This window comes from Phaethon aethereus (assembly GCF_964289735.1).
Source record: "Phaethon aethereus genome assembly, chromosome: 13".
NCBI classification, from domain to species: Eukaryota; Metazoa; Chordata; class Aves; order Phaethontiformes; family Phaethontidae; genus Phaethon; species Phaethon aethereus.
Genome location: NC_138589.1, coordinates 2,817,018 through 3,059,912, shown reverse-complemented (window position 1 = coordinate 3,059,912; position 242,895 = coordinate 2,817,018). Strand labels below are relative to the sequence as shown.

General features: G+C 47.5%; 10 protein-coding genes across 12 annotated transcripts; 4 read left to right on the top strand and 6 right to left on the bottom strand.

Annotated features, from left to right (window-relative positions):
• Positions 1 to 8,802: 8,802 nt before the first annotated feature.
• Positions 8,803 to 79,452, top strand: NECAB2 (N-terminal EF-hand calcium binding protein 2; the record flags this gene model as incomplete). Its single annotated transcript, XM_082005943.1, has 14 exons — positions 8,803 to 9,269; positions 16,800 to 16,824; positions 42,575 to 42,683; positions 58,929 to 58,954; positions 61,780 to 61,877; positions 61,964 to 62,014; positions 73,589 to 73,725; positions 77,177 to 77,295; positions 77,421 to 77,500; positions 78,240 to 78,296; positions 78,402 to 78,514; positions 78,837 to 78,914; positions 79,141 to 79,232; positions 79,424 to 79,452. Exons 1-14 carry the CDS (start codon positions 9,072 to 9,074, stop codon positions 79,450 to 79,452), a joined length of 1,212 nt encoding a protein of 403 aa, XP_081862069.1. The 5' UTR covers positions 8,803 to 9,071.
• Positions 79,453 to 81,358: 1,906 nt separating this feature from the next.
• Positions 81,359 to 84,744, bottom strand: SLC38A8 (solute carrier family 38 member 8; the record flags this gene model as incomplete). Its single annotated transcript, XM_082005638.1, has 8 exons — positions 81,359 to 82,274; positions 82,358 to 82,505; positions 82,612 to 82,726; positions 82,940 to 82,997; positions 83,268 to 83,372; positions 83,509 to 83,662; positions 83,837 to 84,035; positions 84,568 to 84,744. The coding sequence occupies 8 exons, from the start codon at positions 84,742 to 84,744 to the stop codon at positions 81,836 to 81,838; spliced, it is 1,395 nt and encodes a 464-aa protein (XP_081861764.1). The 3' UTR covers positions 81,359 to 81,835.
• Positions 84,745 to 87,779: 3,035 nt separating this feature from the next.
• On the bottom strand, positions 87,780 to 111,936 carry MBTPS1 (membrane bound transcription factor peptidase, site 1; the record flags this gene model as incomplete). Its single annotated transcript, XM_082005858.1, has 22 exons — positions 87,780 to 87,976; positions 89,014 to 89,144; positions 89,835 to 89,961; positions 90,476 to 90,607; positions 92,975 to 93,115; positions 95,541 to 95,618; positions 96,630 to 96,754; positions 97,631 to 97,787; positions 99,942 to 100,057; positions 100,919 to 101,091; positions 101,681 to 101,869; positions 102,985 to 103,129; positions 103,693 to 103,854; positions 104,828 to 104,979; positions 105,724 to 105,826; positions 106,440 to 106,507; positions 107,452 to 107,568; positions 107,955 to 108,064; positions 109,393 to 109,503; positions 109,878 to 110,081; positions 110,297 to 110,554; positions 111,750 to 111,936. The coding sequence occupies 22 exons, from the start codon at positions 111,934 to 111,936 to the stop codon at positions 87,780 to 87,782; spliced, it is 3,183 nt and encodes a 1,060-aa protein (XP_081861984.1).
• A 4,570-nt stretch (positions 111,937 to 116,506) lies between these two features.
• Positions 116,507 to 121,085, bottom strand: HSDL1 (hydroxysteroid dehydrogenase like 1; the record flags this gene model as incomplete). The annotated part of the gene is made up of 4 exons (XM_082005637.1): positions 120,853 to 121,085; positions 119,774 to 120,219; positions 117,564 to 117,791; positions 116,507 to 116,611 (listed from the first exon to the last, which is right to left on the bottom strand). Exons 1-4 carry the CDS (start codon positions 121,070 to 121,072, stop codon positions 116,507 to 116,509), a joined length of 999 nt encoding a protein of 332 aa, XP_081861763.1. The 5' UTR covers positions 121,073 to 121,085.
• A 1,830-nt stretch (positions 121,086 to 122,915) lies between these two features.
• DNAAF1 (dynein axonemal assembly factor 1) lies at positions 122,916 to 136,553 on the top strand (the record flags this gene model as incomplete). The annotated part of the gene is made up of 13 exons (XM_082005636.1): positions 122,916 to 123,051; positions 123,387 to 123,527; positions 123,998 to 124,136; positions 126,604 to 126,695; positions 127,571 to 127,792; positions 128,525 to 128,691; positions 128,967 to 129,088; positions 129,627 to 129,841; positions 131,048 to 131,308; positions 131,916 to 132,025; positions 134,543 to 134,611; positions 135,794 to 136,145; positions 136,456 to 136,553. 13 exons carry the CDS (start codon positions 122,916 to 122,918, stop codon positions 136,551 to 136,553), a joined length of 2,124 nt encoding a protein of 707 aa, XP_081861762.1.
• Positions 136,554 to 141,165: 4,612 nt separating this feature from the next.
• On the bottom strand, positions 141,166 to 164,300 carry HSF4 (heat shock transcription factor 4; the record flags this gene model as incomplete). Its single annotated transcript, XM_082005465.1, has 13 exons — positions 141,166 to 141,362; positions 141,735 to 141,822; positions 143,263 to 143,328; positions 144,828 to 144,933; positions 146,971 to 147,195; positions 150,071 to 150,195; positions 150,999 to 151,098; positions 153,371 to 153,435; positions 154,879 to 154,954; positions 157,276 to 157,400; positions 158,690 to 158,817; positions 160,018 to 160,126; positions 164,178 to 164,300. The coding sequence occupies 13 exons, from the start codon at positions 164,298 to 164,300 to the stop codon at positions 141,166 to 141,168; spliced, it is 1,533 nt and encodes a 510-aa protein (XP_081861591.1).
• Positions 164,301 to 165,962: 1,662 nt separating this feature from the next.
• Positions 165,963 to 167,615, bottom strand: FBXL8 (F-box and leucine rich repeat protein 8; the record flags this gene model as incomplete). Its single annotated transcript, XM_082005719.1, has 2 exons — positions 165,963 to 166,938; positions 167,452 to 167,615. 2 exons carry the CDS (start codon positions 167,613 to 167,615, stop codon positions 165,963 to 165,965), a joined length of 1,140 nt encoding a protein of 379 aa, XP_081861845.1.
• Positions 167,616 to 173,743: 6,128 nt separating this feature from the next.
• TRADD (TNFRSF1A associated via death domain) lies at positions 173,744 to 180,005 on the top strand (the record flags this gene model as incomplete). The annotated part of the gene is made up of 4 exons (XM_082005545.1): positions 173,744 to 173,885; positions 176,464 to 176,741; positions 178,229 to 178,421; positions 179,698 to 180,005. The coding sequence occupies 4 exons, from the start codon at positions 173,744 to 173,746 to the stop codon at positions 180,003 to 180,005; spliced, it is 921 nt and encodes a 306-aa protein (XP_081861671.1).
• Positions 180,006 to 195,851: 15,846 nt separating this feature from the next.
• On the top strand, positions 195,852 to 197,099 carry B3GNT9 (UDP-GlcNAc:betaGal beta-1,3-N-acetylglucosaminyltransferase 9; the record flags this gene model as incomplete). The annotated part of the gene is made up of 1 exon (XM_082005489.1): positions 195,852 to 197,099. One exon carries the CDS (start codon positions 195,852 to 195,854, stop codon positions 197,097 to 197,099), a length of 1,248 nt encoding a protein of 415 aa, XP_081861615.1.
• Positions 197,100 to 206,730: 9,631 nt separating this feature from the next.
• On the bottom strand, positions 206,731 to 240,523 carry PHAF1 (phagophore assembly factor 1; the record flags this gene model as incomplete). Of its 3 annotated transcripts, XM_082005672.1 has the most annotated exons (17): positions 206,769 to 206,838; positions 206,955 to 207,040; positions 207,502 to 207,574; positions 209,127 to 209,185; positions 210,554 to 210,597; positions 212,508 to 212,551; positions 213,367 to 213,449; positions 214,076 to 214,159; positions 214,734 to 214,867; positions 216,930 to 217,042; positions 218,746 to 218,843; positions 221,620 to 221,714; positions 226,273 to 226,352; positions 226,651 to 226,694; positions 231,518 to 231,601; positions 235,439 to 235,521; positions 240,460 to 240,523. In XM_082005672.1, the coding sequence occupies 17 exons, from the start codon at positions 240,521 to 240,523 to the stop codon at positions 206,769 to 206,771; spliced, it is 1,338 nt and encodes a 445-aa protein (XP_081861798.1). The 3 variants fall into 3 exon arrangements, with proteins under 3 accessions (XP_081861799.1, XP_081861800.1, XP_081861798.1); XM_082005673.1 differs by having other exon boundaries at positions 206,731 to 207,040; XM_082005674.1 differs by lacking the exon at positions 231,518 to 231,601 and having other exon boundaries at positions 206,731 to 207,040.
• Between the last annotated feature and the right edge of the window lie 2,372 nt (positions 240,524 to 242,895).

The window sequence follows — 242,895 nt, the reverse complement described above, 5'->3', positions numbered from 1 at the left end:
CCTGAAGGGACTTCTTGCCCAGCCGGCTCAGGACTGCAACGTGGGGCAGCTGTAACTCCAGCCAAGTGCCTCCGGCACCTATCGATAATTTATCTCCCCAATCCCAGAACTTCCCAGCGACGAGATTAGTCCCAGCAATATGCGGTCGGTGCGGCCACCCCAGCCCGGCTGGCTCCTCTCGGGGGTCCCAAGGGCGCCCAGGTGCTTTTCACCAAGCTTCGTGCCCTCTCCCGGTCTCGTTCTACCTCTCCCCAGGCCGACAGCCCCGGTGTCCTCCAGCCCGCTGGCTCCTCGGGACCGAACCGTGCCCGTCCTGCTCCGGAGCGGTTGTTCGGAGAGTCACATCCCTCTGCTGCAAGCAAAGCCTTTATGTAATTTACGTCTGCAGTGAGACGTTAAGGTGTAAAATGTAATGCTGTAAAATAAACAACCCTGGATTTATTTTTTTTATGAGTTTGAGACTAATAGCTAGAAATGCTCCACAGCCATAAAGAATATACAGTGGGACAGGAGCATTGCACTGAGAATCCGTCTGCTGAAGGTGGAATGGTTTTCAAGTCTACAATGGGCTTCTGGAGTCACTTGCCATAATTCTGGAGGCAAAAGTGAAGCAGTAAATCTGCTGTGACTCAGAGTATGCACCCGGTAGAGAAACCCTCAGAAACGTTACTGCCAGGCACCAGGTTTATCCTGGAGCCAGCAGGTGAAGTGCATCGGGGGGAATCCCTCTAAAATTGCCCAGAAACAACAGGAACCCAAACGAGGATCTGACACAGTCCATGGCTGGAACCCATAAGCACTCTTTTCTCCGCCAGGAAGAAAACCAGAGACTCGGGTAGTTTATCTAGTTGCAATTTCAGATATGTGTATTTCTGCAAGCTTTATTCTGCTTTTTAATATAGCCACTCTTCACAAATCTGAAGTGACACCCGGCAGCTCTGGTGCCTGGGAGGCTCGCACCCCGGTACCCGACGTCCCACCCCGATGCTCGTGCTTCCTGGATGCCCATCGTGAGAAGTGGGCTTCTCCGTGTGAGAGATGGTGCTGAGGAACCCGAGAAGGAAACCTCTCCCTCTGAGACAAAGCTTGCTGCAAGAAACTCAGACAATCTGGGTGGCGCAGGAGAAGTTAGAAGTATAGCACGGTTTCATTTAATAGCTTTATTTCTGCCATAAAATGGGAAAAGTCATGCGGTAAATAATTAGCTTCCTATTTTTACTGGCATGTCACATACTGCATGGTCTCCTACTGAAGTATGTGGACGATCAGGTGCACCTAGAAATTGGGAATGAAGGCATCATCAGAAAGATATTAAAATAGATTTTTTTTTACCACTTAAATTTGTGGTTTGCTTTGGATCTTTTTTCCATGGTCTTCTAGAAGTTACGAAGTCAGAGTTACCCGACTTTAATTGCCACCCTGTGTCTTGCTGTCTGAAATCACTGAGTAGCAGAGAGACAAAGGGTAAACCCCTCCCGATATCTACCGGTTGTGCTGGAAGAGGGGTTCCTCTGGAAGTCCGTGCCTGGGACCCCCCCAGAAGATGCTTTCCGCTGCTGGGCTGAGGGCTCCGCACCTCGACCGGCAGCAGGAGCGGACAGCCCGGGCTGTGCCAGCGATGCTCAGGGCGTTTGCACAGAAACGACGTGGAGATCTTCTCCATCACGATATTTTGGACATCGTGCTATGCAATTACCTGGGTATGGACTGTACAGACATGTCTTCAAGGAGGTGATTAGCTGTCTTGCCAAATCCGAAGCACCGATCTGGACTTGCACAGGGCGGTAAAGCTGTCGGGGCAGGTTTTGCCGGGAAACAGTTTCAGGCTTCTGAAGGTGTGATTCGAACCCCAATTAAGAGGACAAAACCCGTGTGCGTGCGACCGGCGATGCACTTGGCGGTGGGAAAGACAACTTTAAAAACGTTGATACATTTAATTAAAACGTCATTAAATCAATATTTTATTTGGGTATTATGCTGGAAGTTCTCATGGAAAACAGGCTTTCTCCCAGCCTGAGGGGTCCGTGTGTCTGTCCCGCAGCGGCACAGCTCCCTCTCCCGACGGCAGAGCTCCCCAGCACGGGAGGGCCATGTTCTTGGGCTCGCTGGGAGACGCGTTCGCTTTCTGCCCTCGGAAACGCGGGGGGACGCATCCCTGCCTGCGCGGGCGGGCTGGATCGAGACATCCCAAATCCGTCATTATTTCAGGTTCCCCGTTGGACTGCGTGGCCCAGTGGGACCGTCCCTGTCTCCAAACACCTTCTCCGGGTCTCGCCTAAAGACAAAAAATGGCTATTTTGCAGGGCGAGGGCCGCTGCCTGAGGAGAGGGCGGCGGGCAGGGGTGTCTGCTGGCAGCCCCTCGGTGCAGCGGGACCTCGGGTGCCGGGTGCTGCGGCGCTCGGCTGGGCCGCTGCCCTCCCCGCAGCCATCCCGCGGCCCGGGGCTCTGCAGGGACGTCACGACTATGGGTACTACGCAAACACGCTTTGTGCCTGAAGCGTCGATCTGCGACGCTCTGACCTTTCGGCCCCGTGAGATGGTTTTGAAGACTCGATTGTCCACCTTCCTCAACAGTGGGTAGCTTAGGCTGTCCTCAGAAATACGGTATTTCTGCTTGTACACAGGCTTGGCAAGCCCCGTTTGCATTGCCCGAGCGACTTTAATGCGCCAGTTCGGCTACGGATAGCTTGGATGGGAAGATGCCCTTTGAAAACAAGCTTGGTTTCTTATGCTGCAAACTGTGTGGCCAGCTCCATCCCCAGGTGCAGCGTTCAGCCAGGATGCTGTACCTGTGCCAGACTCTGAGAAGCCCACGAAACAGATCTAGGGATAGAAAGGTGGGCACTGCAAGTAGGTCGGGACACAAATCTCACATTCTCATCAGCCGTGCTGCGTTACCTGCATTACCCCACGAGCCGCGGGCGGCGCGTCGAAGCCCGGCTGGGGAAATGGCCCAAAACTGCCCAAACTGGACTTGTCAGAGGAGCGGTGATTCAGGCAAGGGGGCACGGGCTGTCGGGCAGCTCCAGCTGGTGAGACGGAGCCCCAGACGTCGCAGACAGCTGGAACTCATGCCAGAGCCTCGCGGCAACCTCCCGCCGGGACCCTGCTCTCTGGAGCACCGCTGCTGCTGAGCCCACGGGGATTTTTTGTTGCTGCCAGGAGAAAAACCACCAGAAAAACACACTTTGCCGTAACCCAGTCGCTCCTTGCAGCCTCAGCATCAGGCACTAGATGTCCTTGTGCGCCGTGGGCTGACACTGCCACGAGGGTGACGACCACGGGATGAAGGTGGCCCTTTTCCAGCTCTGGTCTTGCGGGGCGGAGGGGACTTCGTGGGGGAAAAGCACTTGCTGCTCCGCTCACCTTCCCGCTCCCCTGAGGGTGCCGGGTCAGGAGCCGCCTCGCACAGGGGGACGTTTTCCGTGAGATCCCAGCGAGCTCTCGTCCGTGCGCACCCCAGCACCTGCAGCTCCAAGTCACTTAATGGTGATCCCGTTAAATTATTTCCAGAGCAGCCCTTTGTTGTGGGAAATCGATAGCTGCCTTGCGGGGCTGTTGATGTCTCAGTGGAACCCATTGAATCACGTGAGTTTGATCCCAAAGCGGCAAACACAGCAGCATTTTAAAACAGCTTCATAGCCAAGGAAGCCCAGTAACGTGCTCATAAGGTGAATTTTTTTTGCGTCCAGTGGAGAGCGGGACTGAAGAAGTGGAAGGTGTTACTCACCCAAACTCTCTGTGAGCGATTACTGGAGCAGCGTAAGATATAAATAGGTCCTGCCCGTGCCCTGCCCGCACCCAGCTCTCGCCCGGAGGGGCTTTGCCGTTGTGCTGTTGGGTACCCATCGTATACTCTTACATTGAAAGCTGTCAGATTTTACCCTCCGAGCAGTGATTAACGGTATCTATTATCAGTGATAAATTGGGGAAATCCTCATGTCCTCCACAAATGTGGCCAGAGGTGGTATCAGCGGGGCAAAGGAGGAAATTACTTTAGAAATTAATTACGAAGGGCATGAGCAACGGGAAAAATGCCAGTCCCTCCCTCCTCTCTTTTGCTGTGAAGAAGCTTGATACCTCTAATTTCAATACATTTGCAGGCACATTTTGCCCATTAAATCGGTGTAAATTAACGGTTTTATGTTGCAACTGGGGAGGTCAATTATAAAGAGAAAATAATTTATTTAGGTGCAAGAACTCACCTGTTTTTTTTAATTGGTGGTCATGCCCACACAAAGGCTTATAAATCCGAAAGCCTACAGTTCCCCATTTCTGTGCTCTTTATACTGTTATATATGACCCGACATGAGGTGTACCAGGCGTGAGAAACAAAGGGTAATTTTGAAAGGTCATCAGAAATGGATTAGATTATTCCAAGGGTTCTTAATAGTTCCGACCTAAATTGCACGTCGAAGGGAACAATATTTTCGTCTGCTTTATGTGAGCGCTGTTGTAAGTAATAAAGGTGCAAGACAAATGGTACGCTACCTCTTCCCTACAACCGCACAATCACAAGCTCGATCAAGTCAGTGGCCTGTAGCTTTAAGCAAGGGCAGCTTGGTTTTGGTGTTAAATGCTCATTTTTTCAATTGCCAAAACAAGGGAGCTGGTTAACGCCCCCTTAATACCCAAACAAGCAGGCTAAAACAAACAAAGAAACAAAAAAAACCCCCCCAAACAGAAACCAACCACCACCATCTGAATTTATTTAGCAGCCATCAGCAGGAGGGTTTTACCTGCTGTTTGCCTTCATCCCTGCACCTCAGAGCAACAGAGGTGCAATATTCTTTGGTTTTATCTTTAAGGTTCCCACTGAAGGGTGGCAGCTTCCCCGGGGAGGAAAGGCTGTGCGTGGGGCTGGGGTGGAGCCCCCGGCCCAGGGGTCCTGAATTTCGCAGGATGCCCAGAGGCCACGGGCAGCCCCAGCCAGGAGCCGTGCGGCTGCTGAGGGCGTGGGAAAAGCCGCGCAGCTCGCAGGCTCTCGGTGGGATGAGCCTGGGCACGTCGTGGGAAGGTGAGTCTTGTGATTTGGAGCTTTGATGGGGTTTGTTTATTTATTTGAAATTTTTGGTTTTTTTCTTTATGCTGGTAATTCCTCATATCGCTCTGGAGAACCGTCTCGGAGCCCTGGGGAAGTCTGGGCATCTGAGGACTGTGATCTCCTAATGCTGCAGGAGATATGTTTGATGGCAAGGTTGGCCTAGGCAACTCCTCTTCACGAGGTTTGCCAGCTGTCTAGGGCTTGCCTTTAGGACTAGGACCGGGAATAACCTGAACTCTCACACTGTGCCTGGTCTCCAGTTGTGTGCACTAAGCCAGGGAGAGGGCTTTGTTATATTTTTAGGGGTGAACACGCATCACAGGTGTATGGTCTCCCTGGGTCTTCTCCTTTGGTTGAGACCGGTGTGTTAAGCCTCCTGCTGTTGGCAGCATGGCATTTTCAAGCCGGGGCAATAAATTTGTTATAAAAACACCTGGCAATTACTCATCGCGTTGTAATAAACATAAACTAACTCAAGGACTAGAGCGGTGCTTCGGCCGCCGGGCTGGGCCGACGAGGTTGCTCTGCCCAATTCCCGTCTCTGCGTAACAGGGTTGCCGTTTCCCCTTCCTGCCATCGAACGGCTGGGTTAGCCTTAACCCCTCGGTCATTAGTAAATATTAGTAAGTCGTATGTGACATTTTGCACCAGCCGAGGCTGCGGGTCCTGCCTGCTGGAAGTTTTTAATTAAGTGAAGCTCCCCGCTGCGCGCAGAGGGGCGAGGGGAGAAGGCAGAGTTCAAAGGGGAGATGAAAGCCGCTGCCTCTGCCTGCCACGCTGGGGTGCGGGCAGGGCTTCTGGTCTGCCTCGGACCCTCCTTTCAGAGAAGCCCTTGGGTTCTTCAGCTGGCCTCTCGTCTGAAATTACAGCCCTTCCAGAAGCTGCTGGAAAATGTTGGGCATAGCACCTGAGTAAGCCCCGTGTGAAACCTCGTAGAGCGGCCGCTGCCAGGGGACGGGGTGAACCGAGGCTTTGTGCTGAGCACCGCGTGCACCGGGGAGGAAAAAACGCTGGGCCGAGCCCAGACCCCAAACTGGAATGGCAATAGTCCTTTCCCGAAATCCCTGAACTTCTGCACACGCAGCCAGGGGTGAGGGAGAACGGCTCCGGTCTCTCCCAGTCTGCAACAACCTTCCTTACTGTACCCTTTGTTTCTGAGGCTGCGGCGGTCTGGGACCGCGCTGGCGCGGCAGCGGGGAGGCTCGCCGCCAAATGTCAGGGAGGAGAAAGTGGAGCTGCGGCTGCCGCCGGTCCCTCCGCAGCTCGCCCTGACAGCCGTCAGGCAGGCTTTCAGCACGGAACGCAAAATGCCGCCGGGCGAGCGGAGGAGACGGCGGGCTGTGCTGCCTGCCCGGCGTAGTCTGACCGCCCCGAGCGCCTAACGCTTGCCGCGTTGGCTGGGATGCGCCTTGCCCGGATTTAACTGCGCTTTTCCGTTGCCTCCTCTCGATTCTCTCCTTATGTCACAGCGTCCGCGTGATGCGCATCTGTCAAGGCGGCCGGTGGTGGCCCTGCTCTCTCCTCCTTCAGTGAAAGGGCAAAGAACGCGCTGGATGCCAGGGAGCAGCGGCCACAGAGGCAGGCAGGCGTCCTACAGCGGGCAAAACTGTGTGGCCTCCGCTTGTCCATCGCTTGTTTGGTTTCTTCTTCTGGCCCTGGTTGACGGCTGCTTGCCTGGGACCCGGGCAGCGCCGCAACCAGTAGCCCAGGGTGGCGGGAGAGGTTGGCAAAGCCCCGATGCCTTGGCTGCAGCCGTGGCTATTTGCGCAGGACGGACAGCGTCCCGTCGCCCTCAGCAAGCGGCAGGGGATGGGTTTTGGCATGCGGAGCCCAGCCCGAGGTCGGTGCCTCTGTCCTCCCCCTTGGCTGTGGTGTGGCACGTGGGCTGGGGCCAGCCTGAGCATGTGCCTTTGGGGTTCCTGTGCTTTCTCAGCTGGCTCAAATAAGCGCGTAATTGTCTTTTCCATTTATTCCTCAAAGGGAGGCTTAAACCTCATGGAAACTTCGGAAAAACTGAGCCCCCAGCAACACAGCCCAGTGTGAATGGCTGGCTTCTTTCTAATGCCTGAATGGCTGAAACTTTTTCTATCTAGATCTATTTAGGAGGAAAAATGAATATTTAAATGCCATAGAGCTGTTTTTGACATTAACAAGAAGTGATTTTTGTCAAAAGCACAGAAATAGCCCCAACCTTCCAAGTAATGAATCTTCATGGTACACAGAGAGGAAAATTCAAAGAACGAAGCTTATTTATAAACTTCTTCAGTAAATAGTTTTAAATAACATGCATACAGTAATTCTAAACTGGGTGTGATTTACTATAGTCTGAACCAGACATTTAGCGGAGGGACATCTAAAGGAGAAAGCAGCATGTGGGTAATCTGAGGATTGTAAAAGTACAAAAGAGTGCAGTAAATCAGGCCGTGAGGGGTCCGGGCCGATTGGTGTAGGGATCCAGCCCCGCAAGCCTGTGGCAAGGATGAGAAGACGTGTCTTGCCTTAGACTATCTCTGCTGTGAGATGGAAGTGGGGACTGAGCGATGGCTGGGTTGTAGACCAGCCTCCTCTGAGCATCCCCGTAAAGAAACAGAGAGTGCTCCACACAGCTCCCGCGAGCCAGCATAACCCCTCTGAAGCTCCTCTGCTTTCCCCCATTAATTTTGTATTGCTGGAGAAGGAGGAAACACTGGAAGGCAAAAGTCTGGTGAAAGAGGGGCTCAGCCCACGGGCGTCCTGCCACACTTCTCTGTGCCCCGTGTATTTAAAAGCCTTTCAAGAGCCTCCAGCCACTATCCGCACCCTCCAGCAGACAGAACTGGGCTCCCACTCGCTTTTCTTTGAGCAGCACCTGAGGGGAAAATGCACATTCCCCCACCTGCTACCTCAAACACAGAAGTTTCACCCTAATTTACCTGAATAAAGGTGGGTGGTTAGAAGAAGAGGTTAAATAATAGCTCCAGGTAGGCTTTGCAGGGGGGTCTGGGCTCTGGTGGACTGCAATATGGAAGTTCTGTTTAAAGAAATAATTTATTGCTGGGTTTTTTTTTTCCTCTTGAAGCAGTGGCTGGTCAGGCCTTTTGGGGCAATCGTGCTGTTCCCTGTTTGGAGATCGGGCATAGGGCTCAGCGTGGGAAGTGCGGAGTGCTAACATGGGGATACTGGGCTTGCTGGCTCCTGCATCAGAGATGTTCAAATCTGGGGACGTAGCCCTCGTGGGGCATGAAGTCCCCTGGAGCTGCCTGCGAGAAGAGGGTCTGGCTGCCGTGGGAGGGCAGGGGGAAAGACTGTTCGGAGCCTGTGGCTGCTCCAGTGCTCTGGGCAACCCCCTGGGAGGGTCTGAGCTCTCTGGCTTTGGTGCCTTTCTGGGTCTGAACTCAACCTGGGAGCACCTCCTCGAGTGCGGAGGGGGAGGCGGAAAGATTTAGTGTCATTTTGGCCAGAAGGCTAACTGCCCCTGCTGCAAGTCTAGCTCTTGTGTAGGTGAGCACAGGAGTGTCACAAAGGAGTATCCTCGTAGTACAGAATTACAGGGCTATAAGTATTTGTCCAGCCAAGCTCTGTGGTTAGCTCTGTAGCCATGAACGCTGCAGTGCCCCAGCTGGAATGGCTGGCTAGTCATTGTACAGGGACTTCTTGGAGTAGGGGTAGGGGGGCAGAGGCAAGTTTTATTTACTACAAGAAATTTGTTCTCCACTGTCCTTACAAAGCGCTGTTCGAACCTGTGCTGGGAGTAGGGAGGCTGCAGAGGGGTGAGGACGTGCAATAGGAATACTCTTTTGTAAAAGGTAGAAAATGCCTGAAAGGATGCTTTGGGGGTTAGGGGGGACTGTATGGGGTGGGAGCGCGCCGGCAGCACCCACCGGGGTGGCCGACCCCCATACGAAAATCGTCCATCCGTCCCCCCTTTCTCTTTGGGCAGGGGCCGCCCGGGTCCCCCCCTTCCTCCACGGGCCCGCCGTGTGGCGGTGGGAGGAGGAGGAGGAGGAGGAGGGAGTCCCCGGCTCCGGCATGAGGCCGGGCTGAGCGATGTGCGAGCAGGCAGGGCGCTACTGCCGGGCGGGCGTGCAGAGGCTGCTGCGCAAGCCGCCGCCGGCGCCCCGCGGGCTGGACGCGCTGCTGCGCTGGGTGCTAGCCAGGATGGGCGACAAAGGCGAGGCCGAGCGGGAGCTGCTCACCCCGGGCGCCGCCGCCGCGCAGAGGAAGGGCACCTCCGTCATCCTCGATGTGAGTGCTCCCCGAGCCGCCTCCCGCTCGGGGTTATTCCTCGGGGTCCTGCACATCCCCCCCCTCCCCGCCCCGGGCCCCGGGTCGACTGGGTGGGCGTGGGGGTGCGGCCCGGGTCCTGCACCCATCCAGCCAGCTCGAGGTCGGCGTTCTTCCCCGCGGGGCTGCGCCCGGGCCAGAGGCTGCACGCCGGCTCCCGGGGCCGCTTGCCCGCACCCTGCAACCGCAGGCTGCACGGGCACGGGCGCGCAGCCCGGTTCCCGAAGCCCCCGACCGTCTCGGCGTCAGGGTGATTCCTCGGGTCCTGCACCCCCGGCCGCTTGGGGATGGGGTGCAGCCCGGGTCCGGCGTCTCCGGGACTGGCTGGGCGTAGGGGTGCCCAGATCCGGCAATCCCTTTTCCAGACCCCGTGCCCCCGGGCTGGCTGGGCATGGGGTGCGGCCCGGGTCCTGCACCCACTTGTCCGGACCTTGCACCTCCCAGCCTGGCTGGCACTAGGGGTGCAGCCCGGGTCCTGCATCCCTCCGCCCTGCACGCCCTGGGACGGCGGGGAAGGTGCGCCTCGGTCCTGCATCTCCCGGACGGCTGGGCGTGGGGCTGCAGTCTGGATCCTGTACCCGCTTTCCTGAGTCCTGCACCCCCAAAGTGGCTGGGCATGAGGGTGCCGCCCGGCTCCTGCATTACTTGTTTTTTACAGGCTGGGCGTGGGGAAGCAGCCTATATCCTTGCCAGCATCCTGCACCTGCGGGCTTGCTGGGCATGGGGGTGCCCCCTCTTTCCTGCACCCGCTGGACCGGCTGGGCATGGGGATGCCCCCCCAGGTCCTGCAGCCCCTGGACCAGCTGGGGTGGGGATGCACTGTAGGTCCTTGGTCCCGGCATTAGCTTGACTGGATGGGGATGCAGGACTCCAGGTGCAGTCTGGCACCGCGGGTTGCCCCAGGTTAGCTGGGCATAGGGTTGCACCCCAGGTCCTGCATCCCACCCCAGGTCCTGGACCCCAATCCCTGACGGGCTGCGGCTGTGACGGTCTGGATGCCACATGGTCCTGGACGCCTGCGAGTGCGTGGGACCCGGGGCTCCTTTGCCCAGGTCTGGGGGGGCTGGCAGGGCTGTGCCTAGTGCCTTTCTGCGGTTATTTATAGACTCCCTGACTAGGGAGCTAACGAGGCTATTTGCACTTAAATGAATTGGGAGAATAAAGTGGGAATCAGCCAGAGTGCAAGCGGTGTAATTACACAGTCTTTCTGCAGCATCTGGTAATTAAACACATAGATCCTCAGCGTTGCTAACTCCTAGCTTTAAAAAAACCGTAGTGAATGCAAAACTAAGCTACTGAGGCGTTGGCTGTAGTAAAGGATAACTCACAGTCTCCTCCAGCCTCCTCTGAGTTAGGCAGGAGTAGCTCCTGAAGGCGAGCCCTTGCGTTTTCCGAGTAACTGCTGAATCTTCTACCACAGGGAGGCATTGGCATGGGCTGGTGAGTCCAGAAATCATCACCTCTGCGAGCACCCTGGGCTTGATAGATGGGCAGCTGGGTTCCCCAAATGAACCAGCTCAACGGTGTGTGAGCTGCCAAAAGCAGTTCGGAGAGCCGAGTGCCTGAGGGATGGTGGTGCCCGGAGAAAAGGGCTGGCAGGTGGGCAGCTTCGTGGGCAAACTGAAAGGACAAATACAGCTCATACCCTTACGTCTTTTAAATCAACTGGTTTGTTCGTCTGGGGTTTTTTGTGTGTGTTGGTTTTTTTTTACTTGCCCTGAAACTACCAAAATTTCACAACACTCTGGAATTTGGGCTTCAGAGCATAAATGTAATTGGGAAGCAATGTTAAGTTTATACAAGAGGTTCTTGAGTTAGGACTGTTTTTTCACCAAAATAGTATCCTATCTGTTAAACATCTTTAAATGGATTTCCTTTCCCCCCCTTTTAGGTTTGAGCTGAGAAAATGAGCCATGAACTTTCAGCATGGCTTAACCGGTGGGAAATACAGTAGAGCTGGGTGTGCAGCCCCTGATGCTTTTTCCCTTTCACAATGGGACTGGGAGCCCTTTCTCACCTGCTGAAAGTAGAAATGGATGCTGGAAATGCAAGGTTTGAGGGTTTGGGGGTTTTTTCCTCATCTCTTAGAACTTGCTTCTCTCCTTTTTCTCCGGTTAAAATAGAAACATCTATTGAAGCTGTGGCTTCGCTCTAACAGGCTCTTCAATTGCACTTTGAGACACACCCCCCCCCTTTCATCCAAAGAGTTTAAACATGGGCATACGCATTTAGGTTAATTTTCACACATTATCAGGAAAGTAGTAAAGATCCCAGTGAATCCTCGGGGATGAGAACATATTTTCCAATTAACTCGTTCACATTCTTGTGTTACCTGGACGTGCTGGGGAAGCAGCGAGTCTCAGCCATGCAGCCATCCAGCTCCTCGGTGGGTGGGGATGAAGTAAAAGACCAGGAAGATTTTTATATTTAACTAACACATTTGCATGAACTGGTGTGTTCTGTAGACGGTTCATCAGGGCTGGGGAAGGAGGGTTAAACTTGGTTTTGGCTGTGAATTAGGTAAAATGGCTCTGATGCTAATGGTTCCTTAGTCACTTCTTTTTCTGTTCTGCCTTTCCTTTGACTCAACCATCCCCAACATGCTTTTTTTGACTCCTCCAGACCATGAGGGTGGCTGGGGGGACAGTACGAAGTTCCCTATGCCCTTTCCACCAAAGAAATGAAACTGTGGTGTTGTGGGGCGAAACCGAAAGCTGAGGAAGAACAAAGTACAAAACAAGGGGGTTAGATGTCTTCTACAACTAAGCTGGCTACAGCCAGTTGGAGGATGAAGGGCTGTTTTCAGTATTTTTCTTTTCTTTTGCTTGTGTCCTTTTAGGTAAAAAGTTAAAAAGGTAGAACAAGGTTTACTAGTTCAGCTCAAAATCATAGGTTTCAGAGTGTAAAAAAAAAAAAAAAAAAAAAAAAAAGCCAAAATTGCAGATTAACTAAAGCCTTTGTACAAACTAATGAAGAAGATACTTAAGTCCTAAGCATTGCCTAAAACAGGCAGCAGGTAAAGCTAGGGAGTGGTAGATACTCTTCGGTGGTGGTAGTAGATCCAGTCGAGTTCACTCTAGGAACCCGGAAAACATCACTTTGCATTTAACGGTCAGCTCGTACAATGTCAGTCAAACCAGCACCAGGGGTTGGGACCCGAGCAAAGGGTCTGCACCCACCCTGCGCTCGCCCTCAGGCATTTGCCTTGGGGTGCCCGCTCCGTGGGTCTGCGCCGCAGGCGGCTGCTCCGTCTGCAGGAGCCGAACGCTGAGGGTTGGCAGCGTGTGTAGGTTGCTGTAGATACCCGGTGCCTCTCCACAGCTTATGATACGAGGTCACGGTAACGCTACGTTCTCTGTACCCCTCTGGGCTGCTTGAAGATGCCCTCCAAAGGCGCTCTGCAGCAGCCTTGCTTTGGAGGGGCAGCCACTCCAGCCGGCACAGCGTTTCCACACCAGCGGCATGTTTCTTACTGAAACACCAAAATCTGTGCGGGGAAAGGTCGTTAGCCTGGTGACCTCTAATGACGTAGTCCAAAGTGGCAAAGCTTCAGGCTGTTATTTTCTCACATTATTACTAGAAAGAGCAACCTAAAGAGGCTACGGGAGAGGAAATTCCTGCTGGTACCTTGGGTGAAAGAGCTGAAGACCCTACCTGGCACAAAACCTTCTCTCAGCCCCAAATGAGGTGTTAGGACTTGTCGGGAGAGGAACAGAAAGGAAGAACATGGGAACGTAGGAACACAGTGAACAGATTAATCGTGTTTTTAGGTGTATCTGGATGCTTTCTCATCCATAGGCTTTCCTCACCCAGGAGGCTTAGATTTTGTTTGTCCTCAGTTCTGCACTGAGATTATGATGGAAAACAAAATTCTAGCTCAGTTGCGCTTTATGTTAAATCAACATCATATTAACCAGCTGAAGGGATAATACACAACACACTCAACAAACCCCGTAGTAAGTCTCAGGCTTGTTAGGGGAGTGCTTGTGTGAATTTAATACAATTGTCGAGAAAACCTCCATTAAGCAGCCTCCAGTGTCACACGTCCTCATCCAGGAGCTTTGAGAAGGCAGAACTGAATGTTTAAATTTGAAAACATCAATTTTTTTTTTTTCAAGTTTATTACCACTAGCGCTTTGAACTGCTTATTTCTGCCAGCCAAATATCTGTAGCAGCCATGTGAGAGTATAGCAAAAATGTACATTTTAAAAAAAGCTATTGGAAATCTTGACAGAGGTTACTCGCTTTAAATAAAATAGAGTTTATATTCATCTAAATACCTGGTAGATGGAGTAAGTATGCTGCAGGCAGCAAACTGCACGCATTGTCTGTGTAAATCCTATAAAATGGGTTAATCTGGCCCGTACTGTGGGCATCCTACGGGCTCACCGTGCGATTTAGCCTGTGCTTGGGAGGACTTGCTCGATAGGTTTAAGGCATAGCTGGTGGGGGAGATGGTTGCTGCAGTACCTCTCGGACCGGATAATTTCTCGTTTTCCGTCTGGAAGTTTTCTCGATGTGTTGCCCTGGCAATGGGAGAACTGGGGGTGACGGAGCAGAAAGAGCATCCCTGGTCAGGCTTCGCGGCGCTGCCGGCTTCTGTTTTGCGAAGCCCTTGGCGCTGGGGATGCTCCTCGGCCAGGGTGGAGGCGCGGGAAGCCAACCGCCGCCAAGGGCCTGGAGGCACCGGGCGCTTCTCCATCAATATTTCACCGCCTCCGCTCTTGCTGACCTCCAGGGCTGCCGCCCTGACGGAGGTGAAGCGCCTTTGCTGCCGAGAACGGCGCCTTTGCAGCCTCCGCGTCGGAGGTGACGTGCGTCCTTGCTTACAGCCCCTTCTCCCTGGAGCTGGTTGGGGCTTTCCCTTCCCTGGGAGCCCAGCACTGCGCTGCCCGCGGGGCTTTGCCCCGCTGGTCCCTAGGGGAGCCGTGAGGGGCTGCAGTTTTCCTTCCGTCACCAGATCTTACACCCTCGCCTTACCGAAAAGCGCACCGCATCCTTCCCGTGCTGGGACAACTGATTCGAGACATGCATGGAGGGCGTCTTCACGCTGCGCGTGGGAGGGCACCGCTGTTTGCTGAGCTAGGGTGTAAATCCTGGGTCTTCACGGAGACCGCGTTTTTGGCAGCGCTACGAAGCTATCGAGGAGTATGTTACGTCTTTATCAGCCTCCTGATGCTCATTTCCGTGTCCGTACCTTGACGTACTGCCTGCCTGTGGTGACAGATGACTTTATCTGAAATGGCTTTCCCTCTGGCTGTCCTATTTTAAGGGTTTTTTTTTTTGTGTGTGTGCGCGTGCAAGTTTTAGGTGATCCAATTAAGTTGGAAGAATAAATCTTGCTCATTAGTAATAAAAACTAAACAGCTTGGTCCTCTAGAATAAACCTTGGTAGGTAACAGAACTGATGTGATCTTCCATCAACATGTTCTTTTCAAAATAGTCATACTTTCTAGGATTATCTGGGGGAATCAAAGCCCTAAAAAGTTCACTTAGTGAAGTTGGACGTAAATATTTCCATTTCTTCACGTTTCTTTGATTTCTTAATTAGACTTTTTTTTTTTTCCCCCTCTTGCTCTGGGAGTTCATGGCAAGGGCGGTGGCTCCACAGAGCGGCGTGCTGCAGATTGAGCCCTTCTCCCACTTCCAGCCGCACTTTAGCTATCGTTTTTGCCTTCCCGCTCTCCCTTTGACGGTTGTGCTTAGCGGGGTGGCTGATCTCCTCCGGGACCTTAAAATAGACATCGCCGCTTCTGTGTTAGGCTTGATGTAATGGCTTTGTTTCAAAGCAGGGGGAACAGAAACAGAAGGATGTGGCGATGGAACAAAAAAAAAAAACCCCAAAAACCCAAAATAATCTGCATTCTAGAAGGAAAAGTGCCTTATCTAGAGGCACTCCTGGGGAGCGAGGAGCTGGGGTATCCAAGCCGGGAGGATTGTTTCGTACCCCGGGAAGGGCACATCGCGCACGGCTGGGCAAGGCGTGCCGAAGCCACGGGGCTGGTGGGGTCCTGCTCGTCCTGGCTGGCTTTATTCTTACTCCCCATAGGCAAGTCATGCCTGGCCAGTCCTTTAAAACCCCTCTTTAACCTCAAAGAGGTCCATAGGTTTGGAGACAGGTAGGATTTCCCCCCCAAACTTCTAATTGTTCTAAAAAAATCCAGGTCAGCCCGAGAAGTAAGCAATTTTGGAGTGGTCACAAGCTGTAATCCTCGTAGGGTTTTTATGACCCTCTCTTGAAGCTGGGACTCCGTGACTCCACCATTTGGGTTTGGCTTAAGCAAAGGGTGTTTGCCTCTGCTCAAGTATGCCAGAAAGCCCAGTTTTGACTTTGCCTTATGCAGAACTTTGGGCAAAAGAATGATTAACATTCCTTAATTAAGCCATAGTCACTTAAATAGCACATTCTGCAATTCAGTTTGTCTCTTGGGGTTTCTTATTTTGTGCAGCAGCTTCTCTTCTGGTATATTTTTTAAAAACGATTTTATGACCCAGAAAATAAGATATTCTGTTTTACAGCTCACTCTGATCTGTCCTGCTGGTGCTTTTTTTCCCTCCGCAGGGAAATTTCTTTCTACAGGCAAAATCTCGGCTCTTGCTGAAATTAATAGGGCCAGGTCTGAAGAGATGATGAGAATGTTTTCCCTTTTCTGCACAGTTTCTGAGCATGTTAATTTTTTGGTAGTCTATGGCCAAACCTTTGCTAGCAGCCATTTTTGGCAGTAATTTATATGATTTCAGCCCTTGCACAAGCCTTTTGCTATTAATTGCACTGTGTCAGGGGACTATTCTTAAAATGGGACTAGTCAGAAAAATAGGAGTTGTTTCTGCTGCCCTTTCTCCTGGCAAATTCTACTACACATTATTGTGATTTTTTTTTTTCACCTCCCTCTGGAAAGGGCTATCTGATTCCTCTCTGTGGGCTGTTCCTCCATACTGTAGTTTTAAGTCTAAATATAATGTCCTTCCCATGCAGGAAACTTGTGGGTTGTTTTTTTTTTAAATTTTAAATAATTTGTTTCAGAAGTGCAGAACTGTGAAACTTGTTTAAGAGATATTACTGATGCTAGAGAAATTGGCTGGGCTGGCTGCATGGCTGTTGTAATTTCTTTTTTTATTTATTTATTTTTTCCCTTGTGTTGGATCCATGTTTTCATCTTTCTTCTGCAAGGGAGATGGGAAATAAAAAAACCTGCTAGAAATATTTTGTGTTATCCTTGTTTTGCTCGTTATCTCCTTTTCCGGTGGTTATTCCAAAGCCAAATATGTTGATACTCCTTCGTTGTCCATCGTGTGGCTGAGGGGTTGGGTCCTGGGAAGGGTGAGCTCAGTGAAGCGCCGGAATCGGCTCTTCGGGGGCTGGAGCTGGTGGCCCTGCCCCGCGCGCGGCGTTGAGTGTGGTCCTGGTGCTAAAGGGCTTCGCTCAACCCCAAAACCCTTCGCGTCGAACAACGTGGTAAAAATGTTTCTCTCTCTCTCTTTCACTTCTAGATTTTCAGAAGAGCTGACAAAAACGGTAAGTCTGTACATTCGTATTTCGCTTTTTTTTGATTGAACTTCTGACAAATCACCATTTTTCCAGATAGTAACAGCTAACTGTTTAAACGTTGTTCACTTTACTGCGTCTGGTGCTGACACTGTTTAAGCCTCGGGAGAAGTTTTGTTGTTTCTGTGGCTGAGAGAGCTTCTTAGAGCAGACATGATACTAGCGTGCGAGTCAGCGTGGTGAGATCCGCCAGGTTTGGGGCAATTTCACACAAAAGGACATTAGAGAAAAAAAAAACCAAAACAAAACCACAGCGAAGTGATAAGTGAGGATCCACCTCCCGGTAGTAGCTTTGCAAAAGAGACCTGATCTGTGAATCCTGGTAGTCTGGATCCTGAAGGGCTGGAACACACGGTTCGAGGAGCGACGTGCGTTGATGTGTGTTTTCAGCCTGTGCCTGTCGGAAGCCCAACAACTTCGCTAAAGCCAAGTCTGGCCCTTAGATGGGGAGTAGCACAGAGGGGTCTTCATCAGCGGACTTGGGATCCTGCAAGGAGAGCGCTCGTCTGCCGTGAGATCACGTAGTTACGGGAAAAAGTGGCAAAGGGATCTCAGGATCTCTCTCCACCCTGAAAACGAGTTTCATTTTAGCTCCTAGCCAAAATCCCAAGAGTTAGCCTCTATTCTTTCCCTGTTGTACAAGAAGAAAATTAAATATGCATCAAACCAGTGTGTTTGCAGAAGGGCACGTGGGAGGGCTGTGCAGAAGAGCATGGGGTGGGGGGTTTGTTTTTCCCTCTCAGATTTGAAAAGGAGAGACCCGATTTCGGTACGAGCTCGTGGGTACGAGCTCGTGGGTACGAGCTCGTGGGTATGAGCTCGTGGGTACGATCACTGCCCCCAGTAAAGCAGTGGAGGACGCTGTGGGCTGGCTGGCGTATAAGCAGTAGATGCTCTGTCAAGGTCGGCGTTTGGTTATAACGACTGGCAGGGTAATAAGACGCTGACGTTGGTTAACTTGGACGAGCTGAGCGGTTGTGCGACGGAAGGGGCGTGCGGGGGGAGAGCTCTCGAAGTGCCGACAGCCTCCTGAGCGCTTAATTGTGCCGTCATTGGAGACCTGTAGGTTCATCAGATGAAGGGTTTGAGGGATGCTGCCTGCTTGCCGGCTGACAAAACGTTAGAATGAGCGTGGACTGACAGCAACCGGTCCGGCACCGGGCAGCGCCTAACACATCGGGTGTCACGGTGACGGACTGACGTGTCAGGACCCGCGGTCAGCCGGCGGCGGTACCAACGGGCACCGGCAGGACAAGCCCCACCCTGACCTCCAGCGCTGAAGTTGGTGGTTTGTCGTCAGAGGTGGGGCTGGGCTGGAATTTGAACGGCCGCGGGTGAGAGCGGGCGCTGCCCGGGGCGCGCCAGCCCCGCGTGCTGGGCCCGCGGCGGGTGAGGAGACCGAAGGCGCCGAGCGCAGCGGACAAGGTGCCCCCCGAGCCCGGCCGAGGCCGCTGGCTGCAGCGGCTCTCTGGGAATTTGTCCTGCCTCTTCCTCGCCCTGGACGGTGCTGCGGAGGGGACAAGCTGGCTCACAAAGGCCGGCGGCTCTCTAAAGAAAGAGCTGCTGCCGCCGCCCGTTCCTCTCCGCGGGCCGGCCAGCCGCCGCAGCGTCGCCTGGGTTTCAGCGGCTCCCGCGAGCCGAGGCGGCCGGGCACGTGCCGGCCTGGGCCTGGCTGCCGTCCGGCCCCGCTCCGCTGGGCCGTTTCTGCGGTCGCGGGGCTGTCCTCCTGAAGGACCGTGTCCCCGCAAGGCCTTGCCCGCGTTTTTCCAGGTGCTGCTTTTTCTTTCTTGAGACAGCGTCTGCCGGTCGCGGTGGCCAGCGTCACCAGCCGTTCGGATTTGCCCCGCTCTTGGGGACGGGGTTTGCCGCCTGTCGTAACTCGCTCCGTGTGTTCCTCCTTTTGGGGGGGTCACGGCTTCCCACAGCCGCCCCTCCGGCAGCTCCCAGGAGAGGTACAGGGAGTATTTCCCCCGGTACAGCCTCCCTGCAAATGGCGGCTCAGGGGTTTCCAGAGCCAGAGGTAATTATCTTTGTATTTAATATCCCTAGGGATCTCTTTTTCACCATTTTCTCTTTGGCATCCTGGCCTTTAATATATTGGTTTGTTGAAATTTGTTCTCTTTGTGGCTTCGCCTGGTACAGCTCCACGGCACAGTGAAGCACCGGCCCGCCGCTTGCACGTCTCGCCGCGGGCGGCCTGTGTGCCATACACTGGAAAATGAAAATCTTGGATGCTCCCAGGAAGGGGCCTGAGCCCTGGACGGGCTGCTGAAAGCACAAACTCACAGGTTCCCAAAATATTTAACTCTGTTAACGGGCTTCTGCTGTCTCCACACCTGCAGAGGTTCTTGTCTGGTAGGGACTTTGCTCTTCTTAATTAACCAGCTGAGACGACCCATTATCCGGCGCTGTGTGCTGCTGGCACACTGGGGGAGAGGGCTCCCTGGGCAGGGAGTGCCGGCAGCGGTACCCCCGGCCGGCAACTCCTGCTTTCCTCCCTTGTGCTAGAGCCACTCTCGCAGCTCTGTGCAGGAGCCCTACGGCAACGGGGGGAAAAAATTCTGAAGAAAACTTCAGCTCTTGCCTTCTGCTTTAACTGGAACAGCTCCTGTAACTTTTGCCATACAGAGATCAGATGGTTGAAGGGTCACCTAAACGGCGAAAGGGGGATTGTAAGCCTGAGGAATTGTCTCATTTAATGTGCAGCTCCCTACAGTCGAGAGGTCTTAAACTTGGAAATCTTTTCAGCATCTTGACTTTTTTTTTCCCCGCTCCCCCCAGCCTGGTAAAAACGGCACACGGTGTTAAGGCAACGTGGCTGGTTCAGACGCTGTAACTATGGAGCCTGATCATGTGAATTCAAGACCTTCTCCCTCCGCCCTTTCCTTCCAAAACTCTTCATCATAAATTGTTCATTCATGTAAAATTGGATGTTCTTGATGCAAGATGCTAAAACACATTCTTCTTGCTGCTGTGTTCAGGTACTTGTATCAAGGTGATCTGATTCAGTGCTGACATGTACCAAGAGACTGCTCTACCAGAGGCAGCTCTTGCTTGTTAAAAGACATCTTGGTCTCCTGCCCCAGAGCAGTGGGATTTTGTCTCTCATGCGAGTTAAGTGCCCAGCCTTTCCTCCATCGATAACACCAAGCAGCTGGACTTAAAACTATCTGTGTGATAAGCTCAGCAAACGGTTTGAAGAGCACACCTCGAAATGGCGAACTCATTGGAGACATCTGGATAAACTGGCAAATGCTCTGAAGAAAGGGAGAAGGGCTGGGGCGTAACCTTCTGAGGGCGAATAATTCAGCTGGCTGCTAATCATTCAAAATAATCTTTTTCTTCTGTGTAGGAGTGTTTTTCCTTTCTCTGCTAATAAATCCACCTACTGTCTTGTAATTCTCCCAGTCCCAGTAAACAACACTTAATCATTTAATTGGCATGTGGTAGGAAAATGGAGGCATCTTGTTTTAGGCTGGTGAAGCAGAGCTGTCAATCATCTGAGTTATCTACTGTGCACTTTAATCCCCTCATTAGAAAGCTGTTAATCAATTATAAGTTAAACAGCCCAGGATTCTCTTTGAAAGATTAAGATGGTTTTCTTTTGACAGAACAGCCTAATTGCTAACGATTCATTATAGAAACGTTGCTTCCCGAAAACTGGAGTTTTATTATCTTGAAATCTCCAGACACTGCAACTACCCAACTCCCGGGTCTTGAGTGTAACTAAACGTGATGTGTATCCAGCTTTAATCCTGTGGTTTAGTTCAGTGTTTTTTGTCATAATTATTAGATCTTGCTCATGGAAATGGCTGTCGGTCTGCCCCATCCATGGGGCTGGCTTGCCGGACACCGGGGGTTAAGCGGTTTCCTCTGGACCCCTGCTGTGGAAGAAGAGTGATGTAAAAGAAAACGTCCCAAAAACTTGGCACATGGTTATAAAGCGCCTACAGAAAATGGCAGGAGGAGCTGGCGGTGGTGCAGTATTTCACTTGACAATGACCAGGGATGAATTAGTGTCGCGGTTCGGTCAACTTGGCGCCTTCCTATTGCTGCTGTCTTTATGATTTCTGCACCAAGAACCGGCCCAAACTGTTGTGCTTCTCCCTGGAATTTATCACGTCTAGGGAAGGTGTGGCTGGAACAAAGACATTCAACACATGCTGTCTTGGATAGCCTCTGCTGTTACCGAAAATGAAATACAAAGAAGTGTGAACATGGATTAAATTTCCGTTTATAGGTTTAACGGAAAGACCTGGAGTGCAAATGGAGTTTTCGGTTTTTAGTTGATCTGGATGATCAGCTGAAGGCCTGTAGAGGACGTAGCAGAGCTAATAAAGGAAGAAAAGAAGCACGAATGCAGGAACAGGTGGTTGGAAAGGGCTTCTTGGCTAAGAGCCATCAAGGGCAACGGAGTCGTGCCCCTTCCTATCCCAGTAGGGCTTGTCTGTTAAACAGCTGCACACAGCTATCTGTTACTCGCTTTGGAGCCATTAAAGGAGATTTATGCTGTTGTCCCTTGCGAGTAAAGGTCTGCGTATCCCGGTGTTGCAATCCTCATAGCGAGTTGCGCTACAAACCACGGGGACACGTACAGTGCCGCTCGCAAGCGGCGAACAGAGACGTCTTGGGACATCAGCACCAAAACAAATGGGCCAAAAAGCCTGGTTAGCTGGCAGCGGGCTTGTGCCATTGGGAGTGGAGCAAGCTCCTCCTCTTGCATATAAGCCAGCCGCGCCGATCTGCCCGGTGGCTTTGTGGCCGTAATGCCCCGTGCCACTGCTGTCCCCTTGGTCTGTGGACCTCACGAGCTTCAAAAGCTGGGGAAAAAAGAAAGAGGAAAAAGAGAACCAAGCAAACAAAAAGCTTCAGGCGCACCTCACAGCCCCAGCTTGGTACATCAAAGAACTGAGGCATGTCCTAAGAGTCGCCGAAGTAGAAATTGGTTTTGTTAATCACCAGTAAGCAAATGAAGAGCCTGAGGCTTGTTCTTCCATGGATTTGGTTTCTTGATTAAGGGATGGTGGTGGGAGAGCAGGGAAAGCCCTGGGCCTTCAGCAGAGGGAGAGGGCTGAACAAGTCCTGGTGTGGTGGGTGTCCAAAAGCGTGTGTGGGTGAAGCTCCCAGTAATTTCCAGCCCTTCTCAAGTGCTGCGTGCCTGTCCTCTGCATCTCGTTTGTAGGAAGAGACTGTTCCTCTAAGGACTTTGGGGATCTGGGAAACACTCGGGATTTTTAATGCTAATAGCTCTCGAAGTCTCACTCGCGCTCTCCAGACGCTGCTTGGAGAAATGATTTTGAGCACCTCTAGTGAGTCCAAAACAGGAGGAAGGGGATGTTTTTCTGTGGATGTGCTTAGGGCCCTAATTCACAGTAACTGGACCCAGATCACTGTGTACATGTTTCCTTTTCCCCCCTTTTACTCTGAGAGTGCCCCTCGCTGAGCTTCAGTCATTAATACGGGAATTGGGGCAAAAAGGCGTGGAAATGGCTCTCCAGATCTGTCAACCTGGGAGCACAGAGAACCGCAGGAGGGGGAAGGAGAAAACTGGCAGAGATGACTATTTGGTCTACAGACCCCATTTTTAGCGTTCCCTTTCAACGCTTCTTGTCCTCGCGGGCTCCTTGTCTGCGGGGCTGCAGGTTAGAGGAGGCACTTTGGGCGCAGGACATAGCCCAGCGCCGCTATCGCGATGTGCGCTAATTGTCGTGTGTCGCTGGCTTGGCGTCCTGCCGGCGGTCGTGGTGGTACCTGAGTCCTGTCCTTATTCTGGAAACCCAAGAAGCTGTTACCGTTCAGCTCGCTCGCCCTGCCCGGGCACGTTTTTTTCTTTTTATGGAGTCTGATTGCTGGGCAAAAATATTTCATTGTGGAGTTGTTCTGAGTTTAAAAATAGCAGGCATCTATTATTAATTACCTTGTTAATTTATGGAAACATTTTTTGAAAACTACCTAGTTGGAATCTAGCACGGTAGTTGTCCAGGAGGTGGTTTTAAGGCTCGAAGCTCTTGTCTCCCCACCTTCCTCCATCAGTTTGAGGCCCTTTTGGAAAACACACTTGCGCAGGACTTGAACGGCGGTAAGCAGCAGGGACTTCAATCGTATGGCACCCCAGGCATCACGGGAGGAAAGCAAAGACGTTGCACTTTTGGGTGCTTCTGTCAGATCTTAAAAAGACACTGGGCTAGGGCCATGATACCTCCATGTTTATATATCAGAATAAAAAAACCCCAAACATCTAACAAGCCTCCTGTTGCGCACACAACTCTTCCTTCCACAGCTGTGCACCGATTTTGAAATTGTGCTTTTACCGTGAGTTCCCAGGAGCCTCGCAATCCCTGCTGTAACGGGCCACTGCTCATCAAAAGCCATTTATCTTCCAGAGCTGGGTAACCGCCTTCTGCGTGGCTACTGCTCCTCGCGTGCAGGGAAAACCTTGAGCCATTCACATCTCGCTGGTACGTCCAAATTAAATCATTACTTCTAAGTGAGAATATTTATAATTCTTGCATAACAAAAACAGTATTAGCAGCCACCCACAGATAAGTGGAAAAAGGCAGTGGTGAATCAGGTTTTCTAAGTATGCATAAATCTGGTAGGTTCTTCCCATGACCAGATGACCAGTCTAGATGTATTTATATTTAAAAAAAGAAAAAAAATAAATTTGCATTTAGATAGTCTAGATTTCATGTGGCAATCAAAAAGCACCTTGTAAAACTGCGTCATGGCCTTAATTTAGAAGGAGAACGTTTGGATCTGTTTTCAGTTATTTGGACTCCTGCATAATTCCCTCTCTCTCTCTCTCTCTGTTGTATATTCAGTTATCCTTCCAAGTCCTTGCAAAGATCACAGCGCACGGTTTTGAAGAGATGACATCTGTTTAAATCAGCACGCGCTGTTCCCAAAATAATAAACAAAGCTGTCAACCAGATGATGAATTTTGAGACAATGTAGAAATTGTGAAAAGTGGTTGCTGGTTGTGCTCTACAGCCTGTCACTAGATACGTCCTATGAACTTGGGAGTTGATTTTCATCATTGACCACACTTCTCAGGTGCTTGTGCCTTTCAGAGCTGCTTTTTTCTTTCAACAAAGATACGAAGGCATCTGGTGCACACTGTGTGCAGCAGAAGTGAAGAGCTGAGAGTTTTTAGGGTCTGTTTTTTCTTCTCGTGTCGCTTCTCTTTAGCGAATGCGTGTTAGAATCAAGGGCTGTTTTTATACTTTTTTTTTTTGGCTGGTCCACCTTAATTCTGCAGAGTAGACCACAAATTGAGTGCGTAGGGTCAGGACTTCATCCTCATGTGCTACAGGCTGACACTTAGGCAGCAGTCTGGCTTTAATCTGGGCCCACATGTGGTTTGCCTAGTGCAAGGCTTAAGCCAGAGAAGGTTTGAGCTGGGCAAGGTTTGAGTCCAGCCCAGAAACTCCCCCATGACCTCAAGACAATGATGTGGACAGCACATGAGCTTTATTCTCCGCAACAGAAGCGTCCGTATCCCACCTATTTCTGCATAGCATCAATTTATGGCCCATCACTCTACAAAATTGTTCTTCCTGTGCTGTTCCTAAAGCCTGTCACTGCTAAAAGAGCCGGCTACCAAAATAGAAGGTACCGTGAAAGCCTTCATGGACAGTGGGCAATGGAAGCACTGGCGGTCTGAGTGTGACCTGCACTGAAGTTGTTCTATTTAGAGTGCTTGGCCATCCAGGCAACCGGTTTGCTGACACTTCAGTTGACATCTGAGGGCTCAGGTGCCTGATGGCTACTGTGCAGAATGCCCTTTCCTCATTATTCAAGGCACAACTGTTGTGCGTAGTTGCAGCGTTGGTGGCCATCACCTGTGTCCTCACCCTTTTGCTGTAAAACGTCGAGCTAGAATATCAAGCCGGACTCAAAGGAAAAAAAGAAAAAAAAAAACCTGGTATCCCCTGATATTTAACCTTCCTCAAGTTGCTTGCCAGCCTGCAGTAGTTGCTGCCTTGTGACCGTAAAGCATATTTGTGCGTTGGTCGGCACCGGGGCTGTGCTGGCAGCTCCTCGCTGCCCAGCACCTTCCCTTCCCCTGGCTGCACCGCCTTTCTGTCCACCCTCTCTCAAAAATTCAGCTGCTGCGCAAAAGCCACGGTAAGAGTCGATAACTGCCGTAACCTTCGAGGCTTCCTGATGCTTCTGCGTTGAGGATCAATGGATTTGAACCTCAAGGACGGTCAGATATGGAAACACACGGCCTTCCACACCTTCGCGCTTTCTTACGAGGTTACACCTCCGTCCATCGAAAACTCAGATGGTGATGCTGACCCGAAGGGCTGTCGTCCTGCGAGTGCCGCCCAGGCAGAGGCGGCAGCCCTGGGGCCCTCTGCGGGTTGGGAGATGTGGGTTTTCCTTCCACCCTTATTAAGAGACGTCAGGCTGGGCAGGAGCGAAGGGGATATATTACGATGGCTGGTTTAATGACCACGTCGTGAGTTGTGGAGGGAGGGAATAAGAGATTGTGGTTTCCCAAGGAGACTTTGAAAAGCCGCTCAATTAGCGAAAAGGTTTTCTAAAGACATTTCTTTCTGGAGCCAAAGGTGAGAGATTTAATTGGGGGCTGTGCAGCAAACGTGTCCGCACGGCATGACGACAGCCAGCAAAGGGTGCTATGGAACATCTGCTGGAGCCGTTACCTGCTCGTGATCCCTACCCCCAAAACGTGAGCCTTATTGGTAGCACCTTGGGAGTGGTGGTTCTCACGCTGGCTCTTCTGGAGCGTGGAGGTGGCTGGATGCTGCCAGCCGGCTCGGGGAACTGTGGCTGTAGCCGTGCTGAAGGCCGTTTCGGTTGCAACGTTACCGCCCAATGTTACCATTTTGCTTGCTGGCCGTGATGGCGTGCTCCGGGTTTGGGAGAGGAGGGTATCCACAGGAAGGTCTTACCTGCATGGAAATGGCAGCACGAGGCAAAGGGAAGGCTTCGGCTGTACTGGCAAGCCAGAGCACTGGTGGCCGTTGAGGGCTTAACACCTGCGGCCCTTTTTGATCTGTCTCATTAGTATCTCATGCTGCATCTGGGAAGCTTTTCAAAGTAGATCTAGCAAATCAATATTCCTTCTGCTTAAATTCTTCGTGTTGTTTTTTTGGCAGAGACGAAATTTTGAAGTGCTTGGGAAGGACTTTTGCGACTTGGCTGGCTGTAGTAGTCCGGCAGATTAAACGGGTGCAGCTGACTGCGGGCTTCGGGGACGTGGCTGACATGTAGCCGTGACCATGGGTGCAGGGACAAGGTCCCAGGGTGGGGGGACCTCAAAATTTGCATTTTGAGAGTCGGGAGTTGAAGCCTACAAGGCGTGGGGCTTCGACCGCCTTGTGTAACCCTCCCCTTCGGCGGGCAACGCGCTCGTCCCTCACGCAGGACCGCCCAAGAGCTTGCTGCTTTCTCGTGCATCAAAGCTAGGCCTAGCTCTGCTTTGAGGCTCCTAAATCCATGTGATACCTATTTTCACTGCTTGGTATTAGTCTGAAGGATCTTAGCTGCTCCTCCCTGCTCTGCATCTGACGTCCCCCCTTAACATGGGGACGTCACACAGGGCAGCGGGGACCTCGCCGGGCACCGGAGCCGACGGTGTACGCTGCATCTGCCTGCCCTGAAATTTTCCTTGCAAAACCTGAGCCCCGTCGCCATAACTGAGCTTAAAAAAGGCTTGGTTTTGTCCCGCTCCCGTGGTGGGAGGGTGCCGCTGCTGCAAGCGTTTCCCAAGCGGCATTCGGCGGTTGCGAGCCGGTTTTACGCACAGCTTTTGGGGAATTTCCCCTGGAGGCACTTAGGCACGATGCTGCCTTTGGTGGAGAGACGCTCCAGCCTGGGTGTTCTACCTTGTTTTTAACCGGATGGGTGACGCGGTTCGCGTGCTCCCGGTGTGTCACGAACGAGCGACGAGGCGCAGCGCGGCGACGGCAATACGCGCCCGGGTGGAGGTGACGGGCACCTCGGAACTCCTTAAAATGCCTTTGCCACTGCCACAGGCGTCTCGTGTGACCTCCAGCTTGCGTTATTTCTCTGCCACCCCGCCTAAATCTCGCTTAGCGGCTTCCGTTGCTGCTCCTCTCTCTCGGTAGCAGGGCTTTCCTCTGTTTGCCTGGGAAGCGTGGGCCCTCGGCGGGAGGAAAATCACTGCTTTTGCCTCCTGCCCCGGTGCCCGCGTGACGTGGGAGCAAGGGGCAGCACCTGGCTCTGGCACTGCTTCTAATTAGGTATGTAAGCGTAAAGGTTATAAAATTATAAAGGTATTTAAGGGTTCTTCTGCAGATCAGCTGCATTTATTGAAGATGGTTTATTATAGCTGTTAAAATGAAATAAGGCAAAAACTGAATCCAGAACAAATACACCGCTGCAAGTAAGCCTTGTAATTCGCTAGCAATTTTTGCCAGACAATTGTGAGAAAACATGTTTTGGCAGGCTGTGTTCAGGCAGTTGGCCAGGAACAGCTATAAATCATGTGTATCTGTTTCTTCCTATTATATTTCTCGCTCTTTTAAAATCCACGGGTTACCAGACAATATATACTGGAGGGACAGGAATCATTATCTTACTGACTTGCAGCGGGGAAAGAAATGTCTGATGCTAAAACAACGATACATCCAGACCTGTAACTCCCAGCAAGGACAACCTGGGGGAGAGGAATAGCTAATTTTCTTTTTTCCTGGGAGGATGCGTTGGTAAAGAGTGAAAACGGATGTTTGTGGATGTGAGACACAGGCGCCCGCGTGCCTTTGGTCTTGTGCTCGGTTGTCCGCACCGTGGGAAGGCAGCGTGTCGCTCTGGAGAAAGCCTGCAGTGCTTTCAGAAAGTTTTACGGGTGGAAATCGTTGGCAATTACTTTTAGAGTGGAAATCTCTCTTCTGTGACCCTGCTGCAGCCTCAGTGCAGAGGGGGAAACCGGTCTGTGTTTCGGCCGAGTCCCAGCGGACGCTCAGCTGCGAGGGAAGATGCTGCGGCCGCGCTCCCGCTGCTGCGCAGCAGAACGCAAAGGGGCTGGTACACGCCGGGCTTGGGCTCGAGAAACAGCTCAGCCTGGGCTTCGGGTTTGCATCTGAGACCAGATCCTGCTGCCCAGCGTCTGCCTTAATTAGACACCGGTATTGAGGCACGCAGAGCGCAGGCACAAGGGGTGTCAGCCTCGTTACTTGTGGCTCCCTAAGCTCAGCCTCCGAAAGGGGCCAGGCTTCGGGGCGCTGCTGTGGGCAGTGATCAGAGTGCCGGCTTTCGGGTGTGTAAACACGACATTTCTTTTCCTTCGGTCAAAACGATTGACTTCGGGAGCCCGCGTACCCTTTCAGCGCGTGGTGGCTTGGTCATGTATTGCTCTGCTGCGCCGGCACAAAAGCAGGGGTTTGCGCCTGGTCCGCTAGTAAAAATAAGTACGCTGAGACTTATTTTCCTTTTCAAAGGACTTTCTGCTCATCGTGGAGATGCTACTTTTCTTGCTCGCACAAGACTGTAAAAACAAGATGAAACATTTATATTTTTCAAAGAAAGGGACCGGACTTGTTTCCTGTCCCCTGCGTCCTATAATCCAGTTGTTGGAAAACAGCAGAGTTTAGAGCTTGCAAAAGGAATTTCTAAGCTGGAAACTAGAGGGGAAAATGGTTTTGTGGCATTTAGCTGGAAGGAGAGTTGACTGCAAAGAAGTTACAAAAGCAGGACTGTACATAGTCGGGAATATCAAAACCACGTACAACGAGAGCAGTGTCAGCGGATGAGGTGATAAATGCTGAGATCCCAGGCAGATGAGGGGGACAGCAGAAGCAAGCGGTGGGCGATGCTCTTGCAAAGCACCATCTGCAAATGTGGCTCCAGCAGGACACAGGCACTTAAAACTTTTCCAAACCAGCTGTCGGGTTCTAAAGGAGGAGCCTGACGTTTTAAGGGTCAGCAGCCGGGGAGCGGGTGGCCCCTGCTCAGCCCCAGAGACCGCACTTACCGGCCCGGCGCGTCCTTCGCCTCAGGGTGGGATGTTGCCTAACTGCCTGGGGAGACAATTTCCGTCCAGGTTTCCTAAAAAGACAGATTTGCAATACCCAAAGGAGGGAGGATACCTGGTATTTTTCCCATTTCTCCTCCCTCTAGGAGAGCTAATAAGGGGAGAGCAGGTGAAGAGAGACCTCATGGGAGTTTGAGGGTGGCTTTGGGTAGAGGGGGTGGATGCAGAAGGTGTCTGTTGGCGGGGGGGGACCTCTCTGCAGACCAAGGCAGCAGTTAACAGCAGAGCTACACCCTGCCGGCGTCCCGCGGTGGCACCTCGGTGTGTCCCTGCCCCATCCCGCTGGGGCGAGCCCCCCACAGCCGCAGCCTCCCGTGGCTGAAGGCTCGGGCTCTTCAGCACAGAACCCGGCTGGGGGCTGGCTACAGCCAGAGGAAAGATCAGCTGGGTGAACAGATCTTTTTAAATACCAAGCACCTTAAAACTGTGGGTCGCTGGAACCCCTCGCTTCCTTCCTGCGTGCTTTTTCCGAGAGTCCCGCACTGACCTGGGCAAACGTGTTCACAGAGCGAGCGACCGAATAACCAAGGCAACATAAAAGAAAGCAGTTTTTTTTACATTAAGTCTCTACAGAACAACTCTGGGCCGTTGCAGTATAGCACAAGGAGGGCTTTTTTCCCTTCTACCTCCTGTTTTCTACAATTTTGCTATTCAAGTTTTAAGCCCGCAGCATGTATTTCTTTGCTGTGATACCTGGACATTGGGACGGCTAAACCTTTGAATTATCAGCACGCTGAGCATTTTCATCCTTCTATAAAATGAGGACTAAGCCCTTCTCACAGCACTGCTGTGGTGGCACTCGGCGCAGACCCGTCCGGGCTGGCCTTGCGGAAGGAGCGTGCGGTTCCGCAGCACAGACGTCCCGCGGGACCTCGGCAGGCGGGAAGCCACGAGGCCGGTCACCTGCGAGTGCCTCTCGCTCCACCGCAGCGCATCAGCGCATCTCTCTCTCAGTCAGAGAGACGGGCGAGGTTTGCAGTTAGCTTCTCCATAGCTAAGGTGTGGAAATAGCAGGCAACAGCAAACGCTTTGCTATCGTCTCCCACGGCAAGATGCCACCTCAGCCCTCAGTCCGCGGTTTCCTGTGCACGCACGGCACCAAAGCCCCCGTCACGCTGGTCTCCCTCAAGACCTCAAGTTTGTGTCTCGAGACACAAACTTTCCAAGCTCACGTGTGTATGATGAGGCAAATAGGTCTCCAAGGGCAGAGAGTGGCTCAGAAATCCTCTTAACTTCACCCACAGCTTTGTGCATTGAACCGGTCTAGAAATCCAGCTTGCGCCAAGAGTTTGGAAATGCGGGTAGGCTCAGTGGGCGTCCTGCGGGCAACGAAGAGCCTGGAGAGAGCTGTGCTCCTCCGAGGCTCTGGCAGTGCTTGCCTGCTTTCTGAAAAGCTTTTTCGTGACAGGTTTGGCAGTGACGTGCGAGCTGTTAGTGCTGGGAGACAGAAGCCATCTCTAAACTCTGCCTTTGGTGACGCTCTTAGATGAGCCTTCTCGCGCACGAGGATGCTTACGGCTTCACGTGGCCCCAATCTCTGCTAACAAATCACCTCCTCCACGCCAGGAGGGTTCGATCTAGCATCACAGGAGATATCGTCGAGGGCTAAACCTAACACGTTCTATTCCATTAGCTAAAGCTCATAACGATGAGTATTTCAAAGAAATACAGTGTTCCCTCAAGCATTTCTATCGCCAAACCAGGCAACACCAAGTGAAATCTCCATGTGCAAAGTGACTCCAGATTTTTCTTTCTTGGTTGCTCGGTTATCTTTATTCCTGGTGCAAGTCCCGAGCAGAATGGAGCAGGGCTGTGCTCCCTGTCTCAGGGCTCTCCAGCTTTGGGAAAAAACTATCAGCAATTTGGGTTTCCTGCGAGTAGCCTGTACGACGTTTCCTGGGGCGGTGCTTTTGTGAAATCCAGATGCGGGTGGGTTTTTTGGGGGGTGGGAGGCGTGCGTGTGGGGGTGTGTGTGTGTTGGGTTTTTTTAAACTACAAAAAGATTCCAGTGATTTTGTTACCAGAGCTTGGGGCAGGAGAAGACAGCTTGAACAAGTGTGTTTTATCCAGTAAACTCTTGAGCATCACAGCGAGTGCCGGAGGCCCCCGGTGCCGCCGTGCTCCTGCGTCAGTTCGGTTCCGTCACGAGCAGAGGGTGGTTCACACCCCACCCCTGTGTCAAACAAGTTGCGTCCCTCGACTTTCACGGCCCGCGCTCCCCTCGCCCTCTCGTTCCGCACGGTGTGGCGGCTTCCCAGCCGCCCGCTCGCGCCATCTCCGTCGCTTCCCCCGCCGCTCTCCAGCCGCCACCTTCCTGCCTCTCCGGGCGTAAGACCTTGAAGAGAAAAGAAGGGAAGAGAGCAGAGGTCCCCCTCCTCGGTTTATGCACTCACGGTTCTCAATTTTCAATGAAAAACTCTTCCAGAGGATCTTTCTCGCCTTTTCACACTGTCTTAGGAACTCAGTGGAAACTTATTCCCCTTTGCTGTGGAAAAGTAAAATAAAAATTGAGAGGCTGTTGCAAGTTGTCAGGGGAAAATGTTGGGATTAAACTGAAACACTTTGGGTCCGGGATTTTCAGGTGTTCCTTTGAGAGCTTTCTCTGAGAAGGGAAGCCAGGTGACCCCATTTTCCCCAGGGGGGAAAAAAACCAAACAAACCAAAACAAAAAACCACTAAAACTTGCAGGCATTTTTGCAGTGGCTTTGTCCTTCAAATACTCCCCCCCCCCCCATTTTACTTTAGCCAAATTAAAGCTGGCTGGGCTGAACTGCGGCATCCCGGAGCTGGGATGCTGGGGAACGGGGGCTGAAAGGAGCCGGCTGGGAGATGCGGATCCAGGGAGGGGCGGGGGGTGCTTTCAAACAAGAGTCCTGGGTCAGCACACGGCTTCCCCTCCGCCTCCCGCGCCGATCCGGACGGGCTTTGGCTGCTTTCGCAATTAAATGGTGAGCGGAGCACGTGGAACGGGCGCTTCGGGGATGCTTTGCCTCGGCGTTCCGCGGCGCCGCGCCGTGACCTACTTGGTAAACCCTTGCGCTTTGGGGTGGCTGGTTATTTTATTCATCGTCTGTTTCAATTTACCCTTTGTCGTTTGAACTTTATTCTCTATTCTCTACAACCTGGGGCATTGTGGAAAACACAGCAAAATATCTTTCCCCTCCCTTAAAAGGGACAAGCCTGATAAGTCTTTTTTTTTTTTTTTTTAACCTACTTTTGAAACAAACAACTACAAAAAGTAAACAGAAAAGATAGTGATTCCTCAGCTTCGTTAAAAGCTAGTTGCAGACATATGTGATTGAAGATGCGCTCGTTTAATTTGCTGGAGTAGAAAAACATATTTGGGCGGATTTTTTCTTTGCAGTCTTTTCACAGCAGATGCGCCTTCCCTGCAGGACTGCTCTACTTCCATGCTGCTCAGCTGGTTTGCTGAAGCAAACGGATGAAACGGCGTGGAAAAGATCTGCATTGTTGGGTTTGGAGACTTTAAATACCTCTGACAGGGCTGAGACCCCCATCCTGCCCTGGACAGGTAGCTGGGGACACTGAACATGGGGCTTGCATTTTTTCCGCGAAAATAAATGGGAAACGCAGAACTTATTAAGTGGGAACATAAAATTAGGAGCAACTGTGCTGGATTCAGCGAGGCTTCGCTTGGCTGCTCTCCCTGTGCACCCGTGGGGAGCCAGGGTGGACGGCACTGGAGCCCCGCAGGAGCGTCCCACCGGGGGGACTGCTCTGGCTCTCGCTCACGCTGAGTCCTGAAGCAAAGGTTGCCCCGAAAAAGGAGTTTCCGGAGGAGATTTGCTGTTGGCAAAGGTGTTTCTCGGAGAGGCACCGTCGAACGTGAGCAGTAGTTCGGCTTAGAGCCTGAAACTTTTTTCAGTGGGAATTTCGAGACCAAATTCAAGAAACAAAACGTTCGTGAGGCGAGACCATGCGTTTTTATAAATTTTTCCTCTTTTGCTCAAACACTTGCCTCTTTTTCTTTTTTTTTTTTTTTGAAGCAGAGTGCTGGGTGGAATGAGCTGAAAACTGCGTAAACCCTACCCTGTCCCTCTGAAATAGTCATCTGCACCCTAGAGAAGAAAAAACAAGTGAGAATGGCTGGTCGATGAGGAGCAGAGAGGGATTAGGGCCGTTTGGTGCCTGTTTCTGAGCTTTCCAAGAAATCTGGGTTGAGTAGGCTGTTGCAGAGCTGGGGTGTACTGCAGTCGGTGGTGTTGGCCCCTGCTTCGGGTTGATTGAAACTTCACCCCAGGTTCACTTTTTCTGATGTTTCTGCCAAAATTTAATCATCAAGTTTGAAAACTTCTGTGCTGGCGGTCTGCCGGGAGCTGGTAGTTCCCGAGTGTTTCAGCCGACGCGTTCCCAGCTGGGGCACGGCTCAACATCACGTGCGTTGCCTCCCCACGTCTGTTTTCCTAGTTGTCCTCACTCAGAAGCAGGGACGTGGATGTGGCAGAGGAGGTCAGTATGATGCCAAGATCCTCCTTTCTTGCTCTTCCGGTGAAATAACACCCAAAATTTGGACAATATTGTAGTCTTGGAGAAATGGCTATGTGCACACTTGCTGGGCAAGCTTGCCGCAGGTCTGCAGCCCCGTGGGCTGGACTCTGCTGCAAGTATAGTATATACGGTCCCCTCTCCTCCCTCGTCAGAGGGCTGTCTGTTTTGCCGCTCTTTTGGGAGCGAGAGGGCCCTGGACGGACTGCAGTGTGTTTTAGGAACGCGTGAGAAGTTACTGTCAGTAAGCAATGGTGTTTCCCCACGTGATTGGACTTAAGGCGAAGAACCCGCTATCTAAAATTTTCTTCCTTCTCTCTTTCCTGTTGACCCTGGTCTTTGGCAAAGCACGCATCTGCTGCTGCTCCCCGAGGAGGCTGAATTCACAGAATCACTAAGGTTGGAAAGGGCCTTCAAGATCATCAAGTCCAACCATTAATCCAGTGCCACCATGTTCCCTAAACCATGTCTTAATATTCTGTGTGGGCTCAGTGGTCCAGATTTGCCACTGATCTCAATGCACAGAGCTGCGGGGCTCCTCGTCTTTGAGCTGTTCCCTAAATCCGGTGGGATGCACAGCGCGTCCGACAGCTGCCCCGGCGCCGGAGCTGTGCCCACACTGTGGCTGCTCGGGCGCTTCCCTCCCCTCCCGTTCCAGCTGCGTGCCGGAGGGAGCTGTAGCTCCAGGGTCTGCTCCTCAGCAAAATGAAGCTTTTGGCTGCCCTCCCGGAGGTGGAAATGAAGTGACCTTCCGATAAGCTCCAGGAGTGATGTTTCGACTTGTCCCGACAGAGGAACCCAGGTTTCCCCGGCTGTGGAGAACACAGCGGGAGGCCGGGCACTGGTGTGTGTATGTGGTCTGTCCTCAGCCGCTCTGGAGAGGGGGACTCTGCAATATGTTACCCATGGCAGCTTCCCAGGGGCTTTTCGATCGGATAAGGCGAAGGTGACCTTGAGTTCAGGAATGAGGGAGCCCCCCTCGGCCCCATCTGTCGTGGCCTTTTGTCTCTGCCCACCACCCCGAGCTTTCCACCTTCCAGCGCACCCGGCGTGATGCGTCCGGAGAGGGACCGCGGCACGGCGGGAGGAAGAGCCTTGCAGCAGCCTGAAACCACGCCTAGCTTTTGATGTGCGTGGGGGGAATTGCAAAAAAGTCTCCCAAATAAACCCGCTCCTCTGCTTTGACGGTGGCAGAGCTCAGGCGCAGATTTAAATCTCTCTCTGCGATTCCCAGGCCACCTCTGTTGTGCGTACAAAGAAATAACCTTGCAGGGAATTGCGTGTAACGCTGTGGTTTGCTTGTGCATAGAAATTAACTCTTTGTTGCACAGGAAAATAGCAGCTATACTATTTTATATTTTAATATACGTATCCAAGTATCAATTTTTCTCCCGCTATTTATTTTAGTGTGTTTTTCATGGTTTGTAGTACTTCCCGTGAAGAACAGTCGTTTTTAGGGCACTGTAGGAGGCAGGTTCTGTTCTCCTTCAGCAAGGTCTCGTTGGGAGAATTTTGCCTTGAATGGAAGGAGGAAGTTTTGAAGTCAGGATTTACAGCTTTGGGATCGCTGGAGCACGGAGTGGTCCCATATTAATGAGAAGCTGTGCTGTCTTCGGGTTTTATTTCCCCTTTAGATCAAATATTTAGAGAGGCTGTCAGTAGTTTGTGTGACTTGACTAGGGCTTTGGTAGTGGAGACCGTGCTGGTGTTTTTGAAACGCAGTGTTTCAGGAGGGTGACTAAAGGAGGGGTCTGCAACAAGGCTGCCTGGGCAATAAAGAAATTTTGGTGGTCAACTGGTAGGAATCAACGGCTGATGATGGTTCAGCCACTTCCCTCCATACTACCTTCTCTTAAACAGAAATTCTAGTTTTGTACAAGTGTATCTGCAATGTCATTGCATGGTACATCCGAGAGTTCAAAAAGGAAAAGAAGGTGGGAAGTGTGGGGAGGGAAGATGCTGAAGGCACGTTAATGGAGAAGGAGGACAACGTTTGGGACGACAGAGAGATGGGGCTGAGTAACGGCAGAGGAAGCAAGGCAGAGGTCTGAATACGTGGAGAACGAAAGCCTTTGGGAGAGAGAATTGGGCTGTCTGGGTCAGGAGGGGCTGCAAGCTCTGCACAGGAACCTGCCGCTTCGCTGCGGTGGCCTGTCCTTGTGAAACTCGCAGGGGAAATGGTCTGAACGGACAAATAAATCAAAGGTGCTAAAAAGCCGTTCAAAGTCAGCCAGCCTTTTAATAGCACCCAACACAAGGGAGACAGGCTGAGGCCAACTAAGATGAAAGGTAACCGGCATCGGGAGTTCAGGTATTGCCTCTTAACGGGAACTCTTTGCCAGGAGGTCGCTTTCTTTTCCCACGCGTTTTCCCACCGGTCTGCCCCGGGCTAGACCAGCCCGTTCATGTGCAAAGTGTCCCGGGGGCCAGGTCACCTGCGGTTTTCGTAAATCATCACAGAGCAGCAGCGCGCGGAGAGGCCGACTCGGAATTTGCCTCGTGCCGCTACAGATGTGACGCAGAGGTATTGGAACGGGCTGTTGGCACGCGTTTTCTTTTTAAACGGCAAGAAAAGGAAACCTGGTAGCAAGAGGAAAACGGAAACAGGTTACCTCCTGATTTCCATGGGAAAATGGTGGATTAAGAAAGCTTTGTGGGCTACTGGTATCTCTGTCTGAATCCTCTTCTAAACGTTCAGGTAGGGTTTGTCATAGCCTCTATTAAGCAGCAGTTGCGTTGAACCTGGCCAGGCGACTTGCACCCTGGGGAAGTCTGATCCCAGCATTTAATTGTTAAAGAACTGGGAATTTCCTTGGAAGACGATCCTAAATAGCTGTGATAAACATCTGAAGTCAATATATTGGGCAAGTGCAGAAAAAAAACCATTTAAGTCAGCTCAGTACAGCAGGGTAAGGATTATCTGGGAAACTGAAAAGAAGTAGAGTCTTCACAAAAGACAGTGGGAGAAAACGTGCTATATCCCTCTTGCATGTCTCCCTGCCTACCGGTCTACATTTGATATCTATCCATAGCTGCTATTAAAAATAATTTCAAAATTAATTCTAGCTCTAGGATGACAAAAGGCTTGATTTGACGATAAAAGCCGAGCAGCTTGGGGAAAATTCTGGCATGTTAATGGACATTGCTGGACGCCCAGGCTATTTCTGGAGAGAACGAGGTGCGGGTTTCCGACTACAATGGAAATCCCTGCTTTTCCCCAGGCCAGGTCCTAAAGGGAAGGTTGCCAGCCATCGTCTGCTTGGCACATGCATACTCGTCATCCTAGACAAGAGCCAGGCTTTAAGGCATTCCTCAACATCTTTTGTTGATCGATGTGGTCATTTGGAAAGGAAAGTCACGTTCCCCTTTTTTAATGGAAATGAAAAGGTTAACCCTGGCACAAAAAGGAGCCTCAGTCCTGCTATAGCAGTACAGTGCCCGTGAAGGATTTTGAGTACATACCAGTTCCAGCTGTACCACAGAACTGCATCATCTGCTGCAGAGCAGAAAGGGAAAGGTCAAAATTGGCTAAATATTTTGTTTGATGAACTCTGTGTTTTGATACAGAGAGAAGTACCTTCAAATTGCCGAAGAAGAGCTGATCTTCATTACTGGGATGAATGACCAGGGAGGAGTGTTGGCTCAATCCTTAAGAGATGTTTTTTCGCTTGCTATGTGCAACTGATGTCTCTGCAAGGCCTCCTCTGAGCACAGGGAGGAAAGAAATCCCAAAGGTCTATGTTAACACATGGCAAAAAGAAAACGGTGATGCTGAAAGCAGAGCTGCCTGTGGCATTCGCCCCTGCCCCGGCGTGAGGAGCGCCGCGGGTTGTGCTCATGGGAGCTTGTGGTGGGGTTGCTTCCAGGAGACACCACCTCGAAACCGAGTTCATGGCAAGAAGTCTAAGCAGGGGATCGTGCCCGCTACACAGAAGAGCATTTCTCAAGTGTTTTCCGGCCAGTTGAGTCAGCAGAACCCCAGCTGCTGAGGTTCAATCCTCGGCTTTGCCCGTATGGGAAACTGTGGCTTCTTCTGTGCCAGCCTTTGCATTCCCATGCCAGCATCAGCCAGTTGGCCCCACCAGCGATCCCAGCCAGCGTTAGGAAATGCGCGGGAGCGTTTCAAACGGAGATTATCAGCTGTGATGGAGACATCAATCTGTCTCTCAGGTTATCCGTGCGGATTGCTTGGTGTGGTACCAACCCTTGCGAAAACATCTGGGCTGGGCATGAGTTAACTTTCCAAAAAAAAAAAAAAAAGGTGATTTTAGAGTCCCTCTGTAAATTCCTTTCATGAGAAAATTGCTATAATTGTAGTAATCTCCTTTTAACGATGTGCGTTACATCTCATTAGCAAAGACGTTTGCAGGGGCTCCATTCCAGTGGCAACGGCACCGTCCCTGTAAGGAGCCTCCGAAACGTGGGCTGTGCTTCTCATGCAGAGCTCCTGTGGCTTCGCAGCTTCAGCCGAAGCTTGGAGGTGAACCACCAGGCTTGCTTCCAACTGAATTCCATTGCCCCCGAAATAACGCTGTGCCATTGGAGTCCAGGTGGGTGGATAGTCTTCAGCGGGCGGCTGCGTGCCCGAGCGAGTTGCGGAGGAGCTGCAGGTGACTTTGGGAGCGGATCGGGTGCTGCAGTGAGCGGCACCCCTTCTTTGGCCAGCGGAAAACTTCATCACGTGCCAGATCTGTGGTCCTGGAGGTAATTTTTCCTAACGGCCCAGGACTGAAAACTCAAGCCCATCTCCAGCTTCATTTAAATAAACAAAGCTGCTCCCGCTGATTTCTGAGGGAGGGCTGGATGAGGGGTCGGGGCCAGCCTGTGTTCTCGCTGGCTCGTGTCGTCTCGTGTTTATTAAAAAATACAGTTGTCATTTTTATTCACAGGCCACAATAAAATCCAATTTGCTTACCCGTAGCTCTGTTGGCACTTGCACACTAAGCAGGGCTTAGAGCGTTTTAGAACCTGCAGAGTAATAAAAATAAGTAATGAAATGTATTCATAATATAGCTGGAAAATACGTGAGCAGTCTCAACCTGATGTAATTGAAAATGGTTTTAGCAAACTCAGGTTCAGAACAGTGCCCTTATTTTGTAGATGCCTTAAGCTATTTGTATCGCTGAGTGAATTTCCAAAAACTCAGCCATCAGATTTCCTACATTTTGGGCCATTTACGATGTTAGTTTGATTTTTCCCCTGGCTGCGTTAGCGGGGGAGAACAGCCCGATCGTGTGAGTTAGAAGGTGTAAAAGCCGCCTCTAGACTCCTCAGATTTTCACGACGGCAAACGGAGCAATAACAAAATCCCACTCGGGGCTTTCCGATGTTCTCTCTTCGGTTAAGCTTGGATGACTCTGGCTGGTAATTTGCTTTGGTCTTTGCCTGTGATTGAATTATTTTGAAAAGCTAGGGTAAAATGAAGAATACTCTCTCAGGAAAAAAACGATGGCAGAAGAGCTGTGGCCCGATGATCTCTTTTCTCAGCCGTTTCTCGTTGGCGGCGTTCGTCCTCGCCGGCAGCCGCAGCGTTGACTTCGAGTACTGGGTTTAAAGGGGAGGGGAGTGCGGAGGCGCAAGCAGGTTGCCCGCCTTCAGTGCGGTCATCCAGATAGAAAAAGCCGCAGAGATTTCTCTAGATCTTAGAAGTGACGGAAACTTTATTTTGTGGTGCGGAATCTCAATTTTTCTATCATCCTTCCTATCAGGAGTAGCTAGCTGGGGCCGAAGGGTCCCCAGACGACCCGCTGCAGGGCACGGGTGAGGTGGAACCGTACGATTGACGCTGCCGCTCTGGGTACGACGCCCGCCGGTTCATTTGGAGGGTTCGTATCTCTCGAGCCCAGGAGCTTTCAGCAAAAAGCAGGTTTCTGGGAGTCTTATCCGTTCTCTGGCGAGTGCAGACGCTTCTGCTCTCGGAAAGAGCTTGCTGTGCCGTGGCTTGCCCGATAAGGCTGCTCCTGGAGCACAGCATCGCCGCCAGCCCTTGTCGTGGCGCCGGCGGGCGGGCGGCCCTGGTGCGGGTAAATGCGGTGGTCAAGGTCAACCCTCCTCACCCAGGATTCTCTACCCGTTTTAATTTTAACTGCCAAATCTCAGCCCGCTCTGCTTCCTCTTACCGCCCGCCTTCCCCGAAGGCTTGCTCGCCCGCCGGGCTCCGGGGAGCCCTGGCCACCCGGCCGGCCCACGGTTATGGGTGCGCGGCTCTCGCCGATTCTCTCGGCGCTCTGGAAGGCTTTTTGCTTCGTGTCTTTGCAGACAAGTATTCGAGTCTGTATTAAATATCGATCGGCTCTAAGCTGACGGCTGCTTTGCGGTGTTTATTTTTTGGAGGATGAAAGCCTCCAGCACGGTTTACGAGGAAAATTTGTGCTTTTATTCATAATCCTGACAGGGGCCACCGAGTTCTGTGGGGTCTCCGAACAACAAAAATAAAATAAATTTCACTGTCACCTCCTCCTTCTCTTGGATCTTTTGTCCATCCTGTGTTACTCTGTGCTGTTAAATGCCAAAAAATATTTTGGCACGAATTGGTACCCGCCTCCCTGTTCTCACCTGCAACTCCAGAGGCTGCGAGACAGGAGTCGGAGCAGCGGGTTGGCACCGATTTTAAACACCGACGTGTCAGAGGCTGCTGCAAAAATGCAGCCTGACGTGTGTTACTCAAAAAAAAAAAAAATCAAGCAAGAATAAAATGAAAAAGACAAATTATAAGATATAAACTAGGTAAAGGAAAAAGACTTTTTTCTTAAACTTTGGGAGAAACACCTTTGTGTTTTTTGGAGATGAGTGAACGGCAAAATCGGATTAAAGTACTTCCTCGAAAAAAAATCACTCGATTTTACATTTTCTCTTTCACAGTAAGTTGATTTATGTGACTTTCCTGGGAATTTAATTCTGCCTGCTCTCTTTGCGGGAGGACAACTTCGAGCTGAACAAGCGCCGGTTTAAGGTTTGCAGGAGTTGTACCCTGGATAAAGAGCTGCTTAGCCCTTGTGGGATAGAAACGCCGTTATCCTTTTGATCGTGATGCTCGAAGACATATATTCGTGGCCAGTCAGGATCAGCAGGCAGCGACGCGTGCTCTGGGCTCGAGCACCGCATACATAGGAGCGCTGTGGGGGAAGCTTCTCGCCCCGCTGCGCGATGTGCGGAGGCGGAGGCGGGTGTGGATGGGGCTCTTGCTCTGGGCACGGTCTTTTTATCTCCTTCAGCCAGTGGGTCACCCTCCGGGTGACACTGGTGGGGTGCTTCAAGCAGCAGGTACGCGTTGAAGTGGAGATGCTTTAGTTTTCTGCAATCAGAAGCGGCCAGCAAATCTGGGACCCGTCCTTCGAGCTGTGCGTCGGTGTCCTGCACCCTGCCTGCTGCAAAGGGGTCACGTTTTGGGGAAGAAACGCAGGAAAACAATATAGGCAGCTGGGCGCTCTGTAGCCATTGTGGTGCTCTGGAAATGATACCCTTTCCACTCAGCGTTGCTGTGGATTCTGTTCTCCTGCTGTGTTCCTTTCGTAGCTGCCAATTAAATAGGCATCTTAGACTCAATTTATCGCTGATCTAAATTTGTCTGTGTCAGGCCAGGGAAACTGGGTCAGCATTTGGCGATGCAGATTTGTTTTTAGAGCAGCAGACTCATTTAGTTTGGGGAAGAAATATTGATGTGTATGTGGTAAGTTGGCTAATTTTGTCCTCTAGCATAATTTCCTGAAAGAGAAGCAACAGGATTTATAACTGATTTGATTAAGGAATAAATGATACGTTCTCCTACTGCAAAGGAGGCAGCGTTTCCAGTCTATGAATCTTCTGTGGATATAAATGGAAAGACTCTAAATAATACATGACCTGGGGTAGTTATTCCCCACTAGGCACTGCTGCACAGCAGAGCGCAGTGTCAGCGGCTTGAGCAAGAAACTAGAGGTAAACTAAAGTTTCTTTAAAGTTTCTTGTGCTTCTGTCCTGCTGCTTTATCGCTGAACTTCACAGGAGCTTTCTCCAGACTTTCTTGCTTCCAGCTGGGGTTTTAAAGAGGTGCTGTACCTGTCCACAGTGCACAGAGAAAGGCTCCAGATTTAACAGTTAAGTGTAAGCCTTTGCCACCTTACCAGCAAAAGTTGTAGAGGAGTCCTCCCTGTGTCCCCTTGTCTATGGATCTGAGCTTTTCTTTTTTTTTTTCCCCCTTTCTTGGTCATTTAAGTAGGCTGTAGTAACCCCAGTATTAAATTCACACTGGTGCCAACATATAAAAAATGATATGCCGAGTGTATGGCCAGATTTTCAAATCTGGATGTTATTTTTCACTCTCGGAGCTGTGACCAGAGACGCTTTCCCCCGAGCACTGCCTCTCCGTACCGCTGGAGCTGAGGCTGCTAAAGCGCCTGCGCGCTTCAGGCTGGAGCCGCTATCAAAAAAACCCAAACGTTTAAGGATGAGCTTGGAGCTTGCTGCTGAAATTACAGCAAGTTCCTCACGAGGTGCCCAGGAGAACATTATTAAACCTCCGTCTTGTGACTCCTTCGCGTGCTGGTAGGTTTGCCAAAAGGCGTCCGGCAAGCTGTAGCCCGTATGGCCAGGCAGATGGATTCTGTGCGTCATCGGGTCCCTTTAGAAGTAAAGGCACAACATTAAGGTGACGCAGCCCTTGTATGTTTAAACAGCTGACAACCGAAGCAAAGATGCGTCTTGTTACGCTCGGTAGCTGCTATTTTGTGTTTCTGGCCCGAGCGGGGAGATGCGCTGTGCTGGAGAAGGCGCAGCGGGATGGAGGTGGCAAAAGATACTGCGGGGTCGGTTGTTAATTCTGGCCCTGGGTCTTTTCCTGTCTATTATATGGCCCTTAGTGAGCACCCCGCATCATTTGAAGGTGGGCTAGATGAAACGCTCCATGATTTCTCCAGTGTAATTCAGTTTTAGGATGAAGCTTGCAGGCTTTTCCTCTTTAGGCTTGAGTCGTGCTTTGGGCTAATAGCCAAGCTAGTTGCTAAGGGCCAGTGCATCTTCACCTGGCTCGGGTGCTGCCGGAGCTGCCGGGTCCCACCCTCTGGCTGGTGAGCCCTGCGTTGGTTGAGGGCTGCTTCTGCAGAGCCCTTGGAGATAATTTTGGTTTGAATTTTGAAATCTGAACATAACTCTTGATTTTCAGTCTCGCCCCTTGCTTTTTTTCCTGTTCCCTAACAGTTCTGTTGCTGTTTGCAGATGATGGGAAGCTGTCCCTGGAGGAGTTCCAGGCCTTTTTTTCTGATGGGTCGCTCAATGAAGAAGAACTTGAGAAGCTCTTTCATGCCATTGACTCGGACAACACCAAGTAAGTTCTCCGTGCTGGCACCCTCCTGTTTCACGGAGCCTTTGGATCACGGCGTTAGTGTGCAGCAGCAACACTGCTCCGGAGAGCTGAGCTCAGCAGAGGCTGCAACTGGCTTTGCAAAACTTTGCAAAATTTCCATTTCTGCTCGGCTCGTGTCTCATACTTCTTTTGTCTTGGTGTTTTTTTCAGGCCATTTCCTTTGGTGCAACCTGATCTTTACAGCATCTGAAATGATGCTTGGGTTTACCCATGAGGGCACTGAAACGGCTCTTCAGCTTTCCCACTTTATCTAAAGGCTTTGCTGTGCTATAAAAGGCAACTGTGCGAAGCTCTTTAAGCGTAGACCTATCCAGCTATTTTACACACAAAAAAGGGGAATGATTTGTGGTCTTGTCTCTTTGTCATGTCTCTGTATCCCCTGCGCTTGGACCAAAATATCCCCTGGGAAGCAGCGATCGCTCTAGCACTTAACGGAAACGAGCCCCCTTCTCTTCAAGGTGAAGTTCAGCTGCGCGGAGGCCAGCCCGAGCCCCGCTGCCGCGGGTGCTCTGCCTCTGCTCTGATCGCAGCAGCCCGCAGCGGCTGTACCTCCGCTCGCACAAGACCGCTCTCGCTGCGAATCAGGCTTTTGCGGGCTGGGCAGAGCTATCAAATCCGGGCGACAAACTCGTCAGCAGCCGATGTTTCCTTCCCCTCCGCCGGCCTCTGCCGCCTCTCCCTCGGTGCCCCCTCGGAGTGCCTGTGCCTTTGGGGGGCTCGGAGGTGTCTGTGAGCCCCCTGACAAGCGTCTGGCACCGGCGGCCTTCGGGATCGGCGCAAAGCCGTGGGGTCCTCGGGGCGCCGATGGGAGCCCCCCCCCGCCAGCAGGTAGTAGGACACAGCCCGCCGGTGGGTTTTCTCCTTCCGAGAGGAATTCATCTTCAAAAGCCTCGAGTAGTTTAGGCTGTTTGGAAATACAAAGGAAAGCCAGCTTTGAGTCATATTCCAGTGTGACTCTTACTCCTCTGGAGAGGAAAAATCTGTCCAAAAAGCAGATGAAAAGAGAATCCAATTTCAAACGAGAAGTCTTGCAGCAAGCGCTTAAGAAAATAATAGTCTGGTTAATTATAAAGCCTTCTGGCAGCAGGCAGATGGAGTCTTGCCCGTGCGAGCAGTGTGTGCTTTGCCACCCATCCAAAAGATCCCCTGGAAAGCCGTGATCGCCCTAGTGGCACCGAAGCAGCAGAGGTCAAACCCAGCAGCCCGGTACAGGGGCTGCTGCCGAAGACGTTTCTGAAAGCAAAGTAAATGCGGGGTTTCTCAAAATCCCGTCTTTCCGGTGTGTGCGCTTGCCAAAGTTTATTCCGAGATCAGAAAAGCCAAAGACTAGCTTGGTGTGTGCTATTCGCTGGATAATTGATCTAAGCAACTTTAGTGACCTTGTTAACTAAAATTAGCTGGGAATGATCCATCTACCTTCTATTGAAGGTTCCTCTTCAATAGACACTAGATGCTGCCTTGTGCTTTGTGGGTCTATCTATCGAGCTGCAGGTGATGCTCCTGGGTGGGCTCTCTACAGACCCCGGGACTCGGGTGCTGACCTGCCTCTGTTCTGAAATAATGTGTAGCATTGCCTGAGCTTATCAGTGCTCATCTGGCCTTTGAAAGGATGCAGGCAGCTGGTGTGTGAACCGGGGTGTGTGGGGTTTAGTGTGTGGACGTTTCTTCTGGCCGCCTTGAAATGGGAAATTGAGTTGCGGCCCGTTTTTGTTTGGGGATTGCAGAGAGACTGCTGCTTCCTCCGAGCCTTAGCGGGAGATGTCTTCTAAACCGGGCAGAGAGAAAATGTGCCATTTCCAAACGTCGCGCAACGGCGCTGCCGGCAAGCGGGGTCTCGCTGAGCAGCACCTGAGCGTGGCCGGAGTTCCCACGATTCGGTAGTATTTTTCTTTTGCTAAGCTGCCTTGATCCAGTCATCGATACCTGTTGGGGACAGCTACTTGCACAGACCGGTGTAGCATCTGCTGTTCTTGGCTGGAAGGAAAAGCATGAGCGGGTCACCCTTCCAAGTCAAATCCTTGCCTCCAGCATGCCCAAGCGTTAGGGTTGCAATTTTGAGCGCTTGCGGCCACCGAGCAAGAAGAGTGGAGTGGAGCTTTCATTTTTCCATTTTACAGGGGAACATGGGAACAATATGAACTTTATCTTTCCAAAAGGCTCTTTGAATGACAATTATTTGCTATTTGATTGAAGTTTGTTTATTTTGAAAGCTGGTTTTTGATATGCCATTTTATCTCCGTGTCTTTCTCACATTGCCCATCGTGTTTGTTTAGTGTGCAAAACAAAGTTTGCTATTGAAATTACATTACAGCTAGAGTAGAAAATGAAGAAAATTATGTTCCTGCTGATTATTAGTAATTGCTGTTACCAGCCAAATTACAAAACGTTGATTCAATTTCCTGGAATATTTTTAGGAGCAGGGAACGGCCTTACTGGAGTAGACAAAATGAATGTCTGTATCAGTTTCTTGACTTGCTTTAGTTAGGAAGACAGCGGAAAGGAGAAAAGTTGGGCGGATGAGTGGGAAGATGAGGTTGGCTAACGATGGAGGAGCTGTGCTGCTGTGGGGAGTCAGTCACCTGGGGAGGTGGGCTTCTGTCTCGGGAATCCCAGTGCTCCAGTAAAACACCTCGTTGCCAGCAAGGTATGGTTAGCGGGATGCTGAACCGAAATGAGATACCCCAAAAGAGCCCAGGGGCGTTAATGAGGCTCCTTCTTTCTTCTTGACTGCCTGGAGAGTGCCTCTGGGGGGTTAATGATGTGGCATGGTGGGCACGATGGGCTCCAAACATCTGCCCTGGGGTTTTATTACCGGTATCCCCGTAAGAGAACCTGCCATCCATGGCAGGGTACGAGGACTGTGCTGTAAGTCCCATCATCACTGGTTATTTCATCTGGCCAGCAGGGACGTGCGAAATACGTAACGTATTGCAATCCTTCTTTGACAAAATTATATTCGTAAGCCTGCTGTTGCTTAAAAGCGGCGATCAAATGGCGGTTTCCTCTCCATTGCTCACGCTGGCTGCCCTCCTTCCCTCCTCCCAACCCGAGCAGGAGGCAAAACCAAGATGTTGCTAGGTGGTTTTCCATTATTGGTTTTAGCTGCTATTTCAAGAGGTTTCAGCAGTGCTTTGTGGGGAGCTGCCTGAAGATTAATGGGGAGGTAATTATATGTTACTATTAATATCAATGCTCCTGCAGTCGCACAAATTATGCGTATGATACACACACATATTTAAATATATATGTATTTGGTTTAGTGGCAGATCAGGGCTTTATAAAACATTAGATTGATGTTCAGCTGAGAAATCCTGTTACGTTTGCAGTTATCTACACCTTTTCTTACCTTCTCTAATGATATGCATCCATTTTAAAAAGAAAAAATCGTTGCAAATGGGACACCAAACAGTGTTGGGGTCACGAATGACCAAATGAAACCCTCTCAAAATGTTACTCCGATACTATTCGAGACTTGCTTTGTCTGACCCACAGTTCCCACCTTCTTCCAGCTCCCTGGGCCAGCGCTTACACCCACTCTGCACCCCCTCAGAAGGAAGGAGCACCTCTCAGTCCTTGTGAAAGCAGAGGGAGGTCAGACCTGGCTGTTGACCAAGCTAATTTAGTCCTGGCAGGGGATTTAAAAAATTCTTGTCCTCCCTCGTACATTTTTCATAGCTGCAGAGGACAATCCTTTGGGGAGAGATCTGCTCGCCGGAGCAAGGCTTCTCCGATGAGCTGCACAGGTCTGTTCACAAGGAGCCGAGGACAGGGCATTAGCATTCTGCTGCTCCGTCGTTCGTTATCTCTTCGCTACGCTTATAGCTATTCTTTTAATTGCTTTATTCCCCTCCCCCCCCAAAAATGAGCTCTTCTCTCCAGTGGCAAACACTGGAAAAGGTTGGAGTATGCATGTAGAATAACTAACAGAAGCAGCATCTCTTCTCAGAAGCCCTTCACAGCTTCCCCAGGCTGTCACTTTTGCTGGAGGATGGTGACAGACGGCGAACCGCAGGCGACCGGCTGCTCCAGCCTGCACCGCGTTCGGCAGCGCTGCTGCCTCCTGCCCCTCCTGGTGCTGCGTGGGGCCGAGGGGCAGCCGCGGGCGCGGGTGGGAGGACGTGAACCCGCGGATGCTGAGCAGCATCCTTCCGGAAACGCGGAGCCGCCTTCCTCCCCGACCCCTCCGCTGCCCCTCAGCTACCACGGGCAGCTGTCTTGGAAATGGCAGTAATTGGGGGTCGCTTTGGGGTGCAGGGACACGGTGGGGTGCAGTCAGGGCAGCTCAACCCCAGAGCCGGGGCAGGCAGAGCCGCCGGGGCCGCCCGGCAGCGGGTGGCGGTGCCGATGAGCTGCTCTGCGCCAGTCAGCCCCGCGCTCAGCCCGGCGAGCTGTTAGGACGGCGTTAGCCATGGGGAGGGATACGGCCGGGAGCGAGCTGCCTGCTGCGGGGGGACTTGCTGCCTGCGGGGCGCGTTTGCTGCAGAGCGTCGGTGCGAGTCCTCCAGGCAGCGCGTGCTGCTCCTGCCCGGCCGCCCCCGGCCGCCCACCCCAGCTCTTGCCTGATTTCTACTCTCTGCAAACATCCTCGGGGCATTTGTGGAATTCGAAGCTCCCAAAATTGGGCTGATAGCTCGCACGGATGAATTTTGTTTCTCCGTTGCTTTGATTTCATCGATACCCAGAGAATAAAATTGGTTGACACTAGCGCCTGTGCAGACACTCGGCGCCTGTGGCTATGGAACTTAACACTCTACAACGGTAGCAGGAGGAGGTGCTGGCAAGGTGCTGCTGGTGTAGCTGGGGGTCTGGACTGATGCTCTTCCCCTTGAGAGGAGCCAAAGGAAGATGTCTCGGTAGCTGCCCTGCGGGTCTCTGGCTCAGTGGTACTCTGAGCTCTGAGAACTCCTGGTTTGGTGCTGCGTAAGAGCAATGTGGCATCCTGGTGGGGCCAGAGACAACGGCAAAGGAGGTCAAAACCTCTTCCCAAGCGAACATCAAGCAGCAAACAGCTTGCAAGGAAGCTTGATGCGTGCAGGCTAAAGCTACACCCCGTGCTCCAGCTGATAACCCGGGCAGAAATGGAGCTTCACGTCAGCGCAAGTGAACGCGAGGTTCACAACACCCTCCTTCCAGCACACAACCCTGCTCCGGGCCTGGACGCCTCCAGTACCTTTGGTCATGCAGCAGCCTGCTGTCCTTCTGCTCCGGTAATTATTTTCCTCTGGTGGAAAAGGTCTGTTGTGACCACTTTGTTCGGATACCACAGTCCCCCCAGGCGTACCTGCTGAGGTGCTTTGCCTTCCCACAGCCTACGTCAGGTCTGCTGTCCTTTGGCATGAGGAGACTCCATTCAATAGAGTCTACTGTGGGCTTTGGCTCCCGCTGCCCGTGCTTTCCTCCAGGCTTCTGCAGTCCAGTCCTCCCAAAGTTGAGCAGAATGTACTTCCACTTCTTGGGCAAGGAACGATAAAGATTATGACTGAGTATTTTTTCCCTTTTTTTTTTTTCCCTCCCCCCCTTCCCCAATCTTGGCGGTTTGCATCGCAAAATGGATGTGCCCATTGAAACCAACTTAATTTTTGAATACTGAATGTTCTCAATTAGCTCTCTGGGAAACAAACTACGGATGCTATAATCAGCTGAGATTTTGATTAACTGATTGAAGAGACAGTTCTTGTCCCTTCTGAAAGGGACAAAATGATTGCGCAAAAATTATATGTCTGGCTCTAATTTCTGGCTCTCAAGAGCGTAGGCATTTGGTGGATTTTGTTCTTTCTGTTTACATGGAAGATGTTTTTTGAGTCCTAGCTTACTCTTCTCTGTGCCGACATGTCACTTACGCTAGACTGTGCTCTACTTTTCATTTCAGTGAAGGAATACTCGGTGCCAAAGCCGGTGCTCAGCAGCTGCATGCTGATAGCGCTACAAAGCACCTCGGGCTCACCGGAGAAAAGGGGCTTTTAAAACAAACCGCTCACTGGGAAGGTCATCGGGAGAAAGATGACGCTGGAAGAACTGCGCAGAAACTTGTTTGAACAAACCTTTGAGAACATTTTTCTATTTCTAATCCTATTTCCCAGGTGTTTTCCCGGGCAGCTGCTCTGCGGGGTCCCTGGAGGGAGCCTGTTTAGGCTGGCGGCGAGGCAGACCGGGGCTGGCAGCAGCGGGCTGGTGTTTACCGTGGAGGGCGAGGATCGGGGAGGGTTTTCTGTGCGAAGGGAGAGGAGGTGTCTCACACCAGCAGATTCCCTAGCTGGCACTTGGGCTTGGCAGCTTATTTTTCGGACTGTGCAGGGCTGTTCTGCATCAGAGGATTTCTTTTCTAGGGAATGGAAAGATACCAAGCTCTTGCATTAAAACCATAAAAGTGACTCAGATATTTGATTCTAATTTGACCCACGTAGGCATTCAGAGAGATCATAGCATTTTGGTTTAAGCTCCAGTCGTACAAATTTATCCGTGTGTGCTTTCTAAGTGTGCGCGGTCAAGCAGCAGACGCGTCCAGCTGCTGCTTGGTAGGCAGAGCAAGCCGTCTGCCTTGGGACTGAATTTGGGGAGAGGTCTATTAGATCATTTTTCAGTGGCAGGAGAAGAGACTACACGAGAAACAAAGATATTGTGAAAATACAGGCAACAGAGTACAGGGATTTCTTGCTTTACTATTCTTTTACTAGTTCCTTGCCAGTTACGTGTCACGCATCCAAGCCCGCATGTTTGTTGCTCTGATTTCTTCCTCTCTTACATAAAACTTCGGTGATAACCAAGATACCTGCAAAAATCTAAAAGGAGGAGGCTGATTTTAATTTTAACTCATGCTCTCAATGTCTTTATCATTTGCTTCTGACAATTAGCACATCGTTCAGCTGAGCTCAGAACAATTCGTTTTTGTCTCTTCTGCAGTTCAGTATTACAGCGATTGCAAATAGAAATCGGATTAGTCCAGGCTTCTGTATCAGGTAGAAATAGGCAAAATGTTAAATGTTCTTTCATCAAAAAAGGCCATTTCTGAGTGACTCATACTGTTGGCAGTTTGTGGGGGAAGAAAAAAAGAAAAAAGAAAAAGAAAAGAAACCCTCTTCCTCCCTCCAAAAAAAAAAAAGGAGTTTGTTTTAACGGTTTGCTTTGAAAATTGAGCTAAAAGAAATAACGAGAGGTTAAAAACATGCGTAAACAACTGCTTTTGGTGGAAATGAAAGGGACAAGGGGGGAAGTTCAGTGCAAGGCAGAGAGAGTTATCGGTGCCGTTAACCTGCCGCTGGGAAGGTGAAAAATCAAACAGCTGCAAACGGCTCTTCTCTGGGTAACTCCAGCACAGCACCGCTCCGAAATCCAGGCAGTGGCTTCCAGCCCTTGTTGTGCATGCATAAATCTGTTCTGCCTTTATAACTGGTTTTTCACCGCATTCGCACGCCTGTCGTGCTCTTGTCCCTGTCGTGGCGGGCACCTGAAGAGCAGTGTTGGCTTTGCGAGGGCCATCGAGGTCCCTGCAGCGGTGGGGAGGTGACCTGAGCCCCTCCGGCCGCAGCTTAGCGTCACGACTCGGAGAAGAAGAGATGCTGCGTAGGTGCGAGCCGGCGGCACCCGGTAGCTGCTCAGGTTGCCACCGCCCTTGTTTTCAGCGTGCGGCACCGTAGGATTGCCGTGATTTTGTAAAAGAGCATCGCAGCTTGAAACCGTTCTTTTCCTTCCTGTTTGTTTTTTAAGATATTTTTCTGCAAACAGGGGATCCCTATTACGCAAAATCAAAGCAGTTACAGTAACCGTCCTAGTCATAGCGTTGACACTAGAGAGCGGTCCAAATGCATCATGAACAGCTGGTAATTAAAAGTCTGTCTTGAGGCTGATCAATTTGAACAAGCCTGACAGCAAAATTGATGTGGTCTTAACTCAGACGCAACCGCTGTTGAACTTTCTTCATCACGAAACGCCGGATGAAGAGCCCGGTTTCCAAGCGGGCTGTGGTGCAGGTACTGGCTCTGCATGGCATCAGGGTGCCAGAATGAAAAACTCGGCTCTCGCCGCGCAACGTGATGGAAGTAGCACAAAAAATCGGGCTGTGTTTCTGGAACGGAGCTGGTGGAAATACCCTGAGAGCAAAGGGGTGGCCGGTGCCGCCTCTGCGCTGGCCGTGGCGTGTTTTTAGGTTTGTAGTCCCAGTTTCGCCTGGCACTGCCTGGGGATAAATTAAGTGAGCGCTGGGATAACCCAGTGTATATACACACTGGACCCAAGTGTGTATATGATAATCAGCAACTTAAAAAATTTGGAAGTGCCATCCCTCCTAGCAGCTAAGTTACTTGTAGGCTGGATTTAAGCCTGCCTTTTCTTTTCTTTGATGTGCTTGTGGGCAGAGGGATGTTTTCAAGATCAAGTCATCCATCAAAAAAAAAAAAAAAAAGGTTGAAGGTTTAGACGCAATTTATTAGGGATTTGGCACACACAGAGACTGGAAATCGTTTAGCACGGTACTAAATGGTCCCCTTTAGTACGGTACTAAATGGTTGTTTTATTTAAGGTGATGACTGTGCTTAGAAACTAATTGTTGGATTGAGCTCGGTAAATCACTGTGCTGCGTTTTGCAGGATACCCATTGCACTGTAAACAGGCATTTTATTGTGTTGTCATCTTGTTCGGAGTTTTTACGAGCTTTTCAAGAGATTTTTCAGTTGTGAGTGGTTAGAGGTTCTGGCTGTCTCTGACAAAGCAGAGAGGGAAGATGTCGATTATTTTTAATAGGCTGTGAAGCGGTTGTACAAGGGACAGAGAGAGACGCAAGAAGAGCGTGCCTTAATCACCCAAAATTTTCTCCCACGGGCAGAAACAGCCTCACCACGTTCGGCTCTGCACACGCAGATCCCGGGTGGCCCGATCGGGTACGGAGCGGGGCTCGCCGTCGAGGTGCCGAAGCGACGGGCGGGAGAGGCAGAGCCCCACGGGTGCGGGGCCCGGCTCCTGCGCCGAGCGCGGCAGCGGCCGGCGGCCCCAGCGGCCGTCCTGCTGGTGCTGGTGACCATCCAGCAAACGTCTGGCGCTCGGCAGCTGCCATTTTATCGCCCCTGCTTTTTTCTAAAGCGGCATTTGTTTTTCTTTTCGCTAGCGAGAGCTTAGAGCGTGTTTTCCGACAGCGTCCAGAAGGTTTGTTTCATTTTTAGCCATATTCAGTCGTTTTTCTTGGTGCCCTTGATGATTAGAGCTGGGTGGTTTGTTCTCTCAAATACTTCGCTGCATAGAAAATATTATTTTGGCTGTCTTGAAGGCATCGATGAAATAAAGCATCTGGTGTGCATCGGGGACGGTTTACAGCTCGGGACTTTCTGAGGACGTGGGAGAGGCAAGCGGGGTCTGCGCCGTGCTGCTCCTGACCCGTACCCGCGGCTGCGGGCAGGCACCCAGCCTGCGTGGAGGCTCGCCCGGGGCAGGCTGGCGTTACGTGGGACCCGCCGCTTCATAAATGTCTGTGCAGAATAAATCAGCATGCCAAGGGAGCGAGGAGCCGAACTGGCCTTGAAAGAGAGCAGCAGGCGGGAGTCTTCCAAAAAAAATGAAAAAAAAGGGGAAACGAAGCAAGTAATAAGGTGTTAGGTTGTAGCGGTCGTTATCTTTATGGAAGATACCGGTTCCCTGGAAGGAAGTGGAAGCTCCGAGAGCTGTGCCGCAGAACGGGCGCGTACCGAGCGAGGGGTGCTTAGTGCTCCCCGCCCTGGCAGGGCGCCCACGGGGGTTTTATCCGCTGCGTGAGCAGGAGAGGGGAGGTTGCTGCTAAGCGGGCGTTATCGCCCAACCGATCCCCGGCGTGCGCGTACGCTCGCTGTACCTTGCGCCTCGTGTGCAGCCGCCGCCCGCGGCCGTGGGGAGGGGAATGGGGCGCGTGGTTCGGTGAGGGGCACGCGTGGGACCCTCCATGAAAGCGTGAGCTATCGTTGCAGAAGATTTTTCCCCTTCCCAAACCCAGGAAAATCCACACCAAAAGCCTTTCCTCAGGGACGGTGGAGCGTGGCAGCATGGCTGAGGCTCCGCCAGGAGAGGTGGGGACAGATCCCATAGCAGAAGGCCAGCAGCCAAGACGGGGTCATGGGCTGGGGGCAGAAGGAGATCCCTTTGGCTGTTGCATCCATACCTTGGTTTTGATGGTTTTGGCCTTCAGAGATTCTCTTTAGCAAGTTTAATAGCCTCTTGGCATCGTTTTCACAAGGTTTATTACTACTACGACGCCTTTGCGTTGCTGATTGCTGGCTGGAGAAGAGGCATCTTCTCGTCACGTCCCTAATTACTGCTCACGATGAGCGCTATGGCAACCGCCTTTCTGCGCCACGCTGCCGTCAGGGCATCTGCGCTCGGGTATCGCAGGCTCTTTGGAGCAGGTCCAGGCTTCTTTGGAAGGACCTGTTGCTCCCCGAAGCGTGCCGCCCACCTGTGGGACGCGGTGTCATGGCGCATCAATTGGGAATTATTCAGTGCTAACCATCCTTTTTTCTTTTTTCTTTTTCCTTTGCAATCGGAGCTGGAATAGCCTTCGTAATGCAGACACCTTACCGCTGAGGTGTGAAAGCTGCTCCGAGCTAAATTCAGCGTCCTCTGGCATGGCGGGAAGGATGCCAGCGAGCAGGGCTGCGCGGTGGCCGTAAGGCAACGTGGCTGTCCCCAGGAGAGCCACCAGCTATGCCGATGGGTCTGCCCAGGGGCTTCCACATCAGGGAGGAGAAGGAAGAGGGGGTGAAAGTCTTCTGCTGATCTTCCCCGTCATGCTAGGAGGTCACCTAATCCTTGGTGATGGTGAAACGACAGATGTCTGGGGTTTGCCTAAAAATGTTTCCTTTAGTTCAGACACTAATGATCTAAAGTCACCATCCGTGACCCCTTAGTAGGCATCTGGATGTACGTTGTCCACTTCTGAGGTGTTGGGATAACACAGCGCTGCTGCTGCGACTAGAAGGCATATCATCAGATATTATACTGCTTTCCAGCTGCACGTGTTGTTTTTCAGTCTTTCCTAAATGAAAATGTGTTTTGCAGGTGGCTAACACTAGAGGATAATTTGTTTCCGTGCTCGTTTGAAGCCTTGTAGCAAACCCAAAGCTGTGAATTGAAGATGGAAATAAAAGTAGAACATGATTTCAGAAAAACCTCCATTTTCTCTGCTCGTGAAGCAACTAAGATGCTGCCGATGATGATGCAAACCTTTCATCTGCCCAAGTAAAGGGGTTATTATCTTCAGCTGAAGCCAGTCAGGTGTTGAGTGGCATTTGAGCAGCACATCCAGGCAGCTCTTTGCATGAGAAATACGCTGTGAAGATGAGACTTTGATGTATTTGCAACTTCTGAATTCCCATTATGTTTTTGATCGTGCTGCCTGTTGGGAGAGCCTGAGACATCTTCCCTTGGCTGAGCTGGAACCGAAGAAGGGAATTTCATGCTCCGTTCCTGCACCTTATCTTTTCCATTCTGAGATAACTTTCTTGCTCCTCTCTATAATTGAAGAGAAGCCTGGAGGAACGCGTTAACAGCAGCCAGGCAGAGGCCATCAGCCTTGCCTTAGGGAGCCAGGGAGGTGTTGGCAAAGAGAGGGAGAGATGCTGGATGGCAGACTCATGGCAGTTTTGGTTGGAAGGGACCTCTGCGGGGCTCTAGTCCCTAGTAGTGGGACTGTAACCAGCACTGGGCCAAGACATCCCTGGCTTTGCCACGCTGAGTCCTGAAGACCTCCTGGGATGCTCTGTGGGCACCTCCTTTCAGCACTGCGCCCTGCTGGGCTTGCTTACTGAGAGCTAGAGCAAATAACCACGGTGGGAGATTTCCAGAAATACCTTTTTTTTTTTTTTCCCCTGCTAGGAAATGATGATTCACTCGAAGTGTTGGGTTGACCTGGATCAATGTAGCTGGAGCTTCTGACCTGGGACTTGGAGGTTATGTGGGGGACCGGCACACGCTCCGAGATCTTGGATGCCGAGATGCTCGGTTTGAGCTTGTAATCCCTGGGCTGTTGGACACTCTGCTGCAATGTCCCCTCTGTCCGGTGTAGACGTTCCACTTTTCCCTGGGAGAAAGTCTCAAAAATGGCAACGGGTCTTAAAAAAGACAGGTAGAGAAGAAACAAAGCTTGTAAGTGCTTTGAACCGGTGGAAAAGCAGCAGAAAGTCAGTACAGGGACAACTCTTACAAAAGCCCGTCCAGTGGGTAATCTGCAGTCAGGGGTGCAGCAGGGCAACGAGGTGACTTCCTAGGGATCCTCGTTAGCTCAGGCGCTCATCAAGCTACATGTTAACGTTGGGTGGATTTTTGGGGGGAGATATGTATTTCTCTCTGGAGTGCGCAGGAGGCACAGCGATTACTCTGGGCAGCCTCCTCCTCTTCCCGCTCGTGCAGCAGTAATTACTCCCCGGGCAAATTCACTTGATTAAGCCCACTGAGGAGATGCTCTCGCAGCATGGTTGTTGCTCCTTAAACTCCCACGTACGAGGGAGGGGTATCACGCTTTGAGGACTTTTCTTTTTCTTTGAAATAGTTGGATGTAACCCAGCAGGGAAAACTATTTCCCTCTTGCCAATATGTTTATCTATCTGGTCAAATTACCGCAGTGTATTTAAGTGGTGGTGGGTGGTGAGCAATAAACAGTCCTTTTCCTGGCCAAATTAGTTTATGGCTTGGACTCCGATTTTTTTCAGAAGATGCTCTAGGTTGGAAGCTGAGCGCTCGTGTTTGGCTCCAATTTCGGCCAGAGAAATTAGGTCCCAAGCGGCAAATGGAGGATCTTTGCCTTAGAAAGTAATCTCAAGGGGTGCACATCCCCCTTGGGGATGCCAGGTCATGCTGCTCCACCTTACAGCTTCCCTGGTTGGAAAATGGAGAAGGTGGCCTGAAACCAAAAAGAATTGGATTTGCTTGATTTTTCAACTTTGATGAAAGAAAGATTTTTGTTTTGGAAAGGAATCAGAGAGAGGTGGCCTCCGCCATGCAGAAAAAACTGTATAACAGAGAAGTCTTTAATGATTTCTTCATTTAAAGTTTCGCTTGGACATTATTATATTCTGCTTAGTTAGTTGGGTTATGACTTAAGTTCTTTTATTAGTCATACTATTAATGTAAGAATGCTTAAAATTAAAAGCTAATTCACAGCCAAGTCTTCTGGCAGCTGAAAGATATTTTTTTTTTCTTCGAAGAAATGAGAACCTGTTGCGGTTTTTCTTTTTAGTCTATTGTCGCTTACAGAAGGGTTGAATATTTGCTCTCTGAGAAAAAATTAGTGACTTATGCTCATCTAAACATTTTTATTTCGAAGGGCTGCGTGAGATGGGACCACTCCAAAAATCTCCACTGAAGGGCAGCGCTGGGATGAAGGGTGCGGGATGCTGAGGGTGTTTGCGGAGCCCTGAGGCTTGAAACCCGGATCCTGAATATTTGCGTCATAAAAAGTCCTGCTGGCGTAACCGCAGACTCGTTAGTTACTAAGGCATTAAAGGACCAGAGTGGCTTGTAAATAGCTTTGTAGCCGCACAGTTGCGTTGCACAGCCAGCTATTCCCCACCGGCGGGGACGTGGCTGCGTGCCGGCGACGTTCCCGGCGCGCACGCTCCCGCAGGACAGAAACATCCCAGGAAACGCCGTGGCTCGTGCTCAAGTACCCATTGATTTCTCCTTACAAATTTTCTTCTCAGCATTAGCGTATTTTTCATTAAGTCAGCTTATGACTTCAGTGATTTCTTTAATTGGGCTTATTCTTAATGCAAGATGGCTTAGAATTAAAAGCAGCTTCTTAGCCAAGTTAACATCCAGGCACTATTAAGTTTAATAATATGATGTGAGGAAATAAAAAACCATTTTTGGCAGCAGCAGATCAATTATTACAATGCAAACCCACGTGGAATACGATAATAGATTTTTTTTTTTCCCTCAGTAGCATGCCGGAGCTGCAAGCCCATAACCACTTCAGTAGGTGTTTATAAGCACTAACTGCCTTCTCAAAAATACTACTTAAGCGGTTTGTGGGCGATGCTGGTGTAAGAACTAGCCCCGTGCACGTGCCTGAGGGTATCGGTTGGCTTCCCAGGCTCTGTGCTGGTGAGAGCTGGCCGGCCGCGGTCCTCAGGCAGGCACGGGGCTGTGCCGGTGTCGGAAATGCAGCTTCTGGGTGTCTTCCCCCACCTGAACCTTCGCTGCCCGCGAGTTGCTGCGGGGCCGTGTTAGCAGTCGCGTGCTGCCAAGGCGCTGCGGGCTGCTCGGTCGGGACCCGGCTCCTTCGGGCAGGGTTTCGGCTCCGCTGATTTCCGCTGATTTCGGCACGGGGACGGGAAGTCAGGGCAACTTAGCTCCCGGCATCCCCGGGGTGCTTTGCAGGATTCGGCAAAATAACTCCAGGGCTGGAGAAAGATGATGAATCTCTGTGGGAATTCAGACAAAGCGGTGTGAAAGCTCATTTTGCAGAGGCGCGTGTGCTGCCCGCGGCTCCGGCTGAAGCTTGTGCCAGCGCCTTTGCTGCCGGCAGCGTCCGCGCCGCGTATCCTGCGCCACAAAGGTGTCCCGGCCGAGAAGTGACATTTTTACACCCTGACAGACATCGGTTACCCACGAGGGGCGTGCGATCCGGTAACGTGTGCTTTTCGGCACGAGGCAGGTCCGGCGGCACCTTTCTGGCAGCCGGCACCTCGCGGGGTCGAGACGTTCGCGTTCGCCTCCAGCGGGTCCCACGGCTCAGGAGAGGCGGCGAAGGGGTCCCCAGTACCGTCACCCGGGGCTGCGCTTTTGGGGAGAACCCGGGCACGGGTGGCACTGTGAATTTGGGGAAGTGCCTCCCCAGATATCACCAGTGCGCACGTGCATTTTCTGGTCAGCTGTCGTGCGCCGGGCTAGCGCAGCGGAGGGGTGAAATGCATTTAGTGAGAGGCCAGCAGCACCCCCAAACTTGCGTCTTCTCAGGCAGAGCCAAAACAGAAAGAAAAACCTCCTCGATTAGTCTCTCTGCTAAAGCAGAAAATGCTTTATAAACGCTGTTTGAGTGGGAAATGCAGCCTGTGCCGCGCACCGCCCAGCGAGGCGGCTCCGCTCGCACGGGGTCTGAGCCGGCGAGAGATTTACGCAGAGAAGAGATTTTCCTGGGCGCTTCAGCGCCGGGAATGCTCGAGGACAGGGTCCGGCGTGGTCTTGGCAAGTGAAGAAGCAATCCCAAATTAACGCTTTCCCACCGTGCGCGGTCCCTCCAGAAGGATATCTCGTCCCAGGAGAGGGCCAGCAGTGAGGGGATGCTCCAGGTCAGGGAGGGAGGGAAGAGCCCGGGTCCTGCGGGCTGGGAGCAGGTCTGTCGGTCGGGGCACGGGCAGGCGGTCGGGAGGATTTCGGGGTCCGGGGCAGGGTTGCGGGAGGATGCCGCTAGTGAAAGCGGTATTAAAAACATCTCTCTCCCTAATCCACTTACGTTGACAGGTCAGACAGAGCAGGGATGGGTTTAGTTAAAGAAATAGCTTTCTAGGACTTAACTGGATTGATAAAATGTAATTCTATTAAGAGATCATTATAGTGCTTGAACGACACTAATAATTGTGTGGGAATCTGAGGCACAAAGAGATTAGCAGCAATCTTTATTTCCTGAGCAGGTTGCCTGTTGTGATGTTGTTCTCTAAACTAAACGTTCGTGCACCAAGAAGTAATTGTGCAGTTTTGTCCGGAGGGAGGCCCGGGTGGGAACTGGGCACAGCCTCGTGGATGCTTCATGGGGGCATAACTGGGAGAACTGGTCCGTCTAGAAAAGTAAATTTTGCAAATTTTTATTCTGAGCAAATGGGGACAAACACATTCCTGTGCCGCACCGGGCGCCTCGCCGGGGTGGTGCCAGGGTGAATATTTGGGAGGAGGGCAGAGGAGCTGCTGCGTCGGGTGTGCCGGGTCCCCCGCAGGCGCGGGTGGGGGATGCACGAGTCCCCATTTCCCCCTCAGGGAATACCCAAACCGGCGCGTGAACCCACCCCAGCGGCACAGATGCTGAAGCTGCAGAGGCGTGGGGATGCCCTGAGCGGCAGCAGCCGTTGCCTCCTCCTCCGGCTGTCCCCCCCGGTGGCTGGGGGACGCTGAGGGCGCGGGGGACGCTGCAGGCGGGTAGCTGGGGTTGAGCCTGCGGGAATCCTAGCTGAAGCCTTCGTCTGTCCTCTCCGTTAAAATCGTATTTCTCTCTTTTTTTTTTCCTGCTTCCTCCCCTGCCTCGTCCTCCCCCTCTTCCAGCAACGTGGACACCAAGGAGCTGTGCGGTGAGTGCGGTCCCTCTCCCGGGGCGCAAGCAGCCGCGTGTGTGCGTCGGAGGGGCGCGGGAAACGCGCGGCGCGGCGGCGGCGGCTGCCGAGCAGAGGCTCTCCCCGCTTCCGCCGCTTCGCCCTTATCCCGCAGGAAAACGGGCAAAACTTTTCTTCATTTTCTTGCAGCGCAAACGGGGCCAGGGCTGAGCAGGGCACCCGGCTCCCGTTCAATAACGAGCCGGAGTTTAATTTCTGGCAGTGTCATAGCCTGCAGCTCCGCTCCGAAGCTCAATAAACCAGTACCCCTCTGCAGTACCCGGGGCGCGTTACTCCTTAGGCAAACCCTTGTGGTTCCCAGCAGGCTGCCTAAGGCGTACGCCGCCGCTGCCGCCGCGCCTCCCGCGGCTTGCAGAAATTAAAGGCTGGAAAGAAAATCCCTGATAATGTTTTGTCCCACATCTTGACCGGAAAGGGAATATTTCCTGCCAGGGTTTCTGAAGGGCTTTGCCTCGATGGGAGGTGACTGGTGCACGGGGCTCCTGCTGCTCACTCGGGTGTGTTTTTCCATGGACGCCCGCTCTTGGGAAACGTTTCCCACACCCCAGCTTTTCGGGAGGAGACAGGGAGACAGAGGAGGGTGGCCTTGCAGAGGGCTCACCCATCTCTTCTCCCCCTCTCCCATGCCAGGATGCAGAAGAACATCTAAAGCCACCTTGGCAGGTCTTCACCATTTACCTTCATCCCTTTGCCACTAGTTAGAGCCTTCAGAGGTCTGGCCGAGAGCGGGTGCTTGCCGGGTGCCTGTGCCAGCACCGGCCAGTTACTCGTTATTCCCGGGACCCTTTAGACCGCTCCATCCGCCGCAGCCGGTGGGCCTGCCCGCACCAGGACACCGCCGAGGGCTGCCCACACCCTGCCCTTCTCACCGCAGCACCCCGGAGGCTTTTGAGCATTCACGCCCGCACCTTTCCTCCCGCCGCCGAGTGCAACGGCCACCAGCACCTAGACTGGTCAGACATGGCCGTGTAGCTCCTCACCCCCAGAGCAGCTCCCGGTCATAGCTGGGAGCTCTCAGCACGCCCAGAAAATGCGAGTGCAGCTACCAAATTGTACCTGCCACCTTCCAGTTTTAATGAAACACAGGCACGACATGCAAGGGTACAAGCTGTCCAGCCAGCCGAGGTGTACTCTGCAACCAGGAGGTGCACATCGGCCCGTTGCAGACTGCCAGGGTGGTGGGTGACGGCTTTGCTGGGGAGAGGCGGGTGGGGGGCACCCACCTCCTCCCACACCAGCCCTGGGCTGCGGTGATGCTCATCTCCTGGGCGCGGATTCCATCGCTCTCTGCAGACGCGTAGGAGCCGCGAGTGAGGACCGTGTAGGATGGGAAGAGCTGATCTCAGATGTTGGCGTGAATAAATAAGGCTAAAACGGTAGAGCTGAATGCTTTGGTTAAGTCAACGCCGTTCTCCTCCCAGGCGCTCCCCGGTCGGTCTCGAGGGTTGTGCTCTGCCCACAGCAGCTCGTTTCTCCTGAAATGTCTGCAGCTTTTCATTTCCAGACTTGCAAGAAGTCTTTACCTTTAAGGTCTGCTCCGTTTTTCTTTCCCAAGTAACGTAATGAGAGTAACACATATACACACGCTGCAGCGAGAATAAGCTGTTTGGCTTCTCGTGGAACAGCAAACAGCTGCTGTCAATCACGCCGTGACATTCCGGTTTCTGCCAAAAGCTTCTTCCTCTTGGATATGTTCTCAGGCTGCAAATAGCTATAGGCACTTCTAATTAAGCCAAGAGAACCTAATTAGTGGGATTGTTTCCTGGAGTTTATGTCTTGTTGTGTTCCGCAGAGTTGTCACCTCGCGGTGAAGCTTCATGTCTTAGCGCTAAGGAACAGGCTGGCGGCTTTTAAGGAGCAGCTTTTAGCTGTAGCCCGTGTCAATCAACCAGAAACCGGGTAACTTCGCGTCTACGCCGCAGACTCGCTGCACGTCCCACCGCCGCGCTTCGCTTCTCGCCGCCTCCGTCGTGAACGGCGAGGTTCCGGGCTCGGCAGCGCGTGCCCTCAAGCGCACCGGGGCTCACGCGTGTCGTGGAGCCGTCGGCCGCGCGGGGACGCGCCTGTCGCGGCGGTATTTTGCGTCAGCGAAGAGCGGCTGGACTCGCCTCCGGCCGCCGCCGGAGCCGTGGCGTGGCCTGGCACGCATCACCCTTCCCGCGGGAGGCACGAGGACGGCACAGAGGGAGCTTGGACTCGCTCTCCACGGAGAACGTGTGCTCTTGGGCCCAGCTCGCCGCTCCGTTCTCTTCTTTTGAGGCGCATTTCGCTCTCCGAAGCCTGTGCAACCTGTGATCGCGGGCTGAGGTGCAAATGTGAGGGGAACGTAGGGAACGGCGTAGGGCCAGTCTCAGCTCTTATAAATTGGGGTGAACCTAGCAGGTATTTGGACGCTTTGAGTGGTAAAGACGGGCAAAGGAATGGAAAGGGGATTTCTTTTGAGACTTCTCCCTCCGTGTTGGCAATGGGAGGGAGAGAGCCAAGATACGGAGCAGGCAGGAGCGGGCATGGAAATGAAGCGCCTGCTGAGTTGTTTTCAGTGGGAGCCACCGTGCCTTACACCTCTTTTTTACAATGGTCCCAGACTTCTCGGGAATTGCACCACCTCCCATCCCTGCAGGACAAGTTGTGCCTTTGGCTCAGGACACAGAATATAAAAATATACCTGAAACCACCCTCTCGGGTTTTTCTTTCCATCAATAAATAGACCTGGCTGTGTCATGTAGTCTCGAAGCGTTAAGTTACGTCAACAGTTCTCATCATGTCCCTCTTGGTTTCCCCAGACTATTTTGCTGACCATATGGGAGACTACGAAGACGTCTTGGCCTCACTGGAGACCCTGAACCTCTCCATCTTGAAGGCGATGGATTACACCAAACGGGTGAGTCCTCCTTACTGCGCCTTGTGCTCCACAGGCTCAGAGCGAACGATGCCAATGTTACGTTAACAGAGCATCTAAATCTGAAGGTCTTCATCCTGTTCAGCAGTGTTGTCTCCTCACGCTGTTACATTTGTGTGGTAAGTAGGTCATCGCAGCAACATGACAGCAGTGGGGGTTTTTTTTGTGTTAAGAGCAGATTAATCTTGAAAATCTTGGCCAGGTGAACCAAGGTGACAGCGGCCATGTGCAATAGATGGTGGCATGGAGGTTTGGTGGCAGAGCGCCGTACCTTCTCAGCACCCTTCCTAAGTCTGACAGGCGGTCTTGGCTGTGCCATGGCTTACGCTCTGCATTGCCTGAAGGTGCTCCAGTTGTCTTCTGCCAACACAGCCCGTAGATCTTTTGGGTGGGATTTTGAATACATGAGTTCTTGTCAGCGTCATTGGGGTTGCTTCTGGAAACTTCATATTACAGAGCTGCCATTAAATACAGCGCCCATGTTGGAAGACATCCTGAGTTCCAGAAATACGGTCGTTCATGCGCACAGCTGCTGTGTTGGGAAGTAGAGGACTGCATGTTTGAAGGACTACAGGGCAATCACGCAAGCACCAAACCCAGGACATAATATCCTATTTTATATGTGCAGAGTACCCATAGCTTCTTAAAAAATCTGCCGTGTACCTTGATGATACTGTTAACAATGGACTACTTGACAGCGGCGCTGATCAAGAAGCATATTGAAGTTTATTACGAATACCTAGAAAATCTGGGCTGATGTAGCAGATAGACATCCCTGCTGAGAGGTGCGCCATTCATTTGGTTTCTTACCAGGAGCAGAGAAGTGTTTATAGGGCTCTTGTTCCTTTGAGACCATTTTCCCGTCCTTTCCATGCCACTTTAAAAAGTAACCGAGCTGCATCGGTGATATTTATTACCTCGGGATAATCAATCCTTCTCCCACTTCTACTTTCAACTGTGTTTGCATCCTTCTTTTGTGCCACGACGAGAGAAAAGTAGTCTTCCTCTTCGCTGGTGGGCAGTAATGTGGCCCACAGAGGACCAAGCCGAAGAGGGAGCTTTTGCTTTTTCCAGGCACCTGTAAGGACTTCCCAATTCAGCTCCGGCCCTCCTCTGAGTAATCCAAATGGAAATCTTCTTTCCGTTTATCTTTGAAGCTAAAGAAGAAACTCAAATTACTCCACGTTAAAGACGTGGTAACGATAAACACTTTTAGGAGTTGGAACGGGAAACAGCAAATTTCTCTCCCCGCTGCTTACTGAGTAGAGCCTGATTTCCTTGCTTGATCGAAATCCGTCCTTTTTAATGTTTGTGAGGAAGGCAGCATGGAAAGTGAAGTCACATATTTATTTCACACGTCGATGTCTTGCCGTAACAAGCTAAAGGCAAAAGTCTTTGGCCAAGCACCGATCTGTCTGGAGTGCTTGTGAATTTTTTATCAGCGTTATGAGAGGGTAGAAAAAAGCAGGACGACAGCAATAGTTCTTTTTTTCTAATTAAGTCGCTGAGTCTGTTCGTGCTTCATTTATATTCATTATTAGCCAATTTTATGGCAGTCAGATTCGCCAACTATGTATTTTAAATGCATGCTAATGCGCTGGTAGGTACCTCAGTATTTCGCTCCAACTTGCTCTTCGTGAGGCCCTTCCACCGTTGCTTTTCGAATGTGAGGTTAATACACATGGCTAATTCCTCCCGGTGTTTTGCAAGAGGAAGATGCCTCATTCCCTGAATATAAATTAGGCATCTGAGCACGTGGGTATTACCTGGCGTAAGGAATGTGCCGCAGAAACAGGATGGTCGTTCCCAATCCCGATCCCCTGCCTTCACAAGGAGAGCATCTTTCTCCCTCCTTGATTCAGCAACTTGCGGCGGGGTTCCCCTGCCTTGGGTCCAGGTTATTCGCTTGAAGCTGAGCTGCTCACCTCCGTCGCGATCTCGTGGAGGGAACCGAGGAGATCCAGAGCGCTGGAGGCATCTTCCTCCTGTGAGGCTGAAGGATCACAACACTCCTCCTCTCACATGCAGACCCTTCGCTTCAGATGGCCAAAGCCAGGCGCGGGAGTGCCACCGCAGCATCCCCCGTCACCCCCGTTTTATCAGCCCACGGGGTGTGTTGCTCTTCACCACCTGCACAGAGAGGAGCTGGCAAAGACGTATTTCATGAAAAACGTTGCTCCCCGCTGTGATTTTGTGAGCAAAGCGGTACAAACCGCGTCGATGAATTGTTCAAGTGAAGAACTGAAGGGGAAAAACACCCCAAAACACGGAAATAGCCTGTTGTAGGTGGTAGAGAAACTCATCTCCAGCGTTCGGATAGGACAGACTTCCAGCAGCATCAGAAGCTTTTCCTGAGTGCAAACCGTTAACGCTCTATTTTTGAGATGTAAGACTTTTTTGCTATATGTTTTCCCTAAAAAATTTTATATATATATGTATTTGTTTACTAGACTTTCTGGTTTTGGTGTCAGAATTGCCAAAACAGAGTGTCAGCAGAATGCCGGAAGGCTTCTTATGATCCGAACCGATAAAATAATCTGGCTGAGGTCTTCTCAGCAGTTTGCAGCCGGTGCGTGTTCCCATGCCCCGCGCCAGCCTGGAGGACGTCGCGGGGGTGTTCCGTGCCCAGGCACCGCACCTACGGGCTAAGGCCCCGGCCCCGGGGGGCAGATCCGCCCCAGGACTGCGCAAGCCGGCGTGAGCGCCCGCTTCTCTGACCGGTCCCCCCGCAAAGGTCTCCTCCTGCGCCCTCTCCTCCCCGCGTGATGCTGTAGCCGAGGGCCCCATGCTGCGGTCAGGATGTTTAGGAGATTATATATATATAAACATGTTTTTAGAAACACCGAATCGGGGAAAAGACTGCCAAAACAGCAGGTTTCGGGAGGAGCCAGGTCTGGTTTTGTGCCCCTCGACGCTCGAGCCTGTTGCTGCCTCTGCAACCTTTCCCCGAGGCCGGATCCGGCGAAGCGCTTGGTGCTGGTGCTGCGCACCGGCGCGTGCAAGCACACTGCTCTGCTGGTGAGATGCTCCTGCTTCTCTTTAATGTATTAAAATAGACCTTTCCTCAGCTGGGGAAAATTATTCATCACCTGAGGGTGTTCCTTATACCCTCCCTCTATCCCCCCCCCTTAAAAAAAGCATTCGACGCAAGCGATGAGTGAAGTCTGACCTTCTTCTGTGTCGGCTTTCCGGCGAGAGGTGCCCGCTGACGAGAGGGGCTGGGTAGCCGTGGTATTTAATTGCTGTTTATATTTCTCACCTTAAAAGACGACTGATTATTTCTCGCTCATAAAAAAGAGAAAGCAGCAATTATCTCGTGCTGGAGGAGCTCGTAAAGTATCAGCAGTAATTGGATTCAATAGTGGAAGGTCTCACGCAGCAAAAACAAAATCTGTCATTGTAATTATTTCCCAAGACGGTGATGGCCGCGCCGCGTAGAAATGACTGCCAGTGACGACGGGACATGCAAAGTTCAATTGGAGAGAAAGGAAATGAACTTTCGGGAGCTAAAAAGTGGTGACGGCGGGACGTATTCATCTATAATTCTCCTTTACTGTTTCACGGCGCAGCCGGCAGGTATCAAAACCAGCGTGACGCAAACCAGGTTTGTGTCGCTGCGGGGCTGGGTGGACGCTGTCCCTCCTCTTCGGTTACTGACCCCGTGGGACGGCGGCCGCCCGTTCGCAGCGAGGCGAACGTCGAAAGCAGGCTGCGACGGGGTCCCGAAAACGCCGGGTGAGGAACGCCCTCAAGGACGAGGCAGCTCGGATGTAAGGGCCAGTTGTTCCCTCCCGGCGACGCTCCTGTCGGGAGCTCTGGCGACCGTCCTCGGCGCGGGCCCGCTCCCAGCTGGAAGGGGAGCGCGTGGGAAGCAAAACCGCCGAGCCCGGAGCTGAAATCGCAACGAGCCGCCATCGCGCTGGGATGAAGCGGAGCTGATCTCCCCGGTGCTCCGGCGCGGGGAAAGGCTGCGCCGGCCGGCTTCGGCGAGGGCCGGGAGCGGGGCGGGGGCGGTGGGTGCTGACAAATTGGGGGGGGGATTCGCAGACGGGCTGTGGGAGGGGTGAGGGGCAGCAGGAGGGATTTAGGGGGGAGGCCTGCGGACCTGCGGCCGGCTCTGCGCTCCGGCTGCTCGATGCTCGGCATCGCCTGCGGTCTGGGAGGGGAGCAAAAGGAGATGGGGAAGACGGTGTTCTACTCCCTGCTTGCTTGCTGCCAGCTCCGCCGCCAGCCTCTCACTTGCCAAAACCCTCTTTACCTCGTTTTACGGAGCCGGAGTGGAAGTGTGACCAAGCGGTGACGCTTCACGCAGCCCCTGAGGGCCGTCTCGCGTCAGGGTGCCGAATAGCACGCGCGTGCCCTGCGGCCAGGCGCTGTACCCAAACCGCTGCAAACACATCTTCGCCCCAGAATCGTTGCTTAGATGAGAGAATATGTAAACCATACCAGGAAAACCCAGCGTACCGACCTTCAGCTGGTGCTCCGGCAGCGCTAGGGAGCTCGGAGGTAAATACGTACGGGCGAACAGCTTTGCATATGCGTTATTCGTGAGTCTGATCGCTCCTGCTGCAACTCACCCCTCTTGTCTCTGCGTCACGACATGCCGTCGCAGCGGACAGGAGACGCCGGGCTCCTGCGGCTGGGAGGGAGCTGCTGCACGGACCTGCGCTCCCCGCCGCGGGTGCCGGCACGGCCGCGGGTGCCCCCAGCTCCCACCAGCAGCACGCTGCGAAGGGGCTCAGCTACAGCCCCACAGCAAACACCGTCTGCCACCAGTCCCGGACGCTAAAAATGACGGATGGGCTTTTTTTTATTTGATAGCACAGTCTAGAGCAGCAGTAGAGAGTCTCTCATTTGCATTCTTACCTGCCAAAATTAACCTTGCCAAATATGATCTCGCTTTTTTTTTTTTTTTTAAAGGTGACACCTGGAGATAAAATAGTCGGTAGAAATAATCCTTAAAAATAATCTTTTCCTTCCCGCCCTCCAGCTAATCCTGTATCTCCTCCTCTCACTTTACTTGCGCTGAACAAACCTGGTGTTCACACCGAGGTCGCCCGAGGCTCCTGGAGCCGTGCTCTGCCGCGGCGGGAGGCTGGCCCGCGGCGGGGGGAACAGCAACGGCGGTAGCAGCTCTGGGTAGCGCCCAGCCCAAACAGCGTCAGCTGCGCGGGGCTCGCCACGGGCATCGTGGTCTAGCCCCTGCTCGGCTTGCACCGAGCCGCGGTGGCTACACGAGCACCGGTTGGGGTCTCCTGGTCTGGGCTTTGAAGCCCATGAGGCACCACGGCAGCGTAACTCATCTGTCGCTTCGTCGTTCCTCCGGGGGCAATCCCTACCCCGCGGCACACCAGGCTCTCCCTCGGAGAAGCGCTTCTCCGGCTTCCTTGCTGCCGGCCGCGGGAGCAGCGTATCCCTGGTACTTCGTGCTGAACTGGCGGGACCCCGGGAGGTCCTGCACGCCTTTGTCGTCATCTTCCCCTGGGAAGCGCTGGGCTCTGGTTTAGGGGTCAGGATGTTCGCTCAAACGGCCAGGTCGCCTTTTCTGGGGGCTCAGAGCATCGTCCGGCCTCACCTTTGCGGCACGGAGATCCGCCCCGGTGGGGAGGGAGTTCTTTTAGGGCTTAGTGGCTGCCTGTCTGCCCCTCTCTTAGGTGGGTGATTTCATGATGAAACGCCAGCTTTGAAATGCTCCCGTAGCGCATTTAGAGACAGTGGATGGTTTTGGCTGAAAAGAGAGAGGAGTGGTGATGGGGCGGTGAATGGGTAGAGGCCACGTCGTCTTTCCCCGTATTTTGAACGATACATTTCCGAACAATTTCAGTATCGACTTCCATCGCAAAAAAATGATGTGGATTTCTGGATAAGTTACGGAACTTTATAGCTCAAGAATAATCTAAAAGGAAGCAAGGCCTATTTGTTTAGCTTCTCAGAAAGTATTTCTGCAGCCCTTCTCTGAAATTCATTTAGGAAAATATTGCACCGCAAATGGAAGCAAAAAGCGCTACGGCAGTTCTGCAAGAACTGAATTTCCCCCAGCTTTTCTCTGCAGACTCCAGGCCAGAAAGCCGACGCTCCGCGCGATGCCAACTGGAGCCATTCCCTTGCCAGCCCCGTGGGGCTGTGCGTGGGATCCAGCTGGGCTGCCGGACCGCCGGGGAGCACAGCGGGGCTGGCAGGGAGCTGGATCTTAAGGAGGTCTCTCTCTCGGAGCTTATTTGTAGAGGAAGATGTTTATTCGCTGCTCTTCTGCTTGTCTGTCGCCGCAAAGTTCGTGTCCTCTCGCTCCGAGAAGGAAGAGCATCTTCTCTGGAGGTCCTGCCCGTGCTGCCCTGGCTCCAGCTCCCGCGGGCCTCCTGGAGGACATGGCTTTCCTCCCCCTTCCTCCTGTTTTAAGGCTGTTGCTCGGGGGATTAAATAAATTGTATGGTGAAGGGAATAAACCCGCCTTGAGCCTTCGGCAGCTTGACCGTCCCACGTTGTTACATCGGCAGGGTCTTTTGAGTAGGTCCTGTTTGGAAAACAAAATCTGTACTTTCCTTGGAAAACTGAAGTAAAATATGTGTTAGTTGACTGTCTTGTAGACGCTAAGTACAGCTAATTAGGAACTTGTGCGAAGGGAAAGGCTAATCGTAGCCAGGGCCACGCTTCGTTTCCAAGCCTGTTCTCTGCCACTAAGTGCCGGGCAGGGTGCGAAGGTGCCACGTGCCTCTTGGTCCATAGGTGACCTCACGGGGAGCACCATATAGCGCAGGCCGGCAGTTACCCGCCCTTCACATCCACATCCACGCGGCTGCGACAAGAACCGATGGGCGAGGAGGTTTTCTAGCAACGAGAAGAGGGAGATTCGGCGATAAATGCTTGGGAGGGGTCCATGGTGGGAGACCTTCCGGACCAGACAAGGTGAACTTGAGCTGAGGAGGGTCCGACTCCGAGATTTATAAAAGGAGTGTTTTCTAGTGGAAGACTTTCAAAGCCCATGTGATGCCGTTGTCATTTTTTAAAATCTGAACAGGTGTCTCATTTGGTTTTTTAGAGCCGTTTCGGAAGGCTGAGGGTCTTTCATATGGTAATGCTTCCATTTATCAACTATTTAAGTGTCTGTTCTCTTCAGGTTTCTTCTGATGATTATGTGCCAGGCAATCAGTTTTGGGTCTCCGCTTTTGAAGGGATTTAAGAGTCAGGGGGAGGGAAAGGAGTGAGAGGCAGGTCTGAGTGTTGTTCTAATTATAAGAAAATATCTTTTGGAAGAAAACAGGCAATTACGAGCAACAGATTCAAAACTCAGAGGTTACAGCGCAACGCACGCCTGGTTTTTGAAGGGGTGAGTGGGCAGGAGATAACCTCTCCGTCATCCCGGGATGAGGTTTGACAGGGGTGTTTTGTGGCACGGCAATGGGTTTGTTGTTGTTTTGGGGTTTTTTTACTGAAGGAGAAGCGCAGCTGAAAGAGAATTGGCTTTGGTTTCGGTGTGAAAAGCCTCCTCGGTTCGGTGCCATCGTCCTGTGGGTGTGCTTTGGCAGTGGTTGGAGTTAATAAAGACTGGAGAGGCTGTCGATGTCCCCAGGCTTGGTAAATGTCAGCCAATTTGGCCAATCTCGCTGAAAACGGGCGCTGGAAAGCCTCGTCGGTCGGGCTGTAACGCTGCGAGGCACAGGGAAGGTGGGGGGCTGCCGCAGGGGGGTCTCCGAGCCCGTGGGTGGCGCAGAATCATTTATATTTTACATCCTGTAGTCTTAACGAGCTAAACAGTGACCTTTAAAAACGCCAGCAAAGAAGCTTTGAGATGCTCCACAACATTGAAAATCTCCTTTTTCAGTCATTTGATAGCCACGGCAGTACAGCCATGAGAGACCAGTTTTAGGCGTCAGTTTGCCATGCCGGGTGAGGGATGCTCGACGCCGGTGCTTAGCCCCTGCAGCAGGGTAGTGTCTGTGATGCCAAAGTCTTCCTGGCCTTGAACTGACGGACTAGCTGGCTGGAAAAGAGCAGGCTTGGAGACGCGCCCCTCCGAGAGCTTCTGGCATAAAGCAGCGTCATCGAGCAGCAATTATTATATTATCTCCATAAATATTTTAACTTCTCAAGCAAAGCGAAGAGGAAATAACTCTTCAGGGTGGAATTAATAAGACCAAACCTCATTAAATCTCCCTAGGATAGGTTGACAAATGTTTTAATAAGACGATGGGAAGGATTCCTTTGGAGCTGGTCTTCTTAATAACTTGTTTTTGCAACAGCAAGTAAGACATTTGCTAGAGGAGAGCCCGAGGGATTGCTGAAAAGCCTCTGAGCGCACGCCTTTCAGACCCGGCTCCTGAGAGCAAATGTCACAGCTGGGTTGGCAAACGGCCAGAGTTCGTTAAGTGGAGTTAAAAAAAAACCAAACACACCCCGATGTTTTAATTTCAGAGCTATTGGGCTTACTGGCCTGCCAAAAAGCATCAGATATTCACGGACACCCCAGTATTCCTCTGCATTGGTTGGTATCGCTTTGTACCCAACATGCATCCATCCATCCATCCATCCATCCATCCATCCATCCATCCCACGAACCTCAGCGGAGGGAGTCAAGCTGATTTAAATGAACATGGGAATCACCTGTACGATTTTTCCTGAGGCTGAACCGAGATTATAGGCTGCAGTTAGGTGATAACCCCCCAACATTTGACCTATGCAGACTCGCAGCCTTATATTCCAGCCCCCGGAGCCAGCCCGTGTGATCAGACGGCGTTGGGAATGGCCGGCGGCTTGATAAATAGGATTTCACAGAAGGAGCAGGAGAGCGACCTGCTCGCACGAGGCGTGGGGAGGGCTGACCAGGAAATCCTCCGGCGGCGTTTGCGGGAGACGGGCCACCGAGTCTCGGAGAGCAGCGGCAGCGAAGCGGCGGTGAAGAGCAGCACGCTCCCCCGTTCGCCTGATGCGTGGAGTGAAGCGGCGACGCAACAGCGCGCTCTTCGCGCCTCTGGGAGGGAAACCGCCTGCGGGATACGCGGCAGGGAGCGGGCGTAACACCGGTCGGCGGTTTGGACGGCTGCCAGAGAAGAGGACGAGGCAGCGGGGCTGCGGGTCTCGCTGAGAAAGGGACGCTAGCGGGGAATTACTGCGTCTTTGCAGCGCGGCAGCACTTGGGGCAGCAACGGGGTGGTCTCGGGGCGCGGGGACCTGGGCGCAGCCCCCAGCTCTGGCCAGCCCCGCGCTCGTATCCAGCCCCCGCGCTCGGCGGGGCAAATCGTGTCCCAGGAAACCCGCGCTCTTAATTAAAAGCCTGACCCGGCCAGCCCCTCGATGGGGCGCGCGCGGCTCCGCGGCTGGCGGCGGCAGCTCCCGGGGCCGGCAGGTCTGTATTAAGCGGGTGAGGAGCAGCCGCCCTCCGGCGAGGCAGCGAGCAGGTCCCCAGCGCCAGCGACCAGAGCAGGGCTGGGTGCCGGAGTTCATCAGAACCTGTCTGTAATTACAGCAGAGCCTATCCGAGCGCCCGATTAATGGGTTTACGGGTCGCGGGCAGAGGCGTGCGGCGGGGGAGCGGCCGTGGCGGGGGGGGACACACCGCAAAAGCGATCGTTTCAGATCCCGGATGCAATGATACGCCTTTGCCGAGGAGATTTATCGATTTAATACACCCTCCTCAGCCAGAGTGGGGGTAGAGGAAGATGTATTAAATGATGAAATAGCTGCCTGGGCGGATTTGGGCCGGTGTGGGGCTCTTCCCAAAGCGGGCAGAGGAAGATGAAGGGTGAGGTACTTGACAGTGAAGTTAATACACTGTCTATACAGACTTGTTCAGACGTGACATGTATGGATTCTATACACTGAGTGTATACGTATAATATGGTGCTTGGAAAGAACAGACATATATATGTATATAGAGTATATTTGCATGTTCTGGGCGGGTTGTGAGCGTTTTTCTAGGGAGAACAGAGATCATCCAGCTATCCAGGAATATCTGTGACGGCATTGGATTTCTTTTTCCCAATCTAAATGCTCAACACATGTTTCCACATCACCCGCTTGGCTCCGTTGCCGTTTATTATTTCATTTCCCTCGCGGCGGTGCCCGTGCCTCCGGCGGAGGGGGCCTGGCACGGTGCCCCACCAGCAGCCGCGGCCGTGGCCCCAGGCTGATGGCCACATGGCGTACATCCCCCAGAAACACCGCGGCTGTGACGGGAGCAAGATCTTTCTCCTACGGAGAAGCCATGAACCGCTGGCTCAAGAGGCAACTCTTGGCTCCCCTGCCAAGGCAGGGCTGGGAAATCAGCTCTGCAACCAGTTTCCCCAAGGGTGTTTTTCTTCAGCTCGTTCTTCTTTTGTGATCTAAAACAGGCGATGAAGGCCCTCTGGGTTCTTGCGGAGCCGCTCCGGTTGCCATGGAAATAACCCTCGTTAATCGCTTCGCCATGAAACGAGAGTAATTTGCTCCGGGGAGCTTGGGGTACTGGTGTTGTGCCGCCGTGTGCTCAGGTAACTGGTGGTGCCGGGACCAGCCCGGTCTCGCCCCCGAATCTGGGCACCGCTGGCCGGCGGCATGCAGGGCGCCGAGGCCTCCGCCCGTCTCTCTCCGTCGGGAGCCCCGGAGGAGCGCGGTGCCGGGAGGTGCCGGCACGCAGGGACGGGCTGCCCGGCAGAGGTTTGCCTGGGCCGCGTGCCGCCCCAGCAGGCACTGATGGGTCGCAAAGAGTCTGGGGAAAAAGCGATGCTGGTGAGTTGGGGTTTAGAGGAGCTTTTTTGTTTTCACCGCAAGTTTTTTTAGGTCTGATGCTGAGCGGGTACCTTCAGCCAGGGCTGGTGCGGCCAGTCGCCTGGCTGGGCTGGGCTGGGTCTGGCTGGGCTGGGGTCAGGCCAGTTGGGCTGGTGTTGGGTTGGAATGGTTTGGGCCAGTGTCGGTCCGGTTGTGCCGGTGTCGGTCCGGTTGTGCCGGTGTCCCGCCTCCGCCAGCGGCTGGCAGGAGGTGGAGGAGCAGGGCCGTGCCGTGGGCAAGGCGCAGCAAGGCTGCGCTGGGGAAGGGGCCCTGGGTGCCTTAAGCAGACCAGTCGTGCAGTTAAAACATGTTGTTAAGTGTTTTCTGTCTTGGGAGGGTTTGAAATACGCTGAGGCTCTTGCCTCGCGGCGCGGGACGGGAGGGAGCCTGGCCGGGGACCGCCAGAGCTGTCTGCCGCTGGCTTGAAGGTGTCGTCCGGAAGCCCTTTACTTCGGCGCGGGGGGGCCGTACCGTCGTGGGCAACGGTACTAAGGCACGCGCCGAAGCTCTCCGAGTCGGAATCTCCAAACCCCGCAGGGGCCACGGCACGTACCCGCACCCCCTGATAAAGGTGGCAGGAGCGAGGCAGTAGTAAAGTGATTTAAGACCGCGACAAAGGGAGCAGCTGCGGGTAATCGCCTCTTTCGGCCGCTTTACTTACCTATAAATGACGCGAGGCCGACGCGCCTCGCCGCCCGCACGCCCTCCCGCCGCAGCCCCCCTAGGCCTGTCGCGGGGGTGACGGATGCCGGAGGGGCCACGCGCTGGGCCACCCGCAGAGGCCGGAGGGCCGCGTGCGTCCCGCGGGGCGGGACGGCGCGCCCTCGTTCCCCCTCCCGGCGGCTTTCGGGTCGGGGGCGCGGCGGGGACCCGCTTTGTGCGTGGGACGCTGGCGGGCTGCCGCGCCAGCCAGGGTCCCCGGCGCTGACCGCGCTCGCCGTCTGCCTCGGCAGGTGTACGAGAGCGGCAGCAACGTGGACCAGTTCGTGACCCGCTTCCTGCTGAAGGAGACGGCGAACCAGACCCAGTCGCTGCTGAGCTCCGTGGAGAGCGCCGTGGATGCCATCGACGAGCAAACCGGCCCCGCCAGGTCCGCGTCACCTCCCGCCCTCCTCCCCGCTTCCCGGTTGATTTTGGTGCGGGGGGGTGGCGGGAGAGGAGGAGGGGGCTTTTGGGGGGCGAGGGAAAATGCAGCAGACGGCGCGCGGGAGCCACGGGGAGCCGGGTGAGCAGCTGCCTTTCTCTTCGCCTCCCTTCCCGGCGCCCTGAGAGCTCTCGGGGCTTCCCTCCGCCGCTCCGTCCTGCCCTGCCCCTCGCTCTCCCGCAGCCCTAAGGGTCCCTCTCGACCCCTTCACCCGTGAGCGTGCGGGGGGGTGCAAGCAAAGGGGCAGCGCCCCGGGGCCGGGCCGCGCTGGGCGCGCGGGGCTGCTCCTCCGAGCCGAGCCCCCGGCCGCGCCCAGGGCGAAGCGCGGGCGGCCGCAGGGCGGCCGGCCCCAGGGTGTGCTGGGGACGGCCCGCGGTGGGCGGCTTCCCGTGGCGGGGGTGCTGCCCCTCGGGCCGGGGCGCCCAGTGGGTGCTTGCGCACCGGGGTACCACCGTCCTCAGGTCCCGTGTGAGGGGACCGTCCCCATCCCAGCAGCCTGGCACGTGCCACCGAGCTTGGAGAAGACAAAGGAGACGGTTTCAAGATTTCTCAAGCGCTGCCAGGGCTGAAATATAAGGGGTAACGCGGCAGCACAGCCCAAGCCTCGGCACAGCCCCCCTCGGCGTCGCGGTGTCACTCGCTGCCCCGGGGTACCGCGTCACCGGCTGTAACCAGGACAGGTTGCCACGGAAACCGTTCAGCAGATGCTCGCGAAACTAATCCCTCTCCTGCCCTACCTGCAAACCAGGAGCCCACCACGGGGCTCAGGGGATGCCGTGGCTTCGCCGAGCTGCGGACACACAGAGGGGGCCCGCGGGCACGCAGAGGGGGCCCACGGCCCGCAGAGACCGAAAATCCCAGCTCCCTGCTGGGGCACTGCAGGGGCCGGCGTGCCCGAACGCTTCACTGCGGCCAGGTCTTGGCATTTTGGGTCTTAACATCAGCAGCGCTTGCATCCCAGACGGGCGGCGGTGGGCTGGTCTCACAGGCGCTGCTGCCGCCTGGGACACAGCGAGTCCCTGGGCAGCTCCGGTGACATCTCACCGGCTTTCCGAGGAGGAATGCCCTGGGTTTCATCACCCCACATCGCGTTCTTCTCCCCATTTTGGAAGGAAACCGCTGGCCTGTGGCAAACCTGGTACAAAACTCGTGGACAAAGCAAGAGCTCCTGGGAAACAATGAGGAGGAAACAAGCCCGACATCAGATGGAGCAATTAGAGCCCATGAAAGACTTTGCTGGCTTTTATTTGCCAACGTGTGGGCCCAGTTCTTAATGAGAAGTATTGTGGTTGTTTTCTCATGGTGATAAGAGCCAAAAAACCCAACAAAACAACCCACCCAAAAATGATCTCATGCATCCGCAGGAAGACAAAGACGTGCTAAAAAGCGCCAAAATAAAGGGCTGTAAACTGAAGTGCGAGAGCAGAGCATCCAAGCCCGAGGCACCTCGTTAAATTGTGATTAAAAAGAAATCTCTGTCCTCACCCAATTTCCTGCCTGTTGACGGGGATTATTCAGCAGTGGGATTACTGCACAGCCTGGAGCGACGGGGATGCTCCTGCCACCTTTATCAGCATTCCTGCTGCCTTATCTTGGGGATGTTCTTCGGGACCAGATCCGCTCGTCGTGTTCCCGTGTCCATGGTCAAGGCCACACTGACTGGTTTTGGAGGACAGCAGCAGCCTGGACATCTCTCCCTCGGCACCAAAGGAGCCAACCAAAGTCGCCCAGGGTAGCCGGGGAGGGTAGAGACGGCACCCGGCTGCTGCGTTTTGGAGGGAGCCGGTCGCCCAGGGAGGGACCGGAGGGCAGGGACGATGCTGGCCGGTGTTGTGCCCATTGGCTCCCCGGCGCTCAGCGTGTTGTCTCCAGCCAGGAGCTGCATGGCTGGCAAGAGATGCCAAGAGGAGCCGGGGTCCCGGGCACCTCCATCGGCGGGCAGCCACTACGGAGCTGCTCTCACTGGAAGGAAACGCTGGAAACCCTTCGAGCAGCTCAGCCTCTGCGGCTCAGGCTTCCCACCGGTGCAGGAGGAAGGAAAGAGAGGGTGGTCCTTCCCAAAACTGATTCCCATCTTGCTGCAGATGGATGGCAGCTGCAAACGCCTGTGGGGATGGCAGGTCTCAGCATCTTCTCTGGCTTGCAAATGAGCGAGGGCCTGGGGGAGCCACCGAGGCGCGGGGGCTGGACGGTCACTGATGTCTCGGGGTATGTGCATGCACGAGCACATGTGTGTGTATACACACCACACACCCCCGGCCCCCCCCGGCGCACACACGCTCCTTTTCTCCAAGGGGTGTTGCAGAATGAGCCAGGCCAAATCCGCTCTGGGGAGACCCCCCTGCGGAGCTGCGTCCAGCTCCGGAGCCCTCGGCACGGGAGAGACACGGACCTGCTGGAGCAGGGCCAGAGGAGGCCCCAGCAACACTCCGAGGGCTGGAACAGCTCTGCTGGGAGGACAGGCTGGGAGAGCTGGGGGGGCTCAGCCTGGAGCAGAGAAGGCTCCGGGGAGCCCTTCCTGCAGCTGCCAGGACTGAGAGGGGCTGGTAAGAAAGCTGGGGACAGAGTTTTTATCAGGGCCAGGAGTGATAGGACAATGGTTTTAAACTGAAAGAGGGGAGATTCAGACTAGATCTAAGGAAGAAATTTTTCGCAACGAAGGTGGTGGACCAATGGCATGGGTTGCCCAGAGAGGTGGTAGATGCCCCATCCCTGGGAACATCCCAGGTCAGGCTGGACGGGGCTCTGAGCACCCTGCTCTGGTTGGAGATGTCCCTGCTCACTGCAGGGGGTTGGACTAGATGGCCTTGACAGGTCCCTTCCAGCCCAAACTGTTCTATGATTCTATGAAATGGGTTTTGTAGCCCCAGAGGAGGAAGCAAGGCGGAGCAGATGATGCTGTGGTGGACGTGCCTCCATTCTCCAGGAGAACCGCGGCTGCAGCCTGTGGCTGGGCTGCTCGGCCGGGCCGCCGGGCCGCGGTTTGGGCAGGGCCAGCCTGTGTTCAGGCTCTTCCCACGTGTTCGTCGCCAAAGCCACCCAACCGCAAAGCCAGCCCCGCTCAGGGGCAGCCGGCCGCTGGGCCCAAATGCGCGGTGTTGCACCTGCATCTAGGGCAGAAAAAAGCCCCGAGGGCTGCAGGAGGTGCTGGGCGGGCTGCTGCGGTGTTTCGTAAGCAGGAAAGAAAAGTCTAATTGCCCTAATTCTGACCTGCTCTCCACGCCGGGTGATGCTGAAGGGTGGCACGGGAGGGAAGCCGACCTGGGCGCGGCGCGGGCACTGCCGCTCTCCGAGGGGTCTGGCGGTGACGGAGCTGCCGAGAAGGGTGCTCCCGTGTCGGCCCCCGGCTCACGCGGGCTCTGCCCGCCCTGACGGCCCGCACGCTCTCTGGCTGCAGGCGCTACCCCAGCAAGGCTGGCCACGGTCTGATGGACGCCTGGTACGACAGCCCCGTGCCCAGCTACTCTCCCACCAGCCGGGTGGTCCCCAGGGCGGCCGGGAAGAGCTTCCAGACTGGTAAGGGAGCTGCGGTCCCGGCGGCCGCGCAGAGGCGATGCTCGGCTTCCCCGGGGGGCTGCGGGGCTCTCGGGGGGTGCCCGGGGGTGCCTCTCGCTCCACCGCTGCCTCCTGGCTCCGCGCAGGTTCCCTCGACGCCAAGGCGGAGGGGCTGGAGGGGCAGATCAGCAGGCTGGCCGAGCTGATCGGCAGGCTGGAGGACAAGGTAAGGGCCGGTGTTTCCGCACGTGGGGCTGCCCCTTGCGTGTCCCCGCGGCCCCACAACCTCCCTGCCCTGGCCGTGCCCACCCCTGTGCCGTGGCGCGCGCGGGCCGTGGGTGCGAGCTGGGTTGCTGGTGGTGGGGGAGGACATTACGTCTGGTGAGCTGTTGAATGTGGAACGATCAACTGTGAGTTTATTTGAACAAGAAAAAACCAGACGGGAACATCTCCTGCAGAGGCTGTCTTACTCCGTCGAGGGACTGAAGGAGATGAGATAACGTTGCAGTGCAGGAGATGTTCCTTAAACCCTCCTGGTTTGCACTTTCGGGGCAGAAGGGGACGGGGACAAGGTGGTGCTGTACATGGGGCAGCGAGGTGCCGTGAAGGTGGCGGGCAGAAAAATGTCGATCGTGGCTGCCGGAGGAAATAAAAACGTGCCCGGGGCCGGGAAGATGCAAGTGGGCACTGGGGAAGGATGGGTCCCCCTGCTCCTGCTGCCCCAGGGACAATTCCGGGGCCGTGAAAAGGTGGCAGCTGCTCTGGGGCTGATGCGAGGACACGGGGTCGGGGACGTCGGCTGCGCCGGCAGCACGGGGAGCTTTCGGGGAGTGCCGAGGGGAGGGCGCGAGGGTGTAGACAGCTCTCAGAGCCGTCCCCTGCAGAGAAGGGCGCACAAACCCGCCAGCCCGGGACGGACACGCAGCCTCAGCCCACCCCCGCGCTGCTTTTCCCCCTTTTCCCAGACCCTCTGGTTCGACCTGCACCAGCGGCTGTCGGACGGCGAGAGCGCGGCCTGCGCGGTAAGCGCGCGGGGGTGTCCCTGCAGCGTGGCGTCGGGCTTGGGACGGGGGTGTCACACTGGTTTTGGGGTCTCACGTGCTGCCGTGTTTCGGGGGGCCCGGCAGTACCTCCTCCTGGTGCGGGACGAGATGACGGTGACGCACAAGCACCTGGGCGAGTTTTGCAGCTCCCTGAAGCAGTACCTGAAGAGCGTGGCCGGGGAGCGGGACTGCTTCCAGTGGGTACCGCCGGCCGCCGTGCGTCGGGGGGGCCGGGGGGCGCGGGGCGGCGCGGGGGGGCGCGGGGGGGCTCGGTGGGGGAGCTACCCTCGCAGCAAGGGGTACACCACCAAGTGAGGGGCTGGGGCAAAACAGCCAGGGTGTGGGGTGTAGCGGTGCTCGGCTTTTGCAGGGGTGCAAGCAGGGGGGAGTGCCGGGGGGGCTGCCGGGGCTGGGGGGCACCCCTCGTGGCCCACCCTACAGCGTGCCTGTGGCTGCAGAGGCCGAAGCGGGAGGCGTGCCCCAGGATTCGGGGCTCACCCCTCTCCCTGCTCCCACCAGCGTCACCGCGGTGAAGCTGCCCGACGGGGTCACCTTCATCATCTACGAGTTCTGGGAGACCGAGGAGGACTGGAAGAGGTAGGGGAGGGGGCACAAAAAGCTCATTTTTGGGTGGGGTCTGTCCTGGGGCTATCGCTGTGAAGGGGACGGGGGCTTGGGAGGTCTCTGTGCATCTCCCACCCGGCGACGCCTTTGGACGTGCGGGACGGGACGTCGCGCTGCCCTGAACCACGGCAGGGTGCGGGGGGGGCTGGGATGGTGGTTTGGGGGAGGCCGTCACCCACTCTGTCCCGCCCGGGCGCAGGCACCTGCAGAGTGCCACCTGCAAGGGCTTCCAGCACGTCAAGGTGGACACGCTGAGCCGGCCCGAGGCCATCTCCAGCGTGGCTGTGCCAGGTAGGGGGGCAGCCGCCCGCGGGTGGGGGACAGGGACCCACGGGCGGCCGGCACCACTCCCACGGAGGGGAGCGGGGGTGGGCGGGGGGCACGGGGCGGGGGGCGGCGCGGGCTGGGCTGGGTGGGACGAGGAGGGTCGGGGTGTGGGGGGGGGTGGGCAGGGGTGACCCTCTGGTGCCGTTCCCCTGCAGCCGCCTGGTGCACCCTGAGCCGAGAGTGACCGCCGGTGCCGGGGGGCCCGCCAGCGCCCGTCCCCGCTGCGGGGTGGCCGTGACCCCCTGCGTGGCCGGCGGGTGGGAGGTGTCGGTGTGACCTGTCTGCAGTGAAGGAAACCCCCGTGTGTGTCCCCAGCACCCCACAGGGTCACCCCTAGCTACCCCATCACCTGGGTCACCTCTCCCTGGAGTGGGGCGGTCTCGGGGGGGGTGCCCCCCTGGGGCCTGCCAGAGAGGGGCTGGCAGGGTTTTGGGGGTGGCATCCCCAAGGCATGGGCAGGCAGGGAGTGGGCAAGGCAGGGTGCAGGCAGCCAGGTAATGGGGAGGGGGCAAGGAAGGGGTAGGGAGCCAGTGATGAGGAGCAGGGGTGAGACCGGGAGGCTGCAGCCCCCTGGGGGGGTGGTAGGTTGGGGGTCCCTGCTAGTCCCCAGGGCCACCCGGGAAGGGGGCTGGGGGTGAGGCTGTGCCTGCCTGCAGGGAGGGACACCCGTGTCCCTGGCGTGGGGTCAGGGTGGCGGCGAAGGGCGGTGTCCCTGCTCCCGGGGTGCCCCTTAGTCCTGCGGGGTGCGGGTGGTCCCGAGGGGTTTCCTTCGTGTGTGCGCGGTGGCAGCGGGTGCCTTGCAGGCCTGGGGGTGGCTGCTCCCTCCCTGGGGTCTGTCCGTCTGTCCGTGTGTCTGTCTGTCTGTGTGCAGCACCCGCCGCCCGTCCTGCCCCCTCCCCGCCGTGCCCGGGGGTCCCTCAGGGTGTGTGGCGCAGGGCCCACGCCGATACCCCGTCCCGACTTTATTAGCCACTGTACCACGGGGACGGCGGTGCCAAATAAAACCACGGTGGGATCCAGCGGTGCAGCTTTGTCCGGGGCGGCTCTCCAGGGCGATGGGGCTGGGGGGGGGCATGGCGGGGGGTCGATGTGGGGGTCCGCGGCCCCTCAGCGCAGCAGCCCCAGCACGGCCAGGGCAGCACTCTGCCCGCAGACGAAGGCGCCGCCGAGCACGGAGAGGACACCCCAGGCGATGAGAGCAGCCCTGCGGGGACACGGGCACGGGGCCGCTGGGACAGCGGAGCAGACCCCCAGTAACTGCCACTCCCGGCCCTCCTCTGCCATGCTCCTCTGCCCCTCTCCCGGCGGATGGCCGAAGACCCCGGCAGCCCCTCCGGCTCGTCCCCCGTGCCCGCTGCAACGACACACAAAACCTGGTCAAAAGCCTGGCAGCCGCCACCGTGAGACCACCCCAGGGTCTGCCTGCACCCGCTGGCTCCGCTGGGGGGTCACAGACTCCCATCGGCCCCCCTGCCCGGGCACAGCCAGGCCCACACACCCCCAACTCCCACCCCTGTCCCCTGCCTGGCTCCATCCCCAGCCCCGTGACCTGTGGGTCTGCACCTCCCTGTGCCACTCTCCCCGGGCACAGCCCCCCCGCCTCAGCCAGGCGCCGAGCCCCTGGCACGCGGCACTCACCCCCAAACCTCGCTGCTGCTCCGTCGCGGGGTCGTTGGCACCGTGCGCCTTCCCGAACTGCCCCAGGCAGGCTGGGACTGTCCCCTCGCTGTCCCCATCGCCCCGGCTCCTGTTGTCCCCTCTCCCCGTGACAGCACTCCCGGACTCACGCCCTGGTGGGTCTCCCCCCCAGGGACCTCTCCAAGTCCTTGTCGCCCACCTGGGTGCCCCTGCTCGCCTCCTGCCTTGGCCCCCTAGCACTCGCCCCCCCCCCCCCCCGGCACCCTCTTGGCCGAGACCCCAAAGTCCTGGGGCTGCCTCCAGCTGCCATGGGGGGACAGGACCCCCCTGCATCACCTCCACCCTCACTCAGACTCTGCTGCACCCCCACGGGCACCGCAGACATGCTTTGGCACATGCTTACCCCCCAAAACTTGCCAGCACCATGCCAGGTCCCCCAGCCATGGGCTGCCGCTGTGCCCCAGCCTGTCCGGCCAGGACCGGTGATGGGGACACGCCACCCCAGCACAGCAGACACCGAACACCCGACGGCTGCCCACCTCGGGGCACCGTGCCCCTCACCCCCACCGGCTGCCCGGTGCCTCCAGACCCCGCGGCTCTCCTTCCCCTCCAGCCGCTCTGCCGTGCACGGGTCTGGCACGCGGGCACCTCCGTGACGCCTGAGCGCATCCCCGGTACCCGGACACATCCCCAGTACCCAGGCACACCCCCAGTGCCGGAGCACATCCCCCCACGCCCACCCTTCAGCCCCACTGCGGACCCCGTGTCCTGCAGCAAGCGCGACTGCTTTCAGTGCCTACGGGTGCCCCAAATCCCACTCCTCGTGGGGCTCCCACCTTGGCCAGGGTGACCCCCAGGGACCCCGCCCAGGCCACGGGGTGCCGCACGCCGCCCCTGCCCTCGCCCGCCGCCACCGAGCCCGCAGACACTCACTTTTTGCGTGGCCCGAGGGTGCGGGTCCCGCTCATGCACACCAGGCACAGCCCTGCCGCCAACGCAGAGCTCAGCCCCGCCGCCATGCGGCCCCGCCGCGGCGTCCCCCACCAGCGCGCCCCTGCGCCCCCAAAGCGGGGCAGGAGGGGCCACCCACCACTGCAGCCGCCCCCCCGCAGCGATGCTCTTGGCACCGGCGACACCCCCCCACACTCTCCCCGCTGCTCGCTCTTGCCTGGGAAGATGAAGATGAAGAAGGCGCTGATGCCCCCGATGAGCTCGATGACCTTGCCGATGTCCGGGACGAACAGGGCGATGGCGAGCGTGGCGGCCATCCAGGCGACCGTCAGTGCCACCCGGCTCCGCTGCTCATGGGCCTCGGTCACCGCCGCAGCCCCACACTTGGGGGTCGCCCACACGTCCCGCACCACCGACCTGGGGGGGCGTCAGGAGGGCTGACGGCACCCAGCGGAGCCGCACTGGCGGGGGGGGCACCCGGCTGGCCACCACCCCCTCACCTGCCCAGCAGCACCACGATGGGGTAGATGGTGACGATGGAGACGCCGAAGAGCAGGCGGGCGACGATGACAACCGGGTCGTTCCCTGGGTAGGACATCAGGACGTCGGACGCCACAGCCTCGCCGAAGGTCAGGTAGCCGTAGAGCCCTGCCAACAGAGGAGGGCGGCCGCGCCGGTGAGCGGGACGGAGGAGTCCCGAGGAGGGTGGGTGAGCCCTGGGACAGGGGACCCCCAGGGCAAGGCGGGGGGGTACCGGTGAGGGAGTAGATGAGCAGGCAGACGAGCATGGAGAGCACGGAGACAGCGACCCAGTGGGAGAAGCTCTGGTTGCGCATGCTGCTGTAGATGGCCACGCACGCCTCGTGGCACTGCAAGGCACGGGGGGACGGCGCTGGGGCCCCGTGCAGGGACAACCCTCACCCCCAGCGCCTTCCCTCCCACCCGTGGGTGCGCTGTCCCACTCTCCCCCATCCCAGGGGGCTTGTCTCCTGCCCCACATCCACCTCTGGTGACAGCCATGGGTCCCCTGCCCTGTACCGCCCCCGACAATGGATGGTGTCCCCATGGTCAGGGTGACCTACCTGGAAGCCGAAGCAGATGGTGGGGATGACGCTGAAGACAGAGGCCCAGGAGGAGGCCCTGCGGTGCGGGGGAGGAAGCGCAGAGCGAAGGGCATGAGGCCTCCGGGGGCTGAGGGGACCTTGGTGGCATCAGCGGTGAAGCCCTGATGGCACCGCAGGAACCCCCTGCCCCGTGATTTTGGGAGGAGAGGATTGCTGGGGCAAAAGCTGGGGCTGGGGGCTGCCACCCACCACCCTGCCAGCGCTGTCCCCAACTCAGCCCCCCACCCAAGTCCTGCCCCATGCCACAGGGGACAAGGTGGGAGGGATGTGGGGCTGACCCCCCTACCTGGACGGCTGGGGGGGCTCGGATGAGCCCAGGCTCTCTGCCTGCAGGTGGTATTTCAGGACGATGACCAGGGTGAGGTAGCAGGCGGCCAGCGTGCCCAGGACGCTGCCGGGGCACAGAGGGGCATCGGCACATGGACCCCCAGCAGCCGGGAGGGAGGGGGGTCCCACGGCCCTGCAGGGACCCAGGGGGAGGTGGCCTGGGGCAGGGGGTGCCCAGGGGTGGGCCGCCCAGGCGGTACCTGGAGTACTTCTGGAAGCCGATCTCCCTGGGGACAGAGAGTGGGAAGATGACGAGGACGCAGAGAGTCGAGAGGGTGAAGCGCTGGTCCACGTACCAGGGGGGTGGCAGGGGGGCCCCGCTCAGCGTCCCGTTGGGGTACAGGGAGTCACACACTGCGGGGGGCAGCGGGGGGTCACCTGTGCCCCAAAAGGTCGCCCAAGGGGGTTGGGAGCGTCACACCATGGCAGGGGGTCCCAAGAAAACCCCAGGGCTGCCCCCAGGCCACACGGAACCACCTTCCCCTTCCCTGAGCAAGCCCCGAGTGCGGTGGCAGGGGAACAACTCACGTTTCTCCAGCTGGTCACCCACCACCCTGAGGAGGGCCACGGAGATCATGAAGAGGTTGAGGAGGAAGCAGACCTCGCAGAGCTTCCCCACCGCCGCCCCGCACACCGCCCGGACGACCCCCTGGTAGGTGGGCTGGGCGCTGAGGGCCGCCGCGTAGCCCAGCACCGCCAGCCCGCTCACCAGGAAGACCAGGGAGCCCTGCGGGGACAGGACCCGGCAAGAAACGCAGCACTGACCCTCTGCCACATCCTAGACCCGGGGGGAATCAGCGGGGCCACGGCCAGGGACCAGGCTACCGGCCAGGTCACCTCGTGGCCCCGAGTAACACAGGTCAGCAAAAAGATGGCGAAACAGCCCTACGTGACACGTCGGGTTTAGATTTGGGGTTTGGGGCACACAGGGGACCAGCCACCAAATCTTATTTTTCTGGTTGAGTGAAAAGCCAGCGGAAAGCCTGGCTTCAGCTCCAAGGAGCACCTCTAAGGCGGCAGCGGCTTTTGCACCCCTGCCCCGGCTGTTCCTCCTTTCAGCCGGGGCACGGGTGCTGCGTGCCGTGCCCAGAGAAGGGTCCCCGGCCCCTCCCCAGCCCCAAGCGGTGAACCCTAACCCTCCCTTCACCCCTTTCCCCGAGCCGGCAGGTCCCTCGGCTCCCTCTGGGGACCGCCGCTGCCCGCAGCCCCCCGTCCCCGTCCTCTCGCCCCGGATCGGGCCCCGGTCCCCCTCCCCTTACCAGCTCCACCAGGAGGGCGGGGGCCGCGCCGCCGGCCCTGCTGAAGGCCCAGGGGAAGCTCAGCAGCCCCGCGCCCAGCGCCGACTTCAGCATGATGAAGACGGCCCCGGCGGAGGAGAGCCCGGGCCCGCTCGCCGCCGGCAGCAGCGGACGGCCCTCGCCCGCCGCCCGCTCCATCCCGGCGCCTCCCGGCAGGGCTCTGGACCGGGGCCGGGGGAGCGCGCCCCCGCCCCACCGCCGCCCCCGCCCCACCGCCGCCCCCCGCCGGGCCCCGCGGGGGCGGGCGCGGAGGAGCGCGGGGGCTCCGTGGACCCTCCGCCCCGCGGCGAGTGAGGAAGGGGGGCACCGGGGGACGGGGCAGGAGCCGGCCCGTGGGACCCCACGCCCCACCCCGAGCTCGCCCAAGGAAACCCCGTCACGACGGCACCCCGGCTCGCGTGCAGGGGAGTGGGCATCGCCCCGAGGCCCCCGAGGACAGCGCAGGGGGGCCGCGGTCCACGTCTCGCCGTCCGTGGGCATCCCCAAGTCTCACGGAGCCAGTAGGGGCCAGCGGCCCCAGCAGCGCCCGGCCCGGGGCTCGGGCTGGGCAGGCTGGGGGCTCCCCGTTCCGACTGAGGTCACCCCATCCATGCAGCTGCCACCACCGGGCTTTCGGAGCACCCCGTGGCGAGGGAAGGCAGCCAGCGCCCCTCAGAGCATCTGGCTGGTGGATGCTCTGCCACGCGTGGGGCGCAGGACACAGCCGGGCATCCCTCAGCACCTCCGCAGCGGCTGGAAGGCCACCGGGGGGGTCCTGCACACGGGAGACCTCAGCGAGGAGCCACCCCCTCCCCTGCTCCACACAGGGAAAGGGGTGCTGGGGTAACCGGTCGGGGTGACGGATGCTGCGGTGGGCCCACGCGGGGGAGGCTGCACCCCATGGGGACGAGGGGGGGACATGCAGCAGCACTGTGCCGCTCCTGGCCCATGGCACCGCCCCAGGGCTCGGGCCCCCACCGCCGGCCTGCAGGCCCTAATGCATTTTTGATTTCCCAAATATGCGCCCTTCTGATCTCGGTAAGATGGATAAAGAGACTTTAATCAGCTGCAGGGAGGAATTATGGATGGCTAATTGTGCCTGCCACCTCCATTACATCTCTGCAGGGCTTATAACCATTTAAAAGGGCCCTTCCAGGCCTTCATTAGCTGCACACCAAAGGCTTGGGAAATAATTGGCCTCTACGATTTAGAAATTGGCCACTGGGCTGTAAAATACCAGCCACTGGGAAAGGCTCTTAATTCGGACTGGCGCTTTGATGCAGCTTGACTCTGGTTTCAAGGCTGCGGCGGAGCTGTAATCTCTCATTAGCGCTGCGATGAGAGGAGCGAGCCTCCTCATTAGCACCGACCCGAGCAGCGGCACCAAAACCTTCCAGGCTCGCCCTGCCAGGAGTGCCCAAAATCAAAGGGGGGCACAGCAGCCCTGGCCTGTTTCTCTGCCTGGGGGCTCTGTGCTCCCTCGCTCATATTCCCTCCCTTCTCCCATTTACCAGGGTGCTCCCGCCCCTGGGGTACGAGCCATAATGATCTGTTTTCCACATGATCATCTTTGAAGACAGGCAAAGGTACAAAAGTGCAAGTGAAAACCCCGACTACAATTGCACTTTGCTACCTACAACCCCTCCCAAGGTCAGGCCCCTCCCGAGGTCAGGCCCTCGGGGTGGTACACCTTTTCCGACAGCTCTGTCGCACCAGAACGACTTGCAGAGCCGCTGCTGGTTGGCCCTACGAGTAACCCAGATGCCACGGGCAAGATGGAGAAAATCCCCTTCCTGCTGGCATGGGTCCACGGTCACAGAGGGAGGAGCAATGGGCTCCAGCCCCACTGGGATGGCACAAGCAGCCTGACCTCAGGACCATCTCCTCTGCCCCGACCATCTTCTGCTAACAACTCCAAGTGAAAGCTCCGTGCCTTCTCTAGCACTCTAGCCTCTTCCGGTGCCATCCTCATCTCCAGAAGGGAAGCGCAGGCTAGAGAGAGCCAAGCGCGCTGCAGGTTAGGGGAACGGGTTTCCCCAATCCTCAGGGCCTCGGGCACTGTGAAACCCTATCCATGGCCACCTCTTGGAAGGTTTGCCCCAGGCTGCACAGAGAAATGTTCTCTCCTGCAGCGCCCTTCCCAAGGCCCATCACCACCATCCATCATTATAAGCCCCAACCAGGGTCCTTATTTAAGCCTGTAACAAGTCACAGGCTTTCAAGCAGGACAAACCAAAGGAGACAGGGTTTTGGCTTTGTGACACACCACACCATGCTGTTCGGTGCCATCCACATGACAGCTTCTTACCCAGCTCTTCACTGAACTGCCCTACGGGAGCTCGCTCCTCCTCCTTAGCTGCCCCTGCAGTTTTGAAGATTTTCAAAGCTCTGCACTCACTCATTTGTAGGTCTGCCCAGTTAGTGCTCCAAAGGAAAGTCTGCAGCTTGGGATGCTGCTGCTGCAGGCTAAAGCTATGGGGGGAAAGAAGGGAGACAATTTTCTCTACTCGACAACTTGCTGTCTCTGACTGGCAGTGGAAAGAAGAAACATCTAGCACGTTGTCTCAGCTTCATATAGATAACATATTTATTGAAAATCTGCTTCACCAACAACGGTGAAATCTTGACCAAAAATTACAAAACATCATGGTAGTTGGCTTTATAAAAATAAACTGCAGGAGTATGTCTCACCGATTTGTACTGGTCTCTCTTGCCCCCTCCCTCCTTTAATGGTGTATGTTATACTCTTCAGCATAATACCGTTCTAGAAAATTGCATTCCATCCAAAAAAATGCAGTTGTTTTCCCTTAGCAGAGGTCCTTAAAGTGACTTCTCCCCCCACCCTCCCCAACAATAAATATAGAAAATAGCCTCTAAACAAATAAATTTTAGTTTGGTCAGCTTAAAAAAAAAGGTCCGTTTTCCCCCTCTTGGGATATGTAGTGACTAAGCAGCCGTTTAAACAGTATTCAAGTCTTTGGTGGCTTTGGCTGCTTAAAGCTGCAGTTTTTATGTACAGATGATCAACTGAGGTCCTTTTTTATTTTCTCTCCAGAAACCAAAGACTATGAGATGATGTCAGGCGCAAATCACCAGTATGATTAGTGCCGCATTCGCTGCACCTTCACTGGGAACAAGCGATCACCCAGGAAAGCAACCAGTAAAAGGAGGTCATCTTTGGCAAGTGAGAGCTTTCAAACAGAAGGCGTCTTTGGTGGATGAACCTGTTGCATAAGCTGCGGTCGTTTCACTCGTGGTTTCCGTCTTTTTGGCCTGCTCTTCGCTTTGTTGATCTGCACCACAAAGAATGCCAGAACCACCATGGCACCAAGAAAAGCAAAGACCGGAATTGTCTGCCCTACGTCCTGGTTATACCGGCCGGGCATTATACCTGGAAAGACAAAGAGGTTTGGAGCGACTAATGACTGCGTGAGCTACTATGTCTTTGCAGAGTTAACACCATCTACCAAAACGATCTGACAGCAACTGTTGTTCAAAGATGACACTGCTAGTAATCAGACTGCATTTCAGACAGCAAGATTAACAACTGCAGACCTATTAGCAAAAACAAGACCGGATGCTGATGTTACAGAAAAGCACTAGCATTTCCACCTTGACCTATCTGGGCACATAAAAGTATAACCCAGATCTTCCCTGCAACAACAATCTTCTGTTCTGCATTAGAAGGGAGATGCAAATGCTTGACTGTAATTTTACCACCAAGTAATTTCTATAAATCACACCAAACCCTGACGCCACAAGGAAAGTGATTTTGTGCTTGCTCCAGAGACCACGCACACGCACGCTGAGGATAAGCCATAGGAACAAACCCTTCCTTTTTACAGGCATCTTTTGGTCCAGCAGCTCAGACTGGGAGAAGAGCATGCATGAGACTCTCAAACTGCTTCCAGCTGGGCTCGCAGTGCCAAGCTTGTACAGGGGAGCAGCCCGCCATCAGGCTGAAAGCTGTTTCAAGCGCTCTACATCATTCCTTAGTGTAACACCTTGCCCAAAGCACCATTCAGACAAACTCCTCCGGACTCTGCTTTTGTGCACTCACACGAGGCATTTTAATTAGCTGGAGGTACCTAGTGAGAGCTCCCAAGGACAGGGACTGCTGCTGACACCCATTGGTCTGAACAGCACCAAACCAAACTTCAACCAGCCAAAATGCACCTGCCAAAATCCTCCTCTCAGTATGTCACACATGCTTTCTTCTGAATAAACTATTCACATACAAAAACATTTCTCTTGGGCTTCATCAGTCAGCCTTTTGCAACACAGCCATACTGCTATTTGCATGTTTTTCACAATGCAAAATAAACACGTGGCCTCTCTTCTGGCTGCATCGTGTGTGTGTGTTTTTTTCCCCCAAGCTTATACAAAAAGGAAAGCAAACCAGCAATTTTCAAACTTTTCAGTATTTACCTCCAGGAATGTCCCATGCTCCACTTTCTCCAGGGGACAATGGTCTCACCTGGGGTCGGTTCTGTCGAAAACTGGGCAGAGCCACTTTATCAAGGTCAATTGACAGTAACTTCTGGTGTTTCCAAAGGTTGCTAGAAGAAATGGAAAGACAGAGATGTCTGCCCACTTACTTCAGTAATGCAAGGAATTTTGCAGAAATATATAGAAAAAGTGACAGTTGGAATCTACAAATAACTCACTAGTTTGGACCCAGATGGTAATCTGACCCACTCTTTAGGTTCTGCAGTTTACAGGCTTCCAAGTTAAATTCAGACATCACAGGGACACACTTAGATAGGCAACTATTTACTAACAACTCTCTCTCTTGCACACAGACTACCAGAAGTTACAATTAGCAGCTCAGCAGACACAAATGGGCTATATGCTGATGCATTTTCCTCCAAGTGACTGACAAATGATACAACAGAAGGCAGAGTTAGGCGAGCTGTCCAAGAAGCTGCTTCAGAAAACTATTTCAAAGTCACGCAGTGACAACGGATTTAAGCAAGACTAATCACTCTAAGTTAGGATCACCCAATCACAACAGGGAATTTACTTGTGAAGCTATTTTTAAAATCTCCCAGCTTCATAGTGTAGCTATAAGGCGAGTCAGAATTATTCACTGAAGAGGCATTAATCATTATTTCCTCTTCGCAACCTGGTATTTCTCCAGGAAACATGCATTCCAGCTGTCCCTTTCAAAAGCAGATGGAACAAATAATTTTTCTGTTGAACTCAAAAGCCAAACTTCTTGTGTAACTGTAAGAAAGCTGTATACTAACCTGGGGGCAGTTTCATTCAGAGGCTGTGGTTTTGCCCAGGACAAGTGAGGACAAGCAGGAAGGGACCGGGGTTTAGGGTCTCCCAAGTGAGCCTCGAGCACCTTTGAGTATCGATGCAAATGGTTACCTGCAAGTCACAGCAGAGACAGACTGGGTTACCAAAAGACTGCTAAGATAAGAGCTACTGACATCTGCCTCCGGCTAAACAGAGCTGCTGGAAAACCAGGAGCTCTTTACAGTAGTGACGACTCCTAAATCTAGGTTAGAATTAACCAAAGGGTACCTTACAAAACAGTAAGACCGTGCACCTAGAATGGTAGGTAATCCAAGTTTTGCTGGCAGCATGTGAGAACGACCAAATGCTCTATACACGCTCTGTTGCCATTAACTAGAATGCTCCCTAGCAGAACTAGGTAGCTGAAAACTCCTACTCTACGAACAGAACATTTTCCTTAGTCAAATCACAACTATATCGTGACAAATCCCTATGGTAAGTGCTCTCTTCTAGTAAAAAAACATTGCAGAGCTCACACCAAACTAACCTTACTGGCATGTAGCTCAGGCCGTCTGCCTGAGTCTTCCTAAATCCCACCCTGACACTCCCTCAGTTGTGGGCTCTGCTTGGAAATTAAGGCTCTCACCTTCCATCCGCTCGGGGAGAGAGTAGCCTGCTCCTGATGGTGGTCGCTGTCTGTTTTCAGAATGGCTGAGACTTGGCGGCGTCACCCCGTAAGAAGTGTACTGCAGGAGGGAATCCAGGAGCCAAAAGCAATCTGTGGATTTCATAGCCCCAAAAGACGACATGCATTATGCCACATTTAAAATGGCTTATCTTTCTGTTAAGAAGGCTATAACAACATTTAGAAGTACAATCAGTTTTTCTGGGTCTTGTTTTTCTCCTTCTGAAGTTCTAGGCCCGATTTCAGAAAGAGGTAACTTTCGACACACTCCCCACTTCGCCCCCGCAATACACAAACACAAAAACCATCTGTTCGGTCTTAAAATATCTCCTCTTGTGTACCAAATAAGGCTCTTTCGAGGAGTAGGACATAAAACAACAGGTCTCAAATACGGGAATTCCAGGTTGTGCAAGACCATCCAAGTCCCTGCAAAAATTATGAGGTTTTTCAGTGTGGAAACACAGGAAGCTCAGAGCTTCTGATACCATTTTTAAGAAGGAAACAGAGAACCAACTACTTTTTTTGAAAGGACAAAATAAATACCTTGCAAAGAAAAGTAAGAATATGGTAGTGCTTTTCTGTGGAAAGTTATGACTCATTTGCTTCCCCAAGATTAAAAAAATAAATAAACGAAGGGGAAAGGTTCTGGCTACATCCCAGCTAAAGCAAAAGTAGTACCTACAAGCAGCTGTGGTACAGACCAGGCTGGGAATCAATGCCACCATATACCCAATCGTGGCTTTCCTTTGCACTTCAACAGCAAATGCACCCTCGTTTTGATTCTCTCCTGAATTACTACTACCTTAATCCAGAGTAAACAAACAAACAGTCCAGCTAGTTAAGACCACAATTCTCTAAAACTTTGCAGGGATTGGACAACGTCTTATCAGCTATTTCCACTACACCACAAACTATTTTTCTCAGAACTTCTCCCCGCAGGAACAGCTGGCTGGGAATGGGAATTAATCTTCATAATCCTGCTGTCCCTTAAACCCTCACCTTTGATTTTTAAAGGGGTCAATCAGATTTTAAGGATTTATATTCACCAATGTTAGGAATTTACCTCCGTTAAAGCCACCGATGTCTCTGCAGGAGACATAGATCCTAGTTCACAACTTAAAAGCTAATTTTAAAGGATTTCTTTACAGCCTTCCACTTTTTCTTGCTTCACAGGTCACGCTGAATTTAACAGCATTAGGAAGGTCACAAAGCATCGCTTTCTATTAATGAATTTAAAGCTAGGTATCTTCTCTTCTGCTATGTGCTTTCAATAACCTACAGCAAGCACATAAGGTACCGGTACACTGGTGTTATGGAAGCTCACGGGAAGCCACCCAAAGACAAGTTAAGTAGAAACCAGAGAACTTTCAAAGAAAAAGAAAATGTTTGGGAGAAAGAAATGAGCTCCCTTAGGCAGTAAGTTCCTTTAAACTTAAATAAATTAGGCACAGGGTGGACTACATAACCCAATATTTTAAAATGTCGGTGACAAAAGCTTAAAATATTAGAAACGTACTTTTCACCACAGAAGGAAAATTCAGGCTGAACATCACACTCAGCGGAAATGCAGAAAACGACCTCACATATTGGATTATCTTCAGCCTCTCGAGCCAGCTTATGCTTTACATGTCATGAGAAACCCAATCAATCTCTTAACAATCTTAAGAGTCAGATCAGACAAAGTGCTAGAAAAGGGGTTATAAGGACGAACCACACAGACAGATTGGGAGTTACAGAAACCGCACGCACACACAACTCACTTGCTACCTGGAGTTGCAAACAAACACTCTGAAAACCCAAACAGAAATTCCTACTTTCTGACATATTTACACCATCTGGTTTGTGTCAAAGGAGAAGAACCTGAAAATAGTAATGCATAACTGAAACGTTGAACATTACATTGCAAAAGGAATAAGGCACCCTGATGAGCAAGATCAAAACGTAAAATCCATTGTACTACATAAACATTCTGAAAACGCAGCTGAGGAAAAAGTTGAGGGATTCCCTAAAGGCCTCTTCACTACTTCAAATCAAGCATGTGTTAACGGTTAGAGTTTCTGGAAACAAAAACACCCTAAAGAAGCAAAAAACCCCACCCCACCAACCAAACAACCCCCACTCTGGCAAAAAAATCCACCCCAAAACCAGCCTCCAAAGCTTGTGGAACAGAAAAATGGGCAAGGGGCCTATGCGGGGCAGGGGGGGAATGCTCCCATCTATCAAAGGGCTATTTAATGGGGAGTGCTCTTTGGTTGTAACTGCGGCTTCCAGTAGAGCCGTAACGCTGTAACAGCGTTTTCAGTAGAGCTCTGCAGAATTGAGATTAATCCCCAGTTAGGAACTTTCAGAGAGTCCCTAGAAAACAGCTACTTCTGATGGGAGCTGTAAAAACCCCATAGGACAGTTGTCAGCTTAAGACAATAACTCTTCCTACGTGTCAAAGGAAGAGTTACTACACACCTTTCTGTCGATGGCTGTCATCCAAGCAATTTGAGTCGCCGTACAAAACAATTCTGCCACCGCCTTCGGAAGGAACTTGGTAAAGTCCCAAGATAGGGATGTTTTCAATTACAGCAGTCTCCTGTTTTAAAACTTCAAGACCTAAAGCAAAGCACAAATAAATTTCATAGCCTGCAAAGCATCAACATCAATTTACCTGTAAGTCAACACAGCCTACATTGCAAACTTTTTCCCTATTCAGATGCAGCTATGCAACTCTTCATGTCACACATGCAAACTGTTTTCAAAACCCCCCAAAAAAAAACTGCTCCAAGACCCCAATTGTGACATTTCCTACTGGTATTAATGTTTTTCTTTCTTTGGTGGAGAAGCAGCAGAAGACTTCATTATCTGGATTATCTTCAACATGCTCGAATGAAAAATCCCAATATTTTCAGCAGCAGGTTTACAATCAAAACGTTCTGCCCTACAAATCACTTTATGTTGCTTTTGTCCTTCTGCAGCATTCTACAGGACACAGGAACTTAAGAATCCACCACCACGGTGCACACTGCTCTTCACTAACTTACTTTGCTGACATGCCTACCTATTCCTACAAGAAAATCTACTATGGAACTACCAAAAGAGAATAGAGACATTCCATGAAATAAAACATCTATCTCTCTGTGAGCAGTAGCTGCAAGACAAAGCAGTTGTTCAGGGAAAGCCCATTTTAAAGATTCCTGGGCTTGCATCTCTCTAACTCTGCAGTTACTAGTTACCCTTGCACTTCATCTGTTCAGCTTTCAATTCAGGAACAAAGAAAAGTATTGTTTAGTAAGGATACTCAAGCCAAAAAAAAAAAAACCACCCCACATCAGAAAAAAGAAACTCAGCGTGAGTTTTCTCACCTTCCCCTCACCCCACTTTAGCCTTTGGCAAATTTTACTCCTTCCTCACCCCAGCTGATCTTTGAAGGGGCAGGCAGAGCCAGTTTTCAGCACATCCAGCCCTGCCACGGTTCAGAGATCTGCTTCTCGGCCTTTTCTGAAACACTTATCACAACACTGTAAAGAGTAATTTTTGAAGGAGTATCACTTAAAGGCCTGCCTCCAAAAGCCCTGCAAGTAGCTGAATAATAACCTGGCAACCTAAAAGACATGTTTGCGAGATATTTACAATTATAATTGAGAGAAATGATGAACAGAAAAGGTGAAAAAAGCACAGGAACCTTCCCAATATAAATGGGTAGGTGCAGCAAAACCCAGAGGACACCTCACTATAAACCTACCATTTGTATCTTACAAACCCATACAATCATTTTATGTCCTGTGAACGGAAAGCTCTCATAAACATCAGGAGGGAAAACACCCCAATTCGTAAAGGAACTAAAATGAAGTGTAGAAAGCTGGTTTTAGGTTAAAGGTTTCCTGCCTCTAACACCCATTTCAAAAAACAAAATAAGACAAATTTTAAATACTACGTATTTAGTCTCCTTTACCTGAGACACTGCCTTTAGATAGCAGAAGCAAAACAAAGAGCTCTTTTGCTTCATGAACTGCAATGAAAAAGATTCAACAGAAAAAGCAGGTCTAGCAGGCTGCTTGTCAGATTGACACTCTGTCTTTCTCTCTCACATAAGGAAATATCTAAGTCATGAGCATACAGCATTCCAGGGATATCACCTTTCCTCCAAAAGGCTCACACAGATGAGCTCCTTACCGTTCCAGAAAACTTCTCCACTAGGTAATTCTGTCTGCTGCGCATCCTAAGTCAAAAATGCAATGAACTTGCTGATCTTCTGTGGCAGCTGCAGAGTTATATCAGAAGCTATGCAGGCGCTTCTGCTAACACCCTCAAAATCTCCACACCCATATACACAAACCTGACCCACAACATGCTAACAGTTCCAGTCATTTAGTCCTACACAGCACTTCCCAAAGGCTCATAAAACAAGATTTTTTTTTTAATGGCCTGCTGCTGTTACAGTTTTGAATTCCCACCTCACAAATGAAAAGATATTATGACAAAACTAGAGAGAACGGACATGCACAGAGAATGTATCACTCAAACCTGACAGCACAGGCTTCTTGTGGGCCTAGAATTTTCCCTTACGAAGAGTCTAGCAGGTGACACTTTGTCTACCAAAATTTTCCTTACCTATAACCTTAGATCACCACAGCTACCACAACACTCACACCAAATTTGGCAATGATTAGAGGACATATTTTAGTAGCACTTGAAATTTGTGAGAAACATGGACAAGTGACACAATACGACACCATCCCCTCCCCTCCAAAGACGCACACCACACACATACATGCAGGTGTGTTTATATACAGCAAACACAATAAAAGACTGCATAGATAGACTTGGATATTGCTGTACTATATAAAAATTTGTATACAGAGTCATATTGCAGCTGCCCATATTTGCCAACTACATGTTCTAGGCAAAATGAAAAAATACCTACCCTGTCCATGTGTTTTTAAATTCATTGTTTTTACACCTTTAAACTTTGTAACTTTGCTTGTGCACCAACTCCAAAGTTCTACTTAAAACAGAAAAAAACCAAGGAAGCGCGTACCTTGATCCTTAAAAGTCTGCGCAATGACAATGCCATCTTCTGGAAACTTTGCAATACTGCATCCTGATGCATAATTCACTGAAAGACATCACAAAATTGCAGTTTATACTAAAAATGACACCTCCTTCCCACCATATTTCAGTGAGCTATTAAAACAAGCATAGAAGAAAACATTCCCAGGAACATCACTCTGCAGTTGTGTATTTTGACCAATATGCGTATTCACAGAGAAGGCATTTCTAAGCACAGCCTTCACAGGTCCACCTTTACTTACTGCTTTTAAACCCTTCCATTTAGGAGACTGACATTATCTTTTTCTAAAGTGAAAAGCTTAATCAAATGCCGTGAGAAATGTAGTATTTCACACTAACAGTCATTATTTATACGACAGAGAACCCGCCTCCTTCAATCAACGCTGGTGAGTGTACAGAGACCTCAGCGTTGGCACCTTCTCTTTTCACATACACGTTCCACATGAACCAGTCAGAAGATGGAGATTTGGAAACAAGGCTTAGAAACATCAAGTGACTTGTTCAGATAAAAAGAAAGACTGGCTAGACCTAAAAAGTCTGAAAACAGTAAGGTCACAGACCTGTGGCCTAACCACAAGGTCTGAACTTGAAACCAATCAATCATATTCATTTCAGGGGCAACAATTCAAAAGATTACAAGAATAGGAATTTACAAAACATCTCAGGATGTTGTGATGCATGTCTAAATTGGCATGTTCCAAGCAAAAAGTCTGCATCGATTTTATTCCTCCAAAATGTCAAGTTTCCACCTAATTGCAAAAAAAAACCTACTTCATCTTAGCAACTAATATTCGTAGTCCAGACAAATACAGACATACCCCAACAATACTCTTCAAAGCATCACATCTGGAATGCAAGCCTAAACTGAGGACATTCATTACCTAGGATGAAAAATTTTCAGATACAGTCTACGAAGGAAGCATTTAAGCATGCTTATGAGACTCTTTTAAATGAATTTGAGTGGTTCCCTTGCCTTTCACTCAATGGCATTCTTACAGAAAACTATTTTCCAAACAACAAACTGTAGCCTGTATAGGCAATGGACTCCAGTACTTACTTTCATGACTTGCCATGGTAAAGTCGCCTTCATACAGCCCATCACTAAAGGCCATGTTCCAGACAGAAAGCAGATCGTTGAGAGCTGGTATATTAGCACCTCCAGTATCAGGCATCCACCATTGTCTATAAAAATTACAGTGTAACACAGTTTATTAGTATACAGAACATACTCCTAGAGTTCGTATAATGAAAAGTCAGGTGTCTTCCTCCATGCAGACTTTGAAAAAGTCACTTAAATAATGACCTACATCTCAAAGCCATATTTAGCTCCAGGGATATGTGAGCCACTGTGTCTCTGACACCAAGGCTTTTGAGCAAAAGTTACGTAGTACAAATGTAAAGTTCTCAGCGCATTCCAGTTCCATGGAAAACTTTAATTTCCTAGAAAGAAATTCAGTCTTATGCTCTTTGTTTGGCTAAGATGAGGCAAAAACAATGGTCATGTCATTCGTTTCTCCTTTTTCTAATGAAGCAAAATGTTACTTGCTCACAAACTGCAGAAAAGATTTTTCTAGCTTAACAGAACACAAAGCAGGCTGACAATTACAGCAATTACGAGGCTCTTTCTCATCACTGGTGATATTAGCGTGTTTTCCCTTTCTACAATACACTGGAACAATTTCAATAACGGGCGCACAACCTGGTGACTCTGTTTGCAACGCACATTTTCTTTCTTTTCTGCTTCCCAGAAGCAAAAATATATCTGTTTTTCTTTGCTTATCAGTCTCCCATTTCTTACTTCTTTTCATTGGAAATGTTTTTCTGGGCTTTAAAAGAAGATTACATTACCAAGGGGGTCTTTGCAATTATGATAAATAGGTAGCTATTCTCCTTAAGCTGGAGCTTAACTCAATTTTGCTCTTCAGGTAGTCTCTTCTTACAGGTAGCATGCAATTGCTAAAGTGCAGCCTACCACATTTGGGATTTTTAAGGTAATATGTGCATAAAATGTCAATTCTATGGCATTTTATTTCCTGAAGAACTGACACAAATAAGTACCTTGTGTTTTCATCATAAAACTTGACTTTTCTCATCACAGATGTGTTGTACCAGTCACTAAACACTATAAGTGAAAGTCCGTTATCAACATCCCTCCTCAGCTTGGTGATCTCTTCAGGAAAATACTCTTCCTCACTATCCACCATCAGTAAAGTCCCTGTGTGTAAAAGCAAAAACAAGAGTTCACCGGGCTGTTCACTGTAATGTTATCACTACTCACGCAACCCATGAAAAGCCAACACAAGTGCACATTTTGTACAGTATCTGGCCCATGTGCCCTGCTCTGGCAGCTTACCTGAAGAGGTAACGTTTAAGGATGGGAAATAAAAGACAATTCAGTTTACAAATGTATCCAAAAATCAGTCTGGCAGCATAATATGCTTTTTAAGGGTGCTATTTACAACTTGTGCTTGTATGGTCTCATGAACTGAATGCCTGCACGTGTTAGGTGTGTATTTTGAATTTTGGTCTCACACAAATGCTCCATAAACTGAGCCACACTGTGACAGAAAGGGGCAATCAGGAGATTCACCACTGATCCAAACTAAAATGCTAATGTAGATGCACCCTAGTAAGAAGGTTTTTCACTGCTCCAATTTTAAAAGGTACTCTGCTCACTACTGCAGATTTGCAGCCAGGTAGACAATTATTCTGAAACTGGGTTTCATTCAGACCTTGAAAACTACAGCTGCATTTTAGTAGACCTGACTAAAGTGCCACTGCCACTTCCATATAACCCTCTCCCACTCCTGTGAACAAGCACACACAACCTTCTCTGCATCGCTGAAAAACACAACCATAAAAATATACTTCTATTTCCTGAAAAGTTGTTTATGCTTTTAGATTGCTCCTAGATAACAAACCATTTTGCTTCTTCAATTTCTGATTGCACAGAGAGGTGGTGGAACTTCCATCCTCAGAGACAATGCAAATTTCGACAGGATGATAGCCTGAGCAACCTGATCAACCACTGACACTGGCCCCTCAGCTCACAGTCCCTTGCAACCTGGCAATTCTACAAGTCCAGACAGTCTGCATTTGGAAAACCTTCTGACAAAGATCCTACAGAAACCATGTTAGTGACTTGGACTACGTGCCTTGGGACAGAGTGTCCCCTGACCAAGTTGGCAGACAATACAAACTAGGGAAAAGTGGTAGGTGGACCACAAATCACTACATTTTCCACCCTCACCTCTTCCCATTGAGAAAATTCTAGAAGCCAAACAAACTACTAATCAAATGAGGTACAATGCAAGACTGGGCTCATGCCATCACCAACATGGCTGCTGCACAGGCATCACCTGAAAGCTGTTGGAGTAATCACAGGAGGACTACTAGAAGAGGTGAAAAATCAAGTTTACCCAATCCTCTTCTCCACTTAGTACAACATACAGTAAACATCCTAAACTACCTCTCTGAGATACTGCATCAGAGAAAACTGCTTCAGGTTTCCCACCCATTTCTCCAACAAAATTACGGTGAACCAGAGGAGAGAGAAGTCTTGTAATGCTGCTCCCTATCAGCTATAAAACCATCAGTATCAGAACAGAAACTATTTTGTCACTTTTTTTAAGGGCTACCATTTCTGTATCCAGCTGCACATGCACTGAACTCAAAAAGCAATGGTGTGATATTTACTGAAGAATCAAGATAAACAAAAGATTACTACTGACCACATTTCTAGAACTAGAAAACTGTCAGGGGAATGCACCCTCGCTTTACAGTCTACTGAAGACCACATCAGCCCAAAAGAGAAGAAGGTCTTGTTGCAGCATGTCACAGTTAGAGGGAAATATTAGAGCAGAAAAGAGGATGGTCAGCTTGGTTTGTCCCCTGCCTAGCAAATCTATCAGATCTCCTTCCTGATGAACACAGAAGAAACAAGCCACTGCTGAGGGAAAAATAAGCCCAAACAGAATGGACATTTTTTATTTTAGTCTGCTATTCATGTCATGCTTCATTTTGATTGTGCTAAAATCTTTCAGCAAATACAGTTCTGCCTTTGTGGGACAGAATACAAACAGGCTTTTAACCGACACAGAGGTGGGCTTTCCCTCTCTTTTTTTCGTAAGGACAGAAAACTGCACTAATTCTACTAGACTCCCAAGCAAGCTTCTGCAGTGACACTTGTCACAACTAAATATTAACATGTAGCTAATAAACACACAGACTGTTGTAATATTTTTCTACTACCAAGATAATTTTTCTTTGTCCGCCCCCCCGCCCCCCAACATTTTTGGTCTTCCAGAAACCAGTCCATTTTAGGAAGCAGCTAACAGTATGGAGAAAAAGTCAATTAACTCATGCTTACCATACTGACTTGCATCAAAACATGTAAACGGAGAACCAAGAACCTCAACAAAGTACCCCATGCTCCTTAGGTGCTGGTACATGTCCCTGAAGTTTGTGTGGATATGGTCACCATTCCTTAGGAAAAGAGAAAACTGTTGAAGGCATTTAAATCTGGCATGCAGAAATCTGATTTAAATCCTCTAATTATAGATTACTTCCTAGCTTCCTTTCTAAAAGGTCCATTTTTTACAAATAATAACCTGTAGTTTTCCAAGCACCATGTCATCTTTGCAAAATTCTTCACAAGTGACACTGGTTCCCAGTGCTACAGAGAAGAGTTAGTTATACAGTCAAACCCAGAGATTGAGCATGTCCCTTACAAAGCACAATTCTACATGTTTGCATCACACCACAGAGAAACACTGCTGCATTAAAACCACATGCTCTTCACGGGACTTCCTCCTCGCAAAAGAGCCAGTAAGAAGCAGTTTTAACTAACTGGAAGAAGCACACAAGACTACATCTAAATAATTGAGGAAACTCAGCACAGAGTTCCTGTCCATTTGCCATATCTGCATGCTCAAAGTAGCTTTCCAAAAGCTGATAGCTTCGTTGCTGACCCAATTAATCCTCACTTATACACTGTTGCATAATTCTTCCTGTGGATGCCTTCCCTCTCCATCTATGAAAGACAAAAGGTCAGCTGAGTCTCACCCTGCTTCAAAGACAGTCTCCCTCAAGAGACAAGGAGTTTCTTCTTTAGGATTCAGTTTTATAAATAAAACCATATTATAAATAAAACCATAGAGCACAAAAAAAAAAAAAAATCCTGCACCAGAAGCATGCAGAATCCAAGTGCTTTTCATGGATTTCTTATAAAAGATAATCCCATGCCACACTGAAAAAGGCCAGAGCTCTCTGCCATTCAGTAAAGTTACCCTGTATCATTAACACACAATCAAGAAATACTGATTTAATAGAACCTGAGATAAATACCAATCTAATGGATCATTCTTCATCCTCAAATTATCCCTGGGGAAGTATCCTGGTGGATAACGGAGATTATGATATTGATCCCAAAGGACTCGTTTACTACGAGGTGGAGTAGGAATAATCTTCACTTTTATTGGAAGCTTCACCGTTGAAGTCTGCTCTGCACCATTCTTAGACTGAAGGACAGAACAAACTACAGTGAAATCCTTTTTCTCCACAGTAACATTCACCAGTTAACTATGGATTGTAAAAGACCAAAAAAATGGAGGTACCAAACCTACTTTTAGTCACCAGTCCCAGCTCTGGAGACAAAGAGGTGACTTCTGCCTTAAATCACCATAGTATTTTTTCTCAAACTCAACAGTTTGTATTTATGCTTAGAGTGTAAAATACTTAAAATACGTTACCTTATAACTGTGATTTGGTTCAATCATTCAGAACCTTAAAAACTTCTCAGGAACCATTAAGCATGGTTCTAGAAGAAATATATTTAAGTAATCTCTTTTCCAAAACACGTTACTTAGAATTCACAATAAACAAATTAAATTATGAAGTCAGTCTCAAAGGGAGGTTTTCTGATTCTAAAGCATATCCAATTTGCAAGTTAATCCTGCTCTCAACTACAAAAGATCATTATTCGTACCCAATCTACCTTATGCTTTAAATGATGGCACCAGAGCAACCCCTTAAAAAGAAGGTATTCGTGTATCGGGAAGCAGTTTTAGTAATTATGAACACAGAAAAACCAGAACACACAAAACTTACTTCATTTTCTGCAGGGGATGATACTGTGATCATAACATGGCCTTGAGCAATGCCTTCCCAAGAGGCTGCTTTCTTTGCTACAGAGATGGAAATTGCTAAGTATCCGGACCAAGGCCACAACACAGGGGAATAGGAGAAAGCCACTTCGATATTATCCCCATTTTGGGGGAGATAGGGTTGCCAGTCTGGCTGTGAAGTGAAGAACATGGAACATTGGTAAAACAGTATTTGCAGTCACTAACTTTTGCACACATAACCCTCTTCCTCTGCACAAAGAAATAACAAATCGTAGCTTTTCTGAAGATTATGTCAAATAAAAAAAAAAGTCCACAAAGCCCAAAAAGTTGGTATGTCAGTCAATCAAGCTAATCATGACAATCTTAATGATCCAACTATAGGTTTTTCAGTGGCAGGACTCTCTAAGAAGCTATCTGAACAGCATGGTGCCTAATTGTACCTGTTTTAATGTTCTGGGGTCATGTGCAAGAATTTATTTGGAAGAACACAACATTTCCTTTTGGTAACAAAGAGAGCTGTCCCTATAACAGACACAGGAAAATTACATCAGCTGTGCCTGAGTATTGCCATAAGCTAATGATGTTGGATAAGAGCTTCAATACCCTTTAATGTAAGTTTAAATCTGAAACAGACCTCATGATTCACACTAAAATGTTGAAATTAAGCTCATTCACATTGGCTAGAGTTTTGCGATAGGTGCCTTATTTAACTTGTATCAATTCACAAATCTGTTCTATGTTTAAATTTACTTGAAGCTTAAAGAAAAAAATAAAATTAAAAACCTCCCTAGTCAACCACCATAATGAACATCACTCCTGTAGAAGAACTGGTTTTGCTGCAGACTTTGGTAAGTCAATACGTTCAGGTCATTCTGACCCATTGAAGAGGCATGATTTACAATGTCAGGGTCCTTTACTGAGATTACTTATGCTCCAGACAAAAAAAAACCACAAGATGAGGAAAGTCTGTCCAGAAGATTTTATATGCTATCAGAGAATACAAAGAAATCTCTACGTACCTGTCAATCCAAACTGGTTTTACAAGGATAAAACACTATACACTACACTATACCCTGAAACCAATCCATTGTTTGAAAACTTGTAGACAGCTCATGTTGGCAAATCTTACTAATCTGGGTGCGTCCTTTAAAATCAAACATTTTGTATCTCTTGCTCTCAACAGTAAGAAATCTGATTTGTTCTATGAAATTTACAGCTAAAATAGTCTTTTCTGGGAAGCTTTTAGCAACATTAATAGTCAGGACGTGGAACAACATTAAGTCTTACCTTGTCTACAATTCTCCCAGTGACTCCCATACCATTAAGGATAGTAACATTAACAATGGTCGGCATCCCTCCATAATATATGGGCTGAGAACAATAGGGCCACATGTAGGGACACTCCGTCAAGTCAATATAGCTTGGGCTCAAACTACAACAGGATGGAGGAGGCAAAATTTAAAAAATTATAATCAATAAATAGAAGACAAACATGCCACTATATATAACTATGAAAAAATTACCAATAAAACATGCCAGTCATAGTAACTTTAAAGTTCTCACCACGCTTCCCAAATTTGCCCCAAAATCTTCTTCCCTCCCCCTCTCATTTTTTTTAAGTTTTATGAAAAGATTTTCACAAAATAAAAGAAAACTTTTCAGCACAGTGAGAATGTTCTTATTCTGCAAAGTTAAAATTTAAGTACTTTTCCATTGTGTGCTAGGTTACATTATTCATAACATCTGAGGCTAGAGGAGATTAGCTCTCATAGACACTTCCATCACCTACACTGCTATAACTTAGGCAGAAAACACATTGACTTTTCATTCACTCTTGTCAAAATTCGTGCTTCAAGATTACATAAGATCTGTGCAAGTTCTCTTTGTTGCATAAGCACAAGTTGCTCAACTGAGCTACACATGCATCACCTGCTCTCTTACAAGAAATACAGCAGATTATAGTGTATCATTGATTAATTAAGGATTAAAATTAACCTGGCCTGTGGTTTATAGCTGTTTAGGATCTGATAAGCTCTCAGAAGATCCAACTTGCCATGTCCTTGTTCAAACATGTTGACTCCAGGAAGTCTACGTGCTGATGCAATAAGTGCCTGCTTCATACTTGCTGGATTCACCATTTCACGCTTCTGAACTGTGCTGAAATAGGAAACAATGGATCACATTAGCTAGCCTTTATTCCAGTTCCTAGCTAGTCCTGTTTACCATTCTGCTTTAACAGTCATTTGATTTGAAGAAAATGCAATCAAAAATCAGGTTGCTGTGAGTAACATCTACAGTTCATATTTGTTTATTATTACTTGATTTCTTACTGGAACAGCTGAAGAAGAGTGACAAGTTTTTGACACATTTCTTGTAAAAACTGGTATTACATGAATTTTTCTCCTTACAGTGTACTCCATGACCAGTAGTCATTATGATCAGGGTAGTATTTTTATATGCTAAATAAAATATTCTGAAAATCAAAACCTCTGTAACCAGAAACTTGCTGGTATCGTTCGCAACATGACTGTTCCAGAGGGAAAAATAGCTTTGTTGTTCAAAGAAAAATGCACCATTTTATAGAGGACATTACTTTGAATTTTTGGCATAACTGTTTTTCCAATAAAGGTTCTCTCATCCTTATTTAGTAGCAATGACAAACACAAAGTACAGACTTGCAACTCCTACCTTCCTTTTAAATCCTTCAGTGTGCAACAGATGACTTATGCAACCGAATAATAGCCATAAAACCCTAAATCCTATAAAATTTACAAGTACTTTGGTAATTATCTACTACAGGTGCCTACTTTGAGCAGCTGCTCAAACAACTGACAGAAGCTCAGCAATTCAAAATTATTAAAAACCGTGACAAAATTACTTCAAAGTACTGTTCTCCCTAGTTATATTTCCAAAGACATAACTACTATTCAAAACAATTCTCAAGGTTTTCCCAGGAAATTTAGAGCTGGTCAGACAAGGTAATGTCTCAGGCAGAACCACCCTGATTTTACCCTCCGAGTTTGTTTTCCTACATCTACACACAATTTAGTTTTATCTGTGAGTTCCTTTAAGGGCCTTTTATAACCCTCTTGCATCAGTATCTTTTTACAGACTCTTATTTAAGACTTACCTTACTAACAAAGTAACAGCACCTGCCACCACAGGAGATGCTACGCTTGTCCCAGAGAGAGAGCGGCATCCACCTTTCATACCAGAACCTCTCACTCCAGAGCCGTAAGTAACAATATCAGGCTTCACTCTACCATAACCTCCAGGCAGCTCCTGTGAAAGAAAGCGGATGGATTATTGCCCTAATATGTAATGAAGACTGGTTGCTTCATCTGGGTGATTAAACTAACTGCAGGTCATTCAGAAGTAAAATTACCAACTAAATTGGCTGAGCTTCAGCATCACAGAATAGCAAGTAACACCTAAAGAAGGACTCAAGCTGTTTATGACAAGTTCTCAGTGTTTCAACGTCAACATTATTGCCAATTACTCTAGTATCTATGCTAAGCATGAAACCACTGACAAAATAACCACACTGCTCCTGGCTAATGAATGACATGCAACACAAACAGAAACCTGTAACAGTTCCCTTCATCAAGATCACAATCTCATCTGAAATCCTCTGTGCGGTACCCATCACCTCCGTTCAACAGGCAAATAAGTGCAATGTTACATGTAGCATCTAGAAATCCTAGGATTTTTAAATTAAAGGAAGGACAAGAGCAGGCCTTCATTTTTGCAGATTTAACCACACAGGCAAGTCCTCACTGTGAGTCAAAAGGTACAAATATATCAAGAATGTCAACAGCGGTCAAGATTAATGATGAGAAACCCTGCAAAGAACATTAAGCTTCTTGCTTAAAGACTTTCACTCTTTAACTCTTCTTTCATAAAATCTTTTATCACTGGTTACTCCACACGTACTATCTGTATGGGATCACCCCTTCAAAAAAGGCTCCCTTTTCAAGGCCCTAATTTTGGCTGCAAATGTAGCTGACCATAATCAAAGTATCTTACCCAAGTGGTCATTCCCCTAGATGAAAAGCGAGCTATATTATCTTCAAAGTCAATGCCACCTACTCCAATGACATCCATCTGGTCAGCAGGGTTATTGAGAGTCCTAGAACAAGTTGGGAGATAGGAAGACCCCAAAAAAAGCCAAACAAGCTAAAAAACAAACCCATAAACCAAAAACCAAGACACAGTCGTAAGTTTATCCTGACAACGCATATGCTGCCATCAGATTTTTGTCAGAGACTCTCTAACCTCCACAGAAAAAAATTTCGGCCCCACCTGATACATAAGTGGGGGTGACTTCATAAGTGAGAGTAACTTTTCAGGTAGCAACTAACTCAACTCAGTAACTACCAAACCATGTATCTTGAAGACCTACTTTTAGGCATTTATTTTAGAAATATACCACAAACAGTTCTGGCTTGATCCCTTCTATATATTCTTTAAGCCCATGATCAGTACCCAAAGATGTCTGTGTCAGCTGGAAGTATTGCTGTTCTCCTTTTACTGTCTTTCCACTGTTTCAATGAAAAATACTTAGCTATGTACTTCACAAATTGCTGTACTACTACAGACAGTGAAGAGTTTAACTTGAGTCACATTCTATAAACAGATTACAGAAAACAGAAGGGAAAACTTCTTGACCAAGCACAACTACTTTCAAAAACATATAACAACAGTATTATTTGCTTTTCTTTGAAGTGGTCATCGAAACTTACCCATACAAAGGGCCGTCATTGCCAATAGCAGAGACCATGATGACGTTGTTAGCTGTCAGTTCCCACACCTACAAAAAATAAAGTTTACAATAAGGCTCTGTCACCAAAAAAAAGAGACTTTTCTAACAAACGTATGCTTCATGGGGCCTGACGTTAAGTGAACTATTAGTCCAATCCCTCTTTTTAACATCTCACTGGTATATTTGGTATTAAGATCCAAACATTTCTAAGATTACATGACCAATAACGCATCCTTGACAGAACACTGCTGATAATATGTATTTAGGTTATACCAAAGGAAAAACTCTTGTCCACAACAAAGCACTCCAGATGCCAAAGTCAAGTTATTCTGAATCCCCTCCAGTAATACTCTTGGGAGAGTAGTGAAGACACTGTCAAACTAAATTTCAGTGTGGGTTATCGTAAAAAAAAGAGGAAGAATTTCTATGCCTCAAATCTGTTAATTACCCTTTACAGAGAAAGATTTTATCCATTTTTAAAATGTAAATTTATTCACTTGAGTGCTTTTGAAGGACATATCAACAATTCAGGGAACAATGACATTTACAAAGACAAAGATTTAATTCTGTCTTACCCCGAAACAAATCTCTTATCACATAGCTGAATCAACTACCTGTACATTTTACCTATTTGTTCTTAAACAAGTTCTTGCTAAATGCATGCTATGCATATTCTTACCATGAAATAAATTAACTATGCAGAGATTTAAAAAAAAAACCACCAAGGGTGGATTTCAGGTAAGCTTCTATTAAGGCTCCACTTAGTTGCCTGCTTGGATGTCACACTTCCTAGCAGTACATACAGCATTTTATAAAAGGGCATGGTTCACAGCAATGTGAATATTTGTGTTGTGTTTGGTTGTTTTAAATCTATTCCTTAAATATATTTCTCTCATGCAAATGGAACTCCACAGAAACTGTCAGCAGCTGTGGCAAAGAGGCAGCTCTGCAAGTCCAGCATTCATATGACCACTTTATTTCCTCATCCTAACCTTGTCAACAAACGGATGATCCATGAAGTCTGGCCCACCAATACTTAGATTCAATACATCTATCTTCTTTAAAATTGCATAATTAAAGGCATCCAGAAACCAAGACGTATATGAGACCTATGTAAGAAAGAGGGGAAAAAAGCTATCATTGGAAAATCCTGTGATTCCATGACAATACAGACTTCAGACAGAGAGGAGAAACACCACCAAAACAAAGCACAAAAGTGACAATGGTCTCCTAGTATTTCTAGTGCTCAGTATATTTGAGTGATTGCTCCAACACTACAGATCAGACTTCCACACATTATTTCTGAAAAATAGACCAGATTTGGAAACTCTAAGACATCCTGTAGTCAGTCTTTTATAAATAGAAAGATGTATCCTTCTCGCATATCAAAGAAAATATGTCAACATTTGCGAGTACTTGCAATATTCCCAAAGGAAAGGATTAATACAGCAGTAATCTGGAAAGGCAGAAATCGAAACAAATGTAAAATAGCTACCTGGTTATTGGTGAACACTCTAAAAATGTGCAGTTCTGCATTTGGAGCAAATCCTTGGCATTCTCTCATGCTGGCTATCACACCTGCTACAAAAGTCCCATGGCCCAAACCTATCACAGAGAGAAGGAAACAAAATAAGATGTTAGAAGAAAAATCATTTCGCTGTCAAGGGCTTGTACTACTAAACACCGCTGATACCAAAAATCACATCAATCTAAGAGTCTTTACAACAACCCACAAACACCGGGTTCAGTCCTAGTCTTCTTGAATCATATTTTCCTAGTGGGTTCAGTGCGGCCAGAATTTCCAGCACTGTGTAGCCAGCCAGCCAGCCGATGAAACTGAGTGATACACTCTCCAGTCTATTTACTCTCGATTGCCACCAATGAAATCAAGAGCCACACAAAGCAATCAGGAGAAAAAAACATTATTCTGGAAAATGCAAGTCGCAAGGACAACATATTTTTATGCAACTTTCTTAAAAAGATTTTTATCCTGTCTCTGCAATACCTGTATTTTGTTAAGGATGAAAAATGAGACAAGAAAACACATTTTTTTCCTCTCCTCAAAAAATAATTTAACTTCTGCTTTATGGGACTGCCTGCATTACATTTCTGTAATCCAAATCTCTCTGTCCAGCAATCATCTGGGCACAGAACTAACAGAAAGTGCTACAAAAAGCAGGTGTTGCAACGCAAAGTACCACCACACATGATAAAACTACAGAGGTGCACAGAAGACTGAGCAAGATATGCATATACCTTGAACTCTAAAGGGATTAAATTGCCAACTGACTCACTGACGCAGACCATATGAAGTTAATAATCTGTGAAAGCATATGGTCAGGGCACGTTAAGGTTGACATACGAGAACGGAACATAAACATACTGCAGAATATAAGGAGTTCTTTGGAATGTTGATGGGCATCAGGCAGCACAGTGTCTGTTGATGAAAACTATATAGATTAGAAAAACTTCACAGGAGGGTGCCAAAACTCTGATTAGTGTAGGACTGCACAGTAAACAAGGAAAATGCTCTCCCTCTTAAGTATGGAAATATGTATGCACTGTGAAACAGCAGAACACATAAAAAGGAATAGAAAAGAAACAGCTTTGTGGGGTTTGCTCTCTACTCCACCTACTTTGACAATGTATTTATTCCTGCATAATGTCTTCTTGCCCTGACATTTTCAAATGCTATGATGAAACACCAGATATGATTCAAAGGACACTTATGCAACGCTCTTCTGGAACCCTAATACTCTTTGTTGAATTTGGTATGAGTACAAAGTTCTCAGGACACTGCAAAATTAAGCTTAAAATCTCAAGATATACAGTTTCAACAGATGTTGGCGCCACAGCAGCAACAGCAGTTTTACAACAGAAAACAGAACACGCCAGTGTCAGGAATAGTTGGACAATTGTGCACAGTAACTCACCATCATCTAATGTTCTCTCGTTAGTCCAGTTTGTTCTCTCCTTTACATTTTTGAAATGTGGATGTTTCTCACTCAGACCAGTGTCGAACACTGCTACTCTTACACCAGCACCTAAAATAGAAAAGCATTGCTTTTTCTGATTCAGCTTCATAGCAAATCTATTCTATCAAGTTAAAGAAAACTTTTATGTTTAACATAGCATGCAACTTACAAGCTCGGTAAGTCATAGATCTTAAAGAAAACTCATATGTCAATTCAGAAATTCAACCACAGATCATAAATATGACCAATTTCTCATAAGTACAGTATACACACACACAGAAAAAGCGTAAGTATACAATGCATCTCAAAACAAAGCATTTCTCAAACTTTCCAGAACTGGCATCCAATGAGAGATTAACACATACGAGCTAATCAGCCTTTCCTGACACTTCACTTGTTTTTCAAAGCAGGTAATTGTTCTAAGCCAACAGACAAAAGCAGACCTGTGTAACCCATCTGCCAGAGGACATCTGCCTGCAAGGTCTGAGCAACTTGGCGTGGGATAGCTCTCAGCAAACGCCTGCTTGAGTGTCGACCTGTTGCATGCCAGAAGCCAGAACCTAAAGAAAGACTTGCTCTTCTCAAGGGACGAGATGACTGCCATTTTTGAGTCCATCTGGTTTCATTGCAGTGCAAGATTGCATCAGCTACGTAGAATTAGGATGAAGAAAACCAGTATGAGGAAAACCATAGAAGACTAGATTTTTGTACAAATATACACATCATATTGTTATAACACAAGTTTTAGATAAGTATCCGTTTTCTCTAACCAAAAATCAGTAAAAGCTTCTGATGGTCTGAAATAAGGCTGAGAAGACTTTTCCAAAGCAGATCTCATGCAACCACACAGAAAATTACTTACACTCTGAATATTTGAGCGATCTGAAGACCTTCCGCTGAGGTGTTACACGTTTGATGTTTGGATGATCTTCCAGTGTCAGTACTCCATCTTTCTGTTTCTCATTGATCTGAACAACTTCAAAATCACTAGGATAGTCACTGGCTGGGTTGTTGCGAGGTACAATCCTCCAGTTCTCAATATCACTATTTTTTAGTGCACTTGAAATAAATTTACTTCTAGCTTTAGCAGTGAAGTATCCATTAAAAGCCACAATATACTCTGGAACAAGAGCACAACTTATCAGAACTGATGTTTAAGTAGCTTACTCATGCATTCACATTGCAAAGGTCCGAATATTTCTTTTTTTCTTTATCTAGAACAAATAATCACAATGTGAGGCACTTTTTTGTTACTTTGAGAAATCTGCCATTTATTTTTGCACTACATAATGCTCTTTTTTTTTCCCCCCACCAGAAAACCTGCAAAATATGAGAAAAACCTTTGAAAGGAAGGTAGAATTGTAAATATCACGGAAAGGTAAAACGATCGGTGGGGAGCGGGGGAGAAGAAACAGACTTACTCGTACATCTAGCACCACAAACAACTGCTTGATGTGCCAATTCAACATGCTTCTTAACACGTATGATTTAAAGACATCTAGCCTCTATACGGTGTTGAGTTCTAGTGCAAATTACTGACACCAACTGTGACACATACAGAGAACGCAGCCGGTCCCGACAGTCCAGTCCTTGATCTGGATTAGTGATCTGTGGGTGGACCTCAGCCCCAGCATGCACCACCACATTCACCTCAGTAAGTCTTCCTCTAACTACGCACAGAAATGTCGCTACTGACATGTTGCCTGTAAGCACGCAGGCACACACACAGGTTTGCTGTGGGAATATTATGGGTACCTGAGGCAGTAAGTGGACGCAGGGTCAAGGCATCCTCCTGCTATCCTTTGCCATCTCAGCAGTGGTATCTGCCTCACTTTGCCGTTCACCTGCTCCCTTCACAGTTATCTTTGCAATTTTTCCACGCGTGTATTGTTGCTGTCAAACTTTTTCTTGAACAAACCCACAGAGATTTCTTGCCTTTCTCACCCCTTCGAGGGCCACCTGTGGTTACATTTTGTAAAAAAGCCTCAACCATACCACTGGCCCGGTCAAAACAAACAGCTACGAAACATGCCAAAGTGCCCAGACTTGCCCACCTGAGCCTTCACACTCCATTTTAACTTTTAACATCCTCTTTATTTCACCCTCTCTTTCTTCTCTTGTTCTTTGAATCTGGCCTCCAGTTAAACCAAGAACCTTTGAAAAAAATCTGTTTCTCTTTTTGAATATAGAGAATTCAGCAGATAGGCTTCTACAGAAACTCTCTGAATGTTACAGTTGCATAAACACCACAAATCAGTAACATACACTCAAACTTCACAGGGATATTTTTCTTTTACTGCTTAACTCTTTATTACCATGCTCCACGACTGTCGAAGTGAATTCCACTTCCAAAGTAAGGCGAGAGCATCCAGGACATATGCGAGCCTCATGAGAGGAATTCCCTAGTCTGGTACCAAAGTGTTTTTTGCCACAGAGTAAAATAACAACCAGAACAAACCAGATGTTTGCAAACTTCATGGTCATAGAAGAAAATTGTTTCATTCCAAAAATTCCATATATTCAAATCACAATTTTCTTCTTCATAAACTAGTTCATTTTTGTTTCAGTAAACATTGCTTTCACTGTGCTGATCAACTGGATATTCTTAAAGCTGTGTCCAAAATAAGTAGAGATTTCATGGTCTTTTGAGGTAAAGCCTTATAAACAGGCTCATTTCTTTCTACGCTTCTTCTCCATTTTGTATTAAAGGATTCAGTCACTCAGGATGTGGTAGCTGAGTCCTGTACTCCATTTCTGATGGCAAAATTAACTCCTCAGAAGAATTAGCAAAGCTGACTGCAAGCCAACCTGTAAGGCAAGGCAATATAGAAAATAATTATTCACACCTGTGCAAACATAGAGCCTGAAAATCACAGAATATAGACACCTTTGGCAGTTAGTATTAAAAATAATATGGAAAAAGTTGTTCATATATTTAATGTAGCAATTTTTCACAAATGCTCAAGTCTCTTCCTTGTTCACTCAGAGCACACGTGGAAGACTCAGATATTAACCTACACGAGAACATGCAACAGTGACGAGACTCAACCACCCTTTGTGTAAGGGGAGTGAAGAGAACAAAATGACATGCCAGGCCCATGGCAAGGAAAAAGTAAAGTGCAAAATAGAATATTAACATGATAGAAAGCATCCACAGACACTTAAAAAAAAGCATGGTGGCTTTTTTCCAGTCAGAAATGTGGCAAATAGACATTCTGCTATGGTGCATCATTTTACACAAGGAGAATCAGATTCAAACTCTACACCAAGGGCTGGTAAGGACAAGAGATACTACAAGAAGCAAAATTTCAGTCCCTGTGCTTATAAGAAAAAAATCAGTATGGGAAAAAAGTCTTTCAAATTTTCTTTAGGTGGAATGTGAGTTACTACAACATGAACACCTGAGAAAATAAGGGCTGGGATTACAGATGTAATAATGTGAAGTTAAAGGAAAGCACAGCAAGTGTTTTTCGCGTGGAGCGGAAGCTTCTTTATGTTTCAAGGTACAGGAAGCATTTGAGAAAAATTGCAATGCTAGTATTTTTTTTAAATTCTAAACATTTAATCAGCAACTGATAGATAAAAAGCGATTAAGAGATGAGTGCACAGAAACATTTTTGTCTGGTCTGTCATACCATGTGGAGAAGCAGAGCAGAACTACACATGGCTGCAGTGACCAGGATTGAAAAGTAGGAGCCTTATCAGGGGATTCACACTATTTAGGAGAATGATGGGCTGACCTCACAGCACAACAGAATGAATCAACTCTGCATGTGACAGCTATCATTTCATTTTTATTTAACTTTATTTAGCATTCTCAAGTATTACCTTGTAACAGGGATAGAATCCCTCTCTATTTCTAGCTGACAACACCATGACAGACTGTGAACTGCTTGTGATTACAAAGTTTCCTCTTCATCCCTAAACTAGACACAGTTACAGTACATCAACTGCTGATCTTGGTTGAGCTCTGCCTATCTTATCACTTTGTTGGCTTACAACGCCTATAGCAATAAAGTTAAAAAAACCCCTACACAAATAAGCAAAACAAACATTCTTATGGCTGATAACAGACTGTATGTAAGCATGATGTTGAAATACGATAGAAACTACAAGCAAAGGAACAGCACACTCACAACTTTATTCTGTTTAATACCCTTACCGTGTGGCACGGGACAGGGACTTAAACCTGTCACCTTGCCCACCACCTAGAACAGCTATGCTTGAAGTCAGTCCCTTGCTTTTTCCGAAGCGAGGGTATCCCAGTCCGAGCGATGGGAACTCCGCAGAGATCGTCGGCCGAGAGAGTCTCAGCAAGCATCGGCGCGGCGGCTGCCGGCAGCCTCCCTCCGCGGCTTCGGGCCACGGGGCAGCGGAGGAGCTAGCGCGTTCGGGGGCCGCCGGCCGCGGCTCCCGCCTACCGCGCCACAGCCAGCGCATCTATTCTGCGCCCGTTACCGCAGGCCGTCAGCGCCGCCCCGGCGAGAGCAGCTGGGGCAGCGCCGCCGCTCCCAACCCGCCCCCCCGGCCGGGAGAAGCCGACGGGGAGTGACAGCCGGCCGGAGAGCGGGGATGGCTCCGCGCAGCAGCCGTTCGGAGCGCGGCGACGGACGAGAGGGAGCGAGCGAGCACTGGGAACGCCGACCGGGTGCTGCAGGCCCGGGTGCTGCCCGCCCCGCTCTGCTTTCTCCCAAAGTTTGACAGCACAGCGCTCCGCCCAGCCCGCGCACAGAAGCGGCGCGGCAGAAGCAGCAGCACCGCTGTTCCACCCTCCTCCCCCGTGCCGTCCCACCCGCCGCTCTCACCGTGCCTCCGCCGCCGGGCCTGCCGCCGCCATTTTGTGCACTGTTTACCACAGGGCTCTCGCGAGAGCTCCATCGCGGCCTGCAGGACAGGCGCATGCGCACGACGCGGGCGTACTGCAGTGCGCATGCGCGGGTGAGTCCGGAGCCGGGCCCGAGGCCCGCGGTAACGGACTGAAGGGTGGGAGACGCTTCGCGCTGGAGTCGGTAAGGAGGCAGCGCTGCAGCCGCCTTCTAGAGATGTTTTTTTGACAATCTCATTACTCAGATGTGGCTGCGCGGGGTCTAACTTCAGCCAGGAAAACTTCAGATGTGGATGTTGCCGACAGGCGCGGATAGGCAGCGCCTGACGAGTGTGAGGGAGCGATGGCAGTAGAAGTGTGCTACAGCTTCACATTTCTCAAGCTTCATTTAAGCCCTAGCTAAAAATAAATGCCTTTGTTTAAATCCCATTTGTAAAGAAGCAGAAGTCATTATGAGCAACACCTAATACATACTTTTATACGGCACAATTGAAATAAACAGCTTTCAGGGCCAGCTAAGAGGAAGTCAGTGGCAGGCAAAACTCAGTGAGTCCCTGCCCCTGACACCCCACCCCATCTTCTTTCCCCTACTTCCCCCTCCAAACGAACCGAGAATACGAGGCTGCAGCAACAGAACAGTAACAAAATGCCAAGGGAGGGAGCTCCTTCATTATAAAAATCACAGCCTGAATTTCACTCCGGACAATAACTTCAAGCATCAGCTATCTTCCTCCATGGCCCAGCAAATATGCAGGGTACAGAGCACTCGGTTGTGAGGGCTGGAGGCAGTTTCACTATATTAAGTGTGGAACCCTTTTGTTTCTCTCTTTTTTTTTTTTTAAAAAGCTCTAATCAGCATTTCATATGACAGAACAACTTGACTCTAAGTTATTTACAAACAGATTTGTACCCAGTGTCTTACTGGATAGGGATGAATACTAAATTACTCTCTACAAAACCTACTCATAAAAGCTTCGTGGGGGACATCACTATTAGAACTCCAGGTTCTAACACCACCAGTCCAGAGCTACTGTGGAGGAGCAACAGATACCCACTTCGTAATCATGACTGCATTATTCAGCAACACAATTGTTGTGTGTACTCCGGTAGAGATTGCAAAAGCAAGCTAATGTCGTATACTCATCTCCTTTTGCCACCCTCATGGAATACAGCACTGTAACATTCAAGCAACAAATATTAGCACAGATGAGGGGAGGATGTTCCTGTATGTAAGATACTGCATAGCTATTTCATGGGTTTGGTATTTCAGTATAACATTACAGAAACAGTACTAGCGAGCCCATGATAATATAAAATACAAAAATACTGAGAACATTCTTCTTATGTCCCTCTTTCAGATAGCACTTCTGCCTAAGCAGAAAGGACAGCTTTCCTGACTCCGAGATGTAGAGCCTGCAACACATATGAGCAGTGTATGATACCAGGTGACTTCTAGTAAGTACATATTCATAGACATTTATATGAAAAAAGCATCAAAATCATACAGCATCAAAACCTCAATAAGTTTTTTCATTATCTTAGGAAGCCAATCAGTATTTAATTGCTAAAGCAATATTTAAAGTATTACCAAGATCATTCACACCTGGAATAAGAAAGCATACAAGCTTATCTCCAAATTCCTTTACAGCTCTGTAAGACCTTTTCAGTCATTTAAACAACGTCCAAGTCAATAGTACCTTGCCAGACACCTTATTTTTGAGAAGTTCGTTAAATAACATCATTCACAAGCAATAACATTTGCACTTAAAACATAGAAACATCTGCCATTAGAAGACAGAAACGTTATGCAAAACTACATATTAAAGAAACTTAATAAGTTGGACTGGAATTGTCTTTTTGAACAGCATGATTTTTTGGGGGCCCATTTCTGACAGATTTGGAGAATTCTCAAATTCTGTCAACTTTGCAAGTTGACATCATGTAGCACTATGCAAGCCCTAGTCATTTATTACCAGAATTAAAACTATACCTGCTCCTGCCCAACTACCTTGAATAGAAAGTGAACAGAGATTAACCTCATCAATATCAGCTCTTTGTTGTCGAGGAAAGCAGTGGAGGAACTATGTAATACAAGGATACAGAGAGCATCCAGACTTCTGATGTTACAGTTACACTTAGCTTGTTTAGCAAGGTATAAGTCACAGTAAGTCCACCAAGGTTCACTAAACATTTTTGCAGCACTCTGATCAGAATATAGTACTCGTTATGCAGAACAGCTGGATATTCCTATTTCACTTCTTTGCATGTTAAAGCTTCCTTGCGTACAATTCTGCAAAAATACATTGCAAACCATGCCCAGATCCATTCAGGTAGGCGCTCACCCAACGTGAACTGTGGAGAGGCACAAGGAGACAAGAGAAGAGCAGAAGAAAGGAAGGGACAGATTAAGATATATTCCATTGAAGAAAACAAATTTTCTCAAATTACCACTAAAGCAAGGCAAAACCTGCTTGAACATCAGCAACTATGCCTTAAATTCAACCCCCTGGAAGTAAATATAGTTAGCCATTTTGGAAGTAGTGCACACAGCTGGACAGTTAGGTTCTGCCAATGAATTGTGGTTTGTTCAAGTTCTCAACAGCAATACCGTCCACTTCCTTTAATTGCCGCATTTTGCCAGAATCCTTCCTGTCTCTTATTCCTTTTGGACTAGTCCCCACTTCTTCAATTCCTTCTACTTGACCTAATGCTGTGGAAAGCCACTAGGTAGGACACATGAGATGTGACCAATGTTCGTAAAATTACTTTGGAGGCCACAGTCTGCCCCCAAAATGAAAACCTAACATAAAGAGAATCTGCTTCCAGGTAGCTTAGGATAAAAATGTGGACTTTTTTTTCCTGCTATTATTCCATCCTCCCTGCCCACTCCTCCCAAAGCAGAAATATACTCAATAAATTGAAAAAAAGCTACTTCTGTTCATGGAAGACAGTGAAATGCTTGACCAGTCAGCAACACCTCAGGTGAAAAGGGATACTCTGTGCTTTTGAATAAAAAGTTGTCTCTTTCCCATTTGTGCTGCACATTTCAAGTGGGAATTGGATTCACTCTCTCATTCTAAAAATAAGCACATCTGAGCATAATTTTATAAAGCAGAATTAGTGAGAAAAATACGGCACAATGCCTTTTAAGTTTTACCATATATATTGTACTTTTTCAGAATATGAGCATAATTTTCATTCAGACTTCTAAGAAAGTAGAGAGCTTATTTACTTCTATTGACAAGCATGAAATATATATATATTTTTCATATATATTCATATATATATATATGAATTCTATTACCTGTATTGCATGCTTCCAGTAACCAGCAGTCCTTGTGGATAACCCAAGAGTTGAAATCGCATGACTTGCATATTCTTCAGCAGAAGGAAAAAAGAAAGATCTCTCCGATGCAGTGCTGCTGCATGCTACCATTTTTGTAGCAATTACAAATGGGGTTAAACTCTGAACAAAAATTCCTTTTGAGGCATACTCATAATGTAGTGCTCTACTGAAATAGTCCAAGTAGGTCTAGAAAGACAAAAGCAGAAAGACACATCTTTTCTTTCTTTTTTTTTTAAAACAATCAAGTCTTAGGGCAGAGTTTTATTGAAATTACAGAAAAGTTGTAGCACGTTCTATACATCGCTAAAAAAATAAAACCTTGGATATATAGTATAAAAATACACATTTCTGAAGCATTACCAACATTTCTATTTGTTGTATTTGTTTGCTAAAAACCTGCAACAGTACAATAACTTGCAGGACAAAGTGACTGCTTAACTCTCAGATGTGAATTTAACAATCAATCTGATAATTTCTGCTTAAAAACAATAGAGAAACATTTATTTTATCTAAAACACACACCTTACAGGGCACACTCCAAAGCTAACTATACATACTACTGTCAAAAGGACAAAATGAAGTCCCATTTTCTAAGACTTTTACAGGTGAATTTCATACTAAACTGCTCTTCCCCAGAAGCTACGTTAACTCCCGTGTGCAAAATTAATACAGATATACATGCACTTTGTATATGTATATCTGTATTACCTTGTTTAGTTCATTTTGCTTTTACAGAATAACATAAAAAAGCACAAGCCTGATAACTGGGATTGCTGGAATCAGACAGAAAAATGAGCAAGGCAGGAACACTGATACCATGCTGAAGCTAGTGCTGCGCCGCACAGCCAGCTACCCCCGAGAAAGAGCATTTTACACTCAGCTTGTGAGTGAACAGGTTTCTGCTTCCAAACGGCCTCGCAAAAGTGCCATTCCCAACGAACTGTTCTGAGAGCATCTTCTACAAATGGTTTTACACCTTTTTAGGGAAAAACATGAAAACATACCAACCATTTCAAACACCTTACACTGTTAATGCACAAAGAGACTTAGGAGACTAGAGCAGCTTGTTCCCACTTCTGTGCCAACATAACCGTCCACAGGCCAGGCTTTACACTGGATTGCTGATTTAGGATTTGGATTAATGATGCCAGCTAATGGAATAAACTTTGGTATGCTTGGTTTTGTTCTGTTCTTTTTGTTCAGGCCTTTTAATTGTTTTAGTTCAGAGTGCAGTTCTACAGACACAGTAACCAAGGGGGGAGCTACTGTGCAACAGAAACAGGAATCTTAAGCCAGTTTCCACACTGAAGAAAATCTGCAAGGAGTTTTATACCTTGGAATAAAAAGAACTTGTTTTGTTCCAGGCATAAGGAAGTACTCGCAAGGCTGCTCGGGGGTTAGGCTACAGCAGAGGGCAGCCACTGACAGGTGGGAGCAATAACCACTTGTGTTTAGAGACCGGCTTGAGAGAAGATGCTTCTACAATCTCAGTTGCTTTTGTGGATTCAGCAGCAAGTCATCCAGTGTAAATCCACATGTGCATTCATTCCAGCATCACGCAGCTGCACCATCCTGTTCATTACTGACAGGATCTCCACAGGAAATATAATTGGGGGCAGGGAAGTTCTTTTCACTTCTCCTCAAATACGATACAATGGTGTAAGAAGCCTTCTGCACCTTGGTGTTAGGTGAAGCAGTGGCTTGATTTGACCATAGCCCTCGTCACAGTGGTGGCCTGAGCATGAGTATAGCCCCCCCGCCCCCACTACCAAATACTAGTGTGTAAGTAGCTTGAGATAACGTCTGCACAGTTCAGCTGAAGAGCGAGATGAAATTCCTGACCCTTTCAATGGGTCATAGAACTACCACTTTGCTTTGCGCATCATTCCACTGAGGAAGGTTAACATTTCTGCTAGAACTACTGTTATGCCACAGTTCACACATAATCCAAATAGCACTGACTTCAGTTCAAAGCCCGGTATTGGTGAGGATAACGAGTTTACTGCATAATACATGTAACATTCACCTCCAATATTTGAACAAATCCCTAGAAAACCTTCAAGTATTTTGATATCCCTGCTGAATGTGTTTAAAAAAACCCCAAAAACCACAACCTATAATGCATCTACTTTTCAGTGCATACTATTAAACAACATACCCCAACTTACTTTAGAGGCTCCATAGATTGTCAGCATTGGTGTTGGCTGACAACAGGATGCAGAAGAAACATTCACAATTGCCCCTTTCTTCTTCTCTACCATGCCTGGCAGCACAATATGCATCATCATGTTAGCAGAAACAATATTTATGTTGATCATGTCCCACAACATATCCTCAGACAGGTTGGTAAAATAGTCCGGGTAGGAATAAAACATTCCTACATTATTCACCAAAATCCCAATTTCTCTGTCTTTCAGAGCCTCTTTAATGACTGGGTAAGGCTCACGCCCTTTGCTGAAGTCAGCTACTATGAAATCTGTTTCCACTTTATAGGTTTCAGATATGCTCCTAGATACAGCCTCCAGCTTTTCTTTGTTTCGGCTGATTAAGATGATGTTGACACCACGCTTTGCCAGTTCTTCAGCATACGCCTTCCCGATACCATCTGTGCTACCTGGAATAGAAGATAAAAAAAACAAGATAAAAAAATCAGAGCAGCCCCAGCCTTCTATTTTGACAGTTCTTTCAGTTACAGCTTTATTCCCCTCTCTGAAGATCATGTGGCACTGAATATGCTGATTGCAAGGCCACAACATTAAAGGCAACATTGTCAGTAGCAACCTTCTGCAATCCCACCTCATGGAAGTTCTATATTCTCTATGACAACAACAAAGAGCTTAAGAGTGGAACCTTAATGAAAGGCAAGGATGTCAGAGGTACATGACTTAAACCTTGTTGAAGAACTTGAGCAAATATGAAAAGCCCATAGAAAAAAAAGGATCTTGTTTGCAGCTCTGTCTATACTTGTATGTGTTCAGGGTGAACCTTGCAATTTTGGGGAAAAATTGCACTGGGATTCTTTCCCAGCAGTCAGTCAAGACACTGAGCTTGCCCATCTCCTGAAGAATTTAATTTAGCAAGGCACTGAACAGCTGTCACTGCTCAAGCAGATTAACTTGCAACCTGAGATAATACAGGCCCCAGCTTGTGACATAAAGCTCACCCAGCAATATAAACTAGCAAGTTTTACAGTACTGGCACAGTATGCCATATAAACATAAGCAAATATACTGCTTCAGTCTCTTACCAGTGACCACTGCCCATTTTCCATACTGCTTGACAAGATCAATCTCACCGCCCAGCTTTGGAATTAAATGCACCCTCAGCATGCTGTAAGTGTCAAACACAAGAGACACACACTTCCTGACTGTGTACCAAGCTCCAACTATAGCCAGGGCCTCTATGTAAAAATTGCAGGAACGACTGATCTCTCTGTACAAGAGGTAGAAACGATCCACTGCAGCCATGGTGATCACAAGCCTGGACAAAAAACAAGAGAGACAGGCAATTACAATTGCCTCTTGGGCCACATAAGCTTTTCAGAGTGAATGGATAACCTTTGCAATTCAGCACGTTACAGTCTGAGCACCATTTTGATGCAGAAAAGCCACAAGTCAGCCTGCTAAAATTTGGATGTCACCTACTATCCTCCTCACTGGTTTAGCCCTTGTTCAAGAGTTTAGCTATTAATCAATTATACTGCAACGACATCGATCAATGATACTGTAAATAAAACAATTCAAATTCAAGCAGATAAGGGAAGCTCAACATGTAAAAACTAGTTTTTGGAAGATTAAGGTCCACCTACAAAAGAGGCAGAGATAACCAGCAGGAGAGAGCTGAGCGCCTTAAAGACACAACAGGCTTTTTCAAGCGCAGAAAGCTGTACGAGAACCAGAGCAAGCTCTGAGACAGAAGAGTAATGTAGTCCCTGGCACTGTCACGAAGCACTACCCCTTCTTCCCAGCAAACGCACCACATCTACCGTGTCCTTATGGTTTGGAAAGCCTTGAACCACGGGTCAGTGCCGTGCATTAACGTCACACCGCACACCGGCTTTCCGTGGAGAGCCTGCTGCGCCTCGCAAGGTTTTCACTAGCGGATAATTCTGTAAAGCAAGCACAGAACCCAGCCGCCGCCGCCTCCTCGGCTGACTACGCACAGCCCGCCCCTCCCTCCGCGAGGCGAAGCGCACCCCGGGCCGCAGGCCTCACCCCTCCCGAGAGGGACAGCAGGCTCCGGGCGCGCCCTCGCCGGCGAGGACCCGCGGGCCCGGCCCGGCGCCTCGGCTCTTCCCTCAGCCCCGGTCCTGCCTAGCCCTGGCCGGGCCGCAGCGGAGGGAAGCCAACCCCCTAGCCGCGGCCCACGGGGAAGGACCTCACGCAGAGCCGGCGCCCCGAGGGGCTGCTACCCGCTCGACGCGCCTCGGCCGCGGGGCCCGGCCCTCCGACGACAGCGCCGCCCTCTCCTCGCCCGCCGCCACCCGCGCCACTGCGCGGGGCCGCCGGGAGCGGCCGCGGGGCCTTGTGGGCCTGCGCGCGGCGTCGCTATGGCGACGGCGGTGGCGATTGGGGCGGCTGAGGCGGTTGGGGCAGCTGCCCGCGCCTCGGGGGCCTCCGCTGGGAGCGGGATCGGGGTCGGGGTCCCGTCCCTCGCAGTTTACGTCGCCTGCTGCCTGGGAGATACTGCGGCGAGGCCAGGAACGGCCGCCGCCCCCGTGTGCCCGGACTTGGGTGGGAAGAGCCGGCCCAGCCCGGGTGCCGGGTTAGGTAAAATGGGAGTTGCAGGTTTAACGGGAGATTAGCAGCACGCTCTAGGAGACGAGTCTTGTCTAGAGCGCTCCCGGGCTGCAACAGCGAAAACTGCGGGGGGAACGTAACGGCATCCGCAGTCCTGTGAGGAGACGAAAACGCCCCGCAGGCGCCCGTCTGGCTTGCAGTGGGGCGGGGGACAGGCGCTGCACAAGAGCAGGCCGCACCTGGAAGGAGCACCACCGCCACATCCTCAGCGCGCAGGCCTCCATAGGGGAAAAAGGGACTCGCTCTGGTTGTGGGAGGCTTCGCGGTCGCAGTCCTCTCTGCTCTGAGTGAGATCTGCTGTGGGCAAGGATTAAGATAAACTCTCCCTGCCTCGTGGTATCTCCCCAGTGACTAAACCCAGGTTGTTCCATGCAGGCTTGATAATTTACTCATATGGCCTTTTTGTCTGTAACAGGTTCGTCTGCTAAAGCCTTCACACATTTTGTCTGGAAGTTGGGTTGTAAGTCAAACACCGACTTGTCTGATGCTTGGCTAAATCATATATCTTAAAATGCAATCACAAAATGGAGACTCGGACAAAGATATCAGCAGGGAGGTTACTGCACAAGTTGTGTCAGGAGACTCTGTGAACGACACTGGTAACAATGCTACCCCAACAGAAAACGAAGGCAATTCTGTCAACCAAGGTGAGCCCTTCCAGCTGGCTCACTAGGATGAATTTAGGGACCTTTAGTGAACTTAAAGCCTAGAAATCAAATCTGTTATTACTCTTCTGGATGCAATATGAGTTTATTCTTTCTCCCACTGAGGTCACTGAAAATCTTGCCATAACTGAGGCTTACTCAATTGCTATCTTATTGTGCTTTCCCCACCCCGCCCCATTTCTTTAATTTTCTTCTGCCAGGAGTGATACCTTTTCCTGTGTTGCAATCATACAGCTAGCCTGACCTCTGAATGTTTTAATTACAATCATATTTCAATGAGCTGGTACAATCATTTGTTTGCACTGTCTCTTTTTAAGTGTATGGACTACAGGTGCAACTAGAAAGTGCGGAGCAAGAATCTGAACAGAAGAGTATTGAAAATGCAATTAATCAAAGGCAGTCTAAAGACAGCTTGAATGAGTATGGCACTGGAGACACCTTCCAAAGAGTGCAAAAGGGTAAGTTTGTAGAAGAGCTAGACTAACAAGCCGTGCTTGAGGTGACTCACATACGCCATTACTGTAGTCTCTTTGCATGTCAAAGTTAACAGTCTTGTGAAACTCAAATTATTGTTAATTAAATGTAATACATAGCAGCTAAGACCATAAGAACATTGGTGACAGTATTTTATTGTCACTCTACGTTATAATAATCTTAAGACTAGAGGGTACTACCTGACTTCCAGATCTAAAAAAAAAATATGCAAATGTCAACAATTTATTTTGCTACAACTTATTTTACTACTTTGCCCTCTAAAAAAGTTAAGTTTCCTTTCATCAAAAATGTCAGCAAAAGCATTGGTTAGAACACTTCTTTTCTTGAAATGTGTACTCAAATGCTCTTCAATACTTCTCTAAAGTAATTGGCAACATGACACTTTTCCCCTGCCCACACTGTTAAACTGCAGCTTGTTTTCTTATATACAAAGTTGTTAAAACTCAAGAGAAAGCCATCAACTCTATGTCCAGAGGAGATCAACAGAATGATGAACAAAAATCAGACGGTGATCACAAATCTGTAACCAGCTCATTCAGTCAAAGGGCAGAAGAAAAGAGGGGCTGTGTAAGGTAATACAGTGTTTGTGGATGTTTTTTATCTAAATCTTGGCATCACTGAAGTCAATGGGAGTTTTGCTATTCTACATGTTAATCTTAATTCAGGAGAACTATTTTGAAGATGAACTTGAAAATAATCAATAAATCAGGAATTGGTGATATTTCCAGCAGCTGTACAGTTCTTTTTTGTAGTAGCAAATTACATTCTAACTACATGATGTAGTCTGTTTAATGGATCTGGAGAAAATTGTGCAAACTGTTTTAGGAATCATGAGTAGATTTGACCATTTCTCAGCATCAATTCAGACAATGCATTGTATTAATTCATCACAATGTAAATGTTATAGTTGTCAAGATAATTTTTAGCAGAGGAGATCCAGAGGTACTTCAGATGGTTTACAATAAGGTACAACTCCTTTGTAAGCTCTGGCTGTAATTTTGGTCCAGCCTAAGCCAGCGTGGGCTGCAATGGCTGTTCATTAATAGTTGTGAAATGGGATTATTCTCATGTTATCTCTGATTAAGCACATTGCAAGCAAATAATAAAATTAAAACCAACACTTGGTACTATTTAACAACATTGTTGAAAGTCTGGTCGTGTGGACTAGTTATGGAGTGATATGTAAAGGAACAATGAGAATTTACCCTCCGTTATTCTGCCTACTTACATGTTGGTGAAATTTCCCAGAGTTTATCTTGCTGCTAACTTTAACACAGCTGTTCTATTAGAGACAGTTACAGCCCTTTTCCAGTCAGGGGAAAGACTCACACTGAGTTATCAGGGGGTAGATTGGACTGTACTTACATAGAAAACTTCATTGTCCTGGGCTAATCATCCTGGCACACTTCAGAATTAAGTTCTTATGAAGAATGATGGCAGAGAGCAACAATTGCACATAAGATGATTAGTGTTTTGAAGGAACATGTTTTATGATCCTATAAATTGCCCGAGGATGCTAATAATTCAACTGAATGCTACTACAAATAGCACAGCGGAAAACAGCAGGATATGCAAGCAGCTAGCATACACTAATAGATCTGGTCTGACAGTACAAGAAAACAGTATATATTTAAAGATTTTGCTCAAAGTTTATAAATCTTTAAGTCCTTTGGAGATTTTTCTCAGGCACATTTGGCTTACAGGGCAGTTACAGGCTGACAGTCATATTATATATTGCTCCAGGAACTCAAATGACTAGTTGACTGTATTACAAGTTTTGTTCTTCAGCAATTTGAGATTTTTAGTGTAGTAAGTAAATAAATCTAAAAGAAAATTTATTATGAAAGATTTAACTTCACAGCCTTTACTAATTTTTTTTGTTATTTTGAAAATATCTTAATGCCAAGAAAACCTTACCGTTACAAGCTTTAGTCCTACAAATACAACCACAAATGCAAAGTTCAATTTTTTAATATGGGACTTAGAAGTAGTAAATAATTTTGGGTTATTTAAAGTCGTACTGTTGCAGTATTTCTTTAAGTGAGTGATATCTACTAGAAGTTCTGGAATTTTGTTTTACAGAATCTCATCTTCCTAAGCAGGAAGATACAGATATTTTCTGCTTTGGAATGTTTTTGCTAGGTGTCGGGTTCCCAAGTTTCTTGTCTGTTTGCTGTAATCGATTTCTGTTACTAAATCTTTGGTAGCCCTGGACACCTTGCCTCCAAAACCAGCATCCTGTCATTCTTTGCGGTCTCTGCTATGGGACTAACAACTCTGTGAAACTGTCGATCCAATGCTGTCTAGCACAGGGCTCCAGATAATGCCATCACTCCTCCCATCAGCCGCTCTTCACTGCGATCCCTTTCTGGTTTCGCAGTTTTCAGGCCACCCGTGTACTTACTTGCCACGTTGGGGTTTTGCTGTCCCGCTGACTGCTGTGTGCAGCTTTGGCCTCGTTTGGCCGCTGTTGGCTGCCCGCCCAAGTGCTTTGCCCCTGCAGCCTCTGCTGTTTCACACTGTAGCTTTCTGCCCGATTCCGCTTGCCGAGTCCTCTGCCCCTGCACTGTTCAGCTGTAGCCTACAGCTGCCCTGAGTAGCCTTCTCTTGCTTCTTGCTTGCATAAATCCCAAAAGGAGCGGAGCTGAACATTAAGCAATTACAATTGAACAGGTATTACTGATTTTCTTACTGTGGCATTCCTAGCCAATCACAGTTGTATGTTAAAACTGTCTTGAGTGCTATTTCAGAGTCGGCATTTGATTAAAACGTTAGGTTGATTCCCTACCTGCTTTCCTACTTACTCTGTGTTTTTAGCAGAAGTGGAAGAGCCTGGTAATGCGCTTCAAACAGGTAGAAGTGGAAAGCCACTAAAAAACCTACTGCTTTTTTGAGTACAGTCTTGAAAGCTGTAGCCATTTCTCATGTGTAAAAGAACTATTTATTGTGTTGCATTGAAATCTATTAAAAAAGCAAAGATTTCAGAATGTACACTGAAATACATGTTTTGTTTTGCTTCTACTTCCCATATTATTTTAGAATGACAAAAAAGATTCTGCGAGACATCTGTAAACAGCAGAAATTATACTTGACCCCGTACTTAAATGATACGCTTTACTTGCATTATAAAGGTAAGATGTGGACATGACTGTTTAGATTTATTATTCTAAGTAGCATTTTGGCAGAGAATCTATTTTATGGCTCACTGAAGTTAGGTATCTAATAATTATTTTAAATTAGAAACAATTTAATTTTATATAATAATCAAATTGTGAAACAAAATGAGTCAATATGAAGGTAGAAAATTGAGCTGGTTATAGACCAGTTATAATATAGTGGTTATAATTCACTTTGTGGAGTCATTCAAAGGCTCAATAGGAATAAAGGGAGACTTGGGGTTTTTTCCCCCCCCAAAACAGTAGCCTCTGAGAAATGTCTTAAAATACCAGTCTGGGTTGCATTCAGAGGAAAATATATGTATTTCTTCTTAAATGTGTTTGTATAAAGAAGCTGTTTTCCAGCTTTGGGGACTTTTTTAATGCCAAATAAAAACGGTCAGGAAGAAAATGAACAGTAAAGACTTGTTGCATGTTCTCAAATACTACAGAAACGGAAAAGAAGTTGCTAGAATGAACATGGATCATCCTTTTGTGATTTTCGAGAGGGTTTTTACATGGTACAGTTAGCTGGTTCAGGTTAGTGTAAGAATTGTTTTAAATCAATAGGACAGGCTAAATCTACCACCTACGTTTGGCCTTGTTTCTGCTATTTTCTCAATATGCATTATTTGAGCATCTAAAGGGCTGCACAAGATATAGACCTGAATAGATACCTGTATGTTTTTGCCCTTTATGGGCCACGTACTGTACCATTAATTCTGTGGAAATATTGGCAGCAACTTGAGTTCTCACAGGCTATTTCCGCAGAGCTGGTTTAATGAAATTTACTCATCCGAAGACTTGTTTTCAGCGAATGCAATTTCATTTTAAACCATCTTTTTCTGCAGGATTTGACCGCCTGGAGAATCTTGAAGAGTATACTGGATTGAAGTGTTTATGGCTGGAATGCAATGGCTTAACAAAAGTTGAGAATTTGGAGACTCTGACAGAGTTGCGTTGCCTCTACTTGCAACTCAATTTAATTAACAAAATTGAAAACCTTGAACCCTTACAAAAGCTGGCTTCCCTCAATATCAGTAACAACTACATTAGGACCATTGAGAATCTTTGTAAGAACTGTTGGTGCAACATGTTTTAATGAGCCTATATTCCTAAGCTTTGACTAAGCTAAGCTACTACTAGTGGCACTAGTTTCAAGGGGTTTTTTGTTCATGTTAGAATTTCGCACTGTGTCCCATACCAAAGTCCACAAAGCTTCTGTTGAAGAGTCAAACCTATGCATTTTGCAATTCAAATAGATGAGAAAACAGAAAAAACATAGTAATTACTTTCATGTGGTTTCTTAGGACAATTAAGTAGTTTTTCCTCACTTCTTAATACCATCTAAGTACTTATCTGTGTTGCAGACAGGCTGGCCATCCAGTTTTTACCATTTACTTTACAGCTATGATGTGCTTTGGCAGTTGCAGACATGATTACCAAATCTTTTATGTCTGTTAAAGGATTTATTCCACCTTCAGCAGAAAATAAAAAAGAATTCCTGTACATTATCATTTGTGTACATTGGGAGTAATTTGAAACAGAAGCTCTTGCTTTTGTGTAACTGAGTAGTTTGAAATGAATTAAAAACAACCACCATCCTAACACCAAACAACTATCTTTTCTGGGGTGAAGAAAGCAGCTTTGGAGGCCTAGCCAAAAAGAGAGAACAACAGAAAAAGCTCTCCGCAATTCAATAGAAACAATTATTTTGACAATGCAGTTTTCTACCTGCTCCAGAAAACCCTCTGTGAATCAATGAGTCTTACCTTTCCTTTCATTGTACTGTTCTCGTCTGACAGCTTGTCTGAAAGCCCTGCAGACTCTGCAGATTGCTCACAATAAGTTACAAACAGTGGAAGACATACAGCACTTGCAAGAATGCCCAAATATTTCTGTTCTCGATCTTTCCCACAACAGCCTAAGTGATCCAAATATTATAACTATTCTGGAGACCATGCCTAATTTGGTAAGTTGAATATGGCTGAGGGTTTGTATCATGTATATGGGTGAATCCCATTAAATCGTTTTCTCGTGCAGTCCAGTGCACAACAGGTATCGGTCTAAAAGAAATGTTATTAAACGTTATTTCGGTTTGTTGTTTTGGGGGTTTTCTTTGTAGATTAGCTGTAACACCCAGGATGTTTTATTCACTTCTTGTTTTTGAAATGATAAGGAAAGTGCATATCCAGATTGGGTTTTTTTGCTACTCAACTTTAAAAATTGTTTCTCTTGTTTCTCTAGCACGTGCTGAATTTGATGGGAAATGAAGTGATAAAGAAAATCACTAATTATAGAAAAACACTTATTGTTCGACTGAAACAACTAACATATTTGGATGACAGACCAGTTTTCCCAAAGGATAGGTAAGAAACAGAGACATCTTGTTTACACAGCAATAAAGCTCAAATTCTAATGATCCATTTTCTGTCCGTATTGTCATGGAAGGGAAGGAAGACTGGTATAATCTATTGAGAGTGGATGACTTTGAGTACAAGAGTGTTATACTACAGAGTTCTACATCTAACGTACCTAGAAAAAAACGGGTATTTTTTCACAAGAGAGTTAATTCTTGAACAGACTTGTTTTATGCTAAGTCTGTAGACCAAAGGCAAATCCTGATCTTGATAGAAACTAAACAGCTGCCTGGAAAAGCAGGGCCAAGATCAGCACTCCTGGCAGGTCTCTGGTGGTGTAATGGCCAGCATTTGGATAACTTTGTTTCTTTTGTTGCAGTTCCATGTGCAAGATATATCTGCAGCCCTGTTGCATAGAGATTGTCATTGCTATATGTTTTTTTTCTTTTGCAGCTATTTTATGCTGTTGCAAGCTATCTTTATTATTTTATTTATTCTTTTATAATTTCTCTTTGATTAGAAAGGTGGGCTTTTGTGTTTTCATTAGAGCCTGTGCAGAAGCTTGGGCTGTTGGAGGGCATGAAGCTGAGAAAGTGGAAAGAGAAAAATGGGAAACCAGAGAGAGAAAAAAAATCCAAGACAGCATCAATGCTTTAGCAGCAATCAGGCAAAAAGCGGAGGAAAAGAAAATACTAAAGCATGTGGAAGAAAGAGGTACAAGTGCAAAATGTGGAAGTGGAGGTGCAACAGACATCCTAGAAGGTTTGTGGTTACTGTTTTGGAAGGTATCTGTGTCTGCTTCAATTTGAATGTTTAAAATAAAGGAACAGTTCCTAAATGTTCAGAAGCAGGCTGATGCAATTTTTGGAAGATATTTATGAATCTTCTTTTCCCATAGTAAATACTTTATTAATCTTGGTGCATCTTAGATTAAGCAGAATGATGTTAAGCAATCATCACCTTTCTTACTGCTGATAAAACAACAAAAAAAAACCAAACCACTTTCTGTCCCAACATTTCGAGCTCTTGTGCTCTTCACCAGAGCAACCAGGTGCTAGTCGGGGCAGTAGTGTTTCCAGCAGGCATTCATGGGTGGAGGCAGGCAGTTACACCCATCAGCATTTCCCCCCCGATGCAGAGCAGGGCTGGCTTCCATAGGCATGCGGGCTCCAGTAAGACCCAGTGATAACCGCAGCACCAGTACCCATCCAGGCACCTCTCCTGCTGCGTTCACTAACAGTGAGAGCTTCAGCCTAGAGCCTACAGCAGTGGTAATACAGGCAGTAAGGGCAAGGTCTTTAATGATTTGCTTCACTTACTGCCCTATTTTTGCCACAAATTCTCCTGTCACATTATTCAAGGAGACATCCATTTATGACCAGCAATAGGTGTCAGCCTAACCTTTCCAGAGAAGTATGCATGTTTCAGGACAAACAGGACTGAAGCCAAGTAAGAAGGCAGTACTACAGCGCAGAGGAGTGTTTATCTACCTATCTATCTGATACGTTTTTGGGTTTCACAGGCTCAGAAATCAAACATGGTTGACTAACAAGTAAAACTTTTTCTGCAAGCAGGTAGATTGCATAAAGGAGAGGATAACTGCAGCATTTGATCCATCAAAATGATGAATCATCCAACAACTGATCCATCAAAATGCTCAAGCATATATTTAAATATGTAGTCACTTGTGAGTCTTTTCAAAGTTAACTATAGACACCAGACAATCAATGTACTGTAGTGTTTTCTCTAGTTGAGTTTTTTGCTGGGAACAGTATTTGCTAGGGAGTTGAGATGGGAAAACCCACCACGTTGCTGCAGTCCTGGGAGGACTACTGATCCATGAATAGCTGCTCAAAGTAGGAGCTTTTGATGCATATTTTAGGCCAAACTATTAAAACCATGTAGTAAAGTTCAGATCTCTAGAATGAGTACTGGTAGACTAACTCGGCACTTTTGTTTCTTCTGTAGGAGCACCTGCAAATTCAGATGACGGTGATGGAAATTCTAATACATCAGAGACTTCAAGTATATCAGAAGAGCAAAAAACTCAAGAGAAGACTGAGAAATTTAGAAATGAAAGTTTTGATGCTTGTGATGATGTGATAACACTTCTACCAAATAGGGGAGAGAACACAGATTTCACATCTGGAAATATTCCTACTAGAATTCAAGAGGATGCACAAGAATCAGACTCTTACAAACACCCAGACTTCAGCAAGGCGACAGACGGTAATGTACACAGTGAAGAATCAAACCAAACTGAGGATGCAGAGACAATGAGCCAAACTCTCAGACGTCTCTGCCGTGATTCAAACCAACTGGTTCATAGATAAGAATATCCCATTAAATTTCCACAGTGACTAGTTGAAAATCAAGTAATACTGGATAAAATATTCTCTAAATACAACACACACAAAAAATTTCTGAGGGATCAGCCTGCAACTTCTGCTACATAAAGGTGGAATTCCACTTCTCATATGCGCTAGGTTTAGGGACAGGACAGGAGACCTTATGGGCTTCCCTTGCTCCCACACAAACTGTGCAGTCTGTCTGCCAACAGAAGCTGGACATCACTCTAGAGGTGGTTTTGTGCCTTCACACATGGAAGAATGCTTTTGTAGATTTGTGGAATACATGATTGCAAAACGCAAATATTAATTTATACAATCTAAGGGAGACCAAGAAGCTGATGGAAAGACAGAGCGCTAGCTTCAGCTGTGAATTCTGCAGTGGAAGTCAGGTCCCCAGCAGTTTGGTGTTGTGGTGCTTGCTGTTGCAATATAGAAAGTCTTTTATTCAGTTTGTTCTCTGCAACTGACTGTTGTTTATTATTTAGATCTACCAGGAGAGAAAGCAGCTACTGAAAAAGTAGTGCTTCCTGGGCTGGATGAATATGCTGAAATTGAACAGATCAAACTGGAGACATCGGAGAAACTTTATCTTGATGTATGTATTGGGTTCAGATTTTGGGAAGTTCAGATTTAGGTATTTCCTGCTCCCAAATTAATTCTTGTAACATCCTGGCTAATAAAACTACATGGCCAGGCTTCTAAGAAAGGTCTACTATTAGGAAAAGTAAAAGGAAAGAAAGAAAAAAAACCCCAAAATTAAAGTTGTAAGGGTATTCATTTTCTCCACTGTAGCACATGTAAAGAATTTACCACCACTTCCAAAGTTTATTTTGTCCTTTGGCTGTAGAACACCTGAAGTTGACCTTCTATCTCTGTGATTTCTCTAGGAAAGTTAATGAGGGCTCTCATTTAAAAACCAGAAATCACAACAAAAAGAATCTAGTGGATACATGCATCCTCTTAGACAAAACTCAAATTACATACGCGGTTGAAAATGTGAACTATTGCAGAAAAGGCATAAGGAAGAAATAGCCATCCACTCATTGTAAATGTTAGCTAGCAGTATTAGATATTATAATTAATTCTTTAAATATAACTTTTAGGTGTATTTCCAAGAAAAGCAGAATGTGCATTACTCAGGTATATAATAAGCAAGTGATTGATATTTGTAATATGGTTTTCTATTATCCAAGATTTCTATCTGATGATGCAAACATTTAAACATGTTTAACTGCATTTAACCACGAGGAGGACATAGATAACCATGAAAAATACAACCTCATTGCAAAGGAGAACTATTCAATACGTCCTAATTATGAAACTGCTTCTAAACTGACAGTGTCAGATTATGGTATAATTAGCAATAACAAACTTCTGAGCTTATGATTGCCGAGAGCACTTAATATACTCTTCGATCCTTAATACTGCCACTCTTAACTAAATTCTTACTGGAATGTTTTAGAAAAGTCTCTGCTCTTAATTTCCCAGGAAAAAATTCCATCCTGTTATCACAGGGCTTGACTCACGGCTTCAGTAGAGGGCTTACTGCTGCATTGTCCTGTTTGGCTGATTTTAATAATAGGTTTAACAAGGATGGTGGAGAGAACGGGCAGCAATTTCAAGTAGATACAATATTATTTTTGTAAGCAGATCTTGCAGGGTCTGAAATAAAAGCTTTAAGAAAATAACAATACTATAGGTACCCACAATGTGATGATCTCATAGATGCAGTGTTTGTTTATCCCTTGGCGCAATATGGCACCATAGCACACTCCTTTGCACAAAACTTAACGTAGTGTAAAAGCAGCTCTTCAGCACACATGCGTGGGGTTTCTTTTGACACATAAAAAGTGTGACTATTCTACAGCAGAAGAAACAAACCCAGATCACATACTAATACACATTTCAGTGGTCTATGCTACTTCGTTCGCCAGCTGATGTTTGGAGATGGAAAAAGCTTTCGCAGCAACTTCCAATACTTACACTATCGCAGATTTTCCAGAGAGACTTAGCACTGACATAGCAGGGAATGGCTGTGAAGATGCCAATGGTGAGAAGCTCTGGAGCAGCACCGTCGTCTTTATTCATATTCTGAAGTCAGTAGATGGTCTCAGTAGTAATATAAGGGAGAAGAGTGGAGGAGGATTTGTAATGCGGTGGTTATGACATCCCTCTGTCAAGCAGAAACAAGCCCACGTTGCTGCACCTGCCTTGGCAGTGTTTGAATACATTCCATGTACCTAAAGCAGGATGACTTTTAGTAAGCGATTTTGGTTTGATCTGCAAATGCACCCTGCTGATTGGAACAGACTAACAGCTATTTCACTTCCCTATTGACGTCAAATTCCACCTACTAACATTAGTCTCAAATGCGTTTTTAATGCTATTCTTATAAAAAAAAATTACTTCACGACATGCTGCACTAGCTACAACCATATCAGGAAACAGAAATTTCCTTTGTTGATTTCAGTTCTGTAATAATCTTCACCACGAAAGACAGTACAGATTAGACGTTCTTGATGCTACCACACCAAGCAGCTTGCTACAAAATTATTAAGCTCTTAAAACATCTAAAAACAAAAGGAGAGGCTTTTACCAGTATTGACCAACACTAAAAAAAAGGCATTCACAGCAAAACTTTGTTTTATTAGATGTATTTGTGTTAACAGAGTTTACTGATAGACAGTTTCGGGTAGACTGCATATCTTGATTTGGCTCTTGCCCATAAAGATCAGTTCCAGTTGAGATTAAGCCTATTGAATAGGTAAGAAACAGCTAATAGACAGAAACCAGGTTTGCTTTTGAAATCCTGTTAATGCCTTGCTGCTTATCCTTTTTTTTCACACAGCAGAGTAGAAAATAGCATTCAGTCTGACATTAAGGTTATTGCCTTTCCCTCTGCTATTTCTGGAGACAGATGAATTTTCCTTTTCCCACATGTGCTTAACAGAAGAAGCTGTTGTCTCAGAGAGGATGGCAGTACAGGGTTCCTGGCTGTGGCTTCTTGCCTTGAAAAGCAAGATTGAAGAAGATTCCCAATGAGATAGAGGTGTCGTGTTTTATTCGTTAAGCAGCTTTTCCCACTGACTAATGATCTTGTGATTGTCCTCAGGAACTGCCTGATTTAGAAGATATAGATATAAATGAATTTCCCCCAGAAGAGGAAACCTTTGCTGGAAAGGTAAGATTTTTACTTATTCTAGTGATGAAGCTTCCCTAAACACATTTACAAGTGCTTTGCAAAATGAGGATCATCTAAGTTGTGAAGTGCTGTTTTGGGAAATGCAATCTGTTATGCATTTATGAACTAAAATGGATGTTTCAGCAGATCTTGTCTATCCACTTGTAAATTTTTTTTTTTTTATATTACTGTGTTGCAAAAAATAGGACAATGAAAACCTAAGATCAAATAATGCAACAGTTAAAGAAGATTAATTTCTTAGTAGCATGTAGTGTTTTAGTGAAGATTACTCTTAAAATACGCTTTACCAGTACTAATATACCACAAAGATAGAGCACTGAAGAGATAGCGCAAATCACCTGCGACTGAATAAAATCAGACTTCTCAATTGAAAACACAGAGAGATTGAAACTCCTCTGCTCCACTTGGGGCTAGTCAGATACAAGGCAGTTCGTGCCCACGTTAGCGTTGTGCTGTGCTCAAACTGATCTTCTAGGCAAAAGCCTAGGAACAGAAGAGAGAAAAGAAAAAAGGAAAAAAACCCACAAAGATTAAAAGCACAGCTTTGATTCTCATGCTCATGTTGACTCATACTTCCCTTGCTGGAGATGGAGGCTGATACAGTACATGTTTTTACAAGTCCCTCCAAGATAATGCAAACTTTTCCTACAGTCAGTGTAAGGCATGGAATTAGTTTGCTCTTTTGGTCACAGACTCATAACAGTGTTGCAAAAGGTCTTGGTCAACAGAGACTCCAATTAAAAGAGGATAAGGGAAGGGAACAAAGAGGATTATTGAAGGAGTACTTGTTAGCAGCTCTCGTGCTCCGAAGGGTGGTCAGTTCTTCGCTGAAGTCCGATGAAGATGTTAGTCAGGTCCCTCTGTTTGGGGGTAAAGTAGTAGGACTGATCCCACACGTTGCTGAATTGCTGAAAGAGGTCATCTTTTTATGAACTGTTAATAGTTTATGGTCAGTTCATCGCTAATGCCTGAGAAAATAGTTAACCCAAGATTGATCCACAAAGAAGCAGAGCTATGGGTGTGAAGCAGATGTTCCATACTTTTTGGGAGAACAGCACGTCAAAGCTGACAGCTGTTATGTGGATCCAAGAGATAGTTACCTATCTTTTAGCTTTTACATCTAAAGTAATACAGTTTCAATTATGTTTTTTACTTTCACAGCAGGAGTATCACCCAAAGATTGAAATAATTTCTGAAATTACAAATGACAGTGATTCTGCATTAGAGGAAAACAGTACAAGCATGTTTGAGAATTCAACAGGAGAAGTTCCAACAGCAATTTTTTCAAATGTGTGTAAGATGCATAAAGAGCGTGGAAAGGAGCACTTAAGGCCCTTTGTTGAAAGCCTCTTTACAGAGCCTGCTAATTCAGAAAGATACCTGGAGAGCAAAGATAAACAAGCAACCCCCTTGAAACCCTGGATACAAGAGGTTATCACTGAACCCAAGGATAATCTACTATTGTCACCAGTCTGGAAGCGACCAGATGACCCAAGCCTCGGGGAAGGGGACGGTAAGATTAGTGTGACATAATTAATCACAGAGAAAGAGGCAGGTGGCACATACACACTAAAATTAAGGATTTGTACAGGTCTTGTTGACATAATTTTCAATCCACTGTTAGTTCAATCACCTCTTCTTTTTATTTATGTGGGTAGCCTAATAAATTAGGAATTAAAATGTTATTTTCTCTTTTTCTACACAGGATTTCTTGCCGACTTTTATTTAAATAGTTTTAAAAAAAACTGGGCTTTACATTTCTCTTTCCCCTATTAAAGACCACCAGTGAGTTTCATTTGCCTTTCGCCTTCATGCTTTAACAGGGAATGGCAGTGAGGGAGAAATGCAGTGCCTGGCCGGGGGTGAAGGATGTCCTCACGGAGTGCAAGGTGACAAAGACAGTGAGAGTGGATTAGACTAATCACTTTCAAAAAAAGCCAGACCAAATCGGGAGCAGAGTGCCTGGCTGACTGCACGTGGTTATTCTCAAAATGCAGAGCTCAGCAAAAGGCCTGTTGGTTAAAACTGACATAACAGTTACTGTGACATAAAAACCCTCTGTGCTTCAGTCCTTTCAGTCCTGCTGTGGCCTCCAGCATCTGACCTTCAGGGCGAAGCTGTTAATTGTCTCGGCATGAAAACAGCTCATCATCCTCTATAGGCAGCAGGCAGCAAGCGCCCCGTGTTCCCACTGCCGAAGCTGCTGGATGGGCCTCAGCTCCAACCTCTTCAGGGCAGCTGGGAGTGTTTGCTGCTTTGGAAATTAAGGCACTGCTGCTTGAAGGTTAAGTTCCACTCTCTTGTGTAATTTTTTTCCCCTTGCAGCCTTCTAGAAATTACTTAGTTAAGTGTTTATATCTTAGGGTTTCAATCCATAACATAACATGTTTCCGTCATTTGAACTAAATAAAGATTCTCCTTCTAACCAAATACGCTTTTAACTTCTATCATCTCCTTACCAGTATGTGTCATATCAGATGGCCTTCAGTGACAAATGGAGATTGCTTCTTAACATGATATTTTACGATCTAATATTCATAGACATTACAATTGTTTGTGCAAAAACAGATGCAGAAATAGTGTCCATGCATGGAAGATTTGGTGCTACCTTTTAGGGTAATCTGTGATGACGCCCATACTTACATCTGCCATTTTCATCGTTTTTCAGTGTGACATGTGTCTCGGGATCTGGATTTCTGAATATATCAGAAAAATAACCATCCAGTCAGTAGTGGCAGACAGACAGCTTTCATGTAAAAAGCCAGTCAAAGGAATTCTTCTTTCATTAGCTTCTCTCCACATCACAGTGGTAGTCTTGTGCCAAAGTGAAATGGAAGATAACAGCAGTGATGCCTCAGCCTGGCTCTCTCTTCTTCCCTTCCCTATTTTTATTTTTTTTCCTTCTCCCCCTTCTGAGCTAGAGAAGAAAATTAAAGGAAGCGGCAAGTCGCTTGAGCGCAGTGCTTCCTCCGTGACACCGCAAAAGAAGAGTTGGGGGAAGCGGACAACTCTTGGCCAATTCTGCAGAAACGTTAACAGCTCTCATTTTCCTAACACAGAAGCGGCTGTGCTAGTCAGTTAAAAAAATAACGTACACTGTTTAAGCACAACATAAAAGAGTGGGCCTCATCTTCAAGGGCTGATGTTTATGACATAACAATTGCAACATCAGGAATAAGCTAGGCTTTAGGTGACCTCATGAAGGCATACCCAAGTTTGGGCAGATGTCTCTTTTTGTATTCCTATAACTCTCTAATAATTTGTTATAAACAGAATTGAACAGTTTTTGTAGATGTGCACATTTAAAGAAAAAAAAAGTTACGATGGGCATGTTGAAAAGATTTATTTCCAATTAGCTGGGCTTAGGTGCCACCTGGTGGCAAGAGAGCTGCTTCTAACTGTAACAGAAAATAACTGTAAAACCCCCCGGGAAGACAGCACAAGTGCTTTAAACTTCAGCCATTTTCCACCTTCCATGAGTAGAACCCTGTTGGTACAATCCTTGGCCTCCATGACAGGGCAGGAGGACAAGCAAGGGCCCCGTGGAGAGCAGCCTTGTCTGGAAGCATCTCCGCAAGAATCTTCTCTTGAGAAAGCTGCTAATGCTGCCCACAACATTTGCGAGCTCAGTCCGAAAAATATCTGCTTCTCTTTTTGGACAGAAAGTTGGAAAAGGGCTGCTTTGAGGGCTTTGGGTTGTGCATTTTTTGTGCTGTGTTTTAGTGCCTGTCCTGGTACCCCCTTATAACACTAGGAGCAGATAAGCAGGAAGGACCACATCAAAACATCATGCTTAAAAAAGCGTTTCTAGACAAAAGCTTTTAAAAAGTAATTCCAAGAGGAAGTTGGAGCTCTACTATCACTGAAAGCAAGGAAAAGAAGGATTAAAAAATGCAAGTAATTTCAAGAACTATAGATTCTTTTACTCTGATCCTGATTTTACCAGATACACCACCCTGACCAGAATTTTGGTTTGAGGAACTGGGATGCCTCCGGAGCTGTGTTTGCCACATTTTACAGGCTAGATCTCTCCAGCTCCTGTTTTTTCCCCACAGATGATCGCAACCTGTCAGTGGGTCCCACATCATCTCACAGGTGCGTCTCCACAATTCCTGGAAGCTACTTTCGCTTATCGGTGAAGACTTGGGAAGGAGGAAAGGAGGAAGGGGAGGGCGAAAGTAGCGAGAGAAAGGCCAGAGCAGGACTAAATGAGAAAAAGGAAATGTATTTAATCGGTGTTTTCTGTAAAACTTTACAAATGTACAGCATAGTGCAAAAACGCAGTCTCAGCACATCACCTTCAAGTAAAATTAACAATGTAAAAAGCCAAGGAACACACGCTTGCTTCTTCACAGGAGTGGCTCTCGAATACTGTGCCTGAAGGTTCCTCTCTCACCATCAAGCTCCAATCTCATGTTTATAGTAGAGTGAAAAGCCTAAAGAAAAACCCAAGAACCATCCCGAGTGGCTGCTGCCACAGCCCCAGACGGTGTCAGGCACCCCTGTTGGTGAGCAGCAGCTTTGTCTACTTGCAAGTAGCTCTCCCAAGATGGGTCATTTCCCAACCCCAACTAGACAATCCAGTAAGACACTGAAGCCTATGTCTAACATCAAGCACGCGATAAGCTTCATAAAAATACGGGAAAGCTACTGGCTTTCCATCGCTGGAAATTACAAAATACAGCGGCAAATGGGTCCATCTAGGTGAACTTTCTAAGCACAATCTGTCAAAATGGAAAACGTTGTCCATGATACACTCAAGCACATCATCTAAATACGAGGCCAATGGGGTCTGACAGGATTTTCCCTTAGTCCTGAACATGAAAAGCGTGGCTGGAATTAATTCGGAAACTCTCACAATCTCGCTCCTACAGAGACTGCGCCACCAAGGTGGTGACAGAGCTCCCAGCAGGTACTAATTAGCTGGGGGAAAATGTGCTCAAAAGTGAACGTTTCTGAACTAACACATCTGTTCACATACTGATAAATGGATGGAGGAAAGGGCTGTGACAGGAAGGCCCGTTTAAAACAAGCTCATCTCAGTAAGGAGAATTTGAGGCTGCATTCATCTGATTGACTGACTACCTTTTGGGGTGGATGCTGCTTGACCATTCAAGATGCTCAGAAATATGGTTTAGAACCAAGAATCATCACGGCAGCGAAAGCGGGCAGAGCGTTTCTCCAGATGACACTGGCACAGCTTATACCTCCCTGTCGAAGCCCTTAGGAGGCCTGAGTTAGTTGACTTTCCTGGGTCTGCCTTACTGCATTTGGGTAGCTTTCCTAAGGAAAAGCAACTCAATTAGAGGATACTGAGATAAATAATACGTTCTCATTAGAACTACAGCATAAAAAACAAAGCTCTGCTTTGTTGAGAAACTCAGTTGTCAGAAACCACATGGAAGAGGAAGATTAATTCAACCTTTGGAAGCTGGTCTCAGATGTACAAAGGACAGAAGAAAAGTTAGTGGGATGTGGTGGACTAACCCTTCTTCTCTCTCCTACACTGAGCAGCTGAGAGTCCTTCTAAAAAGGGGATCCAATCAATTAAACTGGTTCATCAGATTTTATACATCATGAAACCAACAGGCACATCTTCAGGGGAAACAGAACAGGTCAAGGCCAAGGCAAAAAAATAAATCATTGGACTGGACACGGAATACTTAGCCAGCACCGAAACCCGGAGTCCGCTCCTTCAGTCCTCTTTGCACATGGAAAATTGTGCGTGCAGAAGAGGCTATCCCTTTTTTTTTTTTTTTTTTTTTAAAGTATGGAGTGCCCTGCCTTTATGTTAGAGAAAATAAACTTGAGGGGAAAAAAAACCCAAACAACAAACCCTCTCACTCAGCATGGGATGTTTTAGGGTCTGTGGTGGTCTGTAGCTCCTCTAGGAGCCAGAAACACATTCTTGGAGTGGTCACTCAGAAAATGATCTTCTGCACACCCCAAGAGATCTTCATTTTCCTACTCACCCTAGGAAGATAAGGGAGAGGCACAAGTACATCCCATCAAAACCAGAAAATGTATAAAAGAATATTTCTGGAGCGTTGGACCAGCATATAGAACTATTTTCCTACTTAAAAAACAGCATCCAGGAGGGTCAGGCATCTTAGCTAATCTGTGCTGCCCCAATAAAATCCAACAGTTTGCTGTTGCAGACACTAGTCAGGATCACTTTATTTTATTAAGTCCCTGATGTACTTTCAAGCTACTCTTCACTTAAATTTTATTAGAAGATTTGAAATTTCTAAAAGCATTTTCAAGAAAAAAAAAAATCCTGCCAAGTTCTCACTCCCCGTAGAGGCAAGCACCAGAAGCAGTTGTTTTCTTTTAAAATTGTTGTCCTGGGCAAACACTGAAATCCAGGTGCAGGGAGGGTAATGCAACAGCTACCGACCATTTCCATCTGCTCAAAAAGAAAGGGCACAAAAAGAAACACTCTTGTGGGTTTCTGAGTCACTTTTGTTTCTTTACATTCAAACCTGTGGATGCTTGGAGGGGTGGGAGGGAGAAGTTGTTTCTTGGAAGCTAAATCACTGGTTGTTGTCAGTTGAGGAGCTCAGGTTTAACGGGATATCTCCTTGGACGCCCACAGAGGACAGGTAGGAAGCCATATTTTCAGATGGAACATAAAGCGATGAACTTTCAGGCAAGCTGATGAGGTCATTTCCAAAGATTGACTGACGATCAATAAGGAACTGCTGGGCGCTTTCGAGAATGACATCTTTCCCTAGGAATGCAAACAGGCAACAGAAAGGCTGTTTCAGTTTCTGAAAGGCAAGTTACCAGACTTCATGTCTGAAGAACTGAAGTGCGGCAAATTCCCACTGCAACAGGAGGTGAGGGGCCTCACCGCAGGCAAAAAATGCTTGGAAACACTCAAGTCAAACTTGGACTACTTTTCCCACTGCTCAGTAAGTAGCTTAGCAGTTGCTGTGGGAACAGTGCTGACTGACAATCATGAAAGTAAGATAACAAATGTGGTTTTGTTCCCTCAAAGTGGCAAATGGTCAGTGCTGGACGTTGCATCTCGCTGCTGACATGTTTAACACCTTCATTACATCCCCATTCCCGAGACCACAAGAGCTGCTAGCGCTCCTACCTGGGCAGGCGTTGTTAAACGGTGGGTTGAACACTTTTGAGGGCAGCTCAGTTGCATTCTTCTCCAGATCCGCTGTGAGTCGCTGCATCTTGATGCAAAAATATAAACTACAATGTACAATTATACAAAGACAGGGGAGCTTGTTAGAACTAGGCCATTTCTGAAAATCAGTGCTTCATCAACGCTGCACAACATCCACCAGCAATGCAAGCTATCCTCCCTGCCCTGCTTGTCCTCCCAGTCTCACCTGCACTTTGTTAAAATAGCCAAAAGCGTGTGCTCAAAGGCAGATATGCCTGAAGGAGAGGTCTAAGGCAGATGTAATCCCCGAGTAGCACCGGCTAATATGATGTGAAGCTTGTGTCACATGAGGAGGCCAGCCTAGCGTCACTGTGGCTGTCTCTGGCCAGCTGTCAAACAAAGCAAACCCACAGTCCTCTGCAGCCAGCAACAAGTATGAAAGGAATTTGCTTTCCATGTGCCTATGACTGTTTAAATTAAAACTAGCTTTTGCTCGCGTGGTGTTTCTAGGCGTGGAGTTCATGCAGGTGTTACTTCCAGGCTTCTCTATGCTCATGGCTTTCTGCAGGATGAGCAAGTCTAAGGGTAGGCAGCACCAGTTGCTGGGAAATTCAGTGGACTCAAGGACTGAACTATTGAACGTTGCAGCCTCCCCCTTGGCCTCTTCTCTTGTGCAATCCTTTTTAAAAGAGACCGCCCCTTGCTTCCAGGACTTGCTAATATTATCTCTCTCTTCAGAGTCCCTTCCTAACACTCAGGAAGCAGAACTACCTAGTAAATTCAAAATTATTAAATCCAAACCTAAAGAGGATAGTGATATCATGAAGAAGGCTTAGAGACCTTTCACACTTCATTAGAACAGATTACACTTTGCTTGCGTGTCTGTAGAGATGGCAGAACCATCCGTGTCTTTATCCAACCTGGCTGGCAGTGAGGGCTCTGAAAATTCACCCTCCACCAAGCAGGAAAAAGAACCCAGCCATGAAACACACATTTCCTTCAGTGTTTATTAAATCACCATATGCACTTCAGAAATGCCTGTGTCAATGTCAATTCCAAACAAGTACCGCCAAACAATTTCTCCTTGTTTCTTCTGTACAGGTATGCAGGAACCTCTATTCTTATTGCATGTGGTTTTACTGCTCCTGAAAGGTACAGGGACGGCTGTACTTTATAAAGGCATATTTTATAAAGAGCTTTGGCACAAAGATGCTTTATAAATCTATGGTATTAGCAGGATGTGACATTCACGCTAAGAGAAAGTTTAGAGCGGCCAGTTTCAGAGATTCCTGGACACCAACACGTCTCTAAACAAGCTCTGAGTGGGAAAGACAGGTCAGGAGTATAAGATAACACTCTCAGCCTACACTCAGGAGATGCGTACTTGCTGTGCTTTACCACGCTCTCCCCTCTGGCTATAAAATAACCGAGCATTTTTCAGTTATGCACAAGCTCTGCTTCATAATTACATTATTATTATCATATCTCAGAAATACACGTCTCTTACCGGGGACAGACTGGCTTCCATTTCAGTCAAATTCCACTCACTCAAAGATAAATTGGGATTAAAGACCTGTTGGGAGAAAAACACAATTAGGGCTCTGAAAGGTGTAACGGTTCGAGATACTCGTATCCTCAGCTGTCTGCCTTGGCTGCCTGCCGGAGGTTGTGGAGATGCCAGAAAGCAATGCCTGCCCGTGCTGCAGCGGCTCTGGCATATTAACCGAAGCTACAGGCGACGGTTCCTGTGTGTTGGTTTGTAGCACAGCCAGAAGAGCAAGGGCTGAGCCGTGGGCACTTGTGCCGATCCCAAGCCTTGCTGCCTGCCAGTGGAGGGACAGCGCAGCCACCCGGTGCCACAGTCGTGTCGTAAACCAGGGCAGCCCTTCGTGTCACTGCACATGCAAGTCAAAGCCATTTTTTGCCGCGCTTGGATCCTAGGACACTTCCAGATTCATATGGTTTTTTAACAGCATTCCAAAACACAGTAGCAGAGGGCAGATTACTGCTGCATCTGTGCCTCGATGGCGATTTCTTGAGAAGTCTGAGCAATCTGGGAAAAGGAGCTGTTGGTCTGGGGTACAGTTTTATGATTCATTCTCCCTCATGACGTTCAGTTGCACAGAGAGAGAAAAGTGTGTCAGTAACAGGAAAACACCTCCTAATGAGAAATAAGAAACAGAAACCAATAGAGCCAGTGATAGAGCAGGCCATTAGAAAAGCTTTCTGTAAAGTCAGAATCACGGACACTTGGGAACTCGCTTCAGGAAAATAAGATTGATTTTTTTTTTTAAATTATTTTTTTGTTCCTGTTTATCCATGCAAGCTTACCACATGCCTGCATCTGAAGCACCTCCTCAAGGGAGCATATATTTGACATACAGATACTTTCACTAATTAATTAGTTAATTGATTATTGGCAAAAACCTTTCATATACTAACTATATGTACAAGGAGAGAGCGAGCGAAAGAGAAAAATAAACAAACCTTCATATTTCTGCATATATACTTAAGAAAAAAGGCCTCCACCCATTTCCAGAGTGACCTGAGAACTGCAGACAGATAAATATCTCAGCAGAGAGAGAGAATTTGGCATCAGCTACGCTTCCCACAACTTGAGGAAAAGGGGAAGGTAGTAGAGCTAAACACAATCTAGGAGTATCTGAGATGCAAAATATGCAAAAAATAAACTAACCCAACCCAAAGCAATTACCAAACTAGCCAGAGTAGTAGTAAACCTATTTTATGTAAATGTGCTAGGTCTCGTGATGGTGTCTTTACTCACATGCACCATGTTTTGTGTTCCTAGAAGCACATTTTGTCCTCAATATTTTGTGCTCAAATATGTGTATTTTCAGAAGAAATGTAAAAAAGCATCATTTAAAGTCTGAAATCCTGCCCAGGTCTTAGGAGCGGTTCAAAACAGAGCTGTGACTCTACTGGCAGCGTGTGGCAGATGAAGTGCCGCACGAGACCAAGCAGCATGGTCTCCCTGATTTACAGCCCAAAGGTACCGCTGTGAACTTCGCAACCGTTCCCCGTGGCCGACCCGGCGGAGGGCCCAACACTCACATCCAAGAGGCTGGCAGGCTCCAGGCCGTACTGCTGGCTCCTCAGCAGCAGCTGCAGCCCTTCCAGGCTCCAGTCGGTGCTCTCCAACGGGTCCGAAATATCTGTTCTGAGAAAGACAAGGGGGAAATACTGCCATGAATGAGACTTGCATAGATACATACAGAAAGCAGGACTGAGCAGCCCTGCCAAGTGAGGTTTATGCTTAAATCTCATTTTGAAAACCAAGAGCCTGCTGTCAGCCTGGGTTTATGCCCTATCACTTGGTTTAACCCCAGAAGTACAACCCAGCGGAGCCCCAGGGGACTGGACTAGTGGTAAAACAAGTGAGACTACTCCTCTCCTGGGTGACGCATGTGATTTGGGGATGGACAGTCTGTGCACATCTCTTTGAGACCGGGAAAAATAAACCTTGCCTTAGAAGAAATCTTTCTAGAGAGGCACTGGCACAGGACAGGCTGCTTTCCCATCCTCCTGGGTCCAAGATGGCTGACGGCTTTTAAAGAAATGACTTTTACGTGCAGGCATTCAGTCTGCAGGCTGCATTTACCAAAGACATTCAGCTAAAGAAGCAACTGTGAGGCCCTGCTGTGTTTAACCCCTCCAAAAAGCTATAAAAATTTATCTTGAAATCCAGAGTCTTTACAAATGGATGATTTTTCATCTAAATAAAATGTTTTTAAGAAGCCAGTGGGTTCAGAAGGAAGAATTTGGTCTGTAAGGACTCAAAGGAAAATAAAAGCCTTTCTGAGAACCCTGTTGAGTGTTTTGGGTTTATTTCGCCCCAGTCCTCCTTACATTGCTGCCATCAATCATAGTTGCCATCATACTTGCCATCAAGAATGAATTCTGCAGTTAACTACCACGCCATCCACTACGCTGCAGCCACGCTTTCCTTACTGGTGGTGAAGGCTGCTGCACACTCACCCACAGCATCGCTGCCCTTGGGATTTCAGCCCCACAGCTCCAAAGGTGGCTCCCCCAGATCTCCCCATGGCTGAGCCTAATGACTCTGTGCTAATCGCCCTTGCAAGAGGACATCATTCTCTGGGTGACTGTCACCTGCAGGATACTTGCGTGCCCTGGCTTCAAAATAATGAAACCTCCACCCCTTTGTATCAGACTTCTGCACTCGGTGATCACAAACTCCCAGCTCTCCATCCCTGCGAGTGGCCTCACTTGCTGTTTCCTGATTTTAAGGCACGATTTTACACCTTTTATAAAGCCTTGCTTTGGACTGCCTAACATTTTACTGAGCCCCTCCAGCTCAATGAGACAAGCACAGCAATGCAGCTAAGTTCCGTGGGTTTTCACTCTCAGTCAGAGATGGGGAAGTTGAGATCTCTTGCAGCGTCAGCTCCCCAGCGCCTCCCAGAAACAGTGCAGAAGTGACTGGCTGCCCCCTGAAGCCAGACCTAGCACCGACTCAGGACAGTCGCCTTGGAAAGGTGACAGGAGAAGGTGCAAAGAGGGAACAGACTAAAGAGAAAAGTATTTGAGTTCACAGCACAGGAGAGGAAAAGAAAGGGGGCAAATTATCTCTTCCTCAAGCCCAGGCTGGGGCCTGATAAATGCTATGATGCCTTATCAAATACATGCCCCACTTAGTGCAGAGGTGATGACAACGATTGACTGTCACCTTCCATCGCTGCCTGCGTATTGGCACAAAAGCGATGCCTTATTCACTGCGCAGAAACACCAGCGACAAATATTTCCTTACGCCTTTACGCAACCGAAGACTCAACCAAACAAATTGCAGACGGCACACGAGCTACTGGAGGTATAGTGCAGCCCAGCAGCCTGCAAGTCTGCAGGCATGGATGCTGGTCTGGGCTCCAGCTTTCACCTTGGACCTTGGGCAAATCCCTCTCACTGCAAAAAGCCTCTTCCTGCTCCCATGGCTCTGATGCACATGCTCTGACAGCTCTTCCTCTGTTGGGTCCTTCAAGCAAGTCATCCACAGAGCCCCTACCCCTGTGAACTATCCCCTGGGCTTCAAGGGTCCTCTCAGCAGGTGCCACAGGGGCAGGATGGAGCTCACCAGGCTGCATTAGGCGACTTAAAGTCAGTCTCCCTTTCCCCGCCACTAATGGGAAGACAGGGCTATGAAACACACTGGGCCACAGCTCTCCCTTGCTCCCCTCACCTGTCCAGCAATGCCCTTCTGCCTCTTCTCTCGGAGGGTTGTGAGGTCCCTGGTGGGGCTGCACCACAGCTCCCTTTGCCTTCCAAAACAGACTGAACCATGGCGACCGGGAGCACCGGCGGCTCGGAGCAAGCCCGGCAGCCTGGCAGGGGGACATCAGGCTCAGTGGCGGCTTTCACTCCAGGGCTGACTGGCTCTTCCTTGATCAGCATGAGGCACTTCTCTCTGTATCAGAGACAAGACTTAGCACCACACACACATCTGCTCCACAAAGGCCTTTGTGCTATGGGAAGGGGAATAGCTCGAGGGCTTGCCTCCACTTTCCAAATTGCTCCACAGAGTCCTTCCATTCCCCTAGATAGGCAAAAAAGACCCAGCAACCTTGTTTTCTTTTCAGCAAGCTCCAGAAACATGCTCAGCTGGAATATCTTCACACACTTCATCAGTCACCACTATAATGAATTTTCCCTATTTTGCAAAAGGGGAAAATACACTTCCATGTGGTGATCACTCCTCAGATAAGTGTTAGGCTTGAGACAGGTTAAAGGGTCACCAGGCTAGAGAGGTTCCCCTAAAAAAGAAAAGTCTCCACCCTAGAGATGGGAATGGGATCACTAAGACTTTCCCATGCTGGAGTTAGGACTGGACCAGCAAGCATTCTAGAGATCCCAATGAGACAGGTCAGGATCTTGTGGCCCTGCAGGATTTGGAACAGAACCCATCAAGATCTGACAGTCCTAGTCAGACGTTTTACTTGTTTGGAAGCAGAGAGTTGCCTTTTTCCAGTGGGAGAGGCACTCCGCGTTATTCCTAGACGGACATACGAGACTGAAGTTTTGAACAGCAGCACGTCATATGTAAAAATCTAAAGCTACTCTGTACTACTTACGGGAGACTTTACAGCTCCCTGTGAATGCACACAACTGGACCCAAAGTGGCAGAGGCATGTAGATCAAGAGGCACAGGGCATGGAAAGCCATACTGGAAAAATATTATCTTACAACACTTACAGACTAGCTTTGCTGCAAGACCACACGTGAATGTGTCACGCATATGGGATGGTATCATAGAATCGTTTAGGTTGGAAAAGACCTTTAAGATCATCAAGTCCAACTGTTAACATAGCACTGCCAAGTCCACCATTCAACCATGTCCCTAAGCACCACATCTACACGTCTTTCAAAGACCTCCAGGGATGGCGACTTAACTGCTTCCCTGGCAGCCTGTTCCAATGCCTGACAGCCCTTTCAGTGAAGAATTTTTTCCTAATATCCAATTTCCTAAACCTCGCCTGGTGCAACATGAGGCCATTTCCTCTCGTCCTATCGCTGGTTACTTGGGAGCAGAGACCGACCCCCACCTCGCTACAACCTCCTTTCAGGGAGTTGTAGAGAGTGATGAGGGCTCCCCTCAGCCTCCTCTTCTCCAGACTGAACAACTCCAGTTCCCTCAGCCGCTCCTCATCAGACTTGTTCTCCAGACCCCTCACCAGCAACGTTGCCCTTCTCTGGACACGCTCCAGCACCTCAACGTCCTTCTTGTCGTGAGGGGCCCAAAACTGAACACAGGATTCAAGGTGCGGCCTCACCAGTGCCGAGTACAGGGGCACGATCACTTCCCTACTCCTGCTGGCCACACTATTCCTGATACAGGCCAGGATGCTGTTGGCCACCTTGGCCACCTGGGCATGCTGCGGGCTCATATTCAGCTGGCTGTTGACCCCCTTTTCCGCCAGGCAGCTCTCCAGCCACTCCTCCCCAAGCCTGTAGCGTTGCCTGGGGTTGTTGTGACCGAAGTGCAGGACCCGGCACTTGGCCTTGTTTAACCTCATACAGCTGGCCTCAGCCCATTGATCCAGCCTGTCCAGATCCCTCTGCAGAGCCCTCCTACCCTCCAGCACATCAACACTCCCGCCCAACTTGGTGGCATCTGCAAACTTACTGAGGGTGCAGTCGATCCCCTCATGCAGATCCTTGATAGAGATACTAATCAGAGCTGGCCCCAGTGCTGAGCCCTGGGGAACACCGCTTGTGACTGGCCACCAACTGGCTTTAACTTCGTTTACCACAGGTCTTTGGGCTCAGCCATCCAGCCAGTTTTCTACCCAGCAAAAACTATGTGACACTACAAAGCCTTCTCTCAGCATTCCTTTCAGATCATCTTCTCATCTCGTGAATCCTAAACCCGCAGCAGAAGCTCATGTTGATTTAGGAAGTAGCACACTCCTGAACTTACTAGGGCCATGGCTGGCTCAGATTCCCGAGTCATGCAGACACAGCATAGATCAGAGGCCGCCAGATGGCACTCAGTAGAAATAAGCAAATTTTTCTGCTTTAGAAATGGTTTCCAGGTTCGTTTTCTTTTATCTGGAGCTCTTTACATGCTTCTAGCTAATTTTATGGCTATGGTTTAATTATTAGGCAGATTTAGGGGCAATTTCTAGAGTATAACTGCCTTGCCTCTATGCCCAAGAAACTGTTTCTGTGATTCATCTGTCTACTTACTTTCCACTGACATCGTTGTAGCTATTCTGCTACTAGCCCTACATACACTGCATGTCTGTGGCAGGAAGAGATAAGCATTAAAATACCTCTGCATTCAGTTTTTAAGTTACTGGGACCTTTTCACAGATAAGTTGTCAGACATCGGAAGTTGTGATGCAACCTTTCTGTTCTCATTAGCAGAAAGATGTACAGTTTGATTCTGTTTCTTCTTTGCCAAAGCCAAAAGGAAACTTGCTTTCTCTCTCTCTCGACAAATTCAACAAGTGTTAGTACCTCATTATTTGATAAAGCCCGAGACAGCCCCTGTCTTGGAACAAAATATAAAGAAACATGCAATACTTCTCAAAAAGGTGAGTGGCAGTTCTCAGCATCAAACTCTTGACTTTGTTTTGAAGGTTATGCTGTTATCATCCCTCCCTAATTCTGAAAATCTGACCCACATTGCAAACTCGAAAAAAAATATTCCAGCCCACCACCTCTATAGAGATTTGTGAATCAGACAGAAACTTTGGTAGAATTACAGCCAGGAAAAACTCTTCTGAAGTTATGCATGTCCATATCCGACTCTCCCTGTTTTTAATCACAAACATGTTTACCTGTCATTTTCAGGAGGGGACTGAATATTTGTTATGTTGGATGGTGATGCTTCAGTAACATCAGATATGATGGGTCCTCCAGCAATTGCAGGGCTGTTTAAGCAAGAGGCAGGTTCTGTCGATGGCTAAGAAGAAAGCAAAAATCATATAGATTTATCCTTCTGAGTCCCAGAACAAGTCCGAGGCCCCATCTGAGATAGTTAGGGTTTACTCACTATGCCCTTGAGTCCTCCTTGTACACAAACCAAGAAAACTTTTGCCTACTATGCCACATTCTAATTTCCTCTGGTCTTTCCTTCAACCACACGGAGGTGCAGGTGTAAAATAAGCACTGTGACTGAATTGTCACCTACTGAGAGGTTTTACCATGGCTGAAATTTTACCGGGACTGGTTAGCTCCCCCGGAAGGAAAGATCCAACACAGCCCAGCAGAAGAGCATGAGTCTCTCATGCCAGCTCAAGTATTTTAACTGCATGACGTTAAGTGTCATGTGTCTGGTGTCTGCTTTGGTGGGTTAGGGTGGTGGGGATCCCTCAGCGACTGCAAAAACCTGGCTCTGGTCAGAAAGATCATAGCACCCACTTCTAGAACATACTTCTTCCTCTCTGCTCTTGAGGTGAGCCAGGCTGGGGTAACACCATGGAGAGTTTGGTGTGCGGGGTCCGCCTTTCCCTCCCACAACCCATGGCCTCCCACATGAACGCAGCAGCACAAGTGCATACAAGCATGTGTCCCTCCCTGAAACAGGGGACCTGAAGAAATAACATATGTCACTCAGCTTTTCATCACTCACTTTGCAAACCTCTTCTCTCTTCACTGCCAAACTCTTGCCAAACTACTTACTCTGTAATCTGCATTATTGTTTCAAACATTTTTCCATGCTGGCCAAAGAAATCCCACAAAGCTCAGAGGCTGGTGTAAACCTACCGACTGTATGAAATAGGGGTCATGGAGGGGGTCCATAGACAAATGTCGGCTGAACTTGGGCACTTGCGGAGCTGAAATTCCATTGTCAAGCATCAGAGGTCTGCGAAGAGAAACAGGTTTGTTTTCCCAGCACATACTGACTGGTTCCTGGTTGCTCATACAAGAAATGTCTCTCAGTCTTTCCACCATGAAACTTGCCGTATGGAAGTCTTTAGTTTTGTGATATAGTCCCAGAGAAGCTGGGAACTGGTATATTTTGCCACACATCCACTATTGTTACTGCTGGGATGGTCCTATAAAACTGCCTAGCAAACCCCTCTTCTTCTCCCACTGTCCCACAGTCATGAAAAGCATCTTCAGTGTTGATTTAGAAGACAGTGATTTGGCAGAAGGCACCAGGGAAAGCCAACAGTTTTTTCCAGTCACGTCTAACAGGCTTGACTAACTCTCTTCATCCTACAGACACTGGAGCTGGATATGTTGGGAGAAATTATGGGTTTGCTCAGACTCCAATTAGATCCCACAGCAAAGGGCTTTATACAGCAGGACACAGTGACCACAGTGCTTGAGATCTCAGTGTTGTCTAACAGCTCGTTTAACAGCCTTTTCCTATTCTATGACATTAACTAAAGACACAGAATAAAAAAAAGAAGATTTGAATCACCCTGTCACGGACCTTGTTACGGCATAAGCTACCTTTCAGTACACACTGAGATATCATAGCCAGCCCTGTGACAATCATGAATTTGTAAGTGTCCAGCTTTCTGCTCCAGGAGCCACAGATGAACCTCCCCATCCAACAGTTCTTATCAAAGTAACTTTGGGATCTAACCCATCCAACAGCCTCCCAGGTCAGATGTGCCTGTGGGACCTACAGATGTGCCCATCCTGTACAAAGCCACCCGGAGCCCCCAGTCAGCACTCGGGTCTGCACCAACAGTTGCTCCAGGCTGTACACTACGCTTTCCTGCAGCCATTTAAAAGAGAGGAAGGCAAACGGAACTGTGGAAGACAGAAGAGTGGATATAGACACGAGAGCTGAGGTTCCTTGAACACAGACCTTCACGTTCCCAAGGAAGCAGAAACCCAAATTAACATGCACAATACTGTGCAAACTGCAGCTGGGTTGTGTCAGCGTGATTCCCTCTTCATAAGGAGGCTGACACAGTTGCTGTGCAGATAGTTCTGTGCTGTTCTGCCCCTTTCAGCACAGTTTCTAACTAACAATGTGCTTTTTTCAAAAAGCAGTAGTCTAAGATGACATATCTTGGGCTGCCAAGCTTTTACAGGGAGGCCACAGCCCTGATAGTGGAAATTAGAGATCAGATCTGGCATCTCATTTCTCTGCTTCCCCACTCCAGAGGAAAACTTCCCCACTCACGAACCTCAGTGACTCAGAGCAGCTGATCTCATGCCCTTGAACCCTCGTCTTCGTTACCGTTCTCCGTGCAGTGTTTATCCCTTCCAAGAGGCTCAGTAGAGGGCATAGGTAGAGGTGAACACACCCAGCTTCCTCGTACAGATTTTGGGCTCCTTCATTCAATCCTGTGTTTCCTTTACAGCCCTCACAAGAAGAGTCAGCCAAGAACAAGGGCACTGACTTAAAGAAAATCAAGGCCCTTGAGCAGCTGTTTTGGGGAAGCATGGCTCCTTTCTCCAAGGAGCAGTTTCTGAGTTGCCAAAGGCCACAAGGTAATAAAGGTGGGAAAAGGAGGCAGGTCCCTGCCCTCAGCCTGAGCCACAACGGCAAATTCCCCTTAGCAGCCCCTCTCCCCTCTTTAGATCACAAGCACCACAGAGCAAGAAAAGTGTCACTGCTCTCCTAGAAGGTACTAAACTTCCTAATTCAAGCTCCTCTATTCACTTGCCTTGAAGAGCTTATTTATGACTCTCAAGATATGCCTTAGTTAAAACCTTTCTCCACCTTTCTCTCTGTCTCTCTCTCTAACCTGCAGGTTATATGCCACCAAACCTGTCGGATACACCCCCCATTCAGTGACTGTGTCTCAAATTAAGGTGTCTGTGGGATGGCTGTGTCCAGCCCTGCTCCCGTGGATGACAAGTGGCAAAACTGGAACCTGGAGGAGCAGCAGTGGGGTCCTGCCCTTTACCCTCCCACTCGTTAGTGTGCCCATCTTCCATCTCGCTCCCTGTTCCCCCAATAAAGGTCATGAGCTGACACGGTGCTTCTCTAAAGACCACTGAATGGGGCATGTCAGCAGGTCTGACTCGGCAGTTCAGCCCATTCATTTCCCATCACCATGGTGCCCCGGTCCGGTGACCGCCTGCCTGGGCAAGCTGAGCTTGTGCTTTTAGTGAGGGGGCAGCATTATGCACCCGTGAGCGTGTGCGCACCACACAAGGGTACTTACAGCTTCCTCTTTATCCCCGCGCTGCTAGGGCTTGATTGGAGCTGGCCGAACAGAAACTGAATCAGCTGTCAGGAGAGATCAAAATCCGGTGTTAATCAGCAGAGTGATTCAGCACTCCCTGCGCTCGCAGCCGTTCTTATCTCACACATTCTCCCTCCCGACACCACCCCGAAGCTGGGAGCAGCCATGAAATACGGGAGCCAAACTGCATGAGGCATCGAAGCCCACTCAAACAACCCATCTGGCTTTCAAGGAACACAGCCAGGTGCCTACTTTGTGCGAAGGCTGCTAGACACAGGTGCTCAGTGCTCGCTCTCTCCACCTCTGTGCATGCACAACTCCAGCTAGCCCTATTAGACTTGGGAATCTGCCTGTGAAGTGCACATGCAAACACTCCTAGGCCTGGAGTTAGACTTGGCCTCCGCAAAAGCCCTTACAGCCCTTTATGGGAGGCTCTATAAAGTCTGATAAAGATCTTGCAAGAGAAAGAGGCAACCCCCTAGGGGAGACCCTGGATGGAGGCCTTCCTCTTTCAGTTGAGTTTTTCAGCCCCGTGAAATTCACTGTTGATGTAACAGGACACTAAAAAAGGTGCAGGGTGGCTTTGGAGAGGAATCACTCAACAACATATTCCCAGGCCAGCTTGAGCCTAATGCTCTGCTTTGACCTCCCAACAGAGAGAGCACTATTATTACGTATCACAGCTGCCTCTTACTCGATGCTCAATACGACAAAATAGTGTTGCATAAATGCCTCTGCAATGAGTGGCGTGGCTGGGCCAGCCTCAGAGCCAGAGGAAGGTCTGACAGCCTCGTGCATTTCTAGCCAGTCCTATGACTCTGTGATGGCACGTGAGGGTCAGAACGTGGCTCTCGGGAGGATTGGGAAACATGACGTGCTCAGTCACGTCAGCACCATCTGGGAGGCACTGGAGAGGCCTTTTCTAGTACTGGTCATGCTAGATTTTAAGGGAGATGGCTCCGCAGTGCCTCTTCAGTCCAAAAGGTTCTACAGTAATTCCTCAACTATACCAGTAACACCAGAAAATGTAACAGTCGCTGGAGGTCCCCACTGGGGGAATGGCTAGCCAATTCTGCCGCCTGCAGCTTCAGTGCTGGCAGGAGGGGGAGGCTCCTCTCTTGTAGGAAGGAAGGAAAGATTTGGGAAGCTCAAAGGCATCGGTACAACCAGAAGACAGCCAATACAGGGCAATTAGCAAGAGTTGCGCTCTCTTGCTCAGGACTTTGACAGAAAACTGGTTTCTAACATCACAGCAAAGACTGACAGGGAAATTAAAAGCTTTTGCTTGAGGGCATAATCTATGCTTTGTTAATGACCACTTTCCATAGGACATGTAAGAGCATCACACAATTCAAAAGAGAGGGAAAATAAATATGCTGCAATATCACGAGCGTGGAGAAGATTATGGGGTAAGAAAAAAAAAAAAATCTCAGAGGAGGACATACACCATGCAGCACAAGTGAGTGTGGAGTTTATCTGACCACTACCTTGTTGATCACTTTCTGTTGCTGCGAGTGGTTCTGCCGGAGAGAAACAACTTCCCGCCAAAGAACTTCATTTTGCCTAAAAGTGAAACAGAAACTTTCCGTGAGCACAGAAACATCCCAGCAGACCATGGTGCCACCGTGATGCACAGCAGACCAAATTGTGCAAAGTCTGTCTCACGCTGGGGCTCGTGCAGTGCTTGGCACTTTTCAGATGTCCCAACCAAGGTCACACGATTACGTTCCTTGTTTTAATTCAACCTCAGAAGACCTACAGACCAAAGCTTGGAGGAGAAATAAATAAAGAGAAGCCAACATTTATATAGGGGACGGTAACAAGAGGACACGTGTTTAGCTTTTGTGGAACATTTGGGCCAAACTCAGAACTTCAGCAAGGCCTGATTTGTGACTGTGAATGATGTGGATCAGCAAGACTGTCCTTCCTGCAGGAGCCAAGAAAGCCCAACCCTTCCACAACTGCCCCCGCTGCCCCCAAAGACCAAGAGATCCTATGGAGAGAGATCCTATGTATTCTGCCTGCTGAAACCTCACACACGTGGTGGTACAAAGGCATGTTTGGGAGTGACCGGAGCAGCTAAAGGGATGCTTCTGCATCTGAGCACCTTGAATGAGGATTGTAATGATTTTATTAACGGGAGTCACTGATTTCATCCAGCACAGACCTGCGTCCAGCTTGCGATTGCACGGAGCATATGTATTTTGTCTGCAAATGCAGCACACGGGGGAGTTACAGGCTTCCTCGAACAGTCAGCCCCAGAAAGTGGGATGGGGAGGTGCAGGGTTTATTTACTGTGCTGCCTCCAAACCCAGCTGCCAGCCAGGTCCATGCTGCAAAAGGCTTTGCCAGCCAATTTAGCTCAAGAGTATCTGGATGTACCAAAACCGACAGGCCAGCGAAACCTATCGTACAGGTGAAATGTGAAAATCCTTTTGCTACATGTCTTTTAGGTGTTTTTCATCTTTCTAGTGTGGATTGATGCTAGAACTGGGAAGATCAGGTCCAGGGCTCGTGAAAGCACAGTAGCTGCCCTACTATAACAGCGTGTACAGCAAGAATCTCTGCAGCGAGCTTTCTGTGCTGGTACTGACAGGCTTTTCAGCGAAGCAGCTTTCCTTAGTCTGACAGCTGGCACTGGAGTTACGTCCTCATGGTTCTTCACCAGTGTAAATCTCTCACCATGGTTTCAGCCTGGGATTTCCAGTTCATCTTAGTTTATAAAAAATGTATTATTTTCATCAGTTGAGTGCAATTTTGCCTTTTAACAGATGGGTAGAAGGAGCACGCAAATCAAAAGGGAGAATAAAGTAAAAGCAAGGCCAAATCATTGATACTGGAATTCAGTAAGAACAAGCCTAGCAACTCTTTCATGGCCACCGTACCTGGATTTCATGATTTAACACATGTGCTAAGGTGTGGGAGTCATTAAAATTTGAGGGAGGATAAAAACACTTATCTGTTGCAAATAAGGGGCTGGGCTGCAATGAAGTTTCACAGTACCTGCAGTTCTCTCAAGGCCCAGGATGCCAGCATCCTCTGGTGATGTACGAGTACCAGCTTTCATTACAAAAGAAGTTTTGGGGTCTTACTGTTTACAAAGCACTTGAAAAATCTACATTCTCTGTAAGGATTCTGGAGGCTAATAAAAACCTCTCCAAGTACACGATTTATAAAACCGTATCTATTTACTAAATTCCTAGTCACCGTGTCTGTCTCAGAAAATCCCAGAGTCTCAGACAGCTGGAGGTCAGGCAGCCACATGCAAGAAGCATTTCCATTTCTTGTTTTGCTCTTATACAACAATTTTAGCCATGTCAGAAGTCACAGTCTTCAGATAAACGGACTAAACATTCCAGCAGCACTTGTATTCTTATATACTTCAGGCCAGTCATATATTTTGGAGGTGGAGGATGACAGAGGATTTTTTTTTTTTTTTTTTTAAATAGTTGGAGTGGGCACCACCTCTTTTCCACCAAGGACTCTTCTAGGTGAGAGAAAGAGTCACACCTTTACAATCATTTCTATCTGGAGGAAATACAGTTATCTGAGTTAAGTCCCCAGGTTATACATGTATTTCCTGCATGGCCTCCTCTGTGCTTTCCTCATTTGTAAAGGGAAAATATAGATTAAAAGAATATGTCTACCTTTCACAGAAGACAGAGAGGCTGAGGATTAATTCATATTTTGTAGATCATCAGGTCTGCACAGAAGTCCTACATGTTATTGTTCAACAGGTCTAGTCCCTACGATTAGTCCCTGGCTCAGCATGTGCTCCCTGGGAGGAAGGTGTGTAAGGCTCCTCCTTTCCAGCATTCCCCAAGATCAACAACTCTCGAGAAGCAAATGCCCGTAAGAAGCAGCCTGAGTAGGATTCAACTCACTGCTTCATGTCCTGCACTTGACACTCCATGTTCTCCTGCTGACTTCTCAGTATCTGTACCTCATATAGCAATCTGCTGAGGTCCTCCTGGCGCATCTTGGTCTCCTCACTTTTCACTACGGACACCTGAGGAGGAAAAAAAAAAATCAAAGGTGGATTTTACCAACACAAGAAGGGCACAGACAGAGTCATTGCTGGGGCTCGGGTGCAGGACTTCCACCAGCTGGGCTCTGACGTGCAGAAATACTGGGACAGGAGATGTGTGCACAAGAGCCTGAACTATCCTTGGGGTATTACCGCAAGAGTCAAATAGAGCAAAGAGCAGGACACAGAGGGTCTGTTGGCAGCAGGAGATTCTCCACTAGAGTGGGGACTTATTCCAAAGCAGCTTGGGAGTGGCGGGAAGATATTTTGAGGAACGGGGCAGAATTGAACTAGGTTATTTGATTAATTCTTTCTAGTTTAACTACAGAGAGACCAAATCCAGCTGTATGTTTTACAGGAATGAGTCTGAGGAACTGCTTTAAATTGATATATTACACCTGGGTTTCCAGAAGGCTTCTGCTGAAGTCCCTTTTCTCAAGCCAATACGCTAATTTAGTAAGAGAGCAGCCCTTTTTGGGCATCAATGGCAGGTTAAAAGACAGCACACAGAAGGCAGGAGTAGGTTATCATTTCTCTAACAACAGGAGCCGGCTGTTGGGAGACCCTGCAGGAGTTACGTTGCCGTTATCCAGGAAGGCGGGTGACGATTCCAAAGCAGAGCGGTGCGAAGAAGCAGCACTACATGAAGGTCTCGTGATACTGAGCGACGGAGAAAAAAAAAACACAGACAAAACTCTGACGAAAGCCCAGACCTGCACACCGAGGAGCCCTGCCCCAACCGCGCACGTATGTAAGGGGAGGACAGAGACCGGACCACAGGGTGACCTCGGAGTTCCGCGAAGCGCCGTACAGCACGGCGATCTGAAGGCAAAACGAGCATTTTGGAAGTTCTCAAGAGAGGAACTGTGGTAGAAACCCCGGCAATGAGCACGGAGTGCTGTTCTGGCCAATCCGCCCCAAAAAAGGGAGGCGGGAGGGTAGCAAGGCAAAGGGCAGCACCTGAGGGCCGGGGCGCCAGGTTCACCGCTCCTCTCCCGGCGGAAGGCCGAGGGGAAACAAACCGCATAAAGCAAACGCTTTATTTGGGGCTCAAAGCCAACCGAGGGAGCTACGCCTCCACGCAGACCCTCAGTTACGTTGTGGGGCATATCGTTGAGGGATGCTTTGAAAAAGCACCGTGCGGCCTCTTCACGGCGGTGGTGCGGAACCTTCCGGAACGAGGGCCCGTCACGCCTCAGCCTTCCCGCCCCTGGGGCTCAGCGGGGGCCGCCGAGGCCTGGCTGGTGCGTCCCCCGCCCGGCACCCCTCACCTTCCTCTTGATGTGCTCCAGGAGGTGCTCGTGGCCCTGCAGGAAGCAGAGGTGCTGGAACTCGGTGTCATCCCGCTCGGGCTTGACGAGACCCCCCTGCTCGATGTTCACCACCTTCCTGAAGCCATCTGCGTGGAGAGGGCACGGGTGAAGGGCTGACAGACCCAGGTCCTCCTCCACGCTTCCCACCCCAGTGCTTCGGAGGACATTTCTGTTCACTCTCCCCACTTTTTGAGCTGCTCCGGTGCTCAAGGCACAGCCGAGCCCCCTCCCCGCGGCCAGGCATGCTTTTGGGCCGTATCGACAAGAAATCCAGTGCAAGGGAGAGCCCCACGCATCCCGCTGGACACCCCGCGGCTCTGGGGACACGTCGCCGCTGGCCCACGCCGCGAAAGCCTCGCCGGCAATCCCTTGGGCACGTCGGTCGGTCTGCCGGGAGCCGAAACGCCTGTCCTTACGAAAGCTCTAGTTTGATCTAAAGGGATCAAACCCTGTTTGAGCCAAAGGGATTCAGGGGAAGGCTTTTCAAAGGCACAGACCAGCATCAGGTGCCACTTTTGTTAAAAAAGGGTCATATGCACCTTCGGAAACCTACTTCGGGTACTTCTCTGAAGTCCTAGAAGGGTTTCTAAACCGTATCTAAAGATTGGCCTAAAAATTACAATAGGGCTACTGTATAGTTAAATAGCAAAGTTCAGACTTTGCTAAGGAACTTTGTGAATTAGTCATTGAAAAACTTCCAAAAACTACCAGAAAACAACCATATTTAATACAGTTGTGGTCTAGATGTGGCTGAAAAACTACGCCCTAAGCCTCCGTTAAGGGGTGAAAATGTCTGATCAGCAAGGGATGGTTTGCAGGCAGAAGTACCGTCCGTAATTAGTTCAGCGATACGGCTGGGAAAATGGATAAGCTGTGGGCATGCCACCCTCAAAAGAAGCCGCTTCTGAGGGAGGTATGAGGGTATCAGGCTGCTGGAAAAAGCCTCATATAGAATAAAACGGAAAAGAAATAATAATAGGCCATCAAACTGATGCAAGACAAGCAGAAAACCTGGTAGCTGAGATTTCTTAGCTCACATCTTGCAATTTAATTTAACAGAAGTTTCATGCTGGGATCTAAGGTCAATACAAGGAAACCGCTCCGCTGGCATCTCAGAGGCAGGTCCTCTTTGGCAAAACCAATAATGCCACAGTAACGCCTACATACGAGAGCTCAGCTTTTCTATCCACAGTTCTCTCTCATGCCTCTGGTCCCACCCCCGCTTTCTGTCGCTTCCCCCGCCTGGGTAGGACCCACATGGCCTAGGATCTGCAGGTTGAACTTACACATGTTCAGCTGCCGGACGAAACTGGCCATGTTGTTGTGTTTGAAATACTTGGGCAGCACCTCTTTGGCAAAGCGTCCTTGGTCGAACACATGGAAGCTGGTGCCGTTCTGCAAAGGAGACAAGGACAAAAGCGAAGTCAGAGGAGCGTCCCCAACTATGAGAGGTGCCCAGGAGGAGGTGATTGCGCCTGAGTCCTATGGTGGGGGGGAAGTCGCGCTCTCTGAATTGTCACCTTGAAGCTGAGAAGAGTGACAACAGCCTTCAGTGATGGATGTGCTCCTTTCAGTTCTGGTACAGTCAGTCCTCTATGACTGCAGTTTTGATCTTTTTCTACTAAGCTTTGTCACTGCTTAGTTCAGAGCCTTGGACGTGAGAAAGAAACTACAGACTTTTACACACAAGTGGCTGGTAGCTTGCGATCGTCAACCCTTGTGTGGACTGCACAGAAAGACTCTGGTGTCTGAAGAAGGTCCTGGAAAGTGGGAATTGCCATTATAACCCCTCAATCTGCTTGTATAGGTCTAGCTCCGACCCATCTGCTGCAGAGCACAGCAGTCCTGGCGGGAGTGCTGTCTGGAGACATGGTTCAAGAAACACAGCAAGGCAAAAAAGCAAATCATCCCTGGAGACGCCACACTGATCCAGAAGCTCTACACACCTTCTCTTGACTATTTTTGAAAGCACACAGCCACAAGGGCAACCACAAAATGTTAAAGAGTGATGCTTTACAGTCCAAGCTAGCAACATGCATGTGAACCAGATAAAATATCCGTTTCTGAGGTTGCACTGCCAGGATCCGTGACTGCAAAACAAGGCAAACTGCCTGGGATCGCTGGCAGAGATCTGCAGCCATGTGCTTCCCGGCTCTGGCCTTCACCCTGCCGACAGTTAAGCTGGTGCAGAGCGCGCTGTGAGACACAACGCCCCGAAGCTGCCTTGAAACCTTTTGCCAACAGCAATCCACGTGACCTTTTTAAGGGACAGAAAAATTAGCAATTAATTTTCATCTTAGAAACAACATTTCCTAGGTCTCCGACCTCAGCAGAGCAGTGTCTCGAGGGTACGGTGACGGGGGACCACCTTAAATCCTATCTCTGCTCCGGATGCGGGGGCAGCACCGGGAATTTGGAGGAATGAAGATTCGTGATTTCAGTCTGGGGTACAGGTGGCATTTTTGTAAACTTGCAGAGAACGGTATCTTCCAGGCGCTCACACTGGCTTTGCTTGTGGAGAGAGAAAGAGCTGCAAAGAGCTACCTGGGGAACCACCCAGCTGTGCAGCCCGAGCTCCCCACAGCTTCATGGAGCGACAGGCAAGATACCGAGACCTACGGCAGGGCAAAGACACCAGCAGATATTTGGGACTTACCACCTCAGCTGCAGCCAAGTTTCTAGGGTCAGTTAGCTAAAGGCAGCGGGGGCTGCGTGGCGCTGGCAGGGAGGGGTCTGAGGCCAGCACAGCCCCAGTCGTCCTCCTGCTGCGTTCAGCGTTGTCACCGGCGGTCAAGCGGTGTGTCAGCTTGGGGGGTTATTTTGCAGCGGAGTGGTTTTTGGCAAAGGAGGACAGCGTTTCCCCAAGAGCGAACGCTCAGGGTCCGCATGCGGTAGGAGCGCACCAGCCGTGTGTGGGTCCCACCACGCACCCGTCACAGGGTCTGTAGCTGCGTAGGTGCTCTCAGGGCTGCCTGGAAGCTTCTAAAACAGGGAGTGTAATCAGGACCACGAGAAAGCTCAGCAACTAAAGGGGTGCTGGTCCGTGCCTGTAGCCTGCGCACAGCCACCAGAAAACAGCCAGCTGGCAAACCCTGCTGCCCTACTCGTTGCCGCTGCATTTCCATCCTCAAACGGTGCCAAGTCCCTCTGCGCTCTGGCTCATTTGACAACAATTAACCCTGCATGCCCACAGACATATGACTCTGGGTCAGTCGTCCTTCTTGCTCCTTGTTCACTGCTGCAAACGCAGAACACGACTGCTTGCCTTGACAGTGCTCCTTGACCATCACCAGGGTCTTTCCTATCATTCTTTACCCCATGCAGCAGAAGCAAAGGCTAGTCGAGCGCTTAAGAGGGTCACTAATAACCCGTACGCTGAAATTATCCTCACAGACTGAGCTTGCAGACATGACAGCAGGGACCAGGGTTTCCCCAACACCCCAGAAGCTGTTCTGGGGACAGAGCTGGTTTATCCTGCTTCCCTTGTGCTTCTGCCCACTCATTTTCCGGGGGATGCAGCTGCATGTCCCCGGCTGGGCAGGCTGATGTAAAATGGGAAATTTTACATCGTGTACCTGAACATTTCCTTACAACCTCTCTTGAGCAGCCATTCCTTTGAATTCAGGGCTGCAGTGTTCTCAGAAGCTGGGGCACCCAAAAGGGTTCCCCCCGACACAGGGGACTTTGGAGTTCCTGCGCGTTCACCGATGGACGTGCGTGTGCCAGCCTGTTCCCACGCAGCAGCTGTGCCTTGCTCGCCTTACGGGACGGGAGCACAGGCTGGGAGACACGCCTCTGCCCAAGGCAAAATCCACTCTGCAGCAGATGCTTATCGTCACTGTTTTGGACAGACCCATGAGGACAGACACCCTGTGCCCTGCCCAGGCAAGCTACTCCAGGAATTTGCTAGGAGTTCTTCATAACTGCATCTTCCATTTCAAAAATTCATTTAATTACTTCTTGTCCAATCTACCACGGACACAGACAGCAGACTTTTCCTTTCTACCTTACAACAGCCTTTAGCATATATATAAACCACTACCATGTTTCCTCTCCATCTCTTCGCCTTCATGCTAAGCAGCAGTTCATAGGTCCTTATAGGTCCTATTTTCTAAGAGTTCTGATTACGTCCAGAAACCTTAGGCACGCACACGACTTCTCAGCTACAATAACACTGATGGATAGAAGAGGAAGAACGTGGGAAACACAGGAACATGCAACACGGAAACTTAGACATCTAAAAACTTTACCAAAACCTCCCAAGAACGTAGCTGTAGCCTACAATAGGTTGCAGGAACGCAGAGCGTGGTGGTGGTGGGCAGTCAAAAATAACAACGTTATTAAGTGTAACAGAGAGGGGACTATTTATACAGGTTAGAAAATCCTTCCTAGTTTGAAAATCCTTATTTAAAACACACGATACCAAAACTTGGTTCTCAGAGGCATGGCCATGTAATACCACCGTCAGAAAGCAACCATTGCCTTAGATAACAGTGCAGCTCAAATCCTATCTCAAGTTTTGAATGAAAACTCGACTGGACGTGACAGAAAGGCTGCTTTAGATTCCCCCCCCCTTTAAATTTGCTTTTGTTAGAGATTCTTGATTTTGGAGAACAAGCTTATGCACACAACTTATCTGATAACTCCCTGCTGAAGGCAAACCGCGTTATTTGCAGCAAGTCTTAGTCAGGTCAAAAGCACAATGTGGTATCGAAATGCTGTACGAGGGGGACAAATAAATCATTTTAATTCTCTCACTGCACTTAGTATATTAATGCCTCAGTGACAAATAAGAAGCCAAAGCAAAGCAATCTATTCCTATGAAGCTGTACAGACAATGCATACATACATCACCACGATCATCACACAGACTCGTTGAAAAATCAAGTTAAGCTCTTCCAAAATGTGAGTGATTTAGGGTGCCAGTCTCAGTTCTGTTTAAACTATAGGTTTTAGCCTGAGGTCTGAATGCTGTTTGTCTGCTGCCTTCTCCCATGGCATTTGTGAAAGGCTGCTAAGAAACACATGTGAAATAATAGAAACAGCAGTGGAATTTTTAAGGACTTTGCACCTTTTCTAGAAAACTTTAGGGAACCGCAGATTGAAGAAAAGTGAAAAACCTCTCTCGAAGAGGCTGGATTTTTAGAAGATTCAGTATTAGACACCCTTTAAGATCCTTCAAGAGACATGTGTAAATATTGTTATTAAAACACTCCCAAACCAGTTGTCCCTTCGAAACAGAAAAGCCAGAATATTGTAGATAAATAATATCACGTACACCCAAAAGGCCCCCTAACGAACTATCAGTCCTTTCACTCTCCCAGTCAGTTGGCCAGCACTCGACAAGTAAAAGGAAATTGCTGGGTGATGCGGTACTCGGGCCTCACACCCGAGTTTTTCCTGGTGTTGCAGGCACTTAGCGGTACCCAATATTCGCTGTACTTACAGTACTCCAGCAGATGAGATGGTTTGTTTCCGGATCTTCCACCAGCGTCCAGAGCTTGGTTAGGAAGGCTGGCACATTGCTGGAGTATCCATCCATCACCAGAGAGCTGGGTGAATCCTGCATAGTTTTTCAGTGTCCCGGCTACACTAACCCCATTGCTCTCGGCGTGCCTGCCTCCCCGCACGCGCGTGCATCCGAACAGAGAATGAGCCACCGAATTTTATCCCAGGCCAGTGGAAAGTAGGCTCCCAGGGAGTCACATCAGCAGTGCTGCTTGCACTCTTAAAAACTCAGCACAATGCGATGGCATCACCAGCCCCAGAGAACAATACACAGAATGAAAATGCACTGCAGCCGATCTCACAGAGCTGTGAATAAATACGCAGCGTCATGCAAAGGGAACACGTGCTGCGCACCTTATGCTGGGAGGTTAGCAAGTCACTGGAGCAAACCCACCTGCCCAGAGTCTGTGGGACGCCCAGGCACAGCAAAGCCAGGTTTGGGAAGGCACCTGAATTGTTATTTTGGAATCTTCTTGTCCTAAACTTTGGCCGGCACAGATGAACAAGGGCTGGCCAGACCTCAGGGCTGCACATATTTGCCAAGGTTTTGAAAAGTCAAAATTGTAAGTTGGTTTGTCAAGAAAAACGATTGGGCTCTCAAGTAAGAAGAGAAGGTGATGAAAACAGCTACACATAGAATCTAGATGACAATATGTTTTATTTATTATTATCATTATTATTATTATTGCTTGAGATAGGTGCTCGCAGTGTAGCTTTATGCCAGGATTGTTTCAACTCAGAAACTGCTCTTCAGATAACATTCACCAAAATCTTCGGTACAACAGATCAACACGTACACCCTAATTCAGATGCAAGATAACTTGCATGTGAATGCAGATACCAGATGCAAAAACTGTTAACACTCTTGATTCTCCTAAGAAATACTAACAATGTAATGAAAGCAAAGGTCTTTGCAAAAGGCACTCGAATTATAACCTGAAAATCTGCATTCCTGAGCAACAGAAAGACAAGATGGACACGGGAATTCGCAGGCCATGTGCCTTTTATTACTACCTTGTCAATGTTGTTCCTTAATTTTTTTTTCCCCTCCTGCTTGTATTTTCTAACATAACGCAGCTCCTCTTATAACCCTCCAAGCTGGAAGCTACCTGACAACTGGATAATGAGTGAGCTCACCATCACTGAAACGCCAAAAGAGGCAGTGTCAAAGTTAGAGTGGATATTCCATCAGATGACCATGGTTTGTTGCTATAGCTCACTGAATCTGCATGGCTAAGTACCCCACTGGGCAGAAAACATTGGGCTGCACTGAAGCTGCCACTTCCTTAACTATTTAAGTAGTTGCTGGGTGCCTGACACAGTGTACTTGACTTTGAGGTGCTTTTAAAATGTAAAATCAAAATTAAATTTTGCTGAGGTCCTCAGTAAAAAACCCACTTGGCATTCCTGCTACTCATAAGTAAAGGAGCAGAGAAGGAAAGACCTGCCCTCCATAACCCAATGAAGAAAGAAAGAGAAGGAAAAAAAAGGGGGGGGAGGAAAGGGCAATTCTATTTCTCTGTATAACCCTCTCTCTCTCACATTTGAGTGTAAACGCTTGGTCTGCAGAACAGGTGTGCATCATAGGTAACAGCCAGTGCCGGTGAAAGAGCACGTTTTCAGTGAGTGCAGAGGGCATTTTGCAGCATTTTCCTTACAGCCTCTTCTTTCCCTGTCCTCTTGCAGATCCCCACAATTTCCCCAAGAAGTGAGTAGAAGCCGGTCACTGAACTGTTACCGGTTTCCAGGGGTGTCGTTCCTTGGTGACCTTCAGAGTGTATTGTTTCAGCCTGGGGCAGTGCGTGAGGAACGCTTCTACCACCTCCTGGCTGACCACACAGTAGCAGTGGATCTCCAACAGGTTTCTGCACTGCCTGGCCAAATCTACTAGCGAGGAATTTAAGTCCTCCGAGGACGTGGTTTGCAGCATCAGCTTCTTTAACGTACTGCTGTAGCTCTGGGTGACAAACCTAATCTGATTTACCATGTAATTATAGGTATTAAGTTGCAGCGTGCTCACAGGTATATTCAGCTTTAGGATCCGTGGTATTTTGCAGGCAGGGACCGTATGATCAAACTCCAGGTCTACACAGAGTTGAGGATGCTTCCGACTTACAGCAGCCCAGAGCTCTTCTGAGATGACAGGTACATATTTGTCCAGACGCTCACAGAAAATGTCTAAATGGGTGAAAGCTGCTCTTTCGGGCTTGAGCAGTTCCCGAAATACATCGTCAGACAAACTGGCATAGTAAACCCCCAAGGCTGAGAGCTTGGGACATGCTCTGAGCACTTTCCTAATGGTGCCTGGTGCCACGTTGCATACCAGCGTGCGGTTGTTGATGAACAAACTGTGCAAGTTTGGGTTGGTGGTAGCTAAGAGTTCAACAAGCTCACCATCAAGAGTGAAGGGCATTTTTCGAAAATCAATATGCTGAAGATCTGTCTGGTTTTTCGTGTCACATATATTCCGTATGCTCTGTAGGATGTCCAGGCCGGAGTAGAAATAGGGGTTCTCCCCGTGGCACACAATGCATAGCTGCTGCAGCCTGTGGCTCTGTTTTGCGAACACATCCAAGATGCGTGCCACGTTCTTCCGGTTGACCTCCTTGGACTGGTCAAACACAATCTTCAGGCGCTTGATTTGGCTGAGGAACTGGAGGAGGCTCTGCAGAGTACCTTCCTCATCCTCTGAGTCACAGCTGGAAGAGTAAAACAACCTCTTAGTCACTGTGAACGCTGAGCTGAGCAAGCACAGAGCAGATACTCTCCTTTACTAGTGTTTCTGCAAAAATCAACGGGTACCCTAGATCCTTCTTTTCACTTGATGCCTGGAGAGTCACTGTAAGGCCAAACGCTGAAGGAGTCAGGAGGTGAGAAGAGTCAGTCCCCAGAAAGACCCATCAGAGAAGTAAGTGTCATGATGACGTTGACTAGTTAGTAGCTGTGTCTTGCCATTTTCAAGTGGCAACTTCGAGCAACGTACCAAGAATGTAATACTTCCCATAAAACCCTGATCAGCAGCAGCAATTAAAAACCCCCGGCATATAACACGATTTTCTCTGTGTGTGGTAAAATAATACCACACAGAGAAATCACAATTCACATCAATAACGTCACAGTAGAGTGGTGTAACTGTTTGACAGGCACTGAAAACATAATGATCTAGTTATGCCAGCGGAGATGACCAGACAGTAGAAACCCACTCCTCTTACCTGATCTCTGTGGAATGCCAAACAGGGCTAGAAGAAACAGCTGTAGCCCACTGTCTGCACACCTGGAAGACCGCATATCTATCTCGGGGAGAAAGATAATTGAAAATTTGGATGAGGATTTCTTCTGGGACGTAGTTCCACAGTTCTGGAACTGCAGCAGGCATTTTGCCGATTCAGTCAGGTTTAGAAATGGGAGAAACTTCCGAAACGGCAATTAATTCTCAAAAGTCCCTGTTCAGAAAAACAAAAATAAACAAACAGAGACACACGCACATTAGGAGTTCTTTAACAAATCAAACCAATGCAATTGAATCACAGAGGAGGTCAAAACTTTTTTTCAAACTTGAAATTTCACCAAATTTTGAAATTGAACATAGAAATAAGGAAAATCTGTTGGCCAATTGTTTTGCACATTTTTTTCAATCAATCCTAAGAAGCTGGGTGATACTTTTCAAGAGTTAAAGGTGTCAGACCAAAGCTTTGGGGGGAAAAAAACCAAACAAACCCAAAAACCCAGCCTTTTTTCCTGTAGTCAGGTTTTACTACCCTGAGTAATAAAAATGGAAGGGAATTTTCTAGAACTGCTGCACTGGTATTCAAAAAGCTGAGACAGATTTCTCAAACTGTGGGGGAAAGACACAAACCTCTTTGCAAGCAGAAGCTCTGCACAGAAAACAGCCCCACATATCCATTTTTTCCTGCTAGTGAAACAGAAGACCTATAGTAGAAAGTGGTAGCTTAATTACAGCAGTTATGGCCTGCGATAAGAGGTGGCAGTTTGAAAAAAATGTTTTATTACTGTGACTCCAGTTCTCAGAAATTGCATTTATACATGTCTGACTTAGAAATGGAAAAGCATATTTTGATTAACCTTTCCTGTGAACTATAATGCAAAAGAATAAGCACCTGGGAAGAAGACTGAGTTCATAGCATCAGACCATCACCTAACTTCTTCATTCATCTTTTTCCAAAATGCATTGTACCCATCTTCTACATTTCTGCACAAATAAAACTACTCCTGCAGTCACAGCATTACTTCAGCATCGCACGTTTCATGTAAATGAACACACTTCTAGATAGCCTCGAAGTAGGGAGAGAGTTGAAAAACATGAAGCAAAGTACAGCGCAGCGATGCAAAAAGCATAATGCAGAGAGGAACACAACTGCACATTTTTCTAGAATATGCTGCTTTGAAGCACGAAATTATTTTGAGTGCGAGGTGACAGCACATAGCAGCTATACTATCTTATCTACCATCGTATCAGTGACAACCCCCTTTCCACCCGCCGCTGAGCTAGAATGGGCAAGCGATACAGTCCTGCTTCCTTCCTGGGAACCCACTGTCTTTTTTCGTTTTCTCTGACAATCACCTTGACAGCTCGAACCCTGCTCTTCTACTTTTACCTGCTTTTAATACCATTTCTAATACACGTTTGCCAAAAATGTTAAACTGCTCTTTGCCCTACATGACATCATACACAATCAGTTCCTTTCATTTTCATTATGACATTTTGCTTTAAAGCCCGAGCCCTTGGAGCCATGTGAAAAGAACCTTGAATCTTTTCAAAAGTAAGAGTGCATTTCTAGCCACGGTGATTGCTTGGAAAAGCTTAAAAATACAGCCTGAGAGCAGGAAGGCAAAATTATCAGTGTTACTTTAAGTAACTGCATGGCTTTGACTCAGAGAGGAGAATGGTTCACCGTCTGTGAACGCTGCGGGTTGGCTTGGGTGCCGGCCCCGGCGAGGACAGCCGCGTTCAGACCGGATCTCGTGAGCCATCAAGGATCTCCGTGCTTTATTAACCACATGATGGAGGAGCGCTGCTGGTTGCTGCACCAAGCTTCGTCAGCACAGCAGGCCCCTAGGAAGTCAGGCAGACGCTGGCTGGGAGCGAGCGGCCGGCAGCCCAAACAGGAACAGGCGGTGCTGCACCCGGGTGAGACGCCCAATGCGCCCGGGCCTGGCCGCCTCTCTCCCTGCCAGCTGAGCGGCACGGGGAAGCCCCCCACCACGGCAACCCCTCCAGCCCCACACAGGCCCCACCAGGCAGTCCGGGAAGGGGCACAGCGTACCTCTCGCAGCAGAGCCCGTCTTCCTCTGCGCTCCCCGCCTGCGGCTCCCAGCACCGGCTGTGCCCCAGAGGGAGGAGCGGAGGAGGAGATGCCGAAAATAACAGCTGAGAGAGAGGCACCTTCCCTGCCCACAGGGTGGGAGCCGGGATGCTGCACCATCCTTTAGGGGAAGGCACAGATTAATAGCCTTGTCTTCCTCCTCCTTCAGCACCCGTCCCCCCCGGGTTACCTAACACCTCGCTTCCCTGCGGGGCCCCAGCACTGACCCTTCCACGCTGCAGCCAGCCAGCAGCGGCCAGGCTCAGGGGAGCCTGTCCTCCCCCCAGCAGACACACCACTGAATCATGACACCCAAATCTTGTGCTGGCTGCACGCCGCTGAGCCGCAGCCTCTCCCCTTCACTGGCATCTTTACTCCTCCTAAGCGGGAAACAACAGGGTGAAACTCCAAGTGCTTATCGAGCGCTTTGATTTCACCACATGGGACGCCTGCTGAAAGCACACGCTCAGCAAGGGTTAGCGGAAGAGAAACTGGGGTCCCAGCTACACTTCCCTTTTTTATCCCCTCAATATACAGTGAACAGATCAGCTCCAAGGAGAAACGTTTATGGGACATGGGTGGGTGACAGTCCCCACAGCAACTCGCCCTGCAGCTCCTGCCCGGCTCTGGAAGCTGGCACTGCATCAGGCTTGGGTTTTGTAGGGGAAAGCTGGGACGTCTGGGTTAAACCCCGTTAACCGTTAAACGCACGAGCTCATGAGTTGCTTCTTAAACTGCCAACAAGTCAATGCCTGGTTTCCAGAACCACTGGCACCACCAGGCCTGCTGACCCTGAAGGGGACTGTGGGTGCTGCCTGCCCCCCAGGGCCTGACCCTGTGAACCAGAGCACCCAGGAGAGCCAGCCAGGATTAACTCCTTCAGGAACTGATTTCAATTATGTTTTTCCTTTGGCAAACAGATTAATTTATATTGTTAAAATACTGTTGTTGTAAAACAGCATTAAATAGATAGGTATTTCTAATATATATATTTTCCTAAAATATATGGAGAAAATATTTTATCATGCTTTCCACTTTTGTTTGAAGTTCAGTTCCCCAGGGAGTTTGCGCAAAACGACTGCCAAGCCACAGCGACGGCAGCTAGCACCTGGGCACAAAATCTGGCCCCAAGCCCACGCCGGCTTCTCGCCAGCTGGGCATAAAACAAGGGAGCTGCTGCTATCCCTCTGCTCGTGGGAGGACGTCTATGCAAGACAAACGCAGCCTGAGCAGGAGGTTGCTGCCTGAGGTTGAGCGATGGAGACCCAAATCTTGCTTTGCTTGCCACAGAACCTCTCATGGACTTTGGGAAAAGCTGCTTTACTCTCTCCACCTGTCTGTTCAGCTTGGCAGAGGAGCACAGCGGAGTTCAGCCTCACCGGGCTCAAAATGAGGTGGGAGATTGTTCAGGAAGGACTAAACCAGAACACCCAGCAGAATTCAGCAGTTACACTGACACCCTCATCGTACCCCTCCTGTGGGAGACGCGAGGACCAGCCCAGGTGTCCCTACCTGCTTGCAGAGGTCGGTTTCATGCTGCTCTGCGTTCAATAGGCAGAGCCCCCGGGGTCCCTTCCATCAGTGCTGCTCTCGCAAGCGGTGCCGGACTCCCCGCTCGTTTCTTCTGGGAGCTGTCCTCCTTTGCCCACTGCCCTCCTGAACAGCAGCGTCCCGCCAAGCCTGGTGGATTTGCCTGGAGAAGGAAATTCCACATCATTAATCCCTCTCCCCTCCTGAGCACAGGGACGGCCCTGGATGCTGCTGCAGGTGCTGCTGGGTTACGGTGTTCCTCAGATTATCCTGGGACACCTTTTCAAAACGAGCCCCAGGGAAAGGAGGGTGCAAGAGCTGAACTTCCCCCGCTGCTCAGCAATTACTAACCCAACCGATTGTTGTTTTCACCGTTCGCTCTCGTTAGCGGCGTCCCGGGGGCAAGCTGGAGCGCCGGCCGGGCCCCGCGCTGTGCGGTGCCACAGGCGGCGCAGGGGTTGCAGCAGCCCGGCTCTGCTGCGCCCCTAACGGGCCGGGGCACCCAGCGGCCGCAGCACGCGGCCTCGGCTCTGCGGGCAGAGTCGCCTCTGAGCATCCTACACAGCCCCACCGCCACGAGCGGCCGCGCGGGCGAAGCTGGGTGGGCCGCAGCCCCCAGCCGCCTTGCGGCGTAGAGGCCTGGAGGCGGCCCGGCCCGGCCCGGCCGGCACAGCCCCTCGGCGGGCGGCAGCCTTCGCGGCGGGCTGGGCTCGCCGCCGGCTCCGGGCGGGCGCGGCGCGGGCTGCAGGCCGGCCCTCGGGCTGAACTCGGGGCAGTGCCAGGAAAACGGAAGATACTGACGGACAGCGGGTCACCCCTCGCGTCTCGGCGGGTTTCTGTTGGTGGCTTCCCCCGCTCCGCCTGCCCGCCTGCAGCCCGGCTCCCGAGCGGGGCCGCCCGCCGGGCCCGGCCCGGCCCGTCTCGGCGGAGCCGCGGGCGGTGCCGCGCAGAGGCGGAAGCGGCGGCGCCGAGGCCAGGCGGCGGCGGTGGCAGAAGGTAAAGCCGCCCGGAGCCGCCGGAGGGGCCCGGGGCTGCCGCGGCCGGGGAGGGGGCCGGGGCGCGGGGCCGGGCGTCGGGGGACCGGGCAGGGCAGGGCCGGGCTCCGGGGCGCTCCTCGGCGCCCCCCTGCTCCACGGCAGGCCCCGGCCTTTGGACCTGGCAAGGGACGCCCAGGCCGCCGGGGGAAACGTGGTGTCACCTGCCCGGGGCTGGTGGCCGCCCGGCACTCGCTCTTTTTCCTTAAAATAGAGACAGCCCCCGCGCAGTTAGTCTTTTACAGGAATTCAGCAGCAGCCTGAGGCATGGGGGAAAGAAAAAAAAAAAGGGGGGCAATAACCATGATGTCATATATAACTCACTGCCCGGGGTTGGCTTTTTCTAAAGCACCCCACAACGGTTTGACCGCTGCTGCTGCAAGCAGCAGTGAGTGGTCCCCACTGCTGAGCAGGGACCGGGATGGGGCTGTGCTCGTTGGGCAGGAAAACTCGCCCACTGGGATAACGCTACAGAAACACAACTGCAAAGGGCTCCTTACCCGAGTTTTTGCAAGCCTGGTGTACTTTCCCAGCTCCCCTGTGTTGCCAAGTCGAACCAGGCGGTTGCCGAGGAGTGAGAGCCTGGTCTGTGTGGGGAAGGGGTGCAGGGTCCGTGGGGTCCATGCTGCAGCGATGGGAGCAGGATGAAACAGGGCCCTTGTACTTTGTGTGCGTCTGAGCTGGTAGGGAGCTCTCAGGCAAAAGATAAATTGCTCCGTGGGTGAAATTTTTTAAATATTCCACATCTGTAGTCTTCCGAGATGTTACTCAGATTTCTGTTACCCTGTGATCGGTGCCCAGATCCCAAACTTCCCGGTGTTTGGAGGCTTAGACCAGACCTGGACTGCAGCAGCAGTGCACCCTCCTCTTTCTTCTTTACGAGATGCTTTTCTGAAAGGCCTGTGTGATGTGGGAACTCATGGCCTGCACACTCCCTGCATCCCACAGGCACTCCTTGAACTCCAAGTTCAGTGTGAATTTTATGATTCACTGGTTATTTCCTGTGTTTTCTGAACAAGTAGAAGGCTCCCGTGCTGGGCACAGTTCAAGGTTCTAGTAAGGAAACAGGGTGGGTCATATGTTCCAGTGCCCCGTTGTACATGCTGCAAGGGATAGAAATGGTTCCCAGCCCCAGCTACCACCTGGAAGACAGCCTGTCCATGGCAAAACACCTCTGCCTGCCGTAGGGCTTCAGTCCAGGTGAACGTGCCAGAAGCAGGACTGCTCGGTGCTCCCTGAAGCAGCCCAGCTATGCATCTTTGGACTTTGCCAGCGTGGCTGGGCGGTCAGGGGCATGAGAACAGAAACTCTTTGCTTCAGAGTCTCTTTGGACTGGGAAACGAATGGACTCCAGTGGAAAATGAAAGCAGAGCTGTGCGAGCTGCTGAGTCTTTGGGACACCATGGCCCACTGTGCTGTGCTTTACAGAATAACAGTAAACTCCTCAAAGGTTACACTTGCTTTAACAACATCACCACCTCTTCTAGGAAATAAGGGTAAATCCCCATAATCCTGTCATGCTTGTGCTTAGTATTTGCTGTAAGCCCTCACCCAGCATCAGGCCATTTTCCCTATGGTCTCTCAGCTCAACTGTGTGATTTTGCAGGGTGCTGAAGATGGCAGGCAGCTCCGCTCCTTGGATCGGCAGCGCTTATCTGTTCCTCCAGTCAACGTGCAAGACCATCGTTTTGCCATCTCTCTACGAAAGCTCTCAGAAGAAACCTAGTGTGTTCAAGGCGCTGAAGCTGGCATTAGCAGGTACCCATCCGCTCCGGTATCTTGGCACGCTGTCTCATCACTTCACGCAATGCCATGCCTTTCTCTAATCTCACACTCATGGGTAAGGAAAGCTGGTGCTCGCTGTATTTAGGAAAGACAATAAAGTGGAGCAAGTTCAGCAGTCGTCCACCAAGACGGTTGGAGCACTTGTCCTGCGAGGAGAGGCTGAGGGAGTTGGAGTTCTTCAGCCTGGGGAAGAGAAGGCTTTGGGGGACCTACCAACAGCCTGCCAGTACTTATGGGGAGGGGGGATGGAGCCACACTCTTCACAGTGGTGCCTGGGGAATGAGAGGCAACAGGCACAAATTGGAGAGGTAGACACCAGATGTAAGACAACCATTTTCCTCATGAGGACAGTCAAGCAGTTGCCCAGTGTGACTGTGTATTCTCCATCTGTGGGGGGTTTCAAAGCGGGACTAGATAAAGCCCTGAGCAACTTGGTCTGACCTCAGAGCTGACCCTGCTTTGCATGGGAGGTTGGGCTAGAGACTTCCTGGGCTTCCTTCCAACCTGAACTATCCTATGAGTTATCCTACTTTATGAATGTTTGTTTAAATCCATTTATGTAAGAGGGGAAAAGATTGCAATTGCTATGAAAGAAGATTTAACTTCTGTCTTTATATCACCACAGAAACATGATTTCTGCTTTGAGAAGCAGGTTTTTAAAATTAGTGATAGCCAGTATAAGTTCTTTTCTGATATAAACAGGCACAATTACATGAGTTTCAACTGTATGTAACCCTATGTACATCAAAAAAGGACTTGAGATGCAAATGGCCATAAAACCGTTTCTCTATCCACCCTTGCACCAGGCTGACTACAGAATAATAGTAATTTGAAGAATTTATCATATTTACCCAGAAGGACTCCCACGGTGTTCTTTACCTGTCATACAACTGAGCCTATATTGACTAATTGGGCTTGTGTAACTGTCTGTAATGTCTTCTGGCAATCATGAGTCTAGCCAAGTCAGCTACTTTATCCAGTACAGGCCTGCTCATCTTGCAGCTCGATCCAAGGACATGAAGCGGCAGGAATCCCGACACAGTTGTCCACTTAGGCTCGATTTATGGCTGCTTTGTGTCACTAGAATGTGAATCTGCTCACACACTTAAAGGAAAGCCCACAAAAAACGCTAAATCCTACCATGCTTGTTCAGACCTAAAAAGGACATGAAATCTGAATCTGTCTGAAGTTTCATGAAGAAACGCGTGCAAAGTCCTCTCTTTTGAGGTAGCTTTACAGCTGTCTTGTACACCATTCATAAAGGTTTCCACATCTGTGCAGCTTCCCCCACCCCCAGCCCTCTTACCCTCTTACGGAAGCTTTTGTTTAACTAGTACTCATGAAAAACAAAGCATGAAGAAAGCAATAAAAAGACATTTCTGGTCAGCCACAGTGAATTAAAATGCCTCTCCTAGGTACCTAGCCCCATGTCCCAGTTACACATCTGGTCCAAACTAGACTTTCTGATGCAACCAGGACTCAGTAAACCCTGTAAAGCCACTGTTAGATCACACACTTTTAAATGCCAGCTCACTTGTCCTGCTTAATGTAGAGCACACAAGTCTGCTTTGCCTTGGGATTGTCTTCCAAGCATGTCTAAAAAAATGCCACAATGCGTAGTTTAGAAATACCTGATGTAGTGCCAGTCTGAGCTGGTACCTCCATACGGCCCTGTGCAGCGACAGGCCAAGGGGGTAATTTGGCTCTGGAAGCAGTATACAGCCAGCCTCCCCCAGGCCTCTGCTGGAAAAAAAAAAGAAAAACACATACTCTGTTATCATCAGCATTTAAAATCCCCGTGGAGACAAGGTCAATGCGCACAGCTAATCAAAATTAAATTTTGCTGGGAGAAGGAAGAACAAAGGCCTGCAGTTTCGGTTGTCCATATCGCTCGTGCTCCCCCCACATGAACGTTAGAGGGTACATCGCTGGCTTCTCCTTGCTTAGCTTTTACCTTGAATTAATTCTCTGTGCAAAAGAGCTTAACACATCAAGGCCCGATCTCAAGCCACCTAATTCCTGTAGCTGGACCTATCATTCGCCATTTGAGAGACGTGATGAAGGCTCAGAGCCAGCCAAAAGTTACCTCTAGGCACAGGGTGGAGAGGAAATGCTGGGTCCCTTTCCCAGACCTTCATCACTGCATAAAACTCCAGTCACAAGGACTGAAGACTGACTGAGTGCTGAGCTGAACTCTGTGCTTTCATCTATAAAACTTCCCTGGGCTACCATTTTAGCATAACCATTTCTGTCCTGGAAATGGAAGCTCAAAATTAGAACCTCCCCTAATAAATAGTGTTGAGATAACTACCTGGGGTGTAGTACCATGTGGCTTCAGCTGGACACCATACTTCATGGGGATTGATGGTGGCAGGGCAGCAAAAACTTACTCCTTTCCTCTTGGTTTTACATACAGGGTTTTCATCCCAGAGGACTTTTTCACAGAGAGAAGAGAATTGAAAAGCCAGTTCAGGCTTGGTGGTGGATGGGAGTTGGTCTGGGTTGTCTGTCTCATGCCTGGATAGTGACTCTGCTCACTTCTCCCTGCCAGACTCCACCGGCAGTGTGAATGGTGTGGACATGCTCAAAGTGCACTGCAGCCACCCGCACCTGATAGTCCAGCTCAAGTTCTGCAAGCAGGAGAACTGCCGCCGGTTCCTGCAGAGTTACCGGGAAGGAGTGCTCCAGCAGTCCCTCCAGAATCACCTCCAGCTCTCCTTGGCCATGACCACAGTGCCTCTTGAAATGGAGCTGAAGGCTGGCAATGAGCACCTTGACAACATGCTGAAGGACGAGGATCGCTGCCTGGAGTGCATCTACAGAGAAAAGGTGAATGGGAGAGGGAGGGAGGCCAAGCAGCAATGAGGAGTGGTAGCACAGGACTCGGGAAGGTGGGTGCAAATCTTGCTCTGCTGCAGCATGCTGGGTTGTTGACTTCTTCATCCTTCAGTTCTCAGCTGTAACATGGAGAAACAGCTCCACCCTTCCCCAGAGAAGAGCTGTGCACTTTTCTGGAAGGGCAATAGAGTTACCTAAAACAGCCTACAGAGATTCTGCTGAATCACTGTGGTTTCTGCATATATATTACACCAACAACTTGTGACAGAGCAGGGACACACAGCATCTGCTACCAGCAGGAGTAGGCTGCCCACCTGAAGGCAAAGTCTCTCTATCAGGGGCGATATCTCATGTCTAGCTCATCGCACACTTTGGCACTGGCACTGTAATCCTGCTAGTAGGAACAGTGAGATCTTGTCATCTCACCACAAAACCAAGGCACTTGATATGATTAAACTCATTGCCTTTCTCCTCTCCTCTTTTTTTCCACCTGGAACTAGCAATAACTTATAGCTCTGGTTCTTTCCAGGTAGTCTTGAGAAACAGGTAGTCACCACCTACTCAGGAAGACTAGGCACAAGAGCGTGTTTTGCCACATTGCTTTTCTGCAAGCACAAAGAATGAAATGCAAACCTTTCAGCCCTGGACCAAACAACATGTGATATCCCATATCCTGTCAACTTCTGCTTGCTGCTCCCTCCCTCTGCTGAACTAGCTGACAGGACAAAAGAGAACTCTCAGTTCCCCAAAACTGACTCAGTCTGACCTTTGCCTAACAGCGCAACAGTCAGAAAGATGACACTACAGCCCAGACATTGCTGAGGGCAGTGCTGTGTACCTGCTGTACGCGTTAATGCTAGACTGAGTCAGAGCACTTGCCAAGTTTGACTCTTCCCATGTGCTTTGCCGCCTTTTCTCTTCTCATTACCTGCTTTTTGGAGGTCAGACTAGTTTTCCTGTGTTTAGTGAGAAAAACTGGCTTGGAAAGGATCAAGGAACAACAAAACTTAGGTAATGGAGGGACAGAGGGGAGAGAGGAGGTGGGTTGCAGGAGCTGCCTGCTTTGGTGTCCATGAGCTGTTGGATCAGGTCACCCTATTCTGTGGGTCTGACCCTCCTGTGGAGTAAGTCAGAGAAGCCACGCTGCCGGTGGTGCACGCTAGTTCTTGCAGAGGGCTGCTGAACATAAACATGTACTAGTAGCAGTTTTGTGCAACTTGTAAGCACTCACTGCTGCATGTGAGAAACCCAGGAGGGGGAGATTGCCTATTTCATATCACATTACAGATTCAAATTCACACATCTACAGCCAGAACTCCATTGGGCTATCTCATTTGGTCAGTTTACAACTCACACTATAGCAGCCTCATTGCTGCTCTCTTAACACTATCATCTTAAGCTGCACCTTCCAGCTAAGCATCTACAGCTTTGCAAGATGGTGAGCCTGGCCTGAATCACTGATGCTCTTTGCATTACAGCCTGACCGCCTGCGGGATGAGGAAATTACAGAGCTGGAGGAATGCTTCAAGAGCCTGATTGTTCACCAGAGCATCAACAACAATATGGCTGTAAAAGACTGGGCGTCTCAGAACACACCATCTTTACCTTATCCTTCTCAAGGCAGCTCCCTTTCCCCACAAGTCGCCTTCATCTTTCAGGGACAAGAGTTTGGTGAGTAGCTAGAACTGACCAAGACAGCCCTTGATCTTCCTCTCCTCAAAGCCCAAGAGGGAGGATTAATGTGACTGCGTGCTGGGGTCTACCTCAGATAAATCAAGGATTTCCCAGCATCTCATAAGGAAGGAATTACAGTAGTCCTAAGATACTGCCATACTGCTTCAGATCAGGCCTCAACATGTGGGATGGCACAAAACCAGATGCTTCAGAGTCTGTGTCCCTTCCAGGTTCCTCACATTTCAAAACTCCTTAATACCGAAATGAAGAATACAGAGTAGTTTTCTCTTCCTCCATGTCATGTGGTTGAGGTAAGTTAATAGCATAGGTTGGATCAGACTGGGAAGGTTACTAGGTACACCATCAGCCCTGCTTTCAGCCAGGACTGATTTGTCCAGGCTCCCTGAGTACACTAGCTGTCTTTGGGGTCTGTCCTACAGAGAGCTTTCAGACAGTCTCACATAGTAATTTTGCCTGAGGTCAGCTAGATCATTTCTGAGCGTGTTTAAGCTGTGTATACAGTCTCCAGTGCTAAACAGCCAAGGAGAGAGCTCCTGTCTATGTTTCAGTATTTTGAGGATGCTTAGGTAGGGAACAAGGGACTTGGTCAGAAAAGCCAAAACAAATAAAGACGACATCTGTCAGGAAAAAAAAAAGAGCTCTGGCAAACCACAAGACAGTTCCATCCTGGGAGAGAAAAATAAGATGGAAAATAGGCATTGCCAAGCTTGCAGGGTGGGGGCAAGCCAGATACTTTGATGTTGTGGGAGGATTTCAGTAAGGGAATGGCTGGAGCAAGGCAGGAAGCTCAGATGCGCCAGGGCAGATGGCTGTGAGCAGGTAAGTGTGTCACCACATGCTGTCCGAGGCACCAGCACTGCCCTGGGGGATGGCAGACTACGTGGAAAGCAGACATGTCCAGCTCATACACAGAGAGCAGGGAGACACTAAGTGGTGAGGTTTACTCCAGCTGATTTTCCCTTTCCAGTGGCAGAGGAATGCTGTTGCAGCGCACAGATCCGTGTGTGTGACCCCCTGCCCGGGCAGTCCCTTTAGCTTCACTGCTCTTGCACTTCTGCTCCAAACTCACAGTGCTGCCCTGGTGTTAAAACACCGGAGGACAAGCAGAGCAGCTCCGCAGCAGTTTAATAATGTGCTGTGGATACTGAACAGACTCCCTGCTCCACAGAATATCGAGCAAACCTTGGACTGATCCAAGCTGCATCACATCGGCCACGAAGCCTCTGTTTTACCTGCCCTCTGTCCCTTTCAGCCAACAGAATGCTCACACCAGATGACCACCAGAAATTTGCCAAGCTCGTGTCCAAGAAATGGAAGCAAGTGGGTCGCTCTTTGCAGAAGAACTGCCGGGCCCTCCGTGATCCTGTCATTGATAACCTGGCCCTCGAATACGACCGAGAGGGACTATATGAACAAGCCTATCAGCTGCTTCTCAGATTTATTCAGTCGGAGGGGAAGAAGGCCACAATAGCACGTCTGATTGCAGCCCTGGAAGAAAATGGTCTCATCAGCTTGGCTGAGGAGCTCTTGGGCCTCCATTCCAACGAGGACTGCTCCTAGAACCCGAAGGGTAGCGGCATTGCTAAGGGCTTTCTTGCTTTAGCTAGTGTACAAGACTGCTGCCAGTATCTGGGAATGTAAAGCCCCGAAAATCACTGCAGGTTTCCATGTAGGTGGGAATGCCAGGGGGAGAGGTTCTGTGCTCGCAGAAGCCAGCACAGACCTCTGATGTTCCTTATTTCATTCTGTTTCCAGAAGTCAAGGTTACCTTCCCATGAACTGGTGAGAGAGGCTTTCAGCCTGACTTCCTTCAGGACTGAAATGTCACAGGGAAGCTGCCAGACAGTTAGAGAGCCCTAGGGGAGGGTGGGGGAGAGGAGAAAAGCAAGGAAGGCATCTCAGAGAATTTCTCTGGGAATCAGACAGCACCACTGTTTCTCAGGCTGGAGAGCTGCAATATATTTTTTATATTGAAGACATTTATGCCCTCAGGCATAACATCAAGCAAAGAAAGTGAGGAAATTAAGGAAAAGTCAATTTTATGTTATAAGGAGGAACATCTGTGGCAAGTGCATCTGTCCTGCCCTACCCTAGTATAGCTCCTTCCCAACCTCTCACCACCTGAAGGTTTCCCTTTTGCCTGGGACAATCATAATCTTCCACAGGGCAGAAGATTGCTGCTGTAGACAAATTTCAGGCACCAAACAAGCAATATGGACAAACACAAATTCAGAGAATGATTCCCAACTTTTTCTGGACCGTGGTGGAAAATAATATATTAACTACATCGTGCTTAGCTCTTTCCCACCAACCTGAGGAAGCCTGCATCTGTGAAAAGCAAAACACAGCACTGGAAGGAAAAGTGTCTGCTAGACAGCCAGTTACCTGTGGAGTGCAGATTGGAACTGCTGCTCTAAGGTGTGTCGCAGCATCAACTACCTTCCCGACCCCAGCCCACAGAGCTGAGCCATCACTTCTGACCAGCTGACCGCTAGTGCCTTCGCTCTCCTCTTACCCGCCTGCCCTCGGCCTGCCGAGCTCTCCGGAGAGGATAGCTCACACCATCGTGTCTCACAGGAGTCGGGGTTTGCACAGAGCCTTTCCCTGGCGGTGTTGTCACTGTGTGACAATTGGGCATCAGCTCCTGTGCCTGGATTTACCTGTCCGGATTTTGAGGGCTAATGGACTCCATGACTGTGCGCTTCCCAAAATGAAGCGATTATCTCTCTGACAGTTTGGCTTTTGGGACCAGCACAGCGATGCTGATCTTAGTTTAGGCCTCTGTGGAACCATACCTCAAAGCATTTAGCTTTCCTGCCAGATCCCAACTGGGGAACTCCATTTGGCAACAACCCACCTGGCAAATGGTATTTAAAAAAAAACCCGCAAAAAAACCAGAACATCAGAAACTTGAAAATTACTTTAACAGCAACAGGGTTTGCTCTTGATTTTGCAAAAATGATTTTTTAGAAAACAAGGTAATATGCATAGCGTGCTCTCTCATTTGTAATAAATATTTCTGAGCTCTCAGACTAGCTATTCCTGTGCACAGCCTTCATATACAGTTATAAGGCAGCCACCGAGTAGTGAGACCTGCTAGCTTTTATAGCATCTGTTAATGCCCAAAATGAGAAAGCCTTATTATTCAGCATCTACTTCAAGTCCAAAAAACTTCTTTGCTGCTATTACTGTATTCCAGAGGACTAAGCTTTTTTTCTTAATGCAAATCGTGTGCATTTTATTTCTCTGCCAGCAATTGGCATATGTGTTTCCTCTTACTCACAGATTCCCTCTCAAAAGTGCCATTAAGTGCTGGAGCTCCTGGCAACCTTTCTGGAATATCATCATCTTTAACAGCATTTGCAGGTGCCTTCATTGCAGACACTTAAAGGAAAAGGGTTTTCCAGTGATATTCCATGGTGGAATTGTCTTAAGCACATGGCATGGTTTGGGACCATAGGAGTGGCTGTTTCATACCTTCTTTTCCTTGATCGGTCATCATCATCATCAGATGCAATGAAAAATCAATTCTGGTCTCAAGCAGACTCCTTCCTGCTAAGAAAGTAGGGTTTTTTTAGTATTATCTGGCAAAACCAGAGACAATTTTCACAGAAGCCTTAGAATGAAATAGATCAATTGGATTGTGAGTACATGGTGTCCTTTGTCATTGCTTTGGCATTTGGCTGGGGCTTGACTCTGAATTTACTTCTGTTTTACCCAGAAGATTTTCCAGCAGTTTTACACCAGCGTGCAAAGACAATGCAACTCACATCACGCAGGGAAGGAAGAAGCACTCACAAAGGAAAAATACATTAGCAGAAATTTGTTGAAGAAATTAGAGGCGTATCTTTACCTCGGATAGTAAGGCAATGAGCAGAACTGAAGAAAGAGGTAGATGTTGGGGATGCTTGCTGATGCACTGGGAACTCAGTGCTATATGCTAGAGCAAGGGCTGTAATAAGCACCCCTGGTGACTGCCTGGCTGTCATGCTGTTGGAAGAGAAGCGCATTCGTGCTTTCTTCCTTGCCTGCACAAAGTTAGTTGCACACACACTGCACCTACTTAGATGCCAGACATGCAAGCGACACTCCCTTACTACAATTTATACTGATTAGCTAATGTCTAGCGTGTGAGATACGCCATGGGCAGTGCTGCTGCTGGTGAATTTGGCCTTATCCCATAACAGCTCTTCTCTATGTATTGAGAGATATCTGGGGGGAAAAAAATAAATAAATTTGGGATGGAGGAGGGTGTTCCGAATGAAACATGCCGTGAACCAGCACACGATAATAAAAGCAAATAAAGATGCTAATCAATTGCATATTAAAAAAAATAAATAGACACAGTATAAAACAAACAGCAGAAACAGGCCAAAGTGTGCTTACAGGAAAGGATCCAAGAGGGCTTTTTTGTGGTACAGATTGTTTTTGTAGTTTTAGCAATGTTTCAGATTTGAAGGAGGCTCCTTTCAGTCTGCCAGAAAGAATAAAAGATCCATCCAAAGGAGAATTTGAATGATTTGTCTTGGCATAGCTGAGCTACACTGTTCAAATGGATAATAACAAAGAGGAGAGTGAAAGTTAAAACACCCAGATACGCTTTGACATGAGGCATCTGATAGAAGTAAACCTGAGAGTATACCCTGATATAAAATTGTCACCAAGGAAAATATCAAACTGTCCTGGAGGGCAGAGTCAGTGAAAAGGCTGACATTAACCCTCTTGTTAAAAATACACCATAGGTTAATTCATCTGCTGAAGATGACCATGCACCATTACAGCAGATGGGGAAGGTGCTCTCTTCTGGCAGCTTCAGTTCTCACAGGCCACAACTGCTTACAGTAGACCAGTTTGTCAGGTTAAAACAGCACTTGACTCAAAAATAAGGAAAGGGTTCAGCGTTATTGATCGGAAACACTTAAAAATCATGAGCTGGACCTTAAAGAAATCATTAACATTTTCTTCCAGATTTTCATAGCAAGTCAAATTAAAAACAAATGTCAACAGCTCGCAGCAACGCTTTCCAAGTTTCCATTTGCAGCTTCAGCCCTACCATTGAAAAGATGGATATCTGGGTTATTTTTAATGCAAAATGGGGCAGTAATGTCACAGCACTGCAGGTCACAGAGCTTTATGAAAAAAACTAGAGCCTCCAAGTAAAACAGTTTGCTGGAGTTTCATAGCTGGGAAGTCTCGGAACTGTATCCATTTCAAAATTTGGGGGAAGCTGAGGCAGAAAACAGAATATACTTTGCACCAATGTCAAGATACGGAAAACAAAAGGCCAAAAAAGTGTTAGAGGTGAGGGAAGCTACTTGTGCAGAGAAGGCATAGGTGCTTGGTGCGGATGCTGCTCTAGACAAAGGTCTTTTCCCAGTGTGAGGAAATTGTCAGGGGTTTCCTTACCTGTTAATTTTGCCATTCATTTCAAAATCCTGTTCATCATTGTGAAGCTGTCCTGCTGCCTGGGTCACCGTGTTGCCTCTCCTCTGCGGTTTCGAAAGGTACCTTAGAGCCACCTCTGAGTCACACCCCAGGAGCTGCCCACAGATTCTGAAACCAAAAGTGAGCATGTACAGCAATGGGGAGCCTCAAATTCACTTAAATAACTGAAAATTTTGGTATAGCCATGAACCTCTGGTATTTTACACCTTAAACTGAGGAGACAGAGTGGGAGTCGAGAGGGTTTCTTCAGCCTGACACCCATACCGGAGAGCGTGCATGAAATGGGTGAGAGATGCTGCTTTGCACTGGACAGGGGTCTGGCCATTTGTCTTTTGTGCAGAGGTGGGCTCAAATGGTGAGGCAATTTAAGGCCTAGAGTCAAAAATTATGTTAGTTTTTCCTCTCCGGATTGAATTTTAAAGCCACTGAAGGGATTTGGCCATACATCTCTAGCTGAAATCTGTAGATGTGTGGTTAAGTCCCTTAGTCATCAGTGGAAAAATCCCTTGCTGACCTGCTAATTCCAAATTCCCATGATGTTCAGCATCAGATCTGGATCAGCCATCTACAGCTGTGGAGTGCAATGCCATGTATACTCAGGTCTAGGAGATTCAGCCTCCAAGGAATTGTCTTTTATAGAAAAAAGCACTTTGGTCTATTTTTTTTTCTCCATTCTTTTTTATAAATAAATGTATACTTTAGATGAAAAGTGCCTCAGAGACTTTCATTAAACACTTAATGCAGTAGTAGGAAAGGGGTTCACTGAAGTTCTGTCACCAGCTCTCAGAGGAGCATCCAGCCAAAGCGTCTGGACGCACAACAGGGTCCTGCCCAACACCTGGAAGTTGAAACCAAGCTAAGCCACCACATTTGTTCAGTTTCCAGTTACTGCTTTGAGGAGCCTTTTTTAGCAAACGTGGTCAGAAGGGGAGGGGGTCTGTCCCAAACCTGGCACCTGGCAAAGCTTCCTGTGTTTCTTTCAGTGCCATTATATACCTGGGACTCCGCCGAGGCCACAGCATCGCTGTAATCCCCGAGTGCCTCGCTATTAGTCAGCTTTCTCACAAGGCTGCCTGCCCTAGGTGGGGAGCCAAGGCGCGTAGGCATGGCATCTTCTCCAGCAGCTTTCCACAGGAAGCCACTGGCTGACCTGACTGCTGAACCCGGGGAAATTCCTTTTGCCATGAACTCGAGCAGAGCAGCGTTTCACCCTGGATCACTTAAATCTCAGACAGTACTTTAAAATCACAAGATCAACCCGTCTTTATTTACCACAAAGCTGTATTCCCAACCGCATGGCTTGATGCCTGCAGGAATACAGTGATGGGGAGCAGAGCTCTGCCCTATGGCAGGTGGAAGGACGTTGGGCACACGGCACACTTAAAACCGTGTTCTAACACACCAACAGGGTTGACCTACTGATGTGGGTCAGCAAGATCACTGACCCCGTCATGTAAGACAGAGCCACATGCTGTGGGACAGACCAAGGGTGCCTTTGCTGGCAGCGAGAAGAATGAATTGGCCACTCATCGGTGCCCAGGGAACAAGGTACAGGTGAGACAACCACCAAGTACAAGCACCCATGGAGAAAACTCCTCCACCTCCCAAGCTCCCCGCGTGACTCTCCAAGCCATGGCAGCCACAAAGGCACCTCACAGCAATGAAAGCCTCTGTTGCTTGCTCCCATGGGGTGAGAGTGACAAAAAGGGTAGTAGGTCCCAAAATGTGGATGGGGGGAACGCGGTGGAAATACCTGCTGTAAGTCCCCAGTGGTTTCAGGGAGTAGTCCCCCTCGTTCCACAGCCAGCCCCTCTGAGCAAAGGTGGGCACACTGGACTGCTGTTCACCTCCGTGACCATCATCTGCCTCTTTACAGAGGAGGGATGAAAAATAGCCTGGGGCTGCTGCTGCAGAGAAGGATAAAGGTACCTTGGGTTGGCACAGGGAAAGCATGAGGCTGAGTTACATTTATGGCCGAGGTTTTTGATCAGCTGCGCTACTGAGTGAGGAACTGCTGCATTTCAGACAGCTGCAGATCACGAGGAAACCGCTTTCCCAACCTGAAGCACCTGAACGCAGGGCCCGAGAGTTGCTCATCACGAACCCGTCCATGTGACAGCTTTTCACAGTGGCATTGCGTTCGCAAGCACACAAAAGCAAAACGTTTGAGCTGAAATTAAAAATACCCCAAAAAAGCACAGACGCTTATATAAAAGCATTTTTACGTTATGCTTAAAAAACAATTGGGTGCTTGTGAAAACAACAGAGTAAATCAAAACCTGGTTTTATGCTAAGTTCACTGTCAATGAAAAGCTTTGCACTCTAAAGGGGCCGTGGCCTGGTGCTCTCCAGACCCTTGGTTGCTGTTAGAAGAATAAGGGTCGTTGTTTCCATTGCAGAGACAAATGGAGCCACAGAGATAGGAAATGCGATGGGCTGGCAGACCAGTAGTGATGGTAATTTAGATTTGTCTCCAGATAAAAAGGTTTTGCTTTGAAGTAATGCAAATTAAATGGGGGGAAAAAAAAAAAAAGGGGGGGGGGTTTTTTTGTTCAGTGTGCTGGGAGGTTTGAGAGGGACCCTCGCATCAGTCCTCAGCCTCTGCACCGCTCAGCTCCCCAACCTCCTCCCATTGTTTCCCTACTAGAAAAAAACCGAAAAGAAACCAAACCAGCACCCAAGTGGATTTTTCTTCTGAGCTGAACCCATTTCTAATTTTGAGCCTTTGCAGAGGTAAAGCAAATAATCACAAAAGGATTAAAAAAAAAAAAGCCAAATTGTGAAAAAAGACGACAGAAAAATTAGTACATTTCCTATTGAAAACAGTTACAGTAAAAAAAAAAAAAAGGCCTTTTTTGTGGTGGTTATTTTTAACCAGTAAAACAGCAGAACGGGCGAAGTCCCCGGCCTGGCTCCACATTCAATCCCTCGACACCTCCACCCCTGCCCTCTCCCGCGGGGCGCGGGCGGCTGCACGCAGAAAGACGGGGCTCCGCGGCGCTGGAGGCCATCTGCGCTCCCCAGCCTGCCGATCACGTGTCAGGCCCTTGGAAGCGGATCCAGCTCCTTCCCCTGGTGCGGTTGCTCCTTCCACCACGCTACAGTACGCGAGTGCGTGCAAGGCGGGAGCCCGTCGTCTCGCCTCAGACCCCGTTGGCACACGTACTCCTCCCCGGTAGGCACACGAGCGCGGGGAAACTTTGCTGGCTTTCAGCATGAAAACGGCCCAGAGTGCAGGAGACGGAGCGCTGCTTTGCTCAGCGAGGATTTCCTCGGTTTCGCTTAAAGGCTGAGGAATGTCTAACGCTAACTATATCCAGATGTGCCTACTTGGCAGCCCGCTGCTGAGACAGTACCGAGGGGACACAGGATCAGCGCTATCAAATGGGATGTAAGTATCTATTATGTATGTTTGATCAGGGTGGGTTGGGGAAGAGTTATGCAGCAGTGCGAACCGGAGACTGTCCTTACCGCTTTCCTGTTCCCCCAGCCTGCGGTTTTGCTTTTTGCCTTCTTGCTCTTGCACTGTTGTTACATGCAGCAGCCTGAACTGCGATGGTTAACGTGCAGCAGGGTCGGCTGCAGGATGTGAACGCGCAATCTCCAGCCCAGCTACATCTGCTTTACTCTTTACTTTCCAAAGAACTTTCTTTGGGTGTTTTAGGTCGTTTTTACAGAAGAAAGTTTGGGGCTTCTTTAGACAATGCCTCCAGTGCTCCGAGACAGGGTTTCCTCCCAACCGCAAACATGTTCCAGCGGCGGCACGTTAACATTTACAAGCCATTCCTCGTCAGTAAAAGGACATGAATCTTCCCCCTGTGTCACACTACAGCATGCATTGAGCAAAACATGGGAATTTTCAAGCTTGCTAGTGACACAAAGAGAAAAAGAAAAAAAATTCAGTCCCAGTGAAACGGGCAGTTACTGACCACATTTTTTAACAGCTTTCGGGCAGATTCGGATAAACTTACGCATTGAGTATCATCTTGAAATTAGTGGGGCAAGTCAGCACGCGCTCCCTCTCCCGTTCATGTCTGGGTGTAACAGCACACCCATGCTAATGCGCTGTAATTGCTGGGTTTTGGGGCACATCAGGCAAATGATTTATCGGATCCGAAGAAGGTCTGGGAGCTGAAGGGGCAGCGAGTGCGGCAGCATGGGGAGGGCTGGGAAAGAAGGGCGGTTGTTTTGGTGGGGCTGTTTCTTACCCCTTCATGAGCCTGCACGGCTTTATTCTCCTCCTGAGGCCAGGGGAAAGGAACGTTTTAAGAAGAGAGGGCAGGTTCCTCGCCCTGAGCTTGGCTGCTCCGGGAGGGGCCCGTCTCCCTAAAGCACACAGGGCATGAATTGAGCTGCTGAGCTCTCTATAATTCTGAAAATCGGACCACCTACACGCAAGACTGCACCTGGATTTAGGGAAGTACCTCTCGAGGCTGCTAAGCCTGCGGAAGATAACGGCGTGTTGCCTCCTCGCACCTTGCGGGCAGCTGAATGCTCTCGTTAGAGACGTGCTGCTGCGCTTAGGAAGAGCTGGAGTTTTCCCTGTCCGCTGCAGCCTGCTGCGGTGTGCCTGGCAGCAGCGCATCCCACACAGGCACTGCCCCGATGGCGCGTCCTGCCCCGAAAGGGCCAAGAAAACACCCCGCACTGCTTAAATGCGGCAGAGCTGCAGTCCCCAAACCGTGCCACGTGTACGCAAGCGACTTACCGCCGGGTCAGCAGCGCAACGGGAGGAGCGGTGCAGGCAGCCAGCGTTTCCCAGAGGTCTGGGGACGGTCGTGCAGGCAGCCAGCGCTGCCCGGGGCCATCGGGGCTCCTGTGCACAGCTGCTGCTGCTTTCTGCCGTGGCACCACGCGATTCCCCGCCGGGAGGGTGCAAGTTCCTTTCTGGGACCCCTGTACATGAAAGCAGACATCTTGGCATCCATCTCCAGCCTTCGCACAACAGCTCTGCAGTTTCTCTGCATTTCAGTTTGCGTACCTCATAAAAGCTTCACCAACTGGGGTGAAAGCTAAAAGGAGGCACCCATTTGCAAGCAAGTTGTCTAATGTGTGACTGGCATTGCAAAGGCAAGGCTGGCAGCCCCGACAGGAGAGACCATGATAACATGGGACCAGCCAGCTGCAAAGCTGATGAAATATGTATTTCATGACTGGGGAAAGCAGAGAGATAAATAAGGCACCCTGTCCTCTAACAGCATGGTTCTCATCCCTTAGTTTGTGCTGGCCTGAAAAGCAGCTCCGACAGGAAAGTTGGAAATGGTCTTTGGAGTAGGGCCTGCATTTTTGTTACCTGCTTGTGCAGTGTTTCAACCAGCAGAGCTTTTGCCTCCGGGTGCTGCAACGCAAGTAGGGGCAGCAGTGACACTGCAACGTCCGAGCCGTGCCGTGGTGAGCGGCTGAGCACCACGAGCCTCTGCCCCTCTGCGCTGCGTTCGTTTGGTTCTGGCTCACGATCCTGACTCCTGAGAAAGCTCTCTTAAGGCATTTAGCTCATTAAATCCTACAGCCTATTCTTAGTTTGTTTGAAGATTTCAAAACTTCTAAGCAGCTGAATGAGATGGGCTCTTTTTTCTGGTTAGGCAGCTTAGCAATTGTTTTGGTTACTTCATTTTTCTAGGGCTTTGCACTAGCCAACATGCCAAAGGGCATCTCTTGTAGTTCAGCCTGCCCTCTCTTCTAGTCAAGAAGATCAAATCATTCAGCACGGCTTTGTAATCCTATAGCTCCAAATGAGACCTCTTCACAAACACCCTGTGTAACGCAGAGGGGGGAACTGTCTGGCACCAAAGACACTTGAAGCATCAACTTTGATGAGGTTATTGACTTTGCCTGAGGGAAAACAAAGCAAACAAAACTGAAAAAGAAACCATGCAGGAATAAAACTTGTTACACAATACCCAAACATAGAGATTAAAGAGGGCTTCTTCCCCTGGTCAAACACACAGAGCTATTTCTCCCCTTTAAATGCTCCAAAACCAGCTCAAATGGTTAAATCCGAGTTGTTTCATGCATGTTTTTATGTGTGGGGCAGAACTAACCCCATAACTAACTGGAAGCTAACACATTTCCCTGCGAGTACCCCAGAAAGCCCAGATACCTACACAATACAAAATAAAGACAAGGTTTTGCCTGCACAAGACCCATACCAAGATAAGTCAGCTGAGAGTTTGAAACCTTTGCCTTAGCCCTTCACTTCAGGTTTCTGTACAAGGGTAAGAGAAGGACGGCAGCCCAACGCGTCTTGAAGAGAGCAAAACAAGTGATCCCTACGCGAAACAGAGTGCTACTTGCGTCTGCGTGTTCAGCAATGCATTTAAACTAAACTGGTGTGGACACAGAAGTCAAACGCTCTCCCAACCCTTGGGGGCTCGGAGGATGGGACCAAGTGAGAGTCGGTAGGAAGATGCAGTCGCCAGAGCTTCAGGCGGTGCAGACTTCTTGCTGTCAGCATCCTGGTCTGGTGGGATAAAGGTAATCTGCGCACGTCTATTTTACACAGTCCCAGCTGCAGGATGGGCATAGGGCATGTTGTTACTGTTGCTGGTGGGTTCTTGAACAGCATCAGGAGGAGGTAGCAGAGGAACAGCAGCACAAGGTGAGGAGAGCTTGATTTGCTCTTGTTGAGTCAACCAGGGCGGAAAACTGCTGGAAACGAGGTGGCAGAGGGACATGTGCAGAGACCTCCCCGCTGCAGGCCAGAGCCCAGATCTCAGCTTCCAGCATTGGGTGTTACAACTCTATTTTGTTCTCGTGAAATGCGTTCAACCAACATGAAATAAAAACAAATATCCAAAACCTCAAGCATTGCTTCAAAGCACCCTCACCACCCAGAACTTTCCAAGTTCCCCTAAGGATTGCAAAAAACTCATCAAACCCACTGGTTCTGGATCCCCAACATTTTCTTTAGCTCATTTTACAGAGAAACAGAGAAGACATCTCCATCAGCAACCACAGCCCCACATATTCCATAGCCCACACAACATATGCAGCCCCTCCATTGCCCAACCCAAACCTACCAGTGGCAGCTCCAGCTTCAGGAGCAAAGAGGGGAGCTGGGAGTGAGCTGGAAACACTTCGTACGCAGTGGGGCAGCAAGTTGATCCGGGGACAACCCACATCCGTGCTTGATGGGGACAGATGTTCCCGTGAGCCAGACTGGGACGAGTATGCAGCAATGCTCATCGCTGTGTTTCATACCCTCTTGCTCAGTGTACCACATTTTCAGCTTGCCTTGCTAGTGCAGCTGCTTTTCCCAAGACTGAGCAGGTTGAATAACCACTCTTCAAGACACAAAGCAACATGCCAGAATCACCAAGGCTTCTTGACTGAATTCAGGGACAGGATCCAGAGGCTTCTCCCCACCTGGGCCCATGTGAGCAGAACTGCCAAGTGGTGGAGACGTGACAGCTGCTATAAAAGAAAGAAGTTTCCAGGATGAGCTCAAGGCTTCACGTCATTCAGTTGGGAATGAAGCACTAGCAACTTTAAAAAAAAAAATCATCATTTAACTGCTTTTATATCAGCACTCCTTGGCCGTATTTCAGAACCCTCCTCTCAAATAAATGAAAACCAGGCGGAGGACTGGGCCTTCTGCCCGAGCGTGCAACAGTGCAGGTCAGATTCCCTGCCTGGATGCTCACCAGGGTGCCATGCCCAGCTCCGACCACTTGCAGCTTTTGAGCATTTTGCTGCCTCTCGGGCCATTGCAAGCTGTGGACTCCTTGGTCCTTCCAGCACGTTCCCTACACACGGGCTTCCCCACGTTGCCAGCCCATGGATATGGAACCTCTCAGCCCCTTCGTACAGGCCAGCTCAGCCCTGCGACGCCGCTGGTGCTTGCAGCCCAGCACACGACACTCCCGGTCTTCCCCAGGACCCCCTCGTCCCACCGCTGGGGCAAAGCGCACCGTCCCATTCAGAACCGCTCGAGGTGGACTCGAGATCCCTACTGTAGCCATCCCCGGGGGCAGCCAGCACAAGGAGGGACAACTGCACGTTTTTCCAAGCTTGGAGGACATCAGGGACAGCCCTGGCAGCTAAACCCAGGCTCCCCGAGGCACCGAGGTACGCAGCAGTTTTAGAACCCCAGCTCTGTTTCACAAGTTGGATGGAGATCCCCCACGGCAGCGTACGAAGCAGAAGTGCGTCCGCCTTGGATGCGGACACGCAGCGAGATGCTGTGCCGAGAAACGCTTTGCTGTGCTCACATCTCTTTTGTTTGGCATCAAGTATTTTCTGCTCGCTTTGATAGCCCTGTAATTTTTTTTTCCTCACTTGGTGTCAAGGTGGATGAATAATCTTTTTGGCTTTAGGACATACCAGAGTGTCTGCCAGAATCATCAATCCCTCTGAATTCAAGAACAGGACAGCTTTTCCCACACTGACATCCACAGATAGAGCTCACATTTCTGTAATAATCGAGGGAGTTTCCTTCAAAAGAAGGAAATATATAACAAAGACTGGAAAATCCATATAAATCAATCAAGGAATCACTTCAAGGGCTGGCAACTTCTTCTGAAAAGGAGATGTCTATATTCAGTGCTGAATTGTTTTTTTCAGCATGGAAATCACTATTTCGGATTCTTTTCTTTCAATAAATGCAAACACAGAAGAAAATTCAGGCTATCAGCCCAGGCTTGTAACAAATCAGGGTTTTTCTTGGCTTTTCCAAGAGCGCTTATTGCCAGATTCCAGGATGCTGGCAGGATAAATCTGTAAGTCATGGAAATTACGAGTTTCATGACACACACGTTTTATTCCAAACCCTCACCGATAAAATTAAACACAGGAAAGAGCCAGGACTTTCATCCAGCTCCTTAATTACCATCTGGAGCCTTGCAGCTGAAACAAGATCAAACTTATACATAGAAAAGGAAAAGAAAAATTGCAGTTACAGTGGGGAAAGATATGAGACTTTATGAAGAGCTTGAGTGGAGATACACAAACAGCCCAAAGCTGTCAGGATTCCATCCCACCAGGGACTCTGCATCTCCTGCTTGCTCTGGAGACCACATGCACGGAGCTGCATAGCACCTCAATAAAGCTTATCCCATGGCAAAAGAGCAAAAAATACCTCAATTTTAGTTCTTTGGAGCTTTTTAAGACAGGGTCCCTGTTTTAGGTATCTCAATAGCACAGAGCAAAAATTCTCGCTTGTGATGGGCAGAAGAAGGACAGATTCTCTCTCCTTAGATGATCCAGTTCAGTAGCACGTCCGGGGTGTAGTGGGACCATCCTTTCATACCCCCAGAGCTTGCCTTCAAAATTATTGAAGGCAACATGAGGAAAAGCCTCCTGGGAACCATGTCTTAACAGATAAAGGATGGTTTAGCACAAAATTGAAACACAGCAGGTTGCTGCAGAGCACCTAATCAGGACTTGCCAGTGGTGATTTGCACACGACAGATGTAAAATGCAAACTAATATCCTATATGTGTTAAAAGAGACTGTTTCATGAGGCTGAAAATAGTTGAGAGTCAAGTCATGTGGCAGAAAAAAGCATAAACAGAAAACAGCTTCTGATTATTATAAGCATTTTAACAACAATTTATGAGAGATCAGACAAAATTCTACCATCCTGCTATCAGTATCAAAGCTATACCGGTTAAAACATCTGCCTAGCCTGGAAGTAAAAGGTACAGTAAAAAAAAGGTAACAAAAGGGGAAAACCCCAGCAATCTTATTAGAGGCCAGAAAACAAAGAGAAAGGTGTCCTGAGGAAAAAAGCATGGACATAAGGGCAAGGAGAAAAATATTTTGAATCCACTGGGAACACAAAGAGCCTTGCCAAGACACGTATAAGCCATTTGCTAAAATGAAAGTTTTCAGTAATACTGGAGTCAAAGCAGACCAAGGTCAGTAGATATTTTGGAGCTGCACTTGGGGAAAAAGCTGATACCACATGATGATGAAGTACTCTCCATTTCAACAGGAACTTGGAGATGCAGTTAACCAGTAATGAAAAATAAAATATTTTAAAATTATGAGGTCCAAGTAATGTGCATCTAAGAATTTTAAACAGGCTGGCCAAAAAAAATCAACTGATTTATTTTGCTTTTTCATTGGTCTTGAAATATTGCCTAGATCCTGCAGGGTCTGGAGGTAATGTTGTGCCACTATTTTAATACTTCATAGCTACAGGCTCATCAGTCTAATTTTGAGCTTTGAAAAGATAATGTTATGGCTGATACAGAATTGATGGTTAATGAACAATTAGCTGGTGATACAATCCGTGACAGTGGAAAAGGATTTGCTGAACACGGATGCCAGTGAACTAAAGAGGGTCCTTTTTAAGTCGTAATCATGTTGAATAACAATATTCTTACCAAGCACGTAGCTGCCCATCAGATGTTTGAGTCAGTGAAGTGGCTACGGGGCTTGACTGGAGGCAGAGCATCCATCTGCGTGTTCCGCAGGCTAACAATGCTGAAAACAGCGACCTGCAGGAATAAATCGTGTAGGAAGCTGCACGCCCTGGCTCCTCCATCCTCTTCAGTCCTCAGTAAGGAGCATTCCTTAAGTGAAGACAGACTGACATTCAACCAGACAGTTTTCTATCACAAGTTTTTGGGTAAGATGATCTCAGCTAATTCAAGACACACAACTGTAATACCTTCAAAGGTAGCTTCTACTAATACAGCACAGGCAAGACAGAGCTATAAATCACGTATGAGCATAAAAGGTTATCAGCAGGTTATATAAGAATGCTTACGTGCACTTGTAGGAAAGTTTTTGGGTAGAGCTACACTTTTAGAAACATGCTCCCTGCTAACGACTGTAGGGATTACGATTGTCGCCTGCCTTCTCCGGGAGCCCGGAGCAACCGTCAGGTCCCCTCTGTTCAACTCGGTTCTGAGCCGCTGTGGGGATCAGCGTGGCTGCACGTACGATGGTGATGAGAGGACCTGCCTTTGCTGCAGCTACAGACCCTTGACCAGCTCTTTCTCTGAACTATGGTTAGATGCTGCTTTCCGCCTTCTCCCTACTCTTTATTTTTTTGTTTCTTTGTTTGCAGTTGAAGAACTGGTCAAATGAGACAGAAGATCTCCAGGAAAAGCGTAAGTGAGGAATCAGATCTTGTATTTCAAAAGGCAGCTTCATCTCTCACACGTGAATAAAACATTCCTAACACCAGGCTCTGCTTTGCTTCTGTGTATTGGGATTTATTTGCCCACCTCTTGCTTACTGGTTAGGATGATTTGGCAGAGGCAAAACACCGGTGCCCCTTCTAACCTTATTAATGGAAGTTATTTATAATGGTTTAATATTTCATAAAGATTACTGGCAGCAACAAGGCCCTACGTGCACTCAAAAGCATACCTAATGTACTCAGTTTGAAAGCACAAATCATAGTCAGTTTATGAGAGCTGGCTTTGTGTGCAGGGAAACACCAGTGACACGCTGCTGCTGGAAAGTCAGCCCTTCAAAAGCCAGGTCCATGCCTCCCTGTTTTGACTCAAAAAGGGTAAAGGCAGCAAGAAGCAGTTACCAACTGGGGGGAGCAGGGGGGGGAAGAGGAAAAAAAAAAAATCTAATGATTTATGGAAGAATGCCGTTGTTCATAGTTTTTCACCTTGTTTTTCCCAAAGCAGTGAAACCTCTGAAATGGCAAAATGCGTTTGGCAGAGAGGGATGTAGGAGGAAGGGCTGATTTCACGTTGTGCTTAGGAAGTGGTTTTCAGGATGATGGATGACAGCTTGGTGATTTAACTAGCCAAGTCACAGAGCCAGAGCACTAGGATCAGTGTTAGATTTGCAGCCCGTGTGCCTTTTGGCAAATTCTTTAACATGTCTCAGTGTCCGAGTAAAACGCACTTTGCTGCTAGTTTTTTCAATGGTGTTTCAGTTAGAGCTGCCGAATCCTCATTGCTGACACACCGTACGTTTATTTACAGATGGACATTGGTGCCAGGCAGCTCAAACACAGCTTTTAACAGCCCCAGAAACACCACAGAGACAATGAGAGTTCGTCTCAAAGGGGATGCGATTTGTACCCTCCTCCTGCTGGTAGCGCTTTGCTCTTTACTCTACTCCCAACTGGAACATTTAGTCCCAGCTGGAAACAAGGAGCTGACGCAGAAGAAGCCTTCAGTAACACCAAAAATACTCTCTGACCCCAGAGCACCTTGGAGACCGATGCCAGCAGAGGCGACGGTACCCAGACCCCAAGTAACTCCTATTGTTAGACAAACAGAAGTGGCCAAGAACAGGGTCCAAACTACAAATGCACCCCCACCGACTGATTCTGTCTTCAACTTCAAGCGCTATCTCCTAAACAAGGATAACAGGAACTTCAACCTCCTCGTTAACCAGCCCAAGAAATGCAGGAAAACACCTGGAGGACCCTTTCTGCTCATTGCTATCAAATCCGTAGTTGAAGACTTTGACAGACGTGAGATTGTCCGGAAAACCTGGGGCAGGGAAGGTTTGGTGAATGGGGAGCAGATCCAGCGCGTGTTCCTCCTGGGAACACCAAAGAATAGGACAGTATTGGCGACATGGGAGACCCTGATCCAGCAGGAGAGTCAAACATATCGGGACATTTTACTCTGGGACTTCATGGACACCTTCTTCAATCTGACCCTGAAGGAGATCCACTTCCTGAACTGGGCTGCTGAATTCTGCCACAACGTGAAATTTATTTTTAAAGGTGATGCCGACGTTTTTGTCAATGTTGAGAACATTGTTGACTTCCTTGAGAGACATGACCCCACTGAGGACCTCTTTGTTGGGGACATCATCTACAATGCCCGCCCTATCCGCGTCCAAAAGAGCAAATACTATATCCCAGAGACCATGTATGGGCTAAGCATCTATCCAGCCTATGCAGGAGGAGGAGGGTTTTTGCTGTCCAGCCGCACCATGAGGAAGCTCTCTAGGGCTTGCAGAGAGGTGGAACTCTTCCCCATCGACGATGTCTTTTTGGGCATGTGCTTACAGAGAATCAACCTGAAACCCATTTTACATGAAGGATTCAAGACCTTTGGCATTGTCAAGCCTTCTGCTGCCCCGCACCTACAGACATTCGACCCCTGTTTTTACAAAGATCTCATGGTAGTTCACAGTCTGAAAGTTGCTGAGATCTGGCTAATGTGGAACCTGCTCCACAGCCCACGTCTTTCCTGTACTCAGAAGAAGCAAGTGAAGAAGCCTTTCCAGTGGAAGAAGAAAGCTCCAATAACCACACAGGCATCACCCCTCAGATAATGCAGGCAGACTGCAGCAGAAACACATAGCACACCAGCTGAGAAAGGGAACCTGGAACTGTTGCAGCCAAATTGACTGACTTTAGAAGTAGAGTATTTTAACACATCTTATTTACAATGTTAAGAGAAAATGACAAACTATTGCAGGAATTTGCCAAAATTCCACATTTGCACACACATACCGTGTAGATCTTCCTCCATTAATGAGTCCAAATAATCATAACTGTATCTTTAATTTATTATTATTTATTAGAATTACAATAGTGCTTAGTGGGCCAATGTGTAAAAGCACATTGAAAAATGCAGTCCTTGGAGATTTTTCAGCATTGTTAGAAGTGTGAGAAATGAAAGAAGAGGGAAGGTAAGAGATGATGCCAAGGAGCACAAGGATCATCATCAGCTTGCTACCTTGGCTCAGACTCATAGAGGGAATGACCAAACCACACAGTAACCGGAGTAAAGGAAATCAAGTCTCCTTAGTGTACACTCAGATCGAATCATTGCTGTCTGGTTGGCTTTCTGTAGCCTCATAAGAAGAGAAGAAAAGAACAGCTAATAGCTATTGAAATGGGGTCCTATACATTGCAGATAGGGTGGACTACAAGAAAATGAATCGGAGGCTGGGGCTGGCGTGGCTGGTTGATTAAAGGACAGGTAAGTAGGTAACTGTGAAAGGGCAGACTTCCAAAGGGAGGACAAGAAGAAAGGACATGAAGAACTTTGAGCTGATCCCTCCAAGTCTTGATTTTTCATTATTCGTAGCACCTCCTCAGTTCAAATATCTGCTTCATTGACACACTCAGGACTCAGGGGACCAGTTTTTGGCACTTTCATGAGCTCACGCTCTCTGCACTATGCTGACTAGCACTCAGTGAAAACTCTAAGTCATTCAACAGTACCTGGTCTCTCCCACCATCTAGTCCAGATCTTCAGAAGGTTTGCATCTGGAAAGATCCCTCAGCCTTTGCTTGTGAAGGTAAAACCACACCGAGCTGGTGCTTGCGTCACATTTGGGAGCTTCTTCAAACTGAAGGAAAACTTGTCAATGGACTGGGCTGGTTTCTTTAGACCTCAGTACTCTTGCCTGGCATACAGTCAACTGCAAAGAGCAGCCAAGACTTTTCATATTGCTGCGGGTGTCATGTGAGGGAGAAAGTAGTCTTCAGACAAAAGGGCTTCAGAATAAAAGCCTTTCTAAGTTTATTGCAAGAGAGCAAAAAACACACAGCAATCTTTCTGTTGGGCTTTCCAAGTTTCAGTCAGTCTGTAACTTCATAAGTATTTTAAGCATTGGACCAGAACACTGGATTGCTTAGTTTTTCAAAAAAGAATCACTACTTTGAAGCATTCTGGTTTTCCCAGCAGCAGACTACCTTAAAAGAACATCCTTGTCTTGGGCATCAAAGAGGAAGTAAATTCCTGTAAATCAAGGCTGAAAAGCTATGAAATTCATGGGGCAAAGAGCCTGAATTCACCTCTGAAACTGTGTTTGTTAATTCCTTTGCAGTATTTTCCCCCTCAACAAAACTCCTATCCATCAGAGAACTCCTGATGTCATCCTTCTTCATGAGTGCGCATACACATAGCTTCAAAGGAACCTATAATCAGTCATAAATGTCCAGGAATTTGCTTTCCCTTGAACAGAGCCTGCAGCACAGCTACATTTCGTATCTGGGCATAACCTGCCTTCCACCCACCAGCAGCCTGGGCTCAGTATTCATATTAACTATGCACAACAGGGAGGAAAGCAAGCTGGTAATATCCATTGGTAGACCATAAACAACAGTCTTACATGTAATCTTCATCATAAGAGGATAAGCCTTACAATAATGTATTTCCAAGGAAAGGTCAGCTATATAGAAATCAAAAGACCACATGTTGATTTGGAATATTTTCGGGATGCATCCTGAAATACAAAATGCTCACGTGAGCTTTACAAGGAGTTCTGCAGGGTGTAGAAATAAGCCAGAGCCTTGGTGGTGGGAGAAAGCCAGTCACACCCCTCTCTGCTAACATGTGTGATACTTACACATTTATGAGCTTGTACAGAAATGTATTACCTGTGATTAGTTTACAGTTTGGGAAATTATTTATACCATAATTAAAAGACAGCATGCAGACGTGCCTCTAGTTGTCAGAGTGAGTCTGTCAAGTACATCTGCACACACGTCGTAAGACTAACGCCACAGGTATTTTTCAAGAAGACAGCAACATGAAAAAATACATTACTCATTCTTTTGGATAACCTGGTAAGTCTTTCCTTATGCTGGACTTAATTTAATGGTAATGACAAAAATAAACACTGCTTACCTTACAGTTTCCTACAAGGCAGCTAGTCAGGTTCAGCAATCCTTATTAATTATCCTTATTATCCTCCTTTTAAGCTTGGAGATGCACAGATTGGCTTCTCCTTCTATGTCTTCAGATCTGCAATCTACCCACAATACAGCATTAATGAGTGCATTGTGTCCCAGACCAAAGTTCAACATCCACCATCCACCTGTGCCAGCACATACCCTGATAGCTGGCAGAAACAGAACTAGAACAAACTGTTTACTCCATTGTCTTAGTCTATGGAATAGGTCATTTCTTTTATCCAATGAATACTAAATCCAGCATCTGTTAATGAAAGATACATCTGCTTTTGTTCTCCAGCCTCTGCTGCATGGCCCGTTTGGCCTGGTTTTAAAATTTTCCATTTGATTCTGCAGTTGACCTGGAAGTTCACAGATGCCATATGTGAACATAAATGCACTGTGAAAGTGCCGGAAGGCAGTGCTGCACCCCTTGCAGTTTATTAAATTCTACTTAATCCTACAGCAGGCAAAAAGTCTTTGACTTCACCCAAGCTGGAGAAGGTTTCCTAAAAGATGGAGGTCTTCTCAGAAAATCCTAAAACCCTAGGTATGTATGAGAACTGTCAGGAAGGCCCCTCTACTGACCTTTGTGATGCACCTCAGAAAACCAAAGCCATCCATTTGAGAGTGACACTCTGAGCAGCTTTTTTTAACTGGCTAATTCAATGCACCAGTTGGAATTTTGCTACAGAGGCTTGCTGGGCAATTTTTTTTCATGACTAACCCATGATGAGAAAAGAAAACATAAAAACATCTTAAGAGGATTCCACCAGTAGCAAGGAAAGCAAGCAGACTTCCTCGAGACAAGACATAAACATCTGAAGCTAATACAGTACAGTAGGTTTTATTGAATCCCAGGGATCCACACACAGTCAAATTTTGTTCCTACTGTACATAACTAGCCAGATTTGGTCACTATAATGAGCAGAGCTGGCTTGAACCTCACATTCAGCACCTCTGAACACATAGACTGGTAGTGAATGCCAAGATCCATCATTTGGTCAGGCCACTGCTGACTTAAGACATCATAAAAAAGAAAGCCAAAAATGGCTCTGAAGAAATTGAGTATTAAAATATTGTGCTTCTTGCCTGCAGTTTAATTATTCATCTTTCTACAGCAGATTCTCGGAAGCAAACCCCAACTGCAAAATCAAACATTAGAAAACAATCAAATGGCTCAGAGAATCCTCACTAAATATTAGCACTGAGAACATTCCCCGGAGAGTGCTGGAAGACCATCAGATTGGGGGGGGTGTTTGAAGCCTTGTTTGAAGATCTGCTGAGCCCCCGAGTTGTACCTTTCAGCTGGAGTTACAGGTCACAGCAGCCCTGAAAATTAGCCCACCACATTTCCCTAACAATACTACTAACATTTGTCAAAACCAGTAAAACTTTTAAATCCAACTTTTCATAATTTTCTAGGCTTATGGTCAGTAAGAAAACCATACTGAGAAAAGAGAGAGGAGAGAGGAAACTAAACCCCAAAGGACGAGTGCATCCGAGTCCCTCCCAGAGCAGCAAAGAGCCCCCCCACCAGTCCTGACCAGCCCAACGCTCTCTCCAGTTCATCCAAACCCAGCTCATGGATCTCTCTCCCCCTCCCTTTTCCAGCTCGTCCATTGACTACTACCGAGACCAGGATAAAAAAAACCGTAACACAGGTCCGTGGTGACTGTATTGTCCCCAGGGGGGCTGACCCAGCTGAGTGGGAATACAGGCGTGACATTAAGACAAACGCTCTCTACAGCCACAGAAGCAGAAGGAAAGGATGAAGCCATCTTAGTAGCCTCCATGCTTGTGGATGCAACAGAGCTACCCGGTGAGGAACAGGATAAACTCAGGATTTCAGGGGTTCAGTTCTTCAAAGAGAGACCAGTGGAGGTAAAAAGGGAATACAGTGATTCAGGCTGGTTTGATTACTTAGTTGATTAGACTGAACATTGCATAATCATGCAGGGTTTTGGGTTTTTTTGTGATTGGTATTTAAACTAAATGTGTCGCTGAAGGATATTAATACTGGAATGAAACTTATGCACTAAAAGGAATATGTAGCATAGGTGTGAAATATTAAGGCACTTAAAACCAGCTTCTGAAATTGCAATATGCAGTACTTTAAAATGACCAAACTAGTAGCATTTAAATGAATTTAACTGAAAAAGTTACATTAAGTCATTACAGTCTAGTCCAGAACAAAAGTTACTGTTGTAACGGCATCTTACACCCCAGTGAACGACCTACTGTGCAAACTCCAGCTTACCTTTTCTGCTGTTTCCAGCGGTCAGCGTTGCCAGATCATGAAAAGGAATGATTTCTGCCTGCTGGAAAAATAAACATCCCCACAAAACAAAAGCCTTGGATATAAGGTTTGGCAGATAAAGTCACTGTTTAGATGTTTTATTAGTTACAGCTACAGTTTGCATTGGTAGAGAATATGGTATTTAAATTCCACCTGAACCCTCCAAGTAACACATACACTCCCTGAAAAAACAAATCCCTTTGTAGGTACAGTTTTCTCTCAGTGAGCTGGTTATACCCTGGCCTTAAAAAAAGCTCCCTACTTCATTAACTCCTGTCCTACTTTAACACTTACAAGTTACCTTGTCAGTAAACTCCATTTTTCATTTCCCCTTCTTTTGCTTCAACCTTAACTATCCCTGAAACATATCATGAAAAGAACCAACCAGAGCTAATTTGTATTTTAACTCCCTAACCACACACAGCGATGTGTTTATTTGGCTACACGTGCCGTGTCAGGTTATGCCTCACAGGATCAGCCAGAGAGGAGAGCACTTTTTTGTTGGTGTAATCAAGATAAAGGAGGTACAATAAAAAAAAGGTGTTTGTGGGACAAAAGTTGACCTGGAACATCTGTATATGCAGAGCTAGCACGGAATAACTTTTTTCGCATCATGAAACCAAAAATCTTTCAAAGACCTATAAAACACAACCAGCCCATGTGAAATTCCACCATTATCAGACCATTATTCAGTCCTTGCCCGAATACTCTGAAGCAAGCAAATAGCTACAGCTTGAACATAGCATTTCTTTCAAAGTAAGAGCCTGCACAGCTTCACACACGCAGATTTACTCTCATCTACATTTGGAGCCATCAAACACAAAACCTAACAGAAGTTCAGCTTTGCAAATTTACTAAGTGACTGACAGGCTCTAGCAACATGTAGAAGGTCAACGTGAAGTGGGCACCAACACCCTCAGTTTCCCTTCGGAAAACGCCAGCTGGCGTCTAACCTCCAGCCATCTCCTGATGACTATGAATCACCATCTTGCTGTAATGCTGAGCCGTAGGAAAGACTGTGTTTTAAACAGGTTTGATGGGAATTCTGGAATAAGAACAATCATGAGCACATGACTCAGTTCTCACACACCACCCAATTACTATGTCAGAAAAAAAAAAAAACTGTTTAGAATTAGAAGTGTGACAGTTCCTGGCAACAGAAAACTGTGTTTTCATGACAGGAACTACATTTTGGGGAACAGAGGGTTCTAGTATTACACAGCAGCACTGATCTATACAGTACTGCCTCTAATACTCACAGGAGCCCTGGGACTGCTTGCAGGCCTAAGGAATACGGGAAGAAATGTCAGCTTCACCTCTCAAAGAGAAGGGCACAACAATCAGTTTTATTAAGCATAGACAAATGAAATACTGTGGAAAACACTGCAATATTCAAGTTGAGACACACACACAAACTCTTAATTTCTATACAAAGGAAAAAGGCACACATCAAAATGGGATCATATGCACAATGTGTTTTATTAGAAATGTAATTGCACTTAACATTATAACCAACAGTTTTATCATATGAAACCAAAATGATGGACCAACGTACATGTTGCCAACATGCAGGATCTGTATCAAACCGCACATAATTCTAACAAGGGCACCTGCTGAGATGGGATCTGACACAGCCCAAATCTCTCGGCTCCTTTGGGAAGGGAAGGTGATGTGCTCTGCCCAGCTGGCCCAGCAGAGCGCAAGCTGGCACGCTGCTGCGCCCTAAGCAGCCACCCCTCTGTAAGGAACAGCTTTCGGTTCAAATAAATAGCCTTGTCTCAGCCACACTGCCATCCTCACCTTCTTCCCCAGAGCTCCCCTATTCCCTCTCCTTTCCTCTCTTCATCCTGGCAATTCAAAACTGCTGTCAGTCCCCCTCATCCAGACCTAAACCTTTTTCATGCCAGCAAGTCCTTAAGGCTCCACACCAGCTCCCCTAACGCATCAGCCCAGGAACAGCTTGGCTTGGCTTAGCTCAAATAGCAGCAAACAAATCAAAACATCTCAGAGAAGTGAGCTATGAACAGCTGCAGTCACAAAGGAAGGGCGAGGAAACCCAGAAGAGCTGCTCCACATTACCTCCCCGTGCCCTGCTCCAGCTCCACCTCTCCCCAAAGCCAAATGCTTTGTGCTCAGCCCATCAGCAGTGGCCAAGATGCAAAGTTGCCTTTAATTTTCGCCTGTTACAGGGGAATTGTTCAAGATGAAGGGACTGACCTAAAGAAGTATCTGGGCTGTTAAGGGAGCACATTTCATTATCTACGTTGTTCTGTTCACTTTGACTCACTGGAGTATTACAAGTGAAGATGGGAGTCACTGAAGTTGTTAAATACCTTTGGTTAGCTGCTGACATCCTGTCCTAAGTCTTGAGGTGCATGCTATAGCAGCAGTCCTGACCTCACACTTCTGAAGAGTTTCAACTCAATATGCTTGAGAGCAGGATATTGGTAGCATCTGCGTAGCCACTACTCAAATTGTCCCGTCAAGAATTTCTCCTCCTGCAGCTAATCTGGAGCCTTTACTAGAAAAGGATTAATTACAGTTAATTGAAATTACTAGCAGGATTGCTGTCCTATTTTAGTAACAAGCATAAGCATGCACACCACCTCTATTCAGAGATCATAAAATTCACCAAGAGCACACTCAGCACTATGCAAGGTCATTTTATGTTCCAAACCTGAAGGATGCCAGAGGAGGAAGAGCTAAGTGCTCTATCCTACATCATGCAGCCAGAGCAGGAGAAATGTGAATGGCAACAGGAGTTCCATTCCTTATGCCCTGCATTAACCTCTAAGCTACTTCAGGATACATGGCCCTTCAAGCACCTTAGGGCACAAGAAAGCAGTATGAGAATTCATGCTTGCCCCTTTTACTGCAGACATTTCTTTCATTCTGTTGTACCATATTCAAACTCTTTCAAGCTTGATCGATTTTAATGATACCCTAAGGCTGACAGGAGTGTAACAATTGCATTTTTTTAACACCATGCAGAAGCCACGGTTTACCAATGGTTTACCCATCTACCATACTTTCCTTCTTCACTTCAGGGCAACAATATATAATATGCTTTCATGCATCTACTAGGAAACAGACTGCAAGTTACGTTAGTTTTTATATTGCTTCTTCAGAGAACATACTGTATTGGCTGTAAAGGAGGAACACTAGTCACGTACTTCGAATATAACGTCTGAAAGACAGTAAAATAAAAGGACTAATCGATAAGAAAAAAAAAGCAAAACCATCCATGATTTTATTACAAAAAACACCCAGCAACTGTATTTAACACAAAAACAGTAACTGAGAGTCTCATTTTATTTTTCTTTCAGTGTTACATGCTCATTATTATTCCATTTAATTTACAGAAGGGCTATGTGAAATGAAATTAAAATTAGAGAGGAAACAAAGGGAAGGTTGAGGCATAGAATTTTCTTAGCAAGCAATGATCACAGGAGACAGCACAGATTGAACAGGGATTCAACAGGAGTGACACCTAGGGATAAAGGTAAACAGTAACTTTTTCCTTATCCATTAAGATTCTCCAGAGGGCTTTTTTTTGTTTGTTTTAGCAAAACAGTTTAGAGTATCACAGTATACAGGAAGACTAAATGGCAAATAACGTCTCTCACATACACACACACACTCCCCCGCCACATTTATGCCTGCTACTGGTCCAGAACCCAAAACTTCAGTTAACATTCAATTTCCTATCTCTCATTCATTGATAAACTATACAGGATTACACTGTACATGGAGTTAAAATTACAAAAATGTCATATTTACAAAATCTGTACACACATAGTAAAACTCACAAAATTGTCATCTATGTATCACAAGTTGCTACACCAAAATATTAAAAATGGGATAAAATTATACATTTCTCTTGTCCATTTTTAAAAAGGGTTCAATATTTCAAAGACAGACCGCCTATTTCTCCCAAACAAGACTGGTAAGAGAACTAGAAACCTAAGTATCCTCCTGGGATAAAATGTCATGAGCAGCATCTCCCAACTAGAAAGAAGCCTATATCCTGTCTGCTGGGGTGGGGTGTGTAGTTAGCATGTATGTACAGAAATGGTGAAACTACAGTAAGGATGTCTTTGGCTAAACCTTTGGCATAAATTAAAATCATACATCAGAAGTTACAGAAAAGGTTTTCTTGGTGATGGCAGAGCTCGGGAATTTCTTTCAGAGATACCATTATATACAGCTTTTCTTTCTCTAAGGAAACAGAGTAGGAATATAGGATTTTGGAACAGAGACAAACGAGGCAATGCTATTTCTTCATTACATTTTTCTGTAGTATGAAAAATTATATCAAACTTTTTCACTAAAGCATAATTCAATCATAGAAACAACCTCTTCCGTTTTTTTTTTTTTTAAACTGCATATGAAAAAAATTAGTAAACCAGCCATGGCAGAAAAAAATTGTTTCAGCATATCAAGTACATATTAGTGCAGGAAGGTGGATAAATTTGATCCACTGTATAAATAAGCTTTATGCACAGCGTACATTAAATAACCATCACACCCCACTCACACCCAGTACACAGATGCTCCTCAGTGAAGATAAACGTTTATCAAGTAATTAAAGTGTATGTAGTGCAAATGTTACAACCAAGTATTATGCACATGCTACTTGCTTGGTTTAAAGTTACACAAAGATGTGGTGCTTGAAATCATGGACATATATACATCCTTGTCACACTTGGTACAATGTCCTAAGCCACAGAAATACCGATGTGTTTATATCTATATATACACACACACGTTTTCTTAAAATGTGATCACCACATCAATACAGTAACACAAAACAGACTAAAATCAATACCTGCTTCCAGATGCTCCAAGGCTCAGAAAGTTTGTGCTTCTAACTCTTGCAGTCATTACGTGCCCCGCTTCCATTCCCCCCTTCTGCCAGCTGAGAGGGTGGGACAGTCTCTTCAGGTCTGTGCTGCATAGGATGAGGGCAACGGAGAGGAATAAACGACGGCACAGGCACCTAAGCTGCTTTCCTCCATCAACAGTTCCATGCCCCATGATGAAGGGTTGAGAGAATTTCCCCTCCACACCGTTCCTGGGTGGAAAGGCTTATTGAAAAAAAAAAATCGTAACGTGCTTTCCTTATTATAAGTGGCAGCAAATCAAGGCACGCTGTACTAATTTTGTAGCATTGAGATTAGCTGACTTTGCAGGGGATGCTCACTGGGGAAGGTCCGATGTTCTCAACTGGCTGCTGGGCCGCGTTGGGCCATACAGAGTAACAGAGGCTATGTGATTATTCTGCATCACCTGCAAAAGGACGGCAGGGAAAAAGGGAAATTAAAAGAACTGTACGCCAAATAGGAACTCAGAAGAGTGAAAATGGTGAATATGGAACTGATCTCCCTGAAAAAAGGAATCCCAACAACAAAAGAAAGCGACAAGCCCTTGGCTAGTTCCTAAAAACGGTCTCTAGATTTCCGTGGCACATTTAAACACCAGCATGCTCCACCACTACTCGGAGCTGAGTGCGTGCATCTCCTGCTAGTAAAAGTTCTAGGTGACAAACTCAAAGTCCCAGCTTTAACATGCAAATGCACAACCTCAGAGAAGAGATTGGAAAGTTGCCTGTTTCTGCCAGTTTAGATCTAAAAATACAGCCACTCCCAAGTGCTGGCTTTTCTTGAAATGGGAAATAAGGAGCCAGTAGTAATAATAGTGAACTCCTCATCTTCTCTTGCTCAAACAGATATGAAAGTTTTTCTCCTAACCTCAAAGATCATTCGTTGCAGTCCAAAGCAAAAGGTTGACCCAAATGGGTTAGTGTTGTTCGGAGATGACGACCTGAACAGAAAAGAGGAAAAATACATACATGGATGTGTGAGGATCAGGAATGTCTTAGGGAAGAATAACCTCTCAGTAATGTAAGGTAAATTATGGCATCTTTGGCACCAAAAGAAAGTAAATCTATGTTACACAACAGCACTGCTAGACTCCAAGTGAGCTAGAGGATACCTCTGCTTAATGTCACAGAGCCATTATTAATACTCAGGGAGAAAGTAATCCAAAAGTTACTAATGGCCTCTGCAGGAAAACTCTCTTTCACTGACCTTGAACAGGAAGAACCCTGAAAATAAGCAGATACATAGGAAGAGAAGCAGCATGTAATTCATTACAAATTATTTTTGTGCAAGGTCCTTTCCCACTCTTCACTCTACTCTATTTCTCAGCCTTTACCAAATGTATTTACTGTATGTTGTCTATTAATTCACTGGTTTTATCATGTTTAAAAAATTAGCCTGTAAGATTCTGAAATAGAATAATCCAAATTTTAATAAACAGTATTTTTTCAAGATTAATCTATCATTTGTCCTTCATCTATTTCCGTATTTTTTTGGATCGTATACACAACAATAGCAGACTCCTGCTGACTGCAATGGATTTTAGATTACAGCCAAGCCCCACCCCTAAAAAATATCTACCTTTTGGCCTTTCTTGTAACTGGTTAGTTTCTCAAATTGCATGTCTGAGACTTTTGAGATGCACTCAGAAAAGCAAACTGTGGTTAAACTACTCTCAACACCACAGATGAAAAATACAAGGGCTCTAGGTAATCACTATTTCACCCCAGCTTTACTTTACATGGCTTCCGCTCTAACAATATCATTGGAATAAAAAGGAGTAAAGGGAAGCAAAGGGCACAATGATTTGGGGGTGGGTGTGTATGTGTGTGCTGGAATCACACTCAAAGTCATATGAAAGCCTGATGAAAATACCTCATTAGGTATATCTGAAATTGCTGCAGTATTTTCTCAGTACCCATGACTTACACTTGTCCCAAGATACATCATAGTTTCACCTCGTATCATAGAATGATAGCACTGCAAGCAGGTAATGCCTGTTTAACCCAACACCCAGCTCAGTCCCTGTAGAAACTGAGCAAGCGTAGGCACGCTATTCTATCTCTAGTCAGCCTAAAAGAACTGTAGAACAACTATGTATGTTCATAAAAGCAAGGCTTCTTCACACAGATTGCTGTCATGTGCACTACACACTGTGCTACATGTGACATTGTTGAAATGCATATGACTAGTATAAAAAAAATCTACACTATTTATTACACATGAACAGAGATACTTCTTTATATGCTGTTTAGCTCTTCTCTGGATTTTACAGTTAAAGGAATTTTGGAAATTTCGTTCCAAAATTGTCCAAGTTCTTCATTTTGTATGTCAGTTGATCTTGTCTGGGAGCAGCTACCTAGTCTTGTAGGTGGCCAAAAAGTCTGAAACTATCAGCCTAAAAGTAACTACTGCAATAAACATCCTTCCTCTGCCTAAACTCATCCTCTGTAACCATCTTAATCTCTACGAGGAAAATAGGAAGAGATCTTTACCTGTGAAGTACCACTGGCTTTTCTACAGGATGCCCCAGAAGATCCTGAATACTGTCCCACTGTAAATATACCAGAGACTTTGTGTTAAAATGAGGCACAGGAAAACTCTTCTTTTTATCTAGGAAGAGAGTTGCATACATTTTTGTTGGTGACATGCTCATTCGCCAAATAACACAGAGCTTACATTTACAGAAGTATTTTGTGACTGAAGCCACACTCAGTAATGGAAACTATCCATTACTACAGCTAGAAAATCCTCTCGGGGTTTATTCTCATTTTCGTCTCAAAATAGCTTTGAATTAGAATTGCTAATATAAACAAACTCTATGGGTCTTATGGGTAAAATGAAGCTGGAAAGTCCTGTAGCATTTTAGGGACATCTCTGAGAACAAAGCAGCTGTGGGAAACCTCAGCAAAATATCCTCTTACATACCTTTGCAGAGGGGAAAAATAGCATCACTGCTACCTCTCCCAAAAGCCTTTCCTTGATTTAAGCAACGAGTTTGGAAGAGAAGAGGAAAGCTGCACTATAATGATTGGGAACACCCAGCAGTTTTCATCACTCTAACCAGACTTAACAAGAATCTGCAGTTTCACACACAAGACTGAAATAAGTCAAAGCAATGAAGGATAGCTTCCAGGTTGCTGACTCTTAAATTTTTTTCCCCAGTATGGGAACCAAAATTCACCAAGGATGGTCTTCATTTGGCACCCCAGGAGCCAGGAGAGCAGCACCAACCCCGGTGACTTAAACCAACCCTGTTAACTGTAAAGACAATGCTGAACACAATTTTTGAGAAGTTTTTCAACTTAGTAGTTGAAAATCAACTAATGTAGCACTCACACATGCAGCAGCAACTGCCCAGCTGGGAATTTAATTTAGGTGGTAAGGCTAGACAGTCTTCAAGGAGTTCGCTGTCATCAGGAGGTGACACACTAGCAGTGACATTTTTGTAATCCCTGCTGCTGCCTGAGAAACATCTCATTACCGGCACCCTTCAGAAGAAAGTGGAAGGGCACTGGACTCTCTTGGTTAAATACTACACATCTTCACAAGAGGTACATCAAGTAGAAAAGCTCTGTGAAAATGTTGTTTAGAAATAGCTCTTCCAGCTAACATTCAGCCATCACTGCTACTGCTTTCCCGTATCACTTATTTTAGTGTTCTATTTCTACCTGCAGGTATCTTAAAAAGCAAAGCATGCAATAACACAATAATTTAGTTTACTTGAAGCATGTTATTATGAATGCCTTTAATCCTTAGCACCACAAAATGTTTAAACCACAAACCATATATTAACTTCCGGCCTTCGACTTTTCTACTTTAAAACAACATGATACAACTGCTATTGTTTCTTCAAAGCATACTGCAAATTCAGTACAGTTTGAGAAAAAGAAGGAAAACATTCAGTTCTGCACAGACATACCTTGCTATATGTTGTACATGTTTCAGTCTGTGAATCAGCGCTATCTATGGAAGAAAAACAGAAAAGCCTTTATAGTTTATGCTTGAACAGCCTCCTACATAATCCTTTATTTTGGGAGGTTAGTTCAGATAGCAGGAGACATAGAAGCATTCCATCAATTCACATACAAGTTTACCAGCATTTACTAGCAACCAGAATTGTCAACAACATTGATTAAATGCCAGTTAAGGTGATTAAAACAAATTTGCCTATTTACAGCGAGTTCCAGGTTCTAACACTACATATGCTTAAGCTGTAACCTTACACAGAAGAAAGCCACGTCTGCACTAAGTTAACATGCCCAGCACAGCCACCGATTGAGGTAACACGGCGTGCCACTCATCAAGTCCAAACACTCTTGGGAAGGAAGCTGGCTAAAACTGACAGCTTGAGACTCGGGAGCTGTCAAGCCTGAAATCCACTAAAATGCCACTCTTTCAAACAGAAAGATAGCAGAGAGCTTGGGAATTGCAGCCTACCTATTAAATAATAAAAACAGCTGCAGGCAAGGACACAGCACTGCATTTACGCTTACAGTCTTAAATTGTTTGCTGGTGCTTTCAAGCATACGTTTGGGGACTTCCAAATACTGACAGCGCTTTCCTGAAGCAGTGGGAATGGACCTAAACAGGTCGAACACAGCAAATGGTCTTTAATTTGACTGAAAGCTCCTCTGTATTTTCCACCTGCTAAATGAACATGCCCTCTTTATGTTGAAAGAGTTCACTTGAACTCTGGCTGTCAATTTATTGTCTGAAGAGGAACTACAGAAGGGAGTTAAGAAAGCTGCATCAGGCACTGCCATTAGATGGAAGAGGGTGGGCTCTTGATAAAATTCGTAACGTTTGTTTTTCAACTTGTTACATGTCCTGGACATAAGCTGGAGACCAGAAAGGTGAATTAAAAAAACCAAAAACAACCTCACAAACCAAGCCAAAAACAAAAACCCAGATGTATTTGGAAGAGATACATGGCACTACTTAAGCTGAATAAAAATAAGTCAGAAATGAATGCCTTTCATGTATTGCACAATAACCTAAGGGAAAATAATTTTTAAAAAAGAGAACTTTCATGCTTATTCTCTTGGCTCAAGTACAAGTCAACTTGCATAAGCTTCTATATCCAGACTCCCCCCCCATTTTTTTATTCTTTTACATGCTCAAACTGCTATGACAGCCACAGGAGAACTGCACTTTACACTGGGAAGTGCCTTCTGTGAAAAACGATCAAAATGAAGAAAGCATCCCTGGCCAAAACCATAGCCAGCATCCTGTATTCCCTGGATAATCAAAATACACACTTTCCCAGTACACCTGTTAATTCTTACATAAAAGAAGTCTACCTCTATCAAGAATTCAGCACTAGTGATTATATATTTTTTTTTTCAAGTAGAGATTTTCCAGTGAACACAACTGACATACTTTGTCTATAGCACATAGAGTCAACATATTCCAGAGGTTTGCTCTCATTCCTGGCTAAACCAGTTTATATTAAATACCACAAATAAGCCTTTCAAGAGTAAGTTCAGGATTAAAAAGTTCCAACAGTGCTTTGGACAGACCAGCTCAGACTAACACTGCCTTACAGATTTTGAGCCTCCAGGCACAAGGTAATTGATTTTAGCAGAGTGGCTGTATTACAGAAAATTAGTGATGTTGCAGCTAAATATTTGTATCATCCAAGTAAGTAAGTAAGGTAGGGTACGTAAAATCCGGAGAACTGCTAACTTGTCCTGAAGTATCTTTTTCACTTAAACAGAAACCTAACCCCAAAATTTCTCCTCGTCTCCATGACTTCCACTGTTCGCATCCTCTGATAATGAAGGATGCATTAGAAATGAAAACTGATCATACCTCCCCTTTGAGCATTTGGTGGTACGTGCCCCCTGAAGCAGGTCAAGAGATGAACTACTCACCTCGCTTAATGACTAGTGGAATCTTGAATTCACAGCGATGGTAACTAGAAAGTACAAATCATAAAGCTATTAGAAAACAGAAGACTCAATAAACTGCATAGCACAAACTTAGGGCTCTTAATTAGTTTAATGAGAAGTCACATGAGAGTGATAAAATGAGAGTCTCAACGCTAACAGATTAATAAGAAAAGTTCTCATTTCTACATCAAAAAAGGCAGCAGTTTGGCCATGTCCTAATATAGTTTTTGAGAGGACTCAAAAGGTCCTTCTGCACAAATTACTCTTCTGTGTGGATGTGCAGAGTGGATGGAGAAATACTCAGCTTAGAAACAGGACTATAGATTTCCCTGTCACCAACACCAACTGTCTGAAAACACGCCCGCTTTAATCAGACAACCACTTATTCCTTAACTCATATTACTCGCCTAAAGAGTTTACATTTTTAAAATATTGAAGATATGTTCAGAAGCATGAGAGAAATTTTCTTTTTTTAATCACTAACTGAAATAATGTCGGGTGGGGGGGTGGAGAAAGCAGCCTACCTACCAGTAAATGGATACTCTTGCTAATATGAAGCTTACCTCTAGCAAGAGAGAGAGTTTGCACATTATAGCTGCATCAAGAACTAACTTACCACGTTTATTGCTTTAAGACATACTTTACACTACAAAGGCATTTAAAAGTAAAAATGAAATAATTTTTTAAAAGTGCTAATAATGATGGCTGAAACCTCCATGGGTTACCAGATACACCAAAAACTCTTGAGGAAAAAAATACTGGGATTCTACAAAGGGTACATAAGAGTTCCTTTTCAGGTGTTTTAAAATACTCTTTTAACAGACCAGTTCTTTACACTCACATGTTAAAGTTGTAATGACCAGGATAATTTGTATGCAGGACAAATTTCTTCACCTTGTGAGTGTTTGCATCAAAGAGAATATCCTGTTGAAGAAAAAACAGACATGAAGCAATGTGAATAGAGGAAGGTGGCTTTCCCCAAACTAACCTGAGATTAGTTACAATAGTACTCATTGGAACCGAATGGAACTATGTAAAGTAGTATTTGAAAATGAGACTATTTGTAAACTCACACACACACAATTTCCTCCAGCACTCAATCACAACTGCAGTTTCATTTTCTAATGTTGGCAAGTATTCTAAGGAGGTTTTGTTTTTCTGCATATTATTTACAGTAACATAGACTAAAGCAAAATAGCTGTAAGGAGGGACATGAAGGTTGAACTGCATCCCACAACTCCGCAAACTTTCACAATTGATACACCTATGTCAGTTCTGTGGGACAGGAACATGGATTTCAGAAACAAGAACTAGTAAAAGAATGCCAAAGCGCAAACATAAAGAGCCCTCCATCCACTGGTGGAGATAAGAAGTTACTGATTGAATTTGCAAGTGCTACAGAAAAGTCAGTGGTGTTCTTCATATCCAGAGATCCCTAGGGCAGCGATTGTGTTTTGCTTGTGTCCCACAGCCCTTGGCCTCCTAAAACAATTGCTGTGTAGCTAAATCAAAACTTAGCGTTAATTTGTTTATGGAAGCTTCCCACTCACCACTCCGAGTGTGAAATAATTGAAGAAGTAGTCATTACACTTTGATGGGACCTGCTTATGGGGCGAGGGTGAATGGATCTTCATCTGCAAGAAACACATTTTTCAGATGTATTTAATAATGTTCACAAAGATTAATGCCATTAACAACCTCGCTACATTCAAACAAATTGCCATAATCTCATTTGAAGCCCTTGTTCAAATACGTAAGATACAGTGCTCCATGACACATCAGGTTTTTTCTTTTTTAGTTACCTGAAGCAAAAGGTTTACTTATATGCTGCTATGCAAAAAGATTAGGAAAGGATCAAAGTACACTCTAAAGTTATTTTACATAAAATGTAATTAAAAATAGGTAGTACACACTTGCTAAGGCTCATTCGGATTCAAAAGTGCTCCCATTTTTATCAATTTTTAAACCAGTTAAAATGATGCAATTTTTAAAATTTAAACAGATTTGCATTGATTTAGCTTAAAAAAAGCTTTTTAAAATCAAATTATATAATGGTTCATCCTGGTCTATTACATGTCAAGGAAAGCACTCATAAGCTGTGCTACATGGAAGTTTAACTTCACTGGCCTTGCAAAACGCAGGCCCTGTGATTAAACCGAGACAGCACTGAACAGAGACGAAGTCCTGTGCCTCAATCAATTCCCTCACCTTATCTTCGGACTTGTAGAAGACTTTGTGCGGAGACCCCAAGGTGCTCAGCACGTCCTGGCACGAATCGCCAAAGTACACACAACGCTCAAATACCCGCATCTTGGCGTCGGCTAAAACACCTGGGCCACAACCTGAGGGATGGAAAACAACTCACAATTCATCCTTCCTGATCAGAGATTACATCAGCCAATCAACACCAAAAGCTTAGCGTTCCTCCATTTATCACAAACCAGCCGTATTCTTTAGACAGTGCCAAACTAAGTCTAACCCCTTATTTTGCAACACTTCAAACATTTCTTATCGAAGTGACATATGTGCCGACTATTGCACAGATCCCCATCTTAACCTCCAACTTCAGCAACGCTACCTTCACTTCCTTGCCTTTCACGTGGATGTGACTTGTTTTCCTGCCTCAATTTCATCAGCTGGTTATTAGCAGTAAGTACCAGGAATTATTTCTATCCTTAAAAATATTCTAAAAATCTAAAAATTCTAAAACATCCTTAAAAATTTATCTTTAGCAACTAGAGATGTACCTCCAACTAAAAAAGTAAAGCCTGTCAAGTGAAATTCCTCATCCAGACTAACTGTATCAGAAAACATACATTCTTTAGTAAAGACACCCATAGCTTATTAAATCAATAACAATTATGTTCCGACGCAGACAATGTTAAAAAACATATCTTACTGAATCGCCATTACATAGACGGACGGCTGACATACGTTACTAGATGTTAAGAAACGGAAAGATCTTACAGTTTGTGACCCCCATTTGCTTTCAGGAATGCAGCATCTCACATTTACGAGAATGCATGTACACATGTGCAGCAGTTACTGCAAAATACAGGATAGGCTCTAAATACACACTTAGCTTTTCTCACTATACATTATTTATGTAGCCAGCTACCCAATAAAATAAATCATAACAATCCGATTGAGTCATCCTTGATTTCTTAAGCAAGAGTTACTTCAAATTAATACACTTGCAGAGAAACTTGTGCTAGAACAGGTGTGTAGTATGTTCTACAAAGGAGTTTCTGCAAACTTCAGCAAGACAAGAACAGCACATGTCCAGACTGCCTCTCTGCAAGTTTTAGTCTGAACATTAGTGATATATTTTAAAGGAAATGTTGTCAATGAGTAAAATAATTATTAAGCTGCACATACGTATTTTTAACTAAACTTGACACTCTACCTTAGAAGTGTCCAATCTCTCAAAACCATTTATAGTATTATGATGTTATAGCTAACTCCTTCCCTAGTACACGAGGATATATGTTCCCTGTCCTAGGCAGCTCTCCATTATCTTCCTCTGTAAAGAGAGAAGCAAAGTAACTTGAAAGCATCTACTCCATTTTTATTCATAATCTTTTATTCTTCATCTTAAATTTTCTCCTTTTTAAACTTCTGCACATTGGGAATGTATTCCAAGTGTTTCCTCAACATACATACAGCTAGTAAATCAGAAGAGGTCAAACGCTGAGCCTACTAAGGAAAATTGTTAAAACCATCTCAGTATTTTTTCTTAAAAACATTGTCAAGTCTCAAGTTATGGTGACTGAACAAGGCTCCTTTGCAGTCATCATATCTTTCCCTAATTCCTAAGCCCCCCGCCCCACCTCTGAAAGCACACACAAGGAGAAGGTATTCATCAGCCTCTGCCACTTGCACTGCTGTCCCCTACAGCAAATGAAAACAGAATTGAATTTAAAGTGCAGTCTAAGGCTGCAGCACTGATGTAGTCTAATTCTGGGAGGCTTTTTAAAAAAGCCAGCAAGAATCACAGAAATATAAACATTATACAGCTCACTGGAATATCAGAAAAAGCACATGTACATAAAGTGTCTTGATTTTCCCTTTTTCCTTCAGTGATGTATTTGCATCTGATTTAACCTACACATACACCTGGAGACAAATTCCATTTCTGCAGACAGACTCTAAGGACTTGGAACTACAGAGGACAGGGCTACAGTCCTCCGTGATTTCTCCAGGGCCAGGGAAATGCAGCAGCAAGCAGATTCACCTTCACAGGATTTTTATGGGGTTTTGTTTCCAATAGCTCAAAATAAGGTATACAGAACACTTTGTGATGATTTTACACGTGATTTCAAACAACCTGTGCTTGATTTATACAGATTTATCCCTCTATTCCCAAGGAAAGCAACCATTCAATGTTTGGAGTGTCACTAATACCTGCAGTGAGTAGGCGAAGCCGTAAACCTGAGGGTCCAGTTCCATCTCTCAGAACATCAACGTTCTCAGCATAAACATTACCAAGGAAACAGCTGAGGGGCATCAGGGGAGCCCTGAAACCAATCATAGAAAAATGTGCATAGGATTTGCTTAATCTTCAAATTTTCCATTAACAAGCTGGTACCAGTTCACTGGAACAAAGCACGTTAATTTTGACAAAGCTGCATTTAACTCAGAGTGAGGATTAAAAGTTACATTAAACAGAAGGATCAGAAAGGCTGGAGAAAAAGGAAGAGGAACAAGGCAGCACTCGGATGCAGGACCTTTACTATTAATGAAACAAACAGCAAGCTTCAGAGCCCCCAGAAATTACAGAAACTGTATCTAGCCTTTGGATATCTCCTATGAGGACCTATCATTTCAGACTTCTCTCAGGGAAAATGGAAGTTGTACACTTTTTAAAGATCTCTACTCCTTGAACTAGGCATATCACCCAAATGCAACAGAAAAGCCTTCTCTGATGCTCTCACCACTCTCGGGAAGGTACTCCGTAGCCCAGAACATGAATTCAGCTTGGGCAGGTACACCGCAAACAACTGTTCTGCTTTACTGGGACAGTTCTCATCTTAATTCAATTACAATAACATGTGAAAAAATTGTAACAGCCTCAAGCAAGATATTTTCAATGGAAGGGCTGCTTTTTTGTATATTAGTTTGTACATGCTCTGTAAAATTTGCTTCTCTTATGTGAATTTCTCCTCTGTGTGAATAACACGAGCTGAGAGTCAGGCTTTGAGCTCTTGGGCACACACACACACACACACCAGAACCCCATGCGACAATCAGTGCTTTCACTAAAGCCCACCATGTCACACACAACATTTTTCTGAAGCACACTTATGTCTAATTAGGAGAAAATGTCTGCACAAACAGGGTTCCCTCCCTTCTGAGCAGTAATCCACAGAGGTATTAATCTTCTCCTAGCATTAAAACACAACTGTCTCTGCAAAAGTTACCACCTTATCAGTTTGGGTATTTATAAGCTGAAAGGAAGAATTTACAGAAGTCCTTTCAATTCTTCCTCGAGTAAGGAACTACAGGAACAATGCTTTTAGAAAGAGCAAAACATCAGATGCTGTACAATAAATTACTGCTTAGAAGACGACAAAATACAATACCATAGGAACATTAACTATATTGAAATACAACTATTCCATTAGTATTAAGGCATGAAGATCAGTTTCCTCAGAATGGTAAGTCCAGTCAGGCAACTGCAAATATATTCAATATATGGTAGATTATGCATATGGCTTAAGCCTGAAGAATACATATTTTGTTATTTTTGTATAGCAAAAGTTTAAGACCCTTGGCAGGACCATGCCACGACGTACATAGTACCAATGCAGTACACGACTGACTGCCTACACCAAGTTTGATTTGTCTAGGGAAAGGTCATTAGCATGCCAGCAAAATATACAGTAAGATATCCTAACTGCATCTCTTACTAGATTCAGTACGTTTCCTCGTTTACTTAATGACTTCATTTTCAGGTTAACTAAATTAGCCTACTACAGCTGAGGCAAGCTAATTTTATAGCAAAATAAATCAAACCAACATTTAATAATAAGGTCTGAGGACACCTATGGAAATTTGGAAGAGGTTGGTATCCAAAGGCATTCTGCACACCAAATTCATAAAAAACCCAAAGTGAACTGAAAAAGTATACAATTATATTTAGCATTTGCAAAACCCTAAATAAATGAGGAAGAAAAAGTATATTCTAAATGATCAAAACAGCAAGACCAACTGTACATACTTGGTATCCTGCAGACTGTTTCCGTTGTAGATGTACATGCGTTTCACAGTCGCACCATGTGGAATTTGCAGAGAGGCTAGACCATGGGCAAAGTTAGGCTGTGGATATACAAAATCATTCTCGTTACATGACACACTGGACACTTCAGGTCAAAGTTATAAGTTACGTTAAAAATACAGAAGATGCTTACCAATTCAGAAAGTACCTAGCCAAAGACAAGGAGGAAAAAACAAGCAAAAATCCCCTTCTAGGTGGTGTTTCTCTACATTACACCACTCCTGGATTCCCAAGCCAGGATGAAATGTTCACTATGTTTATCCACCAAAAGATGGCACTAGTCTGACAATTAGCCATGGTGTGTACTGTGAATTTAAGGTTTCTTGGTTTGATCACTGGCAGCTAGTGTATTTGTACAGTATTTGTACTGATCTGCTGTACTTAAGTTCTAAGAAATCAGCTATCTTAAAGGTAGAACTCCCTTTTTCTGTCCCACTGCATTAATTACAGCCTTTTAACATTTTCGCTGGTTTGTAAAGTGCCTTTATCTGATGAACAGAGACTCATTCATCAAACAGATTTTCCGCTCTCCTTATCCCCACATTCTTACACATATTGTTTTCATAGGGATTTTGAGTGTTCTCAAACAGAAACCTTATAATTGTTTTAGATCCTTGTTTCATTGCTAAGGAAGTCATACTCCTTCTTCTAGTGCGACAAGAGCCTATTTCTTTCAACTCTAGTGGTGACAGGACCTTCAAGACTGTCAACATACTTTGCTGTCACTGGACAGAAAAGAAACTAACCATGCCACAAGCAGTCAACAAAGACAAGGCACAAAATATGCAAACTATTATCCTGGTTTACTTTAGCAGGACATCACATAAGGTAAGCACAAAAAGTTATTCTTACGAAAAAAAATTAACCCACAGCAATGACTTTCACTGCTGTAGGTATTTAGAAAGAAACCTCCACTACTTAGTGGATCTTCAGATGCCCCAATTTCAATGCTCTTTCTGAATTTGCCCAGAACATGAACACTCGAAAACACAGCTTTTTAAGCAGACTTCAGATTACTTTTTAACACACTTATGCCTTAGCAACAGAGAAATCTTCTCTACAGCCGTGGAAGTGCCTGGGCCATACATGCCTCATTTCTTCACAGAAATAGTGTGAGCAGGCTTTCAGTTCTCCTCACCTGCAGTTTGTTACCAGCTATATAAAAACCCCAAAGTCTTCTTCAGAGCTTTTTCATTTCCATAAGCAGAGATTACACTGCTTTGCTAACTACTTTAGTATTCCTATATGATCCTCTCTGAACTTGAAAGGTTTTGACATCTTCAAATTTCATTTCACTCTTCAGTCCATCCTAATGTTCCTCCCTGAAAGGTTCCACAAATAGTCCTCTTCCCTGTGGACTGTTTCATACGACTCTGTTTTCTAAGCCATCCTATTTCTACCTATTTATAATCCTGGGGAGAATTTTGCCTTTCACTCTGTGCAAACAACATTTTACTAATCTCATGTGAGCAACACGATGAAAGACTTTGAGAAAGTAAAAGTTATTTTCCCCACTGTTCCAGCAGCTATGATGCACTGTATCATCCCCAAGAACCATACTATGTCCCTCTCAAAGCATATCTGCACCAAGCATCCTGTAACTATCCCTATATTATCTTCTTAGCTAACTGAACTATGTACCAAACCAAGACACACAGATGCAATGGCTAAAATTGATTCTAGCAGTTTTGCTTTAACACCTTCTAGTTTTAGGTAGCCCTGCAAGGAGCAGGGAGTTGGACGCAATGATCCTTATGGGTCCCTTCCAATTTGAGATAGTCTACGATCAGTATAATCTTCAATACAACAATTGCCTGCCTTTGTAGTTCAGCCATTTCATTCATGAATGCCCTGGGAACTCTTGGATGAAAAGCAACTACTCTTTGTTGGGACATTGCTCCTGTCTAGCTTTTTCAGTTTCTATTTACCTACCAATATTTCTGAAACCCAACTGACCTTCATTACCACTAAACAGTAACTTCCCCTGGTTACCCTCTGTTCTCTCACATGTCAAAACACAACTACTAAAGTACTAGACTGCAACATAAAAACACGTGTCATCATGTTGGTTGGTCTCTCCCGCTTTGTTTTGGCTCTCTATATGATCTTTTTTATATTAATACTACACAGCACACATTCTGTTTAACTGATAAGCCTAGATAATACAACTGAGAGTGTTTCCATCCTCACACAAAACAAGTTATACATACATTTTTATTAGTATAGCCGGAAGTCACCAAAGATCTGACCTTGTTTCCACTACAGACAGCGATTTCCAAAGATTTCAGAGAATGCAGTAATACATTCAATTATTCAGTAACTCATCCGAACACATTTAGTGCATATGCAAACAGGCATTACAAGTAAAGCTCATTCATTTGGCTTTCTAAAAGCACTCATACTGAAGGACACTTAAGATGAAAACCTATTTTATGAACTCTATCCTAGTTTAGTTGCGTAATCACTTTGATGAGGTTCAAAAATATCTGATAAAAGAACATCCTTCCAGTAGATGGCTTAATATTTATGTATTTGCATAGAGCGTGCTCTTATTTTTAGAACGCTCCTTTCAACAGCAGAATTGCTAGTCCCAGTTCATGATGCAAGCAAAACCTCTAAGCATATGCCTTCTGCTAAAAGGAAAAAAGTTTTTAACTTTGAAATGATTACATAGCATGAATAAGAGCACAACTGAGGAGTTAAATTCCTTCCAAATTACTGGTTTCTTTTGCTTGCAGGCGAGACACGCTGCAGGTGATATTTTGCAAGCACCATAGAGGCAAAAAGACTACCCATTAACTAAGAATGATTGCTGACCTCGTACTTCGGAGTTTCAGTCCAGGAGTCTAATTGAAAAGAAAACGACAGTCCTCTGAAATTGAGGTGAAAGAGTTGCTCAGCTGAATTATACACTAAAAGGGGAAAGAAAGTAAAAAACAGAGTTACCAAAATAAACTAAGAATTCTTGAGTTGAGATCTAACAGCACTTTCATCACCTTGATGAATTTACTACATTTCAAGATGCAGGAGGAACACAGTTAACACAGGACAGTATTAGCTTTCCTATTAATTTGTTGCAGTAGAAACGTACCAATAAGAGAAACCTTAGATTCATTAAAGTAAGAGCTGCCTATGTAAGCCTGTAGGCACTCACCTATCCCTAATGATACAATTATACAATATGACACAATCAATTATACCTTAATATGCCTAAAGTAGTTTAAACAGCTACTATTAGTACAAAACGATTCTGTTCATTGTTATGTGAAACATTGTACAATATTAACCAGAAAGTCTTTCAGCCCAGAACGCTGACAAATTCTGTATTTCATACCACCAGGAAGCACATTCCTGAGTCGGAGCTCACAGGTACCTCACCGGCACTTCCACCTCTCCTCCCCAAGAGGAGCTCCCTCTTGCACGCCCCGGGTCAGCTACCTGCGTTCCCGAGTAATATGGCACAAGAAGGAAACGCTTCAGACACACAGGTCCTAGGCCGTTTACAATGATCATTAAAAATAGCATCGCCAGAAACACCAGCCCATCGGTCAGCAAATAAAGAGCAGCAATAAATTAGAACACGCACAGACTTCCAGCTGTCATCAGGTCATGAGATGTCCTTATTTATTGCAATAAATTGCACATCATCAACTATAAACAGCAATAAAAACCATCTCAGTATTTACTCGAACAAGACATACTGTTTTGTGAGACTGTGGAAACCTTAAAAACAATCCCAAGAGACTGGGAGCTCAGGAACAGTTTTGGGATTGATGCTACCGAACTTCAACCAGTGCCCAGTAGCTGCTGGGAGGCACACAGTATTCTAACACATAGAATCTGGTTCATTTGCAAAACAATTTGAAAACACCAGAGACAAAAAACAATAAAGAAATGCTCCAAAGAAGCCGCTTTCTTCCACTTTACCAAAGGAAATTGGTTCAACACTTTTTCTTACAATTTTATATTTAAGATGACATAGCATAGAGAAAAAAATGCATATATTTTATCCCGCCCACCCCCCCCCACCCCAAATGCCTTTCAAATGTTCAACTTGAGACAGGTCACAAGGTATCTGGACAATGCCAGACGGCCCAGGATAGAAAAATAATAGTTGAGCAATAAGCATTAAGCTTTCAAAAGTCATCATTTGCCTTTTCTGCAGAACATGCTGGTTAAAAGCATCTTCCCTGCTTGTCACTCAAAAGAAGACATGTGGGGAGAGGGAAATGTTTTGATCTGCAGGAAAATTACACAAATCTCTCATGTGATAAATTATGATGCATCTTTTCCAAAGCCCACAGCCAGCTGGAGAAGTGTTTTTCCCCTAGTCATGCCAAGTGTGATATCTGATTATACAAATCACATCAGTTCCCAACCCTGCAATGTTTGTTGATGCTCAGGCTTAAAGGGCAAGGAATGTTTTTATCCTGAAGAAGTTCTCTCATGTCTCCCTCAATATCATATGTCACAATCATGTGACTGAACAAGGTAAGCCTTTTTTTTATTATTATTATTTTTTATATTTATTTAGTACACGGGTAACCTGCAGAATTCGGTTCAAAAAGGTTGACAGAAGCAAAACGACTGCTTCTTTGCTGCGGCACTCTGGGTGAGGGGAAGCGAGAGAGTCTGCCTCCTGGGAAAGCAGCAGAGTGACCAGCTGGGAAATATTTCTCTGTGGCAGGATGGGACAAAGCCACCAACACCAGCAAGGCTGCAGAATGGATACAGTCCTGATAAAAGCAGGGGCAGATCCCAAAGTCAAGTCTTCCTGGTATCAAGCACAAGCCTTTTCCAGCACCTCCGGGGAGGGTGGGCAACCTCTGAAATCTCCAAGACTTACAGAGCTAGAAGACAGGATCCCCTTGTCCTTGTGAGGCCACCGTGGCAGGAGGGAAGGATGTATTTTTTCTTCTATCGTATGACTTCAGTTCAATCCCACAACCCTTATCCATGCTGAATGGCACTTGGGCAAACAGCCAATCCAGAAGGACTCTGAACAGGATGCGATTTCAACAGAACCACTGGCAAGAGCAAGCGCTTCCCAGCAGTGGGTCAGGTCAGAGAATCATGGAAATGTGGGATAAAATCTTGGCTTGGGTGAAGCTATTGACCTCCAAAGTGGCCGTATTTCAAGCAGCCCCATGACAAAGACACTACAATGTTTCAAACTAGTATTTAGCCAGAAAGTTATGAAGCTGGTTGCAATTTTTCTGATGACTCTTCTTTTTTTAAGGCCACTGATTTGGCAAAACCAAAACTGCTTACTGAAGGTCAGTTTCAACATAAGACTGTTGCTAACCTTTTGAAATATGTTTTGAAACTATCACTATATCCTGCTGCAGGAAAGTTCTGCTGCAACCACCTTGGTTTTAAGTGAAAGATGACATTTTGTTTGAAATTCTAGTGGAAGTAATGCACCGAAATAAACAACAAAATACTTTTAAACTTGCTTGCGTTGGGGTTAGTAGTATTTGGAGTATTGGTATAGAGAAGAAAAGGGATAGTTATGTCCTATTTTCATTCATGAAAACTGGCATTTGTCACATTAAGAAGAAGGTGTCTCTTCCCACCTTTCTCTCCCCACCCCAGCTCAAATTCTTGAGGGACATGAAAACACCATCATCATCCCTCCCACATGCTGAAAACTATTCTGGTTTTTTGCCTTTTCTGTTTCAGAAAACACAAAGAAAAAAGTTATCAAAGACTTGCATTGCATGATACACTTCAAACTGTTCATGACAGGCAGCTTAACACAAAGCATATACTTCTGCTAAGTGGGCTGTCAGTGGAAGATACTGAATTTCCAGTGAGGTAACTGAATAAGCAAATGCACTAGTGAAATGGTAATAGAGCCCAATATTTTAATAAATACATTTCATCCAGTGACATATAGATATGAAAAAGTTGTTATGAAAAACTATCATCAGATGAAGCAAGTGTGCAAGTTTTCTTAGCCGAATATGATAGGGTCACAAGATCTAGCAAATTCAGCAGGAGGACATGTGGTACCAAGCTATGTTTCAGTGCTTGCATACAATTTTATGCAGCAATAAAACATGCTATTCCTATCATAAGCAATGCTTACAGCTGGGTATGTATTTTTATGGCTCATAACATCACAATTTTAAATATTTGCAAATAAACTGTTGTCACAGAAAAGTAAAAATTATGAACTGCCAAGGATATGGAACCCCTTTCATTCTTCCTAAATTCTATATAAACTCTTGTGCATGCTATTTCCATAATAGATCTAACTATAGATCTCAGTTTCTGTCTAGAAGAAATGTTAAGATTATGATCTAAGTTTATAAAGGCCAATTCTGGTCCTTGGAATATTATGGCTAGAAATCCTCCAAGCTTCATTTATCTCTGTCTGATATTCAGCTACTACAGCAGGCTTTTATGCAATGATAGTACTTTAGCCACATGATCCTCCACAGTTAATAAATCCTGTTCTGTAACGTGCAAGAGATTGTCTGCAGAGAACAGGGACAAAGCCTGGATATGCAATCGCCATCAGTCACAAAGAACGCTAGCCTATTTGGGATCAGCCCGACTACTGCAAATGGACTGGGTTAAGCTAAAAATAGAAAACGATGCTCTAAAAAGGGTATCCTGCCAATATGGAGTTAATCTTCTTTCTTGTTATGTCAGTTTGTGACTTCATTTCTTGAAGGTTCCTGAGCAGTTTAATTATAAATATCCTCTTCAAAGTTTCACCACTGGCTTATTTTCATCACCTAGCAAACCCCCGAAATAAACTCTCCATTTTCATATGTAAACAAGGAGCTTAAAGATAGTATTTTCCCTGCTGCAGAGGTGGTGAACAGCCAAGTAGCTGTGCAAGAGTAAGGGAGGGTTCAGCCAGGTTAGTTAAACTTGTTCTGGTCATGCTGCACATAGGCTGGCTTCACACCTCCCCAGTGCTCCCAGTAACAGGAAGAAGGCTCAGGGAGATGCATGCCAGTTAAACACAGGCTCAGACTTGATCCTATCCTAGCAGGGCTATAACCATGTTCTCAAAGCACGGAGCCTGAGCAAACAGTCCTGGCTGACTCTGCACAGACATCAGCTCAAATGTCTGTATGCTCATGGTATACTTAATCCCTAAGGACACTTGACAGGTGACCATGCATAAGAATATAAAAACAACAGCATCAACAACAAAGTTCACAGTTTTCTGGTACTGGCAGTTCAAAACAAATCATTAATGATATCAGAACACACCATTCTGTGCCAATGACCCTGTGTCTCACTATTTCACTTGAAGACAGTCACAACTGAACTTACAGTACATTTCACATGTTATCCCAGTTATAAGAATATGACCATTCTGGAACACAACTTCATATCATTTGACAACAGAAGTGTCTACACATTTCTCTACGCAGACATACAGGAAAGACTTCCTAGAAAGAATTCTGTCAATCTAGATGTGCAGATTCTCAGAATACTTTGGCTTACCTCCTGGATGTGTTGCTCCAAATGACTGATCAATTTGTTCTATGGTTGGAGCAATTGCCTGAGAGTTAAAATGGACACCACTGAAAAAGAAAACAAAATGAATCTGCCTTAAGAATACTGAATGGATGCTACATACGTTTACTAATGGCAATACCACATTTAAACTGGAAGAAGTCTCCAAGACTGAAGGAAAGAGTAAACTCGTATTTTAATCAAGTGCTATGTTCAAGAAAGGATAACTATCTACATTGTTTTTTGACAGATATTTTGGGTTCTTTAACAAGAATGGTCGAAAAAAAATTAATTAGGGATTAAAAAGAGGAAAGAAACCAGTCATTGTAATCAAGAAGAGATTATGGAAAGTCTTAAATAACTTACCAATATTTTAACTTCACCTTAGTCAAGTCATAAACTTCAATCACCTGAAACACAGGACACAGAAACATTACCATACTTCACACATTTGCAAATCATTAGAGAGGCAAATTCTCATAAAAAAGGCAAGACCAGCTAGTGCAGCTCGCTCCCCTCCTTAAGAGAACTCTGCTAGGATAAATCCCATTGACAGAGATGAAATTCCGAAAACTGGACTTGGCTACTGCGCATCTGAAAGAAGTACTGAAGAACGACTATGGGTTCAGTACAGTACCTCCAGATCCCCTGGAAGTCAGCACTGACCTGCAGAAAGTAATCTTTTCACTAATACACCAGCATCTTGATTTCTACAAAGATTACTCTTAAGCGAATTCAAAGGAAACTTAGCAAAAGTTAGCTAATTAGGGAATCCCCCGATGAATGTCACAGTAGGCCAATCCTTGGGTTGCTCTTATTACTACTCTGCACAAGCATTCTTCAGGGTAAGTCCTAGCACTGACTGCACTGATCTAACTTTCCAGCTCCTTCTAAAGTAAAAGATGAACACAGCAGTACTAAGTAGTAGCATTCCATTTCAATGCTACATAAAAGAACATCTAGCAATCTCTCCAACAGAGAGATTCAGCCCACACAGAATCAGAGCAAGTCATAATACCTAGATCTGATATTTATTAAATATTTCAGACCTTACAGAATATTCCAAGGAGCTCCCCTCTCTGCAGATAGTATTAGGTATGGACCCTTGGTTCTGAACACATTACTGCAAACATGCATCTGAGAGATATTTCATATGATTTATGTGACTTATTGGATTTTGAGGCTAGACTGGGCTTTAAGCAGATCATTTTTGGCAAGTAACCATGGTCAAACACAAGCTTCCTCCACCTGCATACGTGTTTCTGTGTCAGCAGGAAAAGGAAAATACACAGAGCACATCATAACTGCTGTGAAGAAAAGGTAAAGAGCTTTTGATTGCTTTGTATAATCCTCCAACAAATCACTGGCAGATTTAGAAAGGACTCACTTCAGCTACAGAATAAAGCAGAATTCCCCAGGGAGCCTGCTACCAAATGTGGCTTTAAAGCCTAAAAATATCACCAGCTAAGAAGGAAGTCTTGGTTTTGGGAGATGCCTGGCAAATAACCCTAAATAAAACAACTTGCAATGCTTAAACCACTAAATAAAAAAAGCTAAAAAAAAATAAATCAACATTTAGCGGTACGCTGTTGACTCATCAGAAGTTGGAAGAGTTCTCTGAAGCACATTGTGTGGGCTTCCTGAGCAAACATTTCAGGCTATCAGCAACAAGTAGAGCACAAAGCAAGTAACAAACGAACATTCTGACAGAACCAACATAAAGAAGAACACATACATTTTTCTTCTTAATAAACATGCTTTGAATTATGCTTCTTGGAAAAACCTGGTTATCTAGTATTTTAATTCAAAGTTTGACATGTTCAGGTTTCCTTTACTGCACAGCTTGTTAAAGACAAAGGCTACTTTTATGAAAAGCCAGGAATTATTTTACATTTTTTTAGTGACCTTGCACATCTTCTTTCCCCTGGCCCAAAAAATGTTTCTGAAAATAAACCACTCCCTACACAGGTCTAGTTTTGCAGCAACCACCAGAGAGCACTGGGCACCCTCCTGAAGTTCTGCTGAAACACGCTGCGGTGCTGGAAGACAAAAAGACGGGTCGAACAACGAGGAGCAGTGCACGAGGAATAGCACGTTGCACAAACAAGGTCCCCCACAAGAGAAACACCCTGACAGCAGCCAGCAGGCACCAATTTGCCATTGGCCCTCTTGCCACGATTCAGACAGATCTACTCGTGTCAACATTTCTTTTTACTAACAGCAGAGGAAGAAGTAAGTGCAACTTAGCAAAATTTAGTTAGTCAAAAGATCTCATAAAAGTCATGAAAGACATATTGAACACCGCAACAGTCCATAGCACTAGAAAAGGATTATTCTTTTTAAACTACAGAAGCTACACTGACAAAAGGATTAACATCATTCTTTCTATGTGCAGAGGAACAAAAACTGAGAAGACCAAGGACTATTCAGTGATGTGTTTACTACACAGCCAGAAGGCAGTTGGTTTAAATGAGTAAAACCTGATGTTTTGTCACACTCACTGTTTTGATAATTACTACTGCGTATGACTCAAAAATGTTCAGGTATCTACTAACCAGCAATAACAGACCAACGCTGTGAAATCTCTTTCTCCACCTCAGAGGGAGCGTGTGCGAGACACCTTGTTGCTAAAATACATAGCAATGGTTTCAGAACCTGGTCCCGGATTTACTCTTTCATGTTAGCTCACGTTAGTAACATTTCCTGCAGTGCTTCGGTTACTGAAGGTGAGTAGAGAGACTATGCACAAGCCTTCCTCCCCTCCCTGAGAAGAGTGAAGAAACTTTTGAGGAATATTGCTATGGCGCTATTCCTGCGCCAGCTTCTTGGGGTCTGTCAAGGCTTTCCATTTTAGTAGTCTGTATTTCAACCTCTTTTTCACAACTAATTCTAATAGCAAGCGTGTATTAATAAAATAACATACAAAGCAAAACGGCATCCCGATTTTTCCAGTTTTGCTGCCGTTGAGCAACACTGAAAACAGTCATACCATCTTTAAACAGGCATTACTTATTCTACACCTACACTATTCTTTAACAAGCCCTGTTACTCACTTCTGAACTGATCCCATAGAATTTCTTCTATAAAGCTTTCTGAACACTACCGTAAGTTCTTATAGCATTGTATGCATTTACACAGCTTTACTCTTCATAGCTAAAACAAACAAACAAAAGGTATCACTAGACCCCCTGAACCACACATACCAGAAGAGATTGTTTTTTCTGCTTTGTTTGGGTTTTTTGTTTGTTTTTTTAAAACAAACCTAAAACCTCATACCAGAAGAGTTTGGTTTTCTATTTTTTCTTTAAAACACATTGTGGAGAAAAGTGAGAAAAGCTCTTGAATAGTTCTTAGAACACTAGGTATTGAAATGACAAAGTCAGACCGTCAAAAACAGGAGATGAAGAGACATGGCGAGACATGGCACACACTAATTACAGTACTTCAAAAACACTACAGGATTGCAACATTCCACAAAACATCAGCAAGCAAGCTATGCAGTTGAAGTGATTATGTCAGTTTCGAGGTCAGTTGCCTTAAGAATTAAACATATTTTGGAAAGATTCCATACAGCAGGTGTATCTTACACTGATAAAGATCCATCTGACAAAGCGAATTTTCAAGATATTCTCTTAAAAACTGTAAATTCACATACACAATCCAAATAATTAAGTTCTAAATCTCGACAAAAATTAAAATTCCATTATTACATAATGACTTCATGAACAGAAACTACCATAAAGCAATTACAAACTGTAATCTGGCAAAAAAGTGCTCAGTTGTCCCCTATCTGAGCTCAATTCGAACTGAAAATTGTTCTTCAAAACGTGTATTTTTTATAGTTAAAAGAAATTTTGAAAAATACAAACATATCCTGGTGTTACAGGTTACTACTAGAGAAATAAGTACTTCCTACAACTACTAATTTGGGTTGCTATTCAACGATGTTGTATATACATTTAAAATATACAAAGAGCTCAAGTTTCGGCTGATGGCACTCTGCTACACACTCAGTCATTTTTGGGATAAAGCACTAGGCTGCCATTTGGGGGTGTGATGCTTTGCTGCTGGTTTTATTGGAGACATAAGGGGAACAAGGCTCTACCTACCACTGTTCCAAAGCTTGGAAGTATGGATGCAAGCACCATATTACCTGATGGGTAAGCATTCCATTTTTTAGCATGACATCTAACCCCACTTTCAAATGTTAAATAGCTTTCAAATGTTAAATAGCACAGCAGTTAGAGCAGCACACTCTCACCCAATGAGCCAAATCAACACCTGGGAGCTTCCATCACAGAGCAGTTCACGCACACCAGGTGAGAACCAGACTGACAATTGCTCAGCACAGCTGGTCCTGCCAGAAGGACCATCCTGAATAACTAAGAAGTTACATATAGAGATTGTAAATGTTTCAGTTAAGAAAGCTTTCCAAAAATTTTGTACTGATCTAGTCATCTCTCTACAGTCCCACAGTCACCCATTTTATATGGGTGAAACCTATCACTTTCATAACAGATTTTTTGTGAACATAAATGCCACGGGAAGTCAGTGACCAGCCTGCCCTTTATTTTGCATCTTAACTAGACAAAGCTCCTAGAGAGAAGCAGATCAACACCTGGTCACCTAAAAGCACAGAAGCAGAACTGCAGGGCTGAGGACTTTGATGGCAAGAATAAAAACTCATCCAGAGCAAAGTAAAGTCAGTGCAGGAGGCGGCTGCTCACAAGAGGCCTGAATGGGGCTCTCTGGAAGAGCTCATGCACTCACAGCCACACAAGTACTCTGTGAACCTAACTCAGCTGAAAACTAAGAACAGGAGGAAGTAAGTTTACTTTCAAAAATAAAATGACAGCACAGATAAAGGAACAACCTGTGCAGAAACAACACTGTCTGCTTTGCATTAGCTGATGATCTGATTTCAGATCCTGGGCTTAGCTTTAGTAATGGCGTTCTGCATCTTCTGCTACAACTTCAGGCAAGATGAGACCACACTGGACCATCATATTCCTGTGGCACTCTTACAGTCCCCACTGCAATGTTAAAGTGTCTTCATCCTATAAACAAAGATGTAACCCCCAAACCGAAGAAATGCACTTCATTAGCACGAGAGGGCACTATACATGGCAAATTAATTGTCTAAAAGAACCACATACTTATGCTCTGTTAAGCGTTAATATATCCTAGGGTTTTGGTTTGCATTGTTTTGTTTGCAGGAAAGGTGTTTTATTACCTTAAGTCTCTGATTGAAAGCATCAAACAGCAGTTTGATTCCATCCTGAGTCAGGTTAAGGATGAGGTCATGGCTAAGAGGTGACTGCAAAACAAAAAAAGCTGTTAGGCTTTTAATTTCAAGGCTTCTTTGTTAAGATACCCATCACTGTATAAAATGGTTACCCTGGAAAAACAGAACAAAAACCAGCCATTTATTCAACGAATAAGCATAACAAAAATACATTTGGCCAAATCTCTCAAACCCTTCAGTCTCCTTACGAAAACAGAAGAGCCTGTGCAAGACCTGCACCCTCCTAGAGCTCCCAAGAGGGTAGCTGTCCGTTACTTTTAAGTATGTGGGGGGGAAGCCACCTTGAAAATTAACATTCCAAGTTTAGCATCAGAGACATCACACAGGAACAGTTTGTTGCATTCTGGGCACACAAAAATAATAGCCCATCTCCCCAAGACTCACGTCAGAAACAAGCATCCCCTTGACAAAAAGATGGCGAGAGGGCTGTCCACTTCAAAAATCAAAGAGTGTCACAGTCTTTTTCAAGCCTCAAAAGGAAGGCTTCAGACTCTTATGTTGTGAATTTAGGTTTCCTTAGTTACTGTGAATCATAACAACTAAAGGCTTAATTTGCAGTCTGCTGGAGTCAATAGGAGACATCCCACTGGCTTTACTGGTGTCTGTATAGGCTCTATGCCATCTCAGTCTGCTGCGACACTGTGGAAGCTGCTCACTCCTGTACCAGTACAATCCAAGCATACACAGTCAGTTGGCCCTAATTCAGCTATCTGATCATGTACCATCTAAAGCACATTTCCTTCAAAAAGCTCTACTCTCCACAACTGTCTCCTCAGAGGAGGGAAACGGCTGAATGACAGGCAGGCAGCAGTATTCATGCCCTAGAATTGCACCAAGCAGTTATCTAGCAAAAGACAGAATAGGAATGGGACATCTGGGGCATATACAGGCTTCTAATGCAGGCAGCCACACCATACAGCCCTTTTTATGAATTAGGCATAAACCATCTTAAAAACTGTTACTCTCCCCTTTGCTCTACTGGGAGAAGGTCTGCTTTTTGTCTATCAGCAGTATAACTTTCATCCTAAATTTTCTCACCTTTTTATTCTCACGTCAGCACTGTCTTCTAGCCTAGATACTTTTTGTGCATTCTCACATGCATCTCCCACCCCTTCCCAAACCATGTATTTAAGTAATTGGATCCCAGACTTCACATCACTAGGTCAAAACAAGACACAGGGCTTTCAATCCCCTGCGATGCAGATTTCCCATTCCCCTTGATCATTCTAGCAGCTTTTCCTGAAGCAGGTTCAGTTTGAGCTCAAGTTTCTCGAACGCAGGTGATCTGGTGTGTAAGCTATCTTCTAAATGAAGTCTTCACAGCGCCCTGCACAATAGCACCAATACTTCACTATTGCTGGCAAACTTTTACAATACTGCGTAGAATTGAAGCAGCACTGCAATATAGCCATGACCCTGAGATAAAAAGGTCTAACGTCGATCCTGGTGGTCTTCTTTTTTAAATCCCTTATAAATCTAAATTTAGAAAGGCTACAGAACAGCAAAAAAACATGTGTCATGTTGCATTTCTTCCGATACAGGATATACTCTGCATTTCCCTGGTTTCTAAGCAGAATTTTCACAAGGTTTATTCCAAAATTAATGCCAGTATTACAAGTACTTTTGAGCAGGTGAAAAAAAACCCCAAACACCTGAGCAAAAGCTTGATAATTAGTACAGCAAATAGCTTCTGTTCTATGCTGGCATATTTTCTAATAGAAGAAACGTTTCAACAGCACAAATTTAGTTCATGTGACTTTTAATAATACACAAAATAGAAACTTAAGTATGAAAGATTATGCCAGGAAGCAACATGAGAGCCCTTCCTGAAGGAAGCAATTCAGATGTGCAGTTACACTGCTATCTACATAAAGCTGCAGGAAAAACTGTTATCATCAAACAATCCCATCAACACAAATCCAGAGGAAGAGGCTTAGGAAAACATACAAAGGCAATTAAGTACCCCATTTAAACTGACCAAAGAGGAGTTAAAATTCCTTAGTCACAGAAAAGGGTTCATCAAGCTTTTTTGGCACAATTTGGGCATCCCATTTATGTCAAGTTAAAAAGAGAGCTGTGAGCAAATCTAATTGCATTTAATTGTCATAAAAATTTTTGAAAGGAAATACTTGCTGCTGGAGCTCCGGCACTTTCGATGCAACAACTTTAAATAACACTCTATAACTATGCTCAAGGGCATTCTTTTAGAAAGCAAAGAGGAGAGACGTGAAGGCTGTTCAGGTATAGTTTAGCTAGATAAAAAGTTGTACATGACAAAGTTTATTTAAAGCTTTGAATCTTCTAAGAACTGCAGCAGCAGCTCTTTGTGCTCAGCTGCTAACAAAATGCATGATCTTCTGCACATGGGTGAGGATATAGTCAGTCAACTTCAGGCCCTGAGTAGCATGTGCAAAAAATTGCACTGATACCAGGCACTGAATCAGAATAATATACAGAAAAAGTTATCATCAGCTTTTCGACATTCGAACAACTCTTCGACAAAGTTGGAGAACTACTATTGTGTTGGACTATGCAGATGTTAAAAACATCTTTACATTTATTACAGTTTGGGGAGAAAAACCCCAACCCCTCCCCCCACAGACAGACCAAAAATTCAGTGTACAAAGTCAAGCACAATGTAGCTTTCCAAGAGGTGTACAAAGCCAAGCAGTGGTAGACCTTTCTTTCTAGCACTGAGCCGCTAATCCTGTGATTCTACAAAGCTGAGAGGAATGGGAACCTCACAAATTTACCTAAACAAACATAGAAACAATTCTGGAATGCACTGTGGTAAGAAAAACTAAAAAACCTCCAAAGCATACACAAAACAAGGAATGTATTCACTGCCAGATGGATGCTCCAATGCCTTAAGTACAAGGAGCTAGATTTTCAGTTTGCATTTCAGTCATCATAAAACCCATAAATCTACATAATGTGAAGCAAAAAAGAATAATTCATTTAGTTACATGAAATATGTCTCCAGTAGTAAATGCCAGTCAAGCTTATTCCTTAGCCATTCAGTATTCACCGCAAATGCATGAGGCCTCCATAGGTATTTTGACACAAACTGACATTCTATCAGAGTTTGCCTGTTTCCTGATGCAAAGATCTTTAACCTACAACATATGAATATCATCATCTGATTAACGTGCACCTCACATAATATGCCTTTGGAGAGTCACAGTCCTCCTTTGTTCCCATCTCCTTTTCCCTTCCACTTCCTTCAAAGCAAAGGTGGGTATATAAACACATTTTATTTGATCTAGCAGAAAGGTTTCACTTTAATCCCCTTTTTGATGGAATTCAAACATATTAAGAACTTAATGCTTAGTTATGAAGAATGATTAAAACTTCTATAGCTGGTTTAAATTATTGCATCCTCTTTCTGCAGGCAAAATTACAGATCCAGAGAGAGTGTGGAAGCCTTTTCATGGGGTTCATCACCACTGAACCAAACACAAAAGCAGAAAGTAACGAGTGATTCAGTACTTCAAAAATACTGCAACACTTGCCAATGATAATGTAGAAAGACTAGAATTAAATTATCCAGCTAATCCCAGAACATTTCTCTTCCTAAAGGAAAAAAGAATATTACCCCACCACCACATATACAAAACTGATACCTGTTAAATCACTGCACTGTGCTGAGGATTATTACACTTGACATGAAACTGTTACAAAAGCTACGCCTCTGATGTGGTGGCAATAATTTGGCGCAATCCAATTTCAAGTAGCTCCACAATTCATACAATAAGTGTGATAGCATGACATAGCATCAGTATGTACCCTAATGCCTTACTTCTGGGACACAATGAGGTGAATGACCCAGCTAGACGACACACTACTCACCTGCTCACTGTAGAGAACCTGGACATTTTTGATAATGCGGCAGTGTTTCTGAAGAATTGCTACAGCCTGAGCCAACGGCATTCCTGTAGATAAAAACAGTTGCATTTCTTCAGTTTGGAGACCAGCTAGCAGTGTTTTTTTAGTTTTTTTTTAACAGAAAGGTTACACATGAGGTAACAGAGCCGTCATCAGCAAACAATATATTACAACAGATAGGTATGCAATCAACAAATAAGCCTACTTGACTCATGGTATCAGCACAGACCTGTTTTTTTGAAACAGAAAAGTCATTGTTTACCCACCAGTTTGTTAGGCATATATGAAAGAAAAGTATCTCTAGCCACAAAATTAGACAGCAAAGTTCAGGCAGAAAAAGCACTGATCTTTCTATAATCCATGCACAAAGTTTTTGCTTTTTGGGGTCAACAATCCAATAACTGACAAAATAGCCTACACCAAACTCCACTAGAGCTGGCTAGAGCACTCCTATACACACTCAGTAGGCTCCTGGACTGCATTTTATTTTATGGCATACCCTTTGTCAAGGTTGATAAAGTACTGAGTAGTCGTACAAGATAGATAGAAATACAAAAACTGAGCAGTGATTCCCCTCAGACCTAGCATGCCACATCAGCTGCTGATACGGCTACATTTGTGTCAAGGGAGGAACTTTATCTTCTCAGTTTACAGACAAGATAAACATACTAAACAATTTGGTTCAATTGAAGTAATACTTAATAGTCATTCACCTCTAACAATTTCAAGGGCTTTTTTTGTTTTTGTTTTTTCTTCAGTGTATATCTTATCTTTCCAGCTATAAATTTTTGAAAGTGGAATCAAACAGCCGATTCTGCAGAAAGAGTAGCACCACACCATCTCATCCTTTATCACACAAAAACCTTTGTTGCCTTTCCAAATTAAATGTGATAGTGTTCCTGAATTCAAAGCAGGCATTTATAAAGAGACATTATGAGCTCATAATTATGAAGTTTTATTTCCCTACTAATGGCTGCAAGTCAATTTAGATTAGTTATCTGACATTTTATTTACATTCCTTACCCCATTCTTCTCTCTTTCTAGTTTTTAAACATTAAGAAAGCTGCCTTGATTAGGGAAAATTTACTACAGGACTTACACTTTTATTTAATTAACAGTTCAGGCATTCAGATTTTTACTTACTAGCGACACCTCTCAAACTCAGACCATACATCATGTTCCAAAGGACCTTTTAGACAGCATCTACAGTACCAGAGTGAGAAAACTCCCTCTCTCTCCATATATATATATAAAAAAAAAATATATATATATAGGGGGGGAGGGGGGAGAAGAAATCACACACATGCCTAGATCGCCATAGGTACTGCTGTAATATAATACTCACATAACACTAAAAAGAAATCATTATTTTCACTGTTACACTAAACTACATGCCTGTCACGCCCATACATTGCAGCTTTTCTGCAATTGCTATCAAGTTTTGGCAAAACAGGCTGAGAGATTAGAAGCACAGTGATCCACTTTGTAAATATCATATACAACTGTTTCTGTGAAGTTGTTTTTCACATTAGCCTGTAATCCTGGAAATGATTTTTTTTTTCAGCTAGAAATTATACAGTAGAAGATGATATAAAATTAAACATAGTTACTATTTTAATAACAGTAATAAAATTAAAATGCACAGAGCCACACAATAAGGCAGCACTGTTTCCTATTATCTAGGAAATAGCAGTTGCCTTGTAGTCCAAGCAGCTGAGTTTTAAAGAGACAGCTATTATGTATTAGATAGTATTTTCAAAATGAAACAGAAACATAAATAACAGCAAGAAGCTAGGATCAAAGATGCTGCTGTGAAAGTTTCACATTTCTTAATCTAGTAAAAGCTATGATTCCAAAAAAGTAAAGATGATCTAAAAGTATAAAACCCATTTTCAAAGTCAGTATCTCTAGGAGACTTGCAGAGGTAGGACCATGAGCTCTTTTAAGAAAAAAGAGGTGGCAAAGGCTCAAGCAAGCCAGCTAACAAGCTGACAGAATCTATACGCCAATGGCAAGTGCCAGAAGTAGGTAAGGTTTCAGTAAAAAAAAGCATGTGATTAAAAAAGTGTGCACAAACACGAAGTTCAGTTCGTAGTCCGATGTAAACTGATGCAATCTTGGGTTGGTAAGTGTGCAAACAGATGTCTCATGTGACTCTTACTCAGAGCTTGCTCAAGCTGAAAGCAAATGGACATGGACTGATTTTGTTCAGTTTTCAGCAACCAAGAATCAAGCAGCTTTTGCCACGCAGCTGCTGAGCAAAGCTACGATGAAGTTCTCCAAGAACAGTTCGCAGAACCCAAAACATGCGCGGTGGAGCCAGTATCCCCCCTTTGCCTCCATCAGCAGAGAGCCAAAGGAGGAGTAAAGAAATCCATTTTTTTTTCCTCCACCCTTCTCATGCACACACACAACACCCCCCTTTCCTCAACATTCGTCAGCCTTTGCAGTCAAAGAGGAAAACAAAGAATTCTTTTTCCCCTGCTTATCAGTCAGGGGGAACAGGGAAGCAAACATTGTTTCCAGAACATCAGTCAACCAAACCGAGCCATGGCAAATAATGCCCACAAAGATCAGTGCTAGGACTCTCCAGTCACAAATTTTTCCTTTTTCTAAATGCTGGAGTGATACAAGCCACAGGATGCTACTCTCACACACACACTGGTCATGAACAACATGGCTTGAAGTGTTAGTCTATGCTAAGACTACGTGTCTCGAAGGGGATGGGGATAGAGAAACAAAGATTAAAAGAGAAGAATGCAAAAAAAAATCCAAGAGAAGATGAATCATAACATATTAAATGAAGTGAAACTTAATAGGGAAAGAAAGTATAAAAAGCAAGAGAAATGCAAGTATGCCTTAGAAATTATACATCTCAAACACTAATAATACAGCTACAGGCGCTACAGAATAAGTATTTAATTGTTCTGCTTTAAAAGGGCAGGAATGTAGCCCAAGAGGTGCAGTGACACAGGTATCCAACTGAACACAAAACTCAGCCTTGGTTAAATTTTTTATGCTCCGGTCACATAGTGAGTCAACACTGGAGCCAGAAACAGACTCCAAAAACTCATGTAAAAAATTTTCCTGGCATTTCCCCTCAGTCATCTCCATTGTGGGCACAATACTGGAAGCCAGAGTCAGCAGCAGTTCAGGAATACTGCCATTAGTTCTGCTAAGAGCAGATCTAAACAAATGCTGAGTAGAATACCACTGGCAGCGAGAATCCCATTTACACAGGTGCTTCCAACCTCACTACCACTTACACAGCTGAACCAGCTTTATCAGTGGGGACAATCTTCATACAATATCGCTCACACTGGACAAAGTTAAGTATCTTAATACCTAGTCAGCCTCCCGCTCTAGACCAGCAGGTCATGCTAATTATATATTAGACGCATCACGTGGTGGCTATGTTTACTCCAAGAATTATAGCTGAGTTTCCTCCCTCTCACATCTGTGCATATGTGTGTGTGTGTGTACCCATAGACAGAAGCACAGGATATCATTTTAACCATGACACTGCATTAACAAGTTTCTTAAGGGATTCTTGGGAAAATTAAAATAATTTTCTCTTTCCTTTTTTTGTTTTTATAAGGAGAACAGGGGGAAGCCATCATTACGTATTTATAAAGATTGTCAGGGTATATAATTCGAGATTGTATTTCTTTTCAGATAATACAGGCACTAAAGGATCTCGGAAGGTCACACTGAGCTGAGAGAGCACAGCAACAGGTTAGCGGAATAAGGAGATCACTGAGATTTCAAAGGGTGGGACCTGAGGTACTATAATTAGCCTCCAAAAGCCAGTCTAATGCTCCCTGTAACCACTGAGTTGTACTTGACTCTGAAATCACAGCAGCATAAACAGCCCTTTGTGTTTGATGGGTTTCACATAAACAACTCCACGTCACACCACCACTCCTTTGGTGCGACCCAAGTTCATGGCAGCTGTGTAACAGTGCTTTTAAGGAACAGTCTGTCCCCCTGCTGTCACAGGCAACAACAGCAGCAGCAGAAGTGTAACTCAAGTTCTGGCAGATACGGGCGGCTGCCACACAGAGCCCTGCTTACATTAGCCAAATTACCACCACCATTAACTGTGCTTTAGACAGAGCAACAGCAAAGATGGAAAACCCCGAGAGAAAGAGTCCAACTCTGGTATCTCAAACAATCACTCAGAAAATGCGACAGCTACAGTATTTTTAGAGAGTTTTAAGGACTACCAATATCTGCTTGAAAACACAGGTCATCTGAAGAATCCATACCATCTGAGTTTCAAGTGTACATTTAAGTGCCCTAGGCTGAGCACCAGCCAAATTTCTATCAGCTGGGGGAAAGTTCTTTCTCATCGTAGTAAACAGAGCAATGGCCGGTAAAGAAGGACCTCTCAGAGAGATGAAAAAATATGAAAAATTGGGGGGTGAAATACTTGTTATCTAACCCTGAGAAAAACTCTCAAAAGCTTACTTTCTCCACTATGATGTTGCAACCCACCAACAACACAAAGAAGTTGTGAAACTCATATTTATGAAGAAATTATGTACAGAAAAGCACAGTATTTATGCCAAGTATTAGCACACAGTTGAAGATGCTGATATCACCTGACATAAGTGACAATCAGTATATCCACACCTCCTCTTTAGGAGTTATTTTAAAAAATTACCAGTCTAAGATGGCAAGGCAAGACAAAACAAGGTAAACGAGTAGGAAAAAGCATACAAGCTCATAAACAAAGCACAGCTCAGCGTGCAAAAGCTAAAGATGAGACTACACGCTACAAGGGAACCCTTAAGTCTCGTACATTAGTATTTTTAGCGACAGAGAAAGGCGAGCTTTGAGTCTCTCTCCCTTTCACTCTTGCAACTCCCTGAAAGCATTGGGAGAAAGCCTACGAGAACCGGATCACGAGGGGACCCGAATCACCCCGCTCACGCACACGGGGCCCGGGGACGGCACACACAGACAGACACACAGACACTTACCCAAGGTGAACTCCCATTGCTCGTTCCCCAGAGACCGCTCGGGCACCACCTCCAGATCTAGCATTGGCTCAGGTAGCGCGGAGGCCGCGGGCTGGCACGGCAGGTCACCCGGTGGCGGCGCCGGACCTCTGAGGGAAGCAGGAGGGAAGCTCGCAGCCTGCGCCCCGGCCCCCCGCCGCCCCAAGCCCCCCGAGTGGCAGCGCCGAGCCACGGCCGAGACCCCCGAGCCGGGCTGAGGGGAAAGGCCGGGCACCGCCACACAGCAACCAGCTCCCTCTCCGCCCGCTCGCCCGGTCTTACGGCCGCCGCCTCACGGCCCCGCTGTCTGCGCCCCGCCCGCCCTGCCCGGGCCGGGCCGGCCACTGAGAGCGGGCAGCCGCTGCCTGCCCGCGCCCCCGGGGTAAAGGGGAGCCACCGCCCAGCCCAGACATACCGACGGCAGCCCCCACCCGCCGGGGGAGGGGAGTGTGTGTGGGGGTTATAAACCCCCTCCCCTCCGCGCTGCGGGGCTGCGACTCACCTCACTTGCGGCTGCTGAAAAAGTGCTTTGCAGCTGTCGTCAGGCGAGCCCGCGTGTGGGGCGGGGCGGGGGCGGGGCCAGGGGAGGGACCGGGGCGGTGCGCCCCGCCCCCGGCCGCGGGTGAAGAGGGAAGGCGTCGGCTTGGCTAGGGGGATACCGCGGGTTCGAGTCCCGCCGAGGGAGCCTCAAGCCTGCCCTGGGGGCGGTGGGTACAGCCAGCCCCATTGCCACCCCCTGTCCTTGTCGCCAGGCGAGTGTCAGACCTACAAGGCAAGCCCTAATTACGCCGTGTCACAGCCCGCCACGGCAAGCTCCGGATTAAAACAAAAACAAACCAACCTAAACCAACCCAGTTGGATCCAGTTTTTCCAGTTGAAAGGCCAGGGTGGGGGAAAAGAGTTAAGGAGAAATTAGTCAGGCGCACGAGCAAAGTTACCGGAACAAGCTTGGGAATGACTCAGTAAGGAAGAAAGTAGTAATGAGGCCATTAGCTTTGCAATGTTATTTGAGAAAACAGGGGTACTGCCACCCAAGTGTTTTCTCTGGAAAGTCCACTTTTCCCCTGGGGTGGTGGTCACCATACGTGAACCTGCTTTGCTTAGGCTCCGAAGACCCCGGGGGCAAGCAGTCAGCATCCACGCGGCAAACGAGGACAACGGAGCTCTCCCAAGACGCCGAGATGCTGCCACCACCTTGGACAACCCACGTCAGACCATCACCCGTTTTTACAGCGGAAACTCGATCCACGATGAATGGCAACAGGTCGAGCATTGCCCAACACAAGCACAGAATTAAAAGTAAATGAGAAAACCCAAGGGTACAGACTCGTGCCAGCCTCACATCAAGGGACGTGTCCGCTGGAGTGAAGCTGCACAAGTCAAGAGGGTCCAGAGGGTTTGGAAGTGGCTGTAATTCCTTCTGCTGGCAGCTTGAGGCTCCAGGAGGGGCAGGGAATGGGAAGAGAGATGCATTTTTTCCACATTTATTTGCGAGTGGTAGCAGAATAAACCTCTCCTTGGGCAATACCCATCTCCCGTCCCCTCTCCTCTGCTGCATCCCTCGGGGCGGTGATGTTCAGTCCTGGCTTGACCCCCACCCGCGTGCTGCCCGCGCGCCCCATCCCATGCGCCCACCATGTCCCAGCGGAGGTCTGCAGCAGGCCGGCACCATCGCACAGAATATCCATCGCACGGTGGAAAACTCCGGCTAAGGAAACCCTTCACGCAGTTAACCGCAGAGGTTTGGGTTAATAAATGTATTAAATATTAATATATTATTAACAAACATCGATATAAAAATATATCTAAAATCCAATGTACGCAGGCTGGGTGTGCATCGCTTCCAAGCCAGCTGCACAGAAAAGCTGTCCATTATAGTTTCAAACAACTCTTTTAACAACCATTACAGATAAATACCACCAGGCGTAGTCACACCTCTTTTCCCCGGGCAGACCAAGCCATTGCTGGCAAGGGGAATCAAAGCATTAAAAAAGAAATCCCAGTCACGTTTGGGAGCAGGACGGTGGCCAGGTTCTGCTCTCAACACCGCGTTCCTCAGCATCTGCCTTCAGGTCACAGAGCTGTCAAATGAGGCCAGATTTTAATGTATATGGTGTGGAGTGAGCCCCAGGGAAATTAGCTTTCCCTTGAAGTCAGCTGCACGTTGCTCTATTTATTATGCCTTGCTTGCCTTTTTTTTTTAAGTCTAAGCATGGTGACATCTTAATATGCTGAAAAGCGCAAAGGTGCTGCCAATTTTTTCCCCTTCCTTACTGACAAGTCTTTATTGGCTCAAAAAAAGATAAATTAGCCTTTCCTCTCCTGGGAGCACGGGCTGATCCTTCACCATGAGCCACCCGTGGCGCTCCGACTCACCGTATATATATACACATATATGGTGACATCCATAAGGCGTGT